The sequence below is a fragment of the Coloeus monedula genome (assembly GCF_965178545.1).
Source record: "Coloeus monedula genome assembly, chromosome: 2".
Lineage (NCBI taxonomy): Eukaryota > Metazoa > Chordata > Aves > Passeriformes > Corvidae > Coloeus > Coloeus monedula.
The window spans coordinates 63,077,756-63,366,113 of NC_138782.1; the positions used below are offsets into that span (position 1 = coordinate 63,077,756).

Genomic DNA, 288,358 nt, shown 5'->3' on the forward strand with positions numbered 1-288,358 from the left:
CACAAATGTAAAAACAAAAAAAGGTCTTGGTGACCAGCTGGGTAGCTGGGGAAGATAATAAAGACATGAACTCTTACCTCTCCTCCCAAAAGATGCAAACTAAACCACCCATTGATCTGGGAGGAACTCATTAGAAAGCCAAAACCAAGTGCAACAAATCATGTAAAACATCTGCAAGTGACTTCAGCCATAATACATGATGGGAGGGTTTTCTGTGTCCCAGATAGCCCTGAGTTCAACTTTCACCAAAAGCTGAGCATTGCTCCTCAGTGAAAACCACCACCGCTGCTTGAGTAACTTCAGGCATCAGGGGTTCAGGACTCACGAGCTGAGGTGTTGTTCTCTGCTTGTGCAAAAAGATCTTGCTATCCTCTGTGTCACTGAGGAATATTCTCTCAAGTGGTGCCTTTCCCCAGGAGTATTTTTAGAGTTTCAGAAAATAATGTCGAAACTAAGATGGCTGGGTACAGAGAAAGATTATATTCCAATAATCACTTCAAAGAGAGTGGGGGGGGGGGGGGGGGGAGGCATGTTCCTAATTTCTATACAAAAACAAAGGAAGTAATTTCTTTCAAGGTTTTTTATTTGTTTTTTCAAATTGCGCAGTGCTCAACTTTTAAAATAATAATCATTCTTGACAGCCATTTAATAATTGTTAGTGATCTATAGCTTTATTATAAAGTACTCATCTAATGATGTATTTCCTTTACCCTAAGGGCCAAGTACAAAGCAGGGAAATTATCTTGGTGATACTTTTAATAACTTCCTGTGGGATTGCAAACTCTGGCTGAAGCTGTCTCTGCAAAAGAGTTAATCATGTAATTTCACAGATTAGACAACACAGGGTTACTAATGAGAAACTTCAGTTCAGTGATAAACTCTTTTTTTTTTTCCAAGAATATTTTGAGAGGCCTGTAACCTTTGGCTGACACCCAACAAGGCTATTAGTTTAACCATGGGATGCACTACCAAATGTACAAGAGTCAGCAGAACTTTTCCTTCTGAAAATTGCTCGTAACTTTCTGCAAAGAAGCCTTTGAAAACCCAGAAAGAATAGACGGAAGGGAAAAATCAGGCAACAAGGGGGCTGACTTATTGGCTTCCGATAACTGGCATGGCTTCAGCTTCCAGTTTCTTTTCAACAATGTCCGCTCACTATAGCAACCCCAGATCCCATTTAAATGTCATGCTGCCCTCTGTTCTATAAACATGTATCATCCATCACTAAATATTTAGATCTGAATTGTTGGAGCTGAGTTCTGTGCCAGGGGTAAGGGGATTAATTCCTTTCAAGGCCCTCACATGATGGATTTTTCACTGAAGTAAACATCCGAGAAGAGCTCACACTACGGCCATAAAATATATAAATAAAGTTTAAAGTTTAATTAAGTCAACATTATTTAAAGTGGTTGTCATATTTTATGGTGAACTCTCTGTGTTTATTTTGTATGACTCCTCATAAATAGTCTCTCCCTTTCAGACAAAAGGCACGGCTGGGTTAAAGTTAAGGGTCCCATGCATGGTACGGGAAGGAGGATCTACTGGGCTGGGGGGATCCAAAACGCTCCCTATCGGGTCCTCTGCTATCTCATGTCTTCCTAATGAGCTGAGATGTTGTGCAGACACAGGAAAAGCATGGTGGAGTTTACAACAGACGTGACACAGGGAAGTCTTTTGAGTGGCTATCTGGGCTTGGCGGAGGGAGAGTCTCGGCCAGCCCAGTCCAAGGGCTGCTGGTGTTGGGCAGGCAGGCATCAGGGAAGGAAATGGGGCTAGGATGGGGCAGGTCAAGAGGGGCAATCCCCCTCACCTTCACCAGCAAGGGGATTGTACCATGTGCTGGGAGAAAGCTGGCATTGCTCCCCTCCCTAAAAAAGTCTGTCAACCCAACAAGGTATATGTTCAAGAGAAAAATTATGTTATGTTATTATGTGGCCTAATACTTTGGAACAGAAAAAGTAATTTTAAAGGTGAAAGAAAACACGTGGAAAAATTCATCAAAGTGGTGGTTAATTGATGCTGTCCTGTAGAGAGGTCTTGTAATGCCCTGATAAGGATTCCTAGATAATTAGCTAAGCACCCAGTGAGAAAGGGTGAACCAATTGCTAGAGCTCCAGGTCAAACCTGAGGAAAACTTGCATTTAACTTCTGCATTTCCTCAACTGCCATGAGCTGCTCCTGCCCACAGTCTCTGCCTCTGCTGTACATCTCTATGTCAGCCGTGCCTTACATCCCAGTTAAGGGGCTCTTGTTATCAGAACAAACACAAAACTGTTGTGAGATGCTCATGTTCTTGAGGGATGTATGCTGTAAGTCTGAGACCTCTTTTTTTCTCTTCTTCTCAGGATTTTCTCTATCTGTGAAAGGGGACTGTGTCTGTGTCTGAAAGAGGACTACAAACATTGCCAGGACAGTAGACTTCAAAGACAGAACTAGTAGCAGAGGCATTAGCTGTGACAGGAGTTTGTAGCTGTTTTTCTATGAGACTGAGAATAAGGCATTTGGTATTTCTGATTCTTACTAATAAAACTGGAATAACAGTATTTTATCTTGTTTAACCTGCATCAACTATAAAGTTTCTGTGGCGGGGCTTGTCTTTTGCACTGTGTATGCAGTGCTCCCACCAAAATGTCCAGTCTGGAAACAGTCACCTATAGCTGATATTATGCTGCAAACACTGAAGCAGGAGAAGAGTCTATTCCCCTTTTTGATTTCAGTTATTTCTCTCTGAACAGTTTTTTTTTTTTTTGTGAACATGTGAGAAGAGCCAGAAAAAAATGTAGGTGAATGTTATTCCTGTCCCTATGTATGCTCACTCATCTGGTACCTATTTATAAGGTGCATGTGTATGTATATCTGCATATGTACATGCACACACACACTTTATTAATTCTCAAATACCCATGTTTTACCTATGAACATGGACATGTTCACTCAAACTCAGAAGTACAGGTCATCCAATGTTTGTGAGGGGAAATGCAAGGCATACTTTGTCCAGACAGAACACATGCAGAAGCACAGACTAGACTGAACTGAATTTACCAGACAGTAAATTCTCTTTCTAGCAAGTGATGCCACATGATGAAAGATCCCTCTTCTTTCATTCTGTATCAGTACTCATTATATTGCCCCAAAATCTTTAGCATTAGGTAACACAATCATGCTGAAGGTAGTAGAAATTTAATGAGGTCTTAATCTGCATGACAGGTTAAAAGCTATGAGAATTTCTAAGGCTCTATGTGGTATCAATGGAGTGCAAACTAATATTATTTGATAAGATAGGAAGAGGCCCAGCTGAAGGGAAAGCATTTCCCTACAAGCTTTGGACTTTGGTTAGAAGTGAGATTGTTAAAACTGAAGAAATGCAGAAAGGAAGAGAGAGAGAGAGAGAGAAAGAACGAAAGAAAGAGAGAAAAAGAGAGAAAGAGAGAAAGAAAGAAAAAGAAAGAAAGAGAGAAAGAAAAAGAAAGAAAGAGAGAAAGAAGAAGAAAGAGAGAGAGAGAGAGAGAGAAAGAAAGAAAGAAAGAAAGAAAGAAAGAAAGAAAGAAAGAAAGAAAGAAAGAAAGAAAGAAAGAAAGAAAGAAAGAAAGAAAAAGAAAGAAAGGAAATTCAAAGTACAAAAAAGTGTTTTCATCATTCCAGAGCAAGAATTATAGAGAGGGAAAAACGTTTAATTTGAACTTCATTTACAAGCAGTAAGGATTTGTTTAAAAACTGTTAAGGAGTGGTAACTAAAAAGGTTAATAATGGCTAAAAGTCGCTATTGCTACTTTTAATGTCATGGAGGGAAATTCAGCCTGTGCAAAGAACTAGCACTAAATTTGTTCATCTTGTAAGTCCTGTCCCCTGTGTTTGGCAGGCAGTAAAAACAGCTCACAGGGCCTGAGACTTCCTTTCTGAGCTGCCAGAACTGGGAAATGGGAGGCATATTTGATTGCACCAGCAGTTGTCACACAAAAAAAGTGTTGCAATATGCAATGATATTCATGTCTTGTAACGTCTGCTACACTTCCCTTGAGGAGGTTCCCATCTGTGGGAGCAGGAAATCACCACCCTGGGGCTCACACACTGGAAAAGTCCTACAGAAAGGACTAACCCGGACTGGCATGCAGGCGTTGTTTTAGCCTCACTCCCTGACGTCAGGATGGATTTAGATCCTAACATACTGGCTGCACTCCTGACAAGTTGCGTTTTAATACATCACTCTGCCTTCCAAAGGTCAGCCAGATAAGCCATCCATAAAATGCACTATTAGCGTTAAATTCCTCTCTTCCCAACTTGTCCCCCCACCTATGGTGTTAGCTGCTTTGGCAAATAGCACAGCAAAGGCATGGTGTCTCTCCTGCCATTGGTCTTACACTTATGAACGTAAAACGTCTGTCACTTGGTTTGTATCCCCAAGCACCTAGAAAGCTGAGAGCGCAGTGAAGTATTCATTTCATTTCTGAAATACTAGAGGTGGGAAGCAAATATATTTCTATTTATATAGACAAATATATACATTTTCAAAGTAAAACAAAAATCAAGTACTATTTTGCTAGTATTTTTAAGGGGGTGAGTGGAATTTACAGGAAAACAAACATTTAATCTCATGACCATTTCTGATGAGTCAGAAGTTTTCTGACTTCTCCTTTTGTGGCAGATATTAGATATGCCAATGCCTTGTTCAATTAAGGACAAGTATCTGTTAAGAGAAGAATCCCCTGGAAGGGAGGAAGAGTTCAGGCAGTTGTCCTTAATAACAGGAGCACAAAGATATGAGATGGGGAAGTGGTGATTAGGCAGACTCTTTGTCCAATTAATATTGATTTTATAAAGCTGTGTGAAATAGCTCCAGTGGGGAAGACTGAAGACAACTTGTTCTGGTCAAAGGATTCATCACGGACTGGAAGAGAAAGGAGTATGTCTGGGAAAGCTTATATATGGACATTAGCTCTCAATTTGGCATAAGTGCTTGTTGGCTGTGCTGTGGATATAAGCTTTCTCTTTTTCCTTGACCACAAATGTGCTCATTGTCAAACAGGCTATATATATTTGTGCAGAAATGTTTATTTTTGACAAATCAACAGTTTTTGACAGCAAAATAAAACAAAAAAGCATTTTTACTGGTGAATTCTTGGGCAGCCCTCACAGTCAATGCTCCGAGAATTGCCTTTACACTGCCAAATCATTCCCACAAGCACAAATATGCAGTTCCAGCTACTTGATGGAATTTATATGTGTATATCAAGGGGCAAAATTTGGCTCTTGGTCTAAAACACGTGGAACACTTTTTAAAGAGAAAGTCATTTAGCAGTGATGTAAGTCTTTCAGTTCCCCTGTTTTGTCTATGCAATATTCCAGTTTTATAAAATGGGATGAATACATGAAATGTATTTATATTTGGCTTTTATAGCAATAAGCTACTGTCTAATGAGCCAGTTGAGAACATCTCAGTTAGTTGATGTTTACCAAAAATGTTATCCCTCAATTGTAATCCTTTCATTCCAGTAAAAATTATTGTCATTCACTGTACTCAGATTTTTTTCTGATTTCACTGCTTTCATGCTGAGGGAATTCCAGTGATTTCAGCAAAGCTACCCTGGCATACAACTCATGCAGTGAAGTAGTAAACCAGACTCTGGAAGGAATCCTAGTCCACTGAACTCATTCAGAATTTTGTCATTGATTTACAGGGAACAACATTTCCTATAAAATAAGAACATCTCTTTGTGTAGATGTAAAATAATAATATCAGATATGCACTGTGTAAGTAGTGCTTTATTTTTCTCTATATAGAAGCAACAGAAAACTTTTAATCTTGATTTTTATTCTAATTCTCACCAGTAAGTGTACTTTGGGCTACAAATATATCTGGAAAAATCATCCAAAAAGGTGTTAACAAGATAGTCTGAGCATAAGTCTTATACAAGGCATGCTGAAGTCAAAGCTTTGTGTAGCTGACCTGGATATTTCTTCAAGAGGAGTGTGAAAATAAACAGTGACATGAAGTGTTTGAGTTTTACTTGTTTTTTGGCAAACAACCTGGCCCTGATCCACCTCTCACTTAATTGTATAAGTGCTATAAACGATAAAGTCAGATCTCTTCATCTGGAAATAATAGAAGAATGAAAAAATACTGTGGAAATTGTAAAGAATTCTTGACCATGAGAAGGCAAACTTGTAGTTCATCAGTTTCTGGTAGGGACTGGCCTTCTCCAAGGTAGTGTGAGTAGATCCTCTGGTATACTTTGAACCTATCTTTTTTTTTTACTGTCTGTGACCAGACCCACATGCAGGGAGTAAGAGCAGAGAAGAGCTCATGGAGTGATTAAGAGCTCATTGAACAACCCTAGCAAAGGGCCCACTGGGAATCCTACCTTAGGAGACCAGAAGAGCTTGGCATAGGTCAGAAGCACAGTGAAACCTAAGGGAGGACAAGGTTACTTTCCACAAATACACTAAGAAGGAAGAGAAGGAGAAATATTAGGAAGAGGAGAAGTTTACACAGAGGAAAACTTTGTCACATGCAGAAATAGTTATAAACAGTCCAGGAATTAATTTAGGCTTCAAAGAGGAAGGTGGCTTCTGGGTCAGGTTTACATTAAGGCAGCAGATAAAATGGGAAGGTTCAAGGTGAAGCTGGTAAGTGTGTGTGCTGACTGTAGAAGATGGGGCTTGTGAGAATGAAGAGTCACTCTGTCATACAGGGCAAACCTTTTAGTCTCAAGTTTCCTCTCTAAATCAGGAGTAGTTCTCCTGTTTCAAAAAGCTGGTAATAAGGAAGCGTTATCATCTCCTCCCTATGAAAAATCACTTTAGTGACTTTGCTCTGATATCTGTGTAGCCTCAGAAAACCTATCTGCCACCAGAGAGGTGAGGAATTCCTAAGGAAACAGGTATGTCCCACCCACATACATGCTCCACTCCTCTCTGTATCTGGGATGCCTCATTTAAAAAGTGTTGACAGCTGCAGTAGGGATTTTACAAGAGATTGCCATTCATATTCCACAAGGACCAAAAGAGCCACATGGGAATATTTAATATAAACAGTAATAGTTTCCCACATCTTTGTTTAGAGAATAGCCTGAGGATTTCTAAACTTAAGAATCATATTTATTCCAGAAGAATGGTTTCACTTATAGCTGTATAAATCTTTCCTTAACTTAAATGTAAAGGAAAGACTGTTGCTTTTGTCTGAATATTTAAATACAATATTACAATATGTAATCATACTGCCATACTACTGCCACGTAGTACAGGTAACTATCACCTCGTATAGTTTTACTTTACAGTGCAAGAACTGACCTGCAGGGACATTATCTGTCTACAATTACAGTGTGAGTCCTGCCAGACTTTCAGGAAACACAGGGGGGTTGTTTAATTTTCTTAATAAAACAAATAATTGGAAAATATTTCCCTGAGATTTCAGTATTGGACTTGCAAAGAAATCTAGGGCTGAAAAATGAAAATCCTGCTTCTAACTGGGGAGGGCTCCTAATCCTATGATCAGGCTGTGGAGCTTAGTGCTCTGCAAAGCCCAGCCTTGCTTTAAGTGCCTAAGGAGCTGTTAAATACTGAGGTCTCTGGAGTATCTGCTCTGAAGCGTCCAAAAGGCCGTTTCTCTTAGCCTGCCTTTGGAATATTTTAAATGCATTTTTGGCCTACTTAGCACTTTTAAACATTCCTAACTTCCTTAATAAAGCCTACTGCTATATTACTCTTGTCACTACTAGCCACAATCTGATATAGCACATGCAACCTCTCTTGGAATTAGCAAATGTAGGGGAGGGGAGCAAAAGCCATCTTTTGGTTATGAGATAGCAGTACAGTATTGCTGGCTTCCAGCACTCATATGTCAGGCTCACAAATAGCTATGAGACTGGAGTACCTTTATTTCCTTCTGTTTGCCTGCTGATTTCTGAGATTTAATTAGTTGTATGTATCAGCTCTTCTCCACAGCCATGTGGGCTAGAGTGCACCAGAAATTATAAGTTACTGGATAATGCAGTGCTGTGTATTATGTATTCTTGAATCATTTCCCTACACTCACATATTTGTATTTTGACTTTCTATTTTCATATCTATACCCTCTGAGTAAGTTTAAAAGTGCTGATGCTCTTTCCTAGCACATTGGTTGAACATTTGTGTCCTATCGTGTTCCCGGAAACAAAAAGGATGGATGGAAAACAGAGGTCATAAACTGCTGCAAAAAGCAGTGCCTGTCCTTTCACACTATTCTGCTTCAGAAAATAACTGATACCTGAGTTAACACTAGGAAATTTTGCTAAAATTTGCAGCCCATGAATTCTGAACAGTGTATGAAGCCATGGAAAATTTCAAGTAAAATTAATACATCATAACCCTAACAGCTGTATGGGCCTGGCAGGTTTTTTTTAACACGTAGTGTTCCGCACATTCGTTTATCACTGTTTCAAGAAATGATTGATGACATAGATTGTGCTACAACAAATTTTTCCAGAGTGGCAAGTGGGAATGGTATCATCCAGTTTAAGGGAGAAATATAGAAGCAGAAGAGCCAGACACTCTTCTGTTTGTAGCTCATGAGACCATTACAAAAATAGAGGCATCACTTGTTTGAAGTGAGAGAGAAGGTTCTTTTGTATGCTTGCTGACTGCTGGGTTTTCTTTCCGGGAGTTAATAGAAATATACTGCTCTGGGCTCAATTCTTTGATGTCAGGAGGAAGGGAACAGAGGCATTAAGACATAAAGAACCTCTTCCACTCTAGAGAACCTAGAACTACTTTCTTCCTTTCTGCACAAATGATATGCTATGTTCTCTTCAGGTAGACACACGAAGGGAAAGCAGCTTAGGACAGTAGGCGTCTTCCCTCACCAGTGCAGTCATTAAAGACAATTAAATATAAGTAGGTTACCTCTACTTAATGTTAAACAGTAGTTCATTCTTTGCAAACAAAGCCTCAGTTTTTGTAAAAAGGATGTTCTCTATGAAGAGGATCAGAAATTTTTTTCTTGAGCTTTCATACAAAGGATGCATTGATCTGATTTATCCATTTCCTGGAATACATGAAAGGCAGAATAATGCAGCTTTGTGGTATTTTCTAAGAGCTAGGAAAAAAACCCCCAAAACAATAAGTAATCTAAGTCTATTCAGTTAGATGTTTAGATTCATTACCTAATGTTGGAGTTTGGAGAAAAGAGTTAACTTCCAATACATTAATATTTACTTTTTCAGTAATCAAGTGTATTATTGATGCCAAAAGCAAAAAGCCAAAATATAAGGAAACATTCACTGAAGGGGCTACTTTTTAAGACTTTGTCAGTATTGGAAACAACTGGTGTTAAACTTCCATTTGTGAAGTGATTCACAGCAAACATATTCTCTTGTTCTACTTGTTTCATCATCTGAAATTGTGATTTAACCGCAGTCTGCAGTGGGTAAAGTATCTATGTATTCGAGACTACTTTTTCTTGATCATGTGCTTGACAGAAGTTTTCATAACTGAGCTTAGCTACTTTGATTGGTTTTATGCTTCCCTTTTGCAGCCTCTACCCTTATTCTGCTCTCTGGACTCTTTTCTTCCAAGCACACCAATATTTATGGCATGCCCTAAAGTACAGTACCCCTTAAAAACATATTCATAAAAGTTAGTACAATCCTAAAGTACAAGTTCAAAAGAAAAACAATCTGGAAATGAGCTTTAAGATGAATACTTTAGAGTCGTTATCTGAGGTACACTGGCAGTCTCTAATGAGACATTTGTAATTTAATTGTGTCATGGAGAAACTATAAATTCCCCCAGAGCCCACATCCAAGTTGTTTTTATAATGAAGATAAAGTGACGCACATACCAAAAATCTTTTAAATACACTATAACTTCTTCCAAAAAGATAAAGAGGGCCTATATCCTATTTATGTCACTACACTCAATTGCATAACAGAGCTTACAACAAGTAGGATAGAGGGCAAGAGTCAGTCTGTAATGATTTAATACTCTATGATTCTTTACATTTCTCTTTTAATCACATAATAATTTGGGGGAGTTCATATCAATATGAGAAAGAAGAAAAACAACAGCATTGCAAATGGTCATTCTAAAGAATCTTTATGGCAGATTATATTGTGTTTGATACTTCCTTCAGGGAAAAAAATGTTCTAATACTGCACGACTAAGCCACTCCTACATCAGATTTCTGTGGCTTTAGATAGACAGTTGTAAAGATTGTTATGCCTCAATTAATAACAAAGTGCTGCCTACTCACTCCAAGTTCCTAAATAAATTAGGGCAAGCTCAACTTTCAGATATGGAAATAGCTTGGGCAATTCACCCGTTTGATCACAGCAATGAGCCCTCTGGGTCCCTCAGCTGGAATGGTGTATTTACTTCTCTTGCAGATTTAAGCAATTTTGTTTTTTTTTTTATGCCATGGTTTTGTCTATTAAATTGTGCAGGAGATAATCTCCAAAGTTCCAACTTGTTGGGACAACTTTCTCAAGCATTGAAAATGATATGAAATGGAAGCAGCTTCTAAAATCAAACTTAAAATTTAACTGATATCTAAGCATTCAAGTTTTAGGCAAAGTAGGAAATAAAACACAGGAGTGGGAGATAGAGGATGATGAAGAATATTCTGTGTTCTAATTCTACAACAAGTATTGCAAAATACCAAATTCTACAAGAACCTGCTTTTGACTGTTTACCTCATTTCTCACACTCAGGGCAGATACTTGAGAACTGTGATCTAAATACAGGACAGGGAGTGATTGTTCTTGTATTTCTATTCTGTCTTCAAAATAAACTGTCTCTGCTTTTTAGGAAAAGATATCTCACAGTGAGGTAGCTTTTCAAAAGCCAATCTCAAATTTCTCATGAGGTCTGTAATGTCAGCCCAAGAATCTGAGGCTGCCACCCTCGCAGATGCTGTCCACAGTGCAAGGTCTCAGATGAAAGATATCAAACTCCTCTTCAAAAGCAACTCCAATATATATATATTTTTGGGACCATTTTAAATTTTTTTTCGCTCCCAATAGATGAATCTTCTAATATACTTTCTGCCATCTGAAGCTGAGTATTTTCATCAATAAAGAGCAATAATAACCAAACAATCAGAAAAATAAACTCCATCTACAATAATTTTTTATTAAAAATAGGTTTAGCAAGATCCCTTCCAAACTCCATAAACAAACAGTATGATAATATGATTTCTCATTAATCTATTTAATTTTCTATTTCAGAGAGTACATACAGAGTGCAGTAAAACTGTACTGAAACCTGAAACAAGAGAAAATGAAAACATTATGTATAGAATCACAGAAACACAGAATCATTTAGGTTGGAAAAGACCTTTAAGATCATCAAGCCCATCTGTTTACACAGCACTGCCAAGCCCATCACTAAACCATGTCCTTAATTGCCACATCTGCAAGTCTCTTAAATACCTTCGAGGTTGGTGACTCAACCACTTCCCTGGGAAGCCTGTTCCAATGCTTTCAGTGAAGGAATTTTTCATTGTATCTGATCTATACCTTCCTTGGTGCAACTTGAGGCTGTTTCTTCTTGTCCTGTAGATCATTACTTGGGAGAACAGACTTGAGGTCACCCCAAGGCACCCCCACATCACTACTACCTCCTGTCCGGCAATTGTAGAGAACAATACAATCTTCCCAGAGCCTCCTTTCTCTAAGCTAAACACTCCAGCCGCCTCAGCCACTCCTTGTAAGACTTGTGCTCCAGACCCTTCCCCAGCTCTGTTGCCTTTCTCTGGACACCCTCCAGCACCTCCATGTCTTGTAGTGAGGGGCCCAGAACTGGGCACAGCACTCGAGGTGTGGCCTCACCAGTGCCGAGTACAGGGGGACAGTCCCTGCCCTGGTCCTGCTGGCCACACTCTTCTGATACAGGCCAAGATGGCACTAGCCTTCTTGGCCACCTGGGCACACCAATGGCTCATGTTCAGCCAGGTGTTGACCAACACCCCCAGGTCCCTTTCTGCCAAGCAGCTTCCTGACCACTCCGTCCCAGACTGTAGCATTGCAATAGGTTGTTGTGATCCTCTAGTGATACATGAAAACTGGTCAGGAAAGATTGCAACAATTTGACTGTTTTGATGTGATTCTTCAATGCCTTGTGGAGTCATTTATAGGCCTGTATAAGGAATATGGAAGCTGGGGAATGCAATCATAACTGTATTTCATATTAACTTTTAGTGAAAATGGAAGAATATGCATTCTAGTCAGTGCAGTGTATTAGGCCTCACATTGCAAAGAGCTAAATGAAATTTTAACGCCTTAATTTTACAGGAAGTTAGGCTAGACAATGCAATTGCTTCTTCAGGCTTTAAAAACGTAGGGTCTGTGGAGTAAATGTCTGCATTGAGTTCAAATGAATGGAGACAAGTTCTACTGCAGCTGGAATGGATAGGAATTTGCAGGAAATACAGTCCGGTATACACCAGAAAAGGAATGGGTTGTTTCAAATAAAAGTTTGTGTGACTTGTTGCTAATTCCAAAGAAAGAGGTTACAGCTTGCAGATGAGGCACAGGCTGCAAACTATTCAGGATGACTTTCATTGCTCAGAGGGTATAATTAAAAGTATGAAGCAAACTGCCAAAATCTACAATAGAAGTGAATAGTGTACACCAGGTTAAAAGGGATCTGGAGTCATTTCTGGAAGAAGAGACAGTGCACAGCTGTTAGCTTGAGTTTTTAAGGGTGAAGATGACCAGTTACTGTATGAATTGATTGGTATTTCCTGGCCATGTTCTGTTAGAATTAAAAGTCTTCTCTTGGAGCTTCATGTGTCATTGTTTGTTTCTGGCAGCTGCATCCATCCAGGAGCAAATGTCTTCCATTGACTGGATGCGTATATTGATGAGTAAAATTTCTGTAGTTATCAGAAAAAATACCTCGGTGCAAAGGAATTTTCCTGATTTTTCTAGGACGTAATTCAGATCAGGTGAGAAGAGGATGGGTACTAACTCCAACACTGGAAGTCTTGCCTCCCCTTTAATTGCCATGACAGTGCCTATTTCTGGGGGCATGGATCTAACCAATTGCATACACATGTACATGCAAATAATATCCAAACGACTGCATGCACCTTTTAAGTCCCACTGGTTCTACAATCTCTGTAGTGTAATGTACCTCAAGAAAACCAGAACAGGAGACAAATAGACAGGGCTGCAGAAAATCTCATCATTGGATACTGCAACTGTACACGAGTCCCATCTCAGTAATTCATCTAGCCAAACTTAAAAACACTGTCATCTGAAATAGATAGAGGGGGCATAGGTAAAACTGAAGGGCTTTAGAAAATCTGAGGCTTACAAACTTGAATGTTGTAATCCTCCCAATAGTACAGTGTCACTCAGATGATTCATCATCTGTAAGAGAGGGGATTACCACTTCTGTGACAATTATGAAATCATCAGAACAACAGATGCGACTTCAAAAAGTGTATTTCCATACTGCTGGCACAGAAGAAGACATGCTCTCAAGGAGGAGGTACTAGGGTGAAAAGAGCTTGCAAGCATTTGGATTTATTGGAATAATAATTCTTGGAGCCCTCTGTATTAACTGAAACACTGAGGGCTAAGAAGCCCTGACTGCTCCTTAGCATGCCCTGAGCTCCCATTTATCTGGAGCTGCAAATAACTGCTGCACCTCTTGAGCAAGGCTTTCTTCAGGAGACATGAGCAGCAGGCATGGGGGAATTTGTAAGCCTGGATTACTCCCACTCTTTCCACTCTCTTTAACCAGGAGCAGCAGCCCACTTTCACAGTACCAAACCAGGGTGGCCAAGTGTGAAAGCTGGTTTTTCTGAATACTGAACAAGTTACCTGGGACACAACTGCAGTGCAACATGAAATCTGCTCACACCAGAGCAGCAGCAGCCCCAAGAAGGTCTTAGGCTTTCTCTGTTCTCACTGGCACTGTCTATCCAGTGCAAAGAGGCAACAACTACTTCTGGCGTAGTCCCAAATTTACAGGGCCTTGGGAAAAAAAAGTATCATGCAGAAACAGCTTCTGTGGATAATCCTGGTACCATGCAGCCACTCTATTTTATACCTCTTTACTCAGAGGGGTTTATAAAACTTAAGTCATATTAGTATCCTACCTATATATGGAAAAGGCCCATGAATAACCAATTTTGCTCCTAAGCTTTTTTTTCAGTCTAATTGAGTCACCCTCTTCAGATGTAGAAACAGCAGAAATAGAAACAGAAATTCTCACTGGAATAGACCCAGGGAAGTTGCCTCAGTCTTTGCTGCACTCCCTCACAGGTTTTCCTAGGCTCTCCATAAATACAGCAGGAGATTGTCCATACCTCAAAGGGGTTTTAATCTAAATATTATCAGAGATTTAACAGAAGTACAAATGTTTCAAAATTTTCCAGCTTCATATACCTCATGTATTACTAGTGGTGCAGGTCTGCTTGGAGTAACTTGAACTGCACAGGTTAAGACTCCTAAGGGGCTGGGTCATGTGTAAAACCATTGAACACTCTTGGGGATTGATTTTTAAAGGACTTTATGATTTGTGCAAAGTGCTTCTGTCCCTATTTCTGTCCACCAGCTCTTCAAATATACTATTACTGACTGCAAGAAGGCATCTCAGAGGGGTAAACAACACAAATTACAAATTGTGTTGTCCATTATCAGCTGGGTGGCTGACTCATGACTGTTACTGCTGAGCCTAACACTGGCTTTTAGTGATCACAGTTGGCTTGAACCAACAAGCCTTCCCATTCTTGTCCTATTTCCAGAATAACACTTGTAAACATGACACCAAACTGTGTACGGATTTCCCTTTTTTTTCATTTGTCATTCCTCATGCCCAGAGGTTTAGTTAATTATCTTTTGTCTGACTAATTTATCTGACTCCTTATGAGACAGATGAAATCTAGATTTCCCTGGAAACATATGGCAAACTGACCACTAGCTTGAATAGAGCTGGGAACAGTTTCCCATTACTGGGATTTTGTGGATTTTTTGTTTGTATATATTATTTGTGTTCAATATTTCCTGTTCATGGCATATCTATGGAACATTTTCTATTAAGAAAATAATACCTTGGTATGAATCTTTTAATAAGCTTTGGTACTTACTTTAAGCTCCTGTTCCTTGTTTTGGGAAAAGTGTTCAATGTAAAACATGCAGGTTTCTCTTCTGCACTGAATTTACCAAATCAAAAAATGACAACAACAACAACAACAACAAAGAGAAAACTTGTAGAAGAGACACTAAACTACTACAAAGAGATTGAATGTTTCTCTGGTCTTGCTTCCATTTCAGCTCTAAGCACTCTGGCAAATCTTGCATCTTAAACATTTGGGCCACTGCCTTGGCTGAAGAGATGTTTTTGTGTGTTAGGCCTCCATGTAAGAAAAGATGTTTGTGTCAATGCCAGCTGTCTTTGGTTGTTCGTTGATCTCACAAAGAAGAGATCCTACCAAGTCCTCTAATACTTTAGAAACCTTTGCAGTGAGAGATTTTTCCAGATGTGGTTAAAGCTCCTAAATTGTCACAGGGAACATCAGTACTATTTTATGGAGCTGGTATTATGTCATGGTAAAACTTTACTTACAAAGATTAAATTAGTCTTCACTTGAAGTGCTTGATTTTGATACTCCAATAACCAAGATTGTTAAGTGGTTTTTGTTTTGTTTTGATTTTAAATCTTCCTTGGTTACTTTGTCCCATAGTACAGAGAAATTGAATAATTCTGAAGAAACAGTCTGGGACAACAGTCCAACTTGACAGGGCATCGAGATTGAAAGATCTACAGGAATACTCTTATTCTGAAAGGCTGATGCCACTCCTCTTTCAATTCACAGCAGTTATTTAATTGTCCATTTTAACCATAGTCAGGGCATCTATATTCCTACATGGGGTTTCCTCGTCTAGAAACCAAGTACAAAAGAATGTGCTTCTCTCAGGAGATGTCTGATCTGAAGGTAGATTGCACACATGCATTAAATCTGAGGCTTTCAAAGTACACCAGATTTTGTGCCTGAGTATAAATGAGCTGTATAGATCAAGTGCAATTAAACTGATACTGCCGAGGGTGGTTGGAGTCACTGGGAGGACTGGTACAGCCAATATGCTCTTTCACGGCCAAGGAGGCCTGGGCTCTGAAGCACGAAGCACTTAGGTAGGAGGGAGCACAGATCTGATTCCCCTGGCCTGAGAAATGCCCGGGAATCCTGAACAAGTCCAACATTCACTACTATTTTTCCTAGGCAACACCTCTGAGTGAATTTTCATGGTGGCCTTGCTGCAGTGCTCAGAGTCTCCTTGCTGGGCTGATGTTTCTGGGGACCTGTGAGGCTGTGCCTCATCTCCTAAACTGCATCTGAGTGAGTGCAGTTCACAGATTTCTGATCCTGTGAGACAATGTCTGCTGAAGCTCATGGTCACTCCCCAGTTGCTTCTCTGGAGTGGAGATTAGGCTTGTTGTCTTCAGCATGGGAGCTTGTCTATTTGTAAAGAGCCCAGGAGGTGCTGCAGGAGAAAAAGAGTGGAGCTAATGTATGCTGCTCGTTTTCTGTATTTCTTCCACATGATTGCTGGCAGATGTGACCCGTGACAAATCCTTGAAATGTGGCTGTGCAGACAGAGATGGGACAGATCCAAGGGTAAAAAGCCTGTGCTTGGGAGATGCTGTGCTGTGACAGATTGCATGAGTTCAGATGTATCTCTCTCCCATCTCATGTTTGCCATTGCTTATTTAGAGGAAAGCAGAACTACCAAAGAGGACGGCTGGGCAGGATTCATTTCCTTACTCCCAAAACCTACGGAGAGGCGAAACACATGCTACTCCAAACACTAAAGCTCTCCTAACAATATGGATCATTTGAGACTGAGGAGTGGAGCTGAAATGACAGAGATAGTTTGTGCCAGAAGTGCATTTTTCGTGAATGCTGAAATCCTGACATTCCTGGCTAGCCCAGTATAAATATGGCCACCCAAGTGCTGTGCCATTACTTGAGTTCATCTGTGGAATAGCTGTTATGTGGTTTTTTTGGCAGTCCAGTGATTCCTTGAACTGAAAGAAAACCGTGGCCTCATTCTCTGTGACTGCTGTGTGGGGGCCAGCATTATGAAAATACCCAAACACGCCATGACCCTATGAGAGCACATGGGCCTGAACATCCCGGTCAGTGTGCGGCAATATCAGTGCTTGAAGATTTCCTGCCCTGGAGCTGGCCTCTGTCCTCCCTGCCTGCAGGGCTATAGCAAGACCTGACCTGGGAACTGATTTCCCTGTCCCTCCTCTTAAAACACAAACAATTTCTCACAAGTGTAATGAGAGGAAAAGGCTGCACTTTTATATTAAGCTTGCACTTGGCTGGGTGTGTTTATGCTTTGTTTCTGAAGACTGGACTGGGCACATTAGTAACTAGGGCAGGACAAAGTTCAGTTTGTATGATGCCAAAAGGGCTGTGGGGGAAGATGACCTGGAGGTTGATACTGAGGCTCCTCCCTGGGAATTTTAATTTTTTTAATATTTGCTGTTTGTTGTAATCTCGTCCCTCCCAAGGGAAATAATTTGCTCCATTCAAGACATTTCATAAGACCCAAAGAGAAGTTCTTGCTTTGCTGAGAGACAACAGAGAGGAGTAAACACAATATCCCATAACAGTAAAGTAAACGTCATAAATTTCCGTTCAGATCCAAGGTAGGATTTTTTCAAGAGAAAGAGGAAGCCTCCTCTCTATTAAGCTCTGGCAAAAGAAAATGCCAACACCCTTCTTTGAACTGTAAAGAAAAAATCAGCAGAAATACAGTGGAGGCTGTGTACTGAGAACCTGAGAACTCACAGGCTCCAGACCTCCTTCAGGTGCTTGCCTAAGCTTTTCACACTGCTCGAGAGTATTTTAGTCTCTTTAGCCATGTGATATAGGAGTCAAATATCAGCCCACACTGTTTTTATGGTTAATGGATTGCACTGCTGCACTGTCAAACCTCAGGAGTTTATTAAACCTGAGGCAGTGTGGGAACAGGGGAGTGAAGGGAGTTTCACTGTCTCAGCCTCGTGAAAAGGCAGAATTTCAAGATTATCAAAAGTATTTAGAAATGTAACCTTCATTTATTTAGGGCCAAGTTCATTAACCTGAAAGGATCGCTATGTCCTTGACACTAAGCCACTATAGGGATAAAAAAAAAAAAAAAAAAATTAACAGTAGTTTGGGTGTCAGGACTGCAGCATGACATTCAGAGGCACAAATCACTCTTTGTGATTAGGGCTGACACTTCTGAGCTGCTTGGGCACAAATTAAGTCTGTTACTCAGCCAGCACGTAGTTGGGGTGGAGGACAGATGACACCTCACCTTAAAGCCTCCACAGGCAAGATGGGATGCTAGCCAAGGCTTCTGTCCATTCTCACGACTTCCCTGGCTGGAGGAGGGCCAGCCTTTCTAACCTTGGACTACCTTCTTCAGTCCAAACACACGGCACTTTCTGTTTGTTTAATGCTGTGCAGCAGCCTTGAGATAGTGGGGATGTTGCCAGGGAGAACAGGGGCAGCTCAGGGCCTACTTTGTGGTTCTCCAGCATCAAAAATTCACTACTCAGGGGTCCTTCAAACACTGCTCTCCAAGTGGGCCATGTTGTCCGATGCCAGGGTGTCAGGACTCAACTGCAGGTTGCTTTTGGAGCTCTGAGACTCCTGCTTGCCACCTAGTCATCAGCAAAGTCTGGCCTAATCTGACCACCTCAGTGATGTTCTCACCTCTGAGATCCCAGTCAGTGTAGAAAATGCTTTTGTCTCAAAAAGAAATGAACACAAGCATGTAAAAAAATATCACATCTATGCAAGGAGGCATGCATGTATGTAATGATATGTATAAACTTTCCCTTTGAGAGCTGTTTTGGGGATGGAAAAGTTTGCAGGCCCTGCAAAGGAGCAGTGCCGTCAGGCAAGAGGAAAATAGGAAAGTACGGCAGCTGCAAATCCTCATACAACATCTCACTTAAAATGTCATGTGTGCTACTTGGTTTAAATTGTCACCCCTCCAGCAACCACAAACAATGCAGAAACAGCAGATGTGTTTTCTATTTAGAATTAAACAGTTTATTTCAACCACTGTCATTGTTACAGAGGGAAAATAAATAAATATCCATGTTAATGTAAACTTCAAAAGGTACTTTCTGGCATGAATGGCTATTCTGAATCAAGATTTCACTGAGAAAACTAGGATTTGACCATAGATTTATATTGAATTTTTTTTTTTTTTTTTTTTTTTTCTAATAGGGATGCTGGCAGCTCAGCATGCAGTAAAACTCAGACTGGTCAAAAAGATTTTTTGGCCAGATATAGCATCCAATAAGTCATGTCATTTGGACTTAGTGGTCCAGAAAATTTAAGTAAACATCATAAATGTCTTTTGTTATTAAACTTTCCATTGAAACATTTTGTTTAACTCTTTCTTAATGGAGAGTAAAGATGACATTTGGAGCATATATTTACCTACATGATAATCCTAGAGTCACCTCATTGAAATTTAAAAATTGGCCATATTCTCAACCTAGTCAAGAACTCAGCAATTAAAATGATAGCTGGTGTGAGCATGTTTTCCAGAGAAGTTAAACTAATGATGAATTTGACCTTTAGAGGTCAAGGTCAATGTAGCATACAACTCTTAGTTTTATAGGTCTATCACTTTGTACTTTGTAGGGGCAAGAAGCATCTGAAGCAAGAGTGACCATATGAATATTATAGATCCTTTTTTATTTTTAAGAGGAGACCCTCTTTGTAAGGGCTGTTGTTGAGTAACGTGTTTGGGATAGGCCTTAGGAAAATACAGTCATTTTGTACAACAAGCAAAGGTATAGTTTCATTTAGTCAAAATGCCCTCTTACAGAGCAGAACTCTGTCTAGTTGTGAATATATTTTGTCTAAAGGAAGCTTGATTTTTTTCCACAGCCCAAGGAAGGTTCCAAACCTGAGTATCAGTGTGTTCCTCTGTGTGTGACACAGCCTTCACCAATACCTTTCTTGTGTTTGATTTGCAGCCAATATTTTAAGACCTCACCAGCCAGCTTGTTTCCAGATTTTATATTTTCACAAAGAGTTTTTTGTCTTTAGGCAATCAAAACCATGAACTGGAACCAGTGGAGTGTTGCAAGAGGATTCTCTCCTCACCTCTCAGAGCAATTGCCCTTAAAATTGAGATTAAATTGCATCTCTTGATTACTTTAATATAATAGTCAATAGAATTTCTGTGTGTGAGAGGCAAGACTTTGCCTTCTCACCTGCCTCTTTTAGCTATCCTGAGGAGAGGTAACATGCAAGTAAGCAAGGGCAGAGCTGGTTTCAAGGAAGCATGGTTCTGATGTCATCACTGGTACATGTTCACTGAAGTAAATCTGCAAAAATGAGTGAAATCCTTTGGTATCAAAGCATCAAGGCTTGGCTGTGCTTTGGGCATCTCTGTTAGTGATTTTCTGTCAGCCCAGCCAGTTTGCCTGTCTTGAGTCCTTTTCTGGTTTATGTGACCTGAATATAGATCAGAAGGACTTTTCTGAATGTGATATTGCACCTAAACAGTTCTTCTGAAGGAAAAGATCTGGATCAAGATTCCTGAATAATCCATAGGCAATCTCAATGTGCAATAACAATATCTACAGGCGGAATTACACAGAAATAGGTAATGTTTAGTTTCTTGCCTGCATTTGTGCCAAGCTAATTTTCAAGTGTAAATGATCACTAAGAGGTTACATATTTACCCAGGGCAGGAAATGCACTCCTTTATTATAAGACTGAATTGCACAATTGAAGAAACATGTAATACAAATGGAATGGACAGAAATCTGTTACTAAGTGGAACTGAGGAACTTAATTAAGTGCATCATTGAACAACTAAGGTCTTTAGTTCTTAATATCAGCTTAACTGTTCAGGCTTGTGAGCATCCATAAAGTCTTCTAGGAGTTGGACTGTATGTTTGCATATATATCCTGCTTGTCTCTGTGTTAATATTAGTCTGCCTTCCAGCATTTGGTTGGCTAAAGTTTGAGTGAAGGTTGATGGGGAAAATTACAGCCAAAGAGGCAATGTATTTTTTATATGCTTCTGCACAATTTAAAATTGATTTGCAGCAACCTAGAAACTTGAGCAGATAAATCTGAAGCCAGTATAATTTTCTTATTGTTATCTTTCCTTTTCATTAAGCCTTATTTGAAATAATTTTAGGCCATCATTCTTCAGGGATTTTGAGGTCAGACCAAGGAACCTTCCAAAGCAATATGAAGTTCATACTAAAACAATGCTATCAGACAGAAAAGCCAAATGCTAATGTTATCTACATGTCAGAGAGTATGGATAAGTTCTTACAGCATTTTTTTGGCAAAAAGGGTTTGCTTCCTTACTACGGAAGTCATTCTATTGCTATTGGTCTCAACAGAAAAAAACCCCAGATTCTGACTCAACTATTTCTGTTTCATAAAATGAAAAAAGCCTTTTAAGAGCTAGAGAATAAGTAAGTGCAAATATCTGATTTGGTTCTTTTCCTTTTTGTGAGCTGCCTAGGAAAACAAATGACTTGCTGAGGCTATTCCATTTTCTTAGCTTGTTTGCTACATTGAATTACACAATTATTTATGCCTCTTCTGGAGATGCTGTGGCATGTTTAACTGTGCAATAACATTTCTTCTAACAGAGATCATGCCAAAGTTTGTCTGTCTTGATTCAATGAATAACTCTGAGACTCCTGTTTCCAAGATCGACACAATTAAATATGCAGCGTAGTTGATTATTTTATGATATCAAATAAAACATCTAATATTGCCTTTACACCCTTTTCTCAGTGAACATGGATGGTGGCAAGCTTATTCAGCAGAAAAAGAATTATGGCCATAAAATTGGCCAAACAATCACAAATTTATTCTTTTTTTTTTTTTTTTTTTTTTTTTTAAGTGTGTAGCAAAGCAAAATAATTGGTAGTAAGTCTGTAGCTTCCGGTAGTACTCTCTCTGTCTCAACACAGGGCACTTGCATCTATGCAGGTCAATCATAGTTTTTTGAAATCATGCCAAATAGATAAAGATATCTGTGCAACCTTTAGGGATAAGACTAATTAATTCAATGTAATCTTTTTTTTTAAATTTTATTTTAATAATTTAATCACTATTTTAAGACAGATAGAAGTATTAGGATTACCCAAATGCCTTCTCCAAGGTGGTTTTCTTTGTGATGAGTGACTGTCTGAAAATAAGGGCAAGAACTGCTTCACCTCTGCAGTGTTATTTCTCAGGAATCAGAGGACGAAACCTTTGCTTTCCACCTGGGAAGGCAGGCTCTTCAGCCTCAAACCAATACTGAAATAACTGCTTAAAATTCTGGTTTCTTCTGAACTCTGAATCCTTACTCATCTTGCAGCCTCATTCCTAGTATCAGCCTTCTGTATCTTCCTTTTAGGGACTACGAGCATCCCTCCCTGGCAGGGCTGACAACAGCCATAGCACTCCTCACTTGCTTCTCATATCCACAGGAACTCTGCTCAAGGATAGAAATTTCCCTTACATTGAAATGAGTGCCCAGACAAGCCAGAGAGAGTGGAGCCCTATGCACCTCCTGGGAGTGAGGCAGGATAGCAGGTGTTCAGAAATAATGGTCACAACTTATAATGTACTGAATATCTACTCCCTCCTCAAGAAAAAAAATAGAGAACATAATTTGGTTCTGATTTCCTTTACAGACAATTTTAAGTAAATTAATCCATATATCTTAAGACATCTTTTTCCTCAGCTGATGATGGGAAACAAAAGTTTCTTGACCATTTCTGTCTAACCACGTGACCTTACTACAGTAAAATTACTGGGTTTGCAATAGAGGAAAATGTTCTTTGTGAGAAAAGAGAAGATGAAGCTGGAGGAGATGAAAGTAGGAACAAGGAGGAAAGAATGAAAAGACTTCAAAAACTAACATTTAGAAAGTGTTCAGTGTAGGAGGTGAAAACAAGGGATGACGTATATGATGATATTACTTGTCACCCTATAAATTATGTATGGTTATAAAATGGTTTTGTTATCAAATGATCAAATTAATTAAATTCTAGTGAGACACAATAATACTACTGGAATGGTTGTGTTCTGTGACTTTGGCAGCTCAGGGTCATTAAGAACCCCAAGGCAACACCTATATTTTCCCTAAAGGGCAAACTCTATTTTGGCTGCTTAAATTGAAAATAAAAGAATTGTCGTCAAGACTGAACTATCACGTCTTTCAGAATGCCTTTCAAAATATGCTTGAATGTCTTTCAAAATATGAATGGAAAGGGAAGGAAGCTCTAGGTGTGAAAAGTACAAAAAGGAGCTGCGTCTGATCTCGTTCAAGAAAGAAAAGAGTTGCCATCTCTGCCCGACTTCCTGGTGGCTGCTGTGGGTGACTGGGGGTTTGTTTGACATTAACTGCTTGTAGTTTGCCATGGGGGCTTCTCATTGATTTGTTGCTCCCAAGCTTTTTAATGTTTTATATATATACACACATATATATACATATGTAAGTACTGCAGCAGGAGACTTCTGTTTATGCAGCTTACTCTATGGTCTGACTGTGCTTTTGTTTCTCAGCATCTGGCAAGCCATTGTCACTCCAGGAAACATTAGCAACACCCACAACACCCACACCAGCCATGACAGATTAGGCACAGTGTTAGGATGGTGTTTGTTGCGTTTCGTTTGTCAGGAAAGTTGGCTTCAAACTGGGCTTAGAAATACATGCAACTAATGAGCATGACAGTGCAATGAAGCATTTAGTCTGGCTGGCCTGACTGGAATTTTTTCCTTAATGTAATGAATATTTTGGGTTTTGTGCCATTTTCACCCGTTCCATTCAGGGTATGACCATGTCACTTACTGTATTTTTGATTGGCATTGTGCAACAGACCCTGGGGTCTCAGTTATCTCTGAACCAAGTCAAAGTAGGCATCTTTGCAGTGACTTCTCTTAGACATTGTTCTGGTCTGAAAAATACTGTTCTTGTTTTTAACATAAAGATGCTTTCATTGGAGCTAGTAAAATCTTGGAAGAGTGAAAAAAGTGTTAATTCCCAACTTGATTACCTCTTCAGCTTTAAGGTGGAGCACTCTATCTGCCTGTTCAGTGTCCTGTGTTCAGAGCTTACTGGAAGCTGTACAGTTTTTTAAAAGCTCAGGGAAAAATACTGTTTCATTTGCAAAGTAGACCACTGAGGGACACAAAAATTATAAGATGAACTTCTGACTTTAACTGAACTTGGAATACTGATCTCCCATACCTCTATTAATTTCCATATGTTATTTTTCATTTCACCATTTCTTTATATACATAATGTTGAACACTAAGTAGAATCATTAATTAAAAACTAATGAAACCAATTACATTTTGTACTTTACACACAGTTATTTGTGCAAGAATGACTTGTTATTTCTTTGAGCATATGAAATACAAATAATTTTTCCATCTGGGTAAAACAGTCAGGGACAAGAGATCCTTGAATTGGCATGTAAAATGAAAGGGAAAGGGAGAGAAGCCAGAGGAAGTAGTCCGGTATTGTTTAGTCACAGAGGCAGCAGCCATCCCACAGGAAGCATCTCTAGCCAAAAGGGAGAGGGGTGGTCCCCCTTCCAGTGCTCTGACCCTTGCAGTGCTGCAGAGCTGTCTGCAAGGTGTTGGAGCCAAGGAATATGCTGCTCAAGAAATCCCGAGACAATGGAGCAAAGCAGCAAATCGCAAACTGTGACTGCATTTTGCACAGGGTAGCAAAATCCTGCAGGCTTGATGCTGTCTTTGACGGGACTGACACAATGCAGGTGGGCAGTAAGCAAGGAGCTTTCAAAAGCCTGATGGTAGCCAGCACTGAAAACTTCACTGCTTCTTCAGTTCATCAGGATTTCTTCACTGCAGCTTCCTTTTGATTCAGATACCATATGCCAATCAAACAAAGAATTTCCGCTTATCGATTACTAACACAGATGATGTTAGACACAACAGTGAGCCAGATACACGTCTGCTTCCAACTAAACTAGACCATGGGCTTTGCCCCACACTTAGAAGGAGGAGGATTCTTCAGTAATGTAACAGGGCCAAACTGACTCTGTGTTTGGTTTTTAAAAAGAAAGCAAAATTATGCAGATGTAGAATTTTGTGAGACCAGATGGATTGTATCTGGAAGTGTTTATCATTTTTAATATTTTGAAACCAGATGTTGATGCACAGACATTGCTGGTTGCAGCCATAGGAAGCTGTGTTAGAAGGACACTCTCTAACCTTTGTTAAGAAATTACAATGTTTTGATCCAGTTAAGATCAACTATTAGTACAGAATTGGACAACCACTGCTGTTAACTGTTAAAAAAATAGGAAACAGATGCTCAATAGAAAGAAAGCTATCAGCCAGAGCATTCCTGATCTTTTTATAAAACATAAACTTAAATACTTTATGTGCACTTTAATGAACTGCTATAAAACAACTTTAGTAGTCAAAACATTTCACAAGATTACACAAATGCAATTTGTCATTTTTTAATATTTCCACAGAAGTGGTGTCCCTGGGAAAAAGGGCACAGAGGTGGCACATGCCAGGTGATAAATGTAAAATGTTTCTGTGACTAGAACTCTACGCAGATCTGATACTCGTAAGACTGATGGCATTTTGATTGTAGGAAAGCAGCAGCTTTTATCACTCAAATAGACTGGGTCTGTGTCTGCGGGGGAAGGAGCAGCCATATCTACATTATGTGGCAACATCTACAAATGTTAACAAGTATATGTTAATTGATCATATTTGCAGGAAGGATGACTGCAGCAGTGCTCAGAAACCATGAATGGAGTAGAGATTTTTCTGTGGAAGCCCACTCTGCTGCTACATTGAAGCATTGACTCTGCTTTTCAGATTTTTTTCACTGATCACAAAACTCAGTGATCTGGTCCTTCCCCGTTTTCCTAGTTGAGAATGGTGATGAGTGGCAGGCCTATGCTAGTGCAATGCCTGCTGCCCTCCTCAGTGCTGTGACTTCTGCATCAGAGAAAGAATGGAGCTGGATGAAGACCCTGGAGTAAGAAAATTGTCCGAGTTCCCCAGGTCTTCCTTTCTTTCTCTAAAACGGGGATAATAATGCTGTTTATCTCCTGCCTCTTTTTAAATGTAATATAAACCAATAATGATAATTACTGTCTAGTTGTTTTGAAATTTAGTCTAGTCAGAATCCTTTTCTTCAAACCACTTTATGCAGATTGACTTGATACTTTGAGCAACTTGAACAGCTGGGTCCTACCTTCACGGGAAAAACACAAGCAAGTTAAAAATGGAAAAACATCTTGAAGGTATTTCTTAATGTGTTCTGGAAACCAAGTCAGAAGGATCCTTCCTTACAGCAGGACTCTTTTGCAAAACATTTCTGGAGAGGCATTCAAATTGCTGCCTCTCTTGCCCGTGTACTTGCACAGCTCTTGTACTGGAGCGAAGCAGCGAATCACAATCTGTGCCTCATTTGCACTGGGTAGCAATCCCGCAGACTCGGTGCTGTCTTTGAGAGGACTGACAGTGTTCTGACCATGCTCTTGCAGACTGGGGACCAGCTGCAAGCAGGCAATGGGATGGACAAGGCAATCTGATCTACATAGTGCTCCTAGGTTTCCCTCATCATCTAAATGGCTCGAGGAGAAAGGTAAACTCAAGTCATAGACATGACTGCACAAAGTATAAAGTGCTTTGAGATAGGTTTAGATGAAATACCCATAGAAGGAAGTTCAGAATAAGATTATTTGTTCTCTTTCTTGGCACATAGGCTGGACTCAGTTACCGTAGTCCTTGGTAATTTGTACCTTAGGTAACTAGTCCTAAGGTAACTTGAGCCCTCCATCCCACAGCATGATCATGGAAGGGACTGACCATCCATGTACCATATACTTCATGGAGGGGCTCTCAGAACTGCTCTCTTGTTGTGAATTGTCCCAGTTGATTCACATTTTAAAAATGCAGTTTCTCAAACACAGCAGCAGTAGTTTGTTAAAAACATCAGACTCAATTGCTGCCCAACAAAAATAACACTCTCCAAGCTCTCCTCCCCATTTAGTGTAGTCTCCAGTGTTTATCAAATGAATTTAGCACAACCACAAACTGGATTTTTTTTTTCCCTTTGTCTTTTTCCCAGATTAGATGTGATTTGCACATGGGGCAAAGGGAAGGGATACCTCCTTTGCGTATATTTTAGCAACCAAATAGTTTAGTCTTTTGTTCACAAACAAGCTGCTGCTTCTCTTCTCCCTGTCCTTGCTTTTGGAGGCTATCCCAGATCTCAGCTCATGCTAACCAGAGCTATATTACATCTGGCACTGTCCCTGTGATTGCTCAGGCAGCTGGAACACGTTAGATTGCATTGTTTCCTATGACTTCCCTTTGCATATCAGTTGCCATTACTCCACCTCTGCTGGAGCACTTTCCCATCTATGTTCTCTCCTTCTGTTCTGTTCAAACTGCCAGAAGTTTTCACAGTTTCTTCATTTCCACTGTGAAGAACTGAGAGGACCAAACACCCAAAAGCAGATGCTAAGGAAAATGTAGTATAGGCTTTTGACCATAGCAATGCAGATTACAACAAATGCTGCTGTCCTACTGCATTTTGGCCTGTCCTTGTTCAATAAGGGGACTTCTCTTTCCTGAGGGAGGACAATTTGAGATGCTTTTCCATCACTCTTTTATTTAGTTTACAATTCTGGACACTTCCACTGGCATAAACCCCAGGTCATGTAAAACAGCAGTGATGTTAGGTGGAAGATTTTGGCAGGCGATATTTGTAAGGGGAAGCTCCGTGAGACTGTTACATATACAAAGTCCTCATTCTCTTGAGTGTGCTGATGTGAACCTGTATCCATGTAAATCCAGCCTGGATAAGCCACCAGAATTCTCTGTCCTCCCTGAGAGCTGGGACTGAATCAGACATGGATTAATTTCCATGATAAGACACAGTCACTAATTCATATTTTCCTTGTGCCATTATTTACAGCTTGCTCCTTCCCAGCTGTGTGTGGCTGCTGGTCAGAGACTTGGCCTTTTCCCAGGTGAGCTTTGCAGCAGGTGCTGCCATGGTTCAAGTTATTGTTTCTCTGCGACAATGCCATTGTCTAAAAACCATTTCATCACTCTGAATCACGCCTCTGGATTATCCTTCACACCACATGAAGGATGTTGTTTTTCCCTAGCCACCCCATGAGCTGTGGGTTGGATTTTATATTTTCTAATTGCAATTGTGTATTGTTACAAAAGAAAGAAGGCATTGCACTTGATGAAGCATGGGTAATGTGGAAGATGTATACATTTTTTATAAAGTACAGATACAGTCTTGCCATTAATTTCTGGTCCAGCTTTGGATTACTATTGTTTATTTGTTAAGTGCCAACTATGTGCTCAGAGCTGTGGAAGACTCAAAATGAAGACAATCCCAGCCCTTAAAAACTTGGATCTAAAATTCTCCAAAAGTCAAAAGAGGGTTTAGATCAGGTGTTCCAGTTCAGGCTCATCCTCATTATGAAGTGGTGCTGAAAAAATCCAGATGCTTAATAAAGAATTGCTGCATTTTCTTGTAAAAATGTAACATTTATTGTAAATGACTAATTTTTCTAATGAATATTTTGGAAGTGACGTTCACATAGAGAAACTATAAACTGCAATAAATTGCATAGGGGTTGCCTGATGTTTCTGGAGATTAAAGAGAATGGAAACTCTTGGCCAAGATGATGAAAAACTTTCAGACAAGCCAGGGAGTGAGTGCCGACATAGTGTAATCTTAGGCATCCATTAAGGACTTGAGGCTATATTATCTGTGTAAGTGCTGGACAGACATGGACTGAGGTACCAGAGGCTGTTGTAGCAAATAAATGTTAAGGCTGTGAGAACAGCAAAACTCATATGTTGATATGCACTGGGAAACTAAGTGCATATCTCTTTTTCTCGTAATTCTTCCTGGGGGAAAAAGTAGTCTATGAGCAGAGTGACTTACCCTTTCTTGGAGCGGGTAGGTGGAATACAGAGGAAGGTCAGGAAGGAAGGGGTTAACTTTCTGGTGGGTATGGCTGGGGTAGCACTCTTTGCCCAAAGCACATCAGTCCTGTGTACTGCATTGTTCTTGTATGAGATGAAATACTAAACCATAGAAAAGTGGCACAAAATGTGTTTATGTGTGTGCGTGTGTAACTTTTACCTTCCCCTAAACCTGCACCTCTGTTCCTGTGGGACTGTGGGCCTTAAACACCTTGCATTTAACATGGAAAACACTCACAGTAGTTGACAGGAGGTACACATTTTTCACATGTGCAACCTGCTTTAACTAGAATCAAAGCCCTGGGTATTCTAGCCTCAAACAATCTATTCTTCATTACTACTCACATGACAAATAAATCCAGCTGACACGTGGGACATGATCAAAAGCCTAAGGAAAGTTCCCATTAATTATCAGGCCTTTTGGATCAAATTATCACCAGCTAAAGAAATACTTAAATTTTTAAAAATAATTATTAGTAAAAAAAAAAAATCACTTTTTTATTTTGCATGTCAGGGAAGAAAGCAAACACCTGTTCTTCGTAATTTTATTCCACGTTTGGGTGAACATTTTGTTCAGATTATTTTTCCTCCTGTATTCCCTTCTCATCTCCCCAAACCAGTCACCTCTGATGTTGCATTAACATAACTTAACTCTGTGTGGAAAAGTTCCATTCCATTGCAGATGTCTCTAGCCTGAAGCAGGGTGAGTGACACACCTGTGTGCTAGACCTACTGCGTTGTTTAGCACGATAATGAATGAGTGGATGTGATTTGTTCAAGGAATGTGTACAATCACAGGCAAATACTGTAAACCATTCAAAAGCCTTTCCACCGGGATAGATCCTCCTGTCTTTACTCAGACAATATTCCCACCACTTTCCTGTCTAAACACAACCTTATTTGCAGTTCAGGTTTATCGTAGGCAGTCGGAAGGGAGAGGGAAAGGGGAGAGGCCTTTGCTAGTGCTTGTGCGATGAGAAGCTGCTTTAAGGTGGAGATAAAGAGTGGAATGACCCCTGGTGCTTTTGCTGGGAATTACTGGCCTTCAGTTTTGCACGGAGCTGGACTTCCAGCGGCGTCCCACAGGCGGTCCGGTGTGCTGGAGCAGCGACAGGCACGGCAGCTGGACGCGTTTTCCCAGCTCTGTCTCCCAAGCTTTCGTTTTCTTCAGTGGGGATGGTATTTGTAATAGCTAAACATAAAGGTGCATGAATTTCTTCTGATTTCAAGCACATATGAGTGTCTTTTTTTGGAGCGTGAAATTACGCTCTTGCTTCGTTTAAATGCATTCTCCTTCGGGAAGGTGGATCAGGTTCACCGAGAGGGTGGGCAGGCAGAGGCGCACGCAATTTACTTACTCCTGCCTACCCTGCTGCTAATGATGGTGCCAGGTATGGCCTGTGACAGCCCGCTCAGTTTTCAGCTCCCCGCACTTCTGTGTGCCTCCCGAGCTCCTGCTGCATCCGCGCTTGTCTCCCTGTGCCATCTCCGCCTCGCTGTGCTCCTCCAGCACCACTCCGACGTCGCGGCCCGGAGCGTGACCTCCTACTGCTGTTTGCTGTTTGCGGACAGCTCTCCAAACCCGCCCTGAAACCAGAACATGAGTGAACCAGCCCCGGGCCCCCAGGCACCTCATCCCGCGCTGCTTTCCCCGCAGCATCCCTAGGCGAGGCGGGTGCAGAGCGCTCCATGAGCAGGACCTCGGCGTCGGGAGATGGCAGTGTCTCCCCGCCGACGAGCACACGGCAGCACAAACCACAACCACAGCGTTTGTGCAGCTCCTTCTAGATAAGATGGCGCTGAAGGAGAAACTTGATAGATGGAGGCTGGGGAGCAGCAATGGAACCAGCCTGTGGCATCAGTTGAGTCGTGGTGAGCATCTCTCCCGCTTCTCCAGCCGTCAGACTGCCTGCCCACCCTGCTGCCACTCCCCACTCCTCACACTTCAGGGTCTGGACCTACACAGGCCACAAAAAAGGCTGAAATTACTCCTTCTGAGGTTTGTGCTGGTGACATAGAGGAATGAAAAACTGTCTCAAAGCAGCACTATCTGTTTGGGATCAACCTATATGAAAAAAATAGGGGAAATAGACTGCAAACATTCATAGGCTTCACTATCCCAGGCAGGAACAATTACATCTCTGTTCATCTGTCACCCATGGTAGTTCATCCCTGCTACCAGGGGCTGAGTGACAGGAGAAATAACTCATGTTTTTCTGGGGGGGTTCAGTGTGAAGCAGAAAGTGAGGGTGACATTATCCATCTCAGCACCAGCCCATGGCTGAAGAAGACAACTGCTTTCAAACATCACAGAGGTTCAGGAACTCATACCCCAATTATGTTAAGCTCAACTCCAATGGCTGCTGCAAAAAATGACTACGTGGATCTCAAGCCCTGATCTGTACCAACCCCCAGCCCTGTCCCAAGTCCACTCTGTGCTTTTTCCATCCCAGTTTCATCCCCATAGCTCTTTGTGCACCTCATTCAATTTGGCAGTAAGGAGGGGCCACACTTCCCAAACTCTTCTCCATTAGCTGGTCCCATGTCACATCTCCTCCCCTGCACACCCCCAAGTCCCAGAAACTCACAGGGTGAAAGTGGGTGGGTCCCTGGGACCCTCTAGTTTGTCTTTTCTTGAAGAACAGTAACAACAGGTTTTTGCAAAGGTTTTTTCTTCCTTCCTGAAATTATGTTTCAAAAGCAGGAAATTAATCTCTGGATTTGTCTTCTTTAATCAGTTCCTTTACTCCACTTAGACATCTCTGGACTCTTAGTTTAGCTGGTCAGAGCACGGTGCTGATAATGCCAAAGTTGTAGGTTTGATACTTGTATGGGCCATTCACTGAAGAGCTGGACTCAGTGATCCTTCTGGGTCCCTTCCAACTCAGAATATTCTGTGATTCCACAGATAGTACAAGTCACCTTTGAGAAACAGAACTGGCATTTTCCTGACCAGTATCAGTAATGTGTCTATCTGAGGCTACTAGTCTGCCCAGAAAGTGAACAGCTGCATTAGTCTGTGCTTTCACTATTATTTGTTTTATGTCTAAGCTGGCAAAGCATTTTGCAAAATTCTGTGCTTGAGCATCATGATATTAAGATCAATTCTCCTTCCACAATGGAAAGTTGTAATCTGTTTTCCATCTGTGTCAGTGTGTTTGTGTCATAGACTGCACAGTGGTGAGGCCAGACGATCTAGGGGCTTATAAAACATTCATCCAAAACTTGTATGGATGTCTTACATTGAGAAAGTTGCTCAAAAAATCCTACAAGTACAAATTTCATTCACTGTTTCAGAACACCTTGGTGTCTGCTACTACCAGTAATTTTCAGTCAGCTTCCAAAATAAAATGGGAAATGGAAAAGCATGGCAGAAACTGTGAATTTTGTAAAGTAACCCCAGAAGGATTGCCATTGAGACACTGCAGCTCACATTGGTTTGCTGTTCTTTCCAACATTTTTCCAAAATGCTGAGTAGTAGAGAAGACTTCAAGAAGCCACTATAGCTAGAAAACTTTGGAGAAGGGAGGCAGTCGGTAGTATCCTATTTTTCAGGAAACACCTGAATGGCCTCCCATCTCTCCTCAACAGATGCTCTTAATCAATTGAACTGAAGTTTGCTGAAAGATGTACTAGCACTGGCAAAGTCTTTTGGAGACCATCAACTGCTGTAAATAATGCTATGAAAAAGCCTATTTAAATGGTGGAGGTCCAAGGAATTTTAGGGTACCAGATACCTATGAGATTATCCCACCATCTCCATTTCACTTGTTTCTTCTAGAAAGAATCAATACAGAGAAAATTTGTGACCCAAACAGGTGTATAGAAAAAGACAGGGCTACAGCTTGCTTAAGGTTGCTGGCAGTCTGTTTTGCACAAAGTCTCTCTGCAGGAAGAGCATGGGAATGCTGGCTCTTTTTATTAAGCCAGGGAGAGTGCAGGGACATTTTGCAGATAGCTGAATTACCCACTCTCAATATGCTATGACCTCAGTAGAAAGGAAACTCATTCATGGAAAATACTGTGTTTTAATCTTGGCTTCTTTGAAAATCCGGTCCTGGCTCCAGGGAGCTTATGGAATGTCTCCTGGCATTGTCTCTATGGCCAACTCATTGCCTTGTTAAGCACAGGGTGGTAAAGTTGCAGAGATCCCAATCTGTCCATTTATCTCTGCGTGTTCTAATGCTGAGAGCTGGAAAAGCCACACACACTGCACTGCAAACCCTTTGGCCCACACTCCTGCCATCTCTGAAGGCTCTCCTCTGTAGGCAACAATAGGTCTTGTCTGGTTTGCTGATAAATTATGCAGTTTGTCTGAGACATAAATTTGGCTTGCAGTGGAAGCATTTGCCTGGCCGAGAGGCGTACTGTATCAACAAATGTACTTATTGGATTGTCTGCCATCACTGAAGTCATCGTCTTGCAGCCAAGGCCAAATGTTACAGTGCATGTCTTCCCTCATCTCTCAAACAAATCACAAGACTGCTTATACAACTCTGAGAAACTTTCACTGCAGACAGCATGCTATGGAGCTGACACTTGGGTAATGTTACACACGTGTAATCTCAGTTTATTGGATGACCATCAGCTGTAGAGATAGCAATTCCAGGAGGTTTTCTCGAGTAACCCTTACACACTTGCTACCTCTCAGTTAAGGGGTCAAGCAGCATAATCTTCTTTTCAAATGGCCTCCAAAACATCATTGCCACATCCTAGGGTGATGTCTGAGTAGTCCTAAAGGTGGACTAATCCTGAGACAAAATGGATCTTTATTCCCTTGTCATGGTGTAACCCCAGCCAGCAACCAAGCCCCACACAACCACACATTAATTCCCCCACCAGCTGGATTGGAGAGAGAATCAGAAGGGTAAAAGCTGGAGAACCTGTGGGTTGAGATAAAGACAGGTTAATAGGGAAAGCAAAAGCTGTGCGCGCAAGCAAAACAAACAAGGCACTAATCCCCTGTTTCCCGTGGGCAGGCAGGTGTTCAGCCATCTCCAGGAGAGCAGGGCCCCATCACGTGCAATGGTTACTTGGGAAGAAAAACGCCATCACTCCAAATGTCCCCTCCTTCCTCCTTCTTCCCCCCACTTTAATCCTGAGCATGATGTCATATGGTCTGGAATATCCCTTTGGTCAGTTTGGGTCACCTGTCCCGGCTGTGTCTGCTCCCAATTTCCCATAAACCCCCGGTCCCCTTGCCAGTGTGGCAGTACAAAAGGAGAAAGAAAAGGCCTTGGCTCTGCGTGAGCCCTGCTCAGCAATAACGAAAACATCTTTGTTATCAGCCCTTTGTTCAGCACAAATCCAAAACACAGCCCCATACCAGCCACTGTGAAAAAAATTAACTCTACCTCAGCCAAAACCGGAGCATCTCTTGACAACTAAACTTGCCGAATCATTATGAAAATGTTATTCTTTGACATCCCTCAAACTCAGACTGCAAGGACTATCATGAGATAGCTGAAAATGTGTCTGAATACCTGGACCCAATGTTCTCTGTTGTCTGGAAGCAGCTAGTGCACTCATCAATAGAATGAAATGTTTAACGTTGGTTTTAAAAGAAAAACAATAATCCTGAAATAATGCAAATGCTTGATTATAATGAAGATAATTTTAAATGCAAAATAGTTACAAAGCAGACTAGGAAGTGCATTAGGAGCTAGTCTGAAAATAAATTGTAAAAATATGGTATGAACAGAGATACTCCATCTGCAAATGGCAAGAAAGGGTGAAATATCTAAATGTTTATTTCAGCTATCCCAGGCATCTTTGCTGAATGTGCAGCTATGCACTACAGAATATTCAAGATAATTAATCTCATGAAAGGTGGGAGTAGGAAGAAGGGACCAGGAAAAATACACTGTCATTGCCAAGTACAATTACCCTTTTCTGACATGCCACTTGATATAGTAGACAGGCTAGATCTCCTGGACAGTTGATCTAATCAGATCTGATAAGGACAATTGCAGGGGAGATAGGTTTATCTGAAGAAATGATTGCAAGCAGGCAAGTGGAGAGTAACCTTTCCCACAGCTACGACTTTGGAGCTCCTGACAGTGCTCCAAGCATCTGCTTACATCTGTAGAAAATGAGACAGTCATCTTTTCTTTGGTCAGCCTTTTTACATGGAAGAAACCGAACATAAATGACTGCGTATGGCTTTTCTAAACCAGGCATTAGTGTTACATAGTACTAAGCTGCTCTGAAAGGGGAAGTAGCTGTCAGCCATGGAATTGTAAGCTGGACCATGAGAAAAGCTCTGCACTGAGGGGTCATCTACGCACTGAAAACCACCGAGGAACTCTGGAGTAAATACAAAGGTGGAGAAACTCGAAAGAAACATATCAGCCAGGATTACACTACAGAGTCTTCTGTGTTATTCACTTTGCTGCTTTCAACAAAGAAAATATCAACACATTTGTTTTGTACTTTATTGTTCTAATAAATCCAACACTGTGACAAGAGTTCTGGCTTCTTCTATTCCTTTTGTTATCCTGAAATCCACAATGATAAAAGCTCTGAAAACATCACCTCTCCAGATGACAAAACATTGTGGAGACAGATTGTCAGTTTACTGCTGTGGCAGTCAAGAAAGACTTCCAGTTACAAGGCTAGGAGTATAAAGTGATGATTATTTATGACAATATTTTTCTTGTAATACATCCCAATATTGAAATCCATGGTTACCAGAGATAAAGAGGTTCACCCTCTTTTAATTCAGAATTATGCCAAAACAATGTCATCCACTTCTTTGTGCGCCTCATCTTAAAACCATTTAAAAGGAGCTATTGTCCCAGAGCCCAGTGGCTGCTTTCTATAGCCAGATGTTTTGTTCTGTGGTGCTATTGTATCACCACAGAGATCACTGCTATTGCATCACTGCAGAGATCACTACCACAAAGTCATCATAGCAGAGACAAGATTCCTTTACTAACCCCAGTGGTTAATTTGAGTGCCAAGTGTCTGTAGATTTGCATACTTGAATGAAGGACCTGCTGGCTCTGAGATCTACAGGTGCAAGAAAAGATATTTAAGCTTACAACTACCACTGGAATTACAAGGAAGATTGAAATTCAGTAAAGAAAGCCAGTTCCTTGAAGAAAGCAAGGAACCACATGTTCTCCAGATGTTTTCTAGCATAAAACCACAGAGTAGAGTCTGATTGTTGTTCAATGGGGGTGGGGACAAGAGATAGCTACCAATTAATTATATGTTCTACCCACCTCTAAGAAAGTGGTTGAAATACTAGATAGAAATTCAGTATCTCCCTCAGCTTATATGTAAAGGGTGTTATTGTCTCTTAAAATCCAGATCCTTTTCATTATAAACTTACACCAATCTCTGCACAAGGAACAGAATGGAAAATTTCAACAAGGATTAAAGAAGTCTTATGGGGACCTGGCCAGAGACGAATAGATACTGGATTTATCAACAGGTAAGGGCAAAGGGTTTAGATTAATTTCAGATGCGTGATTCATATTCTGCCATGATGTGTCAACAAAAATTGCTTAGTGCCTCAGTTACCTGCATGTTAGAACAAAGTAACAGCATCTTTCCACTCAATAGGGAAGAAGGAAATTGTGCCTGTCTCCCCAAAAACTCTCACCTAGGCTTGCTCGGTGGTAGAACATTACAGCTCTTGATGGGGGGTAGTGGGACAAGTAGCATGAATGCAATTTGCCTCAGAAGCAGAAGGGGGATGGTAGCAGCAGTACCCACCTGCCGCTGTGTTTCCTCTGCTCCATCCTCCCTGCCACATGCCTGGGCTATGGCTCTTTCCCTACATGTGCCCCACTGCAGCAGTTGCCAGCAGCAAAGGGGGAGGCTGCTGCAATACATGATTTATGGTGAATTTGCACTTACCGTTGCATGGCATTGAAGCACACAGAGTCCACAGCATTTTGTGAGGAGATTGTTGGGTGATGAATAGGCTGAGAATGGCCAGGCAAACAGCATTATTGTAACACTACATAAATATGTTTTTTTTTTGTTTAACTTTAAAACACCTGATTTCCTTTAGCATTGTAAACATGTCACTTTATTAGGTCTGGGAGAGCTGATGAATTTAAAGTCATTTTTAGCAAACAAGTGGCAGCCTTTCTGCTTTCTGGATGGAGGTGAAGGAAAGAAATGTTTATCGTGAAAACATATGAAGCAACAAAAGGGACAGGAGAAAGCTGTTGCCTGCACTGAAGTTTCTTGTGGAGAAGAGCCACCCAGGTGGTATTAGTGGAAAACTGTTAGAAAATAGAGGAAAGACAGAACATAATCTCCTTGAAACAGTTGGCACAGTCTCGATGTTTTGTAGCTAATAAATTTAGCTTTCAGGAGGAAGTTCAAATAAGCTGCATTTACTAGTTTTAAGAATGAAAATGAATACATTAATTATGTACAATGTTACCGTCTGCTAAATGCAATAATTTTGGCCAGGGCTTGGATATTTCTTTGCAGACACAAAGTTTAACCCAAGACTTTTCAACCATAAAATTACTGCCTTGTAAAAGGACAGATAAATGTCTAAGCAAGTGCCTCATTACTGTCAGAGCAATGATTTGTTGTTTCATTTTACTGTTGTGTTTTCCTGGTTATTAGAGTGAAGGTTGAGTCAGCCTTTCCATTATAAGTAAGCTTTCTTTAAGGAACTGCAGTTCAACCAGGGAAGAAAACTCACTGTACACATTTAGGTAAAGAGGAAAAATAAAAACACTGGCAAGTGCTTGGATATCCTTTGGGGTGAGCAGTTCTTGACCTCTTGAGGCCCCAAATTAGCTGTTTCTTTTCCTCTGTGAATAGATACCTCCCAGTTAGGATACCTGCTTCACTGAGAACCAACTTGGTTTAAGGAGGATATAAAAACAACTTGGAGAGAATCAGCAAAGCACTGGGAGCTGCACCCCTTGCTCCGTGGGGGCTGCACCCAGAGGTGATGCTGCCTGGGTCATTGCCCTCTCTCGACTGGAATGGTGGCAGGCAAGGTTATGGTGGCAAGGTGAGGGGCCAGGTGAGTGGGGTGAGTGGCCCCCTTGAGAAGGGACCTGTGCAGAATTGGCTCTTTCCCCTTTCAACTGGTTGTGGGGGTCAGGTGGCTACACTGCATCTCTTTTGGCCACCAGGCAGTTCCATGTTGAATATAACTATGTTCCTCATCAAGATTACTCAGAGCTTGTAATAAATTCCTCATTTTAGCTCCCAGTGAGTAACTGGAGAAGCTGGGCTTTGCTAATTACCCTTCCTCCATCAGCTGCCATGGTCAGCGGCCCGTGGTGATTATTGAGTATAGGACTGCCTTTCATAAATCAGTACATATATGCCATTGGACTGGAGCAGCCCTCCACATTTGGCTCCATTATTCTCCCTCCCCCATTTTTTTCCTCCTTATTTTGTTTTGTTTTTAAACATGAGTGATCATGAGGCACAGATCTCATTAAGGGTTTCTGGTTTGCATGAGCTGCAGAAGTATAACACATTCTCCAGTCATGGCTTGTACCATAAAACCAAATCAAACTAAAAGCTTTCTGTGTGAGAAGGATAGCATTTGAGGCTGATGCATCCTTATAAAAATAACGTTATAGGCTGCTCATGGGATACAGGCAGAGGTCTCCCCTGGCACCAGAGCTCCCCAGCACAGAGCAGTCCCTAAGAGAGTGGCTGGGTGGGAGTCTGGCTGCCAGCCACAGCTACCCCAACACCACTCCCAAAAAACACCTGCAAAGAAGTCCTACTGCTAAGTGCCAAGAGTTTGCTCCACTACCCAGGATGTTTACAATACTAGACATGATCGTCTTATGCTTATTTTTTTTTCTTTTCTTCTTCCCTTCCCTTATCTTTCCCTCACTTTTTTTTTCTTTTCTTTTTTTTTTTCTGATCTTGGAAACATTACTCTTCCCAATTGGACAAAATTAGAACCTTTTCGAGTCAGAATGCTCAAAACCAAGACCCTAATCCAGACAAGTTGAAAGCAAAGAACAGGGGCTTGATATGTCAGCTGAGAGCCACAGTCACCAGACTCCTGCAGTGACTCAGACTGTTCTTCTGGCTGATGTGGTGAGCCCCTGATCTCAATTTCTGAGACTTTCTGGTGTTTTCTTCTTTTCTATCTTTACTTCCCAACCAGAAAAAAATTCTTAGTTTTTTTAACTAAATTAAATTCTTACTTTATCTAAGTAAGATATTCAGTTATTTGAAAATCAGGCCTTGAAATTTGTAGAGAAACTAACGTGGAAAAACAAACTGTTGTGATGTTTTGACTTTCTCAGCATTCCTGCTACTGCCTGGGCTTTTGGAAAATGCAAAAAATTCTCCCAAATTTATAAACATTTCCAAAATGTTTCAGAATCCATTATATGTTTGAAAAAAAAAAAAGAAAGTTAATCAAACAAGTCAACCCTAAAGAGCATTTTTCTCAAGGAGTCTTAGAGGTAATGGATAATGACAAAGAAGTAATTTTGCACCCAAATGAGGAAGAGTCCACCCATAAATGCTCTCAGTATATTTTTGCTTTAGTTCATCACTGTGAACATCATGTGCAGGGCACAATGACAGCCATTTAGAACCATGAGTTTCCAGCAATGAGAAATGAAGGTAATGTTGTGCTATCACCTATTTTTTGCCTTCCTCACTCTTCTGAAACCATACTGAATGGCTCTTCTCTGGAGTCACATGCAAACCCATTTGGGAGTCACACTGTAAAATTACTGTCTGCTATGGGTCTCTCTGCTCGGTAGATGGGATTTCTTTGTATTTTGTCCACTTGATTTTTGATAGATCTTCTTTTTATTCTGAAAACTCAGAAGGGGGCAGATGTACCTACAGAACAGCTGTGTTTGTAAGAGACATGCTTTAATCTAACCCCTCAGAAAGAAGTCCACTACTTACAAGCTGCTTCTTGTGGCTGAATCACTGTGGCTGCCAAGGCTCTGCCGCTTGCCATGTAGCTCCCAAGATCAAAATGTCACATCTAAGTGTGCTGACAATTCTGTGATCCCACTTTGGCCTCTGCTAGCAGACTGTAGAGGGACTGCTTCCTTCAAACGAAATTCAGTTCCTCACTAAAAAAAATGAGCTACTGCTCCCGAAACCATTTAGAGTTTCATGAGGGTGATCTTCAACTGGGAAGGCTACTCGCCCCTCAGTAGCCCAGTCTGTCTCCTGAACAACCCATGACCATAAAGGTATTAGCAAAGCATTAGTGAGTGAACTGGCACAGGGATTTAAATGCATACACTGGGTGTCTACATCATCAAATTGGTTAGTTGTGTATTTTGTCTCAAGGAGACTGCAACAGAGCTGCTAATTGTCCGTCAGGCTGCATCTGGAGCAAGACACCTGGTATTCTTGGCGAGGAAGCCTTGGTGCAGAGCAGGGGGAGGTTCTCTCTACAGGCTGCACCCCGCACACAGTCCACAGGTGAGCCAGTCTCTGCCAGACTTCATACATGGGCTCAGGACTACTCCAGGCATGAACAACAAGGGCAGCATGGATGTCAGAATCCCAGCTCACACTCAGATCTTGTAAGAGACACTGTGTCTTTCAACCACAAACCAAACAACTTACAACATTGTATAGTGCAGAAAATGACACTTCCAAGTGTATTTATTGAGAAACAGTAAAGATGTACATAATTTTACAAGCTTTAAATTTTAATTTACATTTTTCTTAAATTAGGTAGGCCCTAATAAACTATTATCTGCTAATACATGACAGAGACCCTTGGCTTCAAATCTCCAAAATGCTGCTATTTCTGGGATTTTGGCTTATGTCACTTCAGCTCCTCTTCAGAGATACTAAATAGCATATTCATTTACAGCCTATGCCTGGTGTCAATCCTATAAAGCAGAGATGACTTTTGAACCGAAACCCTGGGTCTGGATACAACTTCACCAGTAAAACCTAGTCTTCCTATCGTGGGTCAAGTCTGTATCCTCCATGAACTCTGCAGTTCTGATGGGATGCAAGATTCCATCTGGCCCAAGACGAAGTGTGCTTGTAAAGAGGACTTTCATTTGGCCTCATCTCCCTTGTCAATGCTTACACTGGAACACACTCTGCATCTGCTTCAGACGCAAGCACTGCTGCTCACACTGGATTCTAATGGAAACAGATCTGGGAGCTTACTGCTACCTATATCTTTGTGCCCAATCTCCACAGGCATCTAAAACAAGCATATATTTTAGGTATTTTCTGCCCTCTTTTACTGAACTGCGCAGAGTTATGTCTAAGATACTATCCCGTGACTGAAATCACACAATATTTGTATTTTGCAAGCTGAGCACTCATGAGTGTTCAGGTTCTGTACTGAGAACAGCTAGAGTATCAGCAAAAGGCATTTTATTCCCTATTTCATTTCTCCAAAATACTTGCAAATGTGACCTTGTGCTCAATCTTGGTTGTTGAGGAGAGGCTGAAGGGAAGGTAGTTTCTGATTAATATGCTTCTGAATTAAAATGCATTCAATGTCAAAGTGACCAACCTTGAGTTTAATCTTCTTAGGCCCATCTGGAACAGTCTGGCGTGACTGTCTCTTGCCTTGGTTATTTTCTCCTCTGTATTGTTCATGCAGGAAAATATATCAGACTAATTTCTCTCTACAAGGCAGGCATTTACTACACACTTTTATTTAAAGATATACAGCAATTTTTGCTTAGCAAGAGAGTATTCATGCTCTGAAATTTTATTTTAGGGTTTTAGTATTGCAAAGGCTTTTGAGCTGCATCCTTGAATTTTCTTTGGATGCATGTTTTTGTGGATTACTTGTTTTAACAATTAACTTCCGCTATGGTAGCACACAGAACCTTGTCGTGCTCTGTAAAACTTCCCTCCTTTTGCCTCCACCTCCTCTCTAGAAGTCCATATATTAATTGAGCCATATCTGCCACAGAAAGCTAAGCACAACTCCAATGAAGGCACTGCAAACCTTTAATAAGAACCAACGGTTGTTGCTGGGCTACTTTTTGTTCTTACATCGGATTAGGAAAAGAACACTGAAAAGCTGAACAAATAACTTGAGAAATAATATTGCTTCATGCATTTAAATAACACTATGGCATGTCAAAAAGAAAAAAAAAAGAAGAGAAAAAAAAGCTGGTTAACCATACAAATTTTTTGTTTTACCATGTCTTTTACATTGAGATTTTTATGCCATGCTGGAACTTGAGAAGGGCTTCAAAGTTCTTTCCCATTCCAGTAGAAGCACTTTTTTTCCCCACTTGAAAAACTACAAAAAGCTGTACTACAACTTTTTATGACATATATTTTCAGGTACTGAAAATATAAAGAAGGTATGCATAATTTTTACTTTTTGGACACACAAATCTATCACCCAAATATCTATCTAGTCTATAGTGATTTCATGTGTGGCAAGTCTCATGTGATGGCTTTAAACTGCCCAGTGATAAAAATTATTGTTAGTTTGTTGTGTGGTGACTTGTATATCCAATTCCAACACAGCAAAGAAATCCATTTTTATGAATTTATAGAGGAGTTTCACCTTGGACTTGTAGTGGCTCCAGGCTTTCACCTACCAAGTAACTTTATTAAAACCTCAGCAAAGTTTAAATGAACGAAGTTACTGCCTGGTAACTATGACATATGATGGCTTCAGAGCACAGAGAGGGAAGATGTTCACCTCAGTGCTGACTACTGTGCTTGTGCAGACATTCTGGAGTTTGCCTTTAACATCTCTTGCAAACACCTCTTCACACAATCAGTGCACACGCAACCTCACGTGTCTCCACATACAGTGTTAAAAATTGAAAAAGTAGTTTCCATCTTTTGCCATGAGAGACAAACCACTTGCTGTTGTTTCAGAGTGCTCAAGCTGCACATGGAGCATTAAGGGCTCTGCGTGCAATATGGATCTTGCTCATTTTCCATAGCTGAAAGGTAGCATGTTCAAATCTTGCAAGATAATTATTTCTGTATGGACCATAACTTTTAATAGAAATTATGAAAGTTAAGGTGATATATTTCTCAATGTTTCTTCATGAAAATCACCTCCTTATCCTCTCCATAGATGCCTGACTTGCTATTGTTGTCCCTGTGTAATATTGTTGAGCAATCAAAAATGGATTAGAAAAATCATGCTGACCCAAACCAAAATATACGAAAACATGGAACAGAATGGAAAATCTACCGAAATGTTGTTTTCTTTGCCAAAGTGGACTATTCTCCTGAAACAGCCAATGTTATCAAGCCAGCAATTTCAACAGCCTCTGTTGATCCTGAATATGCTAAATGTAGCATCATTTCCACATCTGACTGATGACAGCTTCTTTAGCAATCTTTAATTCCTAATGAACTTGTGTTTTATTCCCCACCTGGGATTAACTCCACATTTTCACCTTCTAGTAATGCCACCTGAAGACTTTGTCTGCTGGGTGGAACTCTGTTCTTTTATACACAGCAGATGCACTCACTGTATGGCTTTCAGTGGACTCAATAATTAATGAATATGGCTCTTAGTTCTCTTGTTGGAGAATCAAGAAATGATGCTGAAGGTGTTAAACACTATTGTTTCTTTTACCTTTCAAGGTAGCGGTCCCCAGTATCAACCTCCCAATATATTCTTAACTTTTCTCAAAAAATCAGTGGAATTAATCAGAATCCAAATAAAAACACAAACTTTCCTTTATTATTTTTTCTTACTGCAACAAATACTTAAATTCTTTGGTGCAGCCCTGTTCTTTGATTTCTTTGAATTTCAAATTTGGTCATGTCAAAAATTATCACAAAGGTTTTTTTGTTTATCTACATAGTTTTTAACCAAAATTACATCATAACACACAAACACAGTCTTCTCCTTAAGGCACAACACATCATTATGCACATTCTGTTTGCCAAACTTATAAAAGAGACAATATTATATAACCCTTTCCCTCCCCTGCCCCCCCCCCCAAAAAAAAAGAAAGAAAAATTGCATCCACTTCCAAAATCAGCTGCTAATAAAGTCACAGTAAATTATTTTCATCAATAATTTACACAAATTACAGGTCTAGACAGGATTGTCATTATACAGTCTGAGTGCATTCCAATTCAGATTTTCTGGGTTAGGTAGGCTAAAGTCTGGTTCAAACCTCAGTGCTGAGAATATATCCCATTTTGAGGAATGTTGTTGAACACCACCTTGTTGGCTGGAAAATGTGTTTTGGTGCTTTGCCAGTTCGAGTCCTTTGTTCACTCCTGTCAGGGCTCACTTGGTGTGTACCAGCAACCTCCACAGTTTAAATTCATTTAAAAACGTTGCATATATAAGACCATAGAGCTTCCTTACGTAGCACTAATGTTTTAACTTCATTCAGCAATCTGAATTCTTCAATTTGGAATTTTTAATTCCAAATATTTCTTCCCTTCTTAAGACAATTCATATGTGTAAAGCCAGAGGCATTGAATCACACATAAAAATTCAGTGTACTTGAAATATATATATATATAAAAGGATTGCCAGCTTTAGAGCACAGTTACAAATACTCTAGTTCCAGTGCTTGATGCAGAGCCAAGAGGTCCGAATGACTGGATATCCTCCAGAAAGGCATGTTGTGCTGTGTTTGTTAGAGGAGGGAAAAGGTCAGGAAAGATGAACACCGTGACACAGGGCGGTATATGACACACGAGGATAGTTAGAGATTACCAGCACCTATTTTACACCACCGTGCTTCTGGATTGATTTTTGCTATTAAAGTACTGACAAAAATCAGACCAAAATAGATCTGAGCTTAGTAGCTCAACTGAAGTTAAAATAATTAGATGATAGCCTTTCTTAATAGCTTCTTTGGAAAATGCCTGTTACTTAGTAAGAGCTACTTGCTTATTTTTAGCATGCAAGCCCATACAAAGGAGCAATAGGAAATCCTTTGCTGATCCACTTATTTGACTGCAAAACACTGAATATCATTTAAAGGGCTATAACATTTCCATGAAAAGACACTTCTCACTCAACACTTCTAAACAGAGTTGAACTACATTTTTTCTCCATCCAGGGGGAAAAAGAAATCTCTTTGGATAAGGAAATAACACATTTCTAGTTTAGGAATAGATAATTTGTGTTGCAGAAAGCATCAGTGTCTCTGAGAGATGCAGGTATATGCACTATTCACCTTCAATAATTCATCAGAATAGAAAAAACTTCACACTTCCATGTTGTGTTTAGATCTACTTGTAATGTGCTATATTCATCTATCTCTCTGAATTCTACATCTATCCATGCAACATAGCCAATGTTAAGGAAAAAGCATGCCAAACCAGAAAGCACACAATCCAACCACCATTGTTTAGCAAAAATTATAAAGGACCCATCACCAGTACTGTACCGATATTAAGGAACCATTTGGAATGAGCATTTTGGTTATTTTCATTTTGTTTCCACTCCAACTAGAATGCTAAGAGAGTGCTTTATTTTGCTACTCCTAGAACAACAATGTTTACATAATTTGTCCTGTGCAGACACTGTGAAGCAAAAAAATTCAATTTCTGCACACTTCCAGGGGTTTTACTGGGAAGTATGGCACAAATTACTAATTTGATCTCTGAACATTAAAAAACCTTTCAGCTGAAATTAGACTTGAATTATCATAATGAAGAAACTAGGAAACAGTTCTTTTTTGGAAACACAGATTTGGTGCACAATCTCTGTGTTGTGTTCTTTTTCCTTTAGCAAATATGCCTTTCCTGAAGAAAATTATATTTTTTTCATAATTGCTTCAGTAAACTATGGATCTTCATCTATCTTTGCAAAAGAATTTGCACAGTCCTTTGGATGTTTTCCACATTCTCTGTAACACGTCTCTTGAAGCATCCTCAATTTCACCATTTAAAGAAAAACACCACCCAACCATCATATCATAGCCTTTTCTATCTCTTCTGTTTAACTTTTAATTTGCTTGAAGTTTGTTGGACATTTTTGCTAAATTATTTTTCCATCTGTTTTAAAAATAATTTTGTGCCTTTTTTTTTTTTTTTTTTCAAAGTGAAGTGAAGCAAATGCTAGAATCCAAATGGTTCATTTTACTCTAAGTGTTGATCTCATCATGCTCTTGTTGTCTTGCATCTGTGGACCGAAATTATTTGTCATTTTGTGCAACACTGACAGAAATGCAAACAGAAAGGCTTGCATTAGTAGCTATGTATCACACCAACATTTCAGAAGACAGGTTACCTTTTTTGCTGCCTGTTCTTCTTCTACACCATCCCCAATTACAACATATACTACTTTTCTGCCAAACCTTTGCATTATTCGTTCAAAGCAACTTTCTTTTCCTGGAAGATAAATGAGATAAGAGTTCAGAGTGAAGTTACCTGATTAGCTGCATGTTCCTCATCTCGGCCATCTCCAATCACAACATAAGTTATGTTAGTGCCAAATCTGGACACTATACGCTCAAAACAGCTCTCTTTGCCTGAAAAACAATGCACTATTTATTCAAGCTATCAAGTGAGTTATGGTGAAGCCTTACAAAGGATTTTTGCAGTGGTAAGACATTACTACTACTACTTTTAAAAAGTTCCCAGCCTTGAGATTTAGAGCCAAATCTGGTAAGAAGCAATGGATTCCCTTAGTGACACTAAGATGTTTCAGGTAAAACTAGATCTCTTAATCATTGCAGGAAAGCCACTGAGATAAAGGAATTTGCAGCACTGCAAAAACGAATAGGTTAATGAATGAATAATTGAATTTAAATATTTCCTTATGATTGTAATCATATTCTTATAAGGAAAGTAGAAATTTTAATTCTAATGTATCTGCAACAACGAGTGATGTAGCAATGAAAAAAATTAATTAAATGATGACTGAGGTAACAGTTTTTCCTGACACTGCTAAAATATACACTGCTTTTTCCCTCGTGAAAATAATTTAGGAAACATATTGCAGTGCTTTTGTCAATGAAGTGACACATTCCATGCTAAAAATGTTGTCATAAGTATAGAAATGAAACATTCCTGAGTTGATGATTGGTAAAATCTGCAAACTTATCAGTCATTGTATTGTCACTTTTCACAGGAGTGGCAGCTTCTCTTGGTTTAGAGTTTTGGGTGCAATTTCCAGAAATACATTTCCATACATTTCCAAACCATAACACACGAAATGCACACAGTTAGGAACAGAGTGGGGAAGTGCCCTTTTGTTATGCAGCACCACAGGTTCTCTTAGTAACACTTGTCATTCCCATCACTGACATACTATGCCTTGGGAAAAGGTTTGTGAAGCTGTGGCCTGGCTTGCATAGAGACGAAGGTCAGAGCAGAGGCTAATTAAACAGAAGTTCTGCTCAGGTTTGAATCACAAAACACTTTTCTTTATTCTGTTCTGCAAGTTTTTATTTTCTGCACCATACTGATGAGTTTCTGAGGCTTTCAATCAGCATCTTTATTCCTTTAGGCACCATCGAAAATAAGGTGAATTTAGAATTCTTTGACATAAACACTTCTGAACACATGCAATGCCTAAATCTTATAACTAAAACTGCTAAGTGTCAGGGAAGTGTTTTGGAATCCATCCATTACTGGCAAAAAAAAAAAAAAAAAAGTAATGCAGTGTAGTCAGAATGGATGAAAGAATAATTTTCTTACCTATTTTGGTTGCACTGTAAATATTTTCAATAGGAAAAGCTCCTCCTAAACTGTATAGTAGAACTTTTGCAAGTGCTGGGATAAGCTGGGTTGTTGTTACCAACACATTTACACAATTACTCCTGAAATGAGAGAAACAGTTTAAGTTTAAATAGTTTTAAAACAGTACCCAAATGCTGATGAGGTGAACCAGCTGTGGACAGCATATTAAGGATTCCTCAACATTTACTTTCACTCACACAGTGAGCTGCTCAGCATCATCACTTACAGAAAATGTACATAAAACCTCTGGCAAAAACCTTTAAAAATATGTAGGTCTGATTTGTAGGAAATATTCCACCCTGGTTTATACAAACCAGGTCTTTGAAGATGGGTCTATGAAAATACAGACATTTAAGACCACTAACTACCTCCACAACAAGGCATCTGAATCCTTTGAAAGCATAATTTTCATGCTGGTCATTAATTGTCAGTAGCTACTGGCCGAATAAAAGAGTTAAGAGAATATAAAGACATAATTTGTTACTCTTTTATCTAGGGGAAAGAGACAGCCAGTACACATTTCTCCACAATGGCATCACTTTCTTCATGTTTCAGGAGTAAGAATATTTCTGAAAAGAGGGATGTCAATAAGCTAGCGTCGAATGGTGAGGATGAAAAGTTGAATGGAGAAGGTGTGCAGGCCAGAGAACTCAGAGCTGAGCTACCTTAGGCACTGACAGGCTGGAACATGAGCATGAGCATGACCATGATGTGAACATGGAGTTAAGAGCAAACAGTTGTGACTTTTCCTTCTGGAAGAGACCCCAGGCTACATTTTCAGCTTAATGTATCCTGATTTCCTGACAGTAACATAACAATAATGTTTAGCTGACTCACAGGTGGCTTCTGAGTTGTACAGTTGTACAGTTCTTTGAAGATATTACAAAAGACTATCATTTAACAATCCTGAGTGAATGATATCAGTTTTCCAGACTCATCCACCAATGCTCAATGGGCCTTCATTGCTAAAAGTCTCTTTGAAGACTAACAATTCAGAAAGAAATGCAGAGCTAAACACAACAGTTTACACAAATTTGTTACTTTTTTTTCTCCTGAAGTGCTTCACACACTGTTAAATAAACAATAATTAGGAGATAAGCATATTGCAAAAGTTGTTATGTTGAAATTAAGGTTTTCATGTCTTTCCAAGCTTGTTCTTTCCACTTGACACTGGGTCTTTTCCCAGACATGTTCAGAAAGCAAGATGACTTAATGTTGTTCTTTTTTGTGGTTTAAAACCAGGATTTTTTAGAATTACTGGTAATATGTATGTTACATGGCTGACTAAGTAGCAGCAGCATTCACAGTTTTATTGTTTCTAAGGAACAATACATTTTATGTCTCAATATTGGGAACCGAGACTTTTAACTTCGTTGAAAGAGATTTTTGCTCTTCTGAAAGATTAAGATATATATACTAAGATATACTGGTTTGCTTGGAAGGACAGAAGCAAAATGTCCTTGTGTTCTGCTACCTATACAGTATTTAGGTAGCACTGTGAATGGGCAGAAACATTGATGGACAGAACAGAGAGCTGTGGAGTTCAGAGAATGCTGTCCACAAGACAAGAAATTAGAGGCTGTCTCAGAATTCTACAATACCCCTTCAATGTACACACATTTGAGAAGACATTTCATACTATCTTTACTAAATGCAGGAATCACTGAAAACAAAACCACTTTCCACTTTTTCTGTGTCCTATTCAAAAGTCATATTAGACCTGTTCTGTTCTTTAAAGGCACTAATTTATTGTAACCTAAAATGTAAAAAAATATCCAATACATGTCCAAAGCTAGAAACTTTTTTTTACAGCAGACTCAGATACATACCTTGTGCTGATAATTGATAATGATTTAAGTGCATTTGTTAGCCAGGAGTCTGTCAGAGCTTCAATCTCTGCTCTTAATTGCAACCATGCATCTCTTTTAGCAGGACCCAGGAGTCCTTTTATGTAAAAAAAGTGAGAAAAATACAATTAAATTCTGTATCAGATGGAATGTGATAGGGTTTATGGTCATTGTTTCTATTTTAAATTCCACTACAACTTGAAAAAATATCAAAGAGAAAATCTATTGTCTTCAGCGCTCAGTATATCTTTGGTTTTATTTGTACTTCACTATATCAAGCAATGACAGGTATTATTTAAGACTAATTAGAATTTTTTACATATTCAGGCTGCTTTACTGCATTTCAAAGTATACCTTTCAGAAACACATATTTTTTAAACCAGCTCCTCCCAAATATGTTGCTCTCAAATTATCAGAGGCAGTGACAGGGAGACCCATGCCATTAGGATCACAGGTGAAGATGGTCACGAAAGAAGATACTTTAGAATAAACTGGCCTTTGCAGTACCTGCTTATGTTTCAAACTGACCTGCTTATGACTCTGTACATAGGTGTGAGCCTTAGGTTACACATACAGAAATATATTTGCTGATGGCTTGCTCTTCATGTCCTGTTGTGGGTTCCTTTTATAGCATTTGCAGCCTTGAAACAGCTGCACATCTTATGTTCTCATATCTCAGTTAGTCCTTAAAAGCTAGTCCTCAAAATCTCTTTTTGGGTAGAAATTGTCAGATATTTAATAATACCCAGCCTATTAAATGTTGAGACATGAATTTGTTGGAACCAAGGTATTTTAAATGCAGATTTGGTCCTGGAAGAGAAGGGAAATAGGCTTCCTGACCTTTAGTATCCCTCTTCTCTTTCACACCCTATCTCCCAACAAATGATGATGACTGTCTTCAAAAAGCAGAAGTGAAGTAACTAAAAATATATGGATTAATCTTGCCTTCTGATGCCTTCTAGCAGATATTTTGAAATAAACAGACACATTATGTGCTAAGAAGATTATTAAAAAGGCTAAGAAGTGGAGGATAAATGAAGAAACTTGCCCACTAAGGTTGGCTTCTATTTCAGATGTAGGATGAGTGGGAGACGATAAAAACCTTAATCCAGTGCACCACATATCTGCACTCTGCCTTTGCAATGCTTTGTTCCTCTAGTGTGTTTCCCTATGCTGTGCTCTCGGACCTGTGCTCTTACCAGTGCTAAGGGTTTTGTGAAATGCAGCAGCTTTAGACTCTTAGATGCATTAGGAGATACAAGAACACCCAGTAAGCTTTTGGTTAATACTGTTTCAAAAATTAAAAAAGTATATAAAATTTATATAAATACATAAAAATTCTATTCACAACACCTATGAAGGGCAAGGCAGGGTAAGTGAAAGTCAGCCCTCTACTACCACCCTTTGGTCCTATTGCTTCATCCTGTGCTAAGGAAAGACTGAACTATTAACAGTGAAAATACGTGACTGTAGCAATTATTGAAGACTTCTAAGTATTCCCTGTCCTCACAGTCTATTGTTGGGGGGGTCAGTTGACACATTCCCCTCTTCAGAAGAGGGCTGGCTGTCTCTGCAAGTCACACAGGACTTTCCAGAACAGATTCTTTCAGCTCTGCTGCTTGATTACCTACAACCTGCTGGTGCAGACATGAGTGAGCCCATGAATTAAAACTGTACCAGCAAAGCTCTTGTCCCAATGAGATTTGGACTTTTTGGAGACAAAACTGTGTAAGTTACAGAGCCAACAAAAGAGGCTGTTGGGACAGCAGTGATAGAATTTTCTTGCATCCACTGATGAAAACAGACTAGCAGGTATGGAGCAGAGAGTTTAGGAGACAGTGTTGTTACCAGCCAGGTCATTAAAATGTAGGATGGAAATGCCCATCCACAACCAATTTGTGCTATGTGTGCTATGGAAGCTATACAATATCTTTCCCAGAGCAACAGCAGATCTGAAGTAGAATGAGTGGTTCAACCACTCGGTAAGGTAAGAATAGCTGGGTCTGAAGGAGGAAAATGGGCTCTGTGGAAGCTAAATGGAAGCTTGCTTGGTGTTCCCAATTGTGTTTCTCCAGCACAACAGTGTGTGGCCTTGCCATTACAGTCACCAGCTTTCAATAGCTCATGGTCCAGTCACATCACTCTCCATTCCCTCTGTGGCTTCCCAGGCTCCTTCCCTGGGTGGGAGTTCATCACCATGCAGCTTAGACTGACCAGCATTTGAAGTTGTTTTTGACAACTGAACTCACCTCCTATGTTGTTCTTGTAAGTATTATACAACTCTTTTACTCTTCTGTAACGGAATGCCAGCTTCCTCATCCAGTCAACCCCTCCTCTTACACCTGTTGGCAGACAAAGGTTTGCACTACTTGCAGCTGCATGGAAGCCATCAGTTGCAAAACTGTAGGTACTGCAAACACCCAAAATACAGTAAAAATAAATACAATGTATTCCTGTAAATGCTCAAATTATTTAATCTTAAAAAAAAAAAAAAAAAAGAAAAAATGCTGTATCTTACCTTAGGTCTTGTCCATTATCATCAGAAGAAACATCATCTATATGAACTTGATCGCATTCCTATTAGAAAGAAAAGAAAGCAAACCCAAATGACAAATTTATCTTGTAAGAGAGTGCAATTGCCATTCCTGGAAGCATCCAAAAGGCGTGTGGATGTAGCAGTTGGGGATATGGTTTAGTGGTGAGCACGGTGGGCTGGGCTAATGGTTGGACTAGGTGATGTTAGGGGTCTTTTCCAGCCCGAATTATTGAGTCTGTGCTCACCACAGGCTTAGTACAGAAGAAATGACCGGTGCAGGCCCCTGACTGCACCAGAAGATGGCAGCCTGTGCACACCCACAGCTTTCTATCGCCATCAACCTTCAACTCCTACACAGTCAAAATTACTAGTTAAAATAGACCTTTAGAAAATCAAAATGCAATTTTGGTGTGATTTTTGGAGGAAATTATTTTAATTGTAAAGCCTCAAAAATTGCAGGTTTCATTTATAGTCTCCCTTGTATACCAATATAAACCTTGTATTCCCACTCCCTAAAAGCAATTGATGGTGAACCTCAACAGGCATAAAACTTATGTTAAGTGGTTTGGACACTTATCAGGTTCTTCTAATAAATTATGTGAGTGCCTTTGGCTGGAAAATCACATATCATCAGCAGTCCTACAGAACTTAATTATTTCCTGGCTTTGGAAGTGATGGAAGAAACTCAAGGGAACTGAGGTACACAGGAAAAATGAATTCCCCTCCAAGATGGTTTTATAATGAGACAGCTATCAAATATCCTTATCTGCACAGTGGTTACAGCACAAAGATAAGAAATTGTGGGGAAAGCAAAAGTAAATATATAAGCAAGCCATCATGCATCATATAACTATTTTCTGTAGTTGCTTGAACTAACACCTTAATCCAAAGACACACCTGAATTCAGTGTCTACTTCAGTCAGCACTTAATTCAGGCCCTCTGTGACATGCAGGAGCATGCAGTTCTAAGTTTCCAATCTTTCTCTTATAACAGTGCTAAATTGTACAGATAAAGAATAAATCTGAGCAGAAGAGTGATTTCCAAATGTGTAAGCCACAAGTTCCTAGAGCGTGAATTTGGGGAATTGTTATTTTATCTTTCTGCTGTATTTGCTTTGCAATGAAAAAAAAAAACTTAACAGACTTTTACTCACATAAAGTAAGTTGTTAAAAATAAGGCAATTTTGTATAAAAAACCCCATACAATTTAATTTTCAAATACATAATTTTGTTGCACCATGCAAGCAATCATAATTTAAGATATTGGGTCAAAGCTAAAATAATGAGTTGCCAAGCTCTGCTCATGTGGTTTAATCCGTTAAGACAGGATAATAGGGCTGTGTTCAAGGGACAGAAATGAAGCATTTTCCCCCTCACTAGAGAAATAAAATTTTTTATTTCTGTCTGAGGAGATTATCTTGAGCTGTAGAATATTTTAATGAAGCTACTTCTGGATGTAAATAGCAGATGAAGAGAGAAAGTAAAGGGGGAGGGGCAGCTGAAATAAAATATTAATTTCTTTATCCCTATTTGTTATTTACACTCCAGAAAAAACGCAACTATGCTTCACCCAATGTAGGACAGGAATTCAAAAATCAGACAAAAAGCCCTTCTGGGAAAAATTCTGACTATATTTTTCAATATCTGGGCAATATGTGGCTTCCTAATCACCTTCACAGATTTCCCTGGAACTGGTAGAAGTGTTAAGTTTAAAAATTCAGTAATCATTCCTGTGGATTCGAAGGTGTACTAATTAAATGGAGGGCACACAAAAGCCTTGATGGATAAGGAGTGTCTGCTGCTGTTTGGATTTTGTTAAGCCTTTCAGCTACATTATTCCAGCCTTGAAAATTCTAGGTAACTGTTCTGCTGATAATTTCATTATTAAGTTAAATGTGAGTGGGTGGCAAAGGCTCAGCTGTTTGCTTTTATTTTTTTTGTCTCACAGTTGGTTCATTGTGATTCTGTGATTGACTCCAGGAAAAGGATGAGGGGACCAGGCAGTTTTCTGATTACTCACCCCCTTGTCCTTGCAAGAAGGTTGTTAATATAGGAGTTATTACACATGTTATATAGGAGATCAAACCCAGCAGCACTCTCCAGCTTCCTCATTTTCCCCCTTCCTGTTCTCCTCTGGATCTATGGGTGACCTCCTCTCTACATGCTGGCAATATGTATTTGCTGACCAACAAACAAGCTCATGTGCCCATCATTTCTTGTTTTCTTTTACTTTGTTTTCGTGTTTACTTATCTATTTTAACTAAAACGTTTACCTTTTGCAAATTCACTTATGTGGCATGGAAAAAACTTGCCATAAAAAAAGAAAAAACCCCAGTTTGAGCGGATTTGAGATAATTCTCTACTTTTCTCAAAAGAAACAGGAAACTGATGGCACAACACTATGTCTGAGTTTGCTTTTAAATGACACCAAACAAATATGGGAAAGAAGGAAAGAGAGCAAGCTCTGTGTCACTTTAAATATTAAGGCAAAATACTCTCCACATCAGCTATAGTACTGGTTAAGCTCAAGACACAGTGACTCACTGTCAGTGCAATGTCAAAACTAAGAAACATAAAAATACATTTCGTATTAGAGCAAATACAGGAAAGGAGTCTAGGTGTAATATCTAGCTTTTGTTTGAAGCTATACTAATTTAAATTACATCTGAGTGCAGTCGATTCTTTGCAGCAATTTTTAGAGCCTGAAAATTTGAGAGTACAGAATCAACAAATCATCCATAAAACTTTTTATCCTGGAGTGGACAGTGATGTCATTATTCAGTAAAAACACTGCCTTATCATGCTGAACACAAAACTGTTATTAATGAGGAGATATTCAGCACTTATGCTTTCTTAGGCTTTACAGCAAACCTTTTTTTAATATGTATGCTTCGGTCTCTGTTAAAACTAGTTTTACCTGCATCCCAAATTCTGAGACTTAAATCCTATTTTTTCTCTCGTTTCTATTTATAATGAGAAAAAATAAAACACAAAATCTCCTTTAAAATTTGGAGGGATAATGATAAAAATAGAAATATAATTCAGTTTGTTTGAAATGGATGCTTTTTTTTTTCTTCATTGACCTGAGAGTGGAGTGGAATAATGGAGTTGGAAGATTCATGTCTGAATTACTACTTGCAATTTGCAGAAATTGGTTTTTTTTTGGTGTGCCTAATAGGTCTTACCAACATTTCTAAATGCTGCCTTAAAATTAATACTGAGAAATGAAGAAAAACTTAATTTTATTCCTTACCTGGTTGAAAACAGAATGCCTTAGTTTGGCTATTATTACAAAGCTGAGTCCCATCTCTAAGTGTTTAGGCTCATGAACTTTCTAGAGCACCAGACTCCTATTTTTGTGGCAAAACACCAACCACTCTCCCAAGTGATACTTCTCAAGCTAACTAAAATTTATACCCTGAGAATGCAACAGCTGGAGAGCAGCCTAGCCTGAAGTAAAAGTGCAGCTTGGCTGATTAGAACATGGGTTACTGGGTCAGCAGGGAATGTCTCAGCAGATTGGAATTTCTGCATCAGCAGCCATTGCAGTGAGACAGATTTGCATAGAGGAAGGAAAACTTTATTTTTGTGTGCAATAACTTCTGTAACTTGGTTATTATTACGAGAACCTGCTATGTGGTGTTTGTAACCAAGAGAGACAGGGAAAAAAAGAAGGTTTAGAGGATGTAGTGACTGGAGTAAATATTACAGGAGTGCAGGTTCCTTAGTACATTGCAGTTGTCACATCCAGAGCCATGAGGTTTACTGTGGGCTGAAGATGAAAGCAAAACAGAAGGTATGGGACCTGAGGGCTGACCATTAAAACAGTGACATGATGAAAGGATAAGCAATCTATCTGCCTAGTGAATAAAGGCCTAGCTCACTTCCTCCAGGGAGAACTGAAGTTCTTGTGTCTTGATGGTCATGATCATTGGCAGCTCAGCACTCATTTCTGCTCCCCTGGGGGAGGACAGAGAGAGAAAAACAGAGAAAAAGACATGGGGAGAAGAGGAGAAATGAGGGAGAGACCCCAAGTCAGACTCAGGGGATTCTCAGAATTCATTATACATTCATCATGCAGATGAACTGTAATATTCAGTAATAGTCACGTGCTCTGCAAACAGATTTAAACAGACAGGTTTACTCATCAGCATATTAAAGGATGTCACTACATACTTTGGCACTTTATCTTATTTGCTAAGAAGATAGAAAATTCCTGGTCTTCTTGCACATGCTGGAATGTATGCACACAACTCATTTCAGTCCATGAACTTTGGAATTTTGGTAATTTTGTAAGAGAGTTGGTTTTGAGACCAAGATGAATTCTGGGCCATAAAATACTTAACTTCTTATAGAAATTGTGATGACTAAATACATATATTAATTGCTTTTAATAGAATCAAACTGATTGATTTATGAGACTCTCTAAGACCCCTAAGTAGTCTTTTTTGATTTATCTAAACCTGGGAACTGTTCAGGCTCTGGAATGAGCTGATGTATGAGTTTTCGGACAAGGTATTAAAACCATCCTATGAAGATTAGCCAAAATATAATGATCCACCTATGACAGCTGAACTTGTGATCTACAGAGGAAATAAAAAATGAGAGAAAGGAATGAAGTTTCAATGGCCATAAGCAAGAGTAAAGAGGTACGGAAAGAGGGCAAAGCTCCATTTTGCTGAACTCTTCTACATGAACTCAGTACAACACTGAAGAACAGATTCCACAGAATGGCTTTAAGTTCATTCATGCCACATAAAATCTGAACATGCAGGGGCAAAGGTCTGCTAAAAAAAAATTAAGAAATGCTTTGAAAAATTTATTTGGAATCTCTCCCCAGTACAGGGTACCAGAAGGAGACATTCACTGAATGTACTTGTCAAGAGATGACTCACTAGGACTGCAATAAAACACACACTGGGACAGGTGTGTTCAGGGCTTTACTTTCTTAGGTTTCTGCTGCTGCAAAGAGGAAGTGCAGTTCAGGTGTGGGGTGAAGTAGATTCCTGTTTCCTGACTTTAAAAGAGCTAAGAATATCTCTGGAGGTCTGCACGGGATGACAAAGACAACTGCAGACTGGTACCTTCTGCTTTTCTTACTGCATACTTGATGAAGGAACAAGAGAAAAAATCAACATCCCAGTGGATGGAAAAATTTCACTTATCTTTATTTTTTCTATTCACTCACCAGAGACCTTTCTCTGGGATTCTAAACAAAACCTCAAAGTCTTCCAGCTCCCATTCATTGCAAGTATCTATCCATGGAGGGAAGTCTGGGATCTACTCTGAATAGGAAAGCAACTGTTTTAGACCAGAAGAAGGTCTGAAAAACCCCTATCTTAATTTAAAAACTGCTTTTGAGTCCATCTCTTGACACACATGGTTGTAGGCTGTCACCATCCATGTTAAGAGATCCAGACTCTCAGAGTGAATTAAAAGCCTGTGAAGCCCAGCTGACCAGCCTGCTTTCCAGACCACTGTCCCTGAGAGAGTCCATGCCTGTGCTTCTGACAGGTGAGCTGCCCACAGAGGGCACTCCCTAGGAAGAGGTCTCTCCCTTTTCCGAACAATTTCCAAATTATACTCCCTGGGTATATTGTGACAATACATGTGGTTGCCTGGTTGCCTTGAGAAGAGACATCACTGACCAGAACATCTATCACAGTTCCAGCTCTCTGAAGCTGCATTCTTTCAGGTAAATGAAGAATATTCTTCATTTGAACAAGTAACAGGGGCCTGTGGCCAAAAGGCTACTCAGGTATCTCAAGAGAACAGTCTCTTCTGGTCAGTTGAGGGCACCCACTTAAGGTGAATGAATATAGAGAACTTCAAGTGAAGAATGTGAAGCATGTATTTTCCTGTTGTGGAGATGACAGCAGACAGCTTTACATAGGTGGAAACCAAAAAGATGGCTACAGGACAAAGAACAGAATGGGTAGTTTGCAGTTCTCTCTCTCACTGAGTTTCACGGAAGGACTCTGGTGCCACAGGAAGTCAGTGCCACCTGGCTAACCTCTCTCTGATTAAAGCATGACTAACCCAAAGACCACATAGGCAGAAAATATCACACACAATAAACACTAATGCACAGCAAAGCCACTAAGTTAAAAACCAGGAATACCGGTGCTAACATTCCTTTGATTCTTACCTCTAAATCATTAAAAAATAAATGTGTGTCAGCAAGATTAAAAATCATTTCTTCCATTCGCAGTCCAAGGGTCACTGCCATGGGTGGATCCTTAAAAAACAAAAAACAAGGTTAACTAATTACATACCTCTAAGTTATATTAGAATTACTTTTAAAATTGCTGTATACAGGGGTTTTGAAACATTAGCACTGTAAGAAATTTCTCTGAAATCCTTTCAGTATTAAGCTATTTTAATATAATGCTTATTAAGAAGAGACTGCTGAACTTCTGTTTGTGAGAAACACAGGGAGCTGTGGATGTTGAAAAATCAAATATTTTGAAAGTCAAGCAATTTGCAACCTGGCTGAACTGGCAGGAAAAAAACTGGTGGCCATAAATATATATATATATGTATATATACATATATAAACATAAACAAGTATAGAGAAGATTGGAAACAGGGAAGGCACTCTTAATAAAAGATGTATATAGGAACATACACTCCTGTGGAAAGCTTATGTAAGTTGTCTTTTCCTACAGATCATCCCTTCATTGCTGATGAAACACAGGAATCCTGTCCCTGGATAAGAGTCATTCAAAATTCTGCATTTGTTCATAGGTCATCTTTCACACTATCAAATTGCTCCGCCTCAGCAAGACACCACAAATCTACCGATCTGCAACAACACTGTCTGAGAGCATGAAGTGTACAGAAAGGCAAGGTAATTAATTTAACTTCTCTAAGTTTGCTAGGAGAGAGGTAAAGCAGATTTGTGTTGCCTTACATTTAGTTTAAAATAATGGTCCCTGATGCTTTGCTGACACCTGGTACCTGGTTTGATTCTTGCCATAATTATCAGCCTGATCTTGAGGGGTTCTAACTTTTTAATGCTTAACATACTGCAGTGGACTTTTAATACACATGCGATCTTCTTCTCATCAAAATATGGAAAAAATATATATTTCATCATTTAAACTCTGATTGACACCAGCAAGTTTTCAGAAATCCCTTCTTAAATACCTTGAGATTTAAAGTCTAAAAGTTTACCAGCATGTAGCAACAAAATCTTACAAAAACTCAAATGATCATTTGTTAGCATTAGGATCAAAGGCTTCCCAACCAGGATCAGGCAGTCACTACTCCAGGGCTTTGCAATGACAGAATAAAAGATGGCTTCTGCACTCAAGCACTTAATAACTAATGGTAAAATCTGAAACACTAACATTTTGACTCTTGCTCATGAAAAAGTCATACTTGAAGGGGAGAATAGTGTTCAAGAAGTTGTAATGGTCCAAAGTTAGACCCAATTCTCTGGCCGTGAAAGGAAATATTTTTATGTTGACCCTTGAACTGGTCTAGGCTACCTTTCAGAAGCAAAAAAATAATGCAGTGCCCGGGCAAAGAACTTCATCCATTCTGTCTTCTGTAGTAATGTTCACTGGATTTGAAAGTCACATGGCTGAAGGCAGCACCAAGTGCAAAGGTCAGTTTTCTGGGAGGGTGATTAAGGAGCACCATTAACAGATTAGCAAAAACTCATGTTAGGCACTTAGAACACAAATCACAAAAATACCCTTGACTCAGGAGATTCCTCATCAAGCCATAATGCTTTTATCAAAACGCCATCATATATAAACATGTGTTTGTCTCTTCTTTCTTTTGCATTTCTTTTCTGTGCACAGTAAAATTTATAAAAAATTGTAAGTTTTTTCACCGTAGATATGATAGAGAGTATTTGTAATATGCTTTTTTACCTCAATCCTATGAACACTAAGGCATGTGCATAATTTTATGCACAGGTGGTAACTCATTATTATTTAAGTCATTCACTGGAGTTCTTCCAAAACTGGAATCTCCGTCTTTTAATTCTCAGCCTCTTTTTACCCCTTCCTGGGTAGAAGCAGACTTGAATGTGGAAATTTCCTATAATGTTTTCTGTTATAATCCAGTTAATTTTTACAGAAACTAGCAACTATGAATGACAATTTTCTGCCTTGCTTAGTATAAGTTGAAAGATGTAAATGTAACAAAGCTCTTATGATTTTCTTATTAGTAGTAGTTTTGTAACCAATTATGCCTGATTATTACTATTAAAATTATATTTCCTATATTCCTGCTTCGGCAAAGTCATGAGAAGGATATTGCTAGGTACTGTATGTAAAATAAAATAAAGCAAAGCAAAGCAAACGGAATTAATTTCAGCTTAGTATAAAATCAGTGTGGGATCTCCCCATAACAACTTCTGCTAGGGAGAGTTGCTGAAAATGAATTCTCAAGATATTAACTTCCCTTCTTCCCTTAATAAATTGGCCAAAACTTTGCACTGCAACTGTTTAACAAGAATTAAATATCATGTTCCATCCAGCTCTTGCCATGTTAAGTTCTTTCCTTCACATACAAAAATAGTCAAGAAAGCAGATTTGTCAGGGTCTTGTGACTTTATAGTGTTTGCACAATATGGAGGAACATGACAATTATCATTTCAATGTCTTTCAGCCTGAAGCAGAAGTTACAGATTCAAGTGGCACAAAGGACTGAGTGTTGAAAAGAAAGCAAGAAACTTGCAGTTGATACAGATTTTAGCATAGCAAATTGAAAAACTTAGTCAGAGGTAGACTGAACTTCTGGAAAAATTGTATTTTGTGCTACTCTGCATAAGCACACACAATAGAGTAAAAAATTATTTAAAAAAGAATCTGGAAGTTTTCCCCAGATAATTCACAGAACAAAGAACAACTCTTTGGCCCGCAGAGGTATGATGTTAGCCAGATATCATTAGTGTGCAGAAGAATCAAGACCAGCTACAACACTTCTGTACACCTAAATACAAATTACTTTAGTTACGTTAGGATGAAGGCACTAAACTGGAGCCAGACTGTCTGTCTGTGGACTTCTGTACCAGACTGGTCCATCCATCGGAATGCCTCCTGGGAGACTAGATAAAAATATCCTGGGAGGACCAATACTTCAATGTTTTGATCAAGAGAGATCAACTGGAATAAAGCCCCAAAAGCTCAGTGTCCATTAGTGGGAGAAATCTATTTAATACTCTCTTGGTATGTCAGGTTTCAGCACATGTTCAAAATCATTTCATTTCTTGGGAAAAAACTGCAAACACCAAAGTGACTTTAACAAAACCTCAGAAAACAAAGAGATGAATAGACTGTCAGGTAGATTCATTGTGACAGGAATTTGCATGCATGAAGCCTTAAAAATAAGCAAGAAAACAAGCAGAAATTTAAGAAGTGATTTTCAACGGGTGGCTGTCCTGAACAGATTTAAAACAAAACTGACCTCAGGAAAAGTGGAAATGCTCAAATTAATTACCAATATTTTAACCTGAAGACACTTCCCTAAATTACGTATCTGGGATTCTCAGACTTAAGTTCAGCACTCACGCTCTCAAAGGGGACACTGTCCCAGGAGAGATTCATGTGGGTGGCAATGGAGGAAGAGAACACATCTCTTCTTAATAACCATAGCTGGTGGCTGATGAAGGAAAACTCACGTACTCCATAGGGAGTCTCTGTTCCACGCTCTCTAGAAGGCAGTAGGAAAATCAACTCAGAGGTCTCAGACAAGGAGGGAGTGAATGGAGAGGACAACTGGAGGTGATGAGAGATACACTATTAACACAGGCGGACAAGAGAATATTTATGCGTGAATTTGGGAATGTCATCATGGATGTTTATGGTGACAAAGTTTTTCTGTTTAATGACCAGACAAGCAGACAGTGAGCAGTAAAAAGCTTCTGAGCCCTTTCCAAAGAAGTGCACAAGGTTAATGAGGCTTCCCTGACAACTTTCTGTCATTCTCAGTGCTATAAAAAATGGCAAAATATGATCATCAAGTGTGGATTTGTTTTGATTTTTCCACTTGGAAATCAAATTCTCCCTCTTCTAAGCTCACTGAGGAATTGTATTCTTTTTTTAAACAGTTGCACTGTGAGTCACAGCATTTATCTGGGAATCCTTGCCCTCTGGATTGACCTGGGAGAAATGAATGAAATATAAATGCTTGGAGCTAGAGAAAACGCCAGCTTAATCATCCTTTAACCAGCAAGAATAACTGGAATGCAATGGAATAAAGAATACACACTGTTCACAGGGAATAAGAATGTATCTCATAAACTTTTAAGAGATGATGACATCTGCTAACATGTGTCCTGTCACATCAACAAATGGTCTCTTAAGAGCTCAGCATTGTAGAAAACCATATCTGTCAACTTGTGCTCAGCTGCAAAAACTGTCATCATCCACACAAGTCACAGTATAACAGCTCCAATGCCAATGTTCGCGATTGGCTACTGCCGTAAGTAATTAAAAATAGAAGTGTACTGGTTTTATGAAGTACAAAGCAGATGAGTAAATGAGCTGAAAAATGAGAGGTGATCTTACTGCTGGGAGGCAGCACAGCTTCCCTGACACAGTTGTACTGTAGTTTTTATTCTCTTTCATTGTTAGCCCAATAAAATAACCAATACACCAAAAGCCAGAGGGAAACAGTCACAGGTAGAAAACAGCAAGGCATGGAATATTCTTCTGTGAAAGCTTTGTATTTTAAATGTAGAAGTGATACTCTGGCCAACCTCTGGCCAAATCTCTCCCAGTTCAGTCGGGCTTAAAGCTATACTCTACTGGTGCCCAGATAAGCAGCAGCAATTTGCCCCCTTTTTAAATGAGATACTTACAGCTGCGTCCTTTGGCAAAACACTAATTTTAACATGGTTATTATAAAATTTTGACATCAAATAATTATCATACCATGAAAAGTGCTGAACAAGTATATACCAAATAGAGTGTCCATTCTCAACTTCATAAATCCTCAGGCATAACTCAGAAATCTGCTCTTCGCTTGACAAATACACAACCTGAAACTTGCCTACTGGATCCCGGCCTGCCAAATAATCTCTGCCAATGAAAGCCCTAATTGCCTAAGGAGATGCTGGTTTGACTTTCCTTTTTCTCTTCTACCCCAACCACTTGTTAAACTGTAGAAATCTTTTGCAAGTGTTTATTTCTGGATACAACAGCAACTTTCAAGTGCTCCTGCAGTCACATGTGGATCCCTATGCCAGGCTATGGATCTATATATGCTATATATGTGGAGCTATATATGCTGTACCTCCTCTCACTGCATCCCTGTGCAGCCTGAACTACAGCAGAATAGAGAAATTAAAAGACTAATTTATGATTTTTTTTTTCACCTCGTAATGAAATAAACAGCAAAAAGAGCTGGTGAAAATGAGGAATGAAAGTTTGCAGGTCAATGAGTAGATGGGAATATCCTTGCCTGTCTGCATATTCCCACTAGCTCTGAACTCAGCATCTCACTCTTTCTAAGTATGAAATGAGGACACTTGGTATAAGAACTTGCCTTCCCTTAAAGCAATGTTTACATTAAAAACACACTATTCTCACTTAGAAAATTTAAATACGCGAGAAGGGAAAAATTCTGCTTGTCCTGAAAGGGTTTTTTTTGGTGTGAATTCTTTTCTTTGTGAGTTACCTGATTATGTTATACAAAATGAGCTCATGAAATATATATGGAAGAACATGCTGTGCACAGCTGAGCATCTTGTGACATTAGATGCCTTTACTTTTTAAAATCAGGTAGCCAATCACCACAGATAAATAATTTAGTATTGCCACTCTTTTACACCAGCCTGTTTCTTTTTCCATTGTTAGGCAACAATTTTATATCACCTTTCCAGGATAAACAGCTCTCTCAATAATTTTGAAAGACCTACGTGCTAACAAGACTTCTGCTGACAACCTCACAATTCTTGGAGTATTTACTCTCATAGCAACCCAATTCTGGTAAAAATCCAGTCTTCAGTCTGGATTAAGACCTTGTGTACAGATGGAAATCATACACAGAAAAGATAAGGACCATATGTACTGAACATGTCATGTACCAGAGACTGAGTGAAGTCTATCTGTGGGACCTTTCTCTTCTCCCGTTTCTAACCTCTTAGGCACTTAGGCTCAGACATATCCCACCTTAAATTTAGACAACACTGCAGTTACATGCAAAAGATAAAATTCTATGTAAATATGGCAATGGCAGCCACTGCAACAAGGAAAATGTCTACTATTTTTATTCTACAGGGTCTGGAAATGAGCACCTTTCCCTACTTGTGTGGATGCCACCTATCAGTACCAAAAAAATAAAAACCAAAAAAAACCCAAACAAAACCTAACCAACCAAACAAAACTCCCCCCAAAAACCCCAAACCCCCTAAAAACAAAACAAAACACAAAAAGAACCAAAAAAAGGATTTTACTTTCAGAATTCCACAACTCCGCATCTTTTGCACCATAGATATCCATTACATTAGTTTGCTGATGTTGATCTCAGCAGTATAACTACATTAATTTCACTAAACCTTGAGATACTTTTGGTTTATATAAGACTTTGTCTGCTGTCAGTACTATTGTCTGTTAATATGCCATTACTAATATACCAAGAGGAATTAAATTTCTGTTGCTGTTTACAAGACATTTTTCAAAGTTATCCGCAGATGTTTTGTGAGCTACAAATGAGCTCTGATTTTTAAAACTATGTGTTACAGTTGGTTTAGGAAACATCCTAAGGGCAGAATCAAAAAAGGATGAAAGGAATGACTTTATCACTGTGACAATTCAGCAAGTCCTGTGGTTGTCTGTGGGCTCAAAGTGATGCAAAAGTTTGTGTGCAGCTAGGTTTCTCTCTTGTTTTGATAACTATTAGTTGGAAACGGTTCTGGCAAAGTCATTGTTGTTGCAATGTCTGAAAAACAGCAGAAGAGGATTTTTTGACAGAGAACTGAAATGTGCACAGATCTGGCACTGTGAAGCTGCAAAGCAAGGAAGGCTTTACAAGACATGAGTAACTATCTTTATCTTAGCATTCCAGAAATTCAGATTTGCACTTGGCCTGTGACTTTTCCTATTAACTTTCTTTTTTAGTAGCCACAAAAGGTCGATCACATGGAAGACTGGCCCATCTCTGGTTATAATCCACAGGTTCTGGCTTTGGACATTTCTAACCCACCGGTAGGGGAGGGGTTGTGAAAAGCATTTCTGTGATGTATTGTTTCTCGCATCCTTTTCTCAAGCATCTGATTCTGGCTGGAATAATGATGCTGAAAACATGCTAAACAAGCCCCTTATCTGACACAGTATGGACATGGCTATGTTCTTAAAAAGAAATACCCTTGCATTAATTTCACTTGAAAAGAACAAACAGCACAGAGAAAAGTATATATGTACATACTAACATCTCCCTTGTCCATTTTCCTCCTTCCACATATTTGCTTTGATTTTTTGTTTTATCCAGGCCTTAACTCTACCTCTCCCATCAGTCTGCTCCTGTTGTTACACACCAGACCCTTCTCACCTTGTCCAAGCAGCCATTCCCCAGACTCCCAATACCAGCCTGGCAGGCTCCCAGAGTTCCTGCTCCTGCTCCTCCAGTCTGCCACTGCCTCTCTTTGCCTCCCTCACTCTTCTTCCTGCTCTCCCACTCATTGCTCTGTGACCTGAACTCCTTTTGGACTCACGGAAGGGGAGAGGATGCTTAAAACTACTTGGGAGAGGGTTTCACTCCCCGGCATTACTCAGCCCAGAGCCAGCCAAGGGAATCAAAAATTCAGTGAAAAAGGTGGGGAGTCAAAGAACAACATCTGCAGCTGGCATTGAAATAAGTCAGACTCTTACTCATCCTATTCATAAATTTCCCGGTAAATTCACTCACCAGCCCAGTTTCTTATTTCTTCCTTTACTCTTCCAGATACTGTCAGTTATTTCCATTTGTGCACTTCATCTCTTATCTCCCTGCAATGTCTCTTCCAACTCACGTCAGGAACTTCATCCTTGTTCCTCTATAAATTCTCCTCTCATTCGCAGCATCTGCTTCAGCCCTGCCTCATCTACTGTGCTTAGGGTCTGTGTCTCATTTCTCTCCTTGACTTCTTCATATTAACCCTCTGAAAATGGGGTTTACCGTACACTTTAACTTCACCCAAGCCATAAAGAAAACAGAGGTGAAAAACTTGTACATAGTCAGGCCAGATAGCTGCAGTGAATTGACACAAAATTCACAGCTCACATACCTTGCCATACTTCTGTGCATATGATCCTGTAAGCAGCGAATGAAAAACTATGATTGTTTCATCCAAATCCCAAACAAATACACGCTGAAAACAGAATTGGGGAAAATATTATTGAACAAATAACATCACAGTCCCACCACCACACCACCCAGGGAGGTTAAAAGTAAACTGAGTCTTAAAAGGTTAGCCAAGTACTTATTAACTGAGCAGGTTTTTTCTGAAATTATCAATAAGAGTGTACCATGCACCGTAAAAAGTCAAAAGGCAGTAACTTTTTAACTCTTCAACGATTTCTTACTTGTTCTCTAAAAAGCTTTTCACAAAAGCTCTGTAACGCAGATTTCAGAAACGTGATGGGGGTCAGACATAATTGTTAAGGATAAACTACTCTCAGATACTTCTCTGTGAGTCTTATTGATTCAAGATTCTTCTTTATTTCTACTGATTAACTAAAATCTAGAATTCAAATAATACTGTAGGATGAAACAGATTATTTTAATTCAGTTTCATACATTCGATTTCACTCATTTTCATTTTCACTGGTAAATAATAAATTAAAAAAAAAACCCAACCAACTAAAAGAAACCCTGAAATGTAAGAAGTTAGTTTCTTCACTGGAAAAGCAAACAATGTAAGTTTCTGCACAAAAGCAATGGCATTTTCATTCAGTTCCTAGCCCTGCAGCCCACCCTGCTACCACAGGAGGGGCTGTGTGGCCAGCCAAGTCCCAGCAACAATTTTGTCTTCTGCCGTACCCAGGACTGTTCAGTGACGGCAGAGCAGTGGGGCACGCCAGGGCTGCTGGCTCGCCGCGTTGCTCTGGTGGCAGCAGGGGACACACGGCACTGGCAGGCAGCACAGCACGTCCCTGGTGCCAGAGCTGGAGGGTCACACACACGCACAGACACTCTGCTTCCTCCTCCTGCTCCTGCCACCGCAAGGCGCTGCACGGCTGACACGGGAGCGACACCGCTATAACTACTGTGTTGCTAAGAGGTCACCTGTGCTTGAAATTGTCGTCCCATAGGTTAGGCAGACGTATTCGCTAAGGGACTGATCTTGCACATACTTAAGCACAGCCACAGCTTCACAGAGGTAAGCTGCCTCATTTATATCCACTGATATAACATACCAGCACAAGCACAAATAGGTGCCTAAATATTCAAAAGGCTATGGCCAGAGGATCCTGCATATTTACACTGCATCCATAAATACATGTAATTAAGCTGAGTGATCTACTTGAGGTTTCCTATTCAAAAAACTACAAGAAAATGTGACAATTTTGAATACAGATTTGTGGTTCTATTGCATGAGAAACTGTCAGGCACATAATCTAAGAGCTAAAAACCACAAGACTGAATTTCCACCTTTCTGCCTAATTTTGTCATGCAGAACAGTAAAGTCTCATTGTACAACTATATTAAAACAGCTACTACCCTCTGTTACATTCAGTTAGTGACACTGAGTCCATGATGTCTTCTAAAGTGCTTTAAGCTATTTTCACAGCTGCAGCATTCAGAATTTACACTTCCTTAGAAGAAACCTCCATGTTGATGTTCATCAATTACCGCAGACATACCTCCAAGTCACTGTCCGGAGGGGGTGATGGATTGTTCTTCCGCCCCCTACCCCGAGACTTTGACCCAGAACTCCTACATGTTCTCTCATCAAGATCTTTGATTGGCGTGGAGGGGCTCTGCACTGTGTCAAACTCCCCTGTAAAGTCAATCATTCATGTCAAAATTAGTGCTGGATTTCTAAATAATTAACTTTTTTTCCTCAAAGTTCAACACATCTGTATGCAAACTCAATGGCAAGAGACATGTAAAAAACTTGTATTAAAAGAATGATAATGTGGCTTGTCTTATCTAGGTGGAATCAGCAGATGCCATGTGCACTTTTGACTTTACCAATGAAACACTATAAACCTTACCAGAGTAAGTGAAAGATTCAAACGACACATATGCATGTGCATATACACAAAAACACACAAGCCCAGGCAAAATATCCATATCTCCAAGGAAGATATATTTTAGAGGTCATGCTAATGGTTTCTCAAAACATGAAGTGCTGTTTAATTAAAGTAGTTAATTTCCCATGTTTTCAGTTCAGCTAGACTTATTTCCAAGGTCTGCTTTACGTTTACCAGAACACACTTTGGCACTCATCCATGCCCCAGAACAGCTAGGCAGCTTCCAGCTTCATCTCCTCCTCCCATGCCACCTGCACTTTAGTAAAGTTCACTTTTTTTCTTCACCTTACCTCAGCCCATAAATTGCCAGAGGAAAGCCTTAATATTAAATGCAATATTCCAGTTAGTACCTAAAAGAGGATGAAGTTGTATTTACAGTGTTCTGATCATCTTTCTCCAAGTGTGAAGATTGTGGGCTGTCACAGAGATGTGCTGGAAGGGTCTTTGATCTGGTATGGCATAGCTGGTCTTAGCCACACTCCAGCCTATCCCTGACTTAGCCATTTAACTTGTTTTCCCTCTGGTCACATCAAAGGGCTTTAGAGGTGATCATAAACCAGTAGCTGTTTACTTCTGTGACTGAGAGAAGTAAGTATCTCCTGGGAGGATGGTGTGGAACTTCCCTTTACAAATTACTTTAATGCAACAGCTCAATATATGGAAAATATAACTTTCTTCACAACACAGTGCCCTTTCAAAACTTCTAGCAGCAAATGCAGTTTGGCTAGGTTCCCAAGTGCTAAATGACAAAAAACCCTCCTTCATCATTTATCCTGTTAATAATGATTTGATTTTTCTCCACTGAAGGAGGAAAGGGTACAGCTTTGATCTGACATCTACTACAGATTTTGATTCAAGGGAGTCCTTGAGCTGCCTGTAATTGAGCATTTCTGGGCCACTGGTAATATTTGTTAAAAGTGCTCATGATGGCACATCTACAGAATAAATTAACACTTGGTACAAACGTTTCCCAAAAGTCATCTGTGATGCATCTGATTTTGAGCTGAAATCTGGCTTTTTTTTCCATTTTTATTAAAAAGCATCACTGAGTGTCCAGCAGATGAAGGAGTTCGATTTTTCTGCTCTGTTCTGAATTTGCAAGACCACATCTGGAAAAATGCGTAGTTTTGGGTCCCCAAGTAGAAGGGAGATATTGTCAAACTGGAGTCAGTCCAGGTGAGGGTCACCATGACAGTTAAGGGGACTGAGCATGTAGTAAAAGAGGCTAAGTGACTTTTCATAGAGGTATGCAGAGAAAGGACAAGCCACACAGACAGAAATCCCTACAGAATGGAGAGAGAGAGAGTTCTTGTTGACTAATCATTTCTATTCCCAGCATGGTGTTGATCTCAGCAAGGTCACTGCAAGCAGTGAAGCAATCAATAAGGATCACATTATCTTAGCTCCTTCCTCATAAGAACAGGAAAATGTACTTTGGTAATGTGTAAATGTACAAGAAGCATCCAAATCAGAACCCTTGTGCAGCAAAAACACACAATGGCTTTCAAAGAAGTTCTGAGTGGGCAAGAGTTCTGTACAAAAACACAGTCTCCTAGATTTTTCTGACTGAGTGGAAAAAAATGTCCCAAACCAAACCCCCAGAAACAAAAAGGCAAAAACTAAGTGAAGATGAATGCTTACATTCTTACCATAGAAGTCTTCTTATTTATAGCATTTCAACACATTACAACAAAATCAAAACTCATTTCTGCAGTAATATACTAAAACATCTGTTCTCAATGACTGTGTTTATTCTAATCTACCAAAAATAAAATAAATAAAAAAAAAACCTGTTCTAAATCTGCTCTGAAAGTACCCAACAACTGAAGTAAATAACTCAGATTTTCATTTAGCATTAGCCATGACCTGGTGCTCCAGTCTTCTGCTTGGGTCAATGCTGTTCACAATTGCATAATTATCCATTAATCAGTACTGTAACTAATCACTGATCCTTGTAAAATCTAGATATTTAAAGCCAACTTTATTTCATTACGTTAATCTCTAAATCAGAATGAGCAGCTGTCTCTTGCTTGAAAGCAAGGTATGCATCTATTTTAGAACTGCAGAAGTCAGTAGTGCTTGTTTCTTTAAACAACTGTAGGCCTAATTGCTTGATTTGTTTTTTACTAACAACAGTCTAAAGGAGAAACTACACTTTTCTTATCCTCCGTTTGCTTTAGAAATGAGGTGAATGCTGATTAAATGAAAATTTATTAAAAATTCAGCCCTATAACATAAAAGGATGTGAGAAATTCTAGTACCAAAGAGTATTGAAAACATTAACATCATGAAGAACTCCTACTGCAGCCCATATTAGACAGAAATTTTTATTACAATGTTTGAATTTTTTTAGCTTATTCAATATTCAACACATGTCTAATAAATATACCTCATAGCCTTATCCCACCGGGACCATGAGCAGCACCAGTGATCCAAGAAAACAGTAGGAAAATGTTAAAACCAGAATACGGAATGACAGCTTTATCACAGATGTTCTTACACATACTCATACATTTGTTCAATATGAAAACTTTCACGCTGTGGAGACCTTGCTGCAGCTCCAGTTAGAGGATAGGGAATTACAGCACCATGTTACAAAGGGAATTACAGCACCCTGTTACAAATGGAGGTGGTCTTTCATATCCAGGACATTGTTTCCCACCTCTAGTTCGATGATGTGAACATCCTCTCCTCCTTGTTAAAACACGGTTCTATGAGTTAAGCAGGAGAAAAGAGTTTATGCAGTCTGAATATAAACCTAATGCCATCTCCCAGAGAAGCTACAAAGGGTGACGTCTTTGTGGGTGCCAAATTAAACTTTGCTGCATCCCAGTAACGGAATGGGAGCTAATATCCTATGGCAATTCACCTCCCCTAATCCTGGATATATGATAGCAAGGTGCCTTCACATGAAGTTTTATCCAGGCCCATATCCTCTGCTAGAGTTTTATTTGCCCTAAATTAAATGTACTCATGTGTTCAACAAATACACTCAAGTGTACTTTTCTCCTGAGACCTCATCTCCCAGTCCATCTGAGTTATCCCTATTTGAGATGAAGTGCCCTAGGAGATACCTTTTTGTCTCAGAAATACTCTGTGGTAACAAGTGCATTTTGAAAAATCTTAATATAAGGCAGGCACAATGCAAGCTCAGAAGAGAAGTCCCTGGTTTAAGGAACTGAGCATTACACAGATGTGGAACGGACAAATTTCTGAGCCCCTTCATTATTTCCTTATGGATTGACTTTTGTTACATATTCTTACCAGACAGAGAAGCCAGAAGACATCTTCAACATTACAAACCTGCTTTTTTTCCTGACTTCTAGTGTGTTATTGTTTGCCGTGAATAGCAGAAAGAGTAAAGTCTATTTCAGTTTTCATCTCATTTTTTTCATACAGTCAATAAATAAAACTGTAGCTGGTATTATCTCTTGATGTGATGGGGCTTTATTATGAAAATGAGAAATCCTATATATATGAGGAGTACTAGAGGCTTTGATTAAATATTTGAATTAAGAGCTAGTGGAGATGGTAGAAGAATGTAGTGCCTTGTTGTGCTGAGTCTTAAGGTTTTTTTGGAGTAAGTCTTGTAAGAACTTGTTTGACAGCAAGCGAACACAGTGAGTGCTAAAGATCTGCAGTATGATCTATGATATCTGAAATGATCTCCAAGACACTGCCCCTCACCAGTGGAAATTTATTTTTACAGTGACACAGAAGGGCACAGGCATGTCATGTATTCACAAAGTGGGCGTTTCACTCTCAGCAGAGGGTCGCATGATCACTGCAACACTTCACAGAAATAAGGAGCAGATGAGGGCGGATTTGTTAAGTTCAGATGCACAACCTACTTAACAAGAGATCAAGTTCATATGCTTAAACAATCCACAACCAAGAAAAATCTTTACCGTTCCACAGATGTGAAGCCTTCAATACTTTTTCTACCTGTTCAAACTACTTAAGATTCCTTTTCTTTTGCCAGTTCTATTCAATACTAATGGTACTTGTAATACATGATACATTTACACAGCATTTCTAGGAAACACAGATACCTAGGGGAGAGACAACATGGAAACTGTCTGATTTTCTCAAATAAGAATATGAAGGAATAACAAAGCAGCAAGGAAAAGTACACAGGACATACACAGTTATCAAAACATAACTTGTAACTTGAGTACACTCCATACTCTTCTAAAAATTCTTTATGTATGATTCGTGTCTGTTATAGATATCCTCCACCTGATAAAATTTCACCTGATTTCACATTACCTGTAGGTTCTTCTTCCTAAATTTACATTCTGAGACTACTGAATAATGTTACGCTTTTCATCAAAAATCAAAGGAATGTGTATCTCCCCATTGCCATTCCATATCATATCCATATCCATATCCATACCACATCATACCCCACCCCAAACACACACAACACAGCACACTGTTACACTTTAAAAATCAGCCTGAGGAAAACATTTATGTAGGAAAAATTTCAACTAATTTAATTAAAATTCCAGTGTTTTTTAGCAAATTTAAGCAGTTTATATTATGTATGAGTCCTTGCTTATACTTTTCTACACAGTTACTTTTCCTTTGTACAAATTCATTACAATAATACCTTAGTCTTTCTACTGTATTTTTCAGTAAGATGGTGCAGTTGTTAGGAAGATTTATGCAATAAGCTAATTTTGTTACTAAAGCATAAATTCCTCCCCTATTCAGAGCCTAATCCAAAAGCCAGTTTGTTAGTCTTTTAAGAAATGCTCACGGTCTGCAGGCAAGGCAGACACTGCCCATGCTGGCTGAGTGAAGCCAGTGCCCCTGAAAGAGACTGCTCTAAGGGTGCTAAAGAAAAGTGAAGAACTGCCACTACCCTCCAGAGGTGTCCTAGGAATACAAGTAACAGGCTGCTGTGCTGTGGTGGCTGTGCACAAGAGGGCAGGGCTGGGCAGGCAAAGGGAGCCTCCTCATGTCTCTTAATAATGCTCTTGCAAATTCGGCTACTTCAACACAATTTTTTTTTGGTGCTAATAACCAATTTGTCTATTCTTGGTTACTTAAATTAGTGAATTATCAAGCATGGCTTGTACATATTGGAATAAAGCCCATGTGCTCTTGCTAGCACGGCTGGGGTATAATGAAATGAAAAATGCTATCTTGTTTTAAATTCTTTACAGCAATACTTCAGAATTCATAGGTGGAAACAGGAATGCTCCACTGCCAGTGATACTGACAACTATCTCAGTCTGCAAAAAGCTTTATTTAATTAGCAAACAAAATGGACAGGTTTCCTAACTAAACAGTAAAAAAGCTTATTTTGGGTGGTTTACATGATAAAATTTTCTGAAAGGCACGAGATTAAAATATCAATATTCAAACAAGCCATTCAATCAATGCAAGTTGGATATGGAAATCCTGTCTTTATACAAGTAGAGAATAAAATACAAAAATTGTTTTCACCTGAATGTAGATCTGTACCTGGTTGACTAGTCAAGCCAGGGAGAGAGTCCTGTAACTGGTAGGTTGATGATGATGAAGTGCCATCAGCCGTGTTGTTTGAGGTCATATATGCACCATATGTTGATGCTGAGTAATACTGTGCATACTGATTTTGGCCAAAAGCTGTGTATGATGGATAATCCTGAAACAGCAGATGCAGCAGAGCACTCAATTAAACACAGTAATGAGTGAATTTTTTCCCATTAAATATTTCTACATATACAATCATGCAATTTTTACCAGTGTTTTGAAGTATTGGTTTAGCTTTTTTTTTTTACTTTAATAATACTCAGTGTTTTTTATTTTAAAGATATTTACTAAAAGACTGCAGGGAAGCTGCTGAATTATTTAAGTGCTAAAGTATGTAACTAGGGTTCCAGTAGGATTTTGATCATTTTCCACAGAAAATAGCATTGAACCACAGCGAGTCTCATTCAACATAACAGATCTTAATTAAAAAAACATGCTATCACTGGAGCTATATAAGTCCTTTTGTAACTGGCAAATAGAAATTGTAATATTCATACCTGTTGTGAACTACTGAAGTTTGTAGAATTTGAAACAGAATTGTTTGAATAAATAGTGGATGATGGTGTAAAACTAGAACCTAAAATTAAAAAATACAATTAACTGTGAGAACTTGTTTGTGAATCAAAATAAAATTCTAATTAGAATATTCCATTTTAAGATCAGACAAATCAGAAAAAAACCCCAACTTTTATTTTCTATTAGAAGTATGAAATAGTGCAACGAAACTTTAAAAGAAATGAAATGCTACTTCCATGCATACAGGCATACATTCCTCTTCACACCATGCAAGGAAGAGATCAGCAGTAAGTCATCTCACCAATTTAGATAACATTTTTCAGTCTATTGCAGTCTCACCCCTCCTCAAGTACTGTTTTTCTCTTTTGCCTTCATTTCTAACACTTTAGTGTTACATTTGAGAAACAAAAACCTTTTCAACAGACTGCATCTGTGTGTTTTCAATCAATCTGTAATGAGGCATGTCCTTGTTTGCAACATAAATCGGATGATTCATATTGCAGTTTGTAATATGCAGAAGATTAAACATTGTATAAGAAGCCTAAAAATTATCCAAATACAACAGGTTATGGATGACCAGAGGGTAATAAATGAATTATTAACAAATGGTAAATGAAAGAATAAATATCAATTAAGGAGAAGTTCTAAAAAATTATGTTGATCCAAAGAGAAAGAAGTATCAAATTATGTCATACTCAGAAACGTGAAAACAAGGAAAAGAGACTTGTATATGTTAGCAAATACAATGAATGTTTCCAGTCCTGCCATGTGATTTCACTCCACTACAAAATCCAAAGGAAGGTGCAAATAGGGACTGCATTCCATGACCAGATCTAAAATAACAGATGATCAAGATGAATACACATAAGCTTATTAGTACTGGAAAGAAATACTTAGCTTTGAATTTTAGAGGTGGCTACTCACCTGGCATCTGGTAAGAGTAGGGTGTTTGGCCTGGCTGTGGGGTGGAAAACCCTGGGCTGTAACTGAGGCACCCGCTCTGCAGGGGAGATTGGGTCTGTGAGAGCCCACTTTCCGTCTTGATGCCTGGCAACATTACACCCAAATCTGTATAAGAAATTAATTTTCAACTGATTCTTTAAAATATTTTGTTACAGTTGGGAAAACAAAAGAGAAAGCAAAAAAAAAAAAACCATTCCTGTCAGCATTGCTTTTAGTTCTACATAAAGTGAAGTAATAAGTGGTCAAATACCGTAGGTGGGTAAGCTGTAGGGCTGTCCTGTCTGTGAGTAGGCTGTATAGACCGCTGGTTGCTGCATTCCTGAATACTGGGTTTGTCCGGCATAGGCAGACATTGTTTGAGCTGCTGGTGTAGAAAGAATGTGTGGATAGGGCCTAAATATCAGGAAAAATAGCATTACTGTGGCAACAAATACTTTATATGTTGATTCAAGCAATAAAGTAAAGAAAAAGGTTTAAAGATGTCCAAAGGCAGTTCATTATTCTGCCAACTGCTCCTCTTCTGGGATTTGTTCCATCCCCCACTGAAATAAGCTGAAAAACACTCTGTCCCACATTCCCCAAGGCACAGTGAATATCTTATGCTGTCCCACCATTATTTAATTCTTAATCTACTGTGTCCACTTTTAGGTGGGCTGTGCCACTGCTGCGTGTCTCTATATGATCTCCTTCAGCCGAGATCAGCCATTAGAAAAGCCTCCATGCTTTTTTAATCCAGTGGAGGGAAACTTGGACTACAAGGATAAAGGAAACACAGAGGTGAATGTTGAAGCTAGTACATTATGTCATCTGTATAGGTTCTGCTTCAACAGACATGCAGCCTCTAGCTTCAATGGGAGATGGATCCTACCCATTGAGAGCAGCACAAAAAATACAACAGTACTTTGGTAACCAGATGGGCTTTAAATGTTCGGAAAATATGGTCTAGGGAAATAGAATGGAAATAAAAATGGCCTTTTATTTATGAATACTGAGCTTTTATAGAGAGATTGAATAAAATCAAATTTAAAATTTTTGCCCTCCAGAGTTGCAAAAATATACAAAGAAACATTTTTCTTGGATTGTTTTGTAAGTCAAATAAGACTTTATGGACCAAGAGTTGAATAAACACATTCTGCAGAATTACGCTAAATGAAACCTGGCCATTAAAAGCCATGACTAAATTTCAGGTTCTAATTTTTTTAAAATTTTTTTTCTTTCTAATTAATTCAGTACAGTTGGCAGCATTTACTATCAGAAAAGGATTATTCATTAATTTAGATGCCAAAAAATTGTAAGGGTAGATTAAAAATTCTATTAAACCTTGTAATGTATTTGGCCAAAAGTATCTAATTTAGTTTGCCAAAACCTGGTTTAAGTGGAAAGAGAGCTCTTACTTCAAGCACCTACTTTCTGTATTAATAAATTTTGGCTACCATTATATGAATGCAAATTTGCTAAAGAAACTTGAAAGAGCGTAATTGGCTCTTGAATCTTTAGATTTAATATTTTCTCTGTATCAAAGTCACACCAATAGCTGTATCAAATACACAGAAAAAAGCAGGTGGCATACTGGAATCAAGAACTCTTGTGCACAACACTGATCATAGGACAAACAAATTGATAGGCTGCCAACTGCAGCAGTTTCATACAACACCTTTGGTGTTCCTTCCTAAAGTTCCCACTCCTGGATTCATGTGATTGCCCAAGAGTCAGTCCCCACCCCTGCCTCCCCCCCCCCCCCCCAAAAAAAAAGAAATGTGAAGTTTTCTATTCCTAGCAGAAACCATTGGCTTAAAAATAATAAGATTAAAAGCTAATCCAATTTATTTGATTTTTAAATCTTATGATATTGGAGAGGGACAAGGAAAGGGTGGTTCACGATTGTGGAATGTTTGAAAGTGTTTGGCAATGCTGGCTGTGGAAGGGTCAGGGACAGGGTTACCCCCCAGTATGCAACTTGTGCATGCAATTGTGATTTCTATATATAAACTGACTTCTTCGAAATATATCTGTATGTATTCCCCACATATGCTGTTAACATTCTGATGTCTGAGAACACAATAGTCTGATTATTTTACTTCTGTTGTGTGCTGATATTCAAGGGTATTTCTTGTGCAGCAATACTGCACAAAGCAGGATCTTACTCTGCAGACACATGATGAAAAAAAGTTGGAGAGAGAGTCAGTACCAGAGTCAGTACTGCGGCTTAAGAATTTTCCTTTTTCTCTGTTTCTCCTGCTGAACACTTGTTTGCAACATACCACAAAACTGCCCACAGCCAAGGTCTATAAAAGACTAGAAGAGGTGCAGACACTAACTTGGAGGGATATATCTGTGGAGAGTACTGGTGCGCTGATCTGGGACTGTAGCCACTACTTGTTATTACTGCAAAACAGAAAACAAGAGTACAGCAGTTAGAAACACCATGAGACCTACACAGCCAAACAGTGTGAACTACTGCAGCAACACTAACAGAGAAGCCTATTGAAATGGACAACTTTGCAAGGAAGCAGATGTCACCTGAACTGCAACATCTTAATACAAAAATTTAAAATTTTAAAAACTCCCAAATCATTCATGGTTGCGCAGAACTCTTTAGTTAGCATGGGTGTGTCATGCTTTCTCAACATGACTAACACATTTTTGAGTATACAGCAGAGGCATGTGTTTCATGCATCAGCTGTGATCCACACACAGTCGATCTTTCAAATTTGCAAGTTGTATTAAAAGGGGTAGTTAAAAAGAATCTTGTGATTTAACATACGGTATTTCATGGAATTGAAATAGCATACACATACCTTTATAGTCTCACATTAACAAGTTCAATTTTAATACTGGATAGCAAAAACATGTTTTATATGGTTGTGACTAATTTTAGTTAGCTTAGGTGATGGAAGATACTGGATTGAGCACTAGAAAGCAACTACCATTCTTTATAAACAGGCCAATTAGCACATATCCCCTAACAACAGCATTTTTATTTTAAAGGATGCATAAACAGTCCTGTTCAGTAACCATCCAAATTGTGTATATCTATACTATTCACAGCTGCATTCTTCCAAGAAAGCTAACAGAACAATAGTCATAACCCATTAAAATTTCATCCAGAAGCAGTGCTCACACTGGATTAATTCCAAGTGTTTGGAAGTTTCCCTTTCCTTTAGCCATCTGTCTTGACTAAGACAGATGTATTCCAAATATATGTACTCTAAAGTGTTGAACCAATCCCTTCAGAGCAAATCCATACTGGGCAAACATACAGAGTGTCTTTATTAGGCCATCTGCTGTTCATTCACTTTTCAAAAGATTAAAGTAGTACACAATGAAGCACTGGAATTTCTTTAGTCTAATCAATCATAGTTGTACTTCAAAGTGTACCCTCTTCCTGAGTTATTCGTAATGGTAGTAGAAATGAACATTCAGAGTTTTATAAGTGACAAATAGGTTTAGGTTCCTAACTATTTTATGAAATATGATATATTTCTACATCCAGCCCTAATTAACGTCTCTCAGATCTATTGCTTTGAACATATGCAGAACTTCATATTTTTAAAGCTAGTTTAAATGCATTTAGAATGTGTAGGACTTAAAAGGAAAATACAGTAGAGGAAAAACAATTAACTTCTTTTTTAAATGTGCAGTTAAGTATGGCTTGAAAGTAAAGAAGAATTGGATAACAACTTTTAAAACATGTGCCATTAGATTTAATAAAAGAGTTGCTGTTTGAAAAGATATTGAGGGTTTGCCTATGATGGAAATCTGCTAAATTTCATTTTGTGTGGATATTGTTTTTGAGGGTTTTTTTGAGAATGCCTTTCTGTGGTTTAAGCCCAACCCACAGAGCAATCTGCTATGTGTGCAGGCAGCTATTCCCAGAGTCAGATAAACCTATAGCTGTTTCTATCAGCATAACTGGTCCATAGAACTCTAAAGAATGCTCTTGGTTATTTAAGGCTCGGTGAGTAATTAGTCTTCCCTGTCGTAGCTCTGTGACCTTTCTAAAGACGAGCAATAGCAGCAGAGTGACCTTGGTGGTTCTCAGGGAAAGGAACTTTTGTCATCCATTATCAGCTTATTGGATCATTTTTGCCATACTGCTTCATTTTTGTCTGATCATTTGCTGGATGAGAGCTCATTTAATTAATCAGTTTGGTTAAAGCAGGTTTACCATGCCACCCCACCTTATGGAAACTACAAAAAACCTAATCCTATTCATTTAAATTACTTTAAATTATCAAAATTCATTCTAAATCAAAATAAATTATCAAAACCTAATAATTTTCAGCAAAAGCTCTCCTGCCTGCTTTATTATTCTTTCCGCATATACCTTATTTTTAAAATTCAGACAAGAAAATACAATGTTTTTGGAATGTGTCTGGTTTTAAATTTCCTTGCTTTTTTCCCCAATTTTCCCTGATGATACTACGAGTTGTAAGGAAGAGAAAGAGGAAAGACTAAAAAATCTGTTCTTTTCACTGTTTCTCTGTAGCTTGTCCCTGCAATTTGTGGACTACATTGTAGACTGTGAGATGTTTGAGAAACACAGGGTGTAAGGCCTACCATAAGAGTATGACCACACCTGTATCTCATAGATGAGACTGCTCATTTTAGGGGTTATAGAGCTTTAACAGCTTTGGCTGCTGGATAGCCTCCTAACTTCTCCCTTCTCTTAGGACTGTTGGCAGTGAGGGAGATGGTGGAGACAGGTTGCTACGGGTTTTATAACTGCAGCACTTTATATGCCCATTTCAATGAATGGGGCTAAATGCTCTTTTGTGTTTCTTACGTTAAAAAAAATCAAATTTGTTTATTCTCCAAAAAAACTCAAATATTCCTAAGGCTTCTCTACTTGAATTTACCAGAGGAATGCCCTTCAGGGCAGGTATAAGACCCTTGATCTCTATAGTCCCCATTAACATTGTTTCAGAGAAGGGACAAGCTGACAGCGAGCTCTTACCAGTTACTCTCCTAGTTCAACTGGCCAAGGTGGTTGTGGAGGGTTTAAATGACCATTAACTGTTTTAATAGCATGTGTTGGGTTCAGTATACTAATATGGGCTGGAGTTTTGTAATTTTTCATTACACATCTGGAAAATTCTGTGCAAAAAGGTTAGGTTAAAAGGACCTCATTTAAGTAACATCAAAATCTCTATGCACAAGGGAACCAAATGTAGGTTAAGCAGCAGTGACATTCCCTAACTTCACCTTTATAGCCTTCAGAAATTGTTTTCTTTATCTATAAACTGTATTCTATATCCTGTGTGTAATAAATACTAAGTAAAAACAATGAGAACATGAAATACCACTCGCACTACTCCATTCAAATGATAAAATAGTTCTCAAATTAATCCACTATTGTAAGCAATATATACACAGTATTACAGCACATCAGCTGCAACAAATTCACAGTGGATAAAAATCTCATTTCAGGGCTGCGCACCTCTTCCAATCCTGTGAATGCCCACCCCAGTGGGAGTGCACTGCAGAATCACAGAGCTGCAAACTGAGTACACTGATACTAATTACCAACTATTCTTCTTTAAAGAAAAAGGAGGAGGAAGGGGGGTGCACAACGTGACTCCTCACCCGGCTAACCCATGCCCAGAGGCACAGGTTCTCCCAGGGGCAGCTCTGCAGCACAGGGGAACCGGGGCCCTGAGCATGAGCTACAACACATGGGCTGCAGCCCTGAACAGGATCCTGCCTGATCGCAGCAGCCAAGGCAAGGCCACTAGGGGAACTGCCACTCTAAATTCAAGAGATCTACGTGCTTTATCTTTTCAGCTTTTCAATCAACAGTTCACAGAATCACAGTTTTCTGTGAAGTCTAATCTGTCTCTCCTGCCCTATATCTCACACAATCTGTTTGACCATCACTTACAGATGGTCATTAGGGACAAAGATGACTACTTTACACCCCACAGGGCTTGTTGAGCCTTCTGCTCAGCTCCAGGACAGGTCATGTGTTTTGACTGCCCTTGTAGCATGGAAATCAATTTTAATGGGTAGAGTGTTTGAAGGAGAGGATTTCGGCATTGCAGTCTCTCAAATGTGTCTCAGCACCAGGAATTATCTTTTCATCCATGTCTCATTTCATAAAATATAGGGAAGTGCTGGCATCATGACGTTGTCCTAGTTGGGAGTAACACACATATGTACCTTATTTTCAGGAAAACACAGACTGTTCAGTGTTGGGCTTTGTTATGCATTGTTTCAGTTGCAGGTGGCTCATTTGAAATGACATCTGTCTACTGCTGAGCATTTACTGTCTTTGGCAACCCACTAAACTTCCCAACTAACCAATTAGGTTAAAAATCTCAGAGAAGTCCCACTTTTGTTGAGTTTTTACTGTGCTTTAGTACTTCTCCCACAAAACTAGACTTAACCAAATCGCCTGATTTGGGAGTACGAGTAAAAGGCAAATGTGGAAGTAATGTATTCAATCTTTAAGAAAGGCTGAGTGCGTTATCAGGGCAGCTCTGCGTCTCGCTCTGGTGATGAAGACTGCACATCACCCAGACAGGCAGACTATTGATTTCCCGCTGAGAATGACTGTACTCATTTAATGCTTGAGTTTCTGCACTAAACTGAGAATCAGGTTCATATTTCTTTTGAGCATGCAGGTGGCTAACAGGCAAAAAAGGATTATGCAAGGCTCAAATTCCTGCTTTTTCTTTTTTTTTTTTTTTTTTTTTTGAGGCACCAACTTTCCAAATATCCAAAGTGTAGAGATCTCAAGACTTCTTTTGAAGTCAGTGGAAGCTGACGGGTGAGTGGCACCTGGGGAAATCAAGCTGTTACTTATTTATCTAAACCTGAGCTGAAGGCTGCAGTTCCCGGCGCTCCAGTGTTGCCTCAGCCATAGAGTACAACTCAGCTGCCTTAAATACATTGCAGAAGTGGATAAAATTTGACCAAAAATTAAAAAATAATATATAGGTTTGGATATTTTATGATTTGTAACCGTTACTTACAAAATTTTAGCATTGAGTAAAAACAGAGTGAAAAAGAAAAGCTAAATTTTAGCCCAGACTATTTAACTTTTTATGGAATTTTTTAGCCTTTAAGTTGATGGGGTTCCTTTCAGTATAATTATAGTGAGGACAATGTTTTCATTTTTTCTAATCAGAAATAGCAAATGCGTACTTTAAATCTCACAAAATACCTTTCCTTCAGGCATTAAATTAGTTATAAATACTTTTCTGAATAATCAGCTCTTGGGTTTAACTGATGGCTAAAAGACAATTGCAAAAAACGTATACCTGATTAAAAAAAAAAAAAAAATTGCACAGAAACATTGTGATTTCCAAAATATTTTAAATAGGGCTTGACTACCTAAGTCTACCAAAGTAGTAGGAGCATTGGTGTGGAGTGGTGATTCATGGCTTTGGTGACATTTCTGTCAGGTCGTTACTGAACTGATATTTCCAGATCGAAAACTTATTCTCCCTCCTCTCCTTGTTAATATTATTATTAGCAGGATTCAACTTAATGATTAGAAGGCAGATTATCTGTGTTTTTCCACAGTTCATCACATTTCAATAATTTATAGGGATCTACTTAAACCACTGTTTGTTTGAATTTTTTAAGAAATAATTGAAGCCTACAATTATTTAAAGTAAAACTACTTTCTTGGAAAGAAAGTAGCTCATCGCAGTGGAAAGAAAGTAACATGGCAATCTGGTCAGTGTTTAACGCACTGCTAACAGGAGCAAAAGGATTAGCACTGAGATATAACCCTTAAGATCTAAAACTGTTCAAATTAGAATTGCTGTTACAAATAAAATCCGCTTATTTTTTCTGATATCATATGAGACTAACACTGAGAAAAAGATCTACAGTACCATAATAACAGTATTATTTTGAGACTTTTGCATACAGCAGTGGTCTTAGGCATCATTAAATCTTTAAGATCACACCTCATGTAAATTGCTGAGTTGCATTTACAAAAATGAAAAAGCTATTATTATTTCTATTATTATTATTATTAAGTATAAAATACTATAATATTTTATAGTAGCTTTGTAAAGATGGCTTCCATGCAAATATTCATTAGTGAAGGTTATTAAAAGTTGCACTAATGTGAATCTAACAAAATGTCATCTTATTATGGCTTTACCTGACCCAGTAAAAGTGTCAAGCGATCCATCTCCAGTTGTTGTTGTTGTTTCACTGTTGTTCATGGGTTCTGTTTTGACTGCAAGAAGAGACACTACATAGAAGAATAAGTAGATATGAGATTTTACTTCTAGACTTGTACTGGAGTCCTCATGCCAGCCTCACTAGTGGTGGTCCAGCTCGAACAAGCACACGTGCAACAGCTTCAACCTTCACTCTAGCACCATACTGAGACAATCGGCAGGAATCTGACAGGAATGCGCATTTATCTGCACATCTGTGCATTCACCTAGCTATTGGTTTTAGCAACTGGAATATCTTCTGGGGAGATTTCAACTTAAATCTAATTGATTCTAGCAATTCCCTAAGAGTAGCACAGAGGAAGGAAATGCTAGCTGTCAAGGGATGTAGCACATAACAAAAATACTTTTTCCTGACAAGTAAAACAATTATAATATGGTTTCATGCTCATACAGAACCAAATTACTTTCACAGTGCCAGCATGTTGATTTCCCTTTCCCCTTTTACAGAGTCTGTGGGGGCCTTTTTGAGCTAGGTCATAGCAAGCAATTTTCCATAAATGAAGAGAGAAATTTGAAAGAAAAAAAAGCCAAAGAACTAGAGTAGGTCAGAAATAACAGCCATGACAAATCAGCTTCTTGCTCAAAGGTTACAAAGCAGTTTGATCTACTCTGAACTCATATTATTTCTTAGGGATTATCATGCAGTCTTACCGTCCAAGCTGTAGCTGAAAGCACAAAAAGCACCACAGAGGCAATAAATATTTTATAGTTTAATTTGTTACCTGGACAGAACATTTGGCATGGGCTTTTGTAATGGAATTTGGGAACCACCCGTCCAATTGATGTGGTCAGAAACAGCAGTAGAGAATACCCTGCAGCTCCTATTAGCTGTCTGACTGGCAAATGTGGAAGCCTCAATATATTAACACAATTTCTTCATGAAGGTCAGTAAAGGTTGGGCATGGACATTCATCACATGCTTATGGATATCACAGGAGTGGTCAGTGTCCATGGGCACAGAGTGAAGAGGCAATGAGGACCTGCAGAGGCAGCTACCACAGTTGCATGCCAGGTATCCAAATTCCGAGGGCACAGCCCGGGATTTGTGAAGAAGCCTTTGCTGTGACAGCCAGCCTGGCAGAGCCCCCCAGCAGGTCTAACATATGCCAAGGAAAAGTGTTCTCTGCCAGCTGGTTACCTGATGCCTCTGAGGGGCATCAGCTAAGCTGACCAAAGCTCTCATCTGTCAACATCACTGCATCCATGTTTGACTTCACTGGCAGCAGTATGGGAAAGGGGGGAATTTCATGTTCTGAGCTGGCAAGGTATCTAAAAACTGTGGCTCAGATTCAAGTCACCTAAATCAAACATATAAAAGGTGCCTACTAATCTCTCTTTATGTTTATCTGAGACAGAGAGGTACTTCCAAAGGTTGATTCAGTCCGAGTACGGCCTGAGCTGCCCTCAAGTTCACCGTCCCTCATACAGTCTGCAGAGGAAAAGGCAGTGCATGGGCTAAATGAAGCTCATGGGGAAAATGTCCAAAACAACATCTACAGACACATCCTGCTATTCATCCCTGTGTCTGTGAGCGCAGTGAGCTGTTCATTGGGAATTGCACAGCTACCAGTAAAGCTGCCTCTGATGAGCCCCGTGTGAGTTACCTCTCCTACAAAATCACATCCCATTTCTGGTCACACTGCCTAATGTGTGCCTTCCTTACTTCAGGAAGCCACATGGGATGCTGCTGATATCTACAACTGTACAAGTGACCTGTGCTGAATTCAGAGGGACACCTGTTTAGATCAAGCAGGAGAAATTGGGATGCATTTGCCTCTGTGACTTGTAGAGTTCCCTGCAGCATTACCAGTGCACCATTGCCAACCAAACCAAGTAGCACCTTCTGGTTTCAGTTATACAGTTGTATCTTTCCATTTACTGTCTGAGATTAAAAAATTTTTGAATGTGTGTCTTTTGAATGTAAACTTCTTTTCATCATTGTTTCTCTTTCATAAAACTACCATGCCAAATAGTCTCCCTGTAAGCAGCAGGATATTAATTCAGTATGGAATCGTTAAGAAAGAATTTTAGCCACATTTTTTCAAGCTTTTGTGCACTCCTTCTCATTTTGCTAGCTATTATATTTCCATAAAAAAAGAAAAAAAAAGCTGTGACAAAAATTACCCAAAATGAAAAAAAGTAATTCGTAAGAGTAATCAGTCATTGCCATTTCTATAATTATTTGAGAAGGATGTGATTTTATTTTCATCAGATCAATAGAACACATATCAAGAAAAAAGTTCAAGGGTCATTTGTCACAAAATGATGGCCTTCACTAAACCTCTCAGTCGTGAGGAACATATAAAATATCTAAATTAATTTATTTGCTGATTACTACATATGGATGCCTCTATGTACTCCTGCAAAGTCCGGGCTTCTACCTACATGAAAAAAAGTACTTTTTTATCTCTTTCTGTTCAAGAAGGTATTTCACTATTGTCCATAGCAAGATACAAATGTTCAGTATTGCATCCAGGATGACGGTATGTGCTTAACTGTTATATTGAACAAAAACCTCAGTCAGGAATTGAAATGTTTACTTTAGAATTGTATCTAGTTCTGGTTAACGCCAGCTGCAGTGCACTGCCATCAGCACAAATAGACACCATCTTTTTTCTTTCCCTGGAAAGCAAAGAATCAAAACCAAAAGGAACTCTCCTGTACTTAACTTGAGGAAAAACATTATATTGGCACTGAGTTTTGTTGAAAAATACATATAGAAAGTGTTTTTAAATGTGCTTGATTTTAAACAGTTCTACTTTTTTGCATTCAGATTTTACTACAGTAAGGAATTCCTCAGGGTCCTTCCTCAGTGTAGCTAGAGATTTTGACTATTACCTATTTTTCTTTAGGTTGTATGTCATTAAACAAAGAGGGGAAAAAGCACAAAGCTACCTTAGGAGAAAAAATTCTAACATTGGTTCAAGAGAACTACTGTTTTTTACATATCGAAAGAGTGAAAATAAAATCAAATGCAATCTCTAACTGGAAATACATTTGAGTTGCAGCCGGGATAGGGCGAGCAGCTGTGTGCTGCTTAGTTGCCAGATGGGCTTAGACCATAGCAACACACAAACAAAGTAGAGCTACCAACATCATCAGGTGCTGGAGCACATGATGTGCAAGGAGACACAAAAAGCTGGGCTTGTTCTGTCCTAGGAAAAGGAGGCTGAGGGGACAGCTAATTGCTGCCTGCAGCTATCTAATGGGAAGGTGCAAAGAAGACAAAGAACAAAGGCACACTCATCTCAAAAGGTGCCCTGGGAAACAACAGGTGGGAACAGATACAGGCTGCACTAAGGGAAAAATCCAATTAGATGTAGGAGGAAAAGTCAGTGCTGCCTTGAGCGACATGATCTAACAGCAAAGCTGGCTCTGCTCTGAGCAGTGCTTGGCCCAAATGACCTCCAGGGATCTCGTCCAAACTTCATTATTTTAAGGCTAACTCAGAATACAGCTCCCAGCAAGCAACAGCTTCTACAAAATACCTTCTTTACTTGATGAAAGGATGTAGCAGACCAAAATGACTGCTACTCTGCTGCTCTGTTTTGTTCTTTTTTTCTCTAAAGCATCCCTCTATGTTAAGGACTGAAAATGAATGCAGAGTTTTAGGGACAAGCAGTGCTAATATCATGCATGAAGGAGGACAAGCAAGTGCAACAGATGTTATAGCAAACAAATCTGATTTTAAAAGCTCATGTAAAACAATAAACCACACAGCTTGTCACAGAGTTTTCCTGGGAATACATTCAACTAGAAGCACAATTCTAAACATTCTACTGCCTATGGAAAATCAGATTTAATTCAAGTAACACATTGTATTTCCTCACTACTAATAATGAGGACTTAAATTGTTACCTTCCATATTTACCTGAACATGCTGAACAGTTAAATGAGGTGACAGACTAAGTTATCTCAGTCCTTCCTTAAACTTAAATTCTTGTAACTGAGCAGGAGCATTCACATGGAACGAGTTATTCTAGTGCAAATGATCTTTTGTGCTCAAGTCAAGTTTTGGGTTTTTTGTAAATTTTCTTTGCATATGTGTTTTACAAATGGCAAGCTAATTCTGAGGCATTTTTTAAAAAGGCAAGCTTTTGAAATCTTCCTAACTTTAGTCCAAACCTGCACAACTTAAGCACCTGTGTAACGACTTGTAGAGAAACATGGTTGTGCATGTTTACACTTATGATTAATCCCATAAGGGTTACACTTATGATTATTCTGTAACAATGTCACATATAGAGTTATTATTGATCCTTACAACTTATGAAAATTCATAATACATGTGAGAAAACCCAAAAATGAAAACAACAGCTTGGAAAATTTGACCAAAATTTTGTAAAGTGGCAAGTTACATGTGGCAGCAAATCAGACATAAGCTTTGATTAATAGTGAAAGTCATAGTAGGAGTAAGAACAATACTGACATCCTTGACTTGTGCTCAAGTAATCATGACATGCTCTGCTTAAAAATAAAAGAAAAGCAAATGGGCATTCTGTGAAAATTCCATTGGTCTGATTTCCACCAATGCTGACTACTGGCAATTCCCAGCAATGCTGAACACCATGAGACAATCCCAGCCACTCAAAGCATGTAGACAGCTAAGCTAATTATAAGCGAGTTAAATTCTCCTTGCTCATCAAATGACTTTCAAAGCATTGTAAGATAACTACTTGTTGCAACTTCCTAACAGTTTTCTGGCTGTGGGAAAAGCCTTTGAGAGAGGATAGGGAAAAAAGGCGCAGGGGTTGGGGGGAACCCCATGAGAACATTCAAACTGCATGACAAAAGACCAGAGCAAACCCAGAGAACGTCACACAGCAGTCATGGAGACACACCACACGCATGCACTGTACCAGAGTCTCTCATACTTGTTGCAGAGGAGGGAGTACTGCAACTCAGCAACCAGTCTGCAGTATTTAACACAGTCATGTTGTCTCCTGAGAACAGGAATGGTACAACAGTTCATTCTCCCAATGTCTGTTCGGTGTAAATGAACAGTTCAAGGCAAATCGGTGTTTCAACACTTTAGGTCGAGTCTTTTAACGGAACTGTATTGTTTTTATGGGTATTATTTTAACTGGTTTATTTATGCACATTGTATAATATAGAGGCACCTATTGAAGACCAGTTACTACTGCTCTTCAATAGCATGCTTGAAGTTTTCTCTTTGTGGAGTAAGGATTCTATTTAAAAATAGGGTTCAGCCCTTCTTTGTGAGCTCAGTTACCCTCACAGGCACATCTAATTTTTATTGACATTGATAGACTTTTATTTAAACAGGGTAAGTGATTAAATGCTCTACCTTGTGGCCAGAGAAAACAAAGAAAAAAAATTTTCTTGGTGCCAACTGCTAAAATAGATAGCAATGTATAAACTCTAAAAAAGAAACTCTAGTTTGACTCATATCCACGGTGTCACTCTCATGGACTGCACCTCAGAATGTGGCACCCTGTCTCCCACTGCTCCAATTCAGCTACGGCAGAACCGATTTTCTGAAAGCATTGGAATATCTGTGTTGTAGCTGCATGGTAGTGCTGTCCCTGCAGTATCACCTCCAGCAGTAATGACCAGCTACTGCTGAGGGAAATCCAAAGATCCCTTTATTACAAACTTTCGTTGCCTCCCAAGAAATGGAATTGATCATCAAAAAAAAAGTTACTTAAGTGTAATTTTGATGTACTTCTCTTGACAGTGATTTTAGTTTAACCTAAATGCATGTAGCTCAGGGTATAAGTGTAAATCACTACTCATCAAGGAAGTATGACACAGAAAATTCAATTTATTTCATAAGCTACCAACAGGCATGAGAAAACATTTAACACTGTGTTGAAAGCAACCATTCAAAAATTTTCCTTATTTCATCTATGAACCTTGTTTCAGTTCTGCCTCTTATTTCAGTTGGTGCAAAACAAAGAAATGATGTAGGAATTAGAAATTTACACTTGTATGACTGCTAATGTTTCATAATTCCTGCTGGATTTATAAATGGGTGTATGGTAATTCTGGAAATTATGGTAAAAATGCATATGACTAAAAACTAGCCAAACTTTCTACGTGCCAGCTGTGTCTTATACTTACCTCCTGTTCCATTTGTTGTGACTGATGTGCTACTGAGATTAGATTTATCCAGTTTGGAACTACCTGGTGCATCACTACTTCCAACAAGATTATGAGGACTTGCTAGATCCTGCATTTCCATAGACCTGTTAAAAACCAAGGTGACAATATTAATGCATTGTGATACTATCTAAAATAAACTGCTTTTTCTGTAATAACTTTTTTTTTTGTTTTAATATGGAGAGTGTGAAATGCAGCCAGATTAACAAATAAGTACAGGTTCCTTTGACATCTTTGTTTTTCACCAAACCTAGGAAAGTAGGTAACAGCAACAATGCCACTATTTTTCACTTCTCATTTAGGTATTATGAAGTGACACAGGCTTATGAAACTGCCACTGAAACACACTACAGAAACTCTGCATGAGGTAGTGTACATATGTGGGTGGACAGATGGAGAGATAAATGAACAAATTCAGGTACACATGTATTTCTTAGAAGAAAATACAGAAATTAGGTGAAAAGTCAGGCATTACATAGAAAGCCGAAACAGGAACTTCTGCCTCTCGTTATCTGTATTCCAACCACCAGCAGTCACTGCATCCACACTAAATCACAGGAACAGACCATACGAGTGAACAAACAGAACTTTCATGTACATCTGGAATATTCTTTACTCCTAAAAATGTGTATATTCTTCTTGGATCACTTGATATTTATTTTCTTCTGCATAATTTCTGGGAAGCTTGCAAAATGTCAAGCGGATTTAGATTGCAATGAATTCCAGCATCACAGTTACACTGCGGGCCTGTAGATGTCTTTCATGCAGTGACAACAGATCTGCCTTTCTCAGACAAAGACAGAGCAGACAAGGAGCATTTCTTAGACCGGTAATTGAAATCCAATTTGCAGTGCATGCTCGCCTATTCCTTGCTTCATTTATATATTAATGACACAGGAATTTTTTTTCCCCAGAGAAACAATTTTGCTGTATATAAGCAAAGTTGCCAGGCCATCTGCAACAGGAGAACGATTTACCATATGTATAGTCCTAAGGCCAACAGAAAGATAGTCTTACAGAGCTGTAAAAGCCCCATTAGATTGTAGAAGGCTGAGATGGTGAGGAAAGAGATGAACAGTTGGAATGGTTCAGTTAAGACGACAGCTCCCAGGTATTCATATTATGACCAGGACAATCAATGACAAATTGTTAAGGTGACACCCAACATCTTAAGTATTTATTTCAAGTTTCACTTTGAAACTGCCTATCTTCTGTGCTCCACACATCCTCCTCTGTGGAAAAGCAAACAAACAAAACTACATTACCTTTCCATCAAATATGGGTCTGCTGTCTGAATCTGGTTTTTTTTCCCCTCCAGAAAATGAAATTATCTGTCATTTTGTGCTCCTAATTCTGCTGATCTCCTGGATGCTTTATTCCCTCACACAACATTCATTTAACCCAAGACACAGATTCAGACCTTTCATGTCTTGAATATATACAAGGAAATGTAGAAGATACTACATCTCAACTGAGAAAATTAATGAAGGCCTTACCCGAAGCCACAGGAAGCAAAGAATCTCATTTACTCAAGTAAATACCTGAGTCAACCATGAGATGCACTGCTAAGTCACTGGAAGAGCCTCCCCAGCAGCACTCTGGATGAGCAGGAAAAACCTGGTGTTGCTGGAGGCCATGCATCAGCAGATAAGAATTTTACAGCCATATTCAAGGAAATGCAAAGGCATAAACTGCGACTTGAACTGTGTTGAACAAAATTTCTTCATCTAATTGTATATACATTTCTGCACATCTGTCAGCAGCGCGTTATATTTATTGTCTACTGGAAATATGATCAGTGTTAGATGAAATGAACTCAAGTTGTTTACAAGTCTGCCAGGTTTTGTTTAGCAGTTTCTGTCCAAGGATAGCAGCTAAAGGTTAAAAAAAGTCTATGAGTTTCCATCTTGTATGTATTTAAGGGAGCAGAAGAATGCTACACAAAATAAACAATGCGTGTTTCATTGCATATACAGCGTAATGCTCCCCACGTGTTCACTTGGCAGTTTTAAATATCATGATTTCCTGTTGAAGTATGATGAGCACACAGATGCCTAATGGGCAGTTCCAGGTTAGAAAGTTTACACATGTTCTTTTTTCCCTTGGTTGGCATGAAAGTTGCAATAATTTCTTTTCAGAAAAGCATATATCATTCCCAAAGATACAAATTTCATAAGCAAAATCACTGGCTCACCTACCTGGTGTATTTAAGAAGTATCCATTTTAAACACTTTTCACAGTCAAATGAATCAGGTTTTCTTAATTAAATCAGATTTTTTTAATCAGAAAATGAGGTCCACTAAGTCTCATTTTCTTGGCAAAGAATATAAACAATCAAATGTTGTAAAAGGAATACTCTTTGTTTCAAACTATCATGAAACATTCTGTGCAGAGAAGTATTTTTATCGCCCTAATTTATTTTGTATAACAAACGGCATCCCAGTCCACAGACATGGCAAGTTAATTAACTAAAATTATTTTAAAAGCAGTGCATTCACAAATGGATAGCTTTTCTGCACAAGTAAAAGACATCTTGCACTTATTGGTAGTCTATTAAGAATAAAAAGGATATCCAAACCAATAAAAAGTTTCACAAAACCATGTGCATGCATTGTGTTATCCTGGGTGCTCCATCCTGTGTGAACAAGTACAGGGATTACTTTTACATATCCCTATGTGATTTATTTACAGAAGTGCGCATTACCTTCCGTGTGACACATATTATTCAATTAACTTTTCTGGATGCATTTAGTTTACCTCTAGCCTAAAAAAATTCTCAGGAAGATGCTACAGGCTTACTAAAATCTTATCTTTCAGTGAATGGAGGATTCAGGAAAAATGCTTAGTAAAATGGATGAAATAATTCCAACATCTTGAATTCATTTCGTCAAACTAAATGTTTATCAGAGTCCTGCTTTCACTGACTTAATCAGAAGCAGGTTCAGGTTCAGTATGTGCTTTCCTGCACTAAAAAATTTTAAAAGAAATCTCTGAAGGAGTAATTAATACTTCTAAGTTCACGCAGCTATTTATTAAAAACTGCTTTCTAGTAAATGTGGTGCGTTCCAATTTAGATGGAATAAAGTTTATTGTTAAAGGTGCTTAAAAAACTACACTGCACAATTTTATTTTACATATTTTTTTCTCTGCCAGGCACATAACTGAGCTTTAGTTTTCCCCCTCCTGTGACGTCTCAGACTGCTTTTTAGAATAATTAAGTACAATTCTACATTGTATAAAAGGATACATTTTGGCAGAAAATTGATTGCTTGGTAAGAAGATGTTTTAATTATCTCTTGATTGTTTGAAGAGGGTTTGCATTATTCCCAGCTTCTGAGCAAAAACCTGAAACCTGGCAAGCCAGATTTGTCTTTTATTCTGCTTTGGCTGTGCTTAAAGTCTTTGAAAGTTGGTATTTGCATGTGCTTAGTGGATCATTTCAGAGGCTTACTAGAAAACTCTCTAAAATATCCCATTTCACAGAACAGTCTCCCAGATCTCAGTGGGCTTTAACTCCAACCTGTGGACAGCCCTACCCAGCTGAGGACGGTTTGAATCAAAAATATATCTGTGTGGGAATTCTGAGCCTTCCCCATTAGAGCATATCCTGTTGTCTGGCTTGGAGTTATATCTTTTCAAGGGTTAGCCTATGCTCAGAAGTGGATTAAGGAACAGCATCCAAAGAGGCAAATTCCACCCTGTTCTGTCCCATCTTTACAAGTGTGGATGAACAGAACTTGTGCCCTACCCCAGACCACCAGAGTGCACAGCCCAGCACCATAACCCAACCTTGCACAGGAAGGTGTAACTAGGACTAATGATTGCCCCACTTGACAACTGCATCTCTGTACTTCTGTATAGCTTTCACTTGTGTTGTTTTATAGGTAAAAAGCTTAAGCCTTGCTTCTATGATTGCGTTTTTAAAATTCCTCTTCTATTTTCCCCCTTCGTTACAATCACATATCCATTTGTGCACTGGACTTTTTCAGCAGAGATAAAATTTATTTTCAGAAAATCTGGGTTGTTATAACTCTGTTATCCATCTGAATTTCCAGTTTAACTATTATGAAGGTGGACTAAGAGCTGGGTCCTTCCACAGCTTGTAACTAGCTTGATTATTTACTAATTCTACAAGTAGAACATATTTACATAATTTTCTTGAAAGACACGATTTTTTAAAATGTAACCTTTTTGCTACATAATCTAGTTCAAACTTTTTTACCAACAAGACCAAAAGTTTGAAATAATTTATCAAAGATTTATAAATGAATAAATATTCTAACATGAAAACAAAGTACTTCAAATGCCAGCCTAACTGGACATTTTACAAATACCAATTCTGTGCAGAATTTAAAGCAAATCCAAATTACAGCAGAACTGAAAGAAGGACTAGATGGAGGCTACTTAAAATTGAATAATTTAATTTAGTTTATAAATAATCATAACAAAAATTTTTAAAGTATTTTAAAGTCTTTGATAGGAAATTTGCCACATACGTTTCTTTAGCAGAATCTCACTAAACTGCATTGTGGCAAAAATGTACATTATTACTTTTATTGCTGCTGTTATTATTATTACTTCTATTATTATTATTGTTGTTAGGTTAGTCTTTTCTTGTATCCCTCCCATCATAACCCCAGCTCTTAAACAGTCCATACTTTCTCACAGAAACCTGGGGTCTTGTCCAGTTAAATAGCAGCTACCTTGTTCTGAAATGAAACAAACATGGAATTTCTCTTTGTTTAAAATCAACTTCTAGTGCAATAGGAAAGTTGGATAAGAGAACTGTTCAAACTCAGCTAACTCTGCTTCCTACTTGTGTCAGCTCAGCTCTCAGACCTACTGCACTGTTTTGAAGACAAGTGGAGTAATTTCTTTTTCCATTTCCCACATAATTTTTTTTAGGCAGATCTTTCTGCCATGTCCTGAACAGGACTAGTGAGCTCACCTCTCTTTCATACACAGTCTGAACTAGCTTACACAAGCCTTTATTCTGATGAAAACAATCAAAATGGATGCGCAAACACAAATGTCATTTGTTCGATCTACATAAAATCTGCAACAAAGTTTAAAACACACAATAATTTAGAGAACACCATATTTATAAAGGGCTTTCTTCTGTTTTGGATTTTTGTTTTGTTGTTTTTTTTTTAAAACTGCGTTTATACATTACATTCATAATTAAGCCAGATGTTTTTCATGTTTACTCTTGCGTGCAAGGACTGTAAATAATGCAATTAAAAAGACGTTACACCAACCCTTTCAAAGACCACAGTGGGCACTAAGAAAGGTGAAGAGAGAGGGATTCTGGATGATGAACAAGTTTCCAAGGAATATACAGTTGTATACAAATACAGGTACACCAACACACAGATACATCCAGTCTTACAATAATTCTTTGGTCCTCAATATACACATGGACATGTGTCTAAATGTATGCACAAGAGAAAACTTCCCAACACCTTTCCACGGAAGATCTCTGCCATAGTACAACACAACACAGAGCTGAAGAAAACTCCTCAAAGGAGTAACATTTCCAGTCATTTCACCAACCCCAAAATACAAGCTAGTATTTTCTTTTCCAGGTGCTTTTACACTGTATTTGACAGCCTTTGTAATTTTTTATTTTGTCACTGTAAAAGGTAAGGAAGGAAGTGCGAAACCAATGAGCTAAGTTTGTTCCATTGAGATGACTACCTCTCTTGTTTTCCCTGGCTCATCAAGCCCACCTATAGATCTTCTTAAGCTTTGTAGACGGCCAAAAAACAGAATTTTTGCTATTCTAGGCACAATATCGCAAAAGCTGCCCCTCCAACACAAGTTCTGGGAGCTTGCCAGAGTTAAAAACAAATAATAGGACTGGACACTAGCAAGACCTCCTTCCCACTCTCCTTGAGGCCTCCTTTCTTAACTTGTAAAGCGATACAGTGCTAAGAAACAGTAAAATAATGTCATGTTATATTGATAAAACCAGCAAATGCTCCTCAGAGTTTTATTTTATTACTTTCTATTTTTTAACAGTAGAGAAAACAAGTGCTAAACTTTTTGCAACCGTTTGGGGATAGGAAGTAGATTACAGCTGTATAATTTCTGTTTCTTGTGTGTTTGCAAGTACAGTGTCAGCATTCATATCAAAAAAGTAGTGGAAAGAGGCAAAAGCAAAGTCACATTGGTATTCCAAAAATAAAAATACTTCCGTCAATCTAAAACCAATGTCCGACAGAGGCTATCGAAGAGAGGCAACCTTAGTGAAACAAATAATTAGAACATCCAAGTTTTTCTACCATGTTAAGGAATACCACATAGGTAATAAAAATATCACAAGGTAGAACTTTGCAAAACTGTAAGTATAAAGTAAGGACTGTAGTAGACTCTCTATGGACTATTTAATACAAGCTGGAATATCACCATGCAGCTTTCCAGCACATGAGTTCAAGCTCACAGGGAAAGAACCCATACCCAGATATTGCAGTAACTGCACCATGGAGAGGGTCCTTCTAGTACAAAGGAACAATCATTTGAGGAAAATTCAAAAGTGCCTCATTTTGTTTAACAGCTTTTTCGATCCCAAATAAACTGTTTGTCTTACAGAGGATGGGACTCCTTAGATAATTCTTTGGGGCATAAAGGGGCACAGGTTGTGATTGCTTCTCAGTTTTTCTTTCCTGCCTATTGTCCTCTTGACTATTCAAGCTCTAATACCAGGAGAAAAAACCCTCCTGCAGACAGAGCTGTCTGACAGGCAGACAGTGTTAGTGCCTGGGATGCACTTGAGGCAGAGGGCTCAGCCGAGAACGTGGGCGAGCAGGTTTGGTGACAAAGGGCGTCACTGTAGCTTGCCCCCTCACACCATTCACAGCTAGAAAAAAGGACATCTATTTTAACAGTGCTGCAGCTTCTTCCTCTCCCCCCATGCCCATTTCCCCAGTTAAGCTTTTGCTATCACCCTCCCTTTTTTGACCCTGTGCCACCTTGAGCTTCTCTGTGCTTCCTAACAATTAGGTGAAGATATTTTTTGTCTTTATTAAATCTATGCTTCTCTCTTTTCTCACTGCATGAGCAACTGCCAAAGGCTGAAGCTTTTGTTAATCTAGTATATGGCTACTGCTATAATAATAAGATATTATTTTTTTACTGAAAGGGATGTATGTATTTGTTCTTTGTGACTCAGGTGAGAAGATATGAATAAATACTGTGAAAGATAATTGCTTACAAATTCAAGTTTATTTTTGCCAGAAAGAAAAACTGGTGTTCTTGTGCCTGGAAGTGAAAAGTTTAGGTTTGCTCTCATGATGATTAAACACACCAATGAGTTTAGACAGGCTGGATTGTTGTGCTATATAATTGCTGAAAACTATTATTTGCTTAAAGGTCAGTAACTGCGTGGTTTTCCTTCTTTCTGATTGACTGACACATTTTATTTCAGTTTAATGTCATTTCATGTGGTTTCCAGAAAACCATAGAAAACAGTCTATTGTAGTGCAGTTCAGTCAGCCACAAATCCACATTACATTAATTTATCACTGCTTTCACTTTTATTGGGAATGAATGTCATTTCCCTGTCACAATTAAAAGACAATGTAAAATTAATTTGGATTTCCACACTTTTGGATAGAACATAGAATAATATCTAGGAGCCATTTCTGGATTTTCCTGTTGGACATGTAGCTGACTTGTCTAAAGCCAACAAGGATTAAAATAAATAAATAAAAATCAAGACACATCAGTGGAACATACTAAGTTATTTGCCCCAGCATAAACTTCCAGGCCACCCTCTCTATTCTAAGGAGGTTGTTCAATTACAAAACACAGATTCAAAGTAGGGAAATAAGCAGGCTGACACTGAAAAGGTAAGTAATGGGAGGCACTTTTTGTCCATATGCTTCTCTTCCACCTTTTCTCTCCACTCTGAAGTTTAAGATTGGTTTGAGCTGATGAAGGCAAATGATAGTTTTGTATGGGAAACTGTTACACTGTGATGTAATAAACTGATGCACACACAAAAAGCAAAGCTGTGCAGAGCAGTACCTTTCGGCCAGCTGGATCCCAGCCTTTGAGATCACTTTTCTGGACTATGTGACAGCCACAGTTTTGATGGGATGCAATTTTAGCTCGTGGTTTACACTCCAGTCACTGGAGGAAGTATCTGGAAAGAAGTAATGTGGTGTCTGAATAGATAATTCCCATCTTCTTATGGAAAAAAGCAGCTGGTTGGAGAAAACCAGTCCAGGAGCCAGAGAGACAGCATCTAAACTATAAGTGTCAAGGACCAGGGACTGAAGGAATGGCAGACAGAAGGGTTGGGTGGTCAATTCTCTTACTACATGTACAGGCTGAGGCTGGCCCATCCCAAGCCTGGACATGTGAACAGAAAACACATAAAGGTACACAGGCACCTGCTACTTAAAAAAAAGAAAAAAAAAAAACTAAAGTGGGTTTTGAAGTCCTTATGTGAGTATTTAAATAAACCAAAAATGAATATGACACCACTGTTCCATGGGGAGCTTGTCAAGTATCCAAATTACATGAAATATAAACTACCCGTTTACAGATACGTAAGATCTAAATGCAAGTCTTTGGACCACAGGGCCACATTTTCAAAGAGTAGTTCACCCAACAGCTTCTGATCACTTCCAGATGTGACGGGCACTTGCAAATGATGTGGTTCTGACAACATGATGTGCTGTGTCATAAACAAATAACAAACACTTCTGTGGAGATGGTTGGAATGCAAACAGCAAGCCTGTGGCCTTCCCCCCGCTTCTGCCACCACTTCTGCAGAACAACTGCTCAGAGTCACATCTGAAAAATCTGCTGGAAATTTCAGCATCCCTTCTACATCTGTGACAGATGATCTGGTAGGACCTAAGGTAACAAACCCAGTGACTGAAGAATCTCACAGTCTTTGGTGGTTTTGAGTTTGATTTGAGCAACAAAACCTGTTTCTCATATATAGAGAGGAATGTGGAGATGACCAGCTCTGCCAATTACTAGCCTGTTGCTAATATGTCCTTTGTAAAACACAGCCTTCAAAATGACACTGCTTACTGCAGTGAAAATATTATGAATTTACATATAATAATGTCAACTCTATTCATGTCAGACAATATTTAAGCAAATCTAAAATTGGGAAATCAGGGATGAAGGGCTGGGAATTTTGCTGTTGGCTTCAGCGTAGCCTGGACTGCATGATGTAAGTGTGAACTCATATTTTCATTAAAAAAAGAGCAAGGGGAAGGTTGTGTCTGACTCACCCTAAATTGAGATGTCTGCTGTATTTCAAACTAGTTATTGTAACATGGTTCTTCTTCAGCAGGAAATGTCCAAAGGGAAAGAAGCTCTTTCAGGTGTGCTGTATTAAGAGTGACCATACCTCATTTCAATGTAATTTCTTTAGCCACCAGTACAGGGGCCTTGCAAGAACTTCATCAGCTTCCAGAAAGGATGAGTTATGATGACAGACTAGGCAGAATACAGGAGTTGCCAAAAGCTTGTATTTTCATTCTCTATTCATATTTTAATGCAAACATTCTGAATCTTCTCTTGGTAAATATAAAATGCAGAGAGTTACTGGCAAGCAGTCCTAACTTGGGAAACATTAACACATCTCACTTTTAACAGTGAAGTTCCCCTTGTAAGTTAAACCCGATCTGAATCTTGGCTCCCAAGACAAATATTCTGTAGTTTACCTCATGTGGAGCACATTATGTTTGGCTCCAAAAGAGTTTGTGTCAAAAGCAATTATTTCTGTTCTCTAATCGCAGTCCCAACAATGAGTTTGGTTTAGAATATAAAACAAATATATGCAACTTGCTGACTGCCTGATGCCTTAACTGCTTCAGCATCTGATCACTGCTATAAGGTATAGCTGAGCACATCCATTCTGGATGGCAAGGTACACTAGGTGTGTTGTATATATCCCTTGTCATTTTGCCCAGGGTGACCTTATTGCCTGGAAGAATCTGAAAGAACTTTCCATAACTAATTACACTCAAAACAAATTCTGGTATTCTGAGCAAGAGGATGATGCTCTGATAAATGCACCAATGCTGGCTGTTCTTTACAATTGATATAAAATGACTACACTTCATTTTGCTTTACTGTTTGATTTCCCCAAGTTATTTTATAATTTGAAACTTAAAGCATACACACCTTTTTCATTTGGGGTGAAGTAGGTGGCTTTTCTAAGACTTAATAAGTACATGTCGCTGAGAGCTCTGGGGCACAGTTCCCCTTCCCTGAATTATCCCCTGCGGCCACAAGAAGGGGCAGGTAGCAGCTGCAAATCTGTAACACCTCCAGTTCCAGCTCAGCCTGCATGCAGATAACCCAGCCACCAGGCCAGGGCATGCCTGCCTGCCTGGCCAGAGTCATAGGAGTGGGGCGCCAGCAGAGCCACCGCTCCAGCCCTCACTGCCTCAGCACACACAGAGCAGCCCTGGGAACCAGCCTGTCTGCTGGTAACCCTCATTTATATCTCCCTCTGATCAAAACACGGTTTACACCAAATGGTTGGATCCCAACAAGACTTCTGACATAACGCTTAGCCTTTTAAAATCATTAAATATCCACTTCTGTCCAAGTACTGAGAGAAAAACAAGGTAGCAGGAAACAAGCCCTGCAGTGCTGCTGATTTTTAAGTCCACCCACGTCCACGTTGCAGATGCAAGACTGCAACTGTACTGCATTTAGCACAGGTTCCCCACTGGTTCCCCAAGAACCTGGTTTCCGAGACAGGGCAGGGTGCGAGGTGTTCATAACAATATGATTGCTTTTTATGATACAATTATTCTTGTTTCTCAGCAAATGCTAAAGTATTGCTGTTGGGAAACATGGTATAATAATGAAATGCTAAGAGGGATGAATGTTCTTCTCTGGTACTATTTTGAGAAAGTCATGAAAAGCACTACATCTTTGAGAGCACAGGGGTTTATTTTCTATTTAATTTAATCTACATAATTAGAAGGAAAATAAGACATAAGCCTGAAATAACATAGGAATAAAACATGATCTTATGTCTAGTCACCTGCCAATTACTTCTACACTGAAAAGCAAATAAAATCCCAAAACCCTTAAAAGTTAAAGTGACAGAGATTTAGTTGTAAATTGAAACAGAACTTAAACGGAATTCATCAAACAGGATGTTCTCCCTCTCTGCCCTCTTCTGCACTTGCGCCATACAATAAATAATTCTGTTAAAAAGTTGATCTGTGGAATTGCTTTATTTATTTGGGCACTGCATATGCCTTTCTCCATAGCTCTGCCAAACATACCTTCCCACAGACTTGCTGCTTCAGTCCTGGGCCTCTCTTAAATGGCAGACACAAATCCCCTATGAATTAGATTGAGACCATCTTGCTAATTTTCACATTTAACCAAATCCAGATTTGAATTTATATTTTCAAAGGTGGATGGCTAGTGGAAGGCAAGTATATTTTATGCTTCGAGGGGAGGTAAAGTTACTTCTGCTCTACAAGTGACATTAAGAAATTCCCAGAGAAATTTGACAAAAATATGAACTCAGATCACAGTAAATTACATCACTTGGAAGATAAACTGGAGAACTAAGTCCAGAATTGCCAACAAAACTCAAGACACACATTGGAATATATGGAAAGCTTTGCGATGACTAACAGAAAGGAGCCTGCACAGGCATCTTGTGAGACTCATAAAGAACCTTATCAGTTTGGTTTTTTTAATAAAAGTATTCAAAAGGAGAAGATAGAACAGACAGACCATCTGCAATGTAACCACATAAAAGACCCCTGGGCAAATCCAAACCCATTAGCAGAAGTGCTTGACAAATCTGCCAAAGAGCCAGATGCTGCTTATGGAGCAGCCTCTTTCCCTCCTTGTCATATGGATCCTTTGACTTCTGTTCCCAGAGGAGAACAACACTGACTGTTGCTCAGACTAAGCTGCGTGTGGAGGGAGCTCAGGTACAGAATTGCTCTCTGATAAGGCTGTCTTAACATAAGGAGGGGAGGCAAAGCCTAAAATATTACAACAGGTTTAACACACATTTGTGTAATGTGTGGAAAATGCAGATGTTAGAAAAAAAGAAAGCAAACTTGCAGTTACCTTATTTGCATGTGGTCTCTTTATCTGGATTTTTTTTTGTTCATTCTTGTCCTTAGCTGGGATAGAGTTAATTTCTTCTCAGTAGCTGTTGCAGTGCTGTTTTGGATTCAGCATGAGAATGTTTTGGTTTTGGTAAGTCGTGTTTATCCCAAGTCAGGGACTTTTTCCTTTTGCATCTCATGCTCTGCCAGTGAGGAGGTATGCAAAAAAGGCTGGGAGGGACCATAACTGGGACAGGTGACCTGAATGGGCCAAAGGGATATTCCACACCATAGAATATCATGCCCAGTGTATAAACTGGAGGAGTTATCTGGAAGTGGGAATTATCTGAGTTCTGGGAAAGGGTCTGGCATTAGTCAGCAGACAGTGAGGAACTCTACTCTGCATCACTTTTTTGTAGCGTTTAGGGTTTGGGGTTTTTTTTTTATTATCATTTATTATTATTATTTACTGTGATTACATATTCTACTTTTTTCAATTATTAAATTGTTTTATCTCAAGCTACAAGTTTTACTTTTGATTCTTGTCACCATTCCACTGGGGTGGGTGTGTGGGGGGTGAGGTGAGAGAGAGGTTGCATGGTGCTTGGTTGCTAGCTGGTCATAAACCATGACAATTCTATTTTTATTTCCTACTTATTTTTTCTCTAATGACTGATCAAGGCCTCGCAGGAAGGCAAAGAGGTGAACTGTGATATGTTAAATATGAGCACAGCATACTAACTGCATGGTGTTAGTTAAATGCTTACTGAGTACATAAGACTGACTGATGGCATTTAAAACATGAAACATCTAGCCAAGAAATTACACTTAAAAATATTTGAGGAAAAATGTGATTCATATAAAAATCAACCTGCACCAATCTCAGAACAAGTGATTTGGATCTCAACAGCCATTTTCTTTTCATTGTCTACATTCTTCTCAGAATTTTTCCAGTGCAAAGTAGGTGGAATCAAATACTTTTACTATTCAGGCTCACCAATGGTAAAATATATTTAGAGTATACAAGAGGTCAAAGAAGCTGGAACAGAGTCTGAATTAGTTCTCCTGTGTACTGCTGTAATGTGATATGACAGAGAAGAAAATAGACCACAGGAGAAAGAAACAGAGCTCCTTCTCATTGTGATTACTTGTGCTGCACACGTAAGAACAAACACTGTCATTTTATGGCTCAAAATCCAGTTAAATTTTAGGATAAGACTTTAAGACACTACTGGATTGAGCAAAAACATTTGCAGGTGTAATCTTAGGTTATCTTCTTTCACTCAAAACCAGTATTTATCCTATCTAAGATATTCCTGAAGATTCAACAATTATAAAAGTTTGATGGATATATTAATTATGCTCTCTTTAATAAACTCAAAAATCACAAGGCACTTTGATCTCCAAAATCTCCAAATTACTTCCACTAACACTTCTGTTAAAATCTTGGTTATCAATTTTTTTTCCTATGTGGTGATATAAATTATAAAAAAAAAAGTCTCAAAACTTGGGTTTTGTTGTTTTCATTTACTCCAAAGTCTGACCCACCATTGACTCAGGTTAATGGAAGTCTTATCACTGACATGATCTGGCTTGGGATCACAGGGATAAATTATTATTAATATCATAGAAAGTATGTTATGCCCAATATTAACCAAAAACCTGAGGAATTTTTAACAGACATGAAATATAAAAAATACATTACTTTTGTTATTATAAGCCACAGGGATCCGTTAATATAAACCATTAAAATACTTCCCTGTGATGTCATCAGTTACCATGTATTTGCACTCTAAATAGATTATTGTAATTTCTGTAAACACATCATATATATTTTTAGAACTCCTTGGGGGCTTCATCCGGAGCCAACAAAAACTGGTGGGCAGACAGTGACCAGCTTCAATAGGCCTTGGGTAATCAGTAGACTGAGTTTCTAAAGTTAAGGAATGAGAGCTCAGAAGGCTGAGAGGTACCACACAGACTATTCCAAAAATAGGAGAGACTTGTGTTGCCTGAAAACTACATGCCTGAAAATAAAATTTTCACACAGCAAAGCAACTACTCCTGGTAGGAACTGTAGTGCAATTGTCGTGGTTGCTGTATGCCATTCAGCCACATGTATGTGAAGAGTGATCTCCCCAACCATGTTACTTTGATTGATTCCAACTGCCTAAGTGGCATGCAGACTAAATGAGTGCACCAAAACTTTAATAAGTAACAGATTTGTATAAAACGTCCTCTGCAAGCTAAGCCTGTGTGTCCCAGAATGCAGTCTTTGTGAGAAATCTTATTCCACAATGTAGTTATTTTAAAATTGGAAAATTGTCGTATGATTTTTGCCAGTCAGTGTCTTGACTGAGAAGTCCGGGCTTGATCCTGCCAAACATTTCTCTTAGGTGAAGTGTTTATAATTTTAGTGGCCTCATTGACAGGAATTCTATACTCTGGCATATACCATCCCCTTCCAGTCCCCAAAATTACTTGTGGCAATATTTCAATTTAATTATTCTGGCTTTTCACAGCAAATTTGTTTTGCTGTGTCTGTTCTTCCTTACAGTTTACCCCAAGCTCAAGAAATACCAAAAGCTAGTAAAAAAGACTTTTTTCCTGGCTAAAGAATAATCTTATTTTTGCAGGTGTTCCCTGCTGGAATTGACCGGTTTTGCAGAAACACTGTATCTATAAAATTGAAAGAAATGCTTTCATTGCCTTGCTTCATATTGTGTATCTAGCCAGTCTTACAATAAATCAGCAGAGCAACAGGTGATTGCTGGTGGAGTCTGCATGTTTCCTCAGGAGCAGAGGGACACAGTAAGCTGTCAATTGAAAGAAGTTCAAATAAATGGCCTACCTTACATGTCCACTTCAGGATGAGATGAATCTCACCATCAAAGTCTAAATCAGAGCCCTCTCAGTAACTCATTTCCTCAAATGAAGCCCATTTATTACATCATTATGATCTACAGACTATTCACTATGGAATACAATGGAGCTACACTTCCACTGACTCAGAAAAGCATTATCCTCTGGCCAAGATAAGCTACATATGGTTCACAAGGCAACAAACCCTCACTTTCTAAAAAAATTCTAAGATATGTATGAGAAGAAAATTAGGGAGCCTAATGCATTTAAACAATACATATGAAAGCTAGGTAGACTGGTTTGCTCATTTTTACTGCACAACCAGTGCTATTTATTTTTTCTATTATAACTGCTGAAACTTTAATCACAATTTCCATATCTATTGCTGGATTTTCTTGCTCAGCAGCTCAATTGCAAGCTCCTCTGTACTATGTAGCAATAACACTGTTCATCTCTTGTACTGCAAATGAATGGGAAGGTACTGTTGGTCCCACTCTACCAGGAACTGGTACACAGAGGGTCAATGGTTTTCAGAATCATGGGAAAAGCATGAAATCCTCATCACAGAATCTTTCAGATGCCTGTAAAGCTTGGATTCGGGCTGAGGAGTTTACAGGGTTAGATCTGGTAAACATGGGCCAGCCAATGCCTGACTGAAAGAACGAACAATCACTGCAATCATTCTGAGACAACTGTTAAGGTCTTGTTGAGGGAATTAGTAGGTGAAAGAAATCTCAGGTGTATTTTAGTTGAAACTGCTGAGAATGACGTTCTGGTGATCTGGTTGTCAGGAATAGGATGCGGAAGATACATGTCACTTTTCTTTTTTTAAGTGTATGAATGGTCATGGAAACACTGTTTGGTAATGCACACATGCAGCATTAGCATAGTTCAGATACAGTAAACATAGTGAGCTTTGCATCCACAACAGTGCACCCACACTGCAGAGGAAACAAACTTTGGTCAAGTGAACTGAATGAGAAAAGTGTGGTAGCTCTCACTGACATTCAATACCATCTATTTGTTCGTGAATGCATTAATGACAATAATGTCTCTGGACATGTATGTGCACTCGTATCCTTACCAATGAAAAATCATGCGTGGGTATCAAAGTGAGACCACTGAGAAAATGTGAAAGCCTATTTCTCATGCAAAAGCTTTAAGAGAGAGACTTTTAAGATGAAACAGAAACAGGAATTCGTATCTTTTAACTCTTACTATGTGATGCACATAGAAGCATGGATGTTGAAGAACAGGACAGCAATTATCTGATTAACAGCTGCAATCTATGCTAATAACCTCACTGAAACCCATATTAAATTGAAATATTGGAGACTTTTTTTAAACACATAAAAAAAATCCCTGTGCTCTTTTTTGGATAACTGCTTTATCTGGCAACTGGGCCTGTGTGTATGATTCAATATTTACCAGTGATCATCACTGGTGAATTTGTAGTTTGGTAACACACGGGGACGAACCTTATCTAGCTGGCATTAGTCCAGTAATTATAGTGCCTCTGATTGTCACTGTTCTTACAGCACCTGATAAAGTTTTAAATGTGAGGATTTGCTTAAGACTTGCTTCATTTCCTTTTCCTTTGCTTATAGAATTTTTTTAAAAAGTCTGTAAAGGAAAAGCCAGGAAGAATGGGTATTACTGGAAATATTTGATCCACAGGTTTGTAGTAAAAATCCTGCAATAAAATGGAGGGCTTCTTGTTCTACAGGGCTTAGTTTTAACTCACTAATACAAAGATGCATTGCCCTTCTGCAAATACACAAGTAATGTATTTTTGACACCACTATGTATTTTCTTAAGTTGATTTGTCAGCTAACTTTTATCCCAAATTTACAAAAATACTCAAAAATCTTCAAGTTTTCTCTTTCTTCCTATAGATATCTTCATCACAATATAAATATCATAGTTTAAAGAGGGAAAGTATGTGAACTATTCCTCTCTCCTCCTTTACCTTTCCAAGAAAAAAAGAAACTGTATTTAAACGATCAGAAAAATCTCTCTTCTACAGAGTCTTCCATCCTCTCCAGATGGTAAAATATCATGATTTTTTTTTCCTATAATCAGTGAACTTTGAGGAAGCAGTAGAAGACCCTGCTGAATTTCCATTTGCAGTGACATCCTCTCCCTCCTTTCTTTTCTCTCCTCCCTGTCTCATTTTATAGCCCAGAAAAACCAACACTTGCTCTCATTTCTCAGTTCCTGACATGACTTTGGTGTTACAGTGCAATCTCTGGCAGCTCTGGTGGTACGGAAAGGAGGATTTGGGGGTAGCAGAGATGCATTCATGAAGCAGACTACTGTCTCAAAGAAAGATGCTGTTCCAGGAGGTGTGGCCAAATAGAACATGCTGTTGCTGAGTGTGAGCGGGAATTTAAGACTGTGTATTTATCGTTTTATCAGACTTCAGAATCACACATATTCTATCATTTCCTCAGGTCACATGGTATGAGGCTTTAAGTGTAGCTTACAGGTTTTAGGGCAACAATGCTTCCTTATTAGAATCAAAATGGCTTTTTAAATTATCTAAGTAAAAAGGAACGTCATTGATAACTGCAAATGAGTTAACTTTCAAGGACTGCTCTAGACTTCAGCAATTCTTGTATGACATTATATTTCATGTAGCAGCTGTTCAGCACACTCAGGATTGATACCATTTTAAAGTTACCCATCACATAAGAAAATTAAGAGCAATGTATATTTGTAGGCTCTGAACACAGGAACTTCTCTCCCTAGCCTTGCTAGTGAATTTGGTACAGGGCCAGCATGTCAGAGTTGTCCATCATGATACTCCTGCCTGCTCCAGACTTGTGGTAGAACAGTTGGCAGGTCCCAAGTATTCACTGCCTCTGTGTCACACACCAATATCCCCAGAAAGCATTTTGCGTGACTGGACGACTAACCAGTCTTGCAGGGTGAGTTTGATTTTTACTGCATAACTATGAAGAAAGAATGCCATAATAGTGATACAGCCATAATAACACCACTATAAGGTATAGTGTCACCACTTAGGTGAAGTATTCACAACCCCTTCATAGGGATTTGATAAAAATAACTCCCATGAAACTCTGACAGAATTTGTAAGACAAAGCTGTTTGTGAATCAAAATGCCTGTCAGTGACACTGAAGAGTCATATGTTTGTCTTTACAACTCGCCTATCCACCATAACTTCAATTCTTAACTACACTTCCCTCTCCCTCTGTGCACTTTACCTGTTTGTTAAGAAAACAGCCACTTTCTATAAATAAATGCTGGTGAGATTGATTTTTACTGCATGTATAACTGGTTACTTCTGAAAAGCATTTTTTGATATGCTGTATGGGTTAGTACATCCCTTAAAAAAATTTAGTAGTCACATCTGCAGTATGAATGTTTCTTTCTAAAAGGCAAACCCAGGCCAAGCAAGACAAAGAATCTGCTGATACACACATGTCACTCCAAGAATTCTCCTGACAAAGTTCCCACACCCAATTTAATTACTTCCCTACTGTAAAAACACTTTCCATCTGCATTTATTGTAATAGTTTCAAATCCAAAACTAACAGACTATAAAGCTAGCTAAATAAATGAATGATATTGGCCTTAGGTCCCAAGCCAGAAGCTATTCTGTAAGGCTGTGTGTCTCTTCATTTTTATGCTGATGTTTCATTTTATGTGCAGTGTTTTCACTTAAGCCTTGTTTAGAGAAGAATTACCTTGCTCCAGGCTCTAGAGCGTGATGTGCCACACAGAGCCCTCTAGTGATGCTCCAGCCCGAGGTCTGTCAGAGATTCCCCTCCAAGACCAAACTTACATTGTGACCAAAAAATCCCGCTTCAGGCTGTATATGCAGCAGAGCACATGCTCAGGCTAGGAACACTAATTTCAACTCTATCTGATATATCCTCAAACTGAGGCTGCAGAGCTCAAAATGAAAAGTGTTTCTGGTTTAAAATGCACTTTAAAACTACCAGATTTAGCCTTCTGACTGACTATTTGTAACATGGGTTCTCTTGCACATTTGGGAGAAAAAAGTATCTTATTCTTCAGACTTATTATGAATATTTTAACTATACCTTGTAAGAAGTTTCCTGATGTGCAGAGATAGTAACAGTACATTGCACTCTGAGTCCCCAGGTTTGTTGCAGTTTGTTTTCATCACACTTTGATGAAATTACATCAGACTGGAATTCATAGTTTTTCAGGGCTTGAGACACAATAGTCTCATTTGGGCAATCAGGACCCTTAAAACTTCGCACTTATATATGAGCGTTATGCTAAGCTGGGATTCTCGGTGTCAAAATACTCAGAAAAAACTTGACCTTTGTAATAAATTTTAGTCCAAAGCAGCAGCACAGCAGATATGTTTTGTCACTTAGAAGGTACAAGTGCTGAAGGGCAAAACATATTTCCACTGAAGTCCTGGTCAAAACTGCTGCTTACTACACTGAAAGCATATTTGGACTTTTAACTATCTCTTCCCTTTTAAGTTCTTACCAAACTAAATGAAAAGCCATATTAATAACAGCCATGAGCTAATCAAAGAAATTCAGATGGTGCACAGTGCAGCTCAAGACACAGATACTATAATGGCCTTGGATATTTCAGGTGACCCCCAGAGGATCCTGCTGCAATAATTAGGGAACATAGTTAAGACATAGTTAAGGATGGGTTCGGGGGGAAACCCTGAATTATTTAACTTTTTTGAGTTTTAGTGACAATGTTAATGAAACGTCAGGTTTATTTTGCGGCTTTCCCCTCACAATGAATGTTTCTGAGTTTTTATGACCCTGAAATAGTCTTCTATACGAAAGCAATACAAAGACAAAAAGCACTCACTACAAATTGAAGAAAACTATCCACCGGTTTACTAATCACCAGGAAGATGCACATCTAAAACAACTACTACTTCACTTGCTCAAAATTATCCATACACATACATACATGCAAGAAGCATGGAAGTTAAACCCATTTCCTTTTTCCCATGTATGTGAAATTAGAAATGACTGGGCTGGAAAGAAATGTATGGCTTCTTCCCAGCTTATGAACACAGCATGTTTTTCACATGTGAAAACAAAAGAAGTTTTGGCAAGGACAAATTTTCCCAAATAAAAAAATCAATTTTCCACTCTGGAAATGAACCATATTTTCAATAAACTTCAGGACTCAGGTACGCAGAAAAGGAATAACTGAAGAAAGTGACATTTGATCACACAGATTTCCCTACACTATTTAATAGTTGGGTTTTTTTCTTGATTGAAGGTGACTGATCAGTGTTAGGGCATCATCTAAACTCAACAACCCAGATGCTAGGCTGCATCTTTGACTGGGAAAAGGAAAAAACCGCTTTTAGAGTAAAAACCATTAAAACTGATCCAACCACTCATTCTTTGCAAAAGGGGCTCTGATGCTACAAGTCCGCAGCACAGCTCAGCCTCGCGCTCCGCCACCGCAGCGCAGTCAGTCGGCGTCGGCCCTCCAGTACTGTACCTGGGATTCTGCGGCTCTGAACCATCGGACTCTGGACACGGCTTCTTCACCTGCAAAAGCAAAGCAGTGCTGGTTACTCTCACTCGAAACACGACTTCCTTGCTCTCCGTTCATGCACTTACAGCAGAACTTAAAGCGGATCCTGCTCTGCTCACCATGATCTCTATAAAATACTTCCCGCACTTTACAGCAGCAGTTTGCAGTACTAAACAGTGTGTTTCATTATTATCCCATGAACAGCTGCCAACTGCACTTCCCCAGGCTCCATTAGTATGTAAAGCGTTCTGCTAAAATAGCTTGGGGAGTAGTCTTAACTAGGAACAAAGAAACCAAAGAACCAGGTTCCCCTCTTTGAAATGAGAAAGCCATACTGTTCTCAGCTTGGCCAAGAAATGTTTTCCCAACTGATACTGCTTCTGTTTCCTGCTAAAGCTCACAATAATAAACACCAGGTTCTGGGGCAAAGCGCACTGTTAGTTAAATAATTCATATGGCATTTTTCATTTTGTGAATCTGCTAACTGTATGTTAACTATATTTTCCTATTGCATCAATGAACACACATGCCGTTTTCACTCATATTTACTATACATAAGTACATAAAAGGAATTTTAGCTTCCAGCTTGATCTCCACAACACACTGCTGTAGGCTGATTGGAGGTGATAAAATCCATCACTGTCAAATAGAAAACTGCTCTCTTGTAGACTAGGTATCTCCTTGGGATCTTCATGATTTCCAGTAAAAATTTAATTTTACCTTCTGGTAATCTAAATTACTTGTGTTTTCAGCAGCGGAAAAAATATTTTGCTCACTAGCTTGCTAATGCAGAATCCAGAAACCTCCTCTGTGGGCGGTTTCAAAGTTCCAGTTTTAAAGCCACCTAGAAATATCACTCACTGGGACTCACTTGGTGTGAGAGATACAATACAAAAAACATTCCCTTTAAAACCATGCAAGTTTCAGGATACCTTGCATCAATAAACTCTTCTATACTTTTTTGCTAATATAAAAGTATTTAAGAGAAAGAAAATGTGACTGTGAGTCACTTCTACTGAAGTTACTGACAAATGACAAAACACTCACCCACTCCAACAGAAAAAAGGATTAAACTAATGCTAAATATTTTCCCTAAATCCCTCAGCTGAATGCCATGCAGCAGCAGTCATAGAGGAGCCACTGGCAGAGCATGAGACACAGTCAGCGCTCACATAAACCCAAACTTGACAGGCACTATTTCATAAACATTCAGGTGCAAACATCATTGCTATAGTTTTATGTTAACCCCACTGTTATTAAAGTAGTGAAGATCTGAAATACAATAAAATACTTCAGATACATAAACAGATGACCACCTACAATGAAAAATGCCTTCAATGTGCGTTATACACAAACATGGGAAATATTTATTCAGATTGCTATACTGAGTGTCTCCTGATTGTCAATATCATAGGGAACTGTTCAAAAATACATTTAAAATCATTTAAAGTCACTGAAATTACAACAGCCTCTCCTTGACAGGAAGTGTGTACTTCCAGGATCAGACTGTCTAAACTGAATTAGAGGGTTTGACCAGAAAAATAATATTTTCATTTTGCATATAAAATATAATTTAAAATTATTGAAAACATAATGTATTTAGAACTATAAAATACAATAACATAACATAATTAAAATTAATTAAAAAAATAAGTATATTCCTAGTAGCTATTTAAACATAAATCCTAGTAGAGCTTCTTTTTCCATATCCCTTTAGCATACACTCACTTCCAGCATACTTTTGCTACCTACTTGCTCTCAAATTTACTGGCATTTACTTATTCCTTTCCCATTTCTTTGCTGTTCTGTGGTTGCCACCAGTAGCACTGTCTGTCACATTTGCACTGGGGCTCAGACCTCACTCCCCAGGTCAGGACAGTTCAACCACTGACTTTAATCGGCTGCTGGAGAGTCTGACAGTCACCCAGAAATCCCAACACCCAGGATTTGCAAAGTGATCACATGTCCGGTGGTGGGCAACTACCACAGAAGCCCAAAGAGAGTACAAACGTACATTAACATTATCTGAGCACTTTTAACATACAGAATATATTAAGACCCCTGGTTTTCCTGGGCAGGGATGAGAGATGCAGTAATTGGGTACTCACAGATGAGTTGTCCTACCACAGCTCACACTACTACTGCATTTTGCTTTGACTAACATTACAAAGCAATTGAAAGATTATGCTTTATCTGCTTGGTAAACAGTAAAAAAAAAAAAGAACCAAAAAACCAACAACAAAAAACTCAACTGATAGTTTGGTAAAAGTGGAAAGGTCACGGCAAAAAAGCCACTGACCAAACGTATCAAAACGACTCACCTCCTGTGTGAAGCAATAAACTTGGAGAGGAAAAAAAGTGGGCATTTTTTTATTTAAGAATATTGCAATGAAAGTGAAATACTTCAAAAATTGAGAATATCTCAGGTTTGCAGCTTGGCATATAGATGATGCAGTTCATCTATGATCACTACCTGAAGAAATGCGCAGAACCACAGAGTACAGATTTGGCTTTTCCTCTGAGACTAAATGTAAACTTCATTGTGTATCTTTAGGGTCCCTCTTTGAGAGAAAAGATTTAATAAATAAAAATGTTATTTCTTAAAGGAGGAACAGGCATGGGATTTTCTTTCAAGTGGCCATATGGAATGAACACCATTTCTCTTCAAGGCTACTCAAGTAGCAAAACAGATTCTGTTATTCATAAAATTATGCCACCCTTGAAGGTGAACAGAAAATCACTGTGAAAACTTCTGATCAAAGACTAAATATTGTTTCCTTTGTCTTCAGCTGCACTGTTTTACCTCTTAATCTGCCTTGCTGACTGTTTTCAAAATAATTAACTTTCACTAACACCACATTTATTTACATTCTCATGTGTAAATGCGATAAAAAGAACCTTTTTCTTTACTCCTGCTGTTTTCCTTTCCCCCCTCTCTGTTTACACAGGTTTTCTCACCATTTTAGTTAAATGAATGTTGAGAGTCATTCACAAGAGTAAGTTTCAGTTTGAATTTTGTCAAGCTGCACTGAACTCTCCTGCTCTGGTTGCCTGCTACAAAATTTTTGAAGAGTTTCAGCTAAAAAATCCTTAAATACAAATATTTGTGAGAACAGACTGTTGTGTTCATGTTTTAAAAGTCACGTCATTATGCTGCCCATTGGCTTCAGCTCCTGAAAGTTGGAGGCAAAATCCCAAAACTGAAAGGGGAGGGTGAGAGTTTGAGGCGTACAGATACCCAGGAATTATAATTTCTGTGAAATTTTGCCCACATTTATTTTAGTTTGTAAGATTCTAAAAGCCCTGTTGTCACACTGTTAGTGAACTCCTACAGTCTGGGCCCTGAATTTCTGAAGATCCTTTCTGCATTGAATAGTCTCCATCTCAAAGATGCTGGTGCTGAACGGGCCTTGGAATTTCTTCTGAGTGCCAGGAGTACCCCATGCCATGAGGAAATTTGACATTATCAAAACTGTCCCTCTTTGCTTTGTACTGTGCAGTACCCTGGGTACACGGTACCCAGGCAGTACCCTGAAACAAAAAAATCCTGTAGACTCAAATTAAGGTAGGAAAAAATGGAAAAAAAAAGAACAGAGAGAGGGAACAGAAATCAGGGGACAAAAGAAGAATGAGCTCTTGATGGTGGCAAAACTAAAGGAGAGAAGAAGCCAAGGGAAAAAAAATGTGACAGATGTAGGGGCGGGGTGTGGACAGCAGAAGAATATGGGGACTGGTTCAAGTGGGACGCCACAGTTTGCTCTCCTCTCTTCTAGATTTGGGACTAACAACACAAACACAGGCCTAAGCACTTGTCAGATACCTGTGAAACTCATTACAAAAGTCATTAGTGACCAGTCTGCCCAGAGCAATGGACTAGTTCTGCCTCTGCAGCTGTATGAAGAACTAATTAATGATCCAAGCTGGGAAAATACACTTTCAACTTAGAAGACTGTGTATAAATGTTACATTTATGCAGAAAAATGAAGGTCTCATTTGGCTTAAACTGGGGAAAAAAATAATCAATGTTTTATACAATATCTACCTTCACCTCTGACTTTGTTCAACAGATTTCAAATATGAACACTGTTAAAAGTGCCTGACTCTATGAAGGGACTGTGAAAAAGAGATGCATTTATTAGACACCAAAGAACTGCAATAAATACTTGATATGATTTTTATATGATAAATATTTATATGATGAAGGATTTTTTATTAAGTATGGGCTTTGGCTGCTTCATGTTTAACAAAGATAGACTGAGGAACATTAAAAGAAAAATCTAACTATGCATTCACTGAAAAAAAAAGACACCCCCTGGAAAGCCTAGTATGTCAGGTAATAAGATCTGCACCATAATGCATAGGAGGCTGAATTTCCACAGGCCATATTAATTCTGGCATTTCCTTGCTTCTGATGTTTTTCTTTGCAACATTAACATCTTTTAACATGATTTTATTGGACCCCATTACACTAAATGTTAAACCATGAAATGGTCCTGCTCTATGAGGTGTTCTCACACACACACACTGGAGGTATTAAACTTGTAATGCAACACAGGTGAGAAATCCCTTCTAACACCTACAGCTGAAAAATCTTGCCACATCAGCACTAAATTATTCTGGCAATGAATCTGCTGCATTCCCTCATATGCTGCATCAATCATGGCCTTGAGGATCCCTCCTAAATCAGTAGGTGTGCAACAGCGCTGAGCAGAGCCTGCAATGCTTTGGGCCTGGAGGAAGCAGCTAGGCATGGGGGAGCTGTGGAGGCTCTAACACCAAGGAGACAAGAATGAAGAAAGAAAAGTACTTTTTGCAGACCCAAGGATATCTAAAAGCACATCTTTGTGCTTACTCAGCCTGTGTGATTGCTCTGGAGTATAGGCAGAAGAAGGGCACTTCTACTGCCTGGATGAGTCCCCTCAGCAAATTACTCTGGAAAAAGTTGCCCCACCTCTACTTGCTGTCCAGGTAAGGGACTATGTCTGTAGAGCAACTCCAGGAGAGGATGGCACAGGCAGGGGAACAATTTGATGGAAATATATGAGAAGAATACAGCTCAGGGTATTTGTAGCACTGCGATGAGAATAAATAAAGAATAGTTCTCCTCAAATGTTTCTTAGATGCTGACTTTGACAGTGTTTATATGGAGTTTTATAACCACCTTGACAACAAAAACCTTATCAGAGAATTTCTTTACAATGCCTTTGTATACATAATTTGCCAAAGATTTCCTTTGCTACCATGACATCACTGCTGCCACAAAACTAATGTCATTTGCTTGACCAACCAAAACAGGGCAAGGGCTTGCTCACAGATAAAGTCCTGAGATTTAGCCACAAATTGTAGCCATACAGAAAATATATATGCTTTTGATTTAATTAAAAAAAAACCCACAATGAAAAAACAAATATTATTGAGAATGAAGCAGTTTTTTGATGACTAAATTCAAATAATACTCCAGCTACACATGTCCTGTGAAGACAAAATCTCAGTGACACTTGTGCAAAATCAAAAAAATGCTGAGTAGACCTAGAGAAACATATGAAAAGAATTCTAAATAATCCCAAATTCTGAACTGATTTTTTCACAGTAATTCACTATTCTGCCACACTTCCATAAATCTCGTAAGGATTTCACTTACTTAAACCTAGTGATAATAATAAAATTATATAATTTAAAATTTTTTATTAAAATGCAATATTAAATGAAATTAAAATGTATATGAAAAAGTAAGGCTATATACTTATGCACAATCAAATTTTAATTACATTTCTGATGGAGTTAAAAACCCATACACTGATGCTACTGTTGAGTGAAAGAGCTTGAAGCAATAGAAAATTGATTTTTTCCCCTATTTTTCACAGTGCAAAGACGGTACATAGCTGTATTTCTCATCACATCCTGAAGTAGATTTGTCATATTTCAGCGGGTCTGAAAACAAGAGTTCTGATTGCAGTGGAAGAATGAGGAAAAATACGCTACATTAATTAATTTAAAGTTCACTATTAAAGGAGTTTTTTGGTTGTTGGTTTGTTTTTTCTTAATGCAAGTCTGTATGAGCTAGTCCTCTAGTGGAAACATTTCTGCTCATCACCTAAACTGGGTTTAGCTAATCAACGGTCTCTTCTATTCTCATAGTCATGAGATCAGTACGCCATCAGCTAAAATTGACAACTCTAATCACAACAAGATTGAGGTTTGAATATGCAAATTCTTTTTTTATGAAAGTAAAGTGCAAATTATTTAAAAGTTTTGAGTAAGAAAGCACACTGCTCATGCTGACCTTTGCATTTTATGTAGCGCAGTAGAGGAGACTTCACATTCAAAGACTTCAGATATGTTTCCATGTCTCTAGGGGGTGAGAGTCAGGGATGGGAAGGAGGAAAGTCACTGCTGTTCCACCATCACTTGTCTTTTCCCATCCTAAGATGGATTTGTTCTCAATGAAATGTATCATTGCTATCCTCCTGCCTTTGCCTCCTCTTTCCAGAGCAGTACAGTAGTAACTCTGGTCTGCACCACTATGTATACAAGTTAGGCATGCATACTAAGATGTATGCCTAACTTGCAAGGAAAACTAATCCAGAAGGAATATATTTAGTATTAAATACCTACAGTTCAGGAATCTAAATAGGTCTAGGCTTGTCATGTAAGGCTACCTTTACATCCAACAGAAAGATACAGATGTATTTCAGCTGACTTAGAGTAGTTATCTATTTCAGACAGAGAGGAATTACACCAAATTAATTGTGACTAAAGGTTTCAACTCTCCACTTACCTGATGAAATGCAGGTAGTTGGGAAACACTGAGGAATTGGAATGGTGCTGCCAAAGAGAGAGACACACAACCTGTGTGTCTCATGACATGTTCCATGAAATCCTCTTTGCCAGAAACACTGATTATAACAATGGAGAGAGATAGCTCCCATGAAGTTTCATGTTTCAGAGCCTCAGCTCCTTTGAACCAGTCACCGATCCTAATAATTTTAAGAAGGAGCTATGCCTTACAAAGCATACAATAGTCTTAAATGCTTCCACTTTTTGGGACAATCTTCATGACTCTCACAATGTTTTGGATTTTCTGTACAAACTGCTGCCAAGAACAGTGTGGACGAACGAGACACCAGTCCACGGACAGCCCAAAAAGCTGAAAAGAAGCATTGCATTTCCTTTTGATCTTATTTCACCAGGCTGGAGTGATGGGCAGTGACACACTAGAGCTCTTGCTGGAGAGCACATTACATACACATTGAAGTTAATGGGAATTTAATCAATTCAGGTAAATGCCTTTTTCATACTTCCAGTGAGACTATAATGACAGTTTCTTTTGGGCACACTGCACAGTCTTATCATTGGCATAAGCCTTTGTAAAACATAAATCAGAAAGCTTTTTCCAGTATGAAACTGTGTTTCTACTGAGAAGTTTTAGAGAATGAAGGTGTCATTAAGGTGACATGAATTGATAAAATCTGAGAGAACTTTAATGCCTCAATTTTCTTATTCATATTCTATCGTTGGGGACTAAACATTCCTTCCTTGGTAATTTCTTGTTAGTGGAAGGGTTTCCTACGTGTTCGTTTTTGCAACATGACTAATGGGTTCACACAGTTCAGACCTCTAAGTGTCTTTAAAATCTTTTATACCTGCAAACATTTTTAAAACACATTTTAAATTGCCTTTGGCACAAGCACACTAAAAATATCAGGGGGTGTAACAGTCAAGTCATAATTTAAGTGATTGGAACCTGTAAAGTACTAACTTCTACATTTTGAAAAGCATTTATGCATGCACTGTGGGAAAAATTGGCATCCTTTTTTTCTTTTTGTTTGTTTGTGTACAATGAAAGAAGGAAATATGCCTTCCCTTAACTGGTGGGTCAGGCAGGGCAAATGCCACACTACAATGGCACTTTTTGTTTCAGCCTGGGTTACCTAATAGCTCAGAGCTCACAGAACACTTTTTTTCCTGCAGTTGGGAGGATGGGCCTGGCTCCCTTTGAAAAAAGAAAGAAGAAAAGAGAAGAGAAGAGGGAAGGCATTACCTCCCCATTTATAAGTTCCAAAGGCCAAAGGTTTGGAAACTCTACCAGCCTGGAGCTCATTTATCAACAAATTCAGATTCAGGAAAAAATACTAAACTCTGATTTTCTCTCATTCTCGTTTCCTTTTCTTTCTCTCACATTATTTTCCTAGCTCTCTCCCTCCTCCCCACCCCTACCACCTCTTAAAAAATGCCACACCAACCTAAACACAAACCTTCGGCCTTTTTTTGCCTTTTCAAGTCAGCAGTATGTCTCAGTCAAGCTGACTCTGCAAGTATACCCTTGGTGTCTTCCTGTTGTCTTCCTGGTACCTCCAAACTGGAAATCAGCTAGAAGATACCATTCTTAATCCAGACATGGAAAAATGCTTACTGTTTTTACTCCAGTTATGTCCCCATGATCTCTTCCAGTTTTGTTGCAGTCACACCATTTTTTTTAAGTGTTTGCTTTTTAAATATCAGCATTCCCAGATACCATTGATCTCTTTTCAGGAAAAAAACATACTGAAATGCAGGAAAACAGCTATGCTGTTCAATGCTTTCTATATTTCATCTTGTGATTACTCAATTTCGCAGAAATATTGTAAACAAACTAGGTGTATCAAAACTGCTTTGGAGATTTCATTCAATATTCAAAGGAATATCAAGTCATCTCCTGTTATATGCATAAAATTCAGAGCCTCCTCAGAAAACCTGAACTTATTTTCTTTCCTCCTGCTTTTCAAAACCAGCCAGAGCCAACAAATGCAAAGAAAAAAAGGATAAACTTTGAAGCTGAAATTTAAAGCAATGAAAGTCAGGAAGTTCAAAAGTTAATGTTCCTATGGCTGTGTTAACTTGGCCATGTTGCAAATAGAGCATGCAAATACTTCAAGCTATTTTATTAAAGGCTTGTAGTACTGTGCCATAAAGCTGTTTTCTTTTCATGTGGAAACCAACTTGTATGGGGAACAGTACAGTGTATTTCTACTGCTAATGCTGACTTCTCCACTGCAAGTCAAGTATCCCCGCCTCAAGGCACTTCTCTGTTCTGACAATGCTGGTGTCTCACTGGAATCCAACTTTCCCTAAGTTTACCCAAGAGCTTACATACTGACCACTGCAGGAACAAAGGACAACTTCTCTCCTGATTTATTTGCCTCATCAGAAAATAATCTGTCTTTCCCCTTGAGATCAAAGAACATTTGTCACAACTTTTCCATCCCTCACTTAGATGAAATTTAAACAAATGGCCTTGTCGATCATCTCCTCCTTTCTGCTCTTTACTATCCTGGTTTTTACCAAGGAGCATATTGATACTCCAGTGCAGTAAACAACATGATCTCACACCTATCAAATACTCATCCTCACCACAGATTATGAAATACATACATGTAAAATACCCTGATTTAGCAAAGAATTTATTTTACTCCCCTTGTACTTTTCTGCTTGTCTTCTGTGTTTTTAGTATACATATTGCCATGTGCTAAGGTTAAAAGAGATCAGCCCCCAGAAAATCTGCCTTATTCTTGGTCAAAAATGTTATGTCTCTTAGCTCCACTGAGAGCTCACCCACCAATGCTGGGTCAGTGTTAAGTAAGCAATGTCTGAAAAACCATCAGTTTCATTATCCTCTCAGTCTTGAAGAAGCATACACATCAGCTGCATTCTTCATCCCAGAATTAAGGGACTTTAAAGACAAGGACTGTGGTTTTCAGCTATATTCAAAAAGCTCAGGAAAAGAAAAACAGCTCTAATGTGTTCACAATACCCTCACTTGATGTGACCTCTGTACTAATTAGTTTTCAAGCACTAAAGTCTTCATAGAAGTACAACCTGTTTAACAATGAATGAATACCTGACTCAGATCACAGTCTGACAGAATGGGATGGAAAAGTTTGGGTACACTGAAAGCATTGTATATGGATTCAGCTACATGACAACTTGATTTATTGTCAATCCAAGGAAAGTTCCTAGGCTGAGGTTTGAATTACTCCAGACAACGTGGTAAGCTCTTCCTACAGGCTCTTCCAAGTTTAGCTACTTGTTCACTGCTGCCAATTTTGCTCACATACTTTTTGGCCAACTTTTCTTCACTGTTGGTCTTACCCAAGCTGTAAGAGCCAGATGTAATAGTAGGAGACCAGTTATTACCTGCAGTGTCTGCCAATATAATGCATTCTGTGTGACCTGTCCATCACACATATGTCATAAAGAATAAGAGGTAACATTCTACATTTCCTTCAGAAAAGGAGAAGAACTACTTCAGCTTTTAAGTATGCTTAGTGTGCAGCTAGTAAGAAGGACTCAATTCACTTCTGTGTTTTTTGGATCCTTCTTCATCTCTCAGGAGAGACAACCATATTCAATTGACAAAGTTGTAAGTGACACAGAGTACCAGAAAGATGAGACAATATAACTGAGCATTATTCACAGAAAATTAAGAGCATCTGAGTTCTTTATTACCTAAATGTTGGTGGTTTTTATCAGAAAAAATACCCGTTATTCACTGTGCTCCTTCACAACCCTGCAAGGCAGGAGTGTGTGTATGCTGAATACATGTATGGAGACCTGGGAATGCAAACAGGCTCTTTGTGACCAACTGCAATGACTGTGGAGTGTGATCCAGTTCCTCCAAGTTCTGCATGGGCTTCCGCAAGAGTAACAGCAACAGCTGCCTGAGCTGATACTGTATTGACTCCTCCAGCAAAAGGCATTCTCTGAGCCGAGCGGTTGTCAAGCTTGGGACAAGCCCACAAAAATTTTAGCTTAGTCCTAAATTGGATCATGGTGGTTTGGCCTGTTACTGTCAATGAAACAATTCAGAATAATGAAGGTAAGTCTGAATATGCCTTTGTAGGACAGGAGGCTCAATTAATGCCAAGAAGCAACAGGTGGACAGAGAAATAAGACAGGTTGGAGGGAGGATGAACAAGGTAATATGAGCAGGTAATATGAACACGATTTTAGCCCAGCACCTGCCTACCTATTAACAGCTGGCAGAGTTCTGTAGGCATTGTGGAAGATAGGAATTACGTTAAAACAGTGCTAAAATAAAATAAAACTAAAAAGAACCAGGCACAAAGCCCCAACAATAAAAACTGTTCTGCTCTTCTGTGGTAGCTTTTCTCCTGGTAGTAGATCAAAGGTATTCAGCTATAAATATCTGACTTTAACACAGATAGTATCTATGAATCTGATCATGAACAAACAAATTGGTCTTTGAAAACAGCCCAAGATGAAGTCATTAACTAATTGTACAACACTAGTATGTTTTGCACAAGCGCTGAGGCTATTCCAATCAAAACCACCTGCTTAAAGCATATGCAAATTATTATGCTACAAATAATTTTAAAAGTGTATTCAAAACTGGGAAAAAAGTGGAAGGAGAAGGTAATAAACAAGTGCACATCATACTCTACTTAGAAAATTACCGAGTAAATCTCCTGTATATTTACAGTGAACAGCTGTGCTTTTTCCTAGCTTCATACATTTCTGTTTTCCCACATTACTGAAGCTAATTTGTTTAGGATTTTAGCAACAATTTCTAGCAGCTGTTGTAACATTAATAAACTACTTCAGATAACTAAGAACTTCAGCAACCTATTTCTCTCATAGTAAGGATGCAAAAAATTATTTGTAGTTCAAACTACTTGATGGTGAAAATGAAATGATCAGTGTTTTGTGGCTCAGATGTTATCCAACTGGTGAAAAAATAATTTGTTAGAGGTAAGATAAAAGGACACACAATGCTGCAGTGTAAAATCTCACAAACACTGGGTATAAAGTAAAGACCTATTCACATGCGTTTGGATCATCAGGGAGCCAAATTTACTTTGTTTCTGGTTACTTTAATTTTCAGTGCCTTTGGAATATATCAGTAAAAGTGAAGAAAATGCTGCTAAGAAATGAGTCTTTTTTTTTCTGGGTTTTTTTGGTGGTTTTTTTGTTTGTTCTTTTGGTATTTTTTTAAGGGTATAAGAAAAAGAATAATAATTTAGCAAAGGCAAATGGATAAAATACTTTCTGATAAATACACAGGAAAATACACTGCACATAATGTGTGCTACAGTTACTATATGCTAGTAAGCATCACAGAAGCAAAATCCTATGTGGTGAGACTACTTTTCATAGATTTAGATTTGATTATTCAAATATTAATGAACATTTACAACACAACATTCGTTAAAACCCTATTAATATGGTCGGGTTAAAACGTCATTCAGGGAAATTAATCATAAAAGAATAAATGATTAATTGTATCTGTACACAGGAATACAGCATACATTTGGTTGTATACTAGTAACAACAGCCACAATTAGAAAGCACATAATTTTGGTTTTGTCACTTGTGTTATGCTGTAGTTCTTAGCGCTACTCAGAATAGCTATATTTATAGCATAAAGTATGTAAATAAATCCCAAACTATCAGCTAATAATATATTTTTCGTTATTAGCCAAGGGGGACAACATCAGAGGCAATATAGCTCTTAAAACACTGCCGCAAGAAGGAACCACTTGACAGATCATATTTCAGCTCACATGTAGGCCAATTTTGCCTCTTTTTTCAGGTTTGAAAATTTGACTGGCAATATCTCACTATGGATCTTTAGTATATCCAAAGAGATTTTCATTTTGTATTATTAATACTGCTATATTAAAATGCATAATTTTAAAATATTTGAAAGTATGTTTTAATTTTAAAGTGGTTTTATAAACAAAATAGTTGAACTAGCTTTCCAGAAGCAATTAATTAACTTTGTCAGGGTTTTTTTTCCAAATTCATACCACTTTGTTTATATTTGCTGTCTTCCAGTAAATTCTTTAACCAGCAGACAGTTACTTGGAATAAGGAATTCTTCCAATTTATTTTGGATGGTTTTATATACCCATCTCAAGCAATAAAGAAAAAAACCTCTTTAGTTTAGGGAAATATAATAACCAAGGTTCCCTAAACTCTCAAAGCATTCAAAACAAAAATAAAGAGACTTCTTAATAGTGATGGATGAATTTCATGTACCCAGGGCAGTGTCCAGGAGTTGCAATAAAGTGTATTTGCAACGCATCTGCAGCCATTTCTCCCACAAGAGTCTGCACATTCTCCCCTAGTCCAGACAAGCGAGCAAGTGTCCTTCGTCTCCAGCTCAACATGCCAAATCTCCTGCATCTTTCGACCCTCCTCCCTTCTCTTCTGTCTCCCCAACCCGATCCTGGAATGTTTTGGCCACGAGGTTAAGAAAGATTCCCCCATTTATCACAACCTGCCAAGCACAACAGGGTCACAGTCCCAGCCCCGGTGCTATCACTTAGCTAATCCAGCCTCGGCACAGGCATGAAACTTCAAAGATATTTTGCCACGGGCAAAAATTAGTCCTTATTTGCTTTAAAATCCAAGTATCAATCAAGTTAAACTGCGCTTCAGTGGAGCTAACATTTTGAATGTTCAGAGCAACATGGACATTTGGTTCTTAGCTGTGACTCTAATTGAATGCAGAGCTCACCTTGAATAGCATTACAAATACCTCAAGTACACCAAAATTCTCATAATGAGACAATTCATTTTATCCATGAGAAAGCCCTTGATAAAAAGAACTGTTCAATTGTTGCTGTAAACACACAAAAGCACCTTTTGGTGCATGTGTGCAAATAAATACAGACAATACACACAGAATCTCTGTTTATGTTAAATCACTTCAGATTATTTTAGGCTCCAAAGGTTTTACTATGAGTTATAGAAGATGAGCAGCCGAACTTACATGATTGTAGACGTCAGTTAATGACTTTTAAATATCCCTGAAATTAATGTGAAGAACAATTACAGATTCACTATAAGAATAAGCAAAGGACTTTTCTTCAATATCTAGGAAGCAAATCATAAATTGTACCTAGGTAAAATCATATGGAAATTTTACTGTCCTGGGTGTCTGCCTACCACTTTTTGTTCAACCCAATGCAAGCAATACAATAATTATGTTTTTTAAATCAATCCAAATTCTTCTTCAATGTCTATTTTTAACTTCATCCTTATGGGCTAAAATGGGATCCATCTTAAAATCAGATTTTTAAAAAAAACTTCACCTTTTCTTCAGGTATTTATTTATAATTGAATACTGTTTAATTATGTATTAATTCAGAGTAATGACTGAATATTGCAAAGAGAAATAAACCACATAGATAATATCTTTCCTGTAAAGCTATTGCTGAAATAAATATAATTTATTTTTTTAGCAATGATTGAAAATATTTTTAATAAAATAAAATATAAAGAGGAAATAAGTAGCATATTAGCTACAGCATTAAATTCTACAAACTGCTCACATGCCTTTTGTGCATAAATTTAATACAGCCATGCTCTCCTTTCATTTAAAAATACTGAAACATGTTAAATTTTAATCCCTTATGAATAACATTTACTAAATAAGTTTTACAATTCAAAGCTTAAAACTGAATAAAGTGCTTAAAGTGCTAATTATTTCCTCTATTCTCCCAAAGTAAATGTAAATTCAATAAAATTTATGTATAGCTATTTGCAAAGAAAACAACAGAAAACAAAATATAAAAATGATAGGTAAGCATGTGAACGAGACAGTATGTAGAGTGTTTTTTCATCTGCTTCTTCTATTTAACAGTAAGTTCAGACATTTTCTCCAACCATTTTAGAAAATAGCCTTGACTTCTAATTCCTGTGGCAGATGAATTAGCTTCCCTGTATGGCCACTCTAACACGCATATGTATGTGCAAGCATGAGCACACAAATGTACAAACATACAGATATTTTCTAAAGCCAAATTCAAGTTACTTTGTTTGATATTATCCACATTCACACAAGATTGCTGCTATTTGATTTGCTGTACCATTTAATAAGGTATACTAAGTACTTTTATAAATCTCAAATTATTTTGGAAAAATGCTTCGGTAAGAACTATTTTTTAATTAAAGAATTTAAAATATTAATTGGTTTACATACCCTTTTCAAATTTACATTTGATTTACTTAAGAAGAAATTGTAACAGCACAAAAGGTACTAAGACCGTCAAAACCTGTTTAGCTGAAATGTATTTCAGAAAATAGTGAACAGACCAAGGAAAGAAACATGTAACTGGATCCTGCTGCTTGCTGCTTACCAGATCACAGGCACAAAATCAAAGAATTTACTGGCTGCAAGAATTTATCATACCTTTCTTCCAAAGAGGTTCCCTACCTATTACAGATCTCTATGGCTGTAAATGCTTGTTTACAGCTGGACCAAATCCCCTTGCTCCTTCTTTCCTGGGACTTTGCTTGCTGCTCTAGGTTAATAAAACAGCACTCCCAGAGTGAACCTCTCCTGAGTTTCCCTGAATGAAACAGACTTTTAAGGAGCAGTAATCCCCCTGCCAGCTCCCACCGCAGCCTCTGCACTGCTGCTCTTGCTGCTGCGCGGACCCCACGGCAGGGAACAGCATTTGACTACAACAGCAGCACATGCACATGAGTTCCCTGAAAAAAGCTTTAATCACAATTTATTCTCAAAAAAATGGTCTGTTCAATTGCAAAGTGCATGAAAAAAAATAGATAATGTTACAGAGACAGAGCGGACTTTGGAGAAGGTAGGACCGATGCTTTAGCGTATTTACACTTCAGCATTATTTGTTCCAAATGTATGTCTAATCAACTTAGAAATTAACTAAATGAATTTGAATGAAGTATTAGGAAAGATATTATTTAATTGTATCCACAGTTTTTGTAGTTTAGGGCTAATTAATTTGAACTCAACTTATGTCTAGACACCTGTCTCAGCATACTGGCCCTTAAGTGTCTCTTATAAATACGTTATTGAATAACACACCAAGGAACTGCTCACAGATTTGACAAAATGTGACATTTGCAGCACGTTATAGAACCACACATTTTATTTCTTATAGTACTTAACAAGTAAGCTCCTGTGTTAAAAAAATGCTGCTCCTGAAAGAACCTGATGAATCCAGTCGTGTCTAAACTCCTGTAATCTAGAGCCACCATGAACAAATACCTTGTTCCAAAACCAGTTTGAAACTGCTGCTACGGAAACTAAAATCAAATCTCCTTTTCAGAACAGAATCTGAATGGGAATTAATACCCATTTATATTTCCCATTTTACCACTAAACAACACTTGCATCCTCACAAATTAAAATCCATCATAACCTTACCTCAGTAGTCTCTGAAGAACAGAAACCAATTCCCCAGATATGCAAAGTCAGTTTCCAGGACAAAAAAAAAAGAAGAGAATATCTGTTACGTTTCACACTAATTAACTTCCACTGTAGAGCAGCTAAGGTGTGCAGGCAGACTTTCAGGACCAAAAAGCTTTTGCATCAGTCAGCCAGGACTTTTTAAACTCAGGAATACTGAAGACACTTTGTTCTTCCTTGAACTGTCATGCCGAGCCGAGCACAGTCCGGTTACTTAAGTTAACTAGGAGGAGATCTGGATAGTAAACAAGCTTGGCTCTGTCCAATGGCTTTCCACACCCTCCTGTTTATAGTAAGATGACTTGCATTCAGAGGTCACCCCATCAACAGCTCCTGTCTTTCAGTGGGTATCTAATGTGCTGCATTTATCCCAAGGCTCTTTCAATGAAACCACCTTCCTGGTCCCTGCTCGCCTGCTGTCGCTATGACACATCTGCTCCTTATTGTGCAAAGCCCTATTAAGTGTTAAAATATACAGAAAATATACCTGGGCATATATTCTGCAAGTAATTCAGGTATTTATAAGTGCTTACCTTGACTGAATATTAGCAACAGAAAGTCTTTTTAAAGATCAAAGAATTTTGCCAGCAACATTCATCTTGTGAATAAAAGAAATTCAAGAGGAAGGAAGATGGATGTCATTGTTTGATCTGGATTTAAAACTTCTACAAATACTCCCCAGAAGGATAATGCATGTGCCTGTGCCAGATAATATTTACTTGAATATGTTAACATGCTGGAAACAAGAGATGAGGAGTGTCTCAAGCTCTGCTGTAAAATGATACAGAGCCAAGAAAAACAAGGGTCAAGTGCCAGGACCCCAGTGAAAACATTAAGTCCGTTCTGGGCTGAAAGAATACATGGAATTTATGGTTCTTACAAAACACAGTACATCTGCAGCAGTGTAGAGCCTCCTAGCTCTCATTTTTTAGGCATACAAGTGCTACTGGTTACAAGAGGTTTGTGATCCAACTGGCAATTGTTTCCTACATACAGCACTGCAAACCAAAAGAATAAAGCTCCAGAAAGTTGCTTATCACAACAGATAGATCTAAATTAATTGTATCTTAAAATGAGAACAAGAAAATTGTGTTTAGTATTTTCCTTCAGAAGTCTTATAAAAATAGGAATTCTAAATTTCTACCAATACTTTTCCTCACTTCTTAGCCATCGGGCAGCGCTAGGAAGTTCAGTCTTGTTTCACTGGGGATGTGAAACTGAAGATGGCACTCTCTCCCCATGCAAACATGAGCCTGACTACTGCTGAGAAATGCTCTTTGAGTGAAAGTTACACCTGTAGCACATTTTCGGCACTATTTTTTGTCACCACTACAGCATCAAAATGACAGATAGCAGCTTGGCTCTGCTGAAGCTAATAAAACATGATTGATGAACTGGGCTAGAAAGCCATGGCTATTCAGATTAGGATATTTGCGCCATCATTTGACAGGTTCCACGCCTTATTATTAGAATGGACTGTCAGGACTATAAGGGCCACTAATAAATACATCCATCCAGATTCCCTGCTGATGTTTTTTGTACTTAAACCTACTAATGAAGTTTAAATATGAAAGTTTTTGTCATGTGAAATCTTGCTCAATTTTTCTAAAATACTTGTGCTTGGAAATACAATATACTTCCTTAAACAGGTGCCTGTCAGCTGCTATAATCTCATGCACTGAAATCCAAGTAATCCTCATTTTACTGCATTATGTGGCATAATGAAGACCCACCTCTCTGACAATGAAAACCCACTGAAGCATATATAAAGTACTGGGGAGAACACAATCAGCTTTCAGATGTTGTTTTTGACATTAGCTTTGGGCACAACCTCATTCTTAACTACTGAAACAACACATCAGATGTGGAAGGTGGCTAGTCAAGATTAGTTGGGGTTTCCACCACCAAAAGAAGGGAAACAAAGGAAAAAGCTGTTGCAGTAAATGCTGCCAAAGAAGACTGAAAGCAGCAGGATGTACATGAACAGGGGGCTCCAAGGCTCGAATGCTACTCAATTAATTACAGAGAGACTTCACAGTAGTGGAGAGTCCTCACAGTAGCAGATAAGGAACAAAATTTTTCTCTTCTTCTACCAGGCATCGAGCAGAGGAAAATCTGCCTGGGCTTGGACTCCATTAACAGTTAAGGAGCACACCAACACTTCCTCTGAATACCTCTGTGTGCAGGAGGTCCTCGCTCGGCAGCTTCAAAGCCAAGCAGATTGTTTGCCACTCCCTGCCACCACCATCTCTGTATTCCCATCTTCTGTCACTAACAAGAGTGAAAGGACCAAAGAAACAACCATCAGCCTTCCTCCTTTTCCCAGTTAAACAAGACAATTTTATTGTTTCTCAAGTCTGGATGCCTGGAGGCCAAGTACAGTCCCACACACTTGTAAAAGTAGTTTATCGCATAGTGGTGATAAAAAATTTCTATGCCATAGTCTGGTGCACACTGGTACTGTCAAAAGATGACCAGAGAAAAATATTGCATCTACAGCATGTGCTCCTTTCTCAGACTGATGGACAGGGAAACCTGTCCCAACATCCCTGCAATGGATTAACTTCTCTGCAAACTGAGATTACTAAGGGGAAGATGTATTTTATTGACACATAAATCAGAAGCATCTTCGTGCCCTTTATTTACAACATCATTCTAAGGACACAAATGTAACAGAAAGGAAAACAGCAGATATTAGCAAAGAAACATTGCAGTCATTCCAGAAAATATGAAAGCATGAAATGTTAAGTATTTTGAATTTCTCAATTAGTGCTGCCACCAAAAGTGCTTGGTTAAGAGTAACAGTAGTGAAAATTACTTCCAATATTATTTTTTCCTGTTCTAAACTTTGTGTTAGATGCTGTTGTTCACTGTTGGCCTGCAATACAGAGAACACCAAACCAAAAAGAAAAGCCAGCCTTTGCATTTTAAGAAATGTCGCAAATTGACATTGCCAAGTTGCAAGTGACTTCTTTTTTTACTATTCCTTCAGATTTCATCATAGGACGTGAAGTGCTTCTCAAGGCACAATGCAGGGAAAAACACAGCAACAGCAGCACATTTTGTTGCTGTTGAGCAACCTTCTCTAATACATCCTGGGAACCACCACAACCACTTCACATTTTGAGTCAGGGTATTTTTCAAACAATAGAATGATAAAAATCACAAAAAGAAGAATGCAACTACAGGTACTTTTGGAGAAAGGGATGCCTGTGAGATTTTGGGTTGGTCAACAGTTTTGTAACCAAAGATCAAATTCACTGACAAGTAAGTATGTTCCTGAATTCTTTGTTGGATCTTGCATTCAGTGGGGTTTGAAGAGGCTTTGATCAAGTGGGCTGCACCACTCTCTGATTCTCCCCTCTTTGGGGTCTGTCGACCTTTCCCTGGCTGTCTGGCTCTGGAAAATCACCACAGGCTCTGGGGGATGGCAAATTTTAGCCATAGAATGGATGATGGTATAACAGTGCCTCCAACATGCCTAGCCTTTTTTTTAAAAAATGACTGAACTGCTTTTACCTTTTCTTCTTAGTTTGTTTGTTTAGTTCAAAGATAAATGATGTAATTCCCAGTTCCAAACTACCGTGCTTTTTAAAGAAATTTAAATTAGGTCTAAATGTACAACCCCCTCCAAGATGGCTTTGTTGACTTGTAACTTCTGTTTTGTTTGTTTTCTCTGAGCTGTATTTGTGGCAATTCATCAGACTTTACGGAAAGAAAAACTACCATTTGAATTTCACTTCATAAGTGCCTCCTGCCTGCTCCAGGACTTGTCTGTAAAATCAAGGGATCAAAACAAAGTCATTCCTATTCTACTACTTCTGTTTATACATAACACTATTTATTAGAGTCTCCAGCCACCACTAAAGCTGTGTTACATTCTGCCTGGGCACTGACCAGCCTGAGGCTTCTTAGAGCAAAGTCTGTGGTTCCATCACAGTCCACTCCACTTTCCCTCTCCTCGTTCTCCTCAGCCTTGCAGAGAGACTCTGCTTGGATACAGAGAACAATAATAAAACAGTGGATACTAGATAGATTTAAGAACATGCACTTTTTTCGCAATTGAAACTGCTACCAAAAACTAAAAACTGCATAAATATCAGGAAAGAGATTGAAAACATGGAAAGGCAGATCTGTGATTCTGTGATTCTAAATCTCAATAAAATAATTGAAAAACTGATGGAATCCAGCTAAATTCTAAGCTCAAAGAAAAAACAGACCCCTGAGCATATCAGATTTTCAGTGGTAACTGAAAAAGTTTGTAAACATAAATAAAAATTACACATAGTAAACAAAAATTTAGAAGAGCAACAAATGGCATATATTTACAAATAACATTCCTGAAAGAACTTTAAAACACCACTTTTTAAATAAAAGTTTAGAGGTCTTTCTATTTTGTTTTCTGTTTTCTCAGCACCTGAAATTTCCAATTTATTTCTGTAGTCTTACAGTTCAGCCTTTAAACTGAAATATCAAGCCTTTAACTCAAAGTGTTAATGACCAACACAATAAAGTGGTGGCAACTGGCCACAAAGTATTTTGTCTCCATCTCAATTATTTCCACTGGTTTCACTGAATCTTTTTGTAAAAATTACTCATTTACCTCTCATTTACGCCTGCCATTTTAAGTATCTGTGATATTAATTCTGACTTGAAATAAACAAATAAATCAAATCTGAGCTTTACAAAATGTATGTCAAGTTCGAGGTGCAAACTTTGTGAAAAGATTTTTCATATAATTTCTCCTAAGGGAAAGTTCATATATGACAGCCTATCTCTCAAAGGCATACAAGGGAAAAAAAAATGGTAAGAGTATTAATTCAAACCCCTGCTAATTATTACGCATTTTTTATCACCATATTTTCTGGAGTTACATTCGAGACGGGTAATGTGTTCAGTGATCAGTGCTGGGCACAAATATGATCTCAGCCCTGAAATCTTAAAGTTAGTTTTATTAATGGCTCTAGTATAACCTTCCAAGTTTTTTTTATGACCAAATAAAAAGTTTATTTAAGTAAGTACAGGAGAGACTCTATGTAAAAGTTCAGAAGGAGTTGCAATTTTTGAAGTGAATCTCAAAAGCTGCACGAAAAGGAAGAGGTTGAACCATTTAGAGTTTTTGACTTGAACTCCTTATCATCAGGCCCCATTTTCTATCCTTGTAACTGTTATGTGTTCCAAGACACTCAGTAAGAAGTGTTCCAAGACACTCAGTAAGAATGTCTGCGTATCTGACTGCTCTTAGTCAAGCCTCCCGTTCTAGGTAACATCCAGTTTGAGTACACAAAATGCAATCCATTTTTATCTCTAATTTTTTTGGAAGTGTACAATGCTCTTCACTGCCTGTATTCAGCACTTCTTTCAGCTTCTGTTCTGCTTCTGTGACAGGACCAGCTCTCCTCCCTCATTCCTCCTCCCTCCGTGCACACATGACTACTACAGTGTACATAGCCAGAAGTGATGGTCTGAAGAATGGCATGATAGAATTTTCATATAAAACAGGGGTTGTATCCTTGCTTTAGCTTACTGTTTATTTTGATGGCTGATTGGCACCTCCATAATTACCATGGACCTTCTCAACAGAAAGTTGGAGCAATATCATTTTGGAGACAACCAAAGCAGGGATTCCTACACTGCGGTATGCAAACCACTTCAAGGCAGTGCTTTTGTGCTGGGGCAGGGAAAAGTGGGAGCAGCAGCAATAGATCCTGACCTTTCTGGGCACAGTGCTAGGACTCACACTGTTTATTTGTGCCTGGAGCAAAATCTAGTGTGGTAGGGGAAGTGCTTTGTGCATGATGGAAAAGATGGTGTTTAGGTTCTGACTTGGGAGGCATGGGAATTAAGGAATGGCTGACTTACTCTGAAAAAGATCTGCTATATGACTCTTTCCTAGCAAATAAACTCTTTTAGGCCTTCTTCGGTTTAAAGGATTAATAAAGTCAGCAGTTTTTACTGAGGACACTTCCCTTGATACGTAAGTATGTAAGAAAAATTCCATTTTCCTTTTTTAAAAAATATAAACTTTCAAAGAAACATGATAAAATTTATGCGTACACTAAAACTAAACCCATAAAAATAATTTATTAAAAAAAAGAAGAAAAGAAAGAAAAAAAGAAGATTTTGCCTGTAGAGTAACTCCCTTAAACACAACCAGACAAAAGCTCTGGTTGTGAGTCAATGAAGCTTATCTTTCATAAATTTAGGGAAGCTAGTCAGCTTATATAAAGAAACGATTTTCCCTGTATAAAAACTTGGAAGGGAGCCGTAAGTAAAAAGTAACACAAACATGAGTTACATGGTGAAAATTCTTGGTTTTCTCCATCGCTATGTAAGGACATTCCAGGGAGATATCTAGCTTGCTGGTCAGTTAACTCATCTTTACTGGAAACAGCTTTTCTCAGGCATTTATGAAACACTATCCTACCAATGTCTTTTAGCATTTTGAACAAAAGATATATCAAAAATAAGAAAAATAAATTTAACATTTTTTTGGTACAATGTTTTTATAGATTTTATTCAAAATGTTACAAATGTTTTAATAAAGAATCCATACTCTGAAAGTCCTGCTGAGCCATACTAACTATTGAGGTCTCTGTCTTTTCATATAAAGAGACTAACAGCTAGTTAAAAGAAAAAGTCCTCTTGTGTGACAAAGCCATGTTTCTCCCAAAGTTACAGATGACACTGTAACTGTTAGACAAGTCAGTACTCTACATTTTTAGGCATACCTCTGATACTATATTAATTTCTTAAATTCATAATTCTAACAATCTTTCACCATAATTAATTGATAAATTTTCTATATTCTTTCTTGATTTGGGTAAGATGGTGCTGACAAATTTGTTCCCTTGAATGTTTATGTCTTTTTACTCATCAAAGGAGGACTTGGACAGAAGTTTCCATTTTTGCCTTTGTTTGTGTTGGCAGCTTTACCAATGGGAATTACAAAGAATTTCACAGCCTGGCAAAGGGAGGAAGTGACATCTCTATATCCCCAAATTATCCAAGCTTTCAGCAGCTTGCTCCTTCTTCTGCTGTGCTAAACTATAGCCTTTTATTCCTTTCTTCTCCAGTGGCAGCATACTGCAAAATACAATCCTCCCTCTCTGCAATTTTATTAAATTCACCCTTTGCTTTAAGCTATTCCATGATGAAGCCTCAGTTAATTTTTTTATTCCTAGGAAACACAAAAACACAGGGGCATATTCTGTTCTTTAGAGGCATTGATAATTTTTTTGGTGGAATGCACCCCAGTAATCAGGAGCAGAATGTGGATAGTTTTGCCAAAATATCATTGCATTGAACTGATCACTACAGTGTAGTGAGTAACTAACTTAGTGTTACTAAACACTAAAAATGTTTTAAGCTTGTAGAACACCTAAGAACTCTACACTCCCTCAGTATTTTTCAAACATATAGATTTACAATTGGAAATACAGTGGTATTAATGTCCTCTTCTGACAACTCTCTCTTTGAGTAAAATATCTATCTAAAACTATCCATTATACAGTAGCAAAATTTGGCCTTTGCCGTGGTTTTCTTTATCTAGTATTTCTATGTATAAATAATTAAATTTCTATGTATGAAGTTTTATTTCACTGCATCCGGTTTCCTTCTCATCACACTTGCAATTCTGCTACAGTCAATGGGGTTGCACTGTTTTGAGAACAAAATCTGGATCAGGATACAGATTTCAACACCACCCTACTCAAAAATATAATGTTTCAGAATTTTTACCGCAACTTCAAAGGTGGATCATCTTACAAGTGACTAGTGCTGGAGAGCAAACATCCTCCATCATCATAACAGATCTCTCAGCAAAGCACAAGCATTTGGAAGTAGTACTTGTTTTACATCGTCATCTCTATTTCTGGACACAAGTGCAGAAATGCAGATAAGTTGTTTTTATCTACTAGTTAGAATCTGCATATATAAATAAAGAATAAAATATCACAAATCATAGTATTTTGCAACATGATTCAGCAGCTTTAAGAAAATCAGGTTTCTGTCACTGCTACTTACATGGTGCTTCAAATTAAAAAAAAATTAAAATCCCACAATGAGGGGTTTTTATTGCATGCTTTAAAATTTATATTTTACTAAAATGGACTTCTAAAAATTTTCATTAAGATCTAAATGGGTACATTGAATTCTGCTTCTCCAACTGGACTTTTCGTCATTCCCATCAATCAAACAATACCTTTTAAAGACTGAGAATGAAATATAGAGACTTTAATTTTTTTTATTCTGCAGAGAAAGAAGTGAACTGAAATGAAGGAATGAACACACAATATGAAAGAATAAATCCTAGTAAATTTTGCATGTAAACAAATCTTCTGTCCAAACTGGGAGCCAAGCACTAAACCCAAATGGAATACAGGTAAAATCTATTAATGATATTTCCTCATAGTACGTGAAAGCAATTTCTCTTTAACTTTGAATGTAATGAGGTGATTCTTGTCATGGGCCCCATAAAGAGAGTACAGATAAACCTTTTTCTTCTCTCTGACAGCTATAACTGTATTTTGACAATTTTTAAGATACAAGAAAGTGGTTTGGAGATACACATTTAAGCAAATGACTTCTTTCAAAATACTGGTTTCTATGCCAATACAAGTATTCAGCATAACCTATTAAAAAGCATATGCATGTGATTATTTCTTCACATGTGAGTTGTCTCACTGGCTTTAGTAAGTGTTTAATTCACAGTGTGCAGCTAGGCATATGTGTAAATCACCACAAGAATGGAATCTGAATTGAAAAAGTGTTAAGTTTCTACCAGGGATTTAAGTCTATTCTCCTTTCCAGATTTGTAATACTTGTTTTCAACAAAAAAGATATGACACTGTAGTATGTGCAATTAGAAATGAGACTTAACTGCTCACACTCATTTCTAGAGATGTACAAACACCTTGAGATATTATTAAAAAAAAGTATATAGTGCATGAAAATATTACTTCAGAGATTTGAAGCATTTTAGGCACACATATATTAATTCAAAATGAATCAGTTATAAATATCTTCAGTTTTAGCAAGAGTTCAAGGGAATATTAGAAAATACCAAGGAGTATTTTAAATCACTTAAGGTGCACAGCAGAGAGAGAAAATATGCAACTTGGCAATGAAAATATGTAGCTAAAATGAAGCAGAACTCTTTCACTACAAGAAAAACGGCATCACCTATTCAGAGTGGCTGACTGGGAAAAACATGTATGCAAGGTTTATGGTGATTTGGCCCAAAATTGTTGCATCTGGACAGAGCAGGGCACAACCCTAACCCGTTCCCTGTTACTGGGTGTAACTGCAGTTCTGCTTTCTGTCCCTGCTGTGAATGAACAAATGCTGTATTAAAAGAACTGAGGGATAAAAGGAAATTTGAAACAACCTCCCAAGTGCATTTAAAAAAATTAAATAAATGCCTGGCTATGCCTGCACAGAAGGGCAGGGTAGGAAAAAACAGTCCCAAGTGAAGTCCTTCTACTGAGAATTCCTGTGTGAGAGCAGAGCAGGAACCCATGCCAACAGAAAAGGAATAGACTAATTTTTTTCTTCAGTGAGTGCTGCACTCCAGAGCTGGCTGAGATCTCAGTTTAGAAGATATCAACTGTGATATCTCTGCCTTCAGTCTCTACTACGAATTAGATTACCAGATTAGATCTTTGGGTAATGCAGGATACAATGACGTATTTATGAAAGTGGACATTACTGACGATTTTTAAAGTAGATCCAAGGGTCAGCCCCTGGTCTGGTGAAGTTATGGAACAATCTGCCAGGACAAGGAGTTCAAACTTACCTCTATACTATATGGATTTGTTGTTGTGAAACACAAATATTTCTATCTGACCAAGAAAATACTATTTAATATTTGTGAATGTTTTATTTTTCATGAAATAATTTCAGTCATAGAGACATTCATGTTCTCTAGTGGCAGTGAATCCCAAATCTTTATTATGAGTTGGTAGAAAAATATCCCCTTTTATTAGGTTGAAATATATTTCAGTTTCCCGTAATACTCCCTATATTGCATCACTTGCCCTAGTGCCTCTATTGTATTCATTATTGCACACACATTACTGCACTCATCTGTCAACTATATCTGTCACAGTCCATAAAGGAGGGTTGGGGGGTTGAATATCTTTATTAATTTCCATTTCCCATATCTGAATTCTTTAATTCTTCCAAATCCTTAGCAAGCTGAGCAAATAGAATTGAACATGAGGCAGGGATTTCTCTCCCTCCCTCTGTGCCTCTGCACTTTCCTGTGTCAGCACAGAAAGACTGCGAGAGACTCAGAACTTCCCCCTGGGTAACCCTTCTTATGTTTTGTGTGAGGTCACCTCTGCTGTCACCTTGGGTACCAACACTCCTACCTATCTCAGCAGTATCAGGGAAGGAGGGTGGCAGGCCGCAGGGGTCTACTCACGTTTTAGGGAGCTACAACACAACTCTATTCCACTGCTTTTTCTGAATAGCACACTTCTCAGTCCTGTCCTGAGACTCCCTGGGACTCTGTCTCCATGACACTCAGGAAAACAAAATCCAATGCACCACTGTGGCAGAAGCCACATCTCTTCCTCAGCTGACTTCTAACCTGGGTTCCTCAATGAGAAGTTACAACCAGGTTGCATTAACCTTAATTTTTATTTGCTAAATATCTACACAAAGTCAGACGGCTGAAGCAGTTATATGAACTCTTCTTTTATTAGATTTTAAAAGCTGAGCATTTTTGTACTGCTACCAAATTTTTTCTTTACTGAAAAAGAAACCCTTTGAACCTTGAGGCTGATACTTTAGTTTTCAGTTAAACAAAACCTAAATTTCTGGTTTCTATAATAAGATTTACCATATAGACAAAAAGGGAGTGAAAACCACAGATTATTACGTTAGCTTTTCAAGCTCAGAAGGACACATTATCTCAGAGCTGGTTTTTGAGAAAGGAATACAAACAGGACCTGGAGGTGCACCAAGTTTAAGAATAACCTGAGCAGCCGCTCAAAGAGGAATTCTGGAGGCAGAAGAGTAGCTTGAAACAGCTACCACCTCAACAAAATGTAGGGAATCAAACAGAAATAAGAGCTGAAGGATTGTTTCAAAGAACATATGTGTGAATGAACAATCAACCTTGAGCATTTCAAAAACACTAACTCCTGCCTTCCATTTGACACTATGTGAAAGGATCATACAGCTTCTTACTGCATGATAAAACTGTGTCTTGCTTTCTCTAGATCTTTATCATATGTACCTCCTCAGCACAGATAAAGATGAAATCAGGGGTCCTTAGAATTTGAAGATGGAAAACTGAGATTTTCATTACATCTCTGTTTTTCTAATAAAATATTACAGTTTTTTAATTTCAGAATTTAGTAAATAAATCAGCTGAGGAGTTCTTTATCAAAATTAAGTTAAACAGAAGCCATTTTCTGAAGGCCAGAGAGAAAATTCAGATGGCTAAATCAACTCAAATGAAATAAAAAGAGAATGAATATAAACAGGAGCTGTGCTAACAGTTAAAAAGAGAGAAAATGGTTACTACAAAAATGTTACAGTCTGCAAGATTGTTAAAATTTAGGTAGGAATTTTGGGCACTAAATCATAGTTTTTTTGAAATTTCAGTCACTAAACCAGAGTTTTCATTGTAACTTCTTGGCTAAATAAAAGGACATGCAAATAATTTAATCTACACAAAAGAAATAGAGAGGAAGAATGACTTAAAAACCCCAAAGATGTAATATTTTGATAAAATACAACTAAAATTCACTACCTTTGAGCATAAATCAGGATAACCATTATCAAAGAATGGAAGGGACCCTAACAACCCCCCAGCCCCTACCCCACTGCCATTGGTGATTGGTATATTATGATACACAACAGGTTACAGAGAAGCACCTTTCAGATTTTGTCTTGATGTTTAAATTTTACAGGGTTGGAAGGCTACTAGGTTATGAAAAGCTGATTCATGAGCTGATTCACTTGCCCCTCCAACTTTAAGTTTTAGTTTAAAACTATCCAAAGGTGTGGTGACTATGGCTATCTTTCTACAAGTCTGCCTTGCTAAAGTGATGGCCAGTATCTTCAAAGGGCTATTAAAGTACCTGGAAAGGTAGAGGAAATAATGAAAGGTATCAAAACATTCTAAAAGACTTGTATCTACCATATACAAAACTGTCAGAGAAGCCACACTTCGAAGCACAGGTATTTTCTACCATTTAAATATTTTGTATTTGCTTTCAAGTATTTTAAATTATATTTGTAATTACACAGTTCTGTACCAACACCAAAACTTACTACAATTACTGAGTGAATAGGATTGAAAAAAAAAATAGTGTTAATGAGACATTATTAAATATATAAACAAGAACTTCCATTTTTAATCTCAGACACAAATAGGAAGAAAAATGTCTCAGTATACCCCAAGACTAAGTAGGAAACTACAAATCTAAGTATACCCAATAGGTAATTGTTTTACAATTCATAATGGATGAAGCCTTGCAATTATATGTTTTTCAGAAAAATATTTTGTCACCTCCACAGAAATGAGTTTTCCTAGACACTTTTAATTTCAGTTAAGACAACTGACAGGAAAGCAAAGGAAATCAAGTTCTTCTACCTCTACTGTAAAGGAATTGAATTAAGATATTCAAAAACAGGAATCTTTTTTCCTTTTCTAATCCATATAATGAACAAAAAATTAGAAGCTGAGTTGAGCTTTACTACTCAAACTAATTTTTTAAAGGTTTCTGGTACATAGAACTTCAAAGGCATCTAAGTAGGAAAAAAATTAATTGTCAATTCAAACTCATTCTTTCAGGTCAGCAATTAATTTAATTTGTAACATATGAAAATCCTTCTGTATATCTTTCAACACGTTTATGTATCCAGATGGCTTTGAAAATCTGTCTAAATATGATGATTAGTTCACTTAGTATCTGCCATTCATAATTCCCTTGTCTAATAAATCTTTTAGTCTTGCATGAAAATATTTTTTTCTTATATATTCAAATTATTTAAGACTTCCATATTTTAACAAAAGAAATTTAATATTGTTTTCCTGCATTTGTCTGGAACTCTGATTTGCATCCTAACTGCAGGTTGACCTAAATAATTAGTTCAAATTTAGATTTCTAGCAAATAACAAATGTAGTATCCTTTAACAATATATAAACTGAAAATCAGAGGTTTAGTAAGACCAGAAAATTACTTCTTTTTCAGGAGTCATGTGAGACAGGTACACATTTCATGAATATGTTGTCAAGGAGAAGTTTTCTAAGAAAAATCTAATTTTAAAATACTCATAAAAAGCAAGAGAAACTCTTGGGCTTTTTTTTCTGATGGGTAGTTCAAACTGAAGTTAGAATTGTGGTTTAAAACACTTTGACTGAAAACAGGCAACCCTGGGAACCTGAATGACTTGAGTTAATTCTACAAAGTCTTTTACAAGGACAAAAAGACTAAAATTTTTAACATCTAGTCTTCCACCACCAAAATCAAGAGCAGATCGACCATGGATGTCATAGGCCAGATCCTGTCTTGACTCTTGGGATGGCAGAACAGGCCTTAAGATGGGTATAAGTGACTCTAGAAGCATCACATAGGCAAAGTTATATCCATACTCATTCACGGATTGTAGATTATCTTTATACATACCATTTCTGAATTCAAGTTATTAAATATGTTTCAGCTTATAAAAGTGTTTCTGACACAGTGTAGGGTGAGGAGAAAGGATAAGCAGGTAATGCAACTAAAAGGAGCATACATTAATAAGTTAGTTATCCATTCCTATAGTAACTTACACCTTCTTCTGGCTCTTTGGTATGCAAATTAAAGTGACTGAAACCAATTTACATATACATGTATACAGCAGAAACTGGGTGGAAATCTAGAGTGGCTGAACTAACAAATTCCAATTTCTTGGCAAGTTAGATATCTCACCTAAAATCTCCTTATCCATTTATACATTAGGAAATGTGGACAAACCAATTATGGAACAGACACAGACCCCATGAGATCAAAAGCAGATCAGTATGCAAGGGTGATAAGCCTAATGAAAGCATGGTTTCAAATGGCATATTTTATACTCAGTAGGAGCCAACTGGGACTTCAGAACATGGAAAAAAAGGTAAACAGGGACAAGTCCAAATGCAGAGGGTTTACATCCACGTACAAACTGTGGAAAGCAGGCACTTCTCAGCAGTTAAGGGAAGGCTAAGTTAACAGCATGGGGATTGTTTTGACTTTGAGCCAAGGCAATTAGGGGATTGCACAGCATTACGGCTGTCCTGCCCAAGAAGAACACCAGAATGTTCTACAGAGCTGTACTCTTCCAAGTAGAAGATGTCCCACTGGCCAAGGTTTAATTTTGCAACTTAACAATGATATTAAACATTTGTCCAGATCTCAGTATGTGCCTGATGAAAGAATGGGATGGAGTGTTAAATATATAAAGACTAGCCAGTATTACCCTCAAATCTGTCATCTATTGAATGCATCTGGGAGAAGCTGGACAGAAAACTACAACCTTTAAAATAAATCCACTGATCACTGAAATCTTGCAATAGTAGCTCTCCCTGGACGCTGCAAATGAATTGGATCAGCAGATAACTTTGCAAACACAGACACACTGGGTGTGGGTGCATACCCACCCTCCAAACCAGATATTGCCAAGCCACCATGCCAGAAGTGAGTTTTCTCTCTTCTGACTGGATAGTATTATTTTTATGTGCAGTTTGTTGAACAAAATAGTCTCCATAGCCTTTGGATAGTGAATCCTTCAAACAAATCTAAGTTTGTGTGTGTGTGTGCATGTGCGAAATGGTGAGTTTTCTTTGAATGTTCCCAGCCTATATTATAATATTCGACTTGTTCCAAACCCTACAGCAGTTACTTGGAAGACTCCTCTAAGCATCAGTGAGCTTTGGATCAGCTCCTGGAAAACAAAGCCAACTTAAAGTTTGACTGCAATGCACACATGTATGCAGGAATCCACCAAATGCGGAATAATAAACCTGTCTGCTGACACACAGTGGTACATCCTGCATTTGAACAGAACACAGTGACACAAGGGCCAACTGGCCACTGAGCTCAGTGGCTCAGAACCAAGCAAAATGAGCCCCTCTAATGAGGCACAAGGTATTCTTTTTGAAGGCACATGCAGATCCCAAATGGATACACACTGTTCTAGCAGAGTGAGTCACATTGCATTCCTAGAATGTGTGATCTCCCTGCAGTCTGCTTGGGAGACCATGCTATTGCATTTTGCTCCATGAGCTTCTCAAACATGATCCAAATTAACATAAATTTTTCTGCAGTCGACTCTCTGTTTAAGAACCTAAGGAGATCTGTTCAAGATACCAAAAAAATATGCAGTGAGCTGAACATCCTGCCCTCAGCAGACGCTGAAAATGTGTAACAAGGAAATCACATAATGATGTTTGTCTAAAATATTCTCTAACCCTCTCATCTTCAAATGTTAATTATTTAAACTGACACTTAAAAAGAGTAATTCTTTCCATTATGTCACCCAATCTCTTTTGATCATTTCACTTGTTTCTTAATCTTCAAATTAAAACTTTATCCATTTGAGAACCTACTCTCTCCTCCCAAGCCTGTCAAATGTCCTCAGAAAATAGTTCCATGCAGAACACTTCTGCATGCCTTTTAAAATTGCATGAAAAACTGATCAGCCAGATCTCCTTCTGAGAGAATTCTAAGACAACAGTGAGGCATGCAAACCCTTTAACTCTCTTTCATACAATTCCATAAAAGAGGAATTGGAGGATGAGGAGAGACCTAAAATTCTTACTGGATGAAAAGTTCATTTTGAATTATGCATATGAAGTATATGCTATATGTCACATATACTGAGAAATTTGTAAGATTTTTAGTACAAAAAAAAAAAATCAATCTTGTGCTTTTAGTAAAAAAAAAAATAAAAATTGTGTCAAGAGTTTGACATGCTTCAAGTTTTGATGGTTTTTCCTCAGAATTTTTAGGATTTACTTTTAAATGAGACGAAGAACTCCTCTAGGCTAAGATATGTTTCTTTCTTTAATGCACATCTTACAAAATTTTACTGAATCATATTGCATAATGTACTTATTTAAAGCATAATATAATTATCCTGTATAATATTTTTAATTACTTCTATCATATAGCATAGACTCTACAGAACAAACAGTCCAGACATAACTGTATTATGTAAACAATTATGTCCCCTAAGAATCTGTGGAGAGTTGACAAAAGAGTGAAAACCAAAATCCTTTCCAAAATCCTTGGCACTTGAGAATTATATGGGACACAGACAAGAAAATCTCTGGAATGCAAAGAATTCCTGTTACCAATAATTTTCAACAGTCCTACAATGAGTGGAAGTAATTTCAGTCTATTATTTCTAGCTATTTCTGCCCTTTCCACTGTTTGATACAAGTGATAAGTCATCATAAGGTCCAGCTGCTGTAATGGTATGTTTATGTGTGTTTGGGAGGGATGAAGAAACAAAGCCATTTTCTGTCACATACCTAGCAGTGTAAAGAACTTGATTACAAATCCCTTTACCCTTTCTAAATAGCCATATAGTTAACATGTGACTGTGCAGTTTTCTAGGAAGGAAAGGTTACATAAAGGTGATACTAGAATTCGCTACCTTCTCCAGTCACCACTGCTGACAAAGCTGTGAAATTCTTTGGGGACAAGTGCTGTGTGCCACTGAAGAATATGATAGTTACCTCAGCCTAGGACTTGATGATCCTTGCAGGTCTCTTCCAGCTGAGAACATTCAGGGATTATGCATTTGCTCCTTCTCTCATCCAATGAGGCCCAAACGTGGGTTGTGCTATCAGGCTGATGGTAGCATACAAAAATTGCATTCAGGAGCTGCTCTGTGGCAGGTTGTTACTGACACTCCTCAGCATCAACAGCCCTTGTTCTAACTTTAGTCTTTTGATTATTTCTGAAGCAAGATGATTTTTCAACAAGAGACAATGAAGGGAAACCAAATATTCATGAAATGCTGGAACTAAAACAAATGGCACTTCCTTCAAAACAAATGCAGATAGCAGGTGAGCCCAGCCCAGGACAGCAAAGAAAAAAAACACTCTGTGAGCAGCAAATAATCAGCTCTGGATTTGTGGAACCAGTCTGCATTTGGCAAGTGAGTGCACAGTGTTGTTCTGCTTGTTAATGGAGATAAAGGCAAAAAGATTCACTCCTCATGTAAGACTTGTAGAGCATTTGTGGCTGGTACCCTTAAGGATCATTTCTCATGCCATCCATGCTTCCTTGATAAACTTCTGTTATGGCCAAGCACAAGAGTCCTTATAAACAGCATTCATAATACGAACACTAACGTAGTCCACAGGAGGATGGACGGTACAGCAGAAGGTGGGAGAAGCTGCACAGGTGTGAGCACATGAATGTATATAAACATGGGTGTGACAGCACAGACTAGCCCAAAATCTCACACATTTTGGGCAGAGCCTCAATAAACCATACCTACATTATTACCTCTAAAATATACTTCTGATAATCAACTACAGAAATAAGAATTTATTTCTGGAAGAATGAAGATGACTGGTTATATGCGGTTTGAATCAAATGAAATATTAAAAGAACAGTTACTCAACAGAAAGAGGACTAATATTCTGCCTTAAAATTTGAAACAGAAATTAAACTCAACAAAATAAACATCATGATAGCACAAAAAAACCCGTAACAGAGCTTCATGAAAAGCACTGCTCTTCTAAAGTAGGTCTTTTCTTAGAAACAGACCAGACACAGCTCCCATTTATTATTTATGGTGCCTTGTGTCCATGTCAGCTCCTGATTAATAATTAAAATTAATCTCATTAAGGCAGATTTCATTACAGGATAATTTAATTAAATGATGAATTGGCTCCCAGATGTCACCATTTGCGCCATCTTTTAAGAGATGCTGCTGATGACACAGATTTATAAGGGTTTAGTCCTAACCTGAAAAACTACATTATTTAACAGATTTATAGCAATTTTCATAAGCAAAGCACACAACATGAAATATAATTCAGATAAGGTGAGACAGGCACTTCCAAGTATAAACAAAAGTATATGGCTGACTCTGAATGGCATGAGGAAGTACAAGAAGGTTGGCTTCAAGTTTGTTAAAAAGAACTCTAACCTCAGTACTTGTGAAGATTGTACATACGAATATTGTAAGTAACTTCTTCATTGCCGCACAAAGCAGCTGAGACAGCTGCAAAAAAAATTATTTCAGATAGTTTAACAGAAAATTTCTCTAAATTTCCAGATTCAGTGTCTCAATAACCAAAGCAGATGAGTGAAAATGAGAATGGTCACTGGTAGCAGAGGAAGATGAATCTGGCTGTACCATACTTCCTACTACCCTTTTCATAATGTTATGCAGGTTTCTCTTGATAATTAACTCAAAAAAGAAAAAATAATCTGGTGGAGTAGCAGGCACTAGTGAATCAGCACTATCAGAACAGGCCTGATAATGAGGGTGTTTCATAAGCTAAAGAGAAAACAAAACAAAGAGCAGAGACAAGGCCAAGTGGTGACATAAAATGCTGTGACATGAAGGTTCAAAACAGTGGAAAGATGTTTTATTTCTCCAGTTTCCTATATTTCACAGTGACAGTTTACATTTCAGAAAACCTCACAGAACTTTTTAAAAACTCTAATTGTAAGGAAAAATGAGAAAATATGAAGCTGAATTATTAGAGTGCACCACTCCAATGTCTGTGTTTGTGGGCTAGCAGTGCTTTTAGGCAACTACATTTGCCTGAGGCATGACCAGCAGCCTGCTCTCAATCTGCTACATATTACTACTCTACCAAAACACAGTTTAGAATATGAAAAGCACCACATATGTTTAAGTTCATGATCCAAACAATCTTTGAATACATCAGACACAGAGAATAAGGCACAGAGAAGGCACAGTCAAAGTCTCCGCTTCAAGCAGTATTCTGTTCACATTAGAGTGCTCCAAATAAAGGTGCTAGTTATCCTTCAGAATTGAAGCATTTTGGAACTGATACAAAACCGTTCAAAATACTTTAAATGTGGAAGCTGTACTTCCCTTGGGTGTCCCTGACACATTCAAACCATCTGAACTCTGCCACAGGACTGCTGTTAAAGCCCTCAGTGGACAGAACATCACTGCTCCTGTTTCTTTTTGGGAGTAAGTAAGGCAGCACTCACTCAGAGGTGATAGATCTGGTAGCTGTTTTGATCACCAGACAATCTTACTGAACTGCCTGCTGGCTATTGCCAAAACTGTAACCAAGAGCTAAACCTAGACTATCAGTTTTAGATATTTAGAATTAAGTAGAGCCCTAATTTACTTTTTGGACTCCGTCTACTATCCACAGATATAAAAAGAAAATGACAAGGCGGTCAACATGCTGCAATCATCTACCTGGTGGGAAATACTGATCAGGTGAAATGGGCTTGATTGTTAACCTGCTAATTACCAATTAAATCAGTGATCCACTGTTTTGTGGCTTGGCTTCTCAGCTATAAGCCAGCTGGCCCACTTAGGTGCTTAGGGAAGACTGGCCTTCTCATTTTTTTTTTTATGAATAGGATAGTGTACTCCAGTAAAATAGTAAAGAGGTGGTTTGCAATAGGTATAAACATATTTGAGTTCTAAGTCTGACTGATATGCGGCAAGATGTTTGTCATAAAAGGTGTTCAATTTTCATATCCCAGAGGAATGAAAAAAATCTCACAGATTGACACACATACAGATATATCCCCCAAGGGCCTTAGCGTCTTATGCCCCATGAAGCCATAGAATCATAGAATATCCTGAGTTGAAAGAGACCTCCAAGGATCATCAAGTCCAACTCCTGGCCTTGCACAGAACCACATCAAGAGTCACACCATGTGCTTGAGAGCGTTGTCCAAATGCTTCTTGAACTCTGTCAGGCGGCTGCTGTGACCACTTCCCTAGGGAGCCTGGTCCAGTGCCCAACCAACCTCCAGGAATAAAACCTTTTCCTGATACCCAACCTAAACCTCCCCTGACACAACCCCAGCCATTCCCTCAGGTCCTGTCACTGGGAACACAGAGAGAAGAGATCAGTGTCTGCCCTTCCCGTTCCCCTCACAAGGAAGTTGTGACTGCAATGAGGTCTCCCTTCAGTTTCCTCTTCTCCAGACTGAACAGACCAAGTGACCTCAGCAGCTCCTCATACAGCTTCCCCTCAAGGCCCTTCACCGTCTTTGTTGCCCTCCTTTTTAGCCTTCTGATGGCTTTTATGCAAAAGTGAGACAGGTAGTGAGCGGAGTAGTACCTGCCAACATCTAAAATTGTGCTGCTCAAAACCCCTGCTTAATAGGTGTTATTTTGCTTGATGTTGTATCTCTTATTCTGCACAAAGCCAGAAATGTCTTAAATTGAAAAACAGTTAAAACTCTCATGGTTCATCTCCATGGAGCTTCACAGAATGGTGCATCTTTAGCATTCTTACAAATATCACAGATTTTGCTTTGTTCCTTATCAAAACTGTAGAGAACATTTTACTGCTGTGCTTCTCCTTATTAAAAAAAAAGTAAAAGGGAAATTACAGTACTACTGTGCAGCTTTGGAAACTGCTTATATGTATAGATGTATATGTATATATAATATCTTCTAAATAATTTAATATCCATATGAATTTTTAAAGCAGTCAATGTTTATTCAAAGATTACAGAAACAAATTCCTATGTTCTCCAAATCTGTTCTATCACTCTCTTACCATTTGCAAAATCAATATGTCAGTCCTTCAAAACCTTTTGACTGGGTTCTCACAACAAACTACTACCTAAAATGGGAAAGACAGAAAGTTGCTGTTTATTTTTGTCAGTCCCATGGCTCCGCTGCATGTTGTACCATTTTCTTTTCCTAGACCTACATTCTAGTTATTCTGAAGCACTGGTTTCACTTACATTTTCATTTAATAGCTTATCAAAAATTATCATCCCCATCAAATTTTGAGCATTATAATATGAATCTCTTTTTCAAAATTACAATTTTTCTGCTGAAAATACTGCCCACAAAAAAAAAAAAAAAAAAAATATAGGGGAGACAGGAGGCAGATATGTCTTTATTTTCTGAAATTCCATGGCTCTACTCATCTGAAAAATGAGAGGGGGAAAAAAAATCCCACTTAATTTTTCTTCTGGTTTCTATATGTTTATTGAGAATTTTATTAGTAGCTATTACAAGCTTTATAGAAAAAACATAACATAGCATTTCTGGGATTTCACCACAATTAAAGTCATTAAAGCAGTTAAAGCTGCTTCTTCATGTCTCCAGTTTCACACTCTCTCTACCTTTCCACATGTTCTACCAGGAAGGGCTCAGCATGCTCCTTCCAGTCTTTTAACTACCACAGACACCACCATGTACTCCTGCTTTGTACCACTGCGTGGTGCAGGCATGCCCAGCTCTTTCAGGAGATAACTCTCTGGAAAAAGTGTCATTACAAAGGAGAAAAATAAAGGTGAAACAAAACTGACATTCTGGATTGACATCAAACCCAGACGAAAAATCTGTTGCAGAGCGTTTGCAAATAAAGGTAACGCACAGGGAGAAGTGGTTTTCTACATCTTGTTGTGCTTTTAAGATAAGGTAGTAGTGAGCAGATAAAATTATATTCTCTCTTCTCTTTCTTAAAGAAGCCTTTGGCAAAGTGCTTTTGTACTCGCCAGACTACACACCTTCTGGCTGTCCTCTGGCACAGCAGGAAAAAGAAATGAAAATATGATGTATAGTTGCGTGCTCAGAGCTATGCTGTCCTATTTTCTAGAAGAATTATAGAGTGCTCCCTGTGGTAACCTTACACTAAACTAAGAAAACATTTTGAGGCATTATCATGGAGTTTTAAAGACAATGATACTTAAACACCAACTTAACTGCTGTACAGTTAGGGGAAAGTGCATTAATCCCATTTATTTGAGCCTGCATGAATCAGTGGTTGCCCACCATCTCCAGAAGTCTGTACTGGTGGTTTAAGAGAGCAGCAACTATTAATTCAGTCAATTCCATATTAGCATAGATCAAAATGGGTGGATATCATTAATATAATGGTGCATCAGAAATTACACTCTGTAAGATGGAGTAGAGCTGAATTTGTTTTCTCCCTTACATACCTTGTTCACTCTTGATTCTATCTATACTTGTGTTTTTCTGATGGAAAAGCCTTTACACCAGCAAGGAATGAACGCAACCGAACATAAGCAGAAAGCATGCAAGGACACAGGGAGAAGAACTACAGACCCCACACCCTGACTTGAAATAGGTAATTGCAGCTACTGCTGTCTCTTGCACAGAAACCATTCTATACTATTAATAGGAAAATCCAAAGGAAGAGAGATGCCACATTTTAGACAACACACCTGAGTGAATTCTTGGACCAGTAAGACAAGGACAACAGCAGTTGATGCTTGGTTGCTTCACTTGAAAAGATTGGGGTTTGTTAGGCATTCCCTGCCCTTATTCCCTTTAGAATCATAGACTTACAGAATGGTTTGGGTTGGAAGGGACCTTAAAGAACATCTAGTTCTAATCTCCCTGCCACAGGACCTCCCACTAGCCCTTTGAGGCAAGAGAGCAATGCTCACCAGTGACAGGAAACAGTGCTCTCACAGAAATGAGATATATAATTATTTTCCACCAATATACTGCCAGAGTCATGAATTAGAAAGAACAGAGGTGGAAGAGGAAGAGCAAAAAACCTGGAAAAGGAAGGGGATGAATTTGCTTCTGTAACTCTGCTCATTCTCTCAAAGCTCTGTTTTAAAAAAAAGGAAAGCTTATTTCACCTCTTGGGAGCTTTCCATGCCCTATGAATATTGATTATGATTCCTTTTGATTTTGTCTCCCTGGGAATAATTTTATTTTATACTGTATATAGTTATGTGACCACAGCTAAAAATAGACTGCCTTCTTACCAGTTTTTCTTTGACTTTCCTGAAGTCTAGCAACTCAGCAAATAAGTTAAGTTATTTTAGCACAAATTATATCTTCATAGAATTGTTCAAATTACCTCAATTCATCAGCAGGCCAAGAAATTAGTAGATATTTGTTTTGACATTCAGTGTTACAGATAGAACACAGCTCTGAGTCCACTGGATACAAAGTGAAATAATAATTCATTTACATTTTGATAAAAAAATTTTCCCCTGAGAGTAATTTTTCTTGCATCCATTGAATAGTAAAACCAGCATTTTCATTAACAGTCTTTCTATTACTTACTTAGCAATGTTCTGTGAAGATTCAAAAACTTTAATTATTAATGAAGAGCTGAAAGTAAGTTAGGGTGACACTGATGACCCTAATCTTGAAAAAGTAAGGACTGATATTTTTATTTTAGGATTTTCTAGTAAAATATATGCTGCCAAAAATATGTCCTGCTTTCTAAGGATGAGCTCACAGAGGAGTGAACATGAAAATTTAATTCAAGAAACACTGTTCTGATTTTTTTTTCCTAAAACTGCGGTTTTGAGTCAGGTTCTTTCCATTAATCCCTTGCCAGTTTTACAGGAGTTAGGTGAATAAGCAAGGCTTTTCCCCATTTTCTGCTCAGCTGGGAACTTAGGCAATGCTTCTCCATTACCACAGCCTCATTCTGAAGCCACGTTAATTCTTAATGCCTTAATCACTTGTGCTTATTAAATTATTTAAAATGTGCTCTGAACAACAAAGGAAAGAAGGACCTTCCTTTGCAGCTAATGAAGCAAAGGAAAGTTCTGGTTTTGCAAAACCTGTGGGGTTGAATAGGCAGCTGAGGAAAGATGCCCTTCAAAGGTTATTTTTTGCCTTTTATCTTATTTTTTCTATTTCCAGAAGAGGGAAATAAGAAAAATGGGTGAAACAGAAGCCACAGAGGTCTCATCTTCCTGAGAGGACATCATTATTTTTCCTGGTTATGTTGACTTATAATGTCTCATGATCATCTTCATATTTAGTAGCTCTTGTACCTCAAGGGTTACAAAAATGAGGCTACTGCTCCAGTGTTACCACAGCATCACATGCTCTAAAGGTTGTATAAAGAAACTGTATCTTCTCTACAAATACCTCCCCCTAAAAAGCTGTAAAACAGGTAGCAGGTAGAAATACCATGGAAATGGAGGAATCCAAAGCTCTTTCTTTGCTACCAGGTACATGAGCTACAAACAGGAGTCTGTAGAAGGGGACAGGTTTAAATATGCAAAAAAAGGCCACTGACCACATAGGGGTGGCACATGGGCATGGCAGGAGGACCAGTGACTGTGTCAAGCATTCGAACAACCTGTTTTCCACGGGGCTGCAAAGCAGTGTCCAAACCCATACATTAACAACTGCTTACTAGGGGAAGCACATAACCCAGCAAGGACTACCAGCCTTCATGGAGAAAGTCCCACATTACCACAGGGGACACTGGGATCTGGGAGGGGTGGTTTGGTCACTTGCCCTTTTGTAGTCTTCCCCTCTGCTCCCAGGCTAAGTTTCCCTCCTAAAACAATCCCTTTAGCAAAGTTTATAAAGTGTTAAGCATTCTCCCAGGAAAAACAAGCTTACAATATTAAGATGTGTCTGTCTGAGCAATGCAATAGGTTGTTAATTATGCAACAGAAAGGCAATTTGGAAGAAATGCTACAACTATGAAATGAGCAAAACCTCACCAAGACCACAGAACAGCTCTATCAAAAAAAAAAAAAAAGAAAAAAAAAAAGAAAAAAAAAAGTTAAATTACTTACCAAAATAAAAAGCCCACTCTTTTCCCCACTCTAAGGGAAGATAAGGATTCTAAAGATCCTTTTTGTTATATGTACTTTGTAATATTCTACTACATTGCCAAGTATAAAGAATATTTTGTGTTTCATGAATATAGAGACAAATCTTCTTGATTATTTTGCATTTTTTCTATTAAGTGCTCAACAGAGACCTCAAAGGAAACAGTGGAACCTACTAGAACTCTCAGAAGTAACAAGTAACATGCAAACTGCAGAGTTTATGTTATTTGAATAACCTCCCAAAACTAGACACCAAACAAATCTTGAAGCATATTTGAATTTCATGTATATACAACTATTTAAGTGTGGTAAATATAATAACATTTGCAATTTTGTGATTTGTGAACTTTTTTCCTTAGTAGAAAGGCAACAACACTAAATCAGCAATACATTATTACTACACATTTTAGAAATTATCAAGGGCGAAATCAAATTTATTGCAGCTGTAACACTTCCAAAAGAGAACAAGAATCTGGATCTCTGCCAAAGAACACACTTTGGGCAGTCGATCACATGATCTTCAAAATAACTAAATTAATTTTGTTGTAAAAAACCCTAAACCATATTAAATACCAAAACCAAGCCTATGAAAGTGATTTCCAGATTGAAAAGAAAGCTTTCTTTAATTTCTTTTAAGAGTATCCATGGCATCTAGCTTTCTAACATGAAAGGCAAATATACTTTCTATCAATTACAACCTGTATTTATTCAAAACAAAGGGATTTAAATGATGAATATGATAAATATAAAGCCTGGTTCAGCTTACAGATGAATGCACTTTATCAAAAAACTGAAGTCATCTAGAGCAGGAGACTTCCAGAAAGCAGGAAAAGCAGAAAAAACCTGGTTTGTCTTCTAATATCCACCCCCAGAATGTCCCAGGTGGGAGATTACAGCCCACATGCCAGTTACTCATGGGCTCCAATTCAGAAAAGCATACCTATTCAGGAAAGCACTTAATTAAGCACATGCTTATATACTTTTCTGAATCAGGTCCACAGTACCATAGGAAATGGGTATAACAGACATAAAATGCATGAGTAAAAGTAACTGAGAACTTAGCTCCACAGCATAAGCGTTCATTTATGTACCTTTATGTTTTTAAGATATGATGCACTGCTTAAAACATAGAACAGCTGAGCATACTACTCTGTAAAATGCAGCGTGGCCAAAAGGAGACCTGAGTATAATCAGATCCCAGGACCCATTTGGTATCTCGCATGCCTAATCCACTGCAGAAAGTGCTGAAAAAGATGCAGAGCACCTTTTGCTCACATTACTTAATTTTCCATCAGATGGACATCTTTTGGCATATTGCTATAATGGGGATAAATGGCTGGTAGCCAAAGAGCTGTTTGTCACATATTTTGGATCTACTGATGCACACCCAGTTAGAGCCAGCACAAACAGGGAGGCAAGAAAGGAAAGAGCTCTGAATGTGTTGATCAAGCAATAGGAAAGATAACTTCAAGAAGGTAATTTGTTTTTCACTAGCAGCAGTACAGAGCAAAAATTTTGCATTTCCCCTCCTTTCAACAGTGCTGTCTGAGAAATCCAAAGCTGGAAAAGAAGGTGGCCACCAGCAAGTGAAGTTGCTGAGCAGCTGCTTTGGGCAAAGCAGGAAGCGGACAGAGGACACACAAGGGATGGATTAAGAGCCACTGGCAAGGTCTGAAAAATGCCAAGTTTAGATATACTATCATATCTGCATGTGATTATAAGCCAGCAGGAACACCCTGTGGGCTGCACTGGGGAAACCCAAGTCTTAGAATGGTAATTATGCCTACGTATGGGAATACCAGACCCCCCATTTAGTTTCAAATAACTGTCTTAATAAAAGGGGATACCTTTTTCACCTAGCTCATACTGACTTTCTATCACTAAAAAATAATTTTAAGCTGAGTAAAAGTATGTAACAGCAGAACCATTCAAAACTTAACACCGAGAGCCGCAAAGTTTAAAAATATGCTGCTGCCCAGAAAAGCTTTGATCAAAGAGATTAAGGATAGATTTGGAATCTCTTTCAATGAAAGAGAAATATAGTTTTAATATATGCTGCAGTTTCATTTCTTGGCAATTTTTATTAACACTGAAAAACAGCAGAAATTTTATTAAGTACTGGATACTCTAAACTTTGTAGTTAACAAACCAGAAGCTACACAAACTCTCACAACATTACTAATACATTTTTTTGCAATCAGTCCATCTATTAAAATGCAGAGGGTTTTGTGCAATTCAATTGCAGTGTTATTAAGCATACTTCAAATTAATCTTGAAAGATTGAAAGCCACCATAATGAGATACTATTTTCTAGTTACACTTATCAAATCGTGACATCATGCAACTAAACCAACAGAACAGTCTTTGAACAGGCAGCCTTCATGAACAGAGATCCTGACAGCCAACCCAACTCTACGTAGTGGAAAGATGTGTACAACCTGAGCTTAATTCCAGGGCTGCAGATGTACTTCAGGGAGAGAAGCAAGGTTCTTTTCAAGTCACAGCAACATGACAAGTAGGTAGGACAAAAATAGCAGAGGGCTGCAAGTTCTGCGTACCAATTAATGCATCGCTACCATAGTCTGACTTAAGAGTTTCCGAAGGCTTTACTTATCATCATGCAACAATCACTGAAGGATCTCTAAAGGATCATGTATCAAGTCACAAACCCATGCAATCATGCAGCAGTTTCTTTACTGTGTGCTTTTAGAATAGCAAATAAGAATGCAGAAGTCCCTCTTTATTTCCACTCTCGATATTAGCATGTCCGGCAGCCGTAGGGAGGAGGAGAGAAGATCCAGCAGGCAGGAATTGTGCAGCAAGATTGATTAATTTAATTATTTAACAAACTCTTTTATAGACCTTTTCTTCATAGTATAATTGGACAAAGGATTTTGTCCTTGGGGGTGATTGGCTAAAATCCTAAAACATCCATTGTCAAAATATTTTTCTACTGTACCATAAACATAGTTCTACAGGGTCGCAGGCATTCTTAGTTTACAGAATTTCTGCTATTATCTTCCATAAGAGAGAAAAGTATTCCATGGTTTAGAAGAAGCAGGAAAATTCCTTGTTAACAGCATTTTTGAATCCACACCTCTTCTCTGAGTATGAAGACTACACTTACTCTATTAGAGATTGTTTCCTTCTGCAGTGTTCAAAGCCCATCACATCCTACAGCCATACTAATTATAAATATTCTGGCCTGGAGTTCTGTTTTTCCTCATGATTCTCTCCAACTCATTCTTTGCACCAATTTCTCTTACTAGCCGAAATACAGACACAGCAAGAATTTACAGATACATGCTGGGCACACACGTTATTGCAATTCAATTATGCTTGATTAAGTCTCCAAAAATTTACCAGATTTTCTCTCATCCTTGGGTTGAATTTGCTCAAATGACAAATATTTCCAGTATGAACTACAAAACACTGGCACATAAAATGCACACACTTGTTAATTCCACTGCATAATACAGCGAAGGATCTGTAGGGTATGTTTTGGTTACCATGTATTTTGTTTCTGTGTTTACTGTTATTTTGGTAGGCAAGATTTTTCTACCAAATTAGTAGATGTTTAGTGGCTTATCAAAATTCAATATTTAAAATATTAACATACTTCAGTATTTAAACAGTGACTTTTTTTGTTGGAGATATAACAGATGTTAAAACCAATTCATAAAAAACAATCTTCAAACCATTTCCACTAAATTTTATACATTAAAATATTTACACTGACAGCAAGTGTGAAAAGTGTGGGGTTTTATATGTTACAGAGCTAGATGTGGATACAAAGATGGTTGGGTGGAGTAGACACATATTTTTCACGCTTTCTTCTTATAGCGCCTAAACCAGAGCCCTTTAATGCTAATTGTGTCACAATGATTTCTACTTCTGGGCACCAAAAAGGCACATCTTTTTTGCTACACCTTCCGTGTGTGGGTACTGAGTGGAGAAAGCACAGTGGTAATCTCTTGTGTTCTAGTGCATACTGTCATTAGAATAATGTGTATCAGTAGCTTTCTTCAAGGAACTAAGAGAAGTACAAAAAGCAGAAGAAAGTTGAGGATGGTTGGAAGCCCACATGACATCTACGCAGTTATGTAACCTCAGTGCCAAATGCTACACACTGCACGATACCATTATTGCACTTTTTTATTCACTTTTTATTAATGCAGAATAGTCCTGTCTGTTCTGGGAATGCAAAAATTATTTATGCCGTCATTTGCTTTCCATGTGGAAGGCTGCTACAGCTTCTGGTAAGTTCTAAGATGGATTTTTTCTCCGTTTCCCCCTTTAATCTGACATCATTAAGTCTCTGCCTTACAGGGCATTATAACTTCCCAGTATGTACCACATGATGTTAAATGGGAAGCTCTGGGAATAAAGCTAAGTACCAGTGGAGTTCCTGTATTCAAACTCACAAGCATACCTTAGTCTGGACTTGGGTAAATCACTCATTGGGCTTTTCTAATTTGAATGGAGGCATTTTCTTCTGGAAAAGCAGAAAAATCCCACGTGCAAACTTACCAGGTGACATTACTAACATTTATAGATAAGAAGACAGTGCAGTCTTTTTCCCCAGCCGGACAGAGGTTACTGTAGACCAAGAAGTAGAAGACAATGGCAGGAACATTTTTGGTCTTCACATGACAGTAACCTCTCTATGTAGCCAAATGCAAAGGTCTCATCTCTGTAGCAGTATTTGTAACAGAGAAAAGATTACTGCAGAGATCATACCACCATAAAACCCCCTTACTTACACAAATTTACACACAAACCTTTGCTGCCTGCTTTGCATTGTGGCATCTGCTAAAGACTGTTTTCTAACCCCAAATATTTATGCTCCCCTGAGAGAGACACAAGGAAAGATATGAAAAAAAACCCCAACCAAAAATAAAGATGAAACAGTTGGAAATTTCCTCTGCATATGCTAACACATCTGTGCATCTAATGAGCTTCAAGACTTTTATAATGGTCTGAATGTCTGAGATACATTTTTTTTGTTAAGATTAAGCTCAAAAGCCCCCACTGAGCAGCAGCAGAACAGCAGGGACTGATTCTCCCATTTTATACCAGCAGTTAGTAGGAAAGGATAAGTGAATACTAGGAACCGACAAAGTTAGCTCCAAATATCAGATTATGCTCCATGAGCCTCCCCTGGATGACATTAATTTCATTTTTCAAGTATTACTCAGTCATGGCACTTTGATATTTTGCTACATCAGAAGCACTGAAAAGTATAAAAAATGAAAAGCAAACACAGTGGCTTAGTGAAACCAACAGCAAGGAGCTCTGTCTCTATTATTCACCCCAGCAGGCAGCTTTGCTGCATTTCATTTTTCTACATTATAATATATACTTGGTCAAAGTATCCTCACAGTCATCATTTACACAGTTGGTTACTTTTTTCCCCATGGATGTTATTTTACATCTTTCACTCTCTTTCAGCACTAAAATTTTGCAAGAAAATCACCCATAACCCATGCCTTCCTATGTCTACACTGCTAGTTTCTCTTGTGAAAATGTAAATTTTCCAAAAGAATGGAGGTAGGTATTACAGAGGTTGATACTTTTTCTTAACTTTTTCTGAAACCATGCTATCAGCAAGTATAATTTCTGACACCTGTGAAGCACTCAGCTGAAGGTTTCAGATGTTTTGAAATGCTGCACTGTTCCTGGTTAGGCACTGCATCATGTATTCACTCAAGGCCTCAAGAATGTCTCTTGAGACTGCTGGAAATCAGAGGACAGCTAGCTGGTCAGCTCTTGCTCTTGGCATATGCCAGATGGATTTCTGCAACTGGTGATTTTAAAGAACCCTTTCACAACCATCTGGCATCCTTCCTCTTCAGCGCACATCATGTTAGGTGATACCAGACAGCAAGGAATATAGCACTGCCCCTGGGATAATTACAGTTATTTCTCAGCTCCATACTTTTACAGGTAAGCTTGTTGAATTTTGCAGCATTATTTGCAGATCCACAATTGGGTCATATCTGCAGTATTGAATATTATTGCAATACCAGTTACAAATGGAACTCAATGTAGACCTAAAATTTTACAGAGATCTTTTTGACTTGCAGAGTAGGCATGAGAAATTCATTCTTCTATTAAGGAGAATGTAGTACAAGCTTGCTGACCATTACAGTCCTTTTCTATCATTCTATATTTTAGCATGTTGACCACATCAGGATTTCCTTGTCTGAAAAAATACACAATTTCCCATACACCACAGAACATGAAAGTAGCAATTAGCACAATCTAAACATTCTTCTTTTTTTTTCTCCTACTGTTTTTAAGTGCTGACATAAGCTTTTTGGACAGTAGCTCTGTTTGATGGCCTACTGATAGACTTTCAACAATAGGTGAATTTTACAGCTGCATAACTATGTTGGAATCAGGGTCTAGATATGTATTCAATTCTTGTAGTCGTAAGTGGTTAACTACAGTTCCATTGCTACAAAATTTTTCAAATGCCAATATTCTAATTCTATGCCTTCTTTCATCAATACACAGGTATTTAGATAAAAATACAAAGCAGATCAGCAGACCATCAACTGGAAACAAGTCACTTCTTCAGACCCTCTTATGTTTGACAGGATGTCTTGTTACGCATTTATTCAGTCTTATTTACCACAGCTCAACACCAGAACTCTTTACATGGTTAATGCCCGAAACAGAACATATCCAGCACCATCAGAAAAGCAGATGAAGTGTATCATTATTATTGCAACACATTTGCTTCCATAGACATGTTATAAAATACAGTTTAAATTACATGAACTGAGAGATTTTCAGTAAATAGTTCAGTATAAGGTTCTCAAACTGCTAGCTAATTCTACCCTAATTCTACCTACCTAATAATTAGGTATTATTTCAGTCTGGGAAGTTCGGGTCAATTTTAACTCTTTATGTGTTTGCTTTTATCAAAACTGAGTACTACTGAACTCTAGTACTAAGAAGAAAGAACTGAAGAGTTTATGAACAATCACCCAATGAGGCATCACATAACTGCCCTTGATCCTACAGAGACTATTTCCTCTAATTCTACTTTCAATTTGCAGTTATCTTCAGACTAAATCTATTATCTTGCAAGGAAAATGTATAGTTTTCCTTCACTTAATTAAACTCTGGATTCCTTGACTTAAAAGCAAGTTATGCATGAAATGAAATATGGTATCAGCTTCTTGAAAGCCTATGATTTTCACTTGTGATGCCCCAAGGAGTATGGTTTAAATTATCATTTACTACAGTTATTAATGAACATTCCATTTGAAATGACAAACTCACTCTTGCAACTTCAAAGCTATGGGATGAGCATAAAATTAGTTTCATTTTTATGAAACTTCTAGATGCAGGTGCCACATTACAGAGGCTACAGGTTAACCATTAGTTTTACATTGATGGGATAAAAAACCCATGAAAACTCACTATCAAAGCTGTTTAACCTGGGTAATGTATTTGAGAACATGACAGACAGCAGATAGATCACAGGATAAGCAGCAGGATATCTGCATGTCTGTAGCCCACCAAAGCTCCAGTACCACCACAACCACTATTACTACATGGAAGAAAAAGTACATACAGAAAGACATAAATAAATACAGCTCTAAAGATTATTTAGCATAAGCTGAACTTGAGTTTAGCCTGAATAACTAATCTCTTGAAAAGTAGATAATAAATACGTAATGGAAGCTGATAACCAGTAGCTCAGTGTGTGTATTAGAAAATGATTAAATGTATATAAAGGGAAGTTGTAGTTGGATTCAGGCTCCTGAACACTTATAACCCTGTATGCAGCATCTGACTGACTGTGCACAGCATTCAGTCTTCATGTGTGCTGGACTTCCCTGAAAACAGAGGCTCCTGTGTCCAGTGCAGGGAAGGCTGAGTGAATCCAGTTCATGAAATTAAAAGCATCCTGGAACAGTCCATAGCAACCAGGGTAAGCAAGAATAAGCATGTGAAGCTCGGATGCCCCAAATGCATCAGGGCCTCTCAGGGCCAGGCTGTTTATATAAATGCATTTAATAGTGGTTGAAGTAGGATACCAGTATAACTAACCATTAACTATAGAACACATTACTCCCTCTGATGGTAAAACCCACTGAATGATAGAAATACTCCCCACATTTCATTATGGAATTATTTTAATTTCACTGTTTCAAAAATTGTCATACTATCAAGCTTATTTCACAACTGAAAGAAAACAAACTAGAAAGGAGGAAAGGAAATGACAGCCCATTCCACCCAAGCAAAGGCCTGAATTGCTGGGAAAGCAATGTGCTGCATTCAATGTGCTGCTGGAAGAATTTTAACAGAGTATGAATCTTTGAATCGGTGGAAAAAAGAGCAAGAAAAGGTTTTCCTAACTGCTCGAGAGCTACTATGAGGATCGCTATTTAGTGATCAAGTTCTTTCTCACACTTGATCCTATCTGGGCTGGTAAATGCACAAATCCTATTTGCTCAGAGTCAGTAAAAAGAATCCCTGAAAAACAGTTAAAGCACTGATTACTGGTTTTTAAACTACAAGCATAATTTGACTTTTTAATGGATGGAATTTAGTATCTACACTGCCATGTCCAGCAATACAAGCTCCCAGGCTGTGGGTTTTTACTATTTAAATCCCCAAAGCGCGCAGGTGGCAGCCCAACACACTTTACTACAAGCCATGAGTACTCCCACAGGGAAGGTGACTGCATGACAAACCAAAACTTGCAAACCTGTATAATTTTTTAACAGCATTGGTAACTGAAATAAGAAAAACATTCTTTTTCATTTCAGAAATGTGATGTTTGCTTTAGTTCCTCTTGTATACTTTGACTGGATCATACAAAAAAAAATTTCGTGTGGCTCAGGACCGAAGACTAAAAATTTAAAGCCAAGTATGGTTTCACAAAAGCAGGAATCACTAAAGACCTGTGCTATAAAAGATGTGCTTTTTCATTACAGAAATCCCTTTAGTCGCTGCTCCTAGTACCAAAACGTCAAAAAAATCATAGTCAGTTAACTTGCATTCCTCTGCTGTTAACATAACACAGAAAAAGAAAGGGAGAGATACGATAAACTATATTTGCTGCCACATTTAAGAGAGGGTTTGTTCAGTCTTCACTTAAACACACTTAATTTCTTGGTTTCTCAGATAGAGCTTGCCTTTATAAGAGTAACACTCCAACACAAAACTCTGGATCTCTTAGATGCAAGCTGCTTCATATTTGGGTTGGTGACCTCTTTGACTAAAGCATGATACTGAAGTCCAAGTGCTGACATGAAGCAAAGCATTCTACTGTGACAATATTCCCATAAAGCACTAGGTGTTGCTTTCAAGAGCATGGATGAAAAAAATCTTAAAACTAATTATTTAACTAATTAATAAATAAAGAAATAAACAATATGAGTTTCACATTGTTATCCCAAGGGGATCCTCCAGGACAAATTCTGCCTTAAGTTATATTATGGCAAAACTCTCTCCATTTACTGCAGCCAAAGTATTTCCATGTTTTTAACTTCTTCTTCACATTGCTAAAGATTTAACCTAATATAAAAGAGAACAAGGATGAGAGTGTGGTTTAATGGGTCTGCATATACTCAATCTGTTTAAGACATGCTTTATAAAATACGAAATTAGATTCTTTGCCTAGTGTCATTTTATTATTTAAAAATTATTTAACATTCCTCCCTGCCATTCTTTTCTTTTTTAATACCAGTTTACTTGCAAGTCAACCACTTGGATGCAGAGGCAGAGCTCAGATAAAAATTACTGTAAGGAGAAGAAAGAAACCATGACTGTTACATGATGCTGAATAAATATTAGCCATAGCCACAAATCATTCAGATGTATTTGCCAGTGAAATATTTCTGAAATTATTGCTTTTATTTTGCACTGTATTTCCAAGCCTTTTCCAGAAAAGTACTTAAGCACTTGCCTAACTTAAAGCACATGAAAAATCCCATTGATTCAAGTGGGCTTAATCACATCCCCTAAGTCCCACGCATTCTTCATCACACTGCTGCATCTGGACTTTTTACAATAATTAAATGAGTATAAACCAAATGTATGTTCAGTGTAATCCATGCTTTTCATGTGAAAATGTAGACTTAGTTATTTAATAGGCATGAAGGCACAGGGCTTTTACCCTTGCAAAATGAAAAAGCTAGAGAAGATTGATTTACTGTCATGTTGTTGAATATTTTGTGTGCATTAAAAAACCCTGACCCCATTTTACTGAAGAAGAAAGTATTTCTGAACACATTAGCTTCACCTGGACACTGTCAAAATCAGAAGCTTAAGCTGACGTACAATCCTTCTGCTAAGGAAACTTGTATTTTCATTTTGCATTCACAAATTGGACAGACATGAATGCTTTTGGAAATCTTGTGAGTAATTCAAAGTTAAAATTCAATACTGAAATCAATTAAAAGCATAGCATTTATAAATTTGGTATTTTAAATGCTTGAACAAGTGTCATATCATACAAGCAAAATTCATCTGCAAAGCTTGGAATGTGTCTGTCCGATTCTGATGATTTATTCTAAAAAAGTACAATTTATAGAGACAGCTAATAGTTTTATTAGACTGACTCGTATGTTCCAAATCTTATGATGCATGCATAGATACAAAGCTTTTCTTAGGTGAACGGGTCCTTGTGGAGGATTTAAAAAGGTCTAAGCTGGCCCAGTTTTTGGGCCGTGAAGAAAATTTCTTCCACCTGCAAGTTTCTGCCACTATTTTTTCTAGTGGTGTTATCTGTTATAATACAATAGAAGTCACCTCTGATATTCATATAGCATCAGGGCTATAACATCACTACCAATAGAAAATTTCATGGTCCAGGAACCTTGGAGACCCCTGTGCAGAAGACGAGGAAAGTTCATGTAGTTTATGGCAGTGGCAATTTTCCCGAGTAGTTCTACCCCTAAAATTCTGGCCTGGGGCCTCTCTGGAGCCAGAAATACCAGCCATAACAAACTATATAGTAGCTATGTGTCAGTCCTTGTCAGCAGTCCAAGGACAGTATGTGACAGCAAAACATTTTCTTTTATTGGTTTTCCTTGTTATTAAATAAAGCCCATACAGTGCCTTTCCATTTAAACCTGTGATACTGACGTGGTAACATCTTCCAGGAGACAGGCAGAGAGCTGAACCAGAGGAGACGTGCCAGTGACAATGACAGAAGCATTTCTGTTTCTGTGCCGTCTTCTCATCCCATCTTGCAAGTTTACAAGCCATGGATATTATGCTGTTGCATTCTCCTGGATACATTTTTAAGATAGTGCCTACTTAGCTTTTAAAGAAAAGTGCTTTCAAATCATAATTTTAATTAACTCAGAAAAAAATGCAGATTTCTATTGCATGTATGCCAACAGTGAACATTTGTGTTTTTGATGCCAAACTGTTTCTCCAGTGATATGCAATTCATATGACACACGAGTCAACTCAATTTATTCTGCATGTCAAAATGCATTAATTGCTTCTGAGTGTTGTCTCGTTTGGTCTGTCCCATTTGCTAAATGAGAGAAATAAAATATATATAAAACTACTAATGTAGTTTGAAAAGAGTGCCTTCAAATTTACGCTGGTGGATTATTGTACAGAAATGACAGAATGCTGAAGTGGTAGAGGGCAAAAGAAAGAGAAAAAAAAGAGTATGTGTTCATAGAAGTTGTCATGTCACAAGAAAAAGTCTTGCAGCTGAGAGAGAAAAACAGCGATGTTTCTACCTCAAATTCCTATTAGATGACAGACAAGAAATTATGGTATTACACTTTATTCTTGATCTACTGTAACTCAAAATGGGTGATAACTTTAGATCCTCTACAGCAAGCCACCTCTCTGTGCCAGTCGCTGTGTCTGTGAAAAGGAGGCACTAAAATATCTAAGCAACTCTCAAAAATGCTCTGAAATAAACCTTCCAAAAGACAGCCTGGTTTTTTATTACTTTCTATTACAGCTGACTTGAAGCTATGACATTTTTCTCCAATGACTGATTTTAATTAAAAGCATGTAATCACTCATTAAGGAAACTTTTTTTTCTTACTAAATCCATAATTTCTTCACTTACTGATTTAACTGTTCTTTGCTTTCATAACTGAAGTACTTGTGCATGCTGCCAGCATTTCATGACCAGAAGCTAGACCAGGTAGCTTCCAGACATCTCTTTCAAGCAACACCCCCAACCTGGGAAGATGAATTGCCTGTAATATTCCAAGTCCTACAAATCCTGATATAACAGAGGTAAGAACCACAGCATGCTATGCTGCAATGCAGAGCAGTGAAATAGAACATTTTAAAACTCAGTTAAAGAGTTCAAACTAATTTTCATTTCTTTGCAATAAGCTCCAGCCAAAGTTCCTAGGGTGCTAGCAGGCTGCCCACCCCAGAGGTGGGGAACATTAAAGGCTGCAGGTACAGGGCTTGTGCAACAAAGAAGTAGCTGCAGCTGAAAACTGATCTGCAAAGGGATCACATCTGACAGCTTCACACATTAAAACAAAACAAAACCAGGCAAAAAAACACTGTCCAAAAAAGGTTGCCAAGGATTGTCCAGCTGCAAGTGGGCCATAAATGCAAGTAACAGATAAAACAGTCTGTACAATCTGATAAAAAACAAATAACTTACCCAGGGCACAAGGGGGGTGATTGTCCAAATGTCACTAAAATAAAAACCTGTTCGTTCAGGTTTAGCTTCACATCTGCTAGTGTCCTGTCCTACAGCACTGCAATCTATTGTCTAATTCTAGGTTAAAATGAGGTAATCTAAATATGCACACTGTTATATAAAAGGGCCAGGGGATGAAATTACACCAGTTTACAATAAGGCCCTTTGAAACCCTAAACTAGCAAGTTAGCAGCCAAATTGTTCTTCTACTAATACAGACTGAGCAGAAAGTGATGACTAAAAGAGAGAAAATAAAGAGTGTAAACCTGTAGTTCTCAAAATCCAAAGTGTGTTTGCTGCATCAAGGCACACCAGAGGACTATTCAGGTGCTAAAAAATTACTGGTTTTTAAACCATCTCCAAGTTCAGTCTTAAAAAACTTTTGTTTTCCTATTGCTAGATTCTTCATAAATACAAGATCTGTAAAATTTCCTCTTCTTCCATTTCAAAACAAATAGAAATGTTAACACGCATCTTTTGAAAAAAAAAAACAAAACAACAAAAAATTCTAGTTAGTATTCAGTAAAAAAGTAAAAATCGGCTTCTTTTTTTTGAAGGAGAGCAGTAATTGTAAAATAAAAATCTAATGTGCTTTATTATACCTTCTAATTTTTTTTTTACTTGGCCTGCATGAAGTCTCTGGCAAACATAGTTATTAAAACTATGGTTTTACCTAGCTTCTTCTGTCCATGTAAGACTAATTCATGCGGTTTTAAGTATTCTTTTGCTTGGTAAGTAGCAGCCTGCTCATGGTAACAGACCTCACACCAGAACATGAAAAGGACCATTTGGTTATTTTCTTCTGTCTGTGAAATACAAGTCTTATTATTTTCCTCTTTTTCACTCAAAACACTATTAAATGGAGCCTCCCTATAAATGAAAAGAAAATTTCCTTCCTGTGCATGGATGTACAAATATATCCTGCATCTGAACTGGAAATAAAAAGAGAGTCATGAGCTTTTTTGGACACACCCACCCTAGAAGTAGAGTGTTATGATAGGCCTCATCCCTGCTCCATGCCAGCTGCAGGGATCCACTGGATCTCAGCTGCACCTGATGGATCCCAGCTCACCTCTGCATCAGCTAGTAACTTGCATCATTTTCCTGCTGCTCTTCAAAATAGAGCTATTTACCTATTCAGTTGTGAGTAAAGACAGGAAAGCCAAAGTGTAATAAACTCTCTTGTGATTCTTACTCTTTTTCTCGCTCAATGACCTTGATTAAGACTTGATTCCCCCACCTCTGACGCACAGGAGAAGGCAAAGGAAAGGGGTCACAACATGTTTCTCAGTACAGAGGCTCTGCAGTACAACAATTAGGCAAGTAGACTGACTCCTGGTCAAAAATATGAAAAACAAATAAATAACTGACATAATGCAATACATAGTATATATATTACATCTAATCAAGCTGGCATCTCAGAAAACAGCAGCTGCTCAATTCAGTCAAACAGCTCTTTAGAGGCTCTGAGAACAGGGGAGCACTTAGATTTCTGAAGCTGTGTGTGGTCATTGCTCTGAGACAAATGGGGAAGAATTTATTTCTCATATGGCAACATGGACGTTGTGGAATTGCTCATATAAGTTTCACCTAACTGATGTACTTTCAGGATAGGAATCACAAAATCAATAATTTCTTGTTAGTGTATTTTTTTGAGTTAAAATAATAATAGTGATCTCAAACTTATGGAGAAGATTCAGAATAAAACCTACACCACGGTATATCATGCTTCAGGAGGATGATCTACTGGCAAAAATTAGAATGATTCCCTTTCTTTAAATAAAAACTTGAAAATTAATCTTGTTCACTGTACCAAGGAACGGTGCCTGGCTTCTTTTCCCAAGGATGAAAGATTCTTTAACAGAATGCCCAGGGAAATTAATCCAATAAAGGAATCTTTCTCTACAGAAAACTCAACTGTCCATCAAACATTCTACCCAACAGCAAACACCTTCTAATGCATCTCAGCTGCAGAGAAAAGCAGTCTTCAAAGTAACCAAGGACTAAACTATTCAAAGCCAAGGTGCCAGCGCAAGTTTGAGCACAGGTCTTGCACTCATGCTTAGTCACACAATCTCATACACTTGCAACAGAGGATAGATCCTTATTCTCCATGAATTTTCATGATGTTATGCCTTTAGCTCCCAAAGAGAAATCTTGAGGCTGGAATGAAGTACTTATGCATCCCAAAGTTGTCAAGAACCAGAAATCCTGCCTGATGAGCAGAAACTGCCCAGAACTAACCAGTATAAAACACATTAACCAGTACAAAATACCACAACTACACTAAAAGCAGATACATCTGATACCTTCTTAGAGTTTAAACCACTGAAGCCTCCTGCTTCCTGGGATCTCTAGCCCACAGACATGCCCTGTGGCTTTTAAGGAACCAAGCCATAGATGCTGTATTTTTTTTTTTTTTAATTGGCTGAGAGAGGAGTTTAACCAAGATATAACAGTGAAATGGCTTTTCAAGTTGGGAGATGAAGGCTTAGTGCCTGCTCTAGGCAGACAGGCCTCACACAATTCCTTTTCCCAGGACAGTGCCCAATATCTTGGTGAGATTTTAGTCTCAGTGCCCACCTGGATGAAGGGAGTGATGAAATGGCTCTCCCACCCATTACCTTCAAGTTCTGACACTGTTACTGAAGAGTAAGAAGAATAAACTTGTCTTGAATCACGATTTTCTGTGACATTTCTTAAGGACATCAAATCCTATCTCTGTATGCAACACAGCACAGATTTCACCTCAATTTGCAATCTGCAGACTGTTTTCACATATCAACATAAAGCTATGTAGCACTTATGAGAAGTACCACAGAGATTACAGTATGATGGGGTAGTAAAATAGCTTCTGAAATAGGCATTTATCAGGCATCCAGTGCTGCAAAAACATTTTAACTACTATGAAAAGGTGCTTTTGCACTAAGCTAAACTGGCTCATCTACTTCCTATTAATAACCACACCATGAATAGTCGACAGAAAAATTGTTCCTCAGACTGCAAGAGATGAACTTCTGCCTAATCTTTTATAACCTTTATAAAACTTTATTAAATTACAAAGCCATGTAGCTTTTGCAGGCTCTAAAGTTTTGGTTGGGAACACTTTAAATACATAAATACGTGCAGCTGTCCCAAGTAGTACCACCATGGGGACTTAAGACACTGTTAAGACTTTCCAGTCCTGTACCATTTAAAATCAGTAATAAAACTCTAGTCCAAGATAAAGTCTCAGATAGGAGCTACCCAGCCAGGAGAAAAGTACTCCTTATTAAAGAAAATTACTGACATTTTAGAAATACATGCTACTTTTCCCACTTCCTTTCACCTGTGTTACCCATAAAAGTCTCTAAAAATATATGTATTCAAACTAGTTTATTGCATGGATAACCTCTTTCAGCAAGTCAGAAAGACAAAATCCCTTTGTTCATCTTTAGCACACTGAGCCCAAACTGAGAATCGTAGGGATCACGGTACTGGCAAAATGTGTCCCTATTGTGACCAGTAAGAAACAGTAGAAAATTAAAATGCTAAAAACAAGGCCAATACATTGGCTGGCAAGCCCAGATAGCTTTGAATTTGCTTGGAGCTGTCTCCTCAGAAGTCTGGTGCAGTCTGGTGCTAAGGAGATCTGGAGATGACATCCTTAAAGGAAAGGAAAAATAAGAAAGGAAAAAGGAGAAGAAATATCCACCCCATTTTTCCCAGAAATGCCATCAGCAACAAGAAGAATCTCCCTCTGACATGGGACAGGGAGATAGATTGCCAATTCTCACAATCCCCTTGAAAGCCAAGAGAAAGCTGAAAAACTTTATGTATGTCATCTGCCACAGTCTGACCATCTGAAATATTTTGTTCATGTTTTGGGTAACCCTTGCTTTGCCAAAACTGACAGACCACCATGGATATACATTTTAATGCAATTATTTGAAAAAGGCATACCACTGTGCACATTTCTAAAATTTTATTCTTCCAATGTAGCTTAATTATATCCCTCCAGCAATTGTAGTTCTGCAAAAACTTATATAACAAAGATCTTCTTCATTTCAACAAGGAAAAAATACTAAAACCACTCATTTAACATACAAACTAAAAGGTTTAAAACTAGGAGCTCAGAAGATTTCCCCAGATCTTACTACAATTTTCAAATCCACAGTAAAATCCTTTCACACAACTTGGTTGAAAAGAGTTCAATTTATTCAATTCAATTTAGCAACATTTGTACTTACTGATTGTTCACTTAGATCCTGAGAGTCTTCCATTGAGGTTTTTCACCTTTATTTTCCTCCACAAGCAGAAATTATCTTCCTTTCAATTTACAGCACAGTAGTCTAAATTAAAATAGAAGATAAAAAATGATATGTTAGTCTATGGTCCTCACTTCAAAACCAAATCTTAAATAAACAAATAGCCTGAGGTTGTGGTTTGCTAAAACCTGAAGCAAAGTTCCCATACGAAGACTAATTTCATTTAAAGTGCTTCAACACTTTTGGTATTATTTTAGGAACAATCTAAAATACACCAACAGAAACAGGAACTTGTCTTTGACTCCTGCCAGAAAAAAAAAAAAGCTATGAAAACAAACCAATAAAGAAGCTAAAATGTTGAATATGGGCAGCTGTTTGAGTAGTCAACAAACGAAAACCCTTGAGAGAACATATTATAAAGACAGTTATAGAAGAGAACTGCTTAATACACATTTAATGATAACCTCTTAGCCACTAAGTGTCTGGTAGAAAAATAGGTTATTATGCAATTATCAGCATGGAGTCCCCTCTCTCAGGTTCATTAAATTCCTGTAGGATTAAATTAAATTCACAAAGTGGTTTATAAAATGCAGGTCCCTACAAAGTGCTAAATGACAGACATTATCCTAATTATCTACGATGTCTACCCCTTCTCTAATAGGGTGAATCATTCTTATCAAATATTGAGATCTTCAACAAGAAAACTCTATTCTCTAAGAGTTCTACCTGTAAATGATCATGGTAACCTTAACTATAAAGCCACATGATTATATTACAATCTCCTTTCTCAGAAAAGATCAGTTTTGGAGTTATGGAAATTTGCATAATTTAGAACCAAAAAAAAAAAAGACGGGAATATTTCATATATACAATAATCATATAATTAATCAAAGCTCATGTTACATTAAAAAAAATCAATATGTAAACACATACGTTAAGGAACTTAAACATCCTGGACTTGCTTAACAACATTACCTAGATTTATCAAGAAGGCACAACAAGGAACTACCTGGGACTATGCCCAGTATCATGAACATATTATGGATCTCTGTTTTAATTCTGACCAGCAAGCACTAATAAATGCAAACAATGTACAGCTGTATTGGCATTTGCAGAATATTTGAAAGGAGCCTGAGCCATGGAACCTACATGGAACAAACCACAGCACATACATATTCTCACCCACTGCCCTGCACTGCCTTGTGAACACTGCCTCTCTTAATCTCAAGTGCAACTTACTTGCCATACCTCCACTTACTCCCCAAAATGTAACTCCCAAAAATTTTGTTTTGCATTAGATATTTTCTGGAGCACACACACAAATGCACAGCCCCAGTCTACCTTGCTTTCAGTTTCACCCCGGTTTTTCCTGCCACCTCCTGTCTTTCTTCCCTGTTGCTGAAGTTTCAAAATTATTCACATTTCATTAATTTTTGCCATGATGTTAGACAAGGAAAAGACAAATTGCAAGAAAATCATGTTACATGTATTTCACCACAGCTGAAAAGAATTCCTTTTTCAAAATGGTTTTAGTGTCCTCTCAATTTCAGAGGGATCCAAGACATCAATGTCTTCCCCCACAACACCTTCACCAAAACTGTAATCACTTCCCATGATTTTTTGGTCAATGTGGAGCCCACACTCTTGTGTTTGTAAATATCTCCTCCAGTCTTTGTTAAATGAAGCTAAAAGGAGAATTGAAAGGCTTCTTTGAAACACCCATTATAGGCAAATTTCAGAAAGAAGACTGCCATGATCAATATGTATTTTAAGAGAAAGCAGCTCTACATGGCATTGCCTGCAGCAGTCCCAATCAAAGGAAGCAATTGCAAACACAGAGTTGAATTTTTACAACCAATACTAAAATATTCCATTAGTAACTTGAAATAAAATCTGCTTTGATTTAATTAAAAGTTTGTAGTGTGTTCACTTTATTGCATTGGTAAGATTGTCTGTGGAAATAAATGGTCCAAATACAAAATATGTAACAAATTATTTGACTAGTTTCTAAGTATAGTGACTGAAAAGTCAGTACCTGGCTTGCATTCAAACAGTAAATGCTGTAATTCTGTCAGTAGGTCACCAAAGGTGACAGATAGCCCACTTTCTGTATAAAACTCAACTATAACTCAACTACAGAGCAATACCATAACAGATAGACCCATGTTTCTTTCCTTATTGATGGGTGCTTAATCAAAGCACACTGAGATCAACAGATGGATGTCACATTTTTCCTAAAACAACAGTGTATCAATATTTTAAATACATCCTGGTGACACAAATCCAACAGGAGTTTTATTAGTAAGACCTGCCAATGATTTACTCACAGCAGGTGTTGTGTCCCAAAATTCAGATGGGTGTATTCATTGGATTGCATCATTAAATATCCCACATGTATTAGTCACTTCCTAAAAAAGACTAACTTTTCCTGAATTTTCGAAGTTACTTTACTGAATTGCAAGACAAAGACAAGCTTTTTTTAATCTTTGCAGAGATACACAATATGTTAAATATATTGTTTGCATGAACGTGCTAAATTATAAGTTTCCATGAAGTTCATCTTCATACTGTCTCAAAATTCAGAATTCGCACTGGAAATGGCACTTTTTAAAATGAAATTCAGAAATAATATTTTATCAGTTTTATTCTACCTATCAACAGCTGAATCTTGCTGCATTCTGAGCCCAGTTAAAGCAGTTGATTATAACCAACTGCTAACACAAAGATTTTTATAATGGCACTTATGCCAATTGCACTTAGACCAAATCCTTTAGGGTTTAGTTTTATACATTTGTAAAAGAGGAGAAAAACCATTAGAGAAGTCAGTGATTTAAATAAGACCAACATTACTCCCTAGTAAAGATATAAAATTAAAGGATAATAGTAACCTCGTGCTGTTTTATGAGGCAATAATCCAGTTACCAATTCAACCTTGTAGTTTATTCCATCAAGAGAACCAGATTAAAAACAGAGGGAGGGAGGGCACTCTTATCCCTATTATATTGCAAGTGTTTCTAACTGGGTTTAAATATTTTTAAAACTGTTGTTAAAAGTCTTAAACTCACAGACAAGCCAGAATGAAGAAAAATGCCTGTTTCTCCTCTTTATCCACTCCTTGCAGATGTGGCTTTAAAACTGATGAAGTGTTTTATGCTCCCAGATAAAAATTTTACCTTTCTAAGAAATGTCTTAATTAGGAGGATTCCTGACTTTCCTCATCAGCAAATGCATTTAAATCTAATTTTTTATTTATTTATTTTTATCTGAGGGAATAAAACACTTCATCAAATTTAAACTGCAACTTCCAGGACTTGACCATGAGGAGAAACATGTGTTTCCTTCCAGAGATACACACATAAGTTAAAGAAAATAAACTACTTGAGGATCTGCTGCACACTGCTTTATAAATGACTGAAAATGTAATACAATTTCATTTTCTATGGGATGTCTACTATGATCCTGTGTTGCAACTTCCACCAGCTCAAGACAGAATGTGAAGTTTGGGGACCCACAGGTGAAAATCAGTCTTAAAAATCTTCATGTTTCCCAAGAGTATTTCAGAGACTGCTTCAGGCCCTCCTGTTGGCCGGACAGGGATATGGATCTCCAAGAAGAATCCATCATCCAGAAAAGGGTTAAATATGGCTGTCTTTGGATCAGTTTGATTGCAGACCACTTTTAACTTGCTGAGGATGAGAATTTTAGTCTCAGAGAAGTCTTGGAGCATTCTGGAATCCTTTGTAGCATATCCAGGACCCACTTCTATATTAGTGACATCCGAAAATCTGAGCTTCATCCTCATCAGAGCCCTTGGCATGCAGTGGAGAGGACAGCAATACAATTTTAGCTCCAGGCATTTCCAGCAAGCCCTGATGGAAGGAAATCATCTTCCCTGGGTTTTGTGTTCTGCAGAGCACCTGCCTACATCGATTTTCATTTGCAGATGCATTGCTTAAATAGAGAAGATAGATTATTCCTTATTTTGAATAGTCTTAATTATGCTGGGATTTCACAGAAAAACTCATGCAACTTAACACAGATGACAACTTAACACAGATGTGTGTTTTAACCACACACACTGTTGCAAACAGGGAAGGAATACGGGAGGAATTTCCAGGATGTCCCGAAAAGCGAGGAGAACCACCCATCTGCTTTCTCTACAAACAGCCCTCATTTTCACAGTAAATACTTGGGTGACAGCATACTGGCTACTTGGAGGGGGCTGCACAGGACACCTTTTAGGACCCATTCAGTGTCCTCATTCCAGCATGTATCCAGCGTGGATGTGCATAAGAACATGCATATGTCTAAACTGGGCATATGGTATATATTCTAATGTATATAAAAAATGTGCCTCTGAAGTTAATAAGCTTCGAGGTGCAATGTCAGATATTATTAGATTTAGAGTCTTACTACGATTCCTGCTGGAGATGAAGTAGTGTTTGTTTCTGCTGACACAAGATATTTTCAGTCATTTTCAGATCTTAGGTTAAGATGCATGTCAAGAACAGGTATGAGATCTTCAACACCCACCACACATTTACAGTTCTGAGCTCATCTAGCTTCCCTCTACCTTCTCCCTCTCCTGAAAAATTACACATCTGTAACTGCGATATAAGTTGTTATTTCCATCTTCCTTTCTGAGCACATGAATTCATGCCAGACACTAAACACAGTAATCAAAACAGACACAATTCATGCCATCAAGCCGCAACACACTGAAAACTCCTCAAAGTTCAGATCAAATTATTGACTTTCATGCAAGTCACTATACACTTGTTAGACACAGTCTTGCAATTTCTGCATGGTCTTCAATGAATATTTGTATAATTGTCAGTTCTGTGTAATTTTCTTCCTTGAACTGAGTTTGCTGGAGGGTGGCATTGTTTGTGTAGCATTTGTGGACATTTTATTCAAAAAAATTAAGATAGTATTCCCACTCTGCATCAGGTACTTCCAACTTAGAAACAAGTCACACCACCACAAAACCATTTGGTACCAATCAAAAACAGGCACCAAGACAAAAAAAAGCAGAGCAACACAGACCATGATGTCCCTGCATCAGTTAGGTACGTAAACCAGGTAGGAAACTAAAAGTGTTGGTGACAATAGATCTGCCTGCTGTCCCATTACCATTATGCAACACAAAAAAAATGGGGAAAACAGAAAGGCTGTAAGCACTGGATCTCATTTACTTTAGGTAAAAGAAGAGGGTGCAGCATCTATCTTTTGCAGCTCTGGCTACCAACTTTATAAATACCCAAATGTGAACTAAAACTGATTCCCCTACTCTTCCTACCCCTCCCATCCCATATCTGTGCAATGAATAAGAAGGATTAAATTTAAGAATATAGAATTATAAACTCAGCAATACCTCCCTTATCCTAGCAATGCACAGCACACCGAAATTGCCAAGATTGAGACCAGAGCTACAAATCCACTGATGCTTAGGAGCTTCTCAACTGTACAAGACCTCATCACTCATGCTTAGAGAAGGCATGCAGCTACACAGACTTCATCTATCTCATTCCAAATTAATCAATTACAGAATTTTCCAAATAGAAATGAATAAAACAAATACTGAGACTTCTGTCCTTGATTTCTAAACAAGTCTAATCTAGAATCCCACTGTGTTCCCCTAAAAATAAAGAGAAAATAAAGGTGGTTTACAGGGAAAAGAAACAAAACCCAAACAAGTAACGCAAAGATGACACAGATAGAAGCATACTCTGTTAAGATTTTTTATTAAAATTTTGTTTTCTTACTAGCTGGCCATTTCAATGTTTTAAACAATTAGGGTTTTTTTAGGGGGAACAATTTTGGTTTTTACTACATATGATTTGGTATTTTGGTTAACTTCTGAGACAATTATTCTCTCTTTTTTTTGTAGAAATAGCTGTAAATAAACCAAATAAAACATTTCAATTCTTTATAAACAAGAGACTGAAAACAGAAAGAAAAAGGCTGTACTTTGTTAGCCAGAGTATTTAAGGACACACTGTCAACTTGAAAATATTATTTATTTCTTTTCCTCTCTCCCCAAAAAAGCATGTCAAATTTACCTTTTATACACAAAAAGCCCCCCCAAAAACCTTGTGACACAAAACTTGTATATAACAAAAAAAAAGCTATTTCTAAAACAGAAACATTCTAGAATTTAGGAGAACCTAAAAATGAGCATATCCACAAGGTAAAAGAAAGCAGCAGTTTTACAAGGCTGAAGAACTTGATGCAAAGAACCCAACCACATGGATTCATGAAAGCTGTGACAGCAGAGTACCTTTGATCCTATTTGCTTTAAAAACCATGCCACAGTTTGAAGAGTGTATTCAACAGTATGAGGATGCCATGAGAGTTACTGCAGAAGTTCAGATACTCCCTAGGATTACTAGAAACATCCTGGTGAAGGAGGAAGTTCGCAGCATGCCCATCCTTTTTAGGTGTGAGTCACTGTCCAGTAGCTGCTATTCCTGTTACTGCCAAGTGTCTCACATGAAATTCTTGAATGGAACATTTTGAAATGTCAGAAAGAAACACAAAGTTAACCAACCCAAAAGAAGCCTGGGCACTTTGGTTCTGGTTTGGTAGAAGAAATGAAATGTTATTCTTAACTAAAGTTGACAGTAACCCCTAAATATTGCATTTGAGAAAGTGTTATTTTTTCATTCCATGAACAACGGGAAATAAAAAGTGTGAATGCAGAACTGTCCCAGAATATGGAACTCCTTCTGGTGCCAGCATGCAGCTTGGGTGGTTTCTGACAGAACAGAATGACAATTATTACTCACCAAACCTAACACTGCTGCACCCCAGCCATCAAGTCAAACTGAAACCATCAGAACACAATGACTGAAAAGTAGAAAATTTTCCATGTACCACCTTTGTCCAGCACAAATGCAAAACGCCATACCAGATGTCCTGTGTAATCTACATTTTTTATGCTGATCCTCACATGAGCTGTCTGCACTCATTTCAGCTCCTGGCCCACCAGCAGCCCTCATAGGTAACTGAAATGTTGTGACATCTGTGGAACAGCTCGCAATCCTACAGGCAAACCTCTTTTATTCTGAGCCCGCAGTAAGTGTGCCACACAAAGTAATTGTGAAAAACAGTTATTCTCAGATTTTAACTAAAACTACTGTTTTGACAGTGCATCCTTTACCACATTTCCCCATTTAGATATTTATTAGCTGTGCTCAAACTATGTTAGATTCTCCTTTGATCAACTAAAATTTGTTAATCCCCTGGAAGAAACATTTTCCAATTGTTTAATTACTCCTCTGGTCTTAAGTATGAAACCTCCAATTTTTCAAACTACCTTTCTAAAGCTAAGAAAGGGTACAGCTTTACAGTAGTAGCTGCACCCGTACTACCTACACAGATAATGTAACCCCTCTTACTCTGCTGAGTACTTAGTTTAAGTTAGTACTCCTTTTTTTGGCTACAATACCATCATTATTATTTGCTATGGCCTCCATTTGTTTGGGGTTTTTTTAAATAAACTGCTGGCTTGTAGGGAAGTACATACTGTTTGCTTGCTTTCAGTTTGCTCAACGAGCCAGACTACTCTCATCAATCTGCACTCCTCATTATTTACCCACCCCTCAGTCTTTGTAGTAGCAGTACTTTAGGCATTACAGCCTAACAACAGAAGTATAAGGAAGTTTGTAAGAAGAAAAATATCTTTTATTGGGTCAGCAATTGTTCTAATCAAGGGTATTACTTCTTGTCGAACTTACTAATCTTGTGTCACCGGTAAAATAATAAATAGGTTTTGATTTGATGATTGCCCCATGAAAAACTCTTTGTAATAGCATGCTTTTTAAAGACTTGTTAACAAGTAACTATTTGTGAAATCTATGCTTTATTTTGCTGCTTAATCCATTTCATTTGTGCCAAGCTGATTTTGTATCCCTCAACTGTATTAATCAAAAAGTCATGTCAACTCCAGATAGACTTACAGAACTTTATTACATCACTACGCTTATCTTTGGAAATCAAACTTGTACTCACATCAAAAATAATATTGCTGGTTTGGCTTGCCTGAGTGTTTATAAACCCGTGATGCGGAATAGTGTGCATATTCCAGTGTTATATGGGAACAACATAAAAAAAGTCATTTGGAATGTGATAGCCTGTAAGTTAATACTTTGTGACAGTGGAGACTAATAAAAAATAGTTGCCATAAATTAAGCACTTGTCTACAGTGACAGCTATGTAATGGCCACTTCTGAGAAATTATTGCACTTCTTTCCCCAGGAATAGTGATAAAAGAATGCAGCCTGTCACGAGCGCTGCAGCCCTTGGCAGTGACGTCCTATTTCTAGTGGGGTTATGCTCCTCCTGTTCCCTGCAAGTCCACATTTTGGACAGCAGTGCAAAGATCTGGAAAAGTTCTGTCATCTGGTATCATGTCTGAACTCCTGCCTTCCTTCAAGAAAATCACAGCTGTCCCCTCCAAAGGCCCCAGCACTTTCCCTATTGTTTTAACTTGCACATGTATCTGCAAATTATTTGCAGCTACTTCAATTTTAGTCAAAAATCCCTGCATCAACACAACCTTTTGATTAAGATCAAGGGATCATTTTTGTAGGCAATGTTTTCATTCTGAAAAATTCCACCTATCCCGCAGACTTGAACCCTGCACTTCAGTTAATAGAGGTGGCAGATTAGGTAACGGAGACTGTGGTTCTGCAGCTATTTCTGCAGCACCGCTGCCAGGCTCAGCAGCACGGGTGCTGCCACTCATTCCGACCTTTGCCTCGTTGCCAGCACAGCTGTTTGTGAACCACAGCAGGAACAGATCCAACTTAAACGAGTGGCCGGCAGAGGCGGGTTAAGGGGCTGCTTTAGAAGCGCTGCCACCAAATGTGAAACCATGGCTTCACACTTTTCTGTCCTCTACCACAGAAAACAGACGGAGGTAGGACTGCAGATAGGGTTAGTCACACATGAGGTTACTTCTTGATGCTTATATGAACCAATATTGCTAGATAATGATGCAAAAAACAGCAAAATGCTGGATCTCTTCCTACAGACCTATTATCAAAGTATTCCAGACTAAGTCCTGATTTGACAGCATCTCTCAAACTGCTGTTCCAATCCTGGACTTCCTTCAATGCAGATCTAAGCAAGATCTCAAAAAGCTGGGCAATTTCACAACTATCAGGGAGCAAACTCTTCTATTTCATTTGTTTTATGCCAAAAATTTGACTGCTCATCTAGCCCTTGCAGAAATCAGACTATCATTTAATCAGAAAATTGGAAAACAAACTGAATCATAGATAACTAGCTACCAGAAGTGACTAGGAAACACATTATCTAGCCATTTCAGCTGAAAACCTCCTGTTGCAGGTGACTCCCAGACATATTGCTGCACAGTGAGCTCAGGATTCAGATGGTACTTTGAGCACAAAAATATTGCTTCTCTGAAGGAGCAATTAACTGAAAAAAGTTAATTTGAACATTATATTAGATCCTTCTACCATGCCAGATTAGAATAAACATAAAAAATAGGTGTCTGAGTGGAAAAGTACTTTCATCTTCCCATTTGGAAAATCTGCCACAGTCCCAAATCTTGCCTTGGGGTAACAGGAAATGTTATTTTCAAGACCCTTTCCCAGAATATAATCTCTGCATTTGTGAAAACTTCTATACCATTCAGCCCTATTAGTTGTCAACTTCCCAGTTCTCTGTGTTAAGAAGACCAGAACAGAAATGCTAGGTTGAGTTTGAGTTGTGTTGCTAGAACTTGGTAGAGGAAATGTGCATAATCTCCTTGAGCTGTGCCTGGCTTTGCGAAACCATGTCTATGCTGGGACACTCGGGAGAGCTGGAAGAAGGACCTCACATACAGCGTGATGTCAGGATGCATAAACTGAAGTGTACAGAGTCTGGTGTAGCTGCTCTCTCTTCAGAGTAAGATAAACTTCATTTTCTGTGGAGTTCTGGGAATATACTACAGTAAATAAAAAGAAACATCCAGATGGGTTTTGATACGGTAAACGGACTTCATGCCTTTCTTTGAATAGATTTGGCATTCATGAAATGTCCCTGAATAAGCACAACCTGATTACTCATTTCTTTGAGCAACAAAGTTGCCTTAACAGAATTAAAACAATACAGACAATTAGCAATATTTCTAACTGCATCATTTTCAAGAATACAGTTACTGTAAAAGGCATTTCTGTGGTCATTTATAAAATGCTACAAAAAAAAAAGTTCTAACATATAAATGCCTTGTATGGAGTACAAAAATGCCTTGAAATGGAAGAAAAAAATATATAGTTTGGATGTTTATACTTAACTCCCATTTTTTTCCCTAAGTATTGCAGGATTACTTCTCTCTTCATGTGATCTCACACATATAATACATATTGCAATACCCCACCAAAAAAGCAGACTGAACTAAGAATAGAGGACTAGATACTCATCTGGCATAATGTGAGACCACTCCAGTAATTTCAGCATTCCTACTCCAATTTGCAACAGCTAAGGATCTGGCACAAAACATCAAGTTAAGTTTCCAATTACCTCATGCACCAGCATTGATTTCAACAGTTATATACACACAGTCATAGAGGAGAATTATTTGAAAAATTGCAAACTCAGCTCTGTATTTCTTTTACTTTTATGGTCTAAATCAGACCCTACATGGTATTTTAATTTAAGTTTTTGTGGTTTAATTATATATATTTCAAGAGCAGACTAGTTACTTGCTGATCTACCCAATTAAAAAAAAAAAAGGCAGCAGTAATTTTTTACGCTTCTGAGAATGTGAACTTGTACTGGGTCACATCACAATAGTAGTTAATTTTAATGCCGCCAAAAAATCTAGTGCATACTAACTTAAATGCTTAAGTAAAAAGTTAACAACTATGCAAAAATCAGTCTTCTGTATGTGAATATTTTTCAGGTTGCCTTGGGAGGTCTTTTTTCTAATTTTCTACTCCAAATTGGTCAAATTTTATAGTCCAGCACAACCCTAGTGCAAAGAGAGTATTCAGTCAGCCCAGACAGACAGAGGTCTTCAGAGACCGCATTTAAATTACATCCAACTGAACTGCCCTCCACTGTAGATCTACGAACATCTACTTAATGAAAAATCATCGTAACAGTGCTTATTTATTTAGTTCTAGGAAAAAGACATAGATCTCCAAAGGAATTTATGCACAGAAATCCTCCAAACTTCTTTTCAAATCCATGATAATTGCAGCCTAGCTAAAATTCTAGTGTGTAGTACCCAAGCCTAACAGCCTAAGACCAAAAAAGTCTCACTGGTGTATGGAGTGAGAAGTTCTGAAGATAATCACTAGTCATTATACTATTCCCTTAGAGAAATAAAGAAATTTTAAACATATTGAAAATAAAATGCTTAAACTTTAGTATTCCTCTGACAGCCATTAGCATCTGACATTTTGCTCAAAAGCCTGATAACTAGCCTATATGATCCTGTGACTGAGACTGCCCAGTGATACATTTCAATACAGGATAGTCAATCATCAAAGTAATTTTCACTGTTTAACATTAAAGCAAAAAGGCAGCCAGCTATTCGACACATTTCTCAGGCTTAGAGACAAAAAGAAGAAACTGCTGTAAAAGAGTTTTTGCCTTTAAGGTCCTGTATTACAGGCATCCCAAAAGCAGTCCTTCTGGCAGCATTGCAAACTACAATGTGAACTAAAAACGTGAGTTTTATTGCCTTTTCAAAAGGATTTTACTATTTATTTGACATATAAGCACTCTTCTTATCTGAGCTTTTGCGCTGCAAAATGCATCCAAGTTCCTTCAACCACTTCTGATTTAATGACAGATTTAATAACATTGCAACACAGAAGTGTGGAATTGGCCAAAAAAGTTATTTCACAAAAATCTGATTTCTGTACAGCAACATCTAAAATGTCACCTAATACATAGAAGTAAAGCAGAAAGTTTTTAATGTATATTGTAAATCCTGAGTCTTTGATAAGTAAGACATCTACTAGCTTTAAAAGACCATAATTTATTTTTAATAACCATTTTTATTTAATTTTTCAAAGAGTAGCAGTTTATGCCTTCAGTAGAACCATGCCCTGAAATCTCAGGGGTGATAAAAGGGCCATGCCAAAGCTGAAAGGTTTCGAATATCAAACTATACTATTATGTCAGGGTCAGCAAGATCAATTAGCACTTTTCAATGACAGAAAAAGGTTAAGTGGGACATACATTTGCACAATATTCAAATCCAAAGAAGAAAAATAGCACATATTAGGCGTACTTATAAACCTCTTGGTCAGTGACTGAATTTCAACACTCTTCTTCCAGTTGCATACCATAAATGCTGGGTTTTTTTAACACAAAATGTCAAGAATATTACAGATATATTAGATAGCAGAAATACTATTGGATTCCCAAGTACAAAGGAAAAAACAAAGACATCTGAGTGTTGCTGCTACCAGACTTGGTTTAGCGGTGAACTTCCAAAAAGCTTTAAAAATACTTGACAAGCTTGACATATATCTGTTAATTTGATGCCCCTGTTGTTTGTACTTTTCCTGCAAACCCTGAGAGTACCAAAACGAAACCTAGTGAGCAAATAAACCTATTCCTATGCTTCAACTGAAAAACAAACCTAATCCCACCCCTCAATTTGAAAATAGTAATCTGTAAATTAACTCATCCTAAATCTGGGAAAAAAGCAAGTGTACACCTTCTGCAACTAACAACCATCCAGAAACATGCACACAGGAAGTGAAGAAACTTATGTTTCAATTCTTAATGTCACAAGAATACTCACTAGAAGCACAGGTATGTTAGAAGTTAATTCGACACCTGTTAATTCAAGCGTTGCAGTCATAAACATAGCCTGAACAAAGTAGCTGGTTATGATATCAAATAAAGCCAGCATAAAATCACAATAAAAATCCGAGAGATTAAGAAAACCTAAGGAAAAAGCACCCTGTGCTGAAATCAGTGATTTAGATTAGTATTGCACCGAGTAAGAGCAACGCAAGATTACTTTTCCTCAACGATATATTTCAAAATGTCTCTTCTTTAAGCCTGTTTTTCAAGGAGTGATTTGAAATATTTACTACCAGACAGTACCTAATTTTAGGTTTTAAGTGCTTTAACAGCTCTATGAAATATGATCAGCAGCTGCAATATAGAAGTATGCTGAATAAACGCTCCTTATAAAAAGGGAGACCTGCTCTACCCTGAGTTCATAAAATCCCTACTTTCAAGAAGGAAAAAGATAACACAGAAAAAAATAATGGCTGTGTCCTAGAGCGTTTAACAGAAATTCCAGGATTTTCTTTTTTTCTTTCTGTGGTAAGTTTTGTATTTAAGAGGGTAAAATGCTGTTTAAATTTTAGCACTAGTGGATTGCACACAACATCGTCCAATACCACCACTTCAACAAGGAAACAGTCGGGTACCTTCCCTCGCCAAATGCCAGTGATTAACATTAATTCTAGGACTTGCATAAGGTTTAAAAGAGTTGCATAAAGTTTAAAGAGTTAAACTTTAACACTTGCATCAGATGCTAAAAATATGCCACATGATACTATCTATAGCTGTATTTCTACAGTTGCCTTGTTTGAAATATTTTAACTGGGAACTTCAATTAACTGAGAACCCACTAGTACCCTACCCAATACATTGCTTGTTTAGAATTTATTTATTCCATTGACGTAATCCATACAGAATAAATTTATGCTGCAAAATGTTGTGAGGCCATTAATAAAGACAAATCCAGCAAGAGTAACCTTCAACTAAATTTATTATCAATACCATCATATACATGTAACAATTAATAACTGCATACAAATTATCTGAACAAAGGAACATAAAAGATTAATCAACCTACTCCACTTTCATTTCTATTAAATTTGGTTGAAGAACATTTGGTAACATAAATACCACAGTTTTCAAAAAAAAAGCAAACAGAGCTGTTTCAGATATAGACCAGCTAATGTTAGACGTCAAACAGAGAAAGAATCACCGTGAAGAGAGAGAAATGTCAGTCTGTATTTCCACTTTACTCACAGTATGATATATATTGCAAGTATGCAGGCATTTGTTATTTGGCACCATTTTCAGAAATGTTAGGAGAAAAAGTCAGACCAGCAGCAATTTTGCCAAATTTTCCTTTTGAGTGTTAAGGAAATGAAACAAAGATATGGCCTGAGCTTTAATGCAAAGTACATGCTTCAAACATCCAACTCTGAGGTCAAACCAGAAAATCTATTTGCCAAACAGAAAAGATGCCGTCTTTGTATAATTCCCTCTAGATCTAAACTGCTGATTAGTTTATCTTAGATACGCTTTCTAGTCTCCGCAAATGCAACACGTAAAACAAAACTTAGAAAACTGTAAATACTGGTTCCTTACTGTTCTAGCATGACTTCATACTTAAACTGGAACCGGCCAAGGCGCTCCCTTGTCTGGTACAGCGTGCCTCCGGGATTTTTGTAAAATACCAGCTATTTCACACCGCCACGCGCGAGCCCAGCGCGTCCCTCCGTGCGCTCGGCTGCAAGCCCTGCCCGCGGGTACGGAGCCGGCAGCACCGCGCCTGCTTGGCTCGGAGCGGCAGTTTCATAAATGTAAATGAAACTTTAGATGCCAACTACCGATTGGCAGCGGCGATGCCGTGGGATCCCTCTCTCCCTTCCCGGCGGAAGGCGCCGCGGGGCTGCACCCCGGGCAGCCCTGTGTCGGGCCGGGTACGGCGCGGACACCCCGCGGCTCGGGGAGAACCGCCGTGTGAAACCCAGATGGCAATTCTCCGCGGGTATCTGACTTTGGAAATGTCTGTAATGACAGCGGGAGAAGGAAATTAATGGCTAAGAGCCCACTGGGTTTGAACACGGAGAATCCTGTTACCTCCTCGGGGATCAAGTACGCGCACACACCCGCACGCACGCACACGCACAAGGCTTACCCACGTGGAAAAGCTTTCTAACCAAAACACAAGTCCCCGCATTGCCGGTGGAAAAGGCGGCGGGACCCCCGCGCCGGGGCTTCCCCGTGCCCCGTCCGCCGGCGCAGCGGGGACCGCGGCGGGGGCGGGGGCGCCGTGGGACGACCCGAAAACGCAACGTTTTGTCTTTAAACCACAAGAAAAACAAGCCGGGGCGGGGGAAGGGAAAGGCAAGAGACATCCCTCAGGGAGAGGAAACGGAGAGGAACAAAAACAACGGGCAGCTCTGTCCCCGCTCCCTTCGGACGCTGGAAAAAGTGACCCCCGGAGCCCCCGCGGCGGCTGCCGGCCAGGAGGCAGTGGGAGGCAGCTTGCCCCGTCCGCCGGCACCCCGACCGCGGCACGGTCGCAGCGCTCCCCCCCGAAGCAGGCGGGCAGCGGAGGCTCCCGAGCGCTGCCGGCGCTGGGGCAGCGCGGGGCCGAGGGCGGGCGGCGGAACTGACCGGCTCCTCTGCCGCCCGTGCCTGCGCGTCCCGGCCGGGCTGCCTCGCCCCCGCGCTGACCTGACCCTCGCTGGAGCAACGGGAGTTTCGGAAAGGGACTACCATCCCTGCGTGTTTTCATGCCGCTCTGTCCGGAGGGGACCCCCGCCGCCAGAAATGTTGTTTCCTCCCAGCCCCCGGTCAAGCCGCCGCTGGCCCTCGCAGGGGCAGGCTGTCGGCAGAGCGACCCGGCGGCTAGCAGAGCCCTCTTGCCCACCCCAGGCGGGCGGACAGCCCCCGGCTGCTCGCGGGGCACAGCCCGGGCCCCCCGTTTCCGCCGCACCGGGAGTGGGCGGGAGGCGCAAGCGGGGAACAATGAGACGGCAGCCGTCGCGGCTTGCTCCTGTCTTGGGGATTACCCCAGCAGCCCCGGTAACACCCAGCCGAAGAGCAGTGAGGGCAAAACGGCAGGGAGTGTCACCTGGAGAGAGGCAGAAAGTCTGGCTGGGCGTGGAAAAATCACCCCGTCCGCACGGGAGATCAGTTTGGTTTTTTGCAATTAAATTCGCGTGGAGCCGGCAGTGAAAGCTCATCTCTACCCCGCGATGGACGGCTCCAATGCTCCCTCCCATCATATTTGTTTTACAGCAACTTTGTTGTTGTTGTTGTCATCGAACCGACGCGAAAACAGTCCTAAATAAACGCTAAATACAAGCACACGCACACACCCCCTCCACGAACACATGCACATGAAGCAGGGAACCCGTTTCCTCCACCTCCGAGCAGAAGGGGTGGGAGGGAGACGCAGGGACGGGGAAGTCAGAGACTCACCTTCTCGCTGCCGGAATCTGCCGCTACCTTTATTTTAGGGCCGCTCCTTATTTATTTATTCTCGTACCTTCTCCGAGCCGAGGCTCCCCTTTTGCACTGTTCCTCTGGCAAAAACAGAACATCCCCTCTAAAAGTCACCCCCCCCCACCCCCACCCCCCTTTTCTCCACACACAAATAAAGAGCAACTCGGAGCAAAACGGGAGGAGAAATTCGGGGCGGGGGGGGGAGGGGGGGAGGTAGATGGAGGAGGAGGCTGGTACGGGAGAAGCCAAACACTCCTCGCACTAGAGTGCAACTAGTTGCTTCTCACTCACAGGAACGTAAAAAGCTTCCCTGGCAAGGGACGGGACTTCCCTAAGAAAAGGTAACCCCCTCCCGCCCTCCCGCCCAAAAAGGCCGTCCCGGGAGCGCGGAGGTAAGGGGCGCGGAGCCGGGAGCCAGCGCAGCCCCGGGCGCCGCTCCGCACTTGTGCCGGGAGCTGCCGCCGGGGCTGCTCCCTGTGCCGGCCCCTCTCGGCACGGCAGCCCCGCTGCCCACCCGCCGCTGCCCCGCTCAGCTCACCGGCACAGCCGCTGCCCCGGGCTCGGAACACCGCGGCGGGCACGGACCGCCGGCTGACCCGGACACCAGACAACTCCAAAGTGTCCCTCCCGCGGTCCCCGGCCACGCAGCCCGGGGCCTGAACCTCTTGCTCTCGGTACTCCCTGGCATCTGCAGTTAGTAGTGATGGGAGCAAAGGAGGGAGCCCTGAACGGCAGGGGTTGATTAGTGCCAGTCCACTGAGGTACAGGTAGTGAAGTCCACACTTCACTTTTTCCCCTTGTTTTTTTCTAGAAGAAACCAACACTATAAAGTAATCCTGAGTTTTAATGATCAAGTTCATACTCGATCAAGTGCTACACAACAGGACTGGTTGGCGTACCCTCTTATAGGATATATTTGTCTCCCTTCTCTCAAACTGGTCATTGTGGATGAAGTCCTCTCCTGCTCTGAAACTGAACACTCTTCTCTGCAAAGAAATTCAGCAGCTGCATTTGGTCCTCTTTGCTCCTTTGTGTGGGGAAGCAGAAGAAAATCCCTAATTGCTTAGTCACATTTCATACTCTTACCCTTCACCTTGTATTATCTTCTGACTATACTTTCACTGAGTGGATTGAGTGGCTCTTGTTCAACCAGCTGCATCACCCTCTTTCTGTCAAGCTAACTTCACTCTCCAAAGGATCTATGTAAAAAAATTAAAAGAGGAGGCAAAAGTTAGGCCCTATATTTGGAGAGAGATGTGTGAGAAAAGTCCTGGCTTTCAGAAGTCATGAATGTTAGAAGTTTTTGAGGTCAGCAAATCACATGAAATGAGTGGGAAAAAAGTACTGATTTGTGAAGATTCTTTCCTAGTGAAGATTCTTTCCTACCTGCCTTCTCTTTTCTCATTTTGCATTTGGTAATACTATTTAAAGCTATTTAACTTTACTCAAGCCTCTGCATTTCATAATTTGCATTGAATGAATTGTACTAACATGGTCATCTTTCTCCTAAATAATTTCAGACTTCAGATGATTTAATCTTCATGAAAACAAGTCTACAAAAACGCTGTATTTGCTGTCTTGGAACAGTTACCACTCAGAAAGAGGACAGACTTGGAAAACTCCTTTGACCTACAGAAATACGGCTAGAATAACTTTTAAACTAAAAAAACCTCCCAAAGCCTTCAAATTGACATAGTGTAGGACAAGCCAGAAATAGGAAATTAATTTTCAAAATGAGAGTTTAGAGAGTAATTGGAAGGGGAGAAAATTCAGATTTGCAGAAGTAATCATGATTGACAACCCTGCCACAGACTAAGTTGTGACTAATGCCAGCACCCATCATCCTAACAGGCTCCTTCTGCGAGGAAACAACTCCTTCCTTTCGAGGGGACTTTTGTGCGTGGCAGCACGGTGGTCTAGCGTGAGGTACTCGAACATGGTAATGAAGGTTTTCTGGAGTCTGGTTTCCTTCCACTTCAATGAAGTGAATTCCTGTTGCAGGGAACAGTCCTGTAGTAACATTGTTTGCTTTAATAGACATATCACTTTAAAGCAAGCTCTTAACCATCTGTTGCACTCTCTCTTAAAATGTACAGCTGACTTGAAAAGATTATCTATATCTTTGTTCAGTGTAACTTGCTTCAAATTGAGGAGGTATGGGAGGCCTGCACTGCTGGTACATGGTATGGTCCAAAGGCAAATCTCCCCACAAGGGGCCCGATCTTGATGGCGCTGAACCATGCTGCTGTGTTGCTGTTGATTTTGGTGAGGGCAGGCAGGGTCATGCCAAAACTGATGAGTGTTGCATGTACTGAAGGGAGTCTGGCAGAAGCTGATCTGATAATCAGACAGTTTTTTGCAGAGATTTATTGTAAGTATGACTTTCACAGGCAGTAATTAAATTATGATTTTGGTTAAATCAATGTCTTTGGGCTGAAGTAAATTCCAATGAGCTCAGCGGAAGTGATTTCAGAAGGCAGCAAATCCAAAATGTAGTACAATGCACTGGTTCACATGAATGACTCTGTGTGACCATGGAGAAGGTCATGCTAGAAATAGTCCTAATAGAGCCCAAGGAAGGGCTGCAGGATCCACTTTTATACCAGAATAGAAGAATAATACCTTATCCATTTAAAGCAACATGGGAATGTAAGTAGGCAGGTTGTAATTATCTAGACTGGTATTTGGGCGGTCACTCCTACACTGGCAAAAATTACTATAGGGTGTTTAATGCCCACAAGTTCTCAGTATCCTTGGTTTTGCCTCTTAATTAGAGACAGCACCTGTGATCATATTCTTTCTGCTGGTTCAATACTGCGTCAGCAGAAGAATGTCACCCTGTGCAAATATAATTCCATAGAGTAACCTGGAATTTCCTTGCAAGTCTTCCATGCAAATACTACAGACCCAACCCTACTTACCTTGTGAAATCTAGTGAGATTACAGCCATAAGCAGTACGGCTCCAGAGAATAATGTTTGCATATGTTGCTAAAAACAATATGGGATTTGGAATATTAATAAATAATTTTAAAATTAAGCCAATATTCTTTTTCATTGCATCTCAGTGAAAACAAAGGTTTGTTGTTGTTTAGACAAAGGGATTATGCTTAAATTATTCTGAGAAAAGCTAATGACAGAGAGTCATGATTTTGTCAATGTATCATTGTTATGATTTATTGATGTGCCTACCATATCCTGCTTCCAGCTTAGGTACCTGTTGCAAATTTTGCTTTGCAAAAGAAGGGCTTTGAAATATGGTTTCTTATTTTCAGGTTCAAGTATGAAATCCAAAAGCATGTTAATTAGGCAAAGACTGTTGATCCATATACTTGAGGTTGTTATTGGTGCTTCATGGATTTATAGTCATAAAAAAAAGAATGAATGGGGGTTCTTTTGACGTGGTTATCAGATTTCAGGTTTAAAAAGAAAGCGGCCCACCCTTTTCAGTAATTTGACATGCAGGGTTCAGCTGTGGGTACAAAAACAGGTTACAACTGGATAGTCACTGTGATCTTGAAATGCCAACTGTGCCTTTAAGTACGTTATATAACCTATTTTTTGGTTTCAATTTTCAAGTATGCCATCATTTCAGTGTTACTTAGATTTCCATATATTTTTTAATCCAAACAAATCTGACCTCAATCATAAGGTTCCATGGTTCCAAATAGCTGAGCTTTTCTAATATTTTATTTTGAGTGCCTATGTTCAATACTTCATCACAGAGATATGTGCTGCAGACAGTGCCAAATACGGTGCCAGGGATGTCCTCAATTATCTTCGGCGCTTACCAGGAGAGGGCTCTGTTCTGCATGCCGTACACATACAAAGGTCTCACTGAAATTAGTGCAAGTTTTGTCTCTAAGTCTTGCTTAAAATGAAGCTGGCTAAGTCCTTTTTTTTCCAGCTGCCTGTGCAGACAGAATGAGGTGTGCTTGATAATCTTCATTTGTATCCTGCCATTGCACCAGGACCTTTTTTGCTTCCTGGGAGAGACCTACTCTGCTTCCTGCAAGATACCTTTCCATCATGTTTCATGGAAGTTTCATTTAAGCAATCTACAGAGCTGACCCAGGGAAGATCTTGGGCCATACGTTCTTGTTTGATGATCCATGTGTTCCCTGATCACCGTGGGATAAAAAAATCTATGTCTGCACTGATCAGAGCTAGCACACAGGTCTGTTAGCTTACTTCTTGTCATAATTTTGTTCTCACCACTTAGCATTCTCCTAAAAAATGACCTGGTCCAGTTCAGATTGCATGGGTATGATTGTATGGTATGGGTCATCCCTGGTGCTTTGTCTAGTCCAGGCATCTATCCTATGCTGGAGAATGAGAGAGCTGATAATGTGAATTTTGGCCCCACAGAAACACTTCTCTGACAGATGGCCCTAGGTCAGAAGAGCACTCTTCAGAAAATTTCCGTGTGCAGATGTAGCCTGAAAGTCGCTCTCAGACCTGTTCCAGAGACAACATTGGGTCAGGTTATTGGGGAGGCAGGAGAAACGTCAGGGCTGGCATTACCTCACCTCCAGAGCCTCTGGCACTGGGGGAGGACTGAGGGTGTGCCCCATATCCATCCATGTTTATTCTGGCTGCAGAACCTTGTTTCAGATTTCATTTCACTACAAATAAAATAAAGAGCAATCCTTGGATTATTTATAAAAATGTGAACATTTTAAGCTTTACCATTAAATGTTTGTGCTGCTGCTTAGTGTAATTCCCTTGAATTTGCTTTTTTAATCAGTTTTATGTTAGATGTACTTTCCTCACTTCTGATTACTTCTAGGAATTTTCACCATCTTTTAAAACTTCTCTCTGGTTATTTTTATCCATTTACAAGATTCTTCAATGGAATAACTCTGAGATGGCCACCATAATTTTCCTAAAAATCTATTGAAAGCAGCTTCAAAATCTGTGAGACATAAAACTCAGCATTTTGAAAATGGTTTTTGGTTACATATACAGGTAGCATAAACCAGAGACTTAATTTTACTGTCATTGATCAGAAATGGTCTGTGTAAGTCAGTATTTGTGCGTGTTAGTCAACTTTCAGGCATGTTGAGGTTTCCAGTGAAACCAATAGCAAAGCATTAATCAGTGTTGTTGTCAGCAGGATAGAACTTGTTATGCAAAAACTCAAATACAGATTCATACCAAGAACTTTTTACTACACTGTAACATCATATTGTTGCTGTATTGCATTATAATGTAATAACATATACTCACCAAGGAATGATTTGCCATAAGTTTTTTAACATGTTTTATAGGAGTAAAAATGTCATTGCCAAATGACGCTACAAATGACATTATATATTACCATTATCCTAAAAATAGCTCTGTTACTTCCAGAAGCATGATTGAAATCAGTTCTCTTAGTAGCATAAGATTAAATGAAGCTCAGGCAATTTCACTCACTTATTTGCAGGTGGTGTGCAACAGAGAAAGGAAACAGAGAAAAACTATAAAATGAAAAGCAGCGATTCAAAAAAATTATGTCAAAGAGTATTTTCAGAAAACCTGTTTTATTTCAAAGTACAAGTTCCTTTCTCCTGTTAAAATGTTCTGTTCAAAGTCTTTAGACATTTCTGAATGTGTAAGTTACAGCTTCAGTATGATCTATAAGTATTTATGGATTCAAACTGCTAGTTTATTTGCAGCACTGTCAGAATGGTAGTAGGCAGAAAGCCAGGCATAGCATTTAGGGGCAATTACCCTTCCTTTACAGCAAGTATTGCAATGTTGTCTTGCATTGGAATACTCCTGACCAGACTCTTTAGGTGTTGGTTTCTGTGAGGACCTCATCCTGAATCGCAGAGATATCAATTAGAAATAAAGTGGTTAGGTTGTTTTTAGGGCATTTAAACAACAGTTGCATAAATCTGTTTTGTATATATCTGTTAGTTAATCCTGAGGTTACACTTCTTATTAATGAATTGAAATCTTAAGATATCCAGCAAGAGGAAAGTTTGTTTCATCCTGGCTGTGAAGTAATAAATATACTCTGAATGAATCAGCAATGTTCATGGTTTCTGCATTCTTCCAGTGGGTCTAGTCTGTTTATGCAATATATTAGTAGTTATTAATACAGTTATTACACTTACAGTTGGTTACTTATTAACATTTACCCATAATTTTTACATTCCGCGGGGAGGTCCTTACTGCACTTGGTAAATGCAGAGGTAGACACAGTCCCTGCCCCAGGGATCTTACCAGCTAGCACCATGCAAACCACACAAAAGTTAATAAAATAATTTCCTCTGGCATGGTCATCCACTGATTGAGGCTGATGTAAAGCAGCACTTCAGTTCTAGTATTAACTGGAACATGCCTTGATGTATACATGTAGATTTTGTGAGGGCATTTTTACTGCAACTACACTGGACTGCACAGATGACAGAAGAGTCTTTCAGCAGAGAAGTAGCTAATTGTTGGATGTACTTTCTGAAACCAACAGCTCCGAATTACAAGTAAGGTAAGATACTTATGTTAAACTACTTAAGGCCATATAACTTTGTTTCGGCTAACATAACAATGTTGATACATCAAGAGCTATGAGAGTTACCTGAGCAGCACTCTGCTGATCTTCCCAAATCAGACAAGTAGAGATTATGTGCCTTCTCAGTTTCGTTTTCAGGGTAGAAGAACTTGTCAGGCTGTGTGTGATTGAGTATTGATGCAATGGTATGTGCACGTCTTTCTCGCCATCAGTTTGCTTTTGGGCAACAGCTGTTCTGGAATGGGAAAAGGATGTTTTTGACAACAGTCTCCAAAGCAGTCCTGAGTAGTTTAAAACAGGAGGCAGACGTTCATCAAGGTAAATGTCTCTCTTGAGCCTTTATCCTCCCTCACCCTTCCCTTTATATTCTTCTTTTCCTAGTAACAAATACTTTGCATTTTTTTTAGCAATTAAAACCAAATGGTTTAGGTTTTGCCACAGCTCCTAAGTTGTCTGAGACCCACAAGTGGCTACTTCAGCCCTGGTTTCAGAACATCTTTGCTACTACAGTGAAAAAGAGAGAGTGGGGGAAATGGGCACAAGGGAAGTCGACCTCAGATGAGAACAAAGCAGTTAGTGTAAATCTCCACTCCTTGCCCTATAGCACACCACTTCATTAAAAGGCATACAAAGTTCTCTTCCTCACCTTTTCCATTAGTTGACTACACTTGGGACTGACTGTGAATGTGAGTGCCTTATTAGCATTTGAATGGCCTGTACTGCTGTGCAAAGGCGACTGAAGATTGAACTTAATGGTAAAATAAAAAAAAAAAATCACATATCCTAAAAGGCCTGTCTTTCATTTTCACTGCCCTGTATCCTGTTCTGGGAAAACTTTTCTCCACTTCTGACTTTGTAAAAGCATATACGCATCCTGAGATTTTTTTTAAATACACATTTACGTTATTCACACTTCTGAAGCTCTGAGAGGGACCAGCTTAAAGGACCTAAATTCTGGGGAAAGTTTTGTTCTGGAAACAATTATTTTTGTTGAGAATTATTGATGAGTTGATTACCTAAGAATTCAGTAGGAAATTGAAGAGGAGGCAATTTCTGTGTTTTGAAAGATCATCAATAACAAGTAAAACCAAGTCAGGTTTCTCCATGGATTGTTTGCACAAGAGTAGTTGTTGATAAATGAAATTCAGATTGATATTAGAGGTACATAGTGTGCAAAGTGTAACAGCAGTTTTACTGCTCAGAGCTTGTGAAGACTGAATAATTTACAGGCAATTTACTCAACCTTAGTAGACAAATAGCAAAATTCTTATAGCAGTTCTCCTCATCATGTATCCTATTAATAATATTTTTCTTTTTTTAAAGTATATATCAATTTTCCTTAAGTTTTGTTATTGAAAACAGGCAACAACTTTTAAAATAATTGCACTGTATTATGAATGGAATTTAATATTACCTACTTGGGGGTGGGAATTATTAAATAAATGCTTTCCTATCTTAGGTAATATAAACCACAGTTACGATGTTCAGATGTATGGTATCATGGCTTTGCTCTTAGAGTGTAGGAGTTAAGACATGGCATTACCATAGCTGGCAGCAAAAGGAGATGCTGTTTCAGTTGTGTAAAACATACAGTTTTTTATGCAAAGTCAGAGATGAATTGACTTTGAGGAATTGGTAAGGAGGAGGGTGACTGGTGCTGGAGTTCTTTCTTCATCCACCAGGTTCCAGATGATGGGACAGAGACATTTTCCCACATTCCTTCCTGGAATTTTCACTTCTGAAGATGAATGGCAACAGCATCTATATCAGAGTGCCAGGAGAAAATCAGGAATGTTCTTGTATCAAATTTGCTTTCACCTGTTCGAAAGTTTAAAAAAGTCTTGTAATGAAAGGCTTTCAGGAAGAGAGGGCAAGTGAGGTAGTAAGTTTGCTCAGGTATCCAGGATCCTTTTTACTTGTCCTATTTGGTATCATACATACTGCTCTAAATGAACCATAATGTGAAACAGGATTTCTAGAAGAGAGCAGAACTGCTGAAGTAATTAATACGTTCTTAAAGGAAGTTATTTATTACAAAAAAGGGTTTGTTTCAGCAATTATTCTCAAGTAGAACAATCTGGAAAAGCAAAGCAATGTTGCCCCGACATACCTGCTAGTTCCCTAAAGAGGGGATCAATTTCCTCCATCAGAAAAAGAATTTTCTCAGTCTCTGTAAATAGAAATGTGGTGGGATTTTTTTCCCCTGTTGTCACTAGTATTTGTATTTGGATGCAAGTTAGAGTAAGGAAAAGTGGTCTCCATGTTTTTAATTCTGGGAAGTACCTGGCAATTTACATTCTTGCAGATTTTAGTGATGAAGAAACAGGCCTAAAGAACAACATTAAAAAACATCTTTGGTGGAAGAGAGTCCTTGCCCTGAATTATACTGAGGTTCTGTAGTATTTGCAGCCCGTATTATTATCTGCAATAAATGCCCATGGAAGAAGGAATTACTAAGTCTTGTAGCAGCTGAATTTGGTGAAATTTATAATGCTGACATAACAAGGTGTTGACGTTGGCCCATACTAATTCCCCTTGTAATCACCTTCTCTTTGAAGTGACTCAATATGTATCATGTTTGTATTGCAAATATCACACCTGTAGTTTGTATACAAATGTTTGAGAGATTTATAGACCTTATTATATTTAATTCTCTAAATTATATTTGTATTTCATTTAAATTGGAACTTTGTGTCAGCTTAGCAAGATTATTAGATAACTTAGTAATACTTCACATTTAGTAGAATTTCGTTTGAGATTAAGACACCATTCTTTATGTCCTAATTTAGTCTCTTGAGTACATTTCAGCCAGTTGATTTTCTGTCTTTTTTCTCTGATTTTTTTCATTTTAATTTTTGCCATGTCCACTCACATTGTAAAATAATTCCATTAGTATTGTCAGAATGTAGAAGCTGCATTTAATTAAAGGAGTACTTAACAGTTTTTTGATATTTCTCTGACAATTATACATCAGTGATGTAAAGTGTACCCCCTGTTATGTGCATAAATATTTCTATCATTATTTTATGGAAAACAAGGAAATAAGGCAAGAATGATTATTTTCGGGAAACTATAAAATCTGAGTTTGCAGTTCTTTGGCCGAGAGCTTTGGTTACCCAGGTACTGCATATCATAAGGCTGTAAACAAATCCTCTGTTTACAGAAGAGGCAGGTGGTGAATGCTGTCAACAAGACTTCTTACACCTCCATGGGAATCCTAAGTTAGCAATTGCCCTAGCTCTTGGGCAATAGTAAGTATGTGAGAAAACACATATGTGAAAAGTCAAGAAAAGAGGAACAAGAAAATCACAGATATGTAAAAATAAATCTTTCAGATATCAACAAGTTTAGTGGCTATTTCATTCTACATGTTTTCTATAGTTACAGTAAAATTACTGAAAGAGGGGAGTAAGTTTGCAGCATGAGAAACCCTAATTTGAAAAACCTTCCATCAGCTGTACTACTGGCTTCATGGCCTCAGGAGGTTATCTGCTGACAGCGTGGTTCTGGAAACCAGAAATTGAATGCTGCCCTTCAGGTCCCATCTCATATGGCCAGTAGTAACTGGGATGGGGGAACCTGTGGGAAGGATATACTGCTGTCACTCAGCAGTGATCTTTATGGCTAAGTAAAGAGAAGTACTGATGAGCTCTGAAAAGAACCCTGTCATCCCCCATCAAATAGAACAATGTTACATATTACATAAGTCCTGAGGAAAGGCTTTTAAATGAAAGAAAGGAAAATCAAAGGTGGGAAAGTAAAGCCTCCACAGGGTTAATGGGATGGTTCCAGCAGAGGCAGATAGAGGGATGCTAAACATGGCGCTGTTTTTCCCTAGCTTCCGCATCAAAGTTTTCATATGTGTCACAGAGATTTATACAACTGAAATTAACACTGCGGTGGGATAACAATAGAGACTTACAGATTTATTCTTGCTTTGGGAAATAAAATATGTATCAGTCTCTAAGATGGGGCTCTTGTTATATTGGGTGTTAAATGACCATCTAATTAAAATGAAAGAACCTTCCTGCAGAACTTCAGATTTAAGGGTGCAGGAAAACAAACATAGAATAATTAAAGTACTTCCCCAGGGTGGAACAATTCTTCAGTACCATTAGCTGAAACAGAAACCATGCCTCCTGTCAAACTGTATTGCCCCTGTGGTATCATGCATTCTAAATATGGGAGGTATAAGTAGAAATTTTCATTCTCAAATTATTAGGCTTTTTTTTTCTAATTTTCAGAGTTATAGAATAAATTTTATTCCCCCCTCTTCGAAAATGCAGAATTATCTTCTGTTTTGGATTACCTATTGAAGTGTCGTGGCCCTCTAGGCTTCATTCCTGTTACAATTACCATTAACTATGAGCATGAATAGACTGGATAAGGCTACACTTAGTGTAGAAGAAAACAAGGACTATTTGTGATATTAGCAATGCAGCTCTGCTAAAATTAGTAAACCGTCATCATGTTAGTGAGCAAAACGAATAGACAGTCATGTACCTTTTTGCTGTAAGTAGCCTTATAAATATGTGTTAACTGATTTTAAAAATCACAAGGCTAAAACAATAGTGATTTATGCAGATGAACAAGCCAGCACCACATGGCTTGAGCCACATGCTGCAGTATACTTCAGTGTTAAGAGAGCTGAATTGCTCCTACTATAGAGCTCCATTTCTGCTCAAAGCATTTAACTGAAGGAAATACCACAAATCGTGAAAGGCCTCTTCCTTATTCTTCTCACGTACCTTCTTTGAGGTACCTACCATTTTTGAGTCAGAGTGAAGAGCAATGGCACAACTCATAAAATGAGAAACAATCACTATCTAGGAGATTGAAAACTGGATAAAAGCTCATGAAACATAAAACTTAGGGCACTTGTCTCCATTCATCTTGCATTTCTGCTTGAATGTTGGAGGAATGAGGGTAGAGGACTGAAGATAGTGGGAGTAAAAAAATTCTGCCCTGGGTTAATTTATGACTAGGGTTTGTACGTTTGCTAGTTTTTCAAAGCACTGCCAACTTGCCCAAGTGGCTCGAATGGTCAAGACAGGTTGAGTCATAGAGTCATACAAACACAGAATGTGCTTACTTTGACAGGACCCATCAGGATCATCGAGTCCTACTCCTGGCCCTGCACAGGACATCCCAAGAGTCACACCATGTGCCTGAGACTGTTGTCCAAACACTTTTTGAACTAAGACAGGCTTGGTGCTGTACAATCAGTAGTGAACAATAGACTTAAAGAATTGGTGAGATCTGGCTCCTTGCCCTATATGACAAAATACCTATTTGCCTTACCTAACTTGAAGATTGTCTTCAGCATAATTGAAGCTCACACTTCTGGAATTACTGAAAAAATAACTTTTCCACCTGGCTTGTCTAAGTGCTGCTTCTACTAAAAATCTTTCCAGGAATCTTTAGTTACACTTTTTAGGACCTTCTTCCCCATTATTGCTGGTACCGTATTATTTTGTTTTCTCTAATACGGATCTTTCTGTTTAAAAAAAAATCTTGTAAACCAGTCATCCTAGTTCTTAAAAGCTACACTGCACTGTGAAAGGCTATATTTGATTTCCATATGTAGGATAGATATATTCTGTACATCCTGTACTATTCTTATTGATGTTGAGCATTTTCCCTATTCCCCAGCCTTCAACAGACTCATTAAAAACCATCTTAAGACCAGCAACTGATAAATTTTGATGGGGAAAAAATATTTGAAAACATACAATTCTAATTGTTGGTTTAATCTAATTTTTCATTTGGTAAAATAATAATTCATAATTTTATTAACACCAAAGGCCCAAGGTATTTTTTCAGCCTCCATGAAATTCCTTATTTTGTTTTTATGAAATATAGAAAAGTTGTTTTACTACTCAGGCTGTTCTGCCTTTTGTTTTCTTTCTATTTCCATCACTACAGCACCTCTATTTTGCCCTTCAACACAAAAAAGCTGTTAATTTACATCCATGCACTGAAAAGTCCAACTGGAAAAGATTTTTATAAATTCTTGTGCTTAGCCTTTTTTTTTTTCCCCATCAATTTAAAGCCAGATATTTTAAAAAGTCCAACTAGTAAAGTCACCATGAATTGTTTAAATATGAATAAACCCCATTTTTCTCACATTTCACTTATATGTAGAAAGTATGTGCCATCTTTTTAAACAAATGAGAGCTCAAAAGTGTTGCTCATCACTGTCGAGGGTGTAAAGAGCTGTAAATGTACAGAAGTTTGAAGCCTGAAAAGAACTTCTGTGGAAGCCTACAGAGCATGCACTAGCCAAAGTCTTCTATTTAACAGCTTCTGGTATTGTTTTTATGTATATAAGCTCACTATTAACTTCATGTTTTGCCATTATTCCTCAGAAAAACAGATGAAAGATCAAGGCTCATGCAGACAAGGAGGAGATCTGAGACAACCAGCACAGCCTCACTTATGGACAAATCATCCCTACGCACAGGGGCTGGCGTTGGAACTAGATGGTCTTTAAGGTCCCTTCCAGCACATGCCATTCTATGATTCATGAAACTAAGGACAAATGGTTTGTTTGATAAGGAAAAATGTTGGAGGCAGGCTCTTTAAAGTAATAGTATATATAAATTATGCTGTGGCTCTGGAAGTGCTTTGATATGAAAATGTTTCTCAATCACTTCTGCAATGTAGAAGAGAGTGGCCCTTTTATTAGATTGAGTATGAATATCAACAAAAAGTGCATGGGATTAAGGGATGGGACTAGCCTAAGAACTTTTCTTAGAAGGGAAAGGTATTTTTAAATACCTTTCAGGAAGGTATTTTTCTTCACCTATTAAGCAATTGGGTAAAAAGGCTGCATAAGCAGTGCCCTCAGTGTTCATTTGTCTTGAAATTAGACCACTTTTATCTCATATGGCAGAGGTCCTTGCATGAGACCCTGACATCATGCTTTCGGTCCCTGTCAACCATCACCATCAGATCCCAAGATTCAGGAGTATTTTTAGTAGAAGTGTCAGCAAAACCAGGAGATCTGGAAAGGTCTGATACCTCTTCTGTAGTGAGGTACAGAGCTACTGCCCTGACAGCTGTAACAAGATGACCAGTCATTTTTTGCCAGCTATTTGGACAAGAGGGTACTCAGGACTTAAAAAGCAACAGAGGACTATACAATTGGAAGATGAGCAAATGCTGATCAGTAAGGCAGCCTGATCTTCTACCAAAACTCAGGCCAGACAATTCAATAGCTTTAGTGACATTAGCTCTTTTTCTGTAAAAAAAAAAAAAAAAGGTTTAAGTGGACAGACTGTCTTCCAGAAGCAAAGCAGAATCTGGCACAGGAGAGAATTTCTTTTAAATCTCCACTTTATTGCTAAATTCTTTTCTTCTTGGAGTGTGTTAACACCATAGGACCACGTCTATATTAAAGGAAACTTTATGCCATGATGGAACTGTGAAAACAAACTTCAAAGACATATCCTTAATGTTGAAAATGTTCACCATGGATGGACTGCTCTTTTCTCTTTCTAATAAACAAGTCTGAAACTGCTTTGAGTTGTGAAAGGAGATAGATTTCACATTGTAAAAAACACTGAAATTATGAAGACAACTGCAAGAGAAGTTTGGCAATTTCACTTGCATGTGCTTGCAGAAGGAGAATAGGATATCCTGGCAGAGAATGGAACCTTAGAAACATTTCAAAAAATACTTATTTTTTAAGTTTTCCTAATACTGATGAAACCTGAGTTTATAGGAGAAACTAATACCTTAAACAGTGGGGTTTTTCCCCACTGTATATGATCCATAATACTTAGAAATTAAGCAACCAAAACAAGAACCACTTATCAGCAATCATCCAAGAAAAGGAATTAGCACAACACAGCAGCTCCAAAAAAAGAAATCAAAGCCTCACTGGAAACACAGGACAGGAAGCCCTGGGCCACTTGGTAAAAATCAAAGGCAGAATTACGATTGACTTCTGCTGGATCAGAATTTCACTCAACATGAACTTAGAGTAAGCAAAACTAAATTATGTATATGATAGCTAGGCCAAGATACTGTAATTTACACTTGTGAAAGTGCCATGCCACTGATGCATGAGCATACTTACAGTGCAAATTCCATCTGTATTTTAGTTAACATAGATAGTTGCAGATCCCTCCATAAATTACATGAATAGTGAAATAGAAGGCAAATGCAACCAAAGATAGAACTGCAGCAAAACATCTGCATGAATCATTTTTGCAGTCAAGGTTTGTTTCTGTAGGACACAGGTTATCCTCACACAGATCTTAGCATAAATTCTGTGTTATCCAAAGAAGTGCAGAACTGCTGTATACATGTGGCATTTCCACAATGCTGAACTGAAGGGTTTCATCTTCCTTTGTTTGCATTTATAATCTAAATATGAAGAGACAACTCAAAGTCCATCACTATTATGGGCAATCTTTAGCACACTTCCATGCAGGAGAAGTGGAGGCAGACCACTTAGAAGCCCAATGCTCAGAAAAGAGGATGAAACTGCTCAGTTTTGTCATCCAAAAAAGAGATCTCCTCTTTGAGGAACATCTCCGTAATAAAAAGGATCTCCACCAGTCTTGAAAGCGTACCTAAGATAACCCACAAATTTACTAGTTTTGTAAGAAGAACAAGTGGTAAAAGTGGGTAACAGCTTAACCTAAGATCTCCACTGAGCCAACTGTGAGTTCTGTCATTCCTATTCAAGAAAAAAATATTTTCACAGGGCTGGAAAAAATGTGAGGGTATAAAAAGCCTTAGGCATTAATAAAGTATTGTAACAAGGAAATATCTTAGCATTCATTAACACCAAATCTACAAAATCATAACATATATTTTCTATGTTGCACAGAAATACACCATCTATATAAAAATCCACTCCATATATAAAATGGGGCTTGAATATACTGCTGTATAAATAAACCTACAAATGGAACATGTTTGCTACAAGTTTATATACTATGACCAATAGGCAAGTGAAGAAGAATGGAACTAATAAAAATGTGCCAGCTGACTTCTTTTCACCTCCTACTTTTGCCAGTTTTACCTACATTTTATCTGCTTGCAGAGCTGTATGGCAAATATTTTCTGTGTGAGTAGTTGCAAATTGTCAGGGTTTGCAGGTTAAGATGCTATGGCTAAGAACTGTTAGTAGGGGTACGCTTGGCTTTGGATCTCACGAGCTATACCATGCAGGCTGCTGCTTTAGTGTATATCTTAAGCTGTGAGGCTTCCTCTTTGTTCCCCAGATCTGCCTATCCAGCTCTCTAACATTTGCTTTTTTAGTGTAAATGCATCATATAAGCACATGCCGTGTTAGCCTGTGAATTTATTAACCACATTATGGAGCAAAAATCAGAAAGAGGGGGTTTTAAAAACAAAATCACCATGAAGTACTTACAATCTATTAGAGAGACACACATGGTGAACATTCCACTGTATTCCAATACGAGTGTTACATCTTGAAAACAATCACACTAATAGGAAACCCCATTAAAATATTTTCCCACCACACAACCCTGCAGCCGGAGACTGTTTCAGACAATGGTTTCACTTTTTAGTAATGATATTCTTAGCAGTCCCATTGTGCTAAACTAGTCCCACAGATATCTAATTTTCAGTAGGATAACACACAGTATTATAACATATCAGAATTTTTAACCAGAAAATTTCCCTCCAACTTTACAGACTTTAGGGCGCTATGTCACCATATGTGGTTTCTTGCATATTTCTGACTACTGTATTCTAGAACTAAACAAACTTTGTCACACCAGCCCTATCCATGACAGATTTCCACTGCCTGGAGGTATCTATGGACAAGAAATAAGCAGTCTGTTTTAACTCATCAGAAACTGAACCTAATGAATAGGCTAAAGCCTCATCTCTTTACTAGTATTTTATTATTTGTTAGGCTGTCTCCTGGTCAGCGCCATTCTCACCGCTGTACTTAGCTAATGGCCTATCAACATTTCCACTAGAAACTCTTTTTGAGAAGTCAGTGGCTTAGCTGGAAATTTACAATAGTCGTGCTGACCTAGAATACTAGTTCCCAGATGTGGTTTGAATATTTTATTAGAATTTTAATATCAATGCATGTATATGAATTCTAGTGAGGAATTTTAATGGTCTTATTTAAACCAGACAGTCATTGCACAAGTTTCAGCTCCCTATGATTTAGCCGGTGCACCTTGGGCTTCTGGGGCAACCTGTATTATTTCAGTTTCCATGTTCTTTGAAACACTGAGGTCCCTTAAATCAAAAAGCAGGGTTCTGCTATCTGCTTGAAACTGGGCCCAAGCATGCTCACAACATTCATGAGCACTGCAATGGGCCAGTTCAGACAGCACTGCAGAATTCACAGCCGCTGGGGACTTCCTGATGTTTGTTAGTCCTATTCCAGTGTCATGCGGTGTGCAATATGAGCTGCTTCTTGCTGAGTGCAAACTCTAAAGTGGCGTCATGAGCCCTCTGGGGAACACAGACCTCATCCTTTTTTATTAAGGACCTGGCTGGGACCCATCACACATTCTGCCCACTTCTTATTTAAGAAGAAATATCTATGTGCTCTTTCCTTGCCTCTTTCTTTAAAAATTAAGTACTGTCATCACTTCTGAATACTTTCCTTCAACTACCAAAACCAGACCCTGGCAGGAAACTTCTTCAGCTTTTATAAGCGTAGAAATCTTTAGGAAAATAATGAACTGCAGCCACAGAGGTCCAGTCTGACTGGAGGGCTGTACAGGCCTATAACAGCACATTCATCCCAAAGCAGAGGCAGCTCACACTAACAGGACCCTTTGACATCCCTTCCCCAGGTTAACCTGCATCTACTGAATTTTCAGTATGAGCAAATGGTTTTGAAACTCCTGGTTTTAATGAAGCTGCTGGAAAAGCAGGTTTCCTAGGGATACCATAATTTTTTCCCCAAACATGCCCCCAACACAATCCAAGCATGAGCTACCATCGATCCAGCACAGGGCGATGTGGCTCATGAAGGGTCTAGAGAGCGTTATGAGGAGCAGCTGATGGAGCTGGATTTGTTTAGTCTCAAGAAGATGAAGCTCGGAGGGGACCTCGTTGCTCTCTACAGCCTCCTGAAAGGAGGCTGCAGTGAGGTGGGAGCTGGTCTTTCCTGCTGTGTTGGCAGCCAGAGGACCAGAAGGAGTGGGCTTAAACAGGGGAGGTTCAGATTAGATATTAGAAAATAAATTTTCCTTGTTAGGGTGGTCAGGCACTGGAATAGGTTGCCCACCTGGAGGTGCTTTAGATGTGTCTGGGTCTGTCTGTGGGTGATGTGGTTTAGTGGTTTTGGGGTTACAGTGGCAGTGCTGGTTTAATAGTTGGACTGGATGATCTTAAAGGTCTCTTTCAACCTTGATGATTCTATGATTTGGGTAATTATCAATATGTGGCTTTTGCTGATGTGAGGATTGCAAAATGAGTCATTCATTTCATTCCTCATTCAACCAGACAAACCATGGCTCAGTAAAACAGTGTTCCTATAAAGGCGCAGTGACACCTCAAACCTTTCTTCTTTGGAACACAGTAGCATTAGAAAGGCCACTGCTTAATGTTACTATGTTTGAGCCCTGATTCTGGTTCCAAGATCAAAGACATGACAAAAGCTTAGGCAGGAGTAAGGTAGCATCAGCTGATGTGAGAAACAAGCTTCACATTGGGGTTCTTCAGGTACCCCTTGTCACATCACATAAAAGGGAGGATTCATGATGCTGTTTTGGAAGTTACCTTTATCAAGACTCCTTTAAGTACAGGGTGTCATCTAGTCAGTATGTCTCTACTACAGCACACCCTTTAATCTTCACCATGGCCCTATTTCCCAAGTGCAAATAGGAAGCAAATTATAGCTGAAAGCTAGACAGAAATGTCAGAAACATGGGTCTTGAAGCTGGAGGGATTCCCTCACATTGCTCTGTGACTACATGATATACAGATGATTCAGAAAGTAGAAGCTGTTATACAGCCCAACAAAAAAAAAATCTGTATTGGAAGGAAACTAAAGGAAATGAAAGAAAAAGAGGGTCAGTTTAAAAGGCTAACTGAATATAAATATCATGTTTATAAAATAAAATAGCTGCTTAGTTAGACCTTCAATTTTAGCTCTCAGAAGATGAAAGAAGTTGAAGTGCTCCATTATGCCAGGCTTGCTTGGACACCTTTTCTGTTTGAAGCAGCCACAGAGGAGCAGTTTCATTCTTACCCTGATAAGCAGGGCGACCACTTGCTCTATGTGAGGCTGTTGCGCAATACTCCAACAGCAAGCATTGGGAGTCCATCCGAGTTACGGGCCCACATTTTGTAATCCTGGTTCACAGGCTATAAATAAACATGTAATTGATCCCTCTTCAGAGAACAAACTAGATGCCTTCTGGTGTCAGCTTGAAGTTAGGAATAAGTTTCTCATTTTCAAATATTCAAGGGTACTTGACCAATTTTAGTTAGTAAGGGCAACACCATTTATTTCTTTACTAATAAATGGATAAAGGAGTTAAGTAATGATTTCACAAGCTCCTTTGCAATACTTTTCTAATCTTTATCTTTTCTTATTCATAAATTCAAGACATTAATTCCTATTTAGTTGTGACTTTTTGACCCTCCTGGTTACTTCCTTTTCAAATCTTAGAACTTTTTATTGTCCTGGACTTCATGCAAGGCATTTTCTGCAAGAGCCTTGGACTTTGGCACAGTTTGAACTAGTTGGAAACAGATCTCCTTGCAGGTGCACATCAGAAAATCCTGTTGGTTTTAAGCATTTGTGGAGACCACTGGTGGTGTGCTTCATGTTGTTGATGTTCAGTGATGTTTGGTGATGTTCAGAGTAAAGAGAAGTACTAGATACCTGCTGCATGTGGTAGGAAAAAGAATTAGGAAGAAAAAATGTGTAAAATTTAAACTTATTCAAGTTAAAACCCAAATATTTTTATATGTAAAGGATGTTTTTCCCTGGAAAAAACTCCCTGAGGAAATAAAACCTGCACCATCTCTTTGTGTCCTTCTAAACAAGTCTCGATGTTATAGTGAAAAGCATTATTTTGCTCATGAATTACAGCTATATGTAAATATATAATTTATGTCCTTTTGGGGTCATCAACCGTCATTTTCCCTTTTAGATTTAAAGTCTATATATCTTACACATTTGTGATAATATGGATAATAATAATAATAATTTGATGTTTTAGTGAATGGTTAGATTCCTGTGAGAATGAAAAAATTTAATACTACTGAGGGGTTTTGTTATGTTTTGGTTTGTTTCATTTTATTTGAGGGACCACTTTATCTTATTAAACTTGTTTAAGTAAAATAAATAGGTTGCCTTTTTAATGCTTTTAATGCAGCGAGCATTTCTCCACAACTTTTCAAGTAGGCTGAGCATATTTTAGATTGAAATTATAGCAAATTACTGGGTATAGGACATACCAAGCAGACTCTTTCTATAGAGGAGGGAAGACTTTGTATCTGGGTTTGTACCACATAGATTTTGGACATACAGTGCAACCACAGTGAATTACTGGTGGGAGTTGCAATGTAAAGTGAAGTTCTGATCCCAAACAGAACTCTCAACAATCTGAGAATGTTCTAAAGAAGATTTTCAAGGCAGATCTGAAGATTAATCCCCGACACAATACCTCTCACTGGACAAAGCACTAGTAAAACAGGAAGAAAATGGAATGATCTTCTTCCTTAACAAAAAGGGAGCAGAAACACTGGGAGCTTTGTCTCAGGATATAGGGGAATTCAGTTGTGAGCTTTGAGCAGAATCCACTCCATGCCTTAACAACAACCCTATTAACCAGCATTATTGCTACTCTTTCTATTATTGCAAACAATTATAGCAGGTCTGGAAAGAAAGGCAAGAGAAAACAAACAATCAAGTTTATCAGTCTGTTTTATTTTCAAGAGAAAACAAACAATCAAGTTTATCAGTCTGTTTTATTTTATCTATTTCAGTACAACTGCTACTACAATGTACATACTCTGAGCAGTATATAAAATGTTTTAATGACCAGGACAGAAGGTTACTAGCTAAAGGACAATTAAGTGGTTACCTCCTAAGTCGCCTGTTGCACATTTACATCTGGAGGGAAATTGTACTCTAAAGGCTACGCCTGCAAAGAGCTCCTTAGCAACACAGAGCGGTACTCTGCCTAATCTCATGCACCCTAAGGCCAAAGCATAAAAAGAAACTTTGGCCTTGTAACTCTTTCCATGGCGGTGCCCACCTGCCTCAGTGCCTGGAGGAATTCACAGCAGGTGGCACAATGAGCAGGGACCATGGTGTGTTGTAGGTATCAGTACTTTCTAGGGCACAGATACTTCACCCTGGCTGCAGGGCAGCAGGATTGCTGGTCTCCCCTACTGGAGTGAGGTACCTGGAAAAGGTATCTTCTCCTCTTTCTTTTTTTTCAACAACCAAGGATTAGTTTTTTAATCCTTCCTGAAGACTTCACAGGAGGAGCTGATGGTACTCCCTTACGTTTCAGGAATCCCCCAATCTGGAAATATACTGGAAAGAGCAAGAAATGAGATATTTGCTCTTAGAGCTGTGCTTGTGTAGGAGCTTCTTTTTTACATCTGTTGCTGTTACTGATGAGGTGCCCCCAAAGGCTTTGGGCAGTCACGTTCGGAGGCTGCGTGCAGCAGAATCTGCAAACTTGACAAAACACATATGCAAGGAAGATCCACAATGTGTGATGTTTAGCACACCAGAAGCTTCTCAGATATTTCAGAATTTGTATTAATCTTTCTGCAGTGCAGTAGTTTGAGGCTGAAATCAAAATAAAACAGAATGAAGTGATAGTCCTGATGGAACATTTACAGAGTAGATGGCTGTGAATAGGAAGTGAACAACTACCCAGAAACTGACGCTGAAGTATCTCTGTGAAACTTCACTATCTTGCTCATTAATCAAGTACACACTTTAAAAATAGGTGAAATAAAGTGGAATATCTAAAGAGGCATTTCAATAACTACAGTCTTAGAGCTGATGACTATCATGCATCTCATTCCTTCTTTATCATTAGTTACCCAGTGGCTTCAGCCCTTCCCACTCTGGGCTGAGTATCTTCTTTTTCATCCTAAAGAAAATGTTACAACAGCCAGTCTAGAGGCTACCCTGAGAGAGAAAAATAAATATTTTAATTTACTGGCCTAAATAAAGGAAAAGTTTGAGTACAATCAGATGTGTTGGCAGGCTACCTGAGATAAGAAAGACAACCTTGATTTCCAGTATTACTACTAGACATGGCTTCATTTAAAAGCCTGGAGTTGTTTTAAGAGGAAGGAATTCATATTCCAGAACACTCAGTAGCCTTGTATATGAAATAGGCAGATAGAGCCAAAGTTGCTTAAATATTGTAACCACTATTAATCTCTTTGGTGGTTATAGTTTTGCTGGGCTTGAATACTTAAGGGTATTAAAAAACTGGCTACAAATCTCATTTGAGAACCCAGTGAGGCTTCAAGAATGAGAAAACTAGCAACCTGCTTAGTCCTGTAAAAATAAGTTTCTAGACATATCCAACAGCAGATTTTTGGCTGTTTAGAAATTTTAAAATAACACATTTAAATAGGATTAGACAAAAACTGAGAAGGAGGTTGAAAATCTCTCTGACAGACAGGTTCTTCATGGCTGTAGCTCTGAAGTGGATCTATGACATCACCTATGAATTTCTCACATCCATGCTTAGACCTGAAAGCTGGGCATGTTTAGATCGGTTTTTCACTGAATAAAAATAGTAAGTTCCAAGCCCCCCTACCCATTCCAAATAAAATGAGGGGAGTTTTGCATTAATTCTGTTTAGTAAATATTTAACAAGGTTTACTACTTCTGGGCATTGAAAAATGTGGATTCAAACAAAATCACAAAATTCCTTTAGAAACCCTAACAAGTAGTGGATCTTTTCATTGCCCATTAGTTTCTGAGGGCGTTTTCCCCCCAGCCTTTAGTACCTACTTAGTTTACACCAGAAGACTCTTGCTGAAGAAAGATGAGCTGGAAACTCACATTATTTATTAAAAAAAATACTTTCAAATGTGTATGATTTTAGGGCTTATGGTTCCTGAAAGAACTGTTTGAATACGGTACAAATGGAAAAGGAAAGCAGACCTATGTTATGTGTTGTAAGGGTTAACTCTTTCTCAAGGCCAAACAAGAGGTACCTGCTATGAAAGCAGGTAGAATTGCTATTGCTGTCCTGAGGAAACATAGAAAAGACTTCTTTTGATCCCAGTGATGGAAGAAATGCCCCTGGATCAGACGAGAAGGTAGGCATTGTTTTTCTCTCTTTCTCGAACTCTGGGGCAGCCAAACTGTCTGCTTGCATAGGCAGGGGATTGCACAGAACTGCCTGTCTTTACTTCTTTAGCCATGTCTCATCACAGGCTAGGAATACATACCCTAGGAAACTCCTTGAGCTGCTTCCTTACTTACTTTGAGGCTCTGCAGTATCCTAAATCAGCCAAAACCTGCAAAGTACAAGCTGGCCTTGAGTGTTGTATTTCAAATAACACACAACAGAATTCTTTCAGAAGGGACATCCTCCCTTCTGTAACTGTGTCATTCCTTCTGCTATTAATGGGAGCTGCTAAAGAGGGTGGATAAATCTCTGAAAACAGTGGCTACAGAGTGACGCATGTCCTTACTTAAGCAGTTAGGCAAATGCAGCCTGCTTTTTCTCTCTTGAAGGGCCACAGAACAGCTGAGGGACACTATTACTTCCCAGGGCCATCAGAAGTGAATCCAAAGGTCCAGCAAATATTTTCTTTTCACTCTCTACTTGTTTCACTACCCAACTCTGGTGAATTTTTAGTTCAATGTCCCTAAAAAACTGAAAGGAAAAGTACTTCTGCCGTTATGGATATTATTACAAATAGCCAGTGATGTAAAGTTAAAAGGTAAGCCATACTGGAAGTTGTAAGCATCATGGATTTTCATCTGTAATAAAAGAATACAGTGGTTTTTAAGTTTCAGGGAACAAATGAGAATTTTTCAAAACTTTATATTTTTTTATCCCGCAGGAAAATATTCAAGGAATTGAAACTCTCAATTGGAACACCAGTTCAGTACAATACTTTGTGGATCTCTCCAGTCCAAAACTTGATTTCCTAATCAAAACTAGAGAGAAACTGAAGGATATGATGGAAAGAGAGTGACAGAAACCCCAGAAGAACAAAAAGCAACTTAATCAAGGACAGAGAAAGTTGTTGATAAAGAAGCTGCTCAAGTTAGTGTTTACTTTTTTACAAAAACATGGATGGTTCCACCTGGATAAACCCATAATTGTTTCTTTTGTGCATCTGAAGCATCCAAAACTGCAATGACAAGTCACTTTTGATTGGCTTTTCTTTTACCTGGTGTTATGAATAGAGTTTCAGAGAATCTTGAATTCATGACAGGAACATTTATGAAAACTTCACGAGTTTTGTGGTATAAGAACCATGTTTCCTGCCCAACCCTATGGCAGGTGTTTAAATTGAAAATTTATTGCAGTGTGAAAATCTGCAGTATGGCATTTTTTCCCAATACGAAACCCAAAGATTTCCTACCAAAAAGAAGAAACCAGGCAAAGTGAGCCTTATCAGAAACCAGGACGGTCATAATTATGATTGTCAGGATCCTCAAAATTAATTACAATTTCAAGCTGTGACAGAGCCTAAAATAGCAAGAGCAGCTAGTGATCCAAAAATCACTCACAGCATGTCCAAGCTAGTATTTGGCAGAGAGCACATGCAACTTAAAAAAAGAACATAACCCTTTAGGCCCATGTAAGCAATTAAACTTTTTGTGGAAATGTCAGACCATAAGTATGAAAAGACCTTTCAATTGTTTATGCACAACTTTCCTCTAATTAGTGAGAACTGATTTTAATTTTTGCCCCTTCATTTTTCAAATAATGCCAGATGGGCTAAAGTTTGGAGGGCAGCTGTTCTGTTCAAAACAAAATAAAGAAAAAAAGGAGATGATTCTTGCCAAGTCAGACTCCATGATTCTTACAGTGAGGGGGTACAAGTAAATGCCAATCAGCTTAGCAGCATTGAGAGATACGTAAGGAACTTAGCCTGAGAGCTCTGCTGACGACGTAAAACAAGAAGACATTTCCAGAAGTGTCTGTCAAACAAAGTATAAAAATAATCAGAGGCTGTTGGCACAAGTTACTGTGACTCTAGCTGATGTTCAAGTGGATGAAATTTAACAGCACTTTGATGACTTTAATTTCATTGTTGCAATGCTTCTTGATAGTGTTCTAAATGCAGTGATCAGTGAGGTAAAAATAAATGATTTGACCACATTTCATCAGAGCTACCTCAAAACTCTAATGGGGAGGATTTTTCTTTCATTGCACAAGCTATTAAATTACTGCTGTCATATTAACCTGTGCTTTCTCTGCCACTCTCCACATCTCTGTCTCTCATGTGAAAGACAGTAGCTTATCTCTTCTGTCTCCATCCAGGCTTCCTAGACCTAGGCCTAAAACAAAAAGATTTAAGTCTTGAGCGTGATGACCCCAACACTGAATAACTACAAAATAGGTCAGTAGAATGCAAAGCAAATGTCACCTAGTGAGTAGGGAAAACCACACATGCTGCCCCTGGAGTCTTGCCATGGCTTGAATTCTCTAGAAGAATGCTAAGCCAGTCTCCTGACTTTCTAGACTTCAGTATGTAAATTGAGATCAGTATTTATCCAAGCATTGGAGAATGAGGAGGTTGCACTAAATGGTAGTTGTTTAAAATCCTTGGGTAAGAGGCTACTTATATAAATACTATGACATTTACAATACATTTATAAGAGGAAATACATAACACAATGTCTTTCAAATATCTTCATGTAGTTCTGCTAAAAAAGACCCAAAATGTAGGATCTTATTTAGATCTTTTGGTAATGTATCGTCAAAAGTTGTTGTGTTATTTGGAGCTCTTTCTAGAATTTAGATGTTACCTTGTTCACTTTGCCTCTGTTTTCCCTCACATATGTGGTCTGTCTTATCTGTTTGAATTAGAAGCTCTTTGCAGCAAGGACTACTGCAATGAGTCTGTGGTACCTAATGAGTTAATCATATTTTGGCCTTGTTGGCTCTGCCTTAACACATAGTGCTAAAAATTAATCAATTTAGTGCTTAGATTTACAACTGCAGTTTGATGGAAAGTTAGAGTCCAGAAGACAAGTGATATCCTCTTACACTGGCAGAGCCTGCAGAAAAGTGTTCCTCTCAGTAGGTCAAAGCAAGAAAAAAAAAGAGTGAGGGAATGCATGTGAAGTCATTGCTCCTGCAATATAAAGCTGAGACAGAAGCATACATCTCCAAGAAACAAGTAATAAATGAGCACTAAGAGTATCAAATAGATCGCGTTGGTTCCAGGTGTGGATCGCAGTCTCTGTGAACATAGCCTCTAAGTGTTAACTTTCTCTTCAACTCCCACTGAATTTTGTTCCTTGTTCCCATTTCTTCCTATCACCTGGTGTATCTTTATTTTATATATGAGAAAGCTGAATATTAAAAGCTATCTAGGACACATATATCAATATTTGGCTGATGACACAAAAGGAGGGCAATACTGAGTTATTGCTCATATCACTAAAATTGCAAAAAGATGGGATCATCAGGATTCTCCCTGTAACATGGCAGCTGGGGAAGGTTATGCTTCCAGGCATCTTATGAGACTGAATTGTCAGAATGATGAACCCTTTAGTCCTGTGAGAACTAACTGCAACAATATACAGCATTCACATGGGCACAGAGGAGGATTTGGTGACAGAGGTTATTAATTTGCCCTAAAAATCCAAAGAAATACAAGTTTGTAACAGTGATGAGAAGCTGGCCAGTTGAAGAAGCAAAGTGGTTGTTGTCTTGAATGAAAGAATTGATGGTGGGGCTGCGTTTGAAATACCACAGCCAGTGCAATAGCACAGAGTAAAAGCATGACTTGCTCTTGGGGCAGATTGGGAATAGCTGTGAGTCCTGTCTGGAGAGTCTCTCTATTCATGCTTACATTTAAACGTACTAGTATAGAAGGCAGTAGCACAAGCTGGGATTCATTTCACCAACTTCAGCACAAGGAGTTAGGATCTGCTCTGGAAAACGTGTCTCACCAATTTCTTAAGAAGGTGTTAAAGCACTGGCTGTGGAGCATCTTCGCTCTGCCTGGTAAGGGTCAAATCTGGGGAAGAAAGTAGTCAGTCTGCCTTCCTCATTGGTTTGTCTGCAGGCCCTTCCAAGGAAGGGTGCCCAAAAAAGTCCATTTCACGTGTACTGCTGATAAGCAACTAGATGGCAATGACTTCCACTCTCTAACACCAGTCCAGCCTGAGTCTGACCCGGCAAGCCCAAAACAGAAATCGCTGTATCTCATTACCAAAACTCTGAACCATCTAATTCATTTGACTTCTCATTGTATAGACTATAAATAACTTGATTCCAGACACTGCCAGGAGGTGCAACAGGGCGAAGGCCACCACAGAGGAGCATGTGCTCTAATCAAAGCCTGTATGTGAAAGCTTGCTTTCAACTTTTATGTCCAGTGGTTTACATTGAAGGTCACCTGCCAGAGGTGGTATTTTGCTGTCTTTTCGATGGATGTTGGCTGCTTTTTTGACTAGGGAACTGTGTTTCCCTCAGTCTTCAGAGGGAAATTATGGTATACCACCCCCAGGATTAGGAAAGCCAGGGGGCTAAGCAATAGCACACATATGCCAAGGAGCTGACTTTGATGTAGTGGTTAAGACTCCACAGGAATTCCAAGGCCAAATCCCATGGATCCTGCTGCTGGCACGCAGAGGAAGCTTTCCCTCTGGCTTCCTCGGTGCTCTCAACCTCTTTTGCAGAGGCAGCACAGGCAGCAAGGTTGTGGGGCTGCCCTTGGCTCCTGGCCAGCACCTGCATACTGAGCCCTGGGCAGGAGGTGACTGACCACAAAAGGCTTGCTAAAGCTGCCCCCAGCAGAACTAACCTATTCTTCACGCTGAGCTTTCACTCCCAGGAGAGCAGTTGTCTCGCTGCTTAGTGCATTTGTTTATCTTCTTGCTAGCAGGCTTCGCCTTCAGTGTGTCCTGTGCTCCTGCTATGGCACTCCTCCTAGGACAAAGTTTGTCCTCTTTGCCCTGCTTATTACCTTCTCTGTAGTTATGGCTTAGGCAATGGATGTTGGTGGGGAGATATCTCCTAAAGCCATCTTTCCTATTTGCAAAACCTGCATTCATTCCAAGGCACATTTCTTTGCAGTTTCCTTCATAGCAAGTTTACGCCAAGTTTGCCACCATGGGGTTCGATATCCTGTGCTCTCAGCATGCAACTGGATGGCTTAGGACACTGCTTTCTTTGTTGGAATCAAGAATTGCATTTTGCTTTCTATTATATTCATGCTGCAATGGAAGCAAATGTTGCTGTAGTGGTTTGGATCATTTACATGAACGCATTGTTCCTATGGAGGCTACGTAGGTGCCAATAAAGAAAGAGGGATTCAGGAATGCAGTTGGTAATGGCTAAATTATAGCAATGGTCGACAGTTGTGTCTGCTTTCTGTCCCAGTAGTAAGGTACCTAGAGGACATAGGACTAAGATTAGAAGATGAGAAAAAAATCCTACAGACAATTAATACAGACACACTTAAACTATTGCAGTATTAGCAGGGCAAGTCCTGCTTAGGAAGGCTTTTAACAGTTATCAACAATTTTTTAGAAAAGAGCCACAGTTTACATGTGCAGTCAGTTGCTTTCTAATTGCTACAGCAGGCTACCACTGGGAAGAACAAAGGAAATATTTAGCACATCGTAAATTCTTCTGCAGCCCTGCCGAGTGGCTGGAGTTCAGATTACAAGTTTATAACCAACATTTGAGAGCAATTTCTCCTTCACTTTTTGAGAAAGTGGGTGGGGAAGCTGTTCGACACTTTCTTCAAATGTCTGAAGTAATGTGTGTCTGAAAGAAATGCGGGTTCAAAATTCTCCTCCACTTGTCTTTTGATTCAGGATTGCAATGTGCTGTTATATATTTAAATTATGAAAAAAACCCCCTTGCTAAAAAACAGATGAAAGTGCCATTGTTGTTCCTGTTGCTATTACTATTAGCTTCCAACTTTAGCACTCTTGCGGGAGATTTGCTGGAATCTTGCAAGCTGATCAGTATTTGCTCCCATCAGTGCTTAGGGTCTTGCAAATTCTGCAGGGGGATGTGTGCTGGTAACTGGAGGGGAGGCATTAGTCTCCTTGAGTCGGTACTTAATCATGTCCATGTCTCATGAATGAGGTGTTGAGGCTCTGACAATTGTAAAGATTTCATGATCTAGCAGAAAATAAGCTGGTGCCCTGGCTGAGACAACCCCCCTTTAATTTGAGTGCTAGGTGAATTCAGATGTTGCTTAAGTTTTTCCTAGCTTCACTGGGATAGAATATTCTCCATTTAATGTTAGTAATGAGAAATATTACTGTCTACTCAGCAGCTGCCAGTAACGTAGAAGAGATGTAAGCAAGCGAATCTGCTGTGTTACTCAGTTTGAAGAGGTTTCAGTGTTAACCCATAACTTTTCTGAACTTCTCTTTAAAGAAAAAATTGTTTTAGGACTTAAATCATGTTAGATGTTTGTCTACATCTACTTTGATATGCTTGCTTCTGGTTTTGTTGGTGGTTTTTTTTTTGTTTTTGTTTTTGTTTTTTGTTTTTGTGGTGGGGTTTGTCAATACTTCAGTATGTCAGCCAGCATTACAACCCATGTGTATTTGCTTCCCCACTCCCCAGCTGACTTAAAAATGCAGCACACTTGGAGCTGAAAAATTCAGACTCGCACATGCCTGTAGCCAAATTAGAAAAGAAAATAGAAAAATGAGGGATTAAGCATAGTTTTTAAAAATCACTTTTCAGTGTTCTTCACAGTACTGAGTCTATGACCTTTGCTGCATGTAATATATCTACATGTAACGTATTTTTTACATTGCTGCCCCAACAAAAAGTTCAGTAAACATTCATATATTCTATTCTATATTCATATATCTTAACAACTTCATAGTGGTATATCAGAGACACCGTCAGGATCTCATTGAATACAGAAAAATACAGTTTTCCTTTGGAAGTCCTTCACCAATCTCCGAGTATATAACTCTAAAATAATACTCTATTTATGAAGCCTACTCTCAGTCACAACTTTAAGGGGATGTGTTCTTACGTGAATGAGAGCTGGTGACAGTCTGTCTAACCTCACTCAACTCTACAGAAGATACAGAAGAAGATAGAGAAGCCACTTACTGCGGTCTAGCACCATCATTATTACTCCATAAAAATCAAGATTAGGTAAACTTTTAAAAATAATTTAATGGCAGGACACACAGCAAGCTTGTGTCATTAGAAGTAAAATCCCAGTACCTGGCCATTGTGGGGAGACTTAAAGGCTTGAAGCAGTGAAATACAATGGAATGGCTGAGGTGCTCTGTAGAAGTCTGTTTCTATTTATGTCTTTCTATCATCAGCTTTGCACTCTCCACCCCCACACACATTACTCCTCTTCCACTGAATAAATGGAATATTTCACCCATGAATAACAATCTAAAAGTGCCACACAATGCCTTCACACCTGCAGCATTTACAAATTGCAGGTCCTGTGGTCACGAAAGGAGCTTAATAAGCACTTCACAGCTGAGATGGCTGTAGGTTAGAAGCAAAATGTTTGGCTGAAACCTGAATTTTATCATTGTAAACCATGTAATTTCACCAGCCTTTTGCTCCTACGGCCCATGGTCACAGCAAAACTATTTCCATGACAGTAAAGCTATCTAGAGAGCATATTGTAAACACATTTACTTTTATAGTTTGTTGCCAGTTTGGTAATCCCTGTTTAAAAGAAATTGCGGAAGTGATTTTAAAGGTTAAAGAAATATGCAGACTACAGGCCTGGACATGTAGGGGCTGCCCCCACCTTCTGCTTTAAATGAAATGACAGATGGGTGACACCTTATATCATGAACATAACGGGTACTTTAACAATTGATGTTATTGCCACTATTTTTTCCATTCATGCTTTATCAGGACTTTTTCTCTCCTTCCCTGTCTCTCCTCACTGTTTACTTGTTTCGAAGCACTTGAGTCTCCAGTGGGAGACCTAATCCTGAAAGCGCTTAATGTATGAGAAATAATGGGGTTTTACTATGTGTTAACATTATGGCATCTACTTGCCTGAGTAAGGCAGGCAAGTTCAGACTGTGCTGATGACCTGCTTTTGCTGGTCTTGTCAATCCTACCATTTTCATCAGAATTTAATGTGAAGCAAAGCTTGAGTCAGTCTCATGAAAAACAAGATAACATTGGCCCCTTTCATTACATTCAAGGGGTGACACAGGACAGTAGCAGAGCAGGCTCTCAGATATCTTTGTTTCATTTTGTCAGATGACCCTTCTTAGTCTATTCCAGCCTTTGTAGCTATGGCCATATTCTGCAGTGTTGTAAGGCATACGAGTGAGGGGCAGGCAGTCTTCGAGAGGAAAAGATGGGGCTGGATTAAGAGGTGTCAAACACTCTTCAGGGTTCTGTGTCTGTGTAGAACATCATTTCACATTACACATAGGAATTGGGACCTGACAAAACTGAAACTGGGAAAAATGTGCACATAACATGGGTGGCTCTGCAAGTGTGTGCATGTATGCAAAGACACACAAAATGGAAAATAGACATAATAATTAATTGATAGAATACATATCCTTAAGTGTTTGGATTTATATCCATTCCCACACAATGTTTAAGTCTGTGTAAAGTGTACATTGCATTTGGAAAATAATCATGTACTTATGCTTCTTGGCACACTATCCCAGCTAACTATTGTAGGCACCAGCAGCCCTTGAGCTTTTGCTCCCAGGACATGCAGTACAAAGCCAGTAACAGACATAAACCAGTCAGTTTATGCAAAGAGATGAAGCACAGCCCACTGAGAGTTGCAAAAGACTTGTGCAGGAAGGGAGTTTACCCTCCTTTGGGCTCTAGCAGAGCTTGTGAAGGTACATCTGCTGATGAGAGTCTGGGAAAGTCTCGCAGCTGGTTAGTGGGTCGGATATTTTCATGTCACACGGGACTTTTGAAGCATTGGATCTTAAGTGATCATGCAGCTTCCAGAAGCTTGAAGTCACCACTGTCTGCATGTCAGCTCACTTTTCCTGTAGCCATTACTCCAAAACAAAGCTCATATTAAATGCTTTGAGTCTTGGCATAACACAAATTCCCCAAACCACATTTATCCCATGACTAGTGATGAGTGTGCAGTTCTATTGTTAGAAGCAAACCACTTCAAAACACCATAACATACGCTTTACACATATTTTCAACCCTATTCTGTGTGAACAGCAAAATCTTTTTTTTTAAAACTTATTTTTTTAAAGTTTTTAAGATCTCCACAGTGAGATCTTAGTTTTTATTTTAGAGATGAGTATCTTTTACATAAGTAAGTGTATTTTGACATCAGTTCTTTTTCTTGCCAGGCCTACGAGTTCTGGGTGCAATGTGCTCCCTGAATTAGTTATGATGTCACCAACACCTAAAACCAGGCATTTTTCTGTCCTGATTTAGGTGTTAATGACATCATCATCTGCTACAGTGGAAACAAACACCTAAAATTTAAGCCTGGGTATGTAAATCGAGGAGTAGCTGGTTTTTGAAATACTTTGCTTTAAAATGTAGTATTTAGTCTAGACACAGATTCTGTTAATAATTTGGGATCACAAATGTTCCATGTACAGGAGAATTGGTGCTAAACTTTAAGAGAAATGAAAAAAATGTTCAAGGTTATAAAATGTTTTTACATACCTGAAAACAAGAAATGGTCCTCAAATAAATAGGAGCATAATTAACTGACTCATAGGGCAGAGTAATCTGATCTGCTTTATTAAAGTTTATCAAGGAAATATTAATCAAAATCACCTGAAAATCTTCAAAATTTGTAACTGTGACCTCTGAAACAAATGGAGCCTAGGCAAGAGAAAAACCATGAAAAAAAAAATAATTGGGTTTTTCCAAAATACTCAGGTAAAGTTTAAACCAATCTTCCACCTTGATCCGGGTGACCATAGTAGCTTTGGAAATATCCTAAACTGATTTTAAAAATCAGCATATTAACAATGATGCAACTTGTCATATTTACGCATAAAAATTAAAGCTATGTGTTGGCACAACTTTTTACAGATTTTTTTACGAAAATACTTCAGTCATTTTCAGTCCCTCTTCCTGCAAGGCACAATCCAGTAGCCACTGATTCAAATAAAAACCTCAAAACAACTAGATGATGCCAATTCAAGAGAAGACTGTCTCTGCAGCGCTTGTTGCCAATGGAGCAAGTAGCCTCCATCAGAACCAGGATTCTAGAGCTGGAAAGCAGCTAGTTTCATCAGGGAAAGCACAAACGTAGAACCCAAACACTTTTCTTTTTCAGACAACCTAAACAGGATTATGGTAGTTTAAGTGCAAAAATATGGGCTTTCATTTCATGTGGCAGGGCTATTATGTCTACTTTGATCACAGATTTCTGGAAGTATTTTTAAGGAGATTAAAGGCAATTCCATAATTTATGGTAGAACACATGGTGAATTAGGTACCGTCCTCATATGGATGCTGCTGTCGCCTATCACTTGGTTCCTCTGCTGAGTCTGCTAACTTATCCAAGAAGAGTTTAATGTAATATATATGCACAAACCTCTCTCAGGATGGAAGCCAGCAACCTGCCGTATAAAGAGTCAGGAAGTGGGAAATAGGAGTTAAAATCCTCTGAGATATAGCCAGGAAGTGAACCTTGGTCACACATCTCTTCGGTCAGAGCTCAGACCGTAGTATTGCGGTATAAAGGGAGCATAAGAGTGGTTAGAATCCTCCTCCAGCTATTCTAAAGAACTTCAGAAAGTGTTAGGATGTTTTATGGGTTACTGTTCCATGCTGCTGTGTTTTAGGGATGACTTTGTACAATGTATTTTAATGAGCCCCTCAAGGAATTTAGCAGAGTTCCTGGATGCCAGGCAGGCTGAAGTATGAAGGTGGAAGTGAGCACCTCAACTTTGTTTAAGAATGAGACATCTTCTGCATATACACAGACGAAAGGTTTTCAAGTTGCTTAAGCATCTTTCAAGTTACCAGCTATGATGCCTCAAGGACTAACTCAGAGAGTTTGCAGAATTCCAGTGCTGCATGCAGTTCTCTGCATTTTTGCCTAAGTCCCTGTTTAAGTCTCCAAGCCCTTATGTGGGTAAGCACAGATTGAGAAAACACCACTGGTTGAACACAAACCTCTTTTTGATAGCGCTTATTTTATCTTGGTGCAAAGTGACACCTACTGTCCCTCTACATTTGTATTATTATCGGGAATTTATTTGTGGTGGGTTTATTTTTGTCTAACAGTGGAGCGTAAAATTGTGCAGAAGCATCTTGAAAATAAAAAAATAAAGACAAGACCATCTCAAAAACATCTGTGTACGTTAGCCATTAGTATTACTATTGTTCTTGGATATCCTCACAACAACTGCCTGCCTCAAAGGTTCTGGAAGTTGATTGATTGTTCCCAAACTACTACATAGTTTTAGTTGATTAACCACATATATTTTTGCCAATATGTCTGGCTACCTTTTAGAAGTTACTGCACTGCTGGCCATATTACAGAAACAGATTTTTTAGGGATTGGAATCAGATTTGGCAGTAAAGGGTTCAGTTGCAAATTCATAGGTGATCTTAAAATTTCATTTGACATAAAAGAAAACTCTTTGCAATGGAAAAATAAGAGCCTGGATTCTATTTAAAATGACATCTCCACTTGCAACTGTTTTTTCTTTTGGTAAGCTTTAGCATAAGCCCTCTTAGGGACAGTGCTCACTGAAATGTTTGGTATTTTCCCTGATCATTTGAGATCATCTTCCTAAGAAACATCCTGTCTTTTGAAAAGCAGAAAAATATCTGTTCAAAACAGCTTCTCATGCAAAGGTCTTTTGTCCTTTGCTTTGGCTTTTTCAGTTTTTAATGAGTTGTTTATATATCTCAATGGTTTGAAAAGACAGATGTATTTTATGTAATCTTCCATGTAAGCTTTTTTCATTTCACTTATAAATTACTTTACCATATTTTAAGATGCAGTTATGGTTTCATGGAAAAATCATGAAAAAAATTGTGAGCAGTCCTTTGTTGCCCACCATGAACTTCCAGATAAAGTGGGTATAAATTGCAGTGGGTAATAAAATCCCAACTTATAAATAAGCCATGATTTTATTGTAGAAATAGCAATTAAAACTGTGTTGTTCTGTTTTATTTTTACTCTAAGACTGTAATATATGAGTTTCATTTGGGTAACAGTTAAATAGTTAACAGCACACTCTCTGTTTTGCTCCAAGGGCAGCTTTATGCTCTGAAGCTGGAGACCCCAGACTGCTTAGAGATACAATGATGAACGGCCTCCTTGTAGGGAAGGGCTTCCAGAGCCTACCAGGAATGGCTGTAACCTAGGCATTATAAACTTGTAAGGAACAATGAAAGACAGAGATGCCAAAACTGTGAACCTTGTAACAGATTAAATAATTTAGGCCAGATGCCAGGCTGTATATCATAGATTTCTTCTTTCTGAAGCAGAGCTTGACCAAAATGGTGTCCCATTTTTTCATCTCTGTAAGCCTGTCCTCAGTTTGCCATCAGATATGCTTTTAACTCTTATAGTTCTGACATGCTTCAGGCACAGACCCTTAACTGCATTTTGAGCCTTAGTCTGCAAGCAAACAAAAGACAGAACAATTGGTTTGGTGGTTTGAACAGATGTGAAAATGTGTGCCTTGTCTGTTGATTTGGAGTACCAATCAATTTGACAGCTGTTTGACCTGTGGCAGAGATTCCAAATGTGACTTGAAAATCACCAGTGTTACTTGGCATTTCTTCTCTGAAACAAGCATTTCATAGCAGAGAAGTATCTGTGTTGTTTTGACTTGAAATGGAAGTGGTATCCATAAATATCCTAAGTATATGCTTTAAAACTCAAATGTATACCTACTCCTGGTTTGGAAGAATCAAAGTCTGGTGTCTGTAAGACTCCCAAAGCAAAACACAAAGCAAACCAAGGAATACAAACTTGCTGTTTGTATTCTCTGGTGTCTGTGGTTAGAAGTTGTGAGTTGTTTCTGATTTTGCTGACTCTTCCTCTGTTCAAATCCTGCTCTAGTTCACGGGGGTTTTTTTTAAATTGGAAGTAGTCAAATTACTCAGCCATAACTGACAGGCTTCTGTCTTTATTGGGCTCAAGTACTGTTTAGACTTCGTGATCATTCTCTATGCAGGCAGGGAAGGGAAGGGAAGGGAAGGGAAGGGAAGGGAAGGGAAGGGAAGGGAAGGGAAGGGAAGGGAAGGGAAGGGAAGGGAAGAGCAAAAGGTAGTTTGGATTATCTAATTAGTGGCTTGATTTATCCTAGAGTTACTTTTATTTAATTTAAGCTCATATAATTTGCTGAAAACTCTTCACAATTATCCCATTGTGTTGATTTTAACACAGTCATGAAAGAGCTGAATTTTGTACAGTATTCTACAGTATCCAGTACACACAAGCAGAAGTGATCTGCAAACAAATAAACTAAGGAAGTCTACAGTTAATATATATTTATAGAAACATTCTCCTTTATTTAGCAAAATTGTTTTCAGTTAGAACAACTTTCTTCTGCTTATGCTTTTTGGAAGTAATCCCAAGTTTTCAAACCATCAACTAGCCATAAGGAAGCTGTTGAGAAAAAGATCCAGGCAATGGACTATACTATAGAGAGATAAATTCTAAAATCACCACCACATTATAAAAGTATCTAATGAAAACATCACACAGTATGAAGTCAAAAGATCTCTTTGATTCTCTGGCACATGTATTAAAAGATATATGGGTGTGCTATAAAATGCTACATGAAATACCTTGTATGGTTCTATCCTTTAAACATATAAAGATATTTTATAGTTCAAAACATGCTGACCACATATGACATTTCATATAGATACTATTAAATTAGCAAAATGCTATTGTTTCAATGTGTATTTACTGCATTATTTTTGTTGACTAGAGGATGCAGAGATCAGATTCTGCTTTTGACTCCGGTTTTTCCATGGTCACCAATACATTAGTGTAACTTAAGAAGAAGGTCTTAGTTCTCTGTATGCTAGTGATAATGAAAACTACTCGTGAAATTTCAAGTAAAATAAAATACAGAATAGCCGTCATGGTCTTTTCTTTATTTCTACTGTAATTGTGAGAAGTGGACAAATTTAATAAAAACAGTTCTGCAGAAAAGCAGTTTGCAACTTCATGATGAAATTTTCAGTTTTCTTCACTCTAGTTTAAAGTTATTGTAAAAAGAAAAATGTCTGTTTAATACTAAAATATGACTTCTATTCAGTGAAGTTTTCCCCAGGGCTAATCTTGGATGTTGAATATGGATCTGGGGGAGGGAATCCCACCTGGAGGAAACTGGGCAAGCTTTCCTAGCACAGATTTTGTTCACGTCCCTTAATTGATGCTTAATTTCATAGGGCTGTGAGAGAGAAGAAAAGTAGAAATACAGCTTCCTTTACTGGTCCCGTCTTCACAGACATGAGATGGTAGCAAGTTTCTCTGCTTCTAATCTTAATCTGATTGTCCAAATGTGATTTTACTCTTGTTCTGAAGACACAGTCATGACAGTGATGCAAGGTGCAGAGCCTTTGGCCCATAATGAGAGGGTAAAGTGTAGTAGTGATGCAGAACTGGGAAGGGTAACCATCTGTCTTTTTGCTCATCCATCACTATGGAAATATCTGAACTATTTTGTCTTCCTTACAAGAAAATACTAATTGCTTGCTTGTTTAATATCTTAGTGACAGAGTCAAAATTTGGGATTGGCAATATTTTTTCGTGGTGGTGGGGTTGTTACCCCTGAAGATCTGAGGAACAAAGCTGAAAAAGCATCAAACCATGGCTTCCAGAAGATTTGAGGACAAAATTAGGAGGGATATTGTAATAAAAATGAGAATTATGCTGCAAAACAGTGAATCCATTATTCTTTTTAAACACAGAAGATTCAGGAAAATCCTTAGAGACCACTAGAGCTGTAGAATTTGATCAGGATATGTTACTGACTGCTATTGACTGCTATACTTGGTCACATGCTAATCAGACTATGTGGGCTTTAAAACCCATTTATAGTTTAATTTATGACAAATTGCACTACTTGTATGGTATTTAAAGGTGTCACAGACAGTTTGAATGTATTCCAAAAAGCAAGCAATGTTTTCTTCTTTCTCTAAGAATCAAGCAATGCACTTTTCTTTCCTTGATGAAAGATCCTGGCTCAGCAGACTGAGCTGCCTCGCAAAATATATATATGTCTGAAATATAAGAAGCTTGCACTGACAAAGAAAAACACAAAAATAAAATAAAAGCAGCTAGCTTGATGACAAGCTGGCATGTTCAAATTTGAGGCTCAAACTCAATGTGAATCACAACCATGTGAATCTTACTCTGTTTCAGAATTGAAGCAGAACTCAGATCCTGCAAACAGAACTATGCTGCCTTGATTTACACACGTGTGTGGAGACCTGCTCCAGTCCGTGGGGTCACTTGCTCATGTGCAGAGCTACATGTGGACTGGATTATCTGGGTAATGCCATGGAAAAGTTTTCTGATTCTTTTTTTTTTTTTTTTTTTTTTTTTTCCTTTCTAATGGCTTACCATTGTGACACTTTTCCATCTTTTGGAAAGGTTACCACCAGGAAGGAATGTTGGATATTGTGAAAAAAAGTTCCTATGAAAAGAAAAGCTGGATAGATTTTTAAGCAATACTAGGAGAACTATATTTACAGCCCTTTAAAAATGCATGATTGTTTCTAAAGATGTGAGAGAAGGTTGTCAGTAGAAACAGGTCATCCGTAGTTTCCATGTCTGACTGCACTGGGAGCTGGGGGGAGTAGGCGCAAGGAGAGGGAGAGGTAGAAACAGATTGTAATAATAAAGCCACACAATAGTATTACACATAGAGTTTAACTTTAAATAAAGATTGCCCAAATTCCTACCTGCAAATGCTTAGCCTGGTGTTTGTTACACTTCCAAGTGTGAAAGAAAAGCCACAAACATTTATCATGATTGTCAGTAAGGGCCCCTTCCACACCTCTCCCATGCTCTCCACTCCTTTCTCTGCATTTCAGAGCTGTCAACATGCATGCTTGCTCAGGCCTCCATTTTTAGCCATTAGTGCATTACAGGATTGTTTTACATGGCCTGCCTAAGAAGAAACTGCTTGATTTGAGTAGGCAGGGAAGGGCTTTTAGGAGCCAGGAACAGTCTGAGCCCTGGCAGCATTCACGACATCCTCCCTGAGGCTCGTACCCATTGAATTCCCTCAGAACACACCGAGCCCTTCTCATGCAGCAACCTGCACTAAGCACTGCCACCTCAGGGAATGCCACACTCCAGCAGCGAGGAGTGTGCTGGAGCAATCCTAAGCTACTGAAGTATGCACTGAATTCAAAGATCCCTTTTTCTCCTAACTGAGAAATGTGAGGAAGTTCTCTTACTTCTTAGCAAGTTCTTTATATGATTATTCCATATTCATGCCTCCCTACTGCAGTCTTTGCTCTTTTTTCTTGGGGTTCATTACCTTTTCATTGTCTTATTTTATCCCTCTTATAGGTTACCAAGGTTTGTTCAGTGATCATTCTTATGTTTTCCTACATTTTATCATATACTTAACTGTATAGCACAGTTCTCTGAGAGTCCATCAGCAGGGGGAGTGCTTTAGGAATAAATTTATTTATCCTCTTTTTTTTTTTTTTACCCGAATTCCAGGCATTTATGCAAAGAAAGGACCTTTTGAGCATCTGAAAAAGATGCACTGGGGTAGGTAGGTTTTTATGTCATGTGGACACAGTGGTGGGACTAAATCTGGAGGGAAAGGGGAGGTATGTGGAAAAGATTTTAGTAGCATGCAGGGATGATGAGGACTCATTCAAATTCTGTCTCACTGAAAAGAAATGTAAAAGAAACGCAAAAGAAACCCGGAGGTGTCTGTGCATTTGTCTTCTCCATTTCTGAGGAGCAAGTTTCCCCAAGTTCTGAGGAGCAAGTTTCCCCTTCTCTCACCTAAATGGGAGCCATGAGGAGTTGTGGTGTGTCCAGATGACTCACACTCTGGCCCACAGTCATGCTGTGGCAGCTGGAGCTCCTTGTGGTGCCAGGCACTGGCCCAGCACCACTCCAGGGCCACCCTGTCCCATCCCACTGCACATGCCCTAGTGGGGGCCCCTGCAGCCATGTAATCCCAGCCAAAATCAGGTCTCCAGCATACAGTGCAGCCCAGTACTTGGTGAGTGAAGGAGCTTCTGCCAGCAGCACCATGTACTGAGGGATAAAGTTCTGCCATAAAATCTCCTACATAAATCCCACAAATCTTTAGGGAACCTTCTAGTCTCCTGAAACATTGCAGTACAGTGCAGTGCCACTCTTATGGCATCTCCTACTTATGTATTTCAGTTTCCAGCTCCATCAGTTCAATGAAAATGCAATGTGGATGCTACTTTGAGACTGAATTCTTCGTAGCACCTGTGAATGAAGGAAGGAGGTAATTAATACTTATCCTGTTTGGGATCTTTTTGATGGAGCTAGGAGAGGAAGCATGTGGTTAGGATTTTGAAGGGCTAATGACATGACAGTCTTCAGTCACTGCCAAACTGAACTCCATTCAAAGCTAGGCATGAAGTGATTTCTTTTATTTGAACCACAAGGAATCTGTCTCGAATCAATTTTTAATTATGAATAGATTATTTCACTTGCAGTCCCAGTTCTTCTATTTGCCACTCCCGGTATTTAATTTATGCCGCTTCAGTGCCATTGACTTTGTTTGGCAATTGCACAAATAAAAAGTGCACCTTCACCCTCCTGTGTGCTTTGTGTCATCACCGCACAATAGCAGGCACTGTCCACATTTTGAAGAAGGTCTAATGCAAAAATTGGCTTTGAGAGTAGCCAGTATTTCAGGGATTGAAATGGATATCTCCTACATGCACAAAGACAACTAAATGAGCTATCCTAGAGTTATTAAGTAATTTTTTGTAGCTGTCAATCTGTTTAGGATTCAGATGACAGTCAACCTTGACTTTTGTTGTGGTTTCCTTTCAGTATTTTACCTTAGATTTCATTATGATTGGTGCTTTTATATTTGATAGTTACTGCATTTTCTTTTAATATCTGTGTAGACATTCTTGCACATATACAAATATGTGCCTAAATGGTTAATAATTATATTTTATTTTCCACCTCTGCTCAGCTTTCTGTAATATTTTAAAGTGTACTGTAGGCTGTTAAGTATTTTCAATAGCCTATCAAACTATGCAGATAAGCATGAAACCTCTACGTGTCACCTTCAGCTCTGACTCTGACATGTACCGAGGTCTCATAGGAAAGCAAAATGCTAGTTATAGATTACACTCTTTATTTTCCAAGGAGTACTCACAGATATCTATGCATTTATACATCTTCACTGCTAGTGTTACACAACAGGAGAAGTTTTACCTTCATTTCCCTTCTCATGCTGGGAGATTGTAGGTGTGGTCTCCTATATGACTTCATATGACCTCAGTGAAGAAAGAAAATTCAAAATGTCAGAGTCAACACAAACTCATAAAGAAATATACTACAGAAATGCCAACCCACCAGTGAAGTTTGGTTCAGATTAAAGGCACTCATTTTATACAGATCTGTCTATTGCAGAATGTTCCCAGGTGCTGTAAAATGGTGTCACTGTGCTTCTGATTCTGAGCTTACGAAGTAGAGTTTTACCATTTTGCACACAGATTTGTGGAGGATGGCTACTGGGGCTTCTCCCTAATTCCTATTTATACAGATAAATCATGCACTTTTCTGGGACTCAGATCCTTAATTCCTTCCAGACACTATGTGTATTGAGTAGGACTAAATGTGCAAGAATTTAAGATGTAGGAGGTTTGATAATCAGGATGGGTGAAATAATTTTTTGTATCTTCCTTCACCTTCCTTCCCTCTAAACAGAATCCAAGTCTCTGCCTTCATGTTTGTATTGCTCTTCAAAGGAAATGCAAAGTGAGACAGGCACAAGTATCTTCTCTACATAATTTCTAACCTTGGGAAAGGTTGAGTCCCAGAGAGACAGCTCTGATGGCTGTGTCAACACACATTGACGCTGGTATGACATAAAGATGTACACATTTAGAAACATTTTGGAAATCATTCCTTTTGACTCTCTGTTCCTTATTTCCTTTCTAGATGCATTTTATCACATTTGCATTTTGCTCCTATTTCTTCTTCTCTTTGTTTTCCACAGTGTCCCACCCTGCTCTGGGAGATCACAAAATAGAGAAACTGGTAAAAGAAGGCCTGAATTTTTCACGTAGCTTTCAAAAAAATCTCAGTCCTTTGTTTCAATGCTACTGAAAGCTATGGATTAAAGAAAAAATAAAAAAGGAAAATAAATAGTCTGAGAGGACAAAGCCTCCTTCCCTTTTAACACAGGGGAGCCAGTGTGAGTGGCCAGCCATAGTGATACCACACCACTGTAATTATCTGTGTGGAGGCTAAATAGAAACACAGAAGTGATTTTGAAATTGGGTATATCCCTAGTGAAATTTTGCAGGCATGAATTCAGGGAATTAACTGACAATATTCAGAAGCCAGCTTTAACCTAAAATGCCTGGGGAGACCACTTCTGATGCAGCCAGTCTAGCAAAGCTAGGAGTTAGCAGTCATGTCTGGAGAGCCTGGGGCCACAGGCTGGGATGTGGGTCTGTCTGTTGGTTCTGTGTCACAGAGTTACCTTTGCCCAAGCAAGCCTGGTGATTTTCATTCCCCTGCAGGAATATTGAATATTATCAGTTTAAACATGGTTTTATGGTTAATAAGTACTCTTCACGCTGGTGGTAAGGGCCCCCCAGGGCCTAACAAAGATCATTCTTTGTTTTAAAAGAATCTCATAAAGGTAGATCGGTCATTCTGATCACATAGACAGATGTGTGCCGTCCAAGCACTGCCTACCCCCTGCAGTCTGCAGCATGCACTTGAGGAGTCCAATAATATGAACCTCACTAATCATCAGGGTGTCACTTCAGGGCACACTGTGCAGCTGAGCGAGGTGTCCCCGCGTTAGGTGCACAGCAGAGTCCCAGCACACTCTGAAGTACAACAGAGCTGCTCTGCACAGTGAAGGCAGAAAGCTAACCCTGAAAGACTGGGCATTTTAGGGCCACAGTGATGGAATCTCCACATCTCCAAGGATGAGGCCCTTTATCCCTATTTATTTTGTCCCCCTTACCTGAAAGGTTCAAATTAGCTGCTCCATTTAGAAGTTTCTGCTTTCATTTTTAACTTGTGCTGTTTAGAAAAGTGTTAAGTCTTCAAAGCAAAACTTGTCAGGGTTCTGGAAATCATATGCAATGTGTTTAGGCATAAAATAGTCCACAGACCTCTACTTAAGTAGAGCACACCAGTGTATATTTCCCATCTTGCTATAATTCCACTGAGTGCCTGATCTGAGACTCCTTTGTTTCACCTTTCCAGTCTTTGCAATTAAAATTTGCCAGTGTCAAAACTGCTGAATCCCTCCGTCATCTCTTCCAGCTCTTCACTGCCTAAATCTTCCCCACTGAGATAATTGATTCACCAGCTAGAAAAATCTGCTGCTAGCCTTTTGCTTACAAGAATCCAAGTTCATCTTTGTCTGCCTGACAAACCTGATGCTTCTCATACCTCTAAGAATACAGCTTCCCTCTTAGATCTAAACTACTCAGGAATACTCCTCCCTTTTGCCAGCTCTTCAATCCTGCTTTCCCCAGCCACAGAGAACTGACCTTTTCTCTGTGCTCTCCCTTTGACTACAAGAGTCTAAAAGTTGCTAGCCTTTTGTTTTCAGAGTCCTAAGCAGATTTTGTAGCCACCAGTTGTTTCTCTACTATCCTTGCCAGCAGCTCTCATTTTAGCTTTCCTCTTCCAGAAATCTTCACAAGAAGTAATTTGTGCATGTCTGGTGACAAGTGGATTTTGGTTGGTGTTTTAAAAAAATCTCAGAAAATATTTCACTGAGTAACTCTTCAGTCATTCTGGTCATTTTTGAATGGCTGCTTTTGAGCTGAGATGTGTACAAGAGAGTCCCTTTATTATTTACTGTAATATTTTATGAGGATTTGTTATGCAGCTTGGAAAGTGGTGACACTAAATCCTTTTCTAATGCATCAAGCCCACTGCAAGGAATACTCTACTCATTGTTAGGCAGACACGTGTGGGTTGAATGCAACAAGGCATTTGGCTAAAAAAGCTCACTACTGACACATCTGCTTTATCCATCTATTGTGGAGGGAAGGCAGAAAGAGTTGTGGGGAAGACAAATTATAAAAAAAGCCCCAACTCCTCAAATTATTATTTTAAATTATTTTTGTTGATGTGAATGTAGAAGAAGATTAGCTGACTTTCTGGAATTACAGCACCAAAATGACAGTGATATATGAGATGAAAAATGCTCCCTAATACACAGAGACACTCTATTCCTCCTGCTGCAGTGCTGTGTGCAAGAGACACATCCAAGATTTGGCTTACAAAGCTGAGAAAGAAAATACTTTATTTTTATTCTTTCATTGCTTGATTCATAGGCAGGCAATGGAGTATTTTCTTCAACCTGGAGTTCATTTGAAAAGAGACAGAGATATTTTTTTGCATTGCATGTCTCTTCAGATGTCTAAAAATATCTATTTCAAATGTAGTGCTCTTAAACATAAAGTATTCAATTTAAAAGCAACAATAAAGAAGTTTTAAATTCACATGCTTAAAAAACACTAGAAATGCATAGAAATAGATGTTTTTTCTGACTTGAAGACTAAATATATCTTAAAGGCAAACCACAGTAAATTATTTTGACTTACATTTAGAGCAAGGAAATGAGAAATATTTGCCATGTGCCATCTTACTTCTGAGAGTACTCACTGGTTTTGTTCAATTCACACTTTATAAGAGACTCTTTGTATGATGCTCTTAACAAGAACAGTGCTTTGTTCCACTAAGAGCTCACTTGATGGGAAATATACAGTGTATAGTGGAGTAGACAAGGACGTCAGTTGAAGCTCTTCAGACCTGTAATCCTTGACATTCCAATTCACTACATTTTGGCAGCTAGGAAATCTGAATAAAACTCTTATTGATCAAATCTCCCAGTATCATTCCCTTAAGAATCTCACCTGCAAGAGAGGCTTTATAAGACAAGGTTTTAGGAACCTCATGAAAACCTGCTCTCAAGGCTGTTGAATCCAGGTGGGTTTCCACAGGTTTTGGATCAGCATGTCCACTGGGTTGAAGGGGACATTTCATGAATGGATGATTTTATGGTTGGTCAGGACCTTGACCTGACTACTTCATAGTGCTAGATAACATGCCCATGATGGTTCCTTTGGACACCTCCAGCTCTAGTGACAGCTCACATTTTCCTATTTGATCCACCAAATAGGTGGCCATAGGTGGCCCACCAAATAGTTGGGACAAATAGGAGAGAAGAAAAAAGATGAAGAAAGTCAGTGACTTACGCGAGTGCTCAGGCAACTTTGCATCGAAAGTTAGTATGGGACTGTGCTGGTTTTGGCTGGGGTAGAGTTAATTTTCTTCACAGTGGTGAGTATGGGGCTGTGTTTTGGATTTGTGCTGAACACAGGGCTGATAACAGAGATGTTTTTGTTACTGCTGAGCAGGGCTTACACAGAGCCAAGGCCTTTCCTGCTTTCATACTGCCACACTGGCAAGGGGGTGGGGGTGCACAGGAGGCTGGGAGGAGACAAAGACGGGACAGCTGACCCCAACAGACAAAAGGGATATTCCAGACCATATGGAATGCTCAATATATAAAGTGGGGGAGAAAAAGAAGAAAGGGGGGACATTTGGAGTGATGGTGTTTGTCTTCGCAAATCACTGTTACACATGATGCAGCCCTGCCCTCCTGGACATGGCTGAACTCCTGCCTGCCCATGGGAAACAGGGAATTAGTGCCTTGTTTTGCTTTGCTTGCGTGCACAGCTTTTGCTTTCTTCATTAAACTGTCTTTATCTCAACCCATGAGTTCTCCATGTTTTACCCTTCTCATTTTCTCCCCAATCCAGCTGGTGGAGGAGTGGTCAAGTGGCTGCATGACTCTTGGAGTGGCAAGAGGTGGCAAGAGAACAGTGAGAGCTGGGCGTCATTAAAACCTCATCTGTGTGAGCAGAAGCTCCACTTGTTGGCTGTAGCTCAAGCTGCTGAAAATCTGGGAAAGAAAAAAGGCTAACCTTAACATTTACATAAACCTATAGATGTTTTACAAGCAGGATGATATGTACCCTACTCTTCTAAGTGTGTGTGTAGCATTTGAAATTCACTTACTTTCTTTTATCTGTTTGTGGTAGAAATTTACAATGATTTGCATGTTTTCAGAACACACAGCTTAGTTTTATCCCATTTAACGTAACTTTGTGAATTTCATATATTAATAAATAATAAATTATATATTTTCCTTTTGAAGCCTATTTCAATTTTTACTTGTTCTATTAAAACCCCCTTTGATTAATTTTTTGCTTCATTCAAGTCTTTATTTCAAAGATAACACACTTTCACTTTTGTTCCTACAGAACTCTTTCTGTGACAATTCTGGGGTGAAAACACTATTTTCACAGTTTCATTTTAATGTTTCATTTGTTTTATTGTGGAAAACCTAATCTTTTATAATGCATTAATACAATTTTCTCTAAGAAACAAAAGACTATAGAGTAAAATGCTGAAAGTCAGTGCTTTGTCATTTCTTCACTTGACTCTTCTCAGTGAGACAAGTGTTAGGGGCAAAGGCAGTGTGTTTCAGCACAGGTTTTTTACAGTAAGCACAGTAATTTTTTACCAGGTATCCCTCAGAGTAATGGCAAAATAGAACACCAGCTCTACTCCCACTGAAAAAAAGTAGTAAAACTTTTCTTTTTAGTGCTGGAAGAATCATTCTTGTTTGGCACCTTTTAATTTCACAGTGTTTCTCCTTGTGTTGTGCCATCTTAAGAATAGATACATAGGGTTTTCTGATTTACTTCTCTGCTGTATTCATTGCCTCATAAATTTTTAATGTGATTCCTACTAAGCAGTCATATACTTTTAGTCCCCTGTTATGCAAAACAGTTTCCATACCTGTACTTATCTTTGCCTGCCATTTATAACCTTTGTCTGCTTGTTAGATCATTTTTGAAGTGGTATACCCAGCACTGACCATGATTTTTAAAACAATTTTAGAAATTTAGTGACTGTGCCAAAGGTCAAAAAGACTAATCTGAGCAACAGTTTCTTTCTGTGTTGTCTCACAAGCTGAGTAAAAGTATCAAGGATTAAAAGAGTAGTGAAAAAGGTGATGGGAAGAATGCTACAGCAACATGATAGAGGCCTGTGTATTTTGGTATTAGCCCCAATGGTAGTATAACACCTTCTAAATGTTTTCTCTTGAGGGTTCTTCTTCCTTCTCCTGAACATTAGAGCTTGCTGATAAGAGTTCAGAGCTGTTGCGCCATTGATGGGATGGGGCAGTCAATTTCCATGGCCTGGATAGCTTTGTCAGTGAGGCCCAAGAGCTGCTGTATGAGCAAGGTTTGGACACAACAGCCTAATGACACTTGGCCATGGTACAGTTTTTCTTACGGTGTGACAGAACAAAGGCATACTGGAAATGTATCCAATACTTGTGTGACATCCTCTGGACTTCATCGTATTGACATGCGTGACACATGGAAAAGCCTACCTCAATTTTAGGAAAAAAATAGGCTTCTTTTTTTTGCATTTGTTCAGACCTGGGACTGTGAAGGTATACATCCAGAGACCCTTCATTTGCAAAATGGAGCCATCTGATCTTGTAGGACAGATCTTCTAAAAATTGCTGAGCTACTTTTACGCACAATGGGAGTCTGAGGTGGCCTGCTCATAATGTTTCTACAAATGATGCCATTTCAGCTAATGGTTGTTCACAAGGTAATAAGAAAAACAATAATAAAACTGGATATTTAGATACAGTAGAAACCATATTTTATTAGTTGTTTGGGCCTTTTTGTATCAAATGGTTAATGATATTTGGAGCAATAGGGAGTGACAACATTACAGCCCTAAAAATCATTATTGATTTCAGTCAAAAAAACCTCAGTTCATATGTCATCAGCCTTGTTTCTACCTATTCAAATCTTTACCCTTGAAGGAGTATCTTTTTCTCACTCCTTGAGCCTTATCTTCAGGAAATGTTAACTCATTTGCATTAACACAGACTTTCCTTTCAGTAAAATCACTGGGGAACTGTTTGTCCTGTTGCAATTACCATCATCCCTACTGGTTTTTGGATTTCGGTAGCACAGTCACAAAGCTGAGAGTAAAACAATGGGCCCCATACTTTGAAGTTTTGCAGGCTGTGCAGTTTAGCCTGATAGAATGACTATAGCATGGACATCAGCTTGATATGTAACCTGGAAATTATCTCCAATCTCAGTTTGCATAGGGATGCATGGAATATATTTCGGCTCCTCCAATGAAACAGACTGTACCCACAGCAGTGCAAGAGTATTTACCTGTTGGCCACACAGGTCTAAATTAGAACATTGATTCTCTCTGCACCAGGGGTCAGCTTAATATGTATCTTTTGTACAGGATAGAAAAAAGAACATTAGCATATGATGATATGGTGATGATCATCATCATTATTACTGTCTTTAATCACAACTAAATTTCTCCAAAATCAAATGCAGTACGATTCAGTACGCATTCCTGGTTAAGCTGTGTGCATTACAGGACCATTTTTAGGAGCATAAGGATGGGTATAATTTCCATGCGTTACTTTTTTTTCCCCCTAAACTTTAATATCTAAGTGTTAGAACAGACATATTTCCCCATACTGTCCTTTGTCTTGCAAGCAATGTTTGGTAAAGGCTCACATGTCTTCAGATTGGCCAGTCTATTCCTGATCCAAAAACAGGTGTTTTGACAACCTCCAAACACTTGTAATTCTTCATTAAAGCACTGTGAATGGCATATATGAACAATCCTGCAGACCTTGCCAGTTTATAAATAAAAAAGAGGCATGATCATATTTAGGGTTATTTGGCCTTACCTAAACTATTTGGAACTAATGTAATTTTTCTTTTTGTGGCTTTGAATCGTTTTTATTAAGCAAACAATGATGAGTGCATTCAGAGTGTGAGTATACTATGAACTTTCGCTGCCTCATTGAGAATAACTTTGCAGATTTATCATCAGATTTAATACACAGGAGTTTTAAAAATGTGGGTTCTCTAAATATAGGAAGGGGATTTTGGACAGGGTCAGGAAGAACCATCACAGGTTCTTCTAAACTGCAACATCCTTGGTGAACTCAGAAACAAGCTGTTTCTGCCTACACCCAGTTCATCTTGTAGCAAGTCAACAGCAGAATCAGATCAGACAACGATCTTCTGAAGAAAATCCCCTGTCTTCTTGTCCACCTGAGATGACTTCAATATGAAGATATACTTGATTTTGGAACACCAAAGTGCATAGATTTCATGTTATTTTGTCATACTAATGAATAATAGCAATAGTAATAATAATAATATTTGAAATTGTGTCTTGATTGACTACATTTGTACTGACCTATCTTTTTAAATGAGGGCCTGTTTAATATTGCAAACTGTGTCTCACTGGCAGTGTATGTAGAATTTGCCTAACTTTAAGCAGCGATTTTGATTTTTGAAATGGATCTTTTCTTCTCTACATTGAATACAAAGAAGTACAAAACCACTGAGATTGTTTCACTGAATTCCATTCCCCCTGGCCACGTTGAAGGCACATGTATATACTTCTTCAGTTTAACTCATCAGAAAAATGTCATAGTAGCAGAGACTTGTTGATACAACGTAGATTCAGGCATTGTAAAAATTGATGACAGGGCCTTTTTATGGAAATGGCACTTTTCTTGCCTCAGAATATTCATCTTGGAACAGTTGTTAAGAAAAAACAAAATCATGGATAGACATGACATTTCTTCCACTGCTGCAGTCCCATACTGCTTCAGGTGAGAAGCAGATGCTGATAATATAATATTACTCTGTAGCTGTGCACAGGAAAGTACCATATTAGTACAGAGCAAACTCAGAAAATCAGGGGAAAGAGAAGAGAAGAATGACCCATCTCACCATTCTCCTCTCTGCTTTAGGGCAATGTTTCGTAGCTACTAAATGAAAGCAACTGGAGGATATGTTAACAGGCACGCAGCTGTAACCCCCACAGAGCTTTAAAACACGCTGCATCAGAGCAACTTAGCTTTATTTTGGGAGGTTATGGGATAAGTCAGAACCTGATCTCCATTACAGCTAGATTCCAGAGATATGATCTATTTCAGTGAGGGCTCAGAGTGGCCATATTATTGGAAGTGGGTGAAAATCCACCTGGATTTGGTGCTTCAGACATGCCTAATTAGAATTCTTTAAAAGCTGTAATGATTTTTAGAGGACTACTCGAGAGACATTAATAGTGTTATGATTCTGTAATATGTTTGTTCCTGGAAAATGCATATGAGCTCTTCTTTACATGTTCTATATGCCTCTCAATTTCAGGAAGACAATTAAGAAAATCCAAGGAAAACCAGGAAAGACTACATTAAATTGCTGAATTTCTGCTTTTGAAAATGATAAGAACCTATAGATATTCATAGTGGAGGATCATTGGTAGCAAAAAAGTCTGTCTTGCCAGACTGGGATTTGGAAAATATAGTTCAGGTTTATTTCTGCCCTGGACCTTCTGCGCAGTTGCAGGTTTTATTTCTGCCCTGGACCTTCTATGAGACTGACTTTCTTAAGCAAGACATCAGGATCCAGATCCATCTCACCTGACTGTCTTCTAGAACGGTGTTGTGATTAAACCCAGCTGGCAACCAAGCCCCACACAGCTGCTCACTCACTCCTCCACCAGCTGGATTGAGGAGAGAATCAGAAGGGTAAAACATGGAGAGCTCATGGGTTGAGATAAAGACAGTTTAACGAAGAAAGCAAAAGCCATGCAAACAAGCAAAGCAAAACAAGGCACTAATGTTTCCCATGGGCAGGCAGGAGTTCAGCCATGTCCAGGAGGGCAGGGCTGCATCATGTGTAACAGTGACTTGAGAAGACAAATGCCATGATTCCAAATGTCCCTCCTTCCTCATTCTTCCCCCCACTTTATATACTGAGCATGATGTCATATGGTCTGGAATATCCCTTTTGTCTATTGGAATCACCTGTGTGTTCTCCCAACCTCTCATGATGTAGTACAAAAAGCAGAAAAGGCCTTGGCTCTGTGTAAGCTCTGCTCAGCAAAAACAAAAACATTTCTATGTTATTAACTCTGTGTTCAGGACAAACCCAAAACACAATCCCATACTGTGAAGAAAATTAACTCTTCTCTGGCCAAAACAAGCACAAAAGGGAATTTCTTCTCCCAGTTATTGTACCTAATCATACAGTCCGTTGTACCACAGATAGAAGATATTTCACTGCCCTTGCCAGATTCTGCATGGACTGTATCTCATCTAGCTGTATGCCTTTGATGTTCTGCGTAGGCACTAATTTTCTCTATCTCCTTCCAAGACAAACCCTGAGCATGAATGAAGAGACATCTTTGCCCCGGGGTCCACTCCATGAAATAGGTATTTGGTTGCACACCAGCAGCCTCTGCTACTTCTGTAGAGACATGATTACAAAAGAGCTTAGACTCCTGTCTTAGATTAAATGCCTAACTTTGAGACAGCTGATATTAAACATGATGAATTCTAACACTGCATCTCTATGTGCTTCTCACACTGTCAAATAGGAATAAAAAGAACATTTTGTCTTTCTCAAATTATTTGCATTTTACTCTGACCTTTTAGTTCTCCTGTGTTAGAAATGTGTGATTCTATGTAAACACTTTAATACTAATTTACGTCTATAAATCACAGAATCATAGAATGGTTGGGAAGGCACCTCTGAAGGTGACCTGGTCCAACTCCTCTGCTCAAGCAGGGCCACCTGCAGCTGGCTGCCCAGCACTGTGTCCAGATGGGTTTTGAATAGAGTCACTGCTATCAATTTTTCTATTACTGGTTAAACAAGGTGATTTATATTTAATATAAATTTAATATAAAGAAATTTAATCTAAAGAAATTTAGTATTTAAGTTACCACCATTTTTTAAAAAAGGTAGAAAAGCTTAAGCTAAGAATGTTCATTTTGGGGGGGAAAAAGGATTTTTTTTTGCTAAACATAGCAAGTAGAGAGGCAGTCGGGGTACAGATAACAGACTTGAAATCCATGATGACATTGCTTTGCCAGCTCCTTCATTAGTCCTTAAAATCTCTTAATCTGTTATAATTTCTTTTATATGAGCAGCCTTTTGCTGTTTTGGTGTGCAGTGCAGCAGATTAGCCTTTCTCTTGACAGTTTTTTTGTGATATTTTCAGGGTGGCTGATGGGGGAATAAAAGAGCTAGGAGATTTGAGACAAATTTACCCTGTAGTTTGCTGTTACCCTTCTGAGTGCCCTCACAGCTCACTGGTTGCTGTCTTGGTTAAATGCAGTACAAACCATTCTCCACAGGTCATTGCAGCACTGGGTCAGGTGTTCAAGGCACTGTGTTAATTAAATGCCACTGGTATCTCTGGAAAGATGTGTGTTTCGGTTACTGAAACGATTAACACAGGGAAACTTATAGGAATCCTCACACATTTTGTGAGATGAGCAGAAACATCATTAGCAGAGCACTGATTTCCCATGAGAGTTGGTGGGTGAGAGATGCATTGAACAACTGGCAGTGTTATTTTGGGAAGAAGATCATATTTTTCTCAGTGTGGTTCAGCATCAAATGGACAGTCGCATATTTTTATTCCCCTGGAATCTACCAAATCCGGGAATCTGGAGCTACTTATGTGTCTCTCTCTAAGCAGCTCATGTCTGCAAACACAAAATGAATGTAACATTTCTTGCAGGGCAATCGAAAAAGAGTGGGGTAAAAAAAAAAGAAAAGTGGCATACCCACACCACTGCCACTTTACTGCTCTCCCAAGATTCAGATTCCAGTTTGGCCGGAGATGAAATTGATAGCTCTGCAGGAGGAATGTGGGAATAATGGGCTATGGACACTGTGAATGAATTATGCACTGCTGGCACGGGGTTCCTCAGTGCATCACTGTCCGAATTTTTATTTTTATATGACACATATTTAGAAAATTGAGAAGGGCCTTGGAAAGTTGGGACAGCTGGTGAGCGTGTGCGGGGCGCTGGGGGAATGCCAGGGCTCTGCCAATGCGCCTGCCAGCCCACCACCCCAGGAGCAGCCCCCTGCTGCCACCAGGGCTGGACAGATGCTATGAAAAGGCTGGCATTAAGTGCCTTTTACAGGATATGAAACCAGCATCCTAACTGGTAAAAAAAATGAATTGTCACTGACATTCTGTCAGTCTGCTTGGAGCCCTCTCTGCTACTTTCCACAGTCTGGTAACCATTACGTACAAGAGATCAATATTCTTCTCAGTGCTGGAATTCAGGTAATGATTTCCAATAAAACCCATTTCAGACTGTTCTGGCTAGAGGACAGGGACAAGCCACAAAACATAATGCACGCAAAGCCTTTATTTTCTCTCTTTATTTTCTTGTCTTTTCTTTCCTTCTGTTTTTTTTTCTTTTTGAAAGACTTGAATAATGGAAGTAAGATCTAGTGATAAGACACATGCATGCACACAAAAAAGGAGGCATTTTGGTCCAGGCCAATCTGCTTAGCTAATGGCTGTAAACTGACACCCGTAATGAAATAAAAATGTCTCGGTGCAAGTGCATGGCTGTGCAATTGCTACCAACACCCACCCTGGCAGCCCTGGAGATGGGTGCTGGGGAACATGCCCTTCCACATCATGCTTTTCACTTCTCCCTGGTTTGCAGCAAGTAAGAGCTACATTTCCAAAACTGAATTAAGCAAATCACGATTTTGTGCAGCAGCACAAAAATGTCTTTAGACATGGTGAACAGTTCCAGCTCACAGGAACTGTAATTGACACTCCAGGTGCTCAGAACTTCTGAAAATCAGGTTTCTAGTACAATTTGCTTTCTTTTTTTCTGATTTGAAAGCTTGCTTTTTTTTTTCCCCCTTTCTTCTGGTCTTTGAGAAAAGAATCTGAAGGGTGTAAGAAGATGAGTGGTACTTGAGAAATGAAATTTCTGATCTATTATCTGTTAGTGAAGGAAATAATTTGCTGAGGTGAGATAGATAGAGATGTACACATATATCTTCCACGTTGTCATAGTTTTATATTTTGCCTTTGGCCTCAGTGTACTGCCTAGTTTCTTTGTGTCCTGCAGTGCAGACTTCAGACAGAGGAAAGCCCCTGTCCAAGTGTGCTAAGACTGGACTGCTGTGGTTAAAATGGTTTCCCCTGCATCTCCCTCACAGCTTGCAGTTGTCTGATTTCAATCAGTGGCAGTTCTCTCCACATGTCTAGCCATCAATCTTCTGCTCCTGGATGAGTGTGTCACAGCATGGTGCGTGTTCCAGTTAAAAAATAGCTTGCACTGCAGCTCTCCCTCCTCAGTCATTGATAAGTATGCCTTTGATATTTTTATTAAAAAAGAAAGAAAACACATTAAGATATATGTTTCTAAAAAAAAAAGAAAAAGAAAGGGTAAAAAAAAAAGAAGAAAACCCAAAGGCCACTGAAGCTCTGGAGGCTGTAGGAACAGCAGGAAGCAGCGCTGTTTGGGGATATGTGGTTATGATAAAGGTATTACTTGGTAAGTTACAGTTCATGTAAGAGTTGAGGATTTTAATCTTTATTGCCTTCCACCCTGCACTCCTACAGTGATAAAAGTTCTCTGGATGTTGTGTGAGTCTCCGGTGTTCATCTTCACACCCCTTCCTTCTCCCACAGTGAATAATAATTGCTATTTAAAAACACAGCTACTCAGGGATAGAGGGGATTTTGTACAAAAACTAAGCCAAGCATGTCATGGTCCCTTGCACTCAGTTTTGGACCTCCTGGAAAGGGAAATACATGTCTGCTTCTCTGTTTTAACTAATCTTTTAAATTAAAAACCTGTCTGCCAGTCCTCTAGGCCAGTTTTCCTCTGTGTGGCTGAAGTACATGGTCAGAAGCATCCAGAAGTTGCCCAGTAGAGGATGGGGTGACCTGTCATCACACAAGTGTCCACAGCCAAACTAAAATTACCTTCTAAGAAGAATGAAGCTACAGGGGGTCTGCATAATAATTCTGCTTGACAAAGCACTTTTCCATGACAGAGCTCAAAGCACTTCATATAGGAAGGTAAGATTATTATTCTCAGGTTTTTTAAATTGAAAACTCAGTCACAAGGAGGAAAAGCAAATCGTGTAAGGAGACAAGTGAGTTAAAGGACTATAAAACTCCTTTCTCCCAAGTGTCAGGGTTTTATTTAGAAGGTGCTCTACTTAATATCTCAGCCAAGTAATGAGCTTTTACTGTTCATATATTGATGGTGATGAGATTCACCAGTTAAAGAGGGATTGCATAAATAGTTTTGAGTCAGTCAGACTCGAGTCTGTTTTTCACAAATGATGTAAAACTCCATTTCATTTCTTGTGCCAATTGTTCTGGTTTAGAAAGAAAGGGCAGAGCAGCCAGCTGGGAAATAATCACATTTAAGAACGGCAATTAAAACCTAACCACTTGGGACATAACTATTTCTTAAGCTAAATTTAATATCTCAGTGCTACATTGTCTCTTTTCAATCAGCAATCTGCAGTGAAATCAATTGAATCTCTAATCTCCACATACTTTTAAGAGTCCTTCTCCATGAATCTCCATGAATCTAAACCTGGAAATCTCACCCACAGTCACCCAATTCACTTTCTCATGGAAAACTGTCTGATTAAAGCCAAAGGAAATAGTTACTGTTAAAGCAGAATATGTTAAAGCAGAACAACTAACTTCAGGATGGAAAATTTGCCACCAAGAGTATTAATTCATAAGAAAGGTTTTTTATGGTCTATTTTACTTTTCATTGGGCATATTTTTCGCTCATACTTTCAATACAGTGGGACCAGTCGATTTTATTCCTATACAAAAAGCACAGCAAATGTTATTCTCTCTTCCTCCCCTCTAGCAGGCAATGCATCTCAAAAAAGCAAATATACTTAATAAGTAATGATTAAATAGGAACATTTTTAGTATAAATTTGTTGCTCAATAGGATTGAGTTCTTTAAAAAGATGTAGAAGAAGATATAGAATCATTGCAAATGACACCAAAATTGGAAAATACATGTAATGATGAAGACATACCAATATTGCACAGAAGAATGAGCAAATTTGTAAGTCAGCTTCACCTGTATCACTGTTAAATTCCACATGAAATGCTGGCCTCCGTTAAAAGACCGCTCATTAAGAGTGAAAAATAGAGATTGTTTTTACAGAATGGTTGACAGTCCTTAGGCACAAAGTGACTCAGAAAAGGATTTAGTTGTTTTGCTGTACAAACAGACAAACAAGAGGTCCCAGGGCAGCAAAGAGGCTGAGCCAGCAAGTGCTGTCCTGGATGCATCTATGGGAGGAGACTATCAGATAGAAACAAAGCAGTTTTACTACTATGGATTACTGACAACTAGTAAGATAATTATTGGGATACCTCGCTCCACTTTTGAGGGGAGGCATTTAAGTAGGATGTTGGCTATTTGAAAAATGTTCAGAAGAGTGCTACAAACAGAAAGCACAGTTACAGTTCAGGCAGCAGCAATGGATTTCATACTGGAAACACTTGGCAAAACTCTTTGGTCCTGTATTCCATAGGAGGTCAGGCTACATGACTATTATGATTCTTCCTGACCTTAAATGCTATCAGTCTATGAAACACAGACTTCAAGTCTCACTCAAAATCATTTTGCTTTCATTTGACTTCATTGAAGCCATTTAACATGGTTGAAGTTAAGCATATGCTCAAGTGCTTGGCTGAGCACAGGGGGACTTGCCCTCTTCTAGCTGACCATGTGCCAAAGTGCTTTGTTGAAACTGTGCCACAAGTCTTTGTATGTCATCAAAGGTGCAAATGAGAAAAGCTCTGACATTCATTTCTTCATAGCATTGAGTTCAGAAGCTACTCTTTTATTACATATTTCCATGTAAATCCTTGCGCAATGTACAACAAAGCTCTCAAATGGAACTCCCTCTCCCTGGCCTGTTTTGCCACTCTAGGATTCAAGAACAAGTCTGAATATTACCTGAAACATCACAGTTTGCCCCAGGTACATTCAAGAGTTGTATGGACAGGCCATTTCTGTAACAGCAAGACACTTCTTTGGGGGATATAATTAGCTCAGCCTACCTACCTGAACGAAGTATTAAAAAATCTACAGCTTTTATTGGTCTAAACTGTACAAGACTGAACCAAATCAAATTAATGGAACATGCCATGACTGTAAGGCACTTTTCCATGAGAAACAGTAGTTACCATTTCAGGCACTAAAGTGATAGTGTTACAATATCCTTATTCACACACTTTGGTTCTTCAACGGATTCCTTCATAAGGAATTCAGAGGATCCAAAGAGATATTTAATGTAAGAACTTCCTGACCTAAAAAAACCCAAACAGAACCTAAGTTAGGCATTCTTTTTCAGTATGTGTTGTGTTTTTCCATTTAGGTAGCCATATTGTTAATTTCAGTCTAGTAAAAAAACCCCTCACCCTATGTCTTCATTTTTAAAAGACAAAAATCTCACAACTTCTATGATAAATCTTCCTGTACTTCTTTAAAGGGCAGCTCATTTTTTAGAAATATGTGTTGAGGCATATTATTCAAGTCATGAATTTCACATTAAAAGCAAATAAATCACCAATTAAAAGCAACCAAGTATTTAGTATTGAAAGACTTACTATAACACAAAAATGAAATACAGACTGTGAAATACTGTGGGAAGTGCTTAAAAAGTTCATTATCACTTTTCATATTTTCAGCAATTTCAAAAGCCAGAGAGAATATAGATAGTCATATTTTATCTCAATCTTTCACTTTGCTTTTTAGTACCTGTCAGGCAACCTCATCCTTAAGGCTGAACCATAGGGGCATTCCTAGTAATTTAGATATTCATCTGAGCTAGAGTATGAAGCAGTTGATTCCTTGTTAGGCTGAATGGCTAACGTGAGTGTTTGCAACTTCAATTTACACCTTGAAAATTGTATTATTTATAGCAGTTTTGCCCTAAAATGGCTAGTTAACGGAGTTCAGTGAAAGTTAAAATTACTTAAGTCTAATATTAGATCATGCATGTTGTGCAGTGCTGACTTTTGCTTCTGGAGAGCTTGGTTCCATATTTACAACACAGACCACAAAGAAGTGCAAGCCAGAATTCAGCCCCGGTAAAAGTAACCCACAAACATCTCATTAAGTCATTCAACACACAATACCAAAAGCTGAAAATATGGCTGTGCGCTTGCATTTTCCTTCTCCCTGCAAAACTTTAGCTCTGAAATGGTTTTCCAGGACAGGAAGTGATTGCATATTGTGTCTTTGATATCCAGGTTAAACAGATTCCCAAAAATGTAAGAGCTGGGCATGCCTAGAGTTAAGTACAGCTCAGTAAACTTTAAAATTTAGGGCCTCTTTTGAACTTCACTTCACTGACCCAACTTTAGAGTGCAGCCCCACAAACAACAGAAAGAAGACGAGGAAAGCTGGACACTGCATTACTGCAGAAATTCCTAAAAGGGAAAACTTTTCTGCCAACCTCATTGTTAAAGGCAATGTAGTCAGCTCCAATTATATAAGGATTTTCATTCTGCTTGAGGATGACCTTTCATTCCTGTGACAATCTTGTACTGGGCTTTATCACAGAGATGTTGCTTTCCCATCTTGGAAGGAGGGAAATGAAGAAAGAATACCTTAATACCTTAAATGCCAAAACACTTGCCTGGAAACATAAAGACTTACACAAAATAAGACTTTTGTTGTCTTGAATAATTGCACATAATGTTTTTTCACCTTAACATTTTATTTCAGAATTGACCATGGAGAACATTTCATATTGCATTGATGCTTTTCTTCAACTAACAATAATAATAAAAAAATCTGGAAATGTCTCCTCACTCTGGAATTACAAAGTCATTGTGGAACCAAGTTAACTTTTTTGAGTCAGAGAGGATTCTGTTCTTAAAGTTACATATGCAGAGAAATGAAGACTGGATCATTGCACAGTCAGTGCTTGCCAGTGACTCCTTAAACTTAATTCCTCTCCTAACCTCATCAGTGTGTAATGTCTTAGAGGTTTTGTGGTTTTGTGATTAATAACATGGTGACAGATATAGAGGTGTCTCTTGCATGGCATCCTATAGGTGAGGTGGAAAGGACTTGACCTTGCAGAGGGCATTCCTGTGGGAGGGTGGCAAAACACATTTACACAAACATTTTTCCTGCCCCTAGATCTCCAACAGCTGATCATGTTTTTGCATCTTAGCCTGTTTGCATGCATAACAATTCAGCCTTTCTTCTCAGCAGATCATTTCCCAGTTTGACCCAGCCTTTTTACTGTGACCTGCAGATCTATCTCAGCACAGAAGGCCACAAAAACTGTCTTTTGAGGCCTCAGACCCTTTTTCCGTGGACATTCATAGTGGCATTTTTATTTCTGTACATAGTATAATAATGAATGAGAACACAATGCCCTTTTATCCTGAAGGGAATGGTGCTTCTTTGGCATATTTTGCCCATTACCAAGCTACTGGGCATACATTCCAAGTAAGTTCGAATGTCAGAGCTACTACATCTAAAGGGCCACATTAAAGAGATCCAAAATCAGCCCAGTCTTTTTATATAAAGAGCAGTAAAAGCTCCAACTTAACCTAATAAATTACTGTTATAAAAACAGTTTTATGTAATGTGCAGAAGTCTAAGAAAAACTGTTTTAATGGTTATAGAAAAGGAGAGATTTGCAAATCTGTGAATATGAGTTAGTGCTATGCATTTTTCAAGTAAAGGGAGAAAAAGAGGGACTAAAAATTGCCAAAGTAAAATGTAAAATAATGTAGTCTCAGTTTCATTTTCATCCTGTTAGGTACCCTGAAAATGAAAAGGCTATTCTACAGAGTTCTTTTTAAAAGCTGGATTAATTTGACTTTGGAAGTCAATTTCTCGGAAGCAAGTGAAGTGCCTGCACTTTCTGTGACCAGCTGAAGGGCACGAGAACAGACAGTGACTGACCTGAGCTCTTGTGAATAATTTACCACATACACAACATTTTGACTATGTTGCAGTCACTGAGGTTTTGGTTATTGACTTGAATAAGGTCCAGATTTCAGCCACTTTTCTTTTTGATTTCACAGAGCTTCTTATAACTTAGATATAGCAACATATATGCACCTAGAGGTGTGTTTTTTCATATTACTACTGAAACTTGGAAAAAAAAGACTCTTGAATTCAGACATTAGATTAAGACAGAATAATATATTTAATAATACACCCATGAAATAACAATAAAAAGGAGGTTAAAATGAATAGGAATGTGGCTTAAACCTGAGTATGCGTGGTAAATAACAATGAATAGAAGGTGATTTTCTATGCCTAGACACCATAAAATATGCACTTGTAAATACATTATACCCAAAAGCCCTGAGCTGCCCTGCCTATCGTTTGAAAAGGGACACCTTTTCAAAATATCCTCAGCCACTACTTTACACTCTAAATATTTCTGTAACCTCTTTTTTTCCCTGTATTGTCATATTTGCACCTAGTTCACAGCCACTTTTTAATAAAATGTAATATACAGCCTATACACTTCCTGCAATTCTGCACACAGGTGTTTCTGTAGCTGACTGTCACCTTGGCCAGGGTGCAAGGTAAATATTAAACAATGTTACGTGTCTGTGCTAGCCATTGCTGTGATTGTCCTGTGGTTTAGATACCTTCTCATCATTCAAACATTTTAAAGAGTTTCCATTCTTCCTGGTGCTAAATGTATTTGAAACACCCACTCTGCCTATCAGAAATTATATTTGTAGGTGTCAACCAAGCCCATGCAGGCCACCAGTTATAGAAATACTGCACATTGTTATCTTGTATTTCCTTCTCCAGTGGAAAACAGCTTTAGTCTCCAGTGTTTTCCAAGAATTGTTCCATCTCCAGAGCAATGGTATACTTTCTGTGGGAAGACCCAAAATGTCCAGTTCCGTAGAGGAAATGGAGCTAGCACCTCATACAGTCTCCAAACACTGGAACTAATTTGGATTTCTCTCCTCATTCATACAGTCAGCCTTCTCTCCCCACTCTGCTACACCTGTTTTCCTTTTCTACTGAAGTCATACAATGAACTGATGACTGAAGATTTTCCTATTCACAATCCTTGCAATTTCTTTCCAAGTCAGGGAATAGCATGATAGCTGCATTTATCTTTATTTTGATTTTTGGGCCAAATTCAGAATAGTACCACCCTGTACAAGCCACTGAAGTCAGTTAAATTACATAAAGAGGAATTCAGCTCACTATTACAAAGGCTTTAACTTATTATCCCATCTCACTGTGAGCACTAATTGCCTTGAAAACTTTAATTTCATTTGTAGTATCTGGCAATTTTAAGTCTCTTTTTCCTTATTTTGCCTGCTTGGTGTCTCCACCCATTGTGCAGTGATGCTTCACTTCCCAAATAATCTTCAGTGTCATTCAATACCTCCAACCTGTTGGACATCCACAGCTTCATTAATTCTCTTACCTTATGAGCTCACTCACTTCCACACACCCTAGTTATCTCCAGGCATCTCACTGCACTCCCACAGCTTGGAATTTTCCTGTAATTCCCTGTGCCTGGTTATAAACTACCAGGGTATCCTTAAAGAACCTCCCCAGCTCACTGGCCAGTCTGAAAACCGCAGGTGTCTCCCCTATGCCATGCAGTGATTTCTCAAAACACAATGCTTTTCTCCTGTCAATTCTAATGACCAAGACAATTTCTGCTTGTGCATCCTGTTGAAGGCACTCAAGCCTCTTAGTGGGAGAATCCCAGCACGGCCAGAAAGCCCCAGCATGCTTGGAGTTTCACATAGAAAATGTGATGGAGAACTTAGCAAGAGGGAGTGCTTTGCCCCAAAGGACATACAACACAGTCTTTAGAGGGAGTGGGGAAAGAAACCAAACCCAGCAGCAATGAAAACACACAACGACTGAGAAGGAAGATAAAAATAGAGGGAGGTGGCCTATCCCAGAGGGTAATGACAGAGGCAGCCTTCTTTAGGCCAAGGTCCTCACTTCTCAACCTTAATTTCAGGGATCGATAAATAAGATTTGCTCGCACGTGACAAAAGAACAATGAAGACAAAAATCTCACAAGCCAAGTGCTTTACAGCTGAACTTTTGTATGGATGGCAGTGAGCTGGGTCAGTGCCCCACACATTGCTCAGGAGTAAGGTAAGTGCTGAGGATGGGCTGAACACAGCATACACCACATCTGTTACTTGCCAAAGGATGGCTGCTGCATCTGTAGTTTTGCCACCGGTTCCTCAGAGCAAACACATCCAGTACAATATTTCCCTGAGCAGCAGCTGCAAGGGGATCACTTAAAATTGTATAAAGCATTAATCTGAACTCTGAGACAAGTTTGGTACTGCACAGTTGGACATAAGCCAAAGTGTCCTATGTAGTGAAGAGAAAGGGGGAAGGGAAGAAGAGAAAGAAAGGAAAAAAGAAAAGACAGTCCTGTCAGTGGTTTTAAGCTGCCACTTTTTTTTCTTAAATGGAAAAATTGTTACAAATGGGTTCTTCAACATATGTTATTAATTTCATCGTACTGGCTTCTTGCCAGTTAAGCATCAGTCCTGGTTTCTTTGCCTTCAGTTTTAACTAGCAAAACTCATGAGATCATTAACAAAAATGGACATGAACTTTTTTTTTCTTGCACACAAATGTTTTGGAGCAACTGAGTCTTCTGAAGCCTTTTCTTTAATAAAACTTCAGCTTCTTTTTTTAAATTTTTTTTTAATAGGGAGATGTGCTCCTCAGCAAAATGTGGTGTTTCTACTATAAACAAAGCAACATGTGAAGGACTTCAAACACATTTACTGGTACTGGCAAGAGTAACAAAATCAGAAACTTTTAAAAATCCTCATAAATGTGAAGTAACATTTCATAAAGACACGGCTATTTACTTTGGTCAATATATAATACGTGCAAGAGACCAAAGCGATACTGAAAAATAACAATGAAAGAGACTGTGGTTTGATAAAAATATCTACATATGGAAATGTTGATTGAATGTTATTAATGTTTGATTTGGCTTGCAGAGAACTGCAAAATCCACTTGAAGAAAGAATGCCGTTTCATGGATTTCTGTGCAAAGCAGCATCTCCCACATTACGAGAACCACGCTGAGCCCTTAATCCAGCACACACACTTGCTGTAGGTGTGGGCAGGGAACACAGGCTCATTTGAAGAAAGAACTGGTTTATTTTTCAAGTGGGAACTGGTGTTATTCACTTCAAGCCATGGAAACGGAGCCTTGTAGCAGACACAAAAACAGTGGTCACCAAGGGTGCTGGTGCCACTATTTTGCACCCCAAATGCCTGCAAAGTTTCCACACCTTGCCCTCTTCTCAGCCAGCACAGGCCTTTTGTGAGGTCCTCTGCAACCCCTGCTCCCAGTACCCACCTCCAGGACTAAGCTGAAGGCTGTGCTTTGTGACCTAGTATGTGAGAGGAGAAAAAAAGCTCTCAAAAGCTTGGTACTGCTCTGCCTACTGCTTCCCAACTGCCATGTTGTTGGGTGCAAATGTTGTCGGGTGGTGGGTACTGGACAGGACCTGGCAGCGATGCCTTTTCCTGGTCTTAAAATCAAGAGTCAGACGCGGTTAGAAGGGGAAAAGGGATTTTACCTTGGTATTTATTTTAAGGATCCTTAGGTGCACACGTCCAGGTCAAATGCACCTCAATGCACCCCGCAATGCACGCCCCCAAAAGATTTGGAATAACATTATAGGTTTTACTAATTAGCATATCTATCAAAGATTCCCCAATGAGAGTCTCGAGTGAGCCCCCCTCCCCAAGGAACCTTCCCCTGGATGGTTCTATCTTAGTTTACACAATGTGTTCTGGAGAGGAACATGGGGTCTGGGGCACACTGATCCCTAGCTACGAAGCTTCTAAAATGTTTATTCTCTCAGCTTGACAAACAAGTCCAAAAATGTAGGCAAAAAGCACTAAAGAATACAGAAGTTGTAAAAAAGGTATAACAGGAGTATAAAAGAAAAGGCAAAAAATCATCGCATCAGCAGAGGGAGTCAGCAGCAATGTCCAGAACACTTTACACATTGTACATGTTATTCCTTATACCTATAAAGAAACTGTCCTTCAGGAAAGGAGAAAAGAAGTTTCACAACAACAGGCATAGCTTCCATGTATTATTACTATGTAAGAGAAAATAAGTCCTAAATAAATAAATTAATAACTACATCTTCCCATTCAGCAGAGCTACCAATATGCATGAATAACAAGGCTGGAGAAAGACATGCTCTTATTGCTTCTATCCTTGTCCTTAATTCCCCTCCTTCTCTCCTGTTGTTTAGTACATGCTCCTATTACATCATGTCTAAAATTAGATTGCAGGATCAGGCTTTCTTGTGAAATATTCAGTACTACTTCCTTCAGACGAGACCAAGAATTCTACAGGAAAGGCCTTTTTTTCACTACTTTTTATGTCTTACCCTGATCCTGCTGCTGCCAAATGAACAAATGTCTTCGCCTTAGCTTCAAAGAATCTTGGGCTGGGCCATGCAGCCAGAGACCACAACATGGCATACTCATTAGATAAAGGGAAACGTATGTCTGTGTGTATAAATAGCCGATCTGCCTGCTAGAGCAGATGAAATCATGCTCAGAGATTTCTTTTCTAATTAAAAAATTGTGGTTCAAGTAGAACCAAAGCCCTTCTCCTATGACTGAGCAGTCCTGCAAATTATACTAGAAAGAGATACAAGAATACATCTTCCTACTCTAAAGATGCAGAAGCCATGGCAGACAGATAAGGATATGCAGATGTAATCCAATACCCAGGGCTCTGTTACACACAGCTATGCAGGCATCCACACAAATGTATGCACAGTTTCCAAGGAAGTTGCTGGCTGTATAGGCTTTGAAAGTACAGTTTAGCCAGATAAAGGCTGCATATCACTATCTTAACCGCCTGTCTCCTCCAGCAAAGTATTTTTCACAGCTTCTCTGTAGTTATATTAAGATGTTCTATTCAGTGGAGAAGGATGAATAAGAAATTAGAGCTGCTACTTCAAGGGTTTATGCAATTTATATTCACCTCCATGGTTTACTCAGAGAGTACTCTGTCCTGTACATTAAGTACCTGTGCTCCATACATAATTTTAAATGCAAATTTTCCCCTCCCCTCAGATGATTTGTAAGAACAGGTACTACAAACTATAAGGGAGCATTTTTAATGGATTCTCGTTTTTGCACGGTCTGCTCAGTTCCCCATTGCTTCTCTTTCACCATTAGGAATATTGATGGTCCTGAAGATTCCCCAAAAAGTATATGGCTTCTAGATCCCCTCAGCTGATTAAGACAAGGTCAGGCCATTTAACTGCTGAGTCTGAACCTAAAAAAAGGTGATGTTCTTTTCATTAGCTTGGATTGTCTCAAAATGCATCCATGAAGAGACGGGTGTTTAGGTAAGGTCCAAATTTATGTTCATTGGTCAGGATTTACCTGATGTAATTTTAGACTTATGAAAACTGGGTGGTCAAGACTGTGCCCACATCGGCATTTTAGTTGCAGGCAGCGGCATGGTTTTGCAGCAAATCCTGTGAGCATACAGTACTGATGCTGGGGTCTGAGCGCCAAAACTGCTTTGTTCTCCTGGTCTACTCCTCTAGCAAGAGGCTACTTGGATATATTTTACAATGCTGACACAGCCCAACTCTTAGCTGGCCATATCAAGCCTCCTTTATGGACAGTAGAAAGAAATGAGGCAAATAATCTGCTTTGTCTGAGACAGGCGTCTCAGGACAAGATGAATGAAAAGGACCATTCAGCAGCTTAGATGTACACAGTGAACTCTGATGTCTTGAGTGAAGAGAGTCAATCCCTGCCCCACGTGTACAATTCTACATACACTCAGCAACAGGTGAGGAACTAGTCCTAGACCATGTGGTGCACAGAAGGAGCTATGGGGCAGCCCTATATGACAGGAGGGGACATCTTCAGGGGAACATGTGCTCAGCATCTCATCCTGGGACCCCATGTACAACTCTGATACAAGCTTGGGGCAGGATTTGTTGAACTGAATGCAGCTGGGAACAAGAAAGTTGTTCCCAGTTTCTAGCATTGTAAAGGATCTGCCAGTTTCTGGTGTCTCCTGCCAAATTGACACTTGTAAGCCTCAGAGGAGGGACTGCACTATTGTCTCCAAGTTTTTTACAGCTTTTTATTTTTGACACAAAAAAAGGAAAACCTTCAAAGAAACAAACATTTCATTGAATTAAAGACATGCGGAATGTATCAGCACCAACAGAACCTATTTCATAGAAGCTATATAGAATCTACTCTACATGAACATCGTCACAATATACAGAATAAAATTCCGCTTTTCTTTTCCCTTTAAAGTTAACCAACGTTTCAAATTGAGAGAAGTAGTCTTATAGTTTTGTTTATTCTATGATTAGTTATGTTCTTTTTGAGAACTTCTACATTATCCATTTTCTGGAGCTTTAAGAACTCACTGTGGCAGTTGCCAAATATGTAAGCGTTGCAGCAATTACACTTTCATTGCCCATGGAAAATGGACTTGTAAGATTTAGATGGCTGCAGTTCTTTGGTGCTGAAGGTATTTTTTAAAATATGGAAAAAGATTTTTTGTTATCCTTTCCTGTGGTAGAGGTTAATACACACTTGAAACATTAAAGTTTGATAGAAAAAGTTATGATGTATTTGATTGATTATTTTATCAAAACATTCCTTTTCTGATCTCAAAGGAAGACTGAAGGCAACCAGAAACACACCAATGATTTTGTTGTATATCAGAGATTTATAAGATAATATATTTCACAAAGAAAATCTCTTTGTCACATATGCTTGACTAATCTATTAAACAGGCATGACTTCAAAGGATACATAGGTGCAATAACACCCTCACACTGAGCAAGTGGCAGGACTGGGATGTAACACTTTCAAATTTAAAGAAAGTGGCATAAACATATGCTACAGAAAGGAAAAATATTTACATACCTGGCAAAAGGCAAAGTCAAATGAATTTTTTTTCTGGTTACACATAGCTACATACTGGTTTTTGCCATAAATTTTTTAATAGATATACTACTCTGTCAAGATCAAAAGTTTCTGAAGAAGGTGTTGATTTTAAAAACATTTTGTTTCCAAAGTGAATGACAAGATACATGTGCTTTTGAGTTTTGCCACAAAAAGGCACTTTTGATTTTATACTTTATGTATTGGAATATAAAGATTAATATCTGAAATGAAAGGAATATGATCCAAGGAAATGTCAATTTTTCCACTCATGGCACTGAATGGGTGAAGAGCAACCTAGCTAGTTTCAAACTTCCCTGATACTCAGCCTTAGTAGATGTTTTCATTTTCCTCCTGCTCCTGCAGACACCCCTGGTTTATTTAGGTCTCCTGGAAAACTTTCACTGACACAGCGTGCTGTAAATGGTAGGCTCATTTTAATGCTGAAGGCCCAACGCCTGTCCCTGGTGAAAATACCCTGGCTGATCTTGCCAGGGTTTTAAAACACAGCTTTTGGATGGGAGCTTGATCAGATTAAAACATTAATGTGCCTAACTGCTCCAGCTCCTGTTCATGAAGTCTTAGGGCATCAGCTCAGTTTACTAGGCACAGCATCTCTATGCACTTTTATTTAACTCTTGCTTTATAGCAGGGTATTGTCCTGTACAGTTGTCCTTATCTATACTTTTAATGGGTGTTTATTGTTTGTGGCAAGCAAATAAATAAAACACCCTCTTAGGATTAGAAAACTGAAATGTAATACATATAAGCCAATCAAGGAAATCCTACAATATGGCAATGATTAACCACAGCAGCAGCAAAACAGAGACGTTCTTATGTATTGGAATTAAAACAAAACAACCCAAAACCCTTCCGACAATCTTTTTCATAGGTTAGTAACCAAAACTACTAAATATACCATGTGTTAGATAGAGCTGATCATCAACAGCCAAACAGATTTCATTTGCACGAACTCTGAAGTGATTTTACATTGACTGCACAGCATATGCATGCACTCCTGAGGCCCTCTGGCAGGACCGTGCCACTGGATTTGCCTGGAATGCTGTGGTTTTGCAGTCCAGATGTATATGCTGGTGATGGCTTGGGTTTTTGGCTTTTATTTCTTTTTTTTAATGAATGGGAATCATGGAAAGCAAAATAAATACCGTGACTGCATGTAAAAACATGGGTGGGATATTTTAAATTAGGGTAAGATCATTAAAGTAAGAAAAATGTCTCTATGTCCAGTTCTTTTAAATTATTACTTGAATATTTTTTATCTGAAAATGACTTAACAATGCCATCCTTTTCAAAAATATGAGGTGTTGTTGAGAGCAATTTGGTCTTGTTGAAAACAGCTAGGTCAGTTCTCCAGTGTTCTCAGTGTTAGAAAGACTCATCAACAGGCTTGCTCAAAAGTTACTACAGTGTACAGGAAAAAATAAAACCAAGTCCAGGGTGGAACGCATTATTCAGAATTTTATTTTCAACTGAATGTCACACTTGGTAGAATAGAAGAAGCTGAATAATAAACGGAACCTTGGGTCAATATGCCAAATGTTTTTACTTCAGAACATTTCAATCCTCAAAACTTTTCCACTTGTTCACGAGTTAGACACATCAGTAATTCTGACTTAGCTGCAACCTTGGCTATGTGCAAACCCATAGATGTGTCATGGAAGGTTGTAAAAGTGTTTTCTGCTTCTACAACTTTTAACACTGCTCTGCTTTCTGGTTGTGGTGAGCCGTGCCTTTGCAGATCAGAGATTTCCAAAGAATATTAGTCACGACACTTCCTGACCTTGCCAGAGGCAGAAAGTTCTGGAAAATTCAAAATGTGTTATTAAGCACTTTCCAGCTCTGCTTAACACATATCGGGAGTGCAGGTAGCCACCACGCTTTTCACTGAGCTTCAGAATATCTTCAGGTTTGTCTGGCATGGCTCTGGATGGTTCAGTCCCCAGTGAGGAGGAGAGCAGCAGTTCACGGGAACAGCACAGCAGCTCCACACTGGACCATGCTATGGAGAGAAGGTCCCTGCTGTACAGAGCTCTTTCCTTCAGCAACTTAAAAATCTCACTATTTCTTCTGACTATCTGCGTTGATTTTCAAAGCCTTTTTGAGCAAAATTTCTATATTTGTCTTTCATAAAATAAAAACTGAGCACTCCTGTGTTCTCAGGTACATCCCCCCCCAAAAGGGTGCCAGCTCTGCTAGGTGTATTTGTAATAAAGCAATTTACCTTGCAAGGTAGCGCAAATTTACTTGGGTGACCTAATCAGTCCTTCGTCAGTATTTTGAATTCAATGCATTTAACTCCTGAGCCATTTAAATTGCAAAATGGATGAGACTGTCCAGACTGCCAGTTGTATGTGTTGTCAAGTACCACAGGGTTGTTGTTTAAAGGATCTTTGAATGGAAAATTATATTTTTCTTTTGGGTCAATAGATTAGATAAACTGTTTACTTTTTTGTTTGTTTGCTTTTAGTTAAAATTACTGAAATATGTATGCAATGTATGTTCAAACCAAAAACGACACAGGAACAGTCTTCAATAGGAACCATGAACTTGGAGAACACACACTCGTTTCTGAAAATTTCATATGTAAAACAAAGGAATAAGTAAAGTCTCATATATACAGATAAACATGCACACGCATATGTTTCTGCGTAGGGAATACATAGAACTGTAACTCAGATGGAGGAGAACAATGAAAGTATGATGGCAAATATTTTTTAAGGCAAATGGCTTTTGCATCTTCCCCGTCTTGCCAACATTTTGCTCTTTTTAAGGTGTAGGACTTAGTTGTTATTTAATGTTTCTTTCATTAGGCTCCTATTCAGGAGAATGTCTGCACTGAGTATCTTTACTAATGAGTGATAAAGATGTTTGTAAGTTTTGTTGCAATATGAAAACGCAGAGGACCAGATACAATCAGGAAGTTTTGTAAAAAATTTTTAAAAATGCAATTCCCATCAGTCTGATTAAGTTATTCCACAAAATGGACAGCTTACCCTCTTTCTGACTATACTATTTGGTGCTCACAAAGAGCTTTCACAGTTGGTTTCTGAAGGCTGGAGTGGTGACGAGAAAAAAGTTCCTCTTCTTTTGGTGCTTCACTGCTCTCATGCAGCTGTTGTTTTAGCCTCCTGTACAAACAGGTTTAAAAAAGAGTCACTTCCTTACATGTAACTGTTCGCGGCGTCTGGAATGACAGGGTGGGCGCATTACAGTAAATGGTGTTTAGAAAGAAATGTTTTGAAAACAAAGAAAGCCACATGCGAAAACACTGACGAAACCATACATAACCATACAAAAATGTGGCTTATCTATTTTGACTATTTGCTTTCTTTGCATTTTTGGATGTTTTCACAGAACACATGTGGTCCTCACTTCCAGGCATACAGTATGTAATTTCAGGATTCTCCAAATGGAGAGAATAGTCTGAAAAACTGTGCATATAATTAGATATGGAATACTTTTAACAGCTGGAGGGATTTCACACTTACAGCCTAATTTACAAAACTTTAGACTTGGCACTATTTCAACACTAGCACTGGAAGTAATAATTTTCCTGGCATTTTTTTTGGCTCCTGAAATTATTTATGTCTATACATATATAATCTTAAAGTCACACACACAAAAAGGGTACATCTACCTGGCTAGTGATAAATGAGATATGTTAGAAGCAGCGTCAGAATGAAGTCAGGAAAAAAGTAAACCCACAACAAGCCCATACCTAAAAATTACAGCTAATTTCTTTGTTTATGAAAGGTCTTTTGGAAGGTTCCTGTGTCAATGAAAGAGTTTCAGACATTATTCCTGATAATACAATGGAGTTAATTTGTATGAGATTTATATAGAAAAAATATTATCACATAGGCAACACATTAAAAAAAGGAGCTAGAAAAGCAGATTTGTCAAGTAGGTGAGCCAGACATCATTTCTGAGTTGAGGTCTAGTAGAAATGAGAATAATAATAACACAAGGAATGGATGATTACACCTATAATTTTCATTCCTTTATTGACATTGTTCCTTGTGGAATAAAGGCTCTGCAGGCTCGGAACTATTCTGTGAACTGCAATCTCAGTCATTCCTGTTCTTATGGATGCTATGCATGACTTCCTTTCACTTTTGAGGCTTCAGAAACTAAAAATGTCACCTTATTGGAGCATGATAAATAGCAGAGCATTCCTCTAAAAGAGAGTGCAATACAGCTGTCACTAAGAAAATATCTTATTGAAATGGGGTACTGATTATTTAGCATCCCATAACTGTAAAGTTTGTATTAAAAGGAAAAAAATATGTTTCATTTTTGATAATCTGTAGATAACTAATACTGATTAAGAAAAACTAAGGTAAGCCAATTACTTTGTGATGATGCCCAAAACAGTGGGTTTTGAAACACATCATTCCTGGAAAAATATACCATGTTAAGGTCCTGACAGTGGTGCATACTTATGTTTTGCATTACATACATAAAGAGGTCCAAAAGATTTTTACATAGAGATACAAATATCTGCTCTCTTTGCAGCCAGTGAAAGGGGGAGAATTTCACATCTTTCTCCTGAGATTTGCAGAATAGTTTCATGGCTGCAGAATTCTAGGTTACAGAGCTAGTCTCCTCTTGAAGGCTGTGTACTTGAAAGAAGGGGCTTCTTGTGTTGTAATGCAGGTGTACGGTTGTCCACTCAGGATCAGCCTTGGGGAAGTAAGAGGCTCTGTGCATGGATCAAGGCATTTACAGTGATTTTTTTCTTTCTTTGTTTTTTGTTTGCTTGTTTTTGTTTAGGTTAATTTACTTCATTTCCCACCTCTTACACCTTACCTCTCACACCGGCTGCTCTTTGGAGGAAGAGGGGCTCACTTCCTCCATCCATTAGGGTCTAGCTTGAAGCCCATGGGGTTCAGGCCATTACCAAACATGTCAGCTTGGTGAGTCACATAGCTACTGCAAGGAACCAACATTGCTGGTAATTTAATGTCACACACCAAGTAACCACCCCATAGTAAAACCTCTGACTTCACCAAGCCTAGGTGGGCTTTGCACTGGAAGTGAGCAGCTGAGATGACTGGTATCCCTTCAGTAGGGCTCCAGGATGCACACTGCCTGAAATTCTTTTATGCTTTAAGAGCTCTCCTTAAACTTTCACCTATGATGAAGTTTCACTAAGCTATTGCATTATGAATAAAATATATTTTTCCTCCAAAGACACAAACATATTCTTCCCTCCATTCCATCTCTCTGGAAATAACTTTTAAATTTTGCAAAACTGAATGCCATAATGATAAAAAAACCCAAACCACCAAACTATTCCAGTACTCTCCTTTGTACTGCCAAAACATCTACTTCTACCATTAATCACCACGAGGGCTTACATTAAATTCCACTTAATTACAACAACAAATGGGCTGTAAACATTCAATAAAACCTCAACTAGACAGGAAGGAAGACATAAGGACAGATTCCTCAAGGATCCGTATGTTTAATATATAGCATGTATGTTAAGAATTGCATCTTAACACTGTGGCATGTTTCAAAAAAACCCCAAACAATTTGGGTACCCTGAAGGGAGTTGGTTTTGAATACATAGTGATAGCAGGACAGTTTTATTGCTGGAGAACAGCAACCATTAAAAAAAAAAAAAAATCCGTAAAGGGTGATTTGGCTAAAATAGATACAGGAATGAGAATTTTATTTGTTCATTCCAAGTTCTGAAAAAATAATAATAAAAAAAAGAAGGCGTATATTCATGACTCCATGCCTGTCACATTTGGGTGATTGAAACATTCATGCATCTGATTCAAAATCCTCTAAGTCCACTAGTCTCTCCCCAGCCTCTGGATCACATGTGTAAAATCAAACGCACGGATAAATCTTTGCCACTTCAGGCTGCAAGTGGCTACACTTTCTGTTCCACCCTGTATCTTGCAGCTTTAAGCTCTTTTCAGGGGCCTTTCCAGACATCATCTTAAAATGACAGTTCTATCAAATCCAACAAGGTTGAAAACGAGCCTCCAAGGCCTGTAGTCCTGCTATGCCACCTAGAAGTCAGGGATCCCCTCATCTATGTTCCCTGTAGTATCTGCCACCCCAGGTACCCATCCCAGTCATGGCTCTGAGTGCTTGGAATGTAAAATCAGGCCAACCTCACTCAGTTTTCCCACTGCCCAGCATGGACAACCTTGTAAACCCCACTTTTCCCTTTCTGTTTTATTTTAGGACCTGTGAGCAGGGAGATGAAATACAAGAGATTCATATGCCAAACAAAGGATGTCAGTTGGCAATTGTCTCTGCTAAGGAGGCAACATCAGGATCTGATGATATCAAATACCATGAGGAAGTATGGTTCTAGTATTAATAAACACCTGTCTGGTGTTACTGTACCTGCTGGACTTCTCCCAACAAGATAATTAATCACCTAAACGTGGCAAAACAACCTGCTAAGCCCTATCACTGTATGCATTGCAGTGTTAGACTGAATCTGTTCCAAAACCTCTGCTGGAGACCCTGCAAACTCCAGACATGGCCTTTGTGTCAAGGAAAGCCAGCAGTTCCTGTCCCTCCCTGTGATCTGGCTCCAGCAGGAAGTGCACCAGTGGATGTAAGGCTGTTGGGGCACAGCTGCTGTCCTGCTGGGGAGCAGGGGCATGAGCCCAGAGAGATGCCTGGCACCAGGTGCTGGAAGGGGTCCTGTCATTTGCAGGCGTCATGGGCTTAGCTGGCCAGAGTGCTAAAACACTGGAAATATCATGGACACACTGCAATTCCTTGGGAAAACTCAGCGGGATTGCTTTAAACACATTGTTTTGCAGGGTCAGGGCCTGACTTGGCCATCTAGTCTGTTTGGTATAATGGGGTCACTCCCTTGACCTGGCTGCAGTCCCTGTGCTTCCAGAACGTGATGCCCTCCTGCTTTTATCTTGCTGTGTGGACAAACCCCGATTCAGTTACATAAATAATACTGGCCCATTGGAAGCAATCCAGCCATTAAACCTCTTGATTCAGAGTTTAAGCCTGAGATCAGGATGGGGCCTAATGCGTGTGGAGTAGAGATTATCCAACATCTGCCAACTGTGGTACGCCAGCATCTGCTGAGCACCTGTCAGGGGTCATGGTCAGACCCAACCCATGGATCCAATGCAACAATTGCTATACTCCTTCCCCTTGCTCAAGTGGCAGGACATCATCAGATATGTATTTCTAAGACAGATTGGCCCCTAATTGCATGGCATGCACAGCAGTTCAGCTGAAGACAGTAAGTTAGCAAAAGTGTGCCTGGCTCCTGCAGCCCACACGCAGGACTGGGGCTGTCAGAGGTGCAAAGCCTTGGTCCAGCTGTGCTGCACAACTATGAATGTCTGTGCGAGGGTGTTTGCACAGAGCCTAAACAGGCTTTTGCATTTGCCTGATGTGCAGTCATTATCTCTGAGAAATGGCATGGACAAGCATCTGCAGGGGTTGAAACTAGCAAAGGATGTAGTTAAGATCCATTTTTTCGCTGGATCCCAGACTTTATCCATTATCTCCATACTGCCTGTCCCACTCAAAAGAATGCCCTGTTAGCCTTTCCTCCTTCAGCTGCACACAGGAGTAGGGCAGTAGTACCATGGCTTTCATTAACACAAAACCAGTGTCCTTCATCTTCCCATCCACACTGAGAATTTTGGTTTCACTTGTGTTATGATCCAGTTTTAAGGTTCTTAGAAATGCCTCTGCCTGAATTAAGGTGCAAACGAGACCATATGCCAGTGACAATAGTAAGGGTTTTATTTGATGGTAAATATGAGAGAGAGAGGAGAGAAGGAGAGAAGGAGAGAAGGAGAGAAGGAGAGAAGGAGAGAAGGAGAGAAGGAGAGAAGGAGAGAAGGAGAGAAGGAGAGAAGGAGAGAAAGAAAGAAAGAAAGAAAGAAAGAAAGAAAGAAAGAAAGAAAGAAAGAAAGAAAGAAAGAAAGAAAGAAAGAAAGAAAGAAAGAAAGAAAGAAAGAAAGAAAAAGAAAGAAAGAAAGAAAGAAAGAAAGAAAGAAAGAAAGAAAGAAAGAAAGAAAGAAAGAAAGAAAGAAAGAAAGAAAGAAAGAAAGAAAGAAAGAAAGAAAGAAAGAAAGAAAGAAAGAAAGAAAGAAAGAAAGAAAGAAAGAAAGAAAGAAAGAAAGAAAGAAAAAAAGAAAGAAGTAGAAAATAGGTGGGGGGGACAGAAAGAGTGACAGGGACAGAATAAGGAAAATCTCACCACTCCGTGTATCCCAGCGATGTTCATTGATCCTCTCCAGCTGCTCTCTCGGTGGTGAAGGTCCCCCGGAAGGCACAGAGTCCCATGGGTGTACATGCTCAGGCTGGGTGGGCATGTCTGGCCATGTCCCCTGGGGTGGGGTCAGTCTCTCACTGCAGACTCTGGGTCTGTTGCACCACGTGCAGCCCTGTGGGGCCGAGCCTCTCATGGGAAAGTCCTGTGGATGTGCCCTGTGGGTTTGGGGGTTCCACAGCTGGGCCAGTTTGTGTAATGGAGGATGGGTGTTTATTGCCTATCACCAGAGGCTGCACCATGCACCCAAAACCTCCTCCTCCCCCCTCGGTTCAGGGGACTCTGTGTGAACCTGGCTTGTGTGAGCTGTGCTCTCCCCCACCCCAAACTCAACCAGGGATAGTTGCAGCTGGTGGCTTTGGCCTTTTGTGGATGCAAACCTTTCCCTCAGCCTGAGATGACTGAACAATGTGCTTCCCTTTATCTAATCATCAGTTTGACTTTCAGTTCAAAGTTCCGCTCTTCAAGGAAGCTTCTTCGGTTGTAGCTTCTTTATAATGAGCAAAACTTTATATCAGTGTTTGAGGCATGAACTCTTTTCAGTCTCTGACAGCTTGCACATACAATCTTCTAGGCTTCTTTCTGCAGATTTAAGTCCACAAGAACTAGCTCCCCTTCATTTGCCATATAGTAGGTTGAACTTATAGTAGGTTGTAATAACATAGATGTGATCTTCAGCAACTGCAATAGAATATTGTCTTGAGATCAATTTCCTTTTTCAATAAAGTCCTGATTTTGCCTCAGCATTTATGAAGTGGTGGGAGGCAGCTATCCGTTGAAATTATCTCTTTCATATACTATACCATAAAAATATTGCCCTCTACATGCAGTGCTATAAAGGTATTTGTCTGACTGACTGACTTTAACCACCCAAGAAGAGTAATAAGTTCAGTAATCCTCTGGAAATGTGTAGCCTGGAGTGTGTTATTGCAGCTAGTATTCAGTGCACTCTCCAAAAACAAATCACAAAACCAATTAGATTTATGCATTTACAATCCTTGATTGATACAGCCTTGACATAAATCACAGAGTTAGAAAAACACACTTCTGGATTAGCAAACCACATTGTAGTAGTGTGGCTTGCAATGTCATTTTGCTGAGATATTTATGATACCAACACAATCAATGTCAGTCTTAAGCAAGTTACTCTTGTTACAGAGGGATACAAATAGACGTGCATCTAAATTTTTTCATGTGTGCAAAACAAATGCAGCCAGGTTATAAATTGGAAAGTTATCTTGGAACAGATTCTTGGACTGGTGTCTGACTGGCCAGCCCAGTGACCTCTGAAATTTCACTTGAAGAAAAAACTGCTACCAGTGTGCCATAGAGGTATTCTGGTGCCAGGAAAGGAGGAATAGAGAAAAAGATCTCTTTGAAATGTAGAGTTTCACAGAAATGGTGTAAGATGCAGAGGCCAGTGAAAATCCTATCAGACTCCACAGTATATAACCAGACTTGTTTGAAGCTTGGCCATGCTCCACATCACTATATGGTCAACTCAGCATCTGGGGTATTGTTCATCAGGAAGCATTTCTGTACAGCACTGTGCTAGTTCTTCACACTGCAGCTCCTGTTGCCCACACTGCAGTATCTTTATTAAATCCCTGCATCTCTACAGAAGTGTGCAAACAGCAAGGGTGCAGACTGAAGGCCTTTCTGCACCCAAAATCAAATATAATAATGGAAAATTGGAGTGGGTAAATTTTTATAAAGGACATCATACCTAGAGAGAGAACATTATCAAAGATACTAAGTGATGGAGTAGATATCTTTCAAAATAATACTACTACTCTTATTATAGCTTGTGTTAAACCAAGCAACAGTGTTTCATATTTACCATCTTAAGGCAGTGAAAGGATAGCAGGAAGGAGGGAAGCAGATGCACTGTGTGCTGGTTTCATAGTGTTTGGAAATTATATAGAATATTTTAATTCTAAAGTCGATCAAAGAAATCAGAGAGCTCATGCTGACAGAGTCACCAGTTGTCCAGTAGTCAGAAGGCTACTGTTTCAGTGGGTTGCTACTTTCAATTTTGTCTGAATAAAAGTTTTACAGGAGCAAACTAAGTCATTGATGGAGGAAATTATCAGAACAAAGATCACAAGGAGATATTTGGAAGTTGGTAAGTTACCTGGGTGAATAAGCAGGATATGATGCCAATCCATCTGAAGCCACATCATCTAGTTTATACATAGTCTTTAAAACTGTCTCAATGGTTTGTAGTTCCAAACTAACATGTCCTGTATTTAAGACCAGTCACAGTTTTCGACTCCTGGTTTTGAGAGCAAATAAATAGATGTCTGCAGTGAGGGTGAATTAGACAGGGACTGTGTGAGATGAGATTAGCCATGTTTCCACCGTTGTGGACTTCAGCCAAAGGAAAGATTACCACTACCAATCCAGCATGGGACTTTGAGATGGTCTGTCCAGCTGAAGCAGAAGAAATTGCAATCCAAATTCAAAATGCTAAAGGGAGGTAACTAACATGGCCTGACTCTGAGCAGGGGTTCTGCTGGAGACAGCATTTTCAAGCCTATGGTAAACTGTTCTTTCCCCACAATTTACGCTTCAGCAGCAGGAAATGAACATTTGAAATTTGGCCTGCAGTTTGAGGTAAACAATGCACTTTCCTCCCTTTCTTTTGCTTCTGCCAGGGTAAAAAAACCCAAGGAAGGGGAAGGAGCTTAGCAGTAATATTTATTACTGAGTGAATCTCTTAGTATTGTATGCTTTGAGGCCAGCCACACATCAATAAATATAGCCCCCTCAAAGTTGCATTGTTTTGTTTTCCTGCTGATCCCATTCAACAAGAATAGGAGAAGGGTAAAAATAGAGACTCCTGATTGTCAGTAATAGAAGAAAACTAGGGTTAAAAAGTCCAGGCAAATAGAAAGGGTTGCTTATGAAGTTTGTGTATTTTCTCAGCACTTGCTTGTTACAGCAGAAGCCATGTAGGTCATAGTTGAGTAGTTGAGAAGCTGCAGCATGGGATCAATTGGTCTATGACTGTATTTCAGGGAGTAGTTTAGCAAAGGGTTTATTTAGAAAACAAACTGACAACCATTTTATATTTCACTCATTCCAATGGATCTGCATAGAACAGGGAAACTGCAGCCATCTCGGCTACTTTTAATCCCCTGGCTTTGCTATCCTGGCTAGGAAGCTGATGACTGTAAAGTGTCACTGTAATAAAAAGTAAGCACTTTATTCTTGCTGAAGAAGATATTCTTAATATGATTTGACAGTCTCAAAATTTTTGTCTCTGGACAGTTTTATTGTGTGAAAATTGTCTGCCTTGTAACAGGTGTGAGCAGCTGAACTGTGCATGGAGAAGATGTCCTGCATGGTGCCTGAACACCAGTGTGCTGCTAGTGGAGATGCTCTGTCTTCGTTGTCCACACACAGATGTGCCTGAGGCTGTATCAAGACAGCAGCTCAGATCAGAATAAAACATGGCCATTTCCCATAAAGTAACACAGTCAGAAAGATCCTTCAAAACAGTTTTTATCTCCCTTTTTTTATAGAGGCTTGGCCTGTCTGCATTATCTAGATTCCATTTGCAGGACATTTTTATCTTAATGACAGTCCCCAGAGTAATTTCATCTGTCTCAGAAGTATCATCTCAGGAACTGTGAAGTAGCTTCCAAATTCTATGGAGACTTAGGCTATGAGTCCCTCAGAAAGATGGGCTCTGGCAGTTTTCCAAAGAGCTACAAACATACCATGTATCTGGCTGCACAACTAGTGCTTTTCATGGCTCAGGCTACGTATGGAGGACTGGATCTCATGATCAGGGACATGATGGCCCCTGAGCTGCCCCTGCATATGGGGCTGACTGGGGTGTTTAGCATCCCATGGACCAAAAGGGGATGCAAAAAATCTCCATCCTAAAGAAGGTGTGTGAAGCTAAGCAAGGGTTCTGTGCAGGATGTAATCACTGTGATATGCTTCAAGAGCCATTGCCCAAGAACTGCTAGAAATAAAACTTGTGTGCAAATACTGCTATGAAGTCCTGCTTTGTCCACTGCTACTATACTGAAATACTTTGTCTGGACTTTTGATGGGAAATATTTCCCGTTTTTCTCACTATCTTTGAGCCAACCTGGTCTGTGGTCACACGTCTTGGACCAGGTTTGTAATGTTTACTTAGTTCTTTCAGAACTTGAAGAGATAATATTACTGTATGCTCACGACAGGCATCTCTACAAATACCTTTCTATAGCTATAAAATAACGAGTTCCTATTTGCCTGATTATGTAAAGGAAAGGTGTAGATGGTAAGATATTGCAATCAGTCCTCAGACTACAAATGGCGGATGCTTGGAGGGGAAAAAAAAGTAAATAAATTAAACAATTGATCCTGGGGACATAAACTTTCATTGAGGGGCACTGCAGTGACCAGATGTAGGCACTTCACTGCTAGAGGAAGAATAAATTTCAGATAGGCTTTTATTACACATGAGGCAAACGGCTTCGCTTTCTCTGTTTAACACAAATACGCAAAGCTTGCCTTTGAACCACAATGCTACCACTCTCTTGGCAGCAATATTAAAGAGGTGCCCTTGTTTCGTTGGATATTAATAACAGGCTGCACTCTGAAATGTGATTTTAAAAATAGAAAGTTAATTGTTGCTGGGAAATTTTAATTGAAGCTGATTAAAGGAAGCAACAAAATATATTGACTACTAAACCTCACTTCTTGTTTTAAGTGTGACCTATAATGGACTCCCCCAAAATCATTACGTGGTCCCTCTAAGCATTCCAGGTTTTTCATTTGAAATTCATTAAACGTTTGTGTGTCTGATTTTTGGGGGGTTTTCTGAAAAGTTTTATGGTCACAGCTGCGCTAGTTATGGATAGGTTTATAGTGCCTTGCCCATCAACTGGCCCACATGTCCAGTCCAGTTTGTTTGATACCCTACCTTTCACAAGCATTCAGCAGTTCTGGAGGTGTTCTTATAAAGTTGCCAGTAAATGTACCAGCTGGACTCATTTATGTACATGAGTAGCCTCATTCCGGCTGCCTTACAAAGAGCCAGTGGCAGTAAATCTATGTTCAGTCCATATATGTACTTTAGAATATTTTTTTACACTTCTGAAAAGAAAATAATAAAGTATTTCTGAGCTTTCTAGTAAGTTATACACGGTGTTCAGAAGAACTTGAATACTCTGTGGTGAAAAAACAACCTTCTGAGAGTCCCTTTTTCTTTGCAGTAAATTCTTTATGCTGTGCAATTAAAGCTGTTAGAAAAGTCTGCTCTCTTAGAAGCACACTGATGGATGGCATTTTTGTAGAAATTCATGTGAACAAATTGCTCATTATTTCCTTTTGTGACTGTTGCAGGTGCAACATGAATAAAGGATTTCTTGAAGGCTGCAAACACCTTCTTCACATTGCCCAGGGAGGTTTAGTGGTAAACAAGGCTGATTTTAAAAGTTCAGATGAGTGGCAGAATGAGAAGTTGCAGACAAGCCACCATGCAACAGAAATTTCTATAAAAGATAGGACAGGTGAAAGAACTTCCAAAGAAAGGAAGGAAAACAAAAAGCATATAATAAGAAGAAATTCTTTTTCATCATCTCCAGATATACTCTGAGATACATTCTGAGCATAAGGAGAGAGGATGTAAAAAAAGGGAACCACTTCTCCTTGACCACACTGGATGAACTGCTATTATCATGCTCCTCAGAAAATACTCTTCCCTCACTCTTCCCATCCTTTTTCTAGATCTACTCACATCTCTCCTGTGCAGTGTGTGAATGCCTCAGTGCTGACATCAGTTACTGTGAGGTTTTATTAATATTTACCAGTAGAGATTCCAGTCAATCCTATCTGTGAGGCTTCAGGCTGTGAGGAAGTTTACCTCAGAGCTTCTAGTAAGACCAAGGTTCCCATGGTTTCTATTTCTTTAGGTTGACTAGAGGTTTTAGCCAACCATTGAGAGTTTTTGCCAAAGTTAGTTTTCAAAATAATTCTCTGATAGCATGTCTGCTGAACAGAATTTATAGCTTCAGGGCAACAGTGGATTTTCCTGCTGCGTGCTTTACAATAAAGTACTTTTACAGCATGCATGTCTCCTCCGGACACATGCACCTTACAGACTGGTGTCTGTACCTTTTCCTATGACATAATTTAGGCAGGTTCAAGCTTTACAGTGGAATACAGATGTCATCTTACCAGGATAGATATCATGGCTGTCTTTCTCCAGCCATAGTACTGTTGCAATAAAAAGATATTAATACTCATTATCAGTATCTGTGCTTTACTGCAGCCCTTGGACATTTTTCCTGTTGGACAGTGCACCTCGTCTTCTTCCTCTCTAGCCTAGAACTTTTAATGGCTACCACCAGCTAAAAATAAAATTATTACAACCTCTCTTTTGCAGTGGTACACTGGAAAACATAAGGAGCATTAAGCAAAGGAACTCAGGATTTCCTAAAGCAACCTAATACTCACTCCTGTTTGGGAATATATTTTTGATACTGTTAAAATACGTTTTCTGCAAGCATGTCCCCTGTATTCTGGAAACCCTTTCCAACGCTTCAAATTTCATAGCAATAACAGTTGCAGGGAGTAGTCAAAATACAGTACTGTCGACCCATACAATCTTAAGTCTTTCCTAAACCAACAGCTTGTAAGTCATGGAAATTCATGCTCGAGGAAGCTTGGAGCCAAGCTGACCTGAGAGCGTGGAGGCAGCCAGCTATGCTGCGAGCAAGGTGATCTGAGTCAGTGGCTAAGGCCAAGCCCACAGACGCCCAAGCATCTGCACTGATGTTTATGCCTCATGGCTCCAATCATCAGCTGCCTTCTGTTCATTGCTTGCATGTCCAGAGGCAGAGTTTTTTTCCCCAGCTTTCCACAGGAAAGCAAAGCATGATTTTCATTTTTAAATAGCTCCAGTCAGTACGTATCAGTCCAAATTCTTTTTACCTGGTCCCTTCGTTAAAAGGCAGGAGAGGTGACAGAAGGCTGTTTTCCTGTGTCAATGTTTCATTTCCTTGCAGCAAGAGAAATGACTTGGTAACTGGCTTCGTATTGTGGAGAATTCACAGCCTACACTGTTCAAAAACACTTCCAACATTACTCCTGACCTATGGTTATTTACTACAGAGAAAATCAACAGATTCTTGTTGTGTCTAGTTGGTTTTAACATTAACCTTCTTTTATTTATCTTTGTGCCAAATTGAAAAGATTTGACCTGAGGTGTGGAGCTAGACATTTCATACCTTCTTACTAGTGCCATGTTGTTTGTGGACTGGATAGATTATTGTGGAGAAATGCATTACAGACTTTATGTGTATGATATTAAGAGGATAACATCTAGACAGAGATTGGGCCTCTAGACTTGTGTGTACTACAAGGATTGACAGAAAAATGAAATCTCTCAGTAAAGCCTTCCTAGAAAACCACATAAGCTTTATTTACGTCGTTATTAATGGCTTTATTTACAGCACTAATACTTTAAGCATAACATAATTGTGCCAGCCATTTAGAATAGCAAATGAGTCAGGACCTGATGCCTGACTCCTACAAGCAAAGTCTTGTTGGTGTTTTGGGGCGGGGGAGGCCTTCTTTTTTAAAAAATACCTCTTAATCTGTTTATGTCATTATCAGAAAGGTCATCAACTATGCCAAGGACTGATATCTTATTCCTAGTTTAACTGCAAATTTTAAACGCTTATGTGGTGTGCAGATTAGCTGCTGAAGAGCAGCCAGGAGTGGCAGGTGAACATGGCAGGGGATATTAGAAGTGACTGAATTTTGGAAATGGGATGGCTTTCTTAAAATAGACCAACAACATGAGTCATAAAGAGATTTCAGGGAAACTCTAACTCCTACTGTTAGATAGTGAAAGGCTAATCCCAAGGCTGAATCCAGAAAACAGCAAGGTTGCGAGTATTGAAAAAAGTCAGTGGAATAGGCTGCCAGTGGGTTTACACATTGCTGTGCTTTCTTAGAGTGTATGAAAATACTTGTGTAGATACAGTAGATACATCTTATTTCACATGCCTCACGTTTGGGAGAACAAATCCTGAACAGCCAAAGAAACTATCCTCTATTTCAACAGTTTTGTTTTGTGTGGAATTGTGGACATTGAAAAAAGCTGATATTTGAGGAATCTCAAAAATGCTTTAAGCACATGCTTATTTTTGGAAATGTTGCAAGAATGTAACAGGAGGCTGCCTATCCAGAAGCCAGGTCTTACAAAAGGAAAACTAAAAATATTTACAAAAGACTAATATGAATAAAATTACTCCCTTAAAAGCCCAATATGAATAGGATGCAAGAGCCAACTTTCTCTAAAGTCAGCATGACCTTAACTTAAATGTCAGTGTAGTAAAATCCATGACTGACCTTTTCAGAAGAGGATATTGGTTTGGGGTATATTCAGAGCATTCCCTTGGTACCCAAAGTTTAGCATTGTGGCGTGTGGCATCTGAAATCAGCAACTGCATTTGAATCTTGTTCTTATTCTTTGTTCACAAAATTCATTGCAACGTAGGGGCTGTTAGATTGTAGTCCTGTTCATCATTATTACTGACTTGTTAACATTTCTCTCTGAAATGGGTCTAAGGTTTATTAGTATGACATAACCTGGAAAACATTTTACCTTTTTTTCTTCTCTTGGCAAGAAAATACTCCTGTTCTGGGATGAAAAGATAACACAAATGAAACCAGTCAAGGATCATTACATTTGCTAATCTGAAGTGAGAGATTAATGTTGAATTCTGGACTAGTTCTCAAAAATGCAGGATTTTGCTCCATTTTCAGAAGAACATCTGCAACTGCTGAGGTATGGAGAGAGGGAAAGGATCAACACTGATTTTCCAGTTTCTCTTATGAAATATAGGTAGTACTGTCATGTTTGGCAGCTTAACAATTTAAAGATTTGCATGTCACTAGATCTTTTCCTCTGACACTCTGTTAATATGACAGTAAAAGAAAACAAGAGAGGACTCATTATTTCATATTCTTTGTAATTAGACAAGGCTTTGGTTCTAACTTTTTATTTATAAATATAAAGCTAATTGTAAGGAAAAGGGGTCCTTCTCTCCCTGCTGAGCAAGGAAGCAGTGAAATATGTTGAGCCAGCTCTCTGTCATATGCTCATTACTACTGGGACTAGCCAGGTACTGAGCCCAGCAGTTGGCAAACTGAGATGAGATCAAGGCCGGTTCATGAGTGCTTGCTCATATGCTACTCTTCTAGCTGCTCTGCAAGCTGTCTTGTCCAGAACAAACACCAGACTTTACTGATGCAGAGGGTTACAATTCAAAGGCACTCCTGGGATGCAGCATTCCCCCACTGCTCTGCTCTTTGTGGAAGATGGGCTGTCTGAGCTCAGCATTGCAGATAACACTCCCATCTGCAGCTTTGGGTTATTAGTGCCTAAATTAAGCTGTGAGACAAAGAGATCATCACACAATTGCCTGTCACTGGCTCTAGGTTTGGGTACCCCTAAGCTTGGGAACAGGTACTGCAAGGACAGACTGGAAAGTGACTGCAATACTTTTGTCTGGCCAGGCTCACCCCAAATCAGCTCTCACAGTACAAGCACTGAGGTGAATGAATTTATATATCACAAGCCAAAAAAAACCCCAGACCAGAACAGTTTTTTGGCTAGAAACACAGGTACAGAGGTAAGAAAGAGCAACCAGTATTGCTACTGAAACTTCAGCTCAGAACCAGTGGGCACTTCCTGAAAATGCAGTTTCTCAATTGGCTTAAAATGATCAAAGTGTGTTTTGCTGCCAAAAAAGGATGTTACTGCTATTTTGCCTGCCTCTGCCCACATTCTTCCATAGCTTCCATGCAAGTCTTTCTTCAAGTTTTGCCATGTGAGACTGCACTGAGTTTTAACATCTCTAATTCTTAACCATGCCTTTGAAGATTCATAAATTATATATTTAATTAAAACTACTAATTTTAATGCTTAATCCCATGAATTATCTACTGTCTTCCATCTAATATTCAGGAGGCTAAGACACTGAAGAATATTAACATTATAGAGACATTAACTAGTTAGAAGAAACAAAAGGTACCAGCTATAGTCTAACATTCAACTCAGCACAAGGTAAAGTTTCTATTCACTGTCAAGAAAATGCTCTCTGTTGTCTGGGTTCCAGCTTGAACACATAAATTTCTACATGCTGAAAATCATATATTTAGGTCAGAAGGGACCTCTGCTAATCTGGTCTAACCTCTTCTAAAAGAAGAACTGTGTTAAAAGTTGTCCTGCTTGTGGCTGTGTCCAGCTCTGTTCTGAGTATTTCCAAAAACAGTCTCCACAGCCTCTCTGGGCTTCTGTCCCAGTGTCTGGACACCCTCATGGTGATATTTATTCTTCCTTTCATCTAATACCCCTTGCTGCAGCTTGTGCCCATTGCCTCTTGACCTTGTGGTGGTGCTCTTCTGAGAACAGTCTGGATCCATCTCTGTACTGCCCTTCAGGCAACTTCAGGCAGCATTTAGAGACCTGAGCCTTCTCCAAGCTAGACTGCCTCAGGTCTTCACCCTCTCCTCACACATTGTGTGCCAAAATCCACTAATCACACATGTGATCACCTCCAAACACATGAAAAAATACCAGATGGTTTGTTTCTGGCTCTTGAGTGACAGTTGAGATGGAAGTAGACAAATAGCTTTGGATGCAGGTTGAACACTGCCAGACAGAGGGACATGTGATAATGCAAAGGGATAGTGTGCTCCAGAATATGTTACCCCAGTTCTCTTGTCTTCTGCCAACACAATGCCTGTGCCCTTTGCTGTTGTCACCTCTCCCCACAGCAGCTCACAATGGCAGGAACAGATTTGTGCATGTGATCATGGAAGAAGCATTTTTTGAGAAATATGGGGCGCAGTGTGGCAGATACTGATGTGAATTTGGGCAGAATGAGACAGAATAGACACAGAACTGCTGGCAGTCTAAAGGTTTTGCTGTGAACAAGCAGTAATCTCCCGATCCCCTGTCAATAACCTCTTTTAACCCCAATGGGACATTAAATATTATAGAATTGGAAAATCCTGAACATCCTCATAAGTTTTTTGCCTTTAACCTGTTGGTGAGTCTGATTTGATTAATTTTCAAATAAGGCCAGGTTTGTCTTGTACAAGGAGCTAATTTGATAACTAAACCTGTTTTCAGCACAAGAGTGCAAATATCTTTCTCATTGTTCTTTCCAAGGCCTCCACACTGTACAAGAGACATTTAACATCAATGTTCCAGGAGGTTCACTGGTAATGATCATGGCTGTGGATAAAAGACTTGTTGGCAAGTAATACTCTGTCACCCACTGTTGGGTCATATCCAATATCTTACATTAAGGAGGCTTTAGGGGAAATAATAATAATTTTGAGGGGAAAAAAATTAATAGAAGTGGAGGTTTGGCAAAAATAAATGTTTTATCAGGAAGAGCTCTTGCCAAACATAACATTTTCTCAGGAGCCAATCTTGGCAAAATGAATGTTTTATCAGGAGCAGAAGTTTGGAAAAAGTAACATTTTATCAGAATTGGAGCCTTAACATAAAATGCCTTTTTATCAGGCATGAGGACCATGGCAATTTAAGGAGAAAGGCTTGCTGAAAGTGGAGTTTTATCAGGAGTTTTGCTTGAGGAAAATAGTGTTGCATGACGGGTAGGAACTTTCAAGAAATAATGGGTTTTTTAGGGGGAGGTGATGGATGAAAATAATGTTTTATCAAAAAGAAGGGGGGAGGGATGGATTTAGTGAAAGTGGTGTGCTAACAGCTTCTACCTTCTAATATGGGAAGCTTTGCTCCTGGAAAAACATTATTTGCACACTGAGTACTTGCCCTAGCTAAAATGCTGGGTTTGACAAGCTGTGCTGCTGCTAAAATGTTATTTTTGGCAAGCTCACCTCTCAGAAAGATATTTTTGAAAACTCTCTTCGGAAAGATGTGCAAATTGACTATAATACCTGCAGCAGAGCCAGGTACCTCTGTGAGCCAGCTTTTCATCTGCTTATTAGGTCTCTGTGGCCTCCCTTTTTCTTTTGCTTTATGGTGATGATGTTGATACACAGCACTTTGGATCCTGAAACACCATTCTGCTTCCAAATGTAGGCCTCCTTCATCATTTTGTTTCCCTCGGCTGCTCACTGACTCAGAGTGGCTGACTCTTCTCCAAGTGTGTGTTATGCATCCTTTCCCACCAAGGCTCTCTCCCCACACCTGGAAGGCTGCTTATGCCTTGTTTCTAACTCCTCTAGTCAGCATTTGACACCACTGGGGCTGAGATGTCGCTCAATGCAATGAAGGATCCAGTGGCAAAAGCCACGTGGGAAGGTCTTCATTGTCTCTTTTTTGGGTTTAAGAGGTCGATCACAAGAGACTGAATCTTTTTCAATGCGCACTCTCACAAAAAGGGGCATGAGAGAGGAAGAAAGTGACAGGTTGAGTCATTTAATACAGGCCCATATCTCACCATTTCTCAGTCATGCTGTATAATACATTCATCTGCTTCCCTGTGGAATTTTGGGCAAATACCCAAGTCAGGAGTCTCCCATATGTGTTATCTGTGGGTAACACTCCTATGAAGGAACTGGGACCATGCATGCATGTAGGACTACAGCCTATCAACAATGTGTTGTTTGAATATAAAAGATGAGATGGAGAGTATCAATCACTATGACCGGATGGATGGGTTTCTCCTTGGACATTGCCAGAATTTGCAGGGCATCATCAGAATCACTCACTGCTTCCTTACAATGTTACCGAACACCAGTGGGAAGTCATGAGAAAGGCTGACTCTTTTAAGAAAGGTGGCAGGTGAGAGCTAGTTATCACAGGTCACTCCTGCCCAAACTTCCAGGTGCTGCAAGACTTCCAGCAGGAGTGAAATGGCTGGCTTTGTTGAGAAGGGAGGCTTTGTTGAGAAGGGAACTGATTTCAACTTGAGCTCTTCTTTTAAGGCTGTAGGATAAATCATCTTGTAAGGAACTGGTGAATAAAAACAAACAAGCCGGTGTGATGAAGTATATTACGTACTACACTTAAAACAGGATATGGGACATGGAAAGCAAATGAAAAAACCCCATAGATCTGACCAAGAAGACTGCAGGTTTCTTATTGTCATAAGGAATAATGTCCTCCAATGTTTCAACACTTTCCCAGTGCACATTGGCCTTTAATTCAGGTCCCACTGAAGCATTTCCTCATGCAAATATTGTAAATGAATGTTATTGCTTTGCAGTGGTTGTGATTCATTGCAGCTGAAGTCCCTGTTCTATGAGAGCCTTATTATTCGTACTATGTTCCCCTGATTGTTGAGTTGCTGATGCTTTGTCACTGTACCCCCTAGTAAAGTATTTTGCTGGTTTATACTTTGAACTCTACATGTGAGAAAGTTGGCATTGCCTTTTAATGGCAAGAGAATCAGGTAAAATCTGGCAGATCTATGTAGCTAGATCTAGGTCTAGGCTTTTAAAAGAAACCCTAGATATTTGAATCCCTCTTTTGTGACTACCAACATCAACTGGCAGAGACGTTATCCACAAGGCAGGATAAAGCAGGTAATATCTGCTCTTGGTACTAAGTAGCAGGACAACCTGTGGAGTTGATGGGTTATTGATTGACTAGGAAGGGTTTGGGGAAACTGCATATGGATCTCTGACTACTGCATTTCACTTCAGGTTTAAATGAATCTCACACGCCAAAAAAATTTTACCCAAATACATTGACTAAATTTTGTTTTCAACTTGAAACTCTAGGAAACCACTTTCATGGAAATCTATTTGTATGTGGTTTCAACCAGAAGGAGCAAATGCTTTCCAGTTCACTGGACATTTTGCCCAGGTGACGTTAACCCAGATTTACAGCTGTGACATTTCTGCATGCCTGGCCCTGCTGGAAAGATTGGCTTGGCTCTCCAGGGCACCTCATTCATGCCCTACAAATCCCACTGTAGTACAGCGTTACCATAAGGGCTCTCCTGCAGAGCTGGGATGTTCTTTGCTTACATTATACAGGTATAAGGTGGCTCTGAAGTAAAGTGCCCTGCCAATTTCACTTTCAACTCACTCCAGTCTAGAGTATCCCTAGAGTGCATGCTGCTCCCCTCCTTGGCTCTGCTCACAGCAGCGCTTACTCTGCACTGCCCTTAAACAGGCAAGAGAGTGACAGGTGCAGCATCCAGAGGGCATCTGCCCTGGATATTTTCTGCTGGGTTTTTTGGTTATTATAAAATACTTATTAATAACATTGAGCTGTTGTTGTTTCCTTTCATTTGATTTCCAAAAGATGATTTGTAATATGGTGAGTGTGATCTAGCCTTGTGCATGTATTGAGAGGGGCAAGGGCTATTTGTTTCAGCTTACACAAATACTTTGCTTAAGCAGAATCAAAGTTGGACTGCTTAACCAAAAAAAAAAAAAAAAAAAAAAAAAAAAAAAAAAAAAAAAAAGTATTATATACTGTGCATAAACCTAATCCCAGTGCCAAGTAGTTTCTGTCTGAAATTGTTTGCAGGGCTTCTTCTTCATGTGGAATCCTCCTGTGCATCCCCAGCTGCAGTCCTGCAGTCCTATCATAGTCTTCCAGGACACACTGTGACGGAGGGACCCACAAGAGCTTAGACCTCCCCACCAGAAATTACTTTCAGGCCGATGCCATGTGTTTATTATAGTAAGTTATGTCATTGACCCCAGGGGGACAAGGGTTTGGATCCTGGCTATTGAAATTACCACTGATCTCTGTCTAAATAGATGCTGCATTTACAGCTAGGCAGAAGATATCACCAGCCGTGGAACAACTGAAGGGAGAACTCATAGCAGCATTTAAAGAAAAACTGTCATTTCTGTTTTTGAGAACAGCAACAGGTAAAAGTTCAGCCTCCCCCTCAAAGAGTGTATTTCTCAAACTCTTAGTATCATAATAGTCTGCAATACAAACATTATATTCAGTTCTCTTCCCCTCCCTCATTCAGGACTTTTTTGTCTTCCCTAGGAAAACCACAACACAAGGAATATTCATGCCTTGTTTCACTACCTACATTTCTGTCTCTGAAGACAATTGCAATGATACATTTAAACAGCTGATAGAGATCTTCAAGTGTAGTCTGTAGCTTCAGAAAGCCTACTTCTTCAGCTTTTGTAAATGCTACTTTATTTCTGGGGTTTTGGTGTGGCATTTGTTTTGTTTTGTTGCTGTTTTGGTGGTTGGGGGGTTGTGTTTTGTTGATCGTGGTTTGGTTTTGTGCTTATTTTGTTGTTTGGTTTGGATTACTTTCGAGAAGCTTTAATAAGGAGCCAGGAAACCCCTTCAAGAAGTGGCCTACCATTCTTTGAGGAAGTTCAAGCAGTTTTCAGGTCTAGGATCTACCAGACTTGACTGTTGCACAGTATTTTTGTGATAAACAGCATGCTGTTTAGTAGAAAACATAGATCTGAGCAATACATATGTATAAGTACATTTTTTGGTGTGCAAAGCTCATCTCGTGGACTGGATGGTGTTTTCCCTCAAGCCCACTGCAGGCAGCAGGATTTGGTGTTCCTACTCCACAGTCCCCCCTCTCCATCCTGAGTGGCAACCTCGCTGCACTGGGTACAGAAAAGACTGCATTTTTCTCTCCTCCTTTGCATTTTCCTCTCTTTGGGGCTTTAAGTGAGACCATTAGTGTTATTGAACTTAGCATATGGCAGTTTATATATGATAAAGGGGTTATTACACAGTGATCCCTGTATGTTTAGGTCAGCTGTGGCAATCAATCAATGGACACTTTGCCTTTGACAGCACATGCCTCCATAAAAAAAATTCTCTGGCAGAGCCCTGTTAGCTAGTAATGACAGAGTAACCTCTGTCAAATAATATACTTGATAAATTTTGCATGTGCTGTTGACTGACAGAAGCTCTGGCTTCCTGTCTGACCAGCATACACAGGCTTCAAAGAGCACAGAAACCTCTTTCTTCTCCCCAAAAGGAGTGCCTAAAATCCACGTGGGTAGAGTCAGACCTTCCTCTGAGTGGGGAATAAAACAATACTGCACAAGGGAGAGATGCTTTCATGCCTTTACAAAGCTAAACTTGCTCTTTCCCCCTTCCTTGCCTTTCCCTGTCATTCACAATTATCCAAGACTTGCCGGCTTCGCACACTTGGCCGTGTGCAACACCCGCCTGTGTGAGTGGTCCAGGCCGAAGGGATAAGTGTCTCCTGTCTCTATCTCTGGGATCTGGCTGCTCGGCTGCCCTTTGTTTAGTCTGGGTGGAGGCAGTAATTGTCTGCAGCTGCAGCTCCTGCTTCCTCGCTTGCCTTGGATAGCTCCGGAGGTAGAGCCACAGTGGGTCCACGGAGGCATCCTGGGGTTTCTTAGCTCGTTGATGCTCACCAGGATGCTGGTAGAGTTCAGCAGTGGAGAGCCAGCCTGAGTGGCTGGGACTGCCACTGGCAAGCCCAGCTTGCTACTGCTTTGAGTGCAGGTACCCTGGGTATGCAAGGCTGCGGGGAAGGCTCCTTCGCCCTACAGACCTCCGTCAGCCTCTGTCTTATCGTTGGGTAAAAAGGTCTGCTGGGCTTTAACCTTGCAGTGCCCTGACCATGCGCAGAGAGGCACAAGGAGATTTCTAGCCAGCCACTTCACTGGGGTCCTCTTACCATCATGTCCAGGCCACAGAGCACAGCAGGCTTCAACCCTTCCTCTTTCAAATGTTCCTTTGATACCAGTTTGCATTTCACCATAGATACTGATGGCTGTTTTTACTGGGTTATGAGAAATTTAATTTCCTTGTGAGCAAGCAGGCTCACATGAAAGAATCTTAAACCCATTTTCTACTTCACTAATCACACGTATCTGTTTGTTTTGGACAGAAGAGGTTTTCATCATTTGCTTCCACAGGAGCACAATCTGATTACGTGGGATTAAACCCGACATCCTAATCTTAAATGCATCCATACATAAAGACCAACAAGTTGTGTGATCCCAGCTCCTGCACTTGGCTGTGTAAGGCAGGCCCATGAGGGAGGAGCTTGCAGCAGCACCCCACTGTCACTTATTATATAGACTAATTGGAGTGTAATTTAAAGGGTTTCCAGTGCTCACTTGTCAACAGGTGTTCTTTAGGGTGTACCAATCAAACCAACCCTGTTTATGTAAAATGTTATTTAAAACCAACATGTAGGCTGCAATAATAATGGCACAGTTTTTTCAGCAATTGCAAAATCACTCAGTGAAAGCTAGCAAGAATGAGAAAATATAAACCTCGACTCCAACTGCATGAGTACTTGTGTTCAAACCATTGCAATTAGAAAATGTATTTTAGAAAATCATTGCACTTAGATTAGCATTTTCTGCCTTTAAAATATTCTTCTAGTTTCCATAGAGTTGTCTACTAATAGCAGTAGAGGTTCCTGCAGGATGACCAAACCCAAATGTGTACTGAAATACAACCCGAAAGACTGCCTAAGCATGAATTTTCTATGTCTGTATTTTCAATTTGCTATGAACATACTTCATGCTTTCAAGACAAATGCAAAATGATGACACAGGCAGTTAAATAATACTCATAATCCATCTGTCATTCATTAGGTAAATGAGCACTACAGAACTTATGGTATAATAAATCTTCATAACACATTTCTGCTTTCTTTCTCTCCAACCTAAACTTGGAAACCATATAAGATATGTTGCATTGAGAGATTTTAATTATGAACAGAAAAGAATATCTCCAATTAATCAGCATAATGACAAGTGCTAAACTTCAGAAAAGTAAACAATATAGCAATTCAAACCAGCCTTAAAACTTCTGAGATGCAGAAGGTTTAAAAACGAATATTTCTTTTGGTGGGATACAGAAGTCTTGATGAGATCGTTTTATATGGTCAAGTATGTGATTGCACAGAAATATTGCTTCATTTATTCACAATGGGAAACATCATTTTCAGTTAGAAAATTTAAAAGTTATCAGTTCATGTTTGAGGAACACATTCATAATCAGTTCAGAAATAATTTCTGATGGAGACAGATCTTCTGAAAAGACCCATTTCAATCATTTTTCTGCTATGTAAAGAGTTCAGTATCTACATATGACAATTAATTAGCTACATTCCATCCGACTATTCATTTTGTGGAGCTTGAAAGAGTGAGGAAGGATTGTTGTGGGTGGACTTAAACTTTCCCTTAGAATACAGAGTTGGGGATAAAATTCTGGGTTTTTACCTAAAAAAGAGTATAAGCAGAATGAATATTTCGTCCCCTGCAATTAAAAGCTTGCTGTTGAGTATGATCCTATTCTCTCTCCTACTGCATTTAAAATCTTACAAGAGAAATTCAATTCACTACCAAAATAGTCTTAAGTAACACTTTGAGAGAACTATAAGCTGTCCTTCCCCATCTTCCATCTGCAAATGTGATTGGAATATAGTTTTGAGCAGGATGAAGGATTAAACAAACAAAAAAATAATGAAAAGTGAAAATATACACATTCTGCCAAAGCATGGTCAAATACATTTTGCCTTGTATAAACTTCACCCAGTCTACGTGGGTTTTAACGTATTTCCATGACTTTAAATAAGAAAACATCTTAAAACACAGCCCATGGGAAACCCAAGCTTGATTAGTTTTACCTTTTAGTATAGCCTGCAGAGTGTAAAACACAGCACATCAGAATTGAATTTGTCATCTCCAGACCTCACAAGAATTTTAGGAACTAAATGGTTAGGAAGCATCCTGGTACTTCTCTTTGCTTTAATCATAGTAGAAGTTTCAATTTAAACATTCAGGAAATCTCCCTTATTTAAAGCAATCAGCTCGTTGCTAACAGGGTCTGGTTTTACTGTGTTTAATTTTTTGGCATCATGCAAAACTTGATTGGTTACAGCCAGTGTGTGAACAGGTCCTCTCCCTCCCCCTTCTCCCTGGAAAACATTAAATGTCCCCAGATCTTTGCTGCATCCTTATCGGCCCTACACATCCTAGTAACTGCTCAAACCAATGAGATATTAGTGCAAAACCTCAATGAAAAGTGCACTTAATAACTAATAGAGCCAAGGAAAACCTTGTTGCCAAATAGCTCTCCTACATCTTTCAGCTGCAAAAAACTTAGAATCCAATTTTTTGTCCAGTTATTTAACTTTCTTGACTGTGCTTCTTCTCATCTGCTTAGCTGTATATCCACAATACTTTCCTAAGATTGTGGCCTACTCTGGATGAAGGAACAAAGCAATCACCTTGCCTTCTTTGAGCTGTGGTGTTGGTATTCACAGAAAATAGGTTATATGCTCAGACAAAGAATCTTTGGTAAGCCCTGAGGTGGCTATCAGGTCTAACATTTTAAGATAAGCACTGACAATTTACCACAAAATAAGATGTAACTCCCAGCTAAAGACAATTGGTAGGCTGGACCATATGTAGAATTTAATATGCCACTTCCACGCTTATGTCATCATAAGTGTCTACAGTCAAATCTCACACAGAAACCACAGAATTTCAAGAATCCAGAGAGGTTGATGATGCCTTGGACCAGTCTCCTCCTACTCTGAATTTCACTTACAAGACCCAGGTCTGTGGATGTTAGTCCATCATAGCTTGGGTGAGCTCATGCTGGAAGAGCTCACACTCAGGTTCAGGGAAGGATGCCCTGAAACAGATAGGTTTGAAGAAGACCAAGCAGTAAATCAAGTTTGAGCTTTCTTCCTGGCATATTTTGCCACAGGACAGGGCAAAAGGTAATGGTACAACACATGGCTATTCCCAAAAGTGCAAAATCAGGTTGCCCACTAACTTTCGCGTGCAGCTGTTTGGAGCGGCAAATTCAATGTCTCACACAGGAAACCACTGAGTTGCAGCAACCAAACTATGGCAATTTCATCTTTCCTCTTTCCCTCATGACACTTTTAATTTTTAACAAGAATAAGGATTTTTAAATGGTTTTTTCAGCCAACATCCACCGTGTTTTGAATCCCACAGAGGGACAAAGAGTGATAAGCAGACCGTGTTGCTGTTCACAGTGACCATATTATGCTTCTATAACACTTGTCCCCTGCTGAGTTTTACTCAGGTAGCAACTAGGTTCAGGCAACTTTTTCTTTTTTTAGGGTAGGAAGGGATAATTGAACAGTTTTATTTTGTGTTAAAATGTTTGGGGTTTTTTTTCCCACTCATTTTAGTATGTTTTAATGTGACTTTTCTGATGCTGTTTAGGTAATTGGAAAGATAGTCTCACAAAGTAGGAAAGATGCTGGAGAAGACATTAGCTGAGAAGTAAGCTAGTTTTCTGAAGAATATTGCTTCAATTTTATACAACTAACACTAATTAGAAGTGATACTTAAATGTTCAAGTACTTAGTGCTTACAGATAAGGATTTCACTGGATGATGTTGTACCAATAAAAAATGCACGTTTTCAGATTCATATGCAGTTTCTAGTATTTTCAAAGTCTACAAAAACTCTGACTTGCTTCATTCTCAATTGTGAGCCTACTTACATCAGAAAGCTTAATGGGTATTAATGCTGAATTACCCATCAGAAAGAAATCATTCCTTCTTCCTAAATATGTATGAACACTTTTGAGACCAAATTTACTCCGGGAAGTTGTTGCAGTTCCCACAAGTACTTCCAATACAGATTTTTTCATTAATGTATTGACTTATATTTTTCCTCAACTTCATCCAGGCACCTAGATCCAAGTACAAAACCTAGGACCAGGAACATGGAAGCTATTTGTATAACTCTTTGAAATACTTAAACTTGTATATGTATCTCTGAAAGCTACTTTCTACTACAGGTAGGAAAACTCTTGCCTTTTAGTTGTACTGGGATTGCTACAGATGCTACAACTTATAAAAGAATCAGCAGAATTAAAGTTAACATCATAAAATATCCATAAAGTGGTAAATATTGGATTTATGCAAAGAGTAAGACTGTAGACCCTATATCAGGAAAAGCTTTCATATTGACTGCTTAGGTTTATTTCTTTGGTACCACTTTCCCAGTCTAAAACTGAACCATACTTGACAGTGCTTTGAACAGGGAATCTGTGCTTATCTGATCAAAGCTAAAAAGCTGATGTGAAAGTCAGAACAGCCCTTAGGCTTGTACTGAGGAGTTGACATTTCCTGGTGCAAAACTGCACCACATTTCTCACCTTGCAGCCGTTCCCTTGCCTACAGCTGCAGTCTACCAAAATGGAAGTAGTATTATGTATCCTAAGTCCTCTCACACTTTTGGAGTGGAGATGAACCCCCACATAAAGCTTCTGCTTTATGACTCTGCAGATCAGTGTTGCATATAAAGTCCAAAATCAAGAACAAGATGATTTTAGGTTCTTGTTTGCAAGAGGCTTAGCCTCAACTTCTGCTTCCAACAATTTGGTAGCTTGCTATTCTTTATTCTGGATCAGCAGGTTTTGGCCTTAATCTCATATAGGTAGTCATGTCAAATTGAAAGGTGTGAATCTGATAGAAAAACACCAAATCTTAGCAGAGGTTTTAGGCAGGATATGCATAGTATGAGGAATTAAACCTGTATGGAATGAAGATTTGCAGTGTGGTGTTTCTATGAAGAAATATTAAATAACTTGAACTTTAGAAAAACCTTGAGTCTTAATGAAAGCTAAAAAACCCTCACATTGTAAAGATGGAAATCTCTCAACACGAAGACCTATGAGGTCAAATTCCAATGCTTTCAATAATTATTGTATAAATCTGGATTAAAGTCTTTGAAATTAATGGACTTGCTTTATTGGCACAACTGTGGAAAAAATTGACCCACTGAAAAAACAAGGTTAATAAACATCTATCTAGGCAATTTTAAGATGAAAGAAAGGTCTGAGACATTAGATGCAATCTCTTATAATGATTAATACATGAGAAGATTTATAGGTTCAAACTTCCAGCTCAGATATTACATTTGGATTCTAGAATAATATCAAGAAATTTATTGCCAATACCCAAAGTTTCATATTGTTCCTGAAGATTGCATAGAGAATAGTATATCATATTTTCAAATTCTTTTGTCATATTCTTTGCTGTACTGAAAAAGTTGTTTCCCACATTACACAGGCAACCAGCAAGACACGATGCAGAACATTTGCAATCTACAATCATCCAGAAAGGAATGACCAAGTTGAGAGAAAGCTGAGAAAAGGCTAACACAGTGAAGATGTATATTAAAAAATCACCGCATAGCTGGACCATGTTATGTCATTGGAAGGCCTACTGTAATATTTTGAGATATTTTCTGCCTTTTTAAGGTTTCCTTAAATATGTGTATAAATAAACTGATTTATTTACTGTGAGTTATGTAGTAAACATAAAACAAAAATACAAAAATCCATTTTAAACACAAAATAGACAAAAATATTTTATGCAATAATTTTTGTGGTTTTCATTTAACGCTTTAGGATAACAGCAGGGTTTCCTACTGTGCACGGCTGAATGTGTATTTGCTCTCTAGGACAAGAGAGAAATTAGAAATTCTTAAGTAACGTAGTAGACTTGTAACTTAAGTAGCTAAGTAGACTTGACTATCTGTGGAATTTATTTCTCTATGCATTATGTCCCTGCTGGAATTAAATTTAAAAATATCCTAACAAAATATACTTTTCCCTTTTTTTCAGATCTGTTTTTTTTTTTTAGTTTCAGACTGTTGTGTCACACTTAAAGCTGATTTTCATAGACCTTGTTTAAGTTAATTGACCTTGTGGAATTTTCCACTGGCTTCAGATTGTAGCACTCAACACCTCCAAAATGCACGCTCTGAGGGTCTTGCCTGAATTAAGTCATCTTCAACAGTCAGACATGAAAACTCCCTCGCATGAAAACAGAGGCTTTTCAATGGATTAAGTTAATGAGAAGTATCATCATCAGTGACCAAGTTTCTCAATTCCCTTAAGTGCCAGTATCAGTAAACGAGGTCCTGAAATCCTAGGATACCAGAGAGAGGAGGATTTCTGTAAGGAGCTGTAGACCTTCTTGCTGGAAACACTGTCAGAAACAAATTGGAGGTACATGGGTTTGTGGAAGCAAGGCTGGGGTGAGCATTGCTTTGGTCTAGAGGACAAATCCAGAAAGGGCTATGTCCTGAACCTCTGGGGATGGCAATTCCACAAACACTTAAGTTACTCAAAGGTGTCTTTTTTGACACTGCTTTGGCCATGAGATCTGAGCTGTATGGTTTTCCCTGTGTTGAACTCAGAAAGCAAAGAATCCAAAAGATGGGGACACCTGAAAAATTTGGGTCATATTTCTCTGAACATCACCTTTGCCCAAGAGGTCCATATACTAATAATTTTCTTTGTAGTAAGACAATTTTTATTAAGGTCAAAATAGCCCTGGAAAAAAATATAAATCTTTCTTGTAATGAAGAATAACGTCAAGCAGGGGAATAAATATAAACTGACACATAAATTACAATCACAATATATGTATAAAATCATCAATACAACATGATTTATGAGTACAGCTTGTGATCCAAGATGCTGGTAGATCCAACAAGCACACGTAATTATAATAATGCCAGGTTTTCCAGAGTGGCCTCTTTGGAAAACGTACATTATTATTAGGTTGCCAGTGCATTCACTGGACGTAAATCAATCTCTTCACTCGATGTGCTGACAATGGCAGCTCTGGACATGATAAAATTTTATGATATCAGAGCATCAGCACTCCCACATGCAGTCTTCATTTATTATTTGTATGTTTGAGTTTTTGACCAAGACAGCTCCCAAAAATGTTAACTTTCTGCCATCTCAGTGTGGCCTTCCCCTTATTATACAGCCTTTTCCTTTAGCCCTCACTCTATTAATTCCTTCTGTTTTGCCTGTCATTAACTTTCCTTCTATATTAGACAAAATCACAGTCAGGTTTAAAAGACTTTTAGTCCTTTTTTTCATTACTGGCCAGAGAGGTTACAAATTTGTTAGCTGACAATGAAGCATGTAACCCTGCTATTTTACTACAATGAGACCTTGAGTCCAAGGCAGGGTTGGATGGGGCTTTGACCAGCCTGATTTAGTGGAAGGTGTCCCTGCATGTGGCTGAGCGGGGCTGGAACAGGATGATCTCTAAGGCCCTTAGAGCCCAAACCAGTCTATGATTTCATAGAATCAAATTCTATAGAATCTATATTCTATGTTTGAGAATGGCTTTGGGGAAGTTCTGTGCCTACGGTCATCCGAGGCAATGATGCAAATTATTCCTAGGAGGTTTTCTTTCACCAGGGCACAAAGAACTAAAGTTTAGCCCATTCTGACAACACATTTTGCCAGGATGAATGTCTTTGTCTTGCCTGAGTCATGAAGTTTTGGCAGGAAGGTTGTGCAAAGGTGTGGGAACGGTATGGACATCTCTTCGTGTCTCATTTTTAGAGGCTGGGTTTTCAGGCAAACCACAAAACGCATCAGTTAGAGGGATGAAACAATTTAGCTATCATCGGCTTCAATCTCGTCTATACTAGAGGTTTCTTAAATTGCTCTGAATTCCTGCCCAGTGCTTGCAAGTGAAACAACTCTGTGTACAGTTCAGGGGAGCAGTCATGTCACCAGTGTCACTCCAGCGTGACGCAGAGGGCAAATGAGACAAGAGAGCCTGCAGCAACATCCAGGTAGGGATGAACAGGAGGAAGATCTTGGGCTTGTGATGGTGATTCCCAATGAGTTCATTGACTCAAACTGGAAAAGAAAGAAGTCAAAAAGATCAGCCGGTATTGCTACTTTCCTTATTATCCCATGTCTCTGGAACTGCGATATTGTCTTCATGTGTTATGGTGAACGAACACAGTAAATTACTTATGTCACGCCCTAATTAGTGCTTCCAAAGGAGGCTAATTTAATTAAATTACAAGACAAAGACATAAAGGGGACACATCCTTCCCTAATTCAGAACAGTTATGAATTTCATTAATAAGTTTTAGAATGGTTTAGAATTCTGTGCTTTCATTTGAAGTTCTGGACAATATCAAAAGTCAAATATAAAAAATATTGAAAGTCAAATACAAAAGCCATTTTCTCATCTGAATAGACCCTCATCTCAGCTTCCAATTGCACATCAAAAGATCCCATAATTTCCTCTCAAAAAAAAAGATTAAGATCTTAGGTGTAGAAAACATTCTTTCCCCTCCTCGTGTCCCCATAAGCCCCTCACTGCCTCTATCACTGGTTTCACTGTCCTCCCTGTACCTGGACCAGCTAAGCAGGGCAGGGCAAACTGCAGCAGCTTGCCTTTGGGGGGCTTGATAGGTGACCTATGGACCTCATCTGCTTTGTTTTGATCCTTTTAATTTTGTTAGAGGCTGTAGTGGATCTCCATCTTATTATTTTAGGAAAAAGGAGTTGCTCTTTTGTATTTCCTCTAAAGTTTCACCAATGAAATATGTGAAAACAGAGTGAATGAAGATGTAGATTGAGCAAACTGATAACGAAAACTCTTACATGACCCCACAAAGCTTCATTTTCTCCCCCACTCCACATTTTTTCTTGTTTTGTCAAATAAAAGAATTTATTTCTTTCTTCCTTGTTCCTACTTTGGAGTGCTTTTGATTATCTTTTTTAAAGGACAGCTGTTTGTCCTGTTTGTCACACTTTGAAGGTTGCAGTTGGACTTAAGCAGCTTACCCTGCAGAATGAAATGTGAGGATCTTTTCAGTACACAGACAAGTATTTTATATACTGTGACTTTGGTGGGAGGTTATTTTTTTGAAACAGTTCATAAAATGACTGCATTGTGACCGGAAATTATTTCTAGAAGTCAACTACTAGGTAATTTCTTCCTCCTGCTCTCATTTATATTTTCTTTATAAGTTTAGTGAAATTAATACTGTAGAAATAACATATTTTTGGCTTCATTAATAGGAACATAAGAACAAATTAACTGAAAGTCAGTGAAGTTTCACTGTGTTACCCATGGTTCTGTCAATCTTTCTAGTCTTTGGGTTTCCTCTAATTTCATTGTGGGTATTGTGATTTTCTTTACCTTATATTTAAATCTTACAGCAACACAAGCTGAAGGCACATGTACAGAACTTTGAATTCACTCTGAAAAAGGACATCTTGTTTCCATCTTTCTTTTCCTTTCTGATGATGATGATCTCACTCCTTTTCTGTAGCTGAAAACCACATTTGTGACTACCAATCAGTCACAGGCTTTAGGCCAAGTGTCACTCACATCTTCAGCCCTCTACGCCACTAAAGATCCCTAAAATCCCCCCGGGGTTGCAATATTTACACCTTCACAACTAGATAGCTAAGGAAAACTGAAACAGGCAAAGCCTGCTGAATTATTTTGGCATTTAAGCTACTTTCCAGCACTGGCACTGCAGGCATATCAGTTCCACTCTGAAGAAAGTTAGTCAGTAATGAAGTCATCAGTCTCGTGTCAGTGCAATGCACTAAGCTGTCAAAATGCTGTCTGCTGTCTCTTGCTCCTGTTTCCTTTGTCACTGTTCCTTCATGTTCTCCAGTTTCCTTTCCACTCTGATGGTCAGGGCAACTCAAGGTAAAGGGTGTTTCAGAGACTCCAGCTGTGCTACTGAGAGGTTTACCATCTTCCATCATCCCAGACATTGAACTGGATGAGTAAAAACATGATCATACAGCAAAAAGAAAGGGAAAACCTCTTGGAAGGTTTGTGCATCTGACAGGGACAAAGAACTTGCATGCTGTCCATAATTCTCATTTAGTCAGGACTTGGTCTAGAGCAGGCATAGCCTCCTATGGTATTTTGTAATGCACAAAGGCACAGATCTACTATCTCTATCAACACAATCTTAATTTTTTTTTATTTGGAGCAAAGAAAAACGACACATTTGCAAGTGACTTTACCTAATTCCCTTGTAGAGAATTCTAAGGAGCTAATTAAAATTAACACAGAAAATTTTGAGAAAAAGCCAACAGAAAATAGAGCGCCAAGATTTAAAAAAAAAAAAATAGGAGGAATCTTAACTAAAGGAATTTTCGGTCACTCTGGAGTCATTTAACAGCAGCAAAAACAATTCTGTTTGGTAATTTTTAGACTTGGAGACTTACTGTGCTTTGGGAGATAGGAAGCAGAAGAAATGACAAAATCATGTGCTTAAAATTATGTAAAAATAAGTGAGCAAGTCTTGAAAAGAGAAAGACACTTTCTCTGCCATGTCCATAGTCATTTCCTAGATATGCTCTTCTGAGAAGGAATCAAAATCCACAGGGTGGTTTACTGTGGCAAAAAAAAAAAAAAAAAAAATTGACACAGACAGCTACTTTGTTGTTTCCATTATATCATTAAATCAATTTAGAGCTGCTGCAACCCCCTTTGCCCAGGGAAGGATGTATTTCTCTGCAAGTCCTGTTTCCTAGTTTTATTAAACTGTGAATACAAGAATCATGCATGACCTGCAAAGGATATAAGGTCATCTGGGTTACATCACTTTTGGTATGCGAACCAGCTGTCAAAAATGCAATAACAGTACTCTCTGGGAGATTATGGAGCTGGAGAGCTCTAACATCAGCAGAGCACAGAGAGTGATTTTTCAAAGAGGTCTGTGCTGTCATCGACGTCGGAGAGCGAAGCAACTAAATTCCTTCAGCCGCTTTTGAAAACATACCTTGTAGCAGCAAGACGCACACAACATTCTTAATTAAGTCTCTTCATTTAAAAATGGCAACTTTTGAGGAAGTTTTTGATACTTTCAGCTTGGTAAGTAACTGAGCCCTGGTATACAAATTCTCAGTGCTTTTCAGGTCATACTAAGCACTGTCTCCAAACTATTCAGAATTCTGTACTACTTCTGCCACTTTAATACTGTAACACACTCAGCCAACATCTCTCTGCTAGTTTACCCAAAGTGTGTGACAATTTGTGATGCATTTGCAAACTATTTTGATCGAACATACAAACCCCATGCAACCAAATTAAGAAAATTCCTCCTTAATACTTAACGATTCAGTGTAGTAATAACCATAATAATTATAGCAGAGTGGAGAGTTCAGTGAAAATCAGGTGTGTAAATAGATAGTAAATGCATTAATTAGGCCAGAACCAGAAAGGTTTTTAGGGTCTTGCCACTGGCCAATCATCTTCACTGAGGGAAGTACTCCATGTGGGTGCTGGAACTCCAAGACAACTTTTCGGAATTCTGTGTAAGACATTGCAATTTAATTTTTGCTATACATTAACCACTGTTTCAGAATGGGTGCTGTTACTTATGCCCTAAATCACCCATTTGAAATGGGGCTTGAATTTCTCAATTTGCAATCTGCTTCACCAAGCTGTTGTTTTCTGAGTTTCTTCTTGCAAATACAGTAAAGAGACTGAACAGCATACCTTAAAGTGTTATGCAACCTCTATTAAAATCCTGATCCTTTAGGGCAGTGCATTTTCTGTACACACACATGTATCTCACTAGCAGCTGTTCCCAACTATATTGAAGTCTCTTATTTTCAGGTTTTTCCAACTGCTTTCCCATGCCTTTCTTTTTTTCCCTACTGACAACCATGTCACATAAAAATGTTGTCAGATTAGCTTCTAATGGCTTTGAAATGTATCATAAGAGTGAAAAAAAAGAGCATTTCAAGAGACTGACTTGTTTCTTATGTTAGTCTGGTATTGTTGGCAAACAAGTTATGAAAAAACCAACCATGAATCTGAATTTTTGTTGCATGAATGACAAAGTACAAACCTCTACAAAAAGTACATAATTTTTGGGAAAAATATTTCTGCTACAAAATGGAGATAGAAGACTGTGGAGGTAGAGGTGTATATGATGAACTAAATTTTTAATAAGAAAAATGTGCATCTTTATCAGAGTATTCAGTTTAGAAGCTGCATAAATCAATAAATGAACACTGTTACCCCACTAATGATTTCCTGATACAGGAAAGAGAAATGCCAAGTACTTTACCAACATCAACATGTTAGAAGTTTCAGGTCCTCCATTTGAATGAATAAATGATAATAAAACATAAGGCATTAGTCATACCAAGTACCTTGTAAATACCATGTAGAATCAATTGCTGGAAACTCTTTGGTAAAGACTATAAACAAGAAATATATTTGTAGAAATTAGACTGTCTTACTGGAGGAAAGATGGGCTACATTTGTGGGTATTCTATTCAAAGGATCATTCAACCAGCTGTACCCTGTACATATCCAATGTTAGCATGTATCACTAATGTGTACATGTAGCAATGAGGTGTACTCTGGGGAAAATGAAGTTTTATAGAACATTTGCTGTTCCTTTTTCTTTGTCAAATTACTAAATGTGATTCACTCATTTTAAGATCCAACTCTTTGCTAGAAATATTTGGATTATTTCAGCCCATTTCCCA

The 288,358-nt window shown here is 38.8% G+C and overlaps 1 protein-coding gene across 8 annotated transcripts; it reads right to left on the reverse strand.

Annotated features, from left to right (window-relative positions):
• Nucleotides 1-43,588: 43,588 nt before the first annotated feature.
• On the reverse strand, nt 43,589-184,706 carry EYA4 (EYA transcriptional coactivator and phosphatase 4). 8 transcript variants are annotated; one of them, XM_082303130.1, is made up of 20 exons: nt 184,616-184,706; nt 167,821-167,922; nt 109,905-109,954; nt 89,457-89,581; nt 88,232-88,315; nt 83,291-83,383; nt 77,490-77,556; nt 75,422-75,564; nt 75,133-75,276; nt 74,190-74,269; nt 73,624-73,804; nt 67,777-67,913; nt 66,198-66,281; nt 58,122-58,211; nt 51,956-52,014; nt 51,687-51,847; nt 49,420-49,534; nt 47,549-47,670; nt 46,137-46,237; nt 43,589-44,523 (listed from the first exon to the last, which is right to left on the reverse strand). In XM_082303130.1, the coding sequence occupies exons 2-20, from the start codon at nt 167,851-167,853 to the stop codon at nt 44,443-44,445; spliced, it is 1,950 nt and encodes a 649-aa protein (XP_082159256.1). In that variant the 5' UTR covers nt 167,854-167,922; nt 184,616-184,706; the 3' UTR covers nt 43,589-44,442. The 8 variants fall into 8 exon arrangements, with proteins under 8 accessions (XP_082159256.1, XP_082159259.1, XP_082159260.1 ...); XM_082303133.1 differs by lacking the exon at nt 184,616-184,706 and adding an exon at nt 184,054-184,391 and having other exon boundaries at nt 73,642-73,804; XM_082303134.1 differs by lacking the exon at nt 184,616-184,706 and adding an exon at nt 184,054-184,390 and having other exon boundaries at nt 75,133-75,255.
• Between the last annotated feature and the right edge of the window lie 103,652 nt (nt 184,707-288,358).

Excerpts from the sequence above, each read along its gene's own strand:
- EYA4 (XM_082303130.1), bottom strand. The coding sequence starts at position 167,853 with ATGGAAGACTCTCAGGATCTAAGTGAACAATCA. Across the intron at positions 88,316-89,456 it reads CACAACAAATGGAACAGGAG|GAGACAACATGACTGTGTTA; the intron begins GTAAGTATAAGA and ends TCCTGTTCTCAG. Across the intron at positions 46,238-47,548 it reads TTACAGTGCAACCAAAATAG|GAAAAGAAAGTTGCTTTGAA; the intron begins GTAAGAAAATTA and ends TTTATCTTCCAG.